A 288358-nucleotide genomic window follows, 5' to 3' on the forward strand; every position below is an offset into this window, starting at 1 on the left:
CGGCAGAGTATCCAGCAGGGAATAGAGAGCCCAGCCCCCTTTCCCCCACAGCAGGACTCTGTGCTGGGAGGAGAGACAGTCGGTCTCCCTCCGCAGAGACGGGAAGTATGCATGGGAGAGGAGATTGTTACCACCTCTCCCCAGCGGCGGATCATTAATGTACAGGGAATAGAGAGCCCAGTCTCCATTCCCCAGCGGCAGAGTGTTCTAATGGGAGAGGAGCTGGTTACCACCTCTCCCCAGCGGCAGCTTAATGTACCAGGTGGAGACTGTAAGCCCCACACCTGTGCAGATGGGACCGTGGTCTCTGCACTTCCAGCACAGGGGGTAGGGACGGTCGGTCCTGCCCCCCCACAACAGGGCTGTTTAGCCAAAGGGGAGACAATCTGTCTCCAGCAGCAGAGCTGTGTAACTAAAGGGGAGACAGTCGGTCTCCAGCAGCAGAGTTGTGTAACTCAAGGGGAGACAGTCGGTCTCCAGCAGCAGAGCGGTGTAACTCAAGGGGAGACAGTCGGTCTCCAGCAGCAGAGCGGTGTATTTAAAGGGGAGACAGTCTGTCTCCAGCAGCAGAGCGGTGTAACTAAAGGGGAGACAGTCGGTCTCCAGCAGCAGAGCTGTGTAACTCAAGGGGAGACAGTCGGTCTCCAGCAGCAGAGCGGTGTATTTAAAGGGGAGACAGTCGGTCTCCAGCAACCAGGCTCCAACCAGACTACTCCCGTGGTAGTGCTGGCAACAGGACAGAGTACCGCTGGTCTCTGCCCCCTCAGCAACCTACCAAGGCAGCCTACCAGTCCCCCACACAGCCGTGGTGAGGCACCTGAACCTGGACAAGATTCTCCCTCACCCAGGTGTAGTAACTGTTTATTGTGGGTGGGCTGCTCTGCTGTTTCTGTCTTGTGGGTGGGCTGCTGGACTAACAAGGGCACTGACCGGCAGGAGGTCAAGTACCCTGTTAGTCTGGGGGGTAAAGGGGAGAAGTGTGGCGAAACCGACCTCGCCACGTGTCCTTGGAGGGGGCTGATTGCCCGCCTCTTGCCTTTGGACTATGGACCAGACTTTATGGGAATGTGATACCCCAGATAGCCATACCATGGAGCCTATTCATATAATGAAAGACTATGGGAAAGACTTTAGCTCCATGGCAATTGTACTGTGGGAGTAGGATCTGCGCGCTATTCGGTGGTTTTGTGCGTGCAGATCCCAGCTATCTGGGGATAGGTGAAATGTCTGTGTGTTATGTGTAAATGTGACTTTATGTATTTTAAAGTGTTTTATGTCGTTTTGCAACCATGTGGTTAATGGAGTCTGCCTTTAGTCCTGGGTAATTGGATTACTTCTCCAATTAACTCCAGGGCAGAAGGGAGGAAACCAGGGTGCATTGTGGGGATGTTTTTCTGCCAGCCAGAAAGGAACAAAAGATACTTTTAGTAACTTTTGAACCCCTGGTCGGATTCATGCCATTTTTTAATATGTTGTTCCCCTGAATGGATTGATTGTGGATATGTATTTTTATGTGAATGTGATGTATGGTTTTAAAGTTATGAAAGTTGTGTAAAAGTATATTTTACTCTGTATGCATAATGGGATTATGTGTCACACTAAGGGGAGGGGATGTGTGGGAGGTAACATCTATGTCATTGGTTCTTTTATGCCTCCCCCTGGGTGTGGCCTGTATGTGTGAGTTGGAAATAAAAGCCAGGCTGGATGAGCCAGTCCAGAGTTCCTGTTTTACCCTCAAAGTGATGTGTCGTCTCATTATTGGGGGAAGGATTTATTGTATGCTGTTCCAGTTGACTGCTAGGAGTACAAGCCTATTCGTATGGTTCCTATTCAATGGTCTACAGCATTCATACTGTGGTGGAATCTCGGTAAAAATAAATTTAGTAGGCCGAGATTACCACGTGGCATGTGTACGTGCATATGCTGACGTATCGATCAGTTGGTTGCACGAGGCAAGATACGATCAGTAGTGTACGGAGCATGTGCAAGAATACAGGATATAGTATTCCCCCTCCTCCATTGTGCTGGACAAGCCATGCGGTCAAACAGGAAGTTAATTCTTATTTGGGTTGATTGGTTAAGAGAATGTGCGGGTGGAGCTTAATATGGGAGGAGTTATATGCCTATATAAGGAGCCTGCACTATTGTCCGGGGCTCAGAACTTGCTGTATTTTGGTGACGTTAGTCCCTCTGAGTCCCGATCGGTGATCCAATAAAGAATCTCTTCCTTCCTGAAGAAACCTGTGTCCATCTCTCTGTGCTTGGCTTCCGTCAGTTTCTCCGGTATCATTTGGTGCATTGGCCGGGAAGCTCATCGTTCAACGGTAGCTGAGAGGCAGAGGCGTGAGACGGTCTATCTTTGCCCACGTTCTCTACGGCTGCACCCCTGAACTTCTGCGTGGACCTCCCTTCGTCTCGGCGCCACTGGTCTGTTGTCCAGGAGATCATCGGCCTCTACGTGAGAAGTGCTGGGGTGTCCCCGTCGATGAGTGTGAACTCAGGTTCAGGAACGAGGAGGTAAGACAACTGCTGTTTTAGACGGCAGGACCCACTAGGGGTATACCGATTGTGCGGTAGGCCCAAAGGGGTTTTGAATCTGTGTATCTGCCCCCTCTGTCGGAGGGAAGGAGCGAAGGCGCACCGCTCGATCGAACGCTCTTTAGTCAGACCGTTTGATTTGGTTAGTCAGGCGGGGTCCTGGTGTAAATAGCCCTAGCCGGACACCGGTGTCTTGTCTAGACTAGCGTTCTAGGGTGTATATTACGTTCGCTAGGTCGGAGGGACCGGGAGACTAAGCGGCGCCTGTGTAAATTCGGTTCGCTAGTTCTCATCCTATCTGGGCTAAGTGGGAAGGCGTGTAAATTTGGAACCCACTAGACTTTTGATAGTGCGACTAAGAGGCGCCTGTGTAAATTCGGTTCTCTAGCTCGCTATATATGTGGTGATTGGGCAGTGTGGCTAACCAAAACGGGTGTATATAGTTTTAGGTAGTCCATCAAGGTACTGGCCAATAGTTTAGTTGGGAATTGTAAATGTGTTAACGATTGTTTAGTAAAGTGTATATCTTGTTAGATAGCGCGAGCTCAGCCGTCTAGCGAGAGTGTTAATAGTGTGTTGCTGTATTATAGTGCACGGTACCATAACCCTGTATATTTACTGACATTGTATATAAGTACTAATCATTGTCGTCTAATGCATGTTTAACACCATAACCACTAATAATTGTATTGTGACCTTAACTTGTGCTTTGACCTATGCTAACCGTACTGTAACCGCTATTTGTAAAAGACGATGTTACTGGGGTGTGTTATAGACGGGTAATTCGTATATAGAGAATTATAGCGTAGGTGACTGTATAGTTACGCCAAAGGGCATAATATTGATTATATAGTGACTGGTGTAGCAGCTGTGTGTGTACGGGAATTCCCTGAGTGTTTATTGTTATTGTGTACGTTTCACTTGGTAACCGTACCACGTGGTGCTGTTGCCAGAGGAAACGGGTGTGACTGTTGAATAAGTACGCGTGTATAGTATTCGTTGTCGACGACGTTCCATTGTTAAGTATGGGTGCGTCGCAGTCAACGATCCCGGATCCCTTAGGTTGTATGGTGAAGAATTTTAAAAAGGGATTTAAAACTTGTGATTTTGGGGTTAAGATGTCTCCTGTACGTTTGGTCACTTTGTGTACTAGGGAGTGGCCTACTTTGGTTGCGGCATGGCCGCCACGTGGCAGTTTGGATCCAACTCTGGTACAGCGCTTACACGTGGCTGTATCAGGTAGGCCTGAACTTTACGGCCAGTTTCCTTATATTGATTGTTGGAGACAGGCCGTAAATGACTCGCCAAAATGGCTCCGGACATGCCACGAGGAGCAATGTCGCCTCATGGTAGCTAGGACTTGTTCGTCCACTAGGACTGGTGTTAGGCCCATTTTGGACACGCCCCCTGAGTCCGAGATCCCTTTGCCGCCCCCTTACTTTCCGTTAAGAAGAAGTGACGCAAACGCAGGAAGTCCTGCAGCCCTCCCCTCATTACCCCCATCCACTTCCGCTTCCTCCTCCAGTACAGGATCCACCCCCCCTCGTACTAAATCTCCCCTTCCGGAATCAGAACCAACCCCCATTAAAAACGAATATCCTGATTTGGCGCCACTTCAGGCTTCCGGTCAAGCTTCATCTAGCTCGGCTCGAAGTGTTTTATTTACCACCTTTTCCCAAAACCAGGCTCCCACATCCCCATACCCTATTTCTCCCCGACTGGAACCTATGACTGACGCCCCTCCACGTAGCCCCATACAGACCCGACAGTTGACCGGTGCCCAACAATTAAGACACTATCAGATGCCTCTTCGTCTGAATCCCGGGTCAGCCTATATCGATGCCGCAGGTCAAATGGCACACGCTGACCCTGTCTTCGTATATGTCCCATTTACTACAACCGATCTTTTAAATTGGAAGACCCACAATTCCTCGTATACCGAGAAACCACAAGCTATGACTGATCTGTTCACCTCAATAGTACAGACACATAACCCGACATGGGCTGATTGCCAGCAGTTATTAATGACTTTATTCAATAATGAGGAAAGGACAAGAATAAATCAAGCAGCCATTAAAGCATTAGAAGATAAAGCCCGTACTTTAAACCAAGCCAATCCATCAGCATGGGCCGCAACACATTATCCCAACACCGATCCCGATTGGAACGTAAATGGTGCTGATATGGTTCAACTCAGAGCCTATAGAGACGCTATAATTGCTGGCATGAAAGCCGGAGGAAAGAAAGCTATTAACATGTCGAAGACAGTTGAGGTGATTCAGAAAAGCGATGAAGCGCCCAGTGTCTTTTATGACCGATTATTGGAGGCATACCGCTTGTATACCCCCTTTAATCCGGAAGACGCAGATAATTCCCGAATGGTGAACTCCGCCTTTGTCAGCCAAGCTTACGGAGATATTAAGCGCAAGCTACAAAAATTAGAAGGGTTTGCAGGTATGTCAATCACCCAACTAATGGAGGTAGCGAATAAGGTTTATATGAACAGGGATACAGAAAGTAAGAAAGAGGAAGAGCGCAAGATGCGTAAAAAGGCTGATATGCTAGCGGTAGCGATCGCAGGCATAGATAGACGGGGCCCAGATAGAGGCGATAGTAGATGGAGTAGGGAGCCTTTGAGTAGGAATCAGTGCGCGTATTGCAAGGAAGAAGGGCATTGGAGGAACGAATGTCCGCAAAGAGAGCAGTACGAGAGAGACCTACCCAGGGCAGGCTACGGAAACTTTAGAGGCAGAGCGAGAGGTAGAGGAGGCCCCGGAGGGAGTAATAGTAATAGAGGGAGTAATGGGAACAGAGGAAGTGTTAGGGAAGACAGGTATATTCCAGCAGCGCAAAGGTCCCGCGATAGAGAAGGTAGGGACTTCGTAGGATTGGCTGACACGGTCATGGAGGACTATTGATACCGACCGGGCTCCATCCCCCTTGGTCGAGCGGAGCCTATGGTCGATGTATCAATAGGGGGAAAAAGGAGTGCGTTCATGATCGACACTGGTGCTGAACATTCAGTGGTGACTAATCTAGTTGCTCCTCCATCTGGAAGGACTATTACTGTGATAGGAGCAACTGGAAGAAGTGCTGAAAGACCGGTTCTTAAAAGTCGACTCTGTACATTGGGAGGCCACGTAATAAAACATCAATTCCTTTATATGCCTGAATGTCCAGTCCAATTGCTGGGACGTGATATGCTGTCAAAATTACAAGCGCAGATTACGTTCCTACCAAATGGAACAACATCTTTAAAGTTTAATGGACCTTCAGGTATTATGACTTTATCCGTACCAAAGGAAGAAGAGTGGCGACTTTATACAGCGTTGACTAGCCAAAACCCTAGGAGTGATGAGACATTGTTTAACATACCAGGAGTTTGGGCAGAGAACAACCCACCAGGACTGGCCCGCAATATTCCACCTATAAAAATTGAACTGAAACTTGGGGTTTATCCAGTGAGCCTAAGACAATACCACATCCCACAGAAGGCTAAGAAGAATATCCAATCCTATCTGGATAAGTTCATACGGTATGGTATCCTAAAATTCTGTACTTCCCCCTGGAACACCCCATTGCTGCCTGTTCAAAAGCCCGGTACAGATGAGTATCGACCTGTGCAGGACTTGAGAGCAGTCAATGATGCGGTTGTTAGTATACATCCAGTTGTACCCAATCCATATAACCTGCTTGCTTTAATTCCGGGCGGGGCTACTTACTTCACAGTCTTAGATCTCAAAGATGCCTTCTTTTGCCTCCGAATTGCCGCAGAAAGTCAATGTATTTTCGCTTTCCAATGGGAGAACGCTGTAACGGGCTCAAAACGCCAAATGACTTGGACAAGACTACCCCAAGAGTTTAAAAATTCACCTACCCTATTTGGTTCAGCCCTAAGTCAAGATCTACTGGATTTCGAGTCCATCCCAGGAGAGTGTGTCTTGTTACAATATGTAGATGACTTGTTGATAGCAGCAGTTACAAAAGAAATCTGTCAGCAAGCAACGCACGATCTACTGCACATTCTTTTTGCGAGAATTCTTGGGGGCAGCAGGCTTCTGTAGGATATGGATTCCCAGCTATGCGATACTAGCAAAACCTCTGTACGCAGCTATCAAAGGTACAGAGCACGACCCCTTCTTATGGACCCAAGAACAGCAAACGGCATTTGAAGATGTGAAGAAGGCTTTGATGAGTGCCCCAGCATTAGGTCTACCTGATCACACACGACCATTCTACTTATATGTACACGAGCAAAGAAGAATGGCTGTGGGAGTATTGACACAGTACTTGGGATCATGGCAAAGACCTGTTGCCTACATGTCTAAGCAATTGGATGCAGTGGCCAGCGGACTTCCACCTTGTCTAAGAGCCGTAGCTGCAGCCGCCCTGCTAGTAGCTGAAGCCGATAAACTCACTCTGGGTCAAGAACTTTATGTACGAGTCCCACATGCAGTACAGACGTTGTTGGATTACAAAGGAAATCATTGGTTTAGTAACAGCCGTATGACCAAGTATCAAGCAATGTTGTGTGAAAACCCAAGAGTGCATTTAGAGACTGTAAACACCTTAAATCCAGCTACCCTTTTGCCACAACCTACTGAAAGTCAACATGATTGTTTGGAAGTAATGGATGAAGTATTCTCAAGTAGACCAGATCTTCGTGATTTTCCCATCCAGAACCCCGATGTTCAATATTATACCGACGGCAGTAGTTATGTGAAAGAAGGGATCCGCTATGCAGGATATGCAGTAACAACAATAGACAAGGTGATAGAAGCTCGGCCACTGGCGAAAGGAACATCAGCACAAAAGGCAGAATTAATAGCACTAACACGAGCGTTACAATTGGCTGAAGGTTTAAGAGTGAATATCTATACGGACTCTAAGTATGCGTTTTTAACCACTCATGCCCACGGAGCTTTGTATAAAGAAAGAGGACTACTGAATTCAGAAGGCAAAGAAATCAAATACGCAGCTGAAATCCTACAACTATTGGAAGCAGTGTGGGAGCCGAAAGAAGTCGGTATCATACATTGTCGAGCGCATCTGAGAGGAGATGGTGATGTAACCAAGGGAAATCGGATGGCAGATAGTGCAGCTAAGCGTGCTGCTGAATCAGGAAGACAGGAGTATGTGGGGCATATAGCTGCTCTTATACCAACTCCACTGTCCCAATGGACTCCAGTTTATACAGCTCAAGAAGAGGAGTGGTTAAAGACTGAACCGGGAAAGTATTTGGAGAACAAGTGGTATCAGCTAGAAGATGGAAGAATAGTCATACCAGCATCACTAGCGGTAGAAATTGTCCAAAATTATCACAACGGGACACATTCTGGGAGAGACAGTACTGAAGAATCTCTCAGAAAACATTTCTACATACCAAGATTGTCCAACTTGACTCAGGCCATTGTACGTAGATGTGTAACGTGTGCTAAAAATAATGCAAGACAAGGACCAGTAAAGCCACCAGGAGTCCAGTTTATGGGGGGACTCCCCATGTCCAATCTACAAATAGACTTTACAGTGATGCCTAAATCGGGTGGACATCGTTACCTGCTGGTAATTGTGTGCACCTATTCAGGCTGGGTAGAAGCATGTCCTACTCGTACAGAGAAAGCAGGAGAAGTTGTAAGATTCCTGCTACGAGAAATAATACCCCGATATGGACTACCCTGTTCTATAGGATCGGACAATGGTCCAGCTTTTGTTCATCAGTGCCTACAACAACTGACTCATATGCTTGGTATAAAGTGGAGGCTTCATACTGCATATAGACCCCAGAGTTCTGGTAAGGTAGAGAGAATGAATAGAACTATAAAGAACCAGTTGGCTAAAATGTGTCAGGAAACCCAACTTAAGTGGAACGTTCTCTTACCTATAGCCCTATTGCGAATCCGCAGTACCCCTACCAGAAGGATGGGCCTCTCTTCTTTTGAAATTATGTATGGGCGACCACCTCCCGTGCTTGGTAACTTAAGGGGGGATTTGAGTCAGTTGGGAGAAGGAATTACCCGGCAGCAGGTTGTAGAGTTGGGTAAGACTATGGAGGAGGTACAGAAATGGGTACAAGATAGATTACCTGTGAATATTTATCCCCCTGTTCATAGTTATCATCCAGGAGATCAAGTGTGGATTAAAGAGTGGAATAATGTACCGTTAGGGCCCAAGTGGAGAGGTCCTTATGTTGTTCTTTTGTCTACCCCTACAGCGATAAAAGTAGCCGAAGTGACTCCGTGGATACATCACTCCAGGGTTAAACCAGCAGCAGTCGATTCTTGGCAAGTTACAGCAGATCCAGAGAATCCCTGCAAGATCCGGTTAAAACGCACTACTCAGTCGGAGTAACGAGGAATCGTGTGGATTACAAATTTTATTGTTACAGGTGTGAGTGAGAAGGCCATAATAAAGCCTGTCCGCTTACCAACACATAGTGTATAAGCCAGGAAAGTCTCGAAGGGACACCTGTGAAGACGAGCAGAACTCCATTCCCTGCAGCCCTCACATCCTGGAAGCTGAGGTTCCATCGCACGGACGAAGACTGAGGATGACGGCGAAAGATGTGCTTTTGATTGTGTTTATTTATATGTGTTTTTATATTCAGGAAGGTAGAGGTACCGACACTCCTAGCTGTGAGGTATGCATTAAGACTACGAGAACAGGTAACCATATTTCCCAAACCCTAATTTGGCATTCACAATACGAGTGTAAAGGAGATGTATCGAGATGTAGATACTTAAATATAGACTATAGTGTGTGCCATTTAGGAGTAGGAGAACCTAAGTGCTTCAGTCCGGAGTATCAACCTCGTACAATTTGGTTGACTCTCAGGAATGGAGATCCTCAGGGGACCCTAATTAATAAGACGGTGTTAGAATCCATACATTCTTCGGGTGTTCTGCTATTTGATGCGTGTAAAGCGATATCGAGTGGTAGAAAGCCGTGGAATGTATGTGGGGATCTTAGATGGGAGAGGACGTATGGATCTAACGATAAATATATTTGTCCCAGTAGTAAAAATAAATATGTGAGTCCTAGATGCCCAAATAAAGATTATAACTTTTGTCCATATTGGTCTTGTGTGGGGTGGGCGACTTGGGGACAGACAGTAGACAAAGACATGATAGTGACTAAGTTGCCGACTAGCCCATATTGTAAGTCTATGGAATGTAATCCCATCCATATACTTATAAATAACCCCGACAAGTTCTTAGACAAATATGGCAATTTATTTGGGTTTCAGATATACGGGACGGGTTTAGATCCTGGGACATTATTGTTTATAGGGATAGAGACTGATACGGTATCCTCCCAAGCTCATCAAGTATACCATTCCTTTTATGAAGAGATGAGTATAGATAATAAGATCCCCCATAATTCTAAAAACCTGTTCATCGATTTAGCCGAAAGTATTGCCGGTAGTCTTAATGTTACCAACTGCTATGTGTGTGGAGGTACTAACATGGGAGACCAATGGCCTTGGGAAGCAAAGGAGGTAATGTCCGGTTCTGAGGCAGTTGACCAACTAATATCTACACAAGCCGATTATCATATGAGTGTTAGAGGTAAATCTGAGTGGAGATTAAAGACCTCCATCATAGGTTATGTTTGCATAGCAAGGAAAGGAATAATGTATAATACTTCTGTAGGAGAATTAACTTGTCTAGGGCAAAAAGCTTATGATGATGATACAAAGAATACAACTTGGTGGTCGGCTTCAAATGTCTCAGAACCATCAAACCCGTTTGCTAGATACGCCAATTTAAAGGACGTGTGGTTTGATCTATCCATCACATCTACCTGGAGAGCCCCAGCAAATTTGTACTGGATCTGTGGTAAGAAAGCCTATTCGGAGCTGCCACAGGACTGGGAAGGGGCATGTGTGTTGGGTATGCTCAAACCATCCTTCTTCTTGTTACCGATTGAAACAGGTGAGACTTTAGGTGTTAAAGTGTATGATGTGAATCATAGGAAGAAAAGGGGACCCATAGAGATAGGCACCTGGGAAGATAATGAATGGCCTCCCCAGCGTATCATAGATTATTATGGGCCAGCCACGTGGGCTGAGGATGGTACCTTTGGTTATAGAACCTCTATTTATATGCTCAACCGTATTATAAGATTACAGGCGGTGGTTGAGATTATCACTAATGAGACATCACAAGCGCTCAATCTCCTAGCGAAGCATAACACCAGGATGAGGACAGCAGTCTACCAAAATAGATTAGCCTTGGATTACCTTTTGGCAGTAGAGGGAGGTGTATGTGGGAAGTTTAACCTGAGCAATTGCTGTCTTCAAATAGACGACGAAGGGCAAGCAATAGCTGAGCTTACTAGCCATATGGTTAAACTAGCGCATGTGCCTACTCAGGTATGGAAAGGGTATAATCCAAGTAGTTGGTTTGGTAGCTGGTATGAGTGGTTTGGAGGGCTTAAGGCAGTGGTAGGTGGAGTCCTACTGATTTTAATGTTGTGTCTACTCCTGCCGTGTCTTATACCCTTAGTAGTCAGGTCTGTGCAAAGCCTGATAGGAAGTATAGCAGAGAGGAAGGCTGCTGCACAGATAATGGCGATTTATAAGTATAAGGCTTTAGATCAGGGAGAACCAATGCAGGAAGATGAGTGTTAAAAGATTCACATCATAAGATAAGTCTGGTCTGGTTCAAGGTAACTTGCGGTGTATGCAAACCAAGGTTAAGTGATGCCTCAAGTAATTGTAAAATATCAAGAGGCATCAAAGGGGGGAATGTGGTGGAATCTCGGTAAAAATAAATTTAGTAGGCCGAGATTACCACGTGGCATGTGTACGTGCATATGCTGACGTATCGATCAGTTGGTTGCACGAGGCAAGATACGATCAGTAGTGTACGGAGCATGTGCAAGAATACAGGATATAGTATTCCCCCTCCTCCATTGTGCTGGACAAGCCATGCGGTCAAACAGGAAGTTAATTCTTATTTGGGTTGATTGGTTAAGAGAATGTGCGGGTGGAGCTTAATATGGGAGGAGTTATATGCCTATATAAGGAGCCTGCACTATTGTCCGGGGCTCAGAACTTGCTGTATTTTGGTGACGTTAGTCCCTCTGAGTCCCGATCGGTGATCCAATAAAGAATCTCTTCCTTCCTGAAGAAACCTGTGTCCATCTCTCTGTGCTTGGCTTCCGTCAGTTTCTCCGGTATCAATACGCTTGGGAGGATTTAAAGGTTTCTCGGATTCGGTGATTGTGGTGTCTGCCAGAGTGCTTGGAGTCCTCAGGAAGCACTAGGAGCATCCATTAACGGAGGTACAAAGTCGGGGTGCCAGGTGGTCCGTTACAATAAGCACTGTCTCTATTCCTCTCACACAGTATAAGCACTGTCTCTATTCCTCTCACACAGTATAAGCACTGTCTCTATTCCTCTCACACAGTATAAGCACTGTCTCTATTCCTCTCACACAGTATAAGCACTGTCTCTATTCCTCTCACACAGTATAAGCACTGTCTCTATTCCTCTCACACAGTATAAGCACTGTCTCTATTCCTCTCACACAGTATAAGCACTGTCTCTATTCCTCTCACACAGTATAAGCACTGTCTCTATTCCTCTCACACAGTATAAGCACTGTCTCTATTCCTCTCACACAGTATAAGCACTGTCTCTATTCCTCTCACACAGTATAAGCACTGTCTCTATTCCTCTCACACAGTATAAGCACTGTCTCTATTCCTCTCACACAGTATAAGCACTGTCTCTGATCCTCTCACACAGTATAAGCACTGTCTCTGATCCTCTCACACAGTATAAGCACTGTCTCTATTCCTCTCACACAGTATAAGCACTGTCTCTATTCCTCTCACACAGTATAAGCACTGTCTCTGATCCTCTCACACAGTATAAGCACTGTCTCTATTCCTCTCACACAGTATAAGCACTGTCTCTATTCCTCTCACACAGTATAAGCACTGTCTCTATTCCTCTCACACAGTATAAGCACTGTCTCTGATCCTCTCACACAGTATAAGCACTGTCTCTATTCCTCTCACACAGTATAAGCACTGTCTCTATTCCTCTCACACAGTATAAGCACTGTCTCTATTCCTCTCACACAGTATAAGCACTGTCTCTATTCCTCTCACACAGTATAAGCACTGTCTCTGATCCTCTCACACAGTATAAGCACTGTCTCTGATCCTCTCACACAGTATAAGCACTGTCTCTATTCCTCTCACACAGTATAAGCACTGTCTCTGATCCTCTCACACAGTATAAGCACTGTCTCTGATCCTCTCACACAGTATAAGCACTGTCTCTGATCCTCTCACACAGTATAAGCACTGTCTCTGATCCTCTCACACAGTATAAGCACTGTCTCTATTCCTCTCACACAGTATAAGCACTGTCTCTGATCCTCTCACACAGTATAAGCACTGTCTCTGATCCTCTCACACAGTATAAGCACTGTCTCTATTCCTCTCACACAGTATAAGCACTGTCTTTATTCCTCTCACACAGTATAAGCCTGTCTCTGATCCTCTCACACAGTATAAGCACTGTCTCTATTCCTCTCACACAGTATAAGCACTGTCTCTATTCCTCTCACACAGTATAAGCACTGTCTCTATTCCTCTCACACAGTATAAGCACTGTCTCTGATCCTCTCACACAGTATAAGCACTGTCTCTATTCCTCTCACACAGTATAAGCACTGTCTCTGACCCTCTCACACAGTATAAGCACTGTCTCTATTCCTCTCACACAGTATAAGCACTGTCTCTATTCCTCTCACACAGTATAAGCACTGTCTCTATTCCTCTCACACAGTATAAGCACTGTCTCTATTCCTCTCACACAGTATAAGCACTGTCGCTATTCCTCTCACACAGTATAAGCACTGTCTCTATTCCTCTCACACAGTATAAGCACTGTCTCTATTCCTCTCACACAGTATAAGCACTGTCTCTGATCCTCTCACACAGTATAAGCACTGTCTCTATTCCTCTCACACAGTATAAGCACTGTCTCTATTCCTCTCACACAGTATAAGCACTGTCTCTGATCCTCTCACACAGTATAAGCACTGTCTCTATTCCTCTCACACAGTATAAGCACTGTCTCTATTCCTCTCACACAGTATAAGCACTGTCTCTATTCCTCTCACACAGTATAAGCACTGTCTCTGATCCTCTCACACAGTATAAGCACTGTCTCTATTCCTCTCACACAGTATAAGCACTGTCTCTGATCCTCTCACACAGTATAAGCACTGTCTCTATTCCTCTCACACAGTATAAGCACTGTCTCTATTCCTCTCACACAGTATAAGCACTGTCTCTATTCCTCTCACACAGTATAAGCACTGTCTCTGATCCTCTCACACAGTATAAGCACTGTCTCTATTCCTCTCACACAGTATAAGCACTGTCTCTGATCCTCTCACACAGTATAAGCACTGTCTCTATTCCTCTCACACAGTATAAGCACTGTCTCTATTCCTCTCACACAGTATAAGCACTGTCTCTATTCCTCTCACACAGTATAAGCACTGTCTCTATTCCTCTCACACAGTATAAGCACTGTCTCTATTCCTCTCACACAGTATAAGCACTGTCTCTGATCCTCTCACACAGTATAAGCACTGTCTCTGATCCTCTCACACAGTATAAGCACTGTCTCTGATCCTCTCACACAGTATAAGCACTGTCTCTGATCCTCTCACACAGTATAAGCACTGTCTCTATTCCTCTCACACAGTATAAGCACTGTCTCTATTCCTCTCACACAGTATAAGCACTGTCTCTGATCCTCTCACACAGTATAAGCACTGTCTCTATTCCTCTCACACAGTATAAGCACTGTCTCTATTCCTCTCACACAGTATAAGCACTGTCTCTATTCCTCTCACACAGTATAAGCACTGTCTCTGATCCTCTCACACAGTATAAGCACTGTCTCTATTCCTCTCACACAGTATAAGCACTGTCTCTGATCCTCTCACACAGTATAAGCACTGTCTCTATTCCTCTCACACAGTATAAGCACTGTCTCTATTCCTCTCACACAGTATAAGCACTGTCTCTATTCCTCTCACACAGTATAAGCCAGGCCCGGACTGGCCATCGGGCACACCGGGCAAATGCCCGGTGGGCCGCGGTGGCCATGGGCCGAGGCCGGCAGGGGAAGGTCCCAGGATCTCCCCTGCCGGTCTATGCAGGGCCGGCACTATCCGAGCGCCGGCCCCGCTGTTTTCAATGAAGGGCCGGTGAGGAGATCAGAGATCTCCCTCACCGGCCCCCTTGGAGAGACATGCGGCTGGGGAGGGAGGGAGAGGACCCGGCGGAGCTCTATCTTGCAGCTCCGCCGGGTTCCTCTCGCGAGATCCGGCGCGTTGCCATGGCAACGACCGGATCTCGCGAGAGTTCACTCACCACTGGACCACCAGGGATGGTGTCGGAGTGCCGGTCCCCCCTCCCACTCAACAGCATGCCGGTCTCCCCCTCCCAGGCTAAAGGTAAGAAGGGAGGGGGGGACATAATGCCTGCTCTTTTATTTTATTTTACCCCCCCCCCCAACACTCAATCCCTTCTAACATTCACACACAGCACACACATCACTATCACACACAGCACTCTCACTCCCATCACACACAGCACTCTCACTCTCATCACACACAGCACACACATCACTATCACACACAGCACACACACATCACTATCACACTCAGCACTCTCACTCCCATCACACACAGCACTCTCACTCTCATCACACACAGCACACACATCACTATCACACACAGCACACACACATCACTATCACACTCAGCACTCCCACTCCCATCACACTCAGCACTCTCACTCCCATCACACTCAGCACTCTCACTCCCATCACACTCAGCACTCTCACTCCCATCACACTCAGCACTCTCACTCCCATCGCACTCAGCACTCTCACTCCCATCGCACTCAGCACTCTCACTCCCATCACACTCAGCACTCTCACTCCCATCACACTCAGCACTCTCACTCCCATCACACTCAGCACTCTCACTCCCATCACACACAGCACTCTCACTCCCATCACACTCAGCACTCTCACTCCCATCACACTCAGCACTCTCACTCCCATCACACACAGCACTCTCACTCCCATCACACACAGAACTCTCACACACATCACACTCAGCACTCACACACATCATCCACAGCACTATCACACTCGGCACTCTCACACACACATCACATTTAGGACTCACACACACATCACACTCAGCACTATCACAAAACACATCATACACAGCACTCTCACACACAGCACTCACGCACATCATCCACAGCACTATCACACTCGGCACTCTCACACACATCACATTTAGGACTCACACACATCACACTCAGCACTATCACAAAACACATCATACACAGCACTCTCACACACATCACACACAGCACTCTCACACATCATCCACAGCACTATCACACTCGGCACTCACACACAGCACCCTTACACACATCACCCTCAGCACTCACACACATCATCCACAGCACTATCACACTCAGCACTCTCACACACATCACACTCAGGACTCACACACATCACACTCAGCACTATCACAAAACACATCATACACAGCACTCTCACAAAACACATCATACACAGCACTCTCACACACATCATACACAGCACCCTCACACACATCACACACAGCATCCATCATACACACATACTGCACCCCTCACATACACACCGAACCTCCCCAATACACTGCACCACACACATACACAATACTTCCAAATATATATATATATATATATATATATATATATATATATATATATATATATATATATATACACACACACGCACACACACACTACATTCCTGACATACACACTCTGGATACCCTATACACACACTAGATTCCTTGTAAGCAAACACATACTACACCCCTAAACACACACTCTCTACAAACACTACATCACATATACACACACACACACACACTATAGCCTGTATGCACACACTTGCTACATCCCCTATACACACATTCTTTACAGACCCTAGCCACATATGCACTACATTACACCACAAACACAACACGACTAAAACCGACCTTATTACACAATACCACACCACAATCAGCTCACTCTATACAAACACACACAATCCCACAAGCAGGCTCCAAACACAGCACGATACTCTTTCCTGGCATTTTTGTCTCCTGGTATCCATTTATAGAGACACCAGAGACAAGTTGCAAGGAAACACAGTGCAAGCATGTTATTAAATTTGCTTGCACTGTGAAGAACAAATACAGGGCTTTTTTCTCATGCTAGAGCTCTTTAGCAGAGCTCTGCGCATGGTCTGCCCTGGCCTGCACTTTGAGAAGGGGGCGTGTTTGTCGTTAGTGACGACAAAACACACCCTCTCTGCACCGCCCCTTCTTAGTGGGCCGCTGTGATAAAAAAATGCCCGGGCCGAATTTTTATCCCAGTCCGGCCCTGGTATAAGCACTGTCTCTGATCCTCTCACACAGTATAAGCACTGTCTCTATTCCTCTCACACAGTATAAGCACTGTCTCTGATCCTCTCACACAGTATAAGCACTGTCTCTATTCCTCTCACACAGTATAAGCACTGTCTCTATTCCTCTCACACAGTATAAGCACTGTCTCTATTCCTCTCACACAGTATAAGCACTGTCTCTATTCCTCTCACACAGTATAAGCACTGTCTCTGATCCTCTCACACAGTATAAGCACTGTCTCTGATCCTCTCACACAGTATAAGCACTGTCTCTATTCCTCTCACACAGTATAAGCACTGTCTCTGATCCTCTCACACAGTATAAGCACTGTCTCTGATCCTCTCACACAGTATAAGCACTGTCTCTGATCCTCTCACACAGTATAAGCACTGTCTCTATTCCTCTCACACAGTATAAGCACTGTCTCTGATCCTCTCACACAGTATAAGCACTGTCTCTATTCCTCTCACACAGTATAAGCACTGTCTCTATTCCTCTCACACAGTATAAGCACTGTCTCTATTCCTCTCACACAGTATAAGCACTGTCTCTGATCCTCTCACACAGTATAAGCACTGTCTCTGATCCTCTCACACAGTATAAGCACTGTCTCTATTCCTCTCACACAGTATAAGCACTGTCTCTGATCCTCTCACACAGTATAAGCACTGTCTCTATTCCTCTCACACAGTATAAGCACTGTCTCTATTCCTCTCACACAGTATAAGCACTGTCTCTATTCCTCTCACACAGTATAAGCACTGTCTCTATTCCTCTCACACAGTATAAGCACTGTCTCTGATCCTCTCACACAGTATAAGCACTGTCTCTGATCCTCTCACACAGTATAAGCACTGTCTCTATTCCTCTCACACAGTATAAGCACTGTCTCTGATCCTCTCACACAGTATAAGCACTGTCTCTGATCCTCTCACACAGTATAAGCACTGTCTCTATTCCTCTCACACAGTATAAGCACTGTCTTTATTCCTCTCACACAGTATAAGCCTGTCTCTGATCCTCTCACATAGTATAAGCACTGTCTCTATTCCTCTCACACAGTATAAGCACTGTCTCTATTCCTCTCACACAGTATAAGCACTGTCTCTATTCCTCTCACACAGTATAAGCACTGTCTCTATTCCTCTCACACAGTATAAGCACTGTCTCTGATCCTCTCACACAGTATAAGCACTGTCTCTGATCCTCTCACACAGTATAAGCACTGTCTCTATTCCTCTCACACAGTATAAGCACTGTCTCTATTCCTCTCACACAGTATAAGCACTGTCTCTGATCCTCTCACACAGTATAAGCACTGTCTCTATTCCTCTCACACAGTATAAGCACTGTCTCTATTCCTCTCACACAGTATAAGCACTGTCTCTATTCCTCTCACACAGTATAAGCACTGTCTCTGATCCTCTCACACAGTATAAGCACTGTCTCTATTCCTCTCACACAGTATAAGCACTGTCTCTGATCCTCTCACACAGTATAAGCACTGTCTCTATTCCTCTCACACAGTATAAGCACTGTCTCTATTCCTCTCACACAGTATAAGCACTGTCTCTATTCCTCTCACACAGTATAAGCACTGTCTCTATTCCTCTCACACAGTATAAGCACTGTCTCTGATCCTCTCACACAGTATAAGCACTGTCTCTATTCCTCTCACACAGTATAAGCACTGTCTCTATTCCTCTCACACAGTATAAGCACTGTCTCTGATCCTCTCACACAGTATAAGCACTGTCTCTATTCCTCTCACACAGTATAAGCACTGTCTCTGATCCTCTCACACAGTATAAGCACTGTCTCTATTCCTCTCACACAGTATAAGCACTGTCTCTATTCCTCTCACACAGTATAAGCCTGTCTCTATTCCTCTCACACAGTATAAGCACTGTCTCTGATCCTCTCACACAGTATAAGCCTGTCTCTATTCCTCTCACACAGTATAAGCACTGTCTCTGATCCTCTCACACAGTATAAGCACTGTCCCTATTCCTCTCACACAGTATAAGCACTGTCTCTGATCCTCTCACACAGTATAAGCACTGTCTCTATTCCTCTCACACAGTATAAGCACTGTCTCTATTCCTCTCACACAGTATAAGCACTGTCTCTATTCCTCTCACACAGTATAAGCACTGTCTCTATTCCTCTCACACAGTATAAGCACTGTCTCTGATCCTCTCACACAGTATAAGCACTGTCTCTATTCCTCTCACACAGTATAAGCACTGTCTCTGATCCTCTCACACAGTATAAGCACTGTCTCTATTCCTCTCACACAGTATAAGCACTGTCTCTATTCCTCTCACACAGTATAAGCACTGTCTCTGATCCTCTCACACAGTATAAGCACTGTCTCTGATCCTCTCATACAGTATAAGCACTGTCTCTATTCCTCTCACACAGTATAAGCACTGTCTCTATTCCTCTCACACAGTATAAGCACTGTCTCTATTCCTCTCACACAGTATAAGCACTGTCTCTGATCCTCTCACACAGTATAAGCACTGTCTCTATTCCTCTCACACAGTATAAGCACTGTCTCTATTCCTCTCACACAGTATAAGCACTGTCTCTATTCCTCTCACACAGTATAAGCACTGTCTCTATTCCTCTCACACAGTATAAGCACTGTCTCTATTCCTCTCACACAGTATAAGCACTGTCTCTATTCCTCTCACACAGTATAAGCACTGTCTCTATTCCTCTCACACAGTATAAGCACTGTCTCTATTCCTCTCACACAGTATAAGCACTGTCTCTGATCCTCTCACACAGTATAAGCACTGTCTCTATTCCTCTCACACAGTATAAGCACTGTCTCTGATCCTCTCACACAGTATAAGCACTGTCTCTATTCCTCTCACACAGTATAAGCACTGTCTCTATTCCTCTCACACAGTATAAGCACTGTCTCTATTCCTCTCACACAGTATAAGCACTGTCTCTGATCCTCTCACACAGTATAAGCACTGTCTCTATTCCTCTCACACAGTATAAGCACTGTCTCTATTCCTCTCACACAGTATAAGCACTGTCTCTATTCCTCTCACACAGTATAAGCACTGTCTCTATTCCTCTCACACAGTATAAGCACTGTCTCTATTCCTCTCACACAGTATAAGCACTGTCTCTGATCCTCTCACACAGTATAAGCCTGTCTCTATTCCTCTCACACAGTATAAGCACTGTCTCTATTCCTCTCAAACAGTATAAGCACTGTCTCTATTCCTCTCACACAGTATAAGCACTGTCTCTATTCCTCTCACACAGTATAAGCACTGTCTTTATTCCTCTCACACAGTATAAGCACTGTCTCTATTCCTCTCACACAGTATAAGCACTGTCTCTGATCCTCTCACACAGTATAAGCACTGTCTCTATTCCTCTCACACAGTATAAGCACTGTCTCTGATCCTCTCACACAGTATCAGCACTGTCTCTGATCCTCTCACACAGTATAAGCACTGTCTCTATTCCTCTCACACAGTATAAGCACTGTCTCTGATCCTCTCACACAGTATAAGCACTGTCTCTGATCCTCTCACACAGTATAAGCACTGTCTCTATTCCTCTCACACAGTATAAGCACTGTCTCTATTCCTCTCACACAGTATAAGCACTGTCTCTATTCCTCTCACACAGTATAAGCACTGTCTCTATTCCTCTCACACAGTATATGCACTGTCTCTATTCCTCTCACACAGTATATGCACTGTCTCTATTCCTCTCACACAGTATAAGCACTGTCTCTATTCCTCTCACACAGTATAAGCACTGTCTCTATTCCTCTCACACAGTATAAGCACTGTCTCTATTCCTCTCACACAGTATAAGCACTGTCTCTATTCCTCTCACACAGTATAAGCACTGTCTCTATTCCTCTCACACAGTATAAGCACTGTCTCTGATCCTCTCACACAGTATAAGCACTGTCTCTATTCCTCTCACACAGTATAAGCACTGTCTCTGATCCTCTCACACAGTATAAGCACTGTCTCTATTCCTCTCACACAGTATAAGCACTGTCTCTATTCCTCTCACACAGTATAAGCACTGTCTCTATTCCTCTCACACAGTATAAGCACTGTCTCTATTCCTCTCACACAGTATAAGCACTGTCTCTGATCCTCTCACACAGTATAAGCACTGTCTCTATTCCTCTCACACAGTATAAGCACTGTCTCTGATCCTCTCACACAGTATAAGCACTGTCTCTATTCCTCTCACACAGTATAAGCACTGTCTCTGATCCTCTCACACAGTATAAGCACTGTCTCTATTCCTCTCACACAGTATAAGCACTGTCTCTATTCCTCTCACACAGTATAAGCACTGTCTCTATTCCTCTCACACAGTATAAGCACTGTCTCTATTCCTCTCACACAGTATAAGCACTGTCTCTATTCCTCTCACACAGTATAAGCACTGTCTCTATTCCTCTCACACAGTATAAGCACTGTCTCTATTCCTCTCACACAGTATAAGCACTGTCTCTATTCCTCTCACACAGTATAAGCACTGTCTCTATTCCTCTCACACAGTATAAGCACTGTCTCTATTCCTCTCACACAGTATAAGCACTGTCTCTATTCCTCTCACACAGTATAAGCACTGTATCTATTCCTCTCACACAGTATAAGCACTGTCTCTATTCCTCTCACACAGTATAAGCACTGTCTCTATTCCTCTCACACAGTATAAGCACTGTCTCTATTCCTCTCACACAGTATAAGCACTGTCTCTATTCCTCTCACACAGTATAAGCACTGTCTCTATTCCTCTCACACAGTATAAGCACTGTCTCTATTCCTCTCACACAGTATAAGCACTGTCTCTATTCCTCTCACACAGTATAAGCACTGTCTCTATTCCTCTCACACAGTATAAGCACTGTCTCTATTCCTCTCACACAGTATAAGCACTGTCTCTGATCCTCTCACACAGTATAAGCACTGTCTCTGATTCCTCTCACACAGTATAAGCACTGTCTCTATTCCTCTCACACAGTATAAGCACTGTCTCTGATCCTCTCACACAGTATAAGCACTGTCTCTGATCCTCTCACACAGTATAAGCACTGTCTCTATTCCTCTCACACAGTATAAGCACTGTCTCTGATCCTCTCACACAGTATAAGCACTGTCTCTATTCCTCTCACACAGTATAAGCACTGTCTCTATTCCTCTCACACAGTATAAGCACTGTCTCTATTCCTCTCACACAGTATAGCACTGTCTCTGATCCTCTCACACAGTATAAGCACTGTCTCTATTCCTCTCACACAGTATAAGCACTGTCTCTATTCCTCTCACACAGTATAAGCACTGTCTCTGATCCTCTCACACAGTATAAGCACTGTCTCTATTCCTCTCACACAGTATAAGCACTGTCTCTATTCCTCTCACACAGTATAAGCACTGTCTCTATTCCTCTCACACAGTATAAGCACTGTCTCTGATCCTCTCACACAGTATAAGCACTGTCTCTATTCCTCTCACACAGTATAAGCACTGTCTCTGATCCTCTCACACAGTATAAGCACTGTCTCTATTCCTCTCACACAGTATAAGCACTGTCTCTTTTCCTCTCACACAGTATAAGCACTGTCTCTGATCCTCTCACACAGTATAAGCACTGTCTCTATTCCTCTCACACAGTATAAGCACTGTCTCTGATCCTCTCACACAGTATAAGCACTGTCTCTATTCCTCTCACACAGTATAAGCACTGTCTCTATTCCTCTCACACAGTATAAGCACTGTCTCTATTCCTCTCACACAGTATAAGCACTGTCTCTGATTCCTCTCACACAGTATAAGCACTGTCTCTGATCCTCTCACACAGTATAAGCACTGTCTCTATTCCTCTCACACAGTATAAGCACTGTCTCTGATCCTCTCACACAGTATAAGCACTGTCTCTGATCCTCTCACACAGTATAAGCACTGTCTCTGATCCTCTCACACAGTATAAGCACTGTCTCTATTCCTCTCACACAGTATAAGCACTGTCTCTGATCCTCTCACACAGTATAAGCACTGTCTCTATTCCTCTCACACAGTATAAGCACTGTCTCTGATCCTCTCACACAGTATAAGCACTGTCTCTATTCCTCTCACACAGTATAAGCACTGTCTCTGATCCTCTCACACAGTATAAGCACTGTCTCTGATCCTCTCACACAGTATAAGCACTGTCTCTATTCCTCTCACACAGTATAAGCACTGTCTCTGATCCTCTCACACAGTATAAGCACTGTCTCTGATCCTCTCACACAGTATAAGCACTGTCTCTGATCCTCTCACACAGTATAAGCACTGTCTCTATTCCTCTCACACAGTATAAGCACTGTCTCTATTCCTCTCACACAGTATAAGCACTGTCTCTATTCCTCTCACACAGTATAAGCACTGTCTCTATTCCTCTCACACAGTATAAGCACTGTCTCTATTCCTCTCACACAGTATAAGCACTGTCTCTATTCCTCTCACACAGTATAAGCACTGTCTCTATTCCTCTCACACAGTATAAGCACTGTCTCTATTCCTCTCACACAGTATAAGCACTGTCTCTGATCCTCTCACACAGTATAAGCACTGTCTCTATTCCTCTCACACAGTATAAGCACTGTCTCTATTCCTCTCACACAGTATAAGCACTGTCTCTGATCCTCTCACACAGTATAAGCACTGTCTCTATTCCTCTCACACAGTATAAGCACTGTCTCTATTCCTCTCACACAGTATAAGCACTGTCTCTATTCCTCTCACACAGTATAAGCACTGTCTCTATTCCTCTCACACAGTATAAGCACTGTCTCTGATCCTCTCACACAGTATAAGCACTGTCTCTATTCCTCTCACACAGTATAAGCACTGTCTCTATTCCTCTCACACAGTATAAGCACTGTCTCTATTCCTCTCACACAGTATAAGCACTGTCTATATTCCTCTCACACAGTATAAGCACTGTCTCTGATCCTCTCACAAAGTATAAGCACTGTCTCTATTCCTCTCACACAGTATAAGCACTGTCTCTATTCCTCTCACACAGTATAAGCACTGTCTCTATTCCTCTCACACAGTATAAGCACTGTCTCTATTCCTCTCACACAGTATAAGCACTGTCTCTATTCCTCTCACACAGTATAAGCACTGTCTCTGATCCTCTCACACAGTATAAGCACTGTCTCTATTCCTCTCACACAGTATAAGCACTGTCTCTGATCCTCTCACACAGTATAAGCACTGTCTCTATTCCTCTCACACAGTATAAGCACTGTCTCTATTCCTCTCACACAGTATAAGCACTGTCTCTGATCCTCTCACACAGTATAAGCACTGTCTCTATTCCTCTCACACAGTATAAGCACTGTCTCTGATCCTCTCACACAGTATAAGCACTGTCTCTATTCCTCTCACACAGTATAAGCACTGTCTCTTGTCCTCTCACACAGTATAAGCACTGTCTCTATTCCTCTCACACAGTATAAGCACTGTCTCTATTCCTCTCACACAGTATAAGCACTGTCTCTATTCCTCTCACACAGTATAAGCACTGTCTCTATTCCTCTCACACAGTATAAGCACTGTCTCTATTCCTCTCACACAGTATAAGCACTGTCTCTATTCCTCTCACACAGTATAAGCACTGTCTCTATTCCTCTCACACAGTATAAGCACTGTCTCTATTCCTCTCACACAGTATAAGCACTGTCTCTATTCCTCTCACACAGTATAAGCACTGTCTCTATTCCTCTCACACAGTATAAGCACTGTCTCTATTCCTCTCACACAGTATAAGCACTGTCTCTGATTCCTCTCACACAGTATAAGCACTGTCTCTATTCCTCTCACACAGTATAAGCACTGTCTCTATTCCTCTCACACAGTATAAGCACTGTCTCTATTCCTCTCACACAGTATAAGCACTGTCTCTATTCCTCTCACACAGTATAAGCACTGTCTCTATTCCTCTCACACAGTATAAGCACTGTCTCTATTCCTCTCACACAGTATAAGCACTGTCTCTATTCCTCTCACACAGTATAAGCACTGTCTCTATTCCTCTCACACAGTATAAGCACTGTCTCTGATCCTCTCACACAGTATAAGCACTGTCTCTGATCCTCTCACACAGTATAAGCACTGTCTCTATTCCTCTCACACAGTATAAGCACTGTCTCTATTCCTCTCACACAGTATAAGCACTGTCTCTGATCCTCTCACACAGTATAAGCACTGTCTCTATTCCTCTCACACAGTATAAGCACTGTCTCTGATCCTCTCACACAGTATAAGCACTGTCTCTATTCCTCTCACACAGTATAAGCACTGTCTCTATTCCTCTCACACAGTATAAGCACTGTCTCTATTCCTCTCACACAGTATAAGCACTGTCTCTGATCCTCTCACACAGTATAAGCACTGTCTCTATTCCTCTCACACAGTATAAGCACTGTCTCTATTCCTCTCACACAGTATAAGCACTGTCTCTGATCCTCTCACACAGTATAAGCACTGTCTCTATTCCTCTCACACAGTATAAGCACTGTCTCTATTCCTCTCACACAGTATAAGCACTGTCTCTATTCCTCTCACACAGTATAAGCACTGTCTCTGATCCTCTCACACAGTATAAGCACTGTCTCTATTCCTCTCACACAGTATAAGCACTGTCTCTGATCCTCTCACACAGTATAAGCACTGTCTCTATTCCTCTCACACAGTATAAGCACTGTCTCTATTCCTCTCACACAGTATAAGCACTGTCTCTGATCCTCTCACACAGTATAAGCACTGTCTCTATTCCTCTCACACAGTATAAGCACTGTCTCTGATCCTCTCACACAGTATAAGCACTGTCTCTATTCCTCTCACACAGTATAAGCACTGTCTCTGATCCTCTCACACAGTATAAGCACTGTCTCTATTCCTCTCACACAGTATAAGCACTGTCTCTGATCCTCTCACACAGTATAAGCACTGTCTCTATTCCTCTCACACAGTATAAGCACTGTCTCTATTCCTCTCACACAGTATAAGCACTGTCTCTGATCCTCTCACACAGTATAAGCACTGTCTCTATTCCTCTCACACAGTATAAGCACTGTCTCTGATTCCTCTCACACAGTATAAGCACTGTCTCTATTCCTCTCACACAGTATAAGCACTGTCTCTGATCCTCTCACACAGTATAAGCACTGTCTCTATTCCTCTCACACAGTATAAGCACTGTCTCTATTCCTCTCACACAGTATAAGCACTGTCTCTATTCCTCTCACACAGTATAAGCACTGTCTCTATTCCTCTCACACAGTATAAGCACTGTCTCTATTCCTCTCACACAGTATAAGCACTGTCTCTATTCCTCTCACACAGTATAAGCACTGTCTCTATTCCTCTCACACAGTATAAGCACTGTCTCTATTCCTCTCACACAGTATAAGCACTGTCTCTATTCCTCTCACACAGTATAAGCACTGTCTCTATTCCTCTCACACAGTATAAGCACTGTCTCTATTCCTCTCACACAGTATAAGCACTGTCTCTATTCCTCTCACACAGTATAAGCACTGTCTCTATTCCTCTCACACAGTATAAGCACTGTCTCTATTCCTCTCACACAGTATAAGCACTGTCTCTATTCCTCTCACACAGTATAAGCACTGTCTCTATTCCTCTCACACAGTATAAGCACTGTCTCTATTCCTCTCACACAGTATAAGCACTGTCTCTATTCCTCTCACACAGTATAAGCACTGTCTCTATTCCTCTCACACAGTATAAGCACTGTCTCTATTCCTCTCACACAGTATAAGCTCTGTCTCTGATCCTCTCACACAGTATAAGCACTGTCTCTGATCCTCTCACACAGTATAAGCACTGTCTCTATTCCTCTCACACAGTATAAGCACTGTCTCTGATCCTCTCACACAGTATAAGCACTGTCTCTGATCCTCTCACACAGTATAAGCACTGTCTCTATTCCTCTCACACAGTATAAGCACTGTCTCTGATCCTCTCACACAGTATAAGCACTGTCTCTATTCCTCTCACACAGTATAAGCACTGTCTCTATTCCTCTCACACAGTATAAGCACTGTCTCTATTCCTCTCACACAGTATAGCACTGTCTCTGATCCTCTCACACAGTATAAGCACTGTCTCTATTCCTCTCACACAGTATAAGCACTGTCTCTATTCCTCTCACACAGTATAAGCACTGTCTCTGATCCTCTCACACAGTATAAGCACTGTCTCTATTCCTCTCACACAGTATAAGCACTGTCTTTATTCCTCTCACACAGTATAAGCACTGTCTCTATTCCTCTCACACAGTATAAGCACTGTCTCTGATCCTCTCACACAGTATAAGCACTGTCTCTATTCCTCTCACACAGTATAAGCACTGTCTCTGATCCTCTCACACAGTATAAGCACTGTCTCTATTCCTCTCACACAGTATAAGCACTGTCTCTATTCCTCTCACACAGTATAAGCACTGTCTCTGATCCTCTCACACAGTATAAGCACTGTCTCTATTCCTCTCACACAGTATAAGCACTGTCTCTGATCCTCTCACACAGTATAAGCACTGTCTCTATTCCTCTCACACAGTATAAGCACTGTCTCTATTCCTCTCACACAGTATAAGCACTGTCTCTATTCCTCTCACACAGTATAAGCACTGTCTCTGATCCTCTCACACAGTATAAGCACTGTCTCTGATCCTCTCACACAGTATAAGCACTGTCTCTATTCCTCTCACACAGTATAAGCACTGTCTCTGATCCTCTCACACAGTATAAGCACTGTCTCTGATCCTCTCACACAGTATAAGCACTGTCTCTGATCCTCTCACACAGTATAAGCACTGTCTCTATTCCTCTCACACAGTATAAGCACTGTCTCTGATCCTCTCACACAGTATAAGCACTGTCTCTATTCCTCTCACACAGTATAAGCACTGTCTCTGATCCTCTCACACAGTATAAGCACTGTCTCTATTCCTCTCACACAGTATAAGCACTGTCTCTGATCCTCTCACACAGTATAAGCACTGTCTCTGATCCTCTCACACAGTATAAGCACTGTCTCTATTCCTCTCACACAGTATAAGCACTGTCTCTGATCCTCTCACACAGTATAAGCACTGTCTCTATTCCTCTCACACAGTATAAGCACTGTCTCTATTCCTCTCACACAGTATAAGCACTGTCTCTATTCCTCTCACACAGTATAAGCACTGTCTCTATTCCTCTCACACAGTATAAGCACTGTCTCTATTCCTCTCACACAGTATAAGCACTGTCTCTATTCCTCTCACACAGTATAAGCACTGTCTCTATTCCTCTCACACAGTATAAGCACTGTCTCTATTCCTCTCACACAGTATAAGCACTGTCTCTATTCCTCTCACACAGTATAAGCACTGTCTCTATTCCTCTCACACAGTATAAGCACTGTCTCTATTCCTCTCACACAGTATAAGCACTGTCTCTATTCCTCTCACACAGTATAAGCACTGTCTCTATTCCTCTCACACAGTATAAGCACTGTCTCTATTCCTCTCACACAGTATAAGCACTGTCTCTATTCCTCTCACACAGTATAAGCACTGTCTCTATTCCTCTCACACAGTATAAGCACTGTCTCTATTCCTCTCACACAGTATAAGCACTGTCTCTATTCCTCTCACACAGTATAAGCACTGTCTCTATTCCTCTCACACAGTATAAGCACTGTCTCTATTCCTCTCACACAGTATAAGCACTGTCTCTATTCCTCTCACACAGTATAAGCACTGTCTCTATTCCTCTCACACAGTATAAGCACTGTCTCTATTCCTCTCACACAGTATAAGCACTGTCTCTATTCCTCTCACACAGTATAAGCACTGTCTCTATTCCTCTCACACAGTATAAGCACTGTCTCTATTCCTCTCACACAGTATAAGCACTGTCTCTATTCCTCTCACACAGTATAAGCACTGTCTCTATTCCTCTCACACAGTATAAGCACTGTCTCTATTCCTCTCACACAGTATAAGCACTGTCTCTATTCCTCTCACACAGTATAAGCACTGTCTCTATTCCTCTCACACAGTATAAGCACTGTCTCTATTCCTCTCACACAGTATAAGCACTGTCTCTATTCCTCTCACACAGTATAAGCACTGTCTCTATTCCTCTCACACAGTATAAGCACTGTCTCTATTCCTCTCACACAGTATAAGCACTGTCTCTATTCCTCTCACACAGTATAAGCACTGTCTCTATTCCTCTCACACAGTATAAGCACTGTCTCTATTCCTCTCACACAGTATAAGCACTGTCTCTATTCCTCTCACACAGTATAAGCACTGTCTCTATTCCTCTCACACAGTATAAGCACTGTCTCTATTCCTCTCACACAGTATAAGCACTGTCTCTATTCCTCTCACACAGTATAAGCACTGTCTCTATTCCTCTCACACAGTATAAGCACTGTCTCTATTCCTCTCACACAGTATAAGCACTGTCTCTATTCCTCTCACACAGTATAAGCACTGTCTCTATTCCTCTCACACAGTATAAGCACTGTCTCTATTCCTCTCACACAGTATAAGCACTGTCTCTATTCCTCTCACACAGTATAAGCACTGTCTCTATTCCTCTCACACAGTATAAGCACTGTCTCTATTCCTCTCACACAGTATAAGCACTGTCTCTATTCCTCTCACACAGTATAAGCACTGTCTCTATTCCTCTCACACAGTATAAGCACTGTCTCTATTCCTCTCACACAGTATAAGCACTGTCTCTATTCCTCTCACACAGTATAAGCACTGTCTCTATTCCTCTCACACAGTATAAGCACTGTCTCTATTCCTCTCACACAGTATAAGCACTGTCTCTATTCCTCTCACACAGTATAAGCACTGTCTCTATTCCTCTCACACAGTATAAGCACTGTCTCTATTCCTCTCACACAGTATAAGCACTGTCTCTATTCCTCTCACACAGTATAAGCACTGTCTCTATTCCTCTCACACAGTATAAGCACTGTCTCTATTCCTCTCACACAGTATAAGCACTGTCTCTATTCCTCTCACACAGTATAAGCACTGTCTCTATTCCTCTCACACAGTATAAGCACTGTCTCTATTCCTCTCACACAGTATAAGCACTGTCTCTATTCCTCTCACACAGTATAAGCACTGTCTCTATTCCTCTCACACAGTATAAGCACTGTCTCTATTCCTCTCACACAGTATAAGCACTGTCTCTATTCCTCTCACACAGTATAAGCACTGTCTCTATTCCTCTCACACAGTATAAGCACTGTCTCTATTCCTCTCACACAGTATAAGCACTGTCTCTATTCCTCTCACACAGTATAAGCACTGTCTCTATTCCTCTCACACAGTATAAGCACTGTCTCTATTCCTCTCACACAGTATAAGCACTGTCTCTATTCCTCTCACACAGTATAAGCACTGTCTCTATTCCTCTCACACAGTATAAGCACTGTCTCTATTCCTCTCACACAGTATAAGCACTGTCTCTATTCCTCTCACACAGTATAAGCACTGTCTCTATTCCTCTCACACAGTATAAGCACTGTCTCTATTCCTCTCACACAGTATAAGCACTGTCTCTATTCCTCTCACACAGTATAAGCACTGTCTCTATTCCTCTCACACAGTATAAGCACTGTCTCTATTCCTCTCACACAGTATAAGCACTGTCTCTATTCCTCTCACACAGTATAAGCACTGTCTCTATTCCTCTCACACAGTATAAGCACTGTCTCTATTCCTCTCACACAGTATAAGCACTGTCTCTATTCCTCTCACACAGTATAAGCACTGTCTCTATTCCTCTCACACAGTATAAGCACTGTCTCTATTCCTCTCACACAGTATAAGCACTGTCTCTATTCCTCTCACACAGTATAAGCACTGTCTCTATTCCTCTCACACAGTATAAGCACTGTCTCTATTCCTCTCACACAGTATAAGCACTGTCTCTATTCCTCTCACACAGTATAAGCACTGTCTCTATTCCTCTCACACAGTATAAGCACTGTCTCTATTCCTCTCACACAGTATAAGCACTGTCTCTATTCCTCTCACACAGTATAAGCACTGTCTCTATTCCTCTCACACAGTATAAGCACTGTCTCTATTCCTCTCACACAGTATAAGCACTGTCTCTATTCCTCTCACACAGTATAAGCACTGTCTCTATTCCTCTCACACAGTATAAGCACTGTCTCTATTCCTCTCACACAGTATAAGCACTGTCTCTATTCCTCTCACACAGTATAAGCACTGTCTCTATTCCTCTCACACAGTATAAGCACTGTCTCTATTCCTCTCACACAGTATAAGCACTGTCTCTATTCCTCTCACACAGTATAAGCACTGTCTCTATTCCTCTCACACAGTATAAGCACTGTCTCTATTCCTCTCACACAGTATAAGCACTGTCTCTATTCCTCTCACACAGTATAAGCACTGTCTCTATTCCTCTCACACAGTATAAGCACTGTCTCTATTCCTCTCACACAGTATAAGCACTGTCTCTATTCCTCTCACACAGTATAAGCACTGTCTCTATTCCTCTCACACAGTATAAGCACTGTCTCTATTCCTCTCACACAGTATAAGCACTGTCTCTATTCCTCTCACACAGTATAAGCACTGTCTCTATTCCTCTCACACAGTATAAGCACTGTCTCTATTCCTCTCACACAGTATAAGCACTGTCTCTATTCCTCTCACACAGTATAAGCACTGTCTCTATTCCTCTCACACAGTATAAGCACTGTCTCTATTCCTCTCACACAGTATAAGCACTGTCTCTATTCCTCTCACACAGTATAAGCACTGTCTCTATTCCTCTCACACAGTATAAGCACTGTCTCTATTCCTCTCACACAGTATAAGCACTGTCTCTATTCCTCTCACACAGTATAAGCACTGTCTCTATTCCTCTCACACAGTATAAGCACTGTCTCTATTCCTCTCACACAGTATAAGCACTGTCTCTATTCCTCTCACACAGTATAAGCACTGTCTCTATTCCTCTCACACAGTATAAGCACTGTCTCTATTCCTCTCACACAGTATAAGCACTGTCTCTATTCCTCTCACACAGTATAAGCACTGTCTCTATTCCTCTCACACAGTATAAGCACTGTCTCTATTCCTCTCACACAGTATAAGCACTGTCTCTATTCCTCTCACACAGTATAAGCACTGTCTCTATTCCTCTCACACAGTATAAGCACTGTCTCTATTCCTCTCACACAGTATAAGCACTGTCTCTATTCCTCTCACACAGTATAAGCACTGTCTCTATTCCTCTCACACAGTATAAGCACTGTCTCTATTCCTCTCACACAGTATATCTATTCCTCTCACACAGTATAAGCACTGTCTCTATTCCTCTCACACAGTATAAGCACTGTCTCTATTCCTCTCACACAGTATAAGCACTGTCTCTATTCCTCTCACACAGTATAAGCACTGTCTCTATTCCTCTCACACAGTATAAGCACTGTCTCTGATCCTCTCACACAGTATAAGCACTGTCTCTATTCCTCTCACACAGTATAAGCACTGTCTCTATTCCTCTCACACAGTATAAGCACTGTCTCTGATCCTCTCACACAGTATAAGCACTGTCTCTATTCCTCTCACACAGTATAAGCACTGTCTCTATTCCTCTCACACAGTATAAGCAGGGCCGTCTTTAACGCGGGGCAAAAGGGGCAGCTGCCCCGGGCCCATTTATTCCTGGGGGGCCCAAAGCATCTGCCCCTTGAGCCCCGCGGGCCCTTTAATTTTTCACCGGACCCCTTCCCAGACAAACCGCGGCCAGACTCCTATCATTATATTTCCCGCGGCCCCTTTAATCATGAGGGCCGCGGCCGGGCCCCTAACAATGTGTTTCCCCACGGCCGGGCCCCTCTCCCTTGCGGATCATTGCTGGGATCGCATTGCCTGCTGGGAGGAGTGAGTACAGGTCACTTCCTTCCGGCCAGCTAATAGAGAGCCCGGTGTGAAGGAGGAGGAAGAGGAGGAGGTGGCAGACATGAGGTATTCTAAAGGAGGCTGACACCCATCACATTAGGTCAGCCAGCTCCCCCTGGACCCCAGTGCACTGCAGCAAAAGTAAGAAAACATAAATTACTATTTATATATGTACATGTGTATGTGAGATTGTGCATATATGTGTGTGTATGTGTACCTGTGTGTTTGTGTACCCATGTGCCAGAGTGTATGTGTATCTGTCTGTTATAGTGTATGTGTGTTTGTGTGTCACAGTGTATGTGTACCTATGTGTCTGTATTTGTATGTAATTGTGTGTCAGAGTACATGTGTACCTCTGTGTCTGTGTTTGTGTACTCGTGTGTCTGTATCTGTGTATCTGTGTGTCTGTATCTGTGTGTCTGTGTTTGTGTATCTGTGTGTCTGTGTTTGTGTATCTGTGTGTTTGTGTACCCGTGTGTCTGTTTGTGTACCCGTGTGTCTGTTTGTGTACCCGTGTGTCTGTGTATCTGTGTATTTGTGTGTCTGTGTTTGTGTGTCTGTGTATCTGTGTGTCTGTGTATGTGTATCTATGTCTGTGTATGTGTATCTGTATGTCAGTGTATGTGTATCTGTGTGTCAGTGTACGTGTATCTCTATGTCGGTGTATGTGTATCTGTGTGTCAGAGTGTCTGTGTACGTGTGTCATAGTGTATGTTTACCTGTGTGTCAGAGTATATGTGTACCTGTGTTTGTATGTACCTATGTGTCCATGTTTGTATGTACTTGTGGGTCAGTGTGTATATGTATGTCTTTGTATCTGTGTATGTATTTATACATGTGTGTTTATATACCTGTATGTATGTGTACCTGTGCGTCAGTATATTTTCTTTTGAATGTGTATTTATGTGTCAGTGTTTTTTTGCTCCTGTGTATCTGTGTGTTTCTGAGTGTGTGTGCATACCTGTGCATGTGGCAGTGCATACATCCCAGTATTTTAATGCCAACACTGCACACAAATACACCCCTGCATGTTCAACACTGCACACATACACTCATGTCACCCTCCACACAATGCCACCCCTTTCACTCAACAAAACTCACATTAAAGGGACACTATAGTCACCCAGACCACTTCAGCTCAATGTCCACTTCAGCTCAGGTTTTAACCCTTCTGATGCAAACATAGCAGTTTCAGAGAAACTGCTATGTTTACATTTGGGGTTAATCCAGCCTCTAGTGGTGTCTTCCGGACAGCCACTAGCGGCGCATCTGCAACACTGGAGGCATATTATGCCTCCATTACGCAGAGCGTCCATAAGAAAGCATTGAGAAATGCTTTCCTATGGACACTTTGAATGCGCGCGCGGCACTTGCTGCGCATGCGCATTTGGCTCCGCTGATGTCGGACATGGGAGCTGACGTCGGCGGGGGAGGAGAGGTTACCAGCGCAGAGGGAGCCGGCGCTGGATTAAGGTAAGTAACTGAAGGGGTTTTAACCCCTTCAGCGCCACGGGAAGGGGACCCTGAGTGTGGGGGCACACTCAGGGCACTATAGTGTCAGGAAAACCGCTTTGTTTTCCTGACACTATAGTGATCCTTTAACTCCCCCAATGCTGTCACACTCACCTTCTCTCGCACTGTCACAAATACCCTTCCATGCTTTCACACTCATCCTCCATCACTCTGTCACACTCACCCCCTTTCACCGTGCCACACTCACCCAATCACATTAACCCCTCCAACTCTGTCACACTCATCCCCCCAATCATGCTGTACACACCCTGTCACATGAATCAATCCCTAATCGTGTCACACTTCCTCCTCTAACCATGCCACATTCACCCCAGCCCTGTAACACTCACCCATCAACCATACCATACCACCGTGTCAATTTAATGCCCCCAAGTCTGTCACACTCACTGCCCAACTTTGTCTCATTCACACCACCCTAGCACAGTAACCCCTTTAAGATGGCGGGGTCCAGGGGGCCCAAGCAAATGCTTGCCCCGGGTCCAATCAATATTAAAGACAGCCCTGAGTATAAGCACTGTCTCTATTCCTCTCACACAGTATAAGCACTGTCTCTATTCCTCTCACACAGTATAAGCACTGTCTCTGATCCTCTCACACAGTATAAGCACTGTCTCTATTCCTCTCACACAGTATAAGCACTGTCTCTATTCCTCTCACACAGTATAAGCACTGTCTCTATTCCTCTCACACAGTATAAGCACTGTCTCTATTCCTCTCACACAGTATAAGCACTGTCTCTGATCCTCTCACACAGTATAAGCACTGTCTCTATTCCTCTCACACAGTATAAGCACTGTCTCTATTCCTCTCACACAGTATAAGCACTGTCTCTATTCCTCTCACACAGTATAAGCACTGTCTCTGATCATCTCACACAGTATAAGCACTGTCTCTATTCCTCTCACACAGTATAAGCACTGTCTCTGATCCTCTCACACAGTATAAGCACTGTCTCTATTCCTCTCACACAGTATAAGCACTGTCTCTATTCCTCTCACACAGTATAAGCACTGTCTCTATTCCTCTCACACAGTATAAGCACTGTCTCTGATCCTCTCACACAGTATAAGCCTGTCTCTATTCCTCTCACACAGTATAAGCACTGTCTCTATTCCTCTCACACAGTATAAGCACTGTCTCTATTCCTCTCACACAGTATAAGCACTGTCTCTATTCCTCTCACACAGTATAAGCCTGTCTCTATTCCTCTAACACAGTATAAGCACTGTCTCTGATCCTCTCACACAGTATAAGCACTGTCTCTATTCCTCTCACACAGTATAAGCACTGTCTCTATTCCTCTCACACAGTATAAGCACTGTCTCTGATCCTCTCACACAGTATAAGCACTGTCTCTATTCCTCTCACACAGTATAAGCACTGTCTCTATTCCTCTCACACAGTATAAGCACTGTCTCTATTCCTCTCACACAGTATAAGCACTGTCTCTATTCCTCTCACACAGTATAAGCACTGTCTCTATTCCTCTCACACAGTATAAGCACTGTCTCTGATCCTCTCACACAGTATAAGCACTGTCTCTGATCCTCTCACACAGTATAAGCACTGTCTCTATTCCTCTCACACAGTATAAGCACTGTCTCTGATCCTCTCACACAGTATAAGCACTGTCTCTGATCCTCTCACACAGTATAAGCACTGTCTCTGATCCTCTCACACAGTATAAGCACTGTCTCTATTCCTCTCACACAGTATAAGCACTGTCTCTGATCCTCTCACACAGTATAAGCACTGTCTCTATTCCTCTCACACAGTATAAGCACTGTCTCTATTCCTCTCACACAGTATAAGCACTGTCTCTATTCCTCTCACACAGTATAAGCACTGTCTCTATTCCTCTCACACAGTATAAGCACTGTCTCTATTCCTCTCACACAGTATAAGCACTGTCTCTGATCCTCTCACACAGTATAAGCCTGTCTCTATTCCTCTCACACAGTATAAGCACTGTCTCTATTCCTCTCACACAGTATAAGCACTGTCTCTATTCCTCTCACACAGTATAAGCACTGTCTCTATTCCTCTCACACAGTATAAGCCTGTCTCTATTCCTCTAACACAGTATAAGCACTGTCTCTGATCCTCTCACACAGTATAAGCACTGTCTCTATTCCTCTCACACAGTATAAGCACTGTCTCTATTCCTCTCACACAGTATAAGCACTGTCTCTGATCCTCTCACACAGTATAAGCACTGTCTCTATTCCTCTCACACAGTATAAGCACTGTCTCTATTCCTCTCACACAGTATAAGCACTGTCTCTATTCCTCTCACACAGTATAAGCACTGTCTCTATTCCTCTCACACAGTATAAGCACTGTCTCTATTCCTCTCACACAGTATAAGCACTGTCTCTATTCCTCTCACACAGTATAAGCACTGTCTCTATTCCTCTCACACAGTATAAGCACTGTCTCTGATCCTCTCACACAGTATAAGCACTGTCTCTGATCCTCTCACACAGTATAAGCACCGTCTCTATTCCTCTCACACAGTATAAGCACTGTCTCTATTCCTCTCACACAGTATAAGCACTGTCTCTGATCCTCTCACACAGTATAAGCACTGTCTCTGATCCTCTCACACAGTATAAGCACTGTCTCTATTCCTCTCACACAGTATAAGCACTGTCTCTATTCCTCTCACACAGTATAAGCACTGTCTCTGATCCTCTCACACAGTATAAGCACTGTCTCTGATCCTCTCACACAGTATAAGCACTGTCTCTATTCCTCTCACACAGTATAAGCACTGTCTCTATTCCTCTCACACAGTATAAGCACTGTCTCTATTCCTCTCACACAGTATAAGCACTGTCTCTATTCCTCTCACAGAGTATAAGCACTGTCTCTATTCCTCTCACACAGTATAAGCACTGTCTCTGATCCTCTCACACAGTATAAGCACTGTCTCTGATCCTCTCACACAGTATAAGCACTGTCTCTATTCCTCTCACACAGTATAAGCACTGTCTCTATTCCTCTCACACAGTATAAGCACTGTCTCTATTCCTCTCACACAGTATAAGCACTGTCTCTATTCCTCTCACAGAGTATAAGCACTGTCTCTATTCCTCTCACACAGTATAAGCACTGTCTCTGATCCTCTCACACAGTATAAGCACTGTCTCTGATCCTCTCACACAGTATAAGCACTGTCTCTGATCCTCTCACACAGTATAAGCACTGTCTCTATTCCTCTCACACAGTATAAGCACTGTCTCTATTCCTCTCACACAGTATAAGCACTGTCTCTATTCCTCTCACACAGTATAAGCACTGTCTCTATTCCTCTCACACAGTATAAGCACTGTCTCTATTCCTCTCACACAGTATAAGCACTGTCTCTATTCCTCTCACACAGTATAAGCACTGTCTCTGATCCTCTCACACAGTATAAGCACTGTCTCTATTCCTCTCACACAGTATAAGCACTGTCTCTATTCCTCTCACACAGTATAAGCACTGTCTCTGATCCTCTCACACAGTATAAGCACTGTCTCTATTCCTCTCACACAGTATAAGCACTGTCTCTATTCCTCTCACACAGTATAAGCACTGTCTCTATTCCTCTCACACAGTATAAGCACTGTCTCTGATCCTCTCACACAGTATAAGCACTGTCTCTATTCCTCTCACACAGTATAAGCACTCTCTATGTCTCTGTCTTTGTCTGTGTTAATAAAGTTGATTGAAATCTCCGGATGGTAAACAAACATGGCGGATTAGGAGGTTTCTAGGAGCTATGGACGGACTGTCTGACTCGGGAGAGAATGAGAGACCCCGGGGGGTCCGAGTGCTGGGATCCGAGCCGGTGGAGAATTACACTGTGAGATAACAGGGGGGAGGGGGAGCAGATAACAGGAGGGAGGGGGGTTAAGGAAAGATGCAGGAGGCCCCCAGGGTAGAAATGAGGTCAGATTGACTGTCCCTTTACTGACTGTCCCTTTACTGACTGTCCCTTTACTGACTGTCCCTTTAGTGACTGTCCCTTTAGTGACTGCCTCTTTAGTGACTGTCCTTTTTAATGACTGCCCCTTTAATGACTGTCCCTTTTAATGACTGTCCCTTTTAATGACTGTCCCTTTTAATGACTGTCCCTTTTAATGACTGTCCCTGTGGTGTCTATAAAATGTATTAGTCCTTTCTCCAATGTCCAACGTTCAGCAACAAGATTCTAAGATTCTAATTTAGAACAATCAGTTATTGCAGGCAGTAACAGCTAACATTCGCAAGTCACATAATGGATCCAAGAATGACATTTCCCTCTATAGGATTTTTCATAGATCTTTATGCCGCCTTTACTGTAACTTGCTTTTAAAGTGGATCTGTCACTTTCAAGAATCTTTGTTTATTTTGCAGAGAACTCCGAAAGTGACCTCTCCGGTTAGGGTCCATTGGCCGCAGGGTGCTGTGGAAGGAAAGTTTAGTTACAAATTGACTGCGGACCTTTTGTCAACCTCTGGCTTTACCATAAGAGAAAGTCATCCCTACTTTGTATCTGGATTGAGTTGATTTCACTGAAATTCCATCACAGTCCGCATGCGTATTAGTAAAGATTATATCTATATGAAATACTCAGAGGTGCTAGAGCCAATTTAAGTTCTTGATTCTGTATTTTCAGGTTTACATCATTGAAGTTTATGTTGGGATTTACCATTGGAGGATAAAGCATCGCTACAGTGACTTCTATGATCTTCATGAAAAGGTGAATAGTCAGGAACGTAATTATTTTGTGATGACTCCCCTATAACCTCAGGTTCCCTGCATCCTTTAGCTATCTTATCAGCATGTATGCATCGCGTACATTACACTGGCAGAGTGCCCTAATTTTTCTTTCAATAAAGAATACTTGTTGTTCCATATCTTGCTGTTTGATCCTTGGCCTGGGAATAGATTGGATTGAGATAGTCACCCTACTCTCATTAGGGACCTCACGACACACTTTACCTTCATATCTCAACCAACCTATTCCTTGCTGCTCTTCGTTCTCATCTTAAATTTGCCATAACAATGTATTTACCAGTTTTACTTGTGACTGTTATCCAATCTTCTGATATGTCAAACATCATTTTGGAAAACCTATATTATTTCTAAAGTTTTCTTTGTTCCTTTCAATTCCGGCCCGGCTTCTCGTTTTTTTTTTTTTATATATTTTAGCTATTAGGTGGATACACCCCAAATAAAACATGCATTTTCTGCTTGTTTTTCTTCTTGTGTTCAATTGGGTTATATAGAAACCAGTTTGCAAAAGCTGCTGACTTCCTGTCTGGAGCCTTTGCAGGCCATCACCTCTTTTGCCAACCAAGAATTTAAAGGGACACTATAGTCATCTGAACAACTTTAGCTTAATGAAGCAGTTTTGGTGTATAGAACATGCCCCTGCAGCCTCACTGCTCAAACCTCTGCCATTTAGGAGTTAAATCCCTTTGTTTATGAACCCTAGTCACGCCTCCCTGCATGTCACTTGCACAGCCTTCCATAAACACTTCCTGTAAAGAGAGCCCTATTTAAGCTTTCTTTATTGCAAGTTCTGTTTAATTAAGATTTTCTTATCCCCTGCTATGTTAATAGCTTGCTAGACCCTGCAAGAGCCTCTTGTATTTGATTAAAGTTCAATTTAGAGATTGAGATACAATTATTAAGGTAAATTACATCTGTTTGAAAGTGAAACCAGTTTTTTTTTCATGCAGGCTCTGTCAATCACAGCCAGGGGAGGTGTGGCTAGGGCTGCATAAACAGAAACAAAGTGATTTAACTCCTAAATGACAGTTGAGCAGTGAAATTGCAGGGGAATGATCTATACACGAAAACTGCTTTATTTAGCTAAAGTGATTTAGGTGACTATAGTGTTCCTTTAATATACACCCCCCCCCCACACACTGACCCCATTCATTAATATACACCCCACCACACACACTGACCCCATTCACACTGACCCCCCCCCACACTGACCCCATTCATTAAAGGGACACTATAGTCACTTGAACAACTTTAGCTTAATGAAGCAGTTTTGGTGTATAGAACATGCCCCTGCAGCCTCACTGCTCAATCCTCTGCCATTTAGGAGTTAAATCCCTTTGTTTATGAACCCTTTTCACACCTCCCTGCATGTGACTTGCACAGCCTTCCATAAACACTTCCTGTAAAGAGAGCCCTATTTAGGCTTTCTTTATTGCAAGTTCTGTTTAATTAATCCGAGGCTTTTCATCGAGGTCCTCAGTGCTTGAACCACGGACTTTCTGTTTTCCTGTACTTCTCCATGAGCTTTAACACATTGAGGAAGGGACAGCCAGGCACACTCCAAGGAGGTTTTTATGTCCCCAATTATAAAAGTGACTATTTCTATTAATATCTGCAATTTTCATAAACTATACATTTAAAAAATACAGCAATCGGAAGGCTTTAAGTGTCCGGAATGTTCACTTGAAAGAAACATTGCTTTAAAATGTAAACTAAAAAAAGGGACACAGTCTATGCAGAGTCATTAAGGTTAAATGGACACTATAGGCACCCAGACCACTTCAGCTCATTAAAGTGGTCTGGGTGCAGTGTCCCAGGTTCCTTAAACCTGCAATGGTAATTATTGCAGTTTTTGATACACTGCAAATATTTGCTTTGTGGGGTAAATCCACCACTAGAGGCTGTCTAGTAGACGGGGACTTCACAGTTGGTCGCTTAACTGATGCTGGACGTTGTAGCGGACTGGGTCCTATAACAAAGTACGCTCCAGTTTCCTGGAGGGGCCTGATGGCTCACTTCCTGCCCAGTGATTATGGTCCCAGAAAGATGGGACCCTTTAAGTACAATGGCTGGGATTAATGGGATTTTCTATGGCACTTCTGGCCCTTTAAGACCCAACCAAGGACTTAATATACTATTACAGAGACTTTGGACCATATATCTTATGCAGCAAAGGACATTGAGCTATCTACCAGAAATGCGTGTTGTTGCGGAACCCCTTTTTGGCTGCCCCATCTGTAACAGATCCCTCTGTTTTTGCATTTGATCTGCAATCTATGTTGCATCAGCCACCTACCATGTTAACTGGGAACCTCCACCCTTTGTTTTATTGTCGTCATCATCCACCTTGCCTTGCACTTAAAGACAAAAACTGTTTCTGGCCCTTTAAATATGTTGTGCAAAGAATGGGTACGTTTGATATGGCACTTCGGATACAGCCGAAGTAGTCGAAGCGGCCGCCATTAGACAATAGAACACGTGGCGGCGGCCATTTTAATACAGTCGAACGTGGTCAGCCGTGTGTGCTGTCAAATCCCTGGAACGGAAATCGGCCACACATCTGAACGAACACCGCTGATCTGTAACTTCCCATACCCTTCGACATCGCGGCTGGAGACTAAGTCCCGTTCGAAGATTCGAACACCCGATAAGGCCGGGGACTAATGAAAGTATTTCGAAATATTGGGCAGACTAGATGGGACGAATGGTTCTTATCTGCCGTCACATTCTATGTTTCTATGTAATTTATTAAAGATAGTTGTAGGAACTGCACTCATTCCCTTTAGCAGCCACCGGTGCTCTGCAGCCGGACCAGCAATCCTAACACTTCAAGTCAAAAAAGGAATATCGAGGCACTCAAGTGGGAAAGCCGCAGGCAGATTTTAATGGAGAAAAAGAGCAGCAACGTTTCGACCTTCACAGAGGTCTTTGTCAAGCTAACACCACAAACCCTTTTGTTTGGTTTGTGGTGTTAGCTTGACAAAGACCTCTGTGAAGGTCGAAACGTTGCTGCTCTTTTTCTCCATTAAAATCTGCCTGCGGCTTTCACACTTGAGTGCCTCGATATTCCATTAATGACCCATGATGCTTTGTTTATTCAATGAGCCAGAAAATTGTATTGTGTGAAATAACCAAATTATAAAGTCTAGCAAAAATAACCAAACTGTGACTCTATACTTGACTCTGAGAATTGGTTTAAAATCAGTACTTTTTCACACTGAGAGGGGAGGGTCAGGTCAGCCTCCACTTAATCGATTTTTCAGTAAAACATACACTCTAAGCATCATAACAACTGTAGCTTTTTGGGTGCAGTTTATAGCTGCCAATCCCTGTTCTTTTCTCCAACAGGTTTTGAGCGGTGCAATAGAACCCCAGTCCCCATTTACAACATACTTTTATATTTCTTTTCCAGCTTACGTTGGAGAATAAAATTGACAAGAACCTGCTGCCCCCCAAAAAAATCATTGGGAAGAACTCAAAAAGTTTTGTGGAAAGGAGACAGAAAGACTTGGAAGTTTACTTGCAAACCCTCCTGGCACAGTTCCCAACAGCTGTGCCGAGACCACTGGCACATTTCCTGAACTTTCACTCCTATGTAAGTAAATGGTTTGACTAATCTGTGCTGTTTGTGGGCTCAAGCTGCAAATACGGTATGTGAATGGAATCGGGAGATTTGTCCGTTTAGAGTACAGTGTCGAGTTTACCATTCAATTCCAAGTTATTCAGAATATTGTATTAGCAAAGGCTAATTTCTGAACTATTACTATACATTGAACATCTATCATTACGCATTTTAATGTTGTGGAATTCTGTGATACACTAATCGGCATAATGTGGAGCTCTGTGATAGGTATAGTGAAACCTATTGGAACACGTGTCTGTGAAGTAGGGTTCGTCTTGACTAGTGCAGTGAATGGGAGCTCTGGTAACACTAAGCATTGTATCCCAATAACCTGTGACACATATTGACCTCGCTCAACTCAAACCAATCCTGCCTGCAAGAAAGAGCCCAGGTACTTGCAGACACACAAAATGAAGCCATGCTCTCAAACTCCCACTACTCTCGGGCTACATCAATGGCTATAGCAGTGGTAGTCAACCTTTTTTTACCTACCGCCCACTAATGCATCTTTTTGGTTGAAAAAATGTCCTTACCGCCCACCAGTTTTCGCGCAAATGCGGAATATTTTTTAGAAAGGAGGGTGTTTTACAAAAAATAAATGTACGTACATTTATCTTTTTTTATTTCTACTTAATGCAGGTTTATAAGGTTTTTAACTTTATAAAGTTTAATGAGAAAACAATAAAGTAAATTGAAATTACCTTTACTAGTGATTAATAAGATCCTTGAGGTTGATGCTGCGAGACTAAATATTTGATATCTGGTTCGATTTTCGTAAGGAACAAACGAAGGTCTCTTTCAGTGATATTCAGACGACTTCTCTGTTTGCGCATAATATGATTTCTCATTTGTGCGTCAGCTCATCTCCTCTCCCTCCTCAATTCCCCTCCCCACCTTTTTATTTTCCCCTTTTTTCAATTTTTTAACCTTCCTTGTAGCAATGCCCAGTAGGAAGGCTGAGCTAGGTAGCCCACTTACTATATAGTCCACTATAACAGACAGACACACGTACAAGACACACGTACACAAATACAGACACATACATACACACACACGACACATACATACATACACACACACACACACACACGACACATACATACACACACGACACATACATACACACACGACACATACATACACACACGACACACATACAGACACACATACACGACATACATACACACATACACACGACATACATACACACACGACATACATACACATACATACACACACGACACATACACGACACATACAGACACACATACATACAGACACACATACACATACATACAGACACACACAAGACACACATACCAACAGACAGTCACACATACACACAAGACACATACATACAGACACACAAGACACACATACCAACAGACAGTCACACATACATACACACACACACGACACACACATATATACAGACACACACACAGAAGACATACATACAAAGACACACACACACACACACACATTATATTTAAGTCACCCTCCTGTTTCCTACCTTTTAGATTCAGGAGGGTGACTTTCCCTGGGGTCCAGTGGTGGCTCAGGTGGATGGGAGTCAGAGTTCCCACTCTGACTCCCTGGTCTTCCTCCCGCGCGGCTCTCAGGGTTAGCTGGGAGGAGTGACGTGCAGTCACTTCTTCCCAGCTCTGCGATGTCATCACAGGGGGCCCGGTCGCGCTGTTAAAGCGCCCAGCGCTGACCGGGCCCCCTCACAATCCACATCCATCGGGTGGCCCTGACAGCATGGGCCACCCGATGGACCCCTCCATATGCGGTGCGGGCCGGGGCCGCAAATTGTCACGGCGGTACCCAGTCGCAGGGGTACCGCCGGCTCGCACCCGCCTGCCCGTCCACCCGGTCGTCAGGTCGTCAAAACCTGGTAGGGACCAGGTTGACGACCCATGGGCTATAGTATTCATCGGCCCAAATACATAATACAAAAGCAAAACATGTTACCTGCACATAGCAAGGGCAATTTTTCGTATAGCACTCACCTCGGAGGTTGATATGAATATGTCATTAGTAAAAATTATTGGATATTCCAGGAGCTAGTTCAATTGTAGCAGTAGGGATATAAATAAATTATAACTAGTAGTTCAAAATAGATACATATATATAATAAACCTTAGAAAGTGGCAAATAGTTCATATAGAGAGTCTTGCAATAGGAATAAATAAGTAAGTCACTTATAAACTGGAAGGAATAAAATAAGTTCTCATCATAGTCCAATAGTCCGCAGATTGTAGCAAATGGAAATTACACACATTACTGCCACTTTTTAAGGTTTTTTTTTATATATATATATATGTATCTATTTTGCACTACTGTATTTTCCGGCGTATACGACAACTGGGCGTATAAGACGACCCCCAATGTTTCCAGTTAAAATGTAGAGTTTTGGCCCTACAATTCCCAATTTAGCTATTTTGATATAAAATTTGGAATCATTATAGTTCAGATATTTAACTGGAGCACTAACCACTGAGCTATCTCACTGCAATGTTTTTTCTAATTTTAACATCTGGCAAAGTACATTTATATTTCAGAAGTCATTGAGCTGGGTAATCCAGACCCGGAAACATCCTAGTGAATTATAAGACGCTTGTTCCTAGTTATGCATTTCACAATTTATAATAAATTCTGTTACGATCTGTCCACAGTTATTCAGAGAATAAACTCATATTTCCTTTTGTAAACCGAAAGCAATATATAAATTGTTGGTTCAGTTTATTATTTATTATTAAAATAGCATCGAAAATTCCCTTCTTCTGAAAGCTCAGCTCCTAGATAATTTCCATCTAATAAAGCCGCGATATCTTGCTGTGTAAGAAGATATTTAGCAATGGTCTTTTAATTAGTGTCTGCTCGTACCATGTACATTGCATGCGATCTAGGCTGACAGACAGGGTCTCAGATTATTGTTATTCCACTCACACTGTTGGATGCCCAGAGATGTCACCAGTAAGCTTCTTTCGGCGAATCCTGGTGAGTGGATTTTCTAGCGCCGCCTTTGCTGCTTTCATACGGTCGCCACATGCGGCGGGGAAGCGGCTGCAGCCGTTTTTGAGCTCCCCCCACCATATGCGGCGACTGCAGATTCTCCAGTCCGGCTCGGAAGTTTCAGCACCCGCCTAAGAAGACGACACCCGACTTTTGAGAAGATTTTCCTGGGTTAAAAAGTCGTCTTATACGCCGGAATATACGGTACTAGTTCTAGTTTATTTATATATAGCTCCTGGAATATCCTATCATTTTTACTAATGACATATTCATATCTATTTCTTTAGAGAGCATTGGTGACCTCTTTTATGTCCAGTCTCGTACTCTTACCTATTCCATTTATGTACTTTTACTCCCTCTATCCCTGGTACTAGACTATTTAAGTTTTAGTACACTGTGCTTTTAATACTATTGATACGTCGTGTTCCTAATATTTTCACCTCAGAGATTGTTCCTTGACGTGGCAGGTGAGCTTACACTTAAATGACCATTGGAGTGATACTAAAAACATCCTTTATTTAAATATGTATAGAGATTTGGGATAGTGCGCAAGTAACTTTTCTTTGTGCTCTCGGGTGGAGCTTTCACATGTAATATAGGAGGAGCTTTAATCAAGTTTTAAAGATGACTAGGTTTATATTTACAGGAAGATCCATATCTTCCCACAAAGACCCGTCCTTCTCACTTTTTTACATAGTTACATAGCTGAAAAGTGACTTGCGTCCATCAAGTTTAGCCTTCCTCACATCTGTTTTTTGCTGTTGATCCAAAAGAAGGTAAAAACCCAGTTTGAAGTGCTTTCAATTTTGCAATAAATTAGGAAGAAGTTCCTTCTTGACCCCAGAATGGCAGTCTGATATCTCATTGTATCAAGCAGCTATTACCCCACTTATCAAACATTCTCTGTATACTGTATTTATCCAATTGCTGTTTAAACATCTGTATGGACTCTGATAAAACCACCCCTTCAGGCAAAGAATTCCATATCCTTATTGCTCTTACTGTAAAAAAACAACCTTTCCTTTACATTAGAATAAATTTCCTTTCTTCCAGTCTAAATGCGTGACGTTGTGTCCTATGTATAGTCCTGTTTGTAAATAGATTTCCCGACACTGGTTTGTATTGACCCCGGATATATTTGTATAATGTCACCATCTCCTCTCTGAGCCAACGTTTTTCTAAACTAAAGAGGTTTAAATTTGTTTTCTTTTCTTTATAACTAAAATGCTCCATTCCTTTTATCCATTTTGTAGCTCGTCTCTGCACTTTTTTTAAGTGCCATAATATCCTTTAGAACAGATGTCCACAATTTCACAGCATATTCAAGATGTGGTCTTACCAGCGATTTATGAAGATGCAAAATGATATTCTCATCCCTGGAATTAAAGGGAAACTATAGTGCCAGGAAAACAAACTTGTTTTCCTGGCACTGTAGCTTCCCCTTCTGTCAAGGCCCCCTCCCATGGCACTTACCTGGGTCAGCGCCAATGTCCCTCGGCACTGGCTCAGCTCTGTCCACGCTCCTCCCCCGCCACTGGCTGCTGGTGGGGGAGACCTAATGCGCATGCACGGCAATTGCCACATGCGCATCAGACCTCCCCAATATTCAATGCTTTCCTATGGGGATTCTGGCAACGCTCGACGTCGAACGTCATTTATAACACTTTTGGTGCTGTAAGAATCCGGAAACACCACCTAGCGGCTGTCTGAGAGACAGCAACTAGAGGTGGGATTAGCCCTGTTATCAAAACACTGCAATTCCTCCCAAACCGCAGTGTTTTTACTAACAGGGTTAAGGGGAGAGGGGCAAGGCACCCAGACCGCTCCAATGGGCAGAAGTGGTCTGGGTGCCTACAGTGTCCCTTTAAATGCCCCTTTTCATGCATGATAATACCTTACTTGTCTTAGCCACTGCTGATTAACATTTCACATTGTTGCCTAGTATGTTATCTATAACAATTCCCAAATCCTTCTTGTGTGTTGCTATTCCTAATTCACTGCTATTTAGGGTATCAATAAGAACAATTTTTAAGCCAATGTTCTACCCAAGAACAGGAATTTTCATCTAGACCAATTTCTTTGAGTTTGAACACTAACCCATAGTGCGGGTCCAAGCGCTGCTGTGTTTATATTGCTGTGTAACTGTGCCAGTCTCTGCCATGTGTGAGATTGGTACGGAACTACTCTGGCAGAGTTACATAGTTACACAGCTAAAAAGAGACGTGCATCCATCAAGTTCAGCCTTTCTCAAATTACATTTTTGCTGTTGTCTCAATAGAAGGCAAAGCCCAGTCTGAAGCGCTTTCAATTTTGCAACAAACTAGGAGTAAATCTCCCTGGGTCAAGAAGCTATTAACCCACTAATTATTCACTTAGTCACAAAGTTAATTTAAAATTTTTTTTTTTTTTTTAAATTCTTTATTTTTGTAGTGCATACGTAAATTACAAGCTGCTCAGGTATGCCACAACAGCCTAAACAGGCAATATTCGTTACAGGGTGATACAGTGAAGTAGCATTGTTAAATCTGCACTTTTTTTTTTTTTTTTTTCGTGAGTAGATGATTTGTCAAACGCTTAAAGATAGGTTTAGTAAAGTTACTACAAGCTAGGTACAATTTTCTAGTTGCTATGGTATTTGTCATAGGTTGTTACAAGATGAAGTCCATAAGAAGTGACACATATTGGATTATGGGTTGGGTGCGTCTTTTAAGTAGTGCTTATTTTTGGATATATAGATGCATGATGGAATCAGAAACGTCTAGTGTTAACATATCACATATCAATTAGCAAAAACAAACTATTTACAGATTAGATAGGGTACTCCCATAGCTATTGGTATAATATTGTGCATGAAAGAACATTTGGCATACAGGGCCACGACAGCAGCTGCATGCTTATTTCACAACATTTTAACATTGTATGACCTGGCAGATTATACAGCACTTTTTGTATTTTAAAGAGAACACACGCAAAAATTACTTTCTTAATAACATTGGAAGAGTAGTTGAAACATGTGTAGGTTATCAAGCTTATAGTTAGTGTGATCTCGTTGAGAGTCAGTGTAGGTGCATGATATCGCTCTTCTGCGAGTGTTTAGCGTTTAGATGCTTAGATTCTCGCTACAGTAAAAAGTTATGGACAAGCTACGCGTTATAAGAGATTCTTACGCGTTAGTCATTAGCATAAGAATTTGTGCGGTTCATGAGAACGAACCAGCCTATTCACCGCCAGGGTAAGCATTTTTTAAACCTAGGAGAACAATGAATGTGTACCTGATATAGATTATCTACCGTGGTGTCGGGAGCAAATGGTAGCATTTGTTATAAGTGGCTAGGTCTACGGCCTCGTCAGTGTCGCTGTAAAATAATAATTATAATAATAAAAATAAAAAAAAGTACATACATTGGATGCCCATTACGTCTCATCTCACTAAGCTATATTGAATAATGTGTGCTGTGTCAGTCAGAGCAGGTTTGGTGCCCCCTCGAGATGCACCCCGGTAGCACATGTGTACTAGGTCAGAGAATTAGAGAGGAAAGCACGGTGTCTTGTTACACATGCAATAAATACCTGGGGCACAAGGTTATTGATTAGGCAAATGAGAATCTGCAAGTTATGACAGCCGCTCAAGTCCCAATCTATCAAATGAGTGATGTATGAGACCGGCTGACAGTTTTGGCTTCAAACTAATTTGTGGTTACTCAATGAGACCAAGTTAGTAACCAATTAGAAATAGGTTGTGCTACAAAAAACAATTTGTTTGATGTACGCAGACTGAGTTAAAAATAAAAATGAAAAATAAAAATAAGAAGAAAAATAAAAAACAAGAAAAAACTTGTTGTGGTAGTAAGCGGTCGTGAAGTTATATTTTGCATGTAAAAATACTGTGAACATACATTCAGTCCTGCTTTATGGTCAGGGGGGTGGCTGGGTTAGAAAGCAAACAAATCCCTACATGTCCCTTCCTCCGGGTCTCCCTTCACTTCTGACAGTAAGACATGATAGGGGGTCCCCTGAGGGTGTGGGAGTAATGGTACCAGCTTAAGAAATGCAAGTTAAAATAAAAACAATAACGAAGGTGAGTGCAATCAAATAGGTAAAAGAACTGGTAACTAGAATTAAAAGCAATGTGAGTCCCGTGGCCCCAGCGTGGTAGTCTAGGAGGGCCTTCTCATTAGATGCCATCAACATTTATATTAACTGTGGGTCACTTACGTTTACACTACCAACTATTGGTAACTACACTGGGGAGTCCATTTTTAAGTCCAGTGAACTTGCAGCCGTGCACCGCTAGGTCGGCAATCTGGCCCCCGGTACAGTTCAAGTTGTAACAGCGACGTATGGGTCGGGTGTGCGTCCTTGTGGTACGAATGGGACAGTTCTAGTCGGGTCCCAACTGTGCTGTGGGGATGTCGGACTTTTCTGGTCTGTTTGCTTGAGGGAGTCCATAGGTAGGCCCAGTGAGTGTAGAAGCGGTGTTGCATCGCATATGTCCCGGATCTGATGTGAGACTGATCCCTGTTGGATGGTGAGGGTGTGAGACGGTCTCCAGCGGTATCTAAGGCCTTGTTGGCGGAGGAGTGAGGTCAGTGGTTGAAGGGAACGTCTCCAGGCCAGGGTGCTGCTAGAGAGGTCGGCATAAAAGCTCAGCGCCCCGTTTTCGAATTGCAGGGGTGTCCTACCTTGCAGGGCATCTAGTACTGCGGTTTTGTCCATTCTGTTTCGGAATGCAATTATGGTATCCCGGGTGGCCCCAGTAGGTGCTTTTGGTGATTTGGGGACCCTAAAAAGGTAGTCGGGGTGTATCCGGTGTGCTTGTGCTGGCGGTAGGATCAGTGCGAGTAGGCGTTGAACGACCTTCGGTAGTCAGCTTCGGGGATCACCTCCGGGAGTCCCCTGACTTTCAGGTTGTCCCGCCGTCTGGCGTCTTCGTGCTCGGCCATGCGGTGTTCGTGCGAGCGTTGCTGGAGCTGCAGCTCTTGCACGGTGCGTTTGAGTTCCCCTATATCCCGGGTGTTGGATTCCATACTGCCCTCCATTATGTTTAAACGGGTTGTCACCCCTTTGAGATCACCTCTCAGTGCAGTGATATCCTTATGTATATCGTTGTGGTGGTCCGCAAGTATTTGTTTGAGGACCGTCACTGTCACTGGTGCGGAGTCTGTGTTGACGGTGGTCGGTTGGGGCTGTCCTGCCCTGGGAGCTGGTAAGTAATCTTCTCCTGAGAGGTCGTCGGAGAAGTCAGAGCAGCCTCCGTGGAGCGCCGCCATGTTGTGCTCACTTGCTCCTCGGGCCTGTCTCCACATGTCTCCTATAGTGAGTCCCGGGTTGTTTTTTTCCAGGTTTGGCTTTTTCGTTTTGCGTCCCATAGTATTAAGGGGGTGCTGGGTGGTCTCTGTCGCGGTTTAGGGGTAGTTTGTGAAGGTATTTTTCCAGTTTTCGTCGCTTGTGCCTCGGAGCTCCAGAGTTTTGCGACCGCTTGGTTTGGCTGTCAAGCTCCGCCTCCAAGTTAATTTCAAATTTAAGGCAGAAATAGCCAAGATGGAAGCAGAATTAAGTAGGAGAATCTTTCGAGTTTGGTTATTTCAGCCTATATTTTGAAATTTGCTTTGAATTCCCAGCAATTCTTAGTCAATTACCCGGTGGGTGCGTAATGTCTGTCCTGGAAGGAACAACTACTGGGTTTATTTTAAACCACACTCTTGCTTTTTCCTGTTGTTGTTCGTTCTATATATTTATGTATTGTACTTTATAACTTTTTTAACATGAATTTTCCACTCAACCAGATTTCAAACACGGTATTTTTTCCTTTTTCCAGGAAATGAATGGCATTGCGGCAGTTCTTGCAGAGGAGCTGTTTAACCAAGGTAATGTGAGTCAGATTCTTGATGAGATTGGCATTTGCTGATGACTAATGTAGAACGTACAAATGTATGTTTGTAAATGGTGGTTTGTCACACTGCACTCGTTAATGAGGATCATGTGGTTTTTTTTTTTAAATTAATTTTTTTAAATGACATGTAGTGGGACTCCGAATACCTGACCAAAGTATATATTCCACAAAGTGTCTCTACTTTTCCTGTGGAGTATATATGATATTGCAGCCCAGCCAAACATTATTTGAAACGTGATGAAGGGTAAAAAAACGGGAATGTTTTATTTGGTCATTATTTATTTACAGATCCCTGGAAGGGAGTCGTTAACTAAAATCATACAAATCCCACCCAGGCGCCTCTCTGTCTGGGAGATAACTAGATCAATAACCTCTAATTTAATTAAACTCCAGACACCTGGGCTCCTTAACGAAATACGTCCAAAACCTATACTTCTCTACCAGTGAGCCCCACTTATAAGGAATTCCAGGATAGCTCAAACCGCTAGCTGTATACAGTTCAAATATTGTCCTGATCCTCAACACAGTGTAGGATAGTCACCTGGTTAGAGGTTTGACTGGCCACAGCTGAGTTCCGATCCGATGACGAGTACCACCAGGCCGGCCTGAGTTTAGGGTTCCTCCTATTGTACACCATGATGAACTGTGGATTACATCCAAGTCATTACTTGGAATAATTTCATGAGCAACATTACATGCAGGTACGGGATACTATTATATTGCAACATGTACATTAATTACATGTTCTCATGGACCTCTCTCACCTGGGTTCTATGATTAAAATTGAAGATTATGCTAGCTTTTGTGTACTAATAATCTTAATTTTAATAATGACAGGAGGCGAGTATTTTGCATCAACTCTCTTTACTAACTCCACAGCAGCAAAGAAAAAAACATCAAGAATAAAGAACTAATCAATCAACAGCAGAGTATATAAGGGTCATATTATTGAATTAAGCTCTTCCTCTTTCTTGAAGCGACATCCAAGTAAAAAAAAAAACGAAAACCATAAGGAACATCCAGAATCACAGATCTATAAAACGAGGAACGTGATAAATTCGAGACAATGGCCAACGAGGACCCTGAAGTGAATTACACTGAAAAAAGAAATAGGTTAGGCACTGATCCGAAGACTGTAAAAGCAAACAAGACATTACTGGATCTATCACTAATTATTTTCTGTTAAAGAATATATAATCTTAAAAACAGTAACAAAACTAGTAATAGACTAAAAAAAAACTAAAAACTAGTCGTAATATAATGCCATTCTCTAACCATAATAACCGAACATGATACAACATAGGAATTAAAAGAACTAACATGATATACTAAGAAAAAACAGACAATAGCAGCAAACCGTGTACAGAAACATTTACCATCTAGCCCGGAACCCCTTCCCCCGACTCACTCAGAGAAATATAAGGGAGGGAACGTACTCGCCTCCTGTCATTATTAAAATTAAGATTATTAGTACACTAAAGCTAGCATAATCTTCAATTTTACAACATGACAGGAGGCTTCCTCTTTCGCATTTTTAACGCTGAAGTAGAGAAAAAAACAGCAGTAGGAGGTGGACAATAGAATGTACGGAACATAGATTCCTGTGACCAGTCCGCCGCATGCAAGATATCCACCAGCGACGCGCCCGCCAAAAATAGAGAGGAAGCCGTCGCACCGCGTACGGAATGTGCACCGAATGAGTAATCTACCCCTGCAAGGGATAAAATCCAATGGACCCATCTAGCAAGATATTAGTAACCGACACAGGACCATGAAGTCTAATGTACGACACAAGGAGCTGACCGGTAGCAGAGCCCTGTAAATGAGCAGTAACCTCAACGTATCTGCGCAAGGCCGACACCAAACCTAATTGTGGATCGTCAGTAAAAAAGGGGTAAAAAAACCTACGTAGAATACGATTTAGTGCAACGAGAAATCCAAAAGGTTATGCCTTTTAGGAGCGATAGAAAAAGAATCCACGTCAAACGCACGAACATCCGATACCCTCCGGAAAGAAACCAGACAAAGCAGAAAAGTGAATTTGGCCGAAAGTAACAATCAATCTTTAGGAGGCCAATACTGAAAAAAACGAAGGGCAATACTGGCGTCCCAAAGGTGGCAACACTGACGTCCAAAAGGTGTGAATAATTGGGGCCTGGAGGGCGGTGTAGACGTATACCTCTAATCAAACGACAAACCAGGGGATCCTTGCCCACTGACTCGCACCCACCGGTAAGACCGACCTGAAGAGAACAGCAAGCATAGAAAGTTCAGAATTGCGGGTGCGAGTGCTTTAAATGGTTCGGTGTCCTGTTCCACGCACCCAGCGGACCAGGAGTCCCAAGCGGAAAGATAGCAGCGTCTCGTCCCTGGGGCCCAGGAATCCCATAGGAGTTCCCTAGAAGCCTGCGATAGTCCGCCAATCTGCCAGGAACCCCGTAAAGAGTCCAAGCCACCAGGGATAGACGATTCTCCCGCAATAAGGGGTGAGAGTTCCCTTTGGGATCCGTGAGGAGAGTCAGGTAGGATGTCAGTAGTAGTGGGCCCCCCAAGAGGAAGTCAACAGATCCGGGAACCAAGGCTGGCTCTGCCATAAAGGTGTTATGAGTGTGACCGTCACTTGTTGAGTCAGGAGATGATGGAGGGGAAAGGCATAGGCCCCGTTGGCCAGCCAGTTCTGTTAGAAGGCGTCCGTCACTTTGCTCTCCTGGTCCGGAAGCAAGCAAAAGAATTCTGGGGTTTAATGGCTGTTGCGGGAAGCAAATAGGTCTAGCCAAAAGGGACCCCTCAGGGACACGATGTCCGCGAACACCCGAGGGTCCAACTTCCAGTCGCTGCCAGTGAGAGCGGGCGATTTTATATAGCGGACTGCTGACACGTTGTCCAAGGATGTCTCCGAAGGAGAATGTAGCGATTGGATCTCTCCCGAGCCAGGCTGCGTATTGTGAAGGAGCCCAGCAGTTTCAGGCAGTTTATGTGCATCGAGAGTTCCTCTACACACCCACTGTAGACTCTCCTTTGCTGGTCGTAACCGAGCCCCATAATCTGGCGTCCGACTCCAGTATGAAATCCGGCGTGTCCCCGAATATAGCCCTTCCGTTCCAGGCCTGCATGCTGTCCAACCACCATAGCAGTTCCTCCCACACATCCTCCGTCACCGGCACGGGTTTATCGTATATGGGGTTTTGTCGAAGGAACCTTGCCTTGAGGCGTTGCATAGCCCTGTAATGCAATGGAGGCGGAGAGGAGTCCCACGACTCGGGCCAGACTGCATAGTGGGATGGAGTCGAAACGGAGGACCATGCGAATCTCAAGTCTCTAAGTAGGTAGTACAGATAGAGTGGCACCCAAGTCTTGTGGCAAATCAGGCAAGGGATATGGGAGCAACCCAACCGTGCCAGAGAAAGACCGTGCAAAACCTAGTGGACCCAGAGGAGTCCAGCTAGTCGCGCCAACGGAGATGAAAGCCTCCAGACAGAGAAATCAGGTACACAAGATAAACATATTCAGATCCAGAGCGGGGCAATACTAAAAAAAGAAGGAAATGGATAGAATAGAAACATAGAAACAGCAGGGCAACACTAAAGAAGGAAATGGATAGAATCAAAAGAAAACCATATAATAGGAACTTATACTGAACAAAAGGTAAAAGTACATAATAGAAACAGATACTATAAACCAGGGGATGAGCCAAAACTGTGACTTGTGTGCAGATGGAGCAGCAAAGAAAGAGGAAGAGCTTAGTTCAATATGACCCTTATATACTCTGCTTTTGATTGATTGGTTCTTTATTCTAGATGTTTTTTCTTTGCTGCTGTGGAGTTAGTAAAGAGAGTTGATGCAAAATAGGAAGCCTCTTGTCCAAATAAGATATTCCTGGTCTACGTGTGAATGGGTTGTACTGTTTGTGCTTTCTGTATGTTCTTAGGTCACTTGTAGGTGTTCTTATCCATTATTTAATTTTGATTTATTTATTTTTTATTTATGATTTTTTTTTTTCAGGTGAACAGCTGCTGTCCACTGGAGAAGTTTTTATTCTTAGGCCTCTGCAGCTCTATGCTGTGACGCAGCTCTTACGAAATGCGAAACCTGCATGGGCTAACGGAGATGCCAAAACCGATTTGGGGCATATTCTGGATTTTACTTGTAGACTGAAATATTTAAAGGTAAAATATAAAGTTGCAAACGAACATGCCATGATTACTGAAATGATTGTGCACTGAGGGGATGACGACCACTCGGGACAGTCACAAACTGCTTTACGCTCACTTGTACTGTTACACTGGGTACTTTTCTCGGAGCATTTCAGACCCGTCGCAGCCATGAGGGCAATCCTAAATTCTGTTAAAGGACCACTATCGGCACCCAGACCACTTCAGCTCAATGAAGTGGCCTGGGTGCCAGGTCCATCTAGTGTTAACCCTGCAGCTGTAAACATAGCAGTTTCGGAGGGTTAATCTAGCCTCTAGTGGCTGTCTCATTGACAGCCGCTAGAGGTGCTTCCGCGCTTCTCACTGTGAAAATCAGTGAGAAGACGCAACGTACATAGGAAAGCATTGAGAAATGCTTTCCTATGGACTGTTTGAATGCACGCAGGTCTTTTCGCGCATGCGCATTCAAAGCTGACGTCGGTTGGGGGAGGAGAGTTCCTCACTGCCGAGGGAGCCCAGCGCTGGAGAAAGCTAAGTGTTTAACTCCTTCAGCCCGGTGGGAGGGGGGCAATGAGGGTGGGGGGGACCTAAAGACCCTAGAGTGGCAGGAAAATTAGTTTGTTTTCCTGGCGCTATAGTGGTCCTTTAAAGACACACAACAGCCACATTACATCTTTATGGCATCCTCCAACTATAATCATTGATGTATAATGGTATCCGTACAGACCCGTGACCTCCCCACACTGTAGTTAATAGTAAAAGGCTGGAGTTAATTTAGCAACACCATGAGACCCAAACCAATAGTGGACAAGGTGGTGAAGAATTTCTTAAAAGTGGTTGTTTGCCATGGACTTCTATTAATTTATCAATCTCTGGTTTTGTCTGTACCTCTTCAGTACTTGGAAGTCCAATTGAACACGTGCACACGTTGCTGATTTAAAAGGACTACAAATTTAATTGCAACACATCAGTCTATGAAATGAGCATTATACATGCCCCTTTTGGATCATCCAATAGGGTACTAACACACAGTTAGATAGAATCACACATTCTTGCAGCCTACAGGATATAAAGGGGGGGGCGGGGGGGGAAATGAATTAATGAACTCAAATTAATTTAACAGTTTCCTTCTCATGAGCAGGTCTAGGAACTGCATGACTTGTATATATTTTGTTGGTTTATATATGAGTGACAGAATAAGATGATTAAGTGTAGGGAAGTCAAGCCAATAACAGTTTTTTTTTCTTCTTTCTTCTTATATTGCACCCATATTTCACAGGTAGTGGGCACACAAGGTCCCGTTGGAACAAGTAATATACAGGAGCATTTACTGGCATATGATTTGTCTATATTTAAATCTCTTTGTCAAATAGAGGTAAGAAACGTATGTTAATATTTGTTCGTGGCATTGGGGGGAGAGCTGACTACTTTTTTTCCATTGTGAACAAGCCTAGCTAACATGTAAAACTGGGAATTTTCATTATTAAAGGGACACTCTTAGTACCAAAACAACTTTACTGTAATGGAGTGATTCTGGTGAATTGATCATGCCCTGCAGTCTAACTGCTCAGTTCTGTCATTTAGTTAAATTACTTTGTTTCTACATCCCTAGCTACAGCTCCCCTGGCTGTCAATCACACAGCCTTCCTTTTCTTGCACAGAATGTTTTATTTAGAATTTCTTATTTTCTGCTTTGTTACTGCCTGACGCAGCCTCCTGTGTGTAATTAACCCCTTAAGGATGGCGGGCATACTATGCCTTCCTTGGGGAGCCAGCGCTAAATGCTGACGGGCGGCATAGTACTTGCCCGCCGTCCTATTCACTTACCTGCTCGCCGGCGATCGCGATGGGGGGGACTTGACTGGCATCCCAGGGAGTCCCCCTGAGTCTGATCCGGACCGTCTGGGCCATGTGATCGCGAGGTCGTTGCGAGGACCTCGATCACATGGACGGAATAGCCGTCCATAGCAGTGCCAGCAGGGGGAGTGCCTGGAATGACAGGTAGCCCCCCTGCTGCATGAAATAAAGTTAAATAAAGTTTAACCTCCCTGGCGGTATTCCCGAGCGTGACTCAGGGTTAATTTTCGCTGCCAGAAGCGGTAACCCCGAGTCACGCTCAGGGTAGATAACAGAGCTGGCAGCTTCCAGCCCCCGGAGGGAAGATGTACTCACCTCCGCCGCGATCCGCTTCGGGAGGACTGCCTCACAGCCCAGGCAGCCCTCCCACGGCAAATCAGGCCCCCGGGGGCCATGTGATCGCTCTCAAAGAGCGATCACATGGCCCTCTATAGCTGGCTGTGGATCTGCCAGCAGGGGGACTGTTTGAAATATCAGACAGTCCCCCTGCTGGTGGGAAGTATAAAAAAAAAAAAAAAAAAGACAAGTGTAAAAATAAATTAAATATATTTTTATATATATATATAATATGTATATATATTATATATATAATATATATACATATTATATATATGTAACGTCATACAAAGTGTATTTTAATATTAATATAAGTATATATATTAATATTAAAATACACTTAGAATGACGTTACATATATATAATATGTATATATAATATATATATAATAGATCTACATATATATATTATATATAAATACGTATAATTAAAATAATAAATAAATAAAATAATAAAATAAATAAAATATTGAAACAAAATTTAATATAAATTATATATGCATATGTAATTTCATTCTAACTGTAATTTGTTATTAATATATATATATATATATATCGGTAACAAAATACACTTAGAATGACATTCTATATATATCTATATATATCTATATATATATATATATATATATATATATATATATATATATATATATATATATAATACAAATAACCGCAAATATATATATATATATATATATATATATAGATAAATACATATAATTACATAAAAGATTACATTAGTATACACGTAGAATTTAAATACCTATAAATGCATATATATTAAAATTCGACATGTATATTTAAATAATCTTTTAACGTAATTATGTGATTTGATTAATTAAAATTTGATTGACATGCCTGACAACACAGGGAGAAAGTGCAGAGAATTTAATTCGCAAGCACTATATCTGACCCTGTAACTCTCCAAGACACCATAAAACCTGTACATAGGGGGTACTGTTTTACTCGGGAGACTTCGCTGAACTCAAATATTCGTGTTTCAAACTGGTAAATTGTATTACAACGATGATATTTTAAGTAAAAGTGACGTTTTTTGCATTTTTTACAAGCGAACTGCACTTTTATGGTCTATATTATTGTTGTAATATGTTTTACTGTTTTAAAACACTAATATTTGTGTTTAGTGAAGTCTCCCGAGAATAACAGTACCCCCCATGTACAGGTTTTATGGTGTTTTGGAAAGTTAGAGAGTCACATATAAGGCTTGCATTTCATTTTTTTCACATTGAAATTTGCCAGATTGGTTATGTTGCCTTTGAGAGCGTATGGTAGCCCAGGAATGAGAATTACCCCCATGATGGCATACCATTTGCAAAAGTAGACAACCCGAGGTATTGCAAGTGGGGTATGTCCAGTCTTTCTTAGTAGCCACTTAGTCACAAACACTGGCCAAATATTCATTTTTTGCTTTTTTTCACACAAAAACAAATATGAACGCTAACTTTGGCCAGTGTTTGTGACTAAGTGGCTACTAAAAATGACTAAACATACCCCACTTTCAATACCTTGGCTTGTCTACTTTTTCAAATGGTATGCCATTATGGGGGTAATTCTCATTCCTGGGCTACCACACCGTCTCAAAGGTAACATTACCAATCTGGCAAATTTCAATTTGAAAATGGAATGTTCTATATTTGACCCTGTAACTTTCAAAAACAACATAAAACCTGTTAATGGGGGGTACTGTTGTACTCGTGAGACATCGCTGATTACAAATATGTGCATTTTTTTGCAGTAAAACCGTATTAACCGTAAAACAGTATTATGACATTCACAGTTAAAATGTCAGACGGAAATGCAAATTTAAAAAAAAATCTTATTTTCTCACATTTTTTTTACTTTTATTCATAATAAATGATGTTCCATATATGAATAGTTAATGATAGATTAAAGCTCTGTTTCTCCTGAACAAAATGATATATAATAAGTGTGGGTGCATATAATTTGAAAGAGGGGAACTACGGGTGAACAGACATATAGCGCAAATTCCAGTTTTTGTTTACGTTTTGTTTTGATCAGAACGTGCACAATTGACTCCGTCCTGAAGGGGTTAACTTCTCCTTTCGATCCAGCGATGTCCCCGCGCTGTGATTGCCGGTGAGAGCCCCGGCGGATGCCTCCATCTGACTTCCTGGTTCCGTCTCTGTGAGCCGCAGAGGCTCATGGGGGCGGAACTGGGCGGGTAATTCAAATGCAAAAAAATGGTACCGCTTTTGGTACAAAATTCCTGACATAATCATACCGCCAGGGAGGTTAAACACCGTTTAAAATTACCGTATATACTCGAGTATAAGCCGACCCGAATATAAGACGAGGCCCCTAATTTTACCCCAAAAAACTGGGAAAACGTATTGACTCGAGTATAAGACTAGGGTGGTAAATGCAGCAGCTACTGGTAAATTTCTAAATAAAATTAGATCCTAAAAAAATTATATTAATTGAATATTTATTTACAGTGTGTGTATATAATGAATGCAGTGTGTGTGTATGAGTGGAGCGTGTGTGCATGAGTGGAGCGTGTGTGCATGAGTGGAGCGTGTGTGTATACGAGTGGAGCGTGTGTGTGTATGAGTGCAGCGTGTGTGTGTATGAGTGCAGCGTGTGTGTGTATGAGTGCAGTGTGTGTGTGATCAGTGTGTGTGTATGTGTGCAGTGTGTGTGTGTGTGTGTTGCAGAGCCTTTGTGGGGGGTGGGCAATTTTATTATTTTATTTTAATATTTTATTTTATTATTTTTTATTATTTTAATATTTTGTTATTGTTATTTTTTATTATTTTATTTTATTTGTAATATTATTATTTTTTTACTTATTAATATTTTATTTTGATATTTTTTTTTTCGTCCCCCCTCCCTGCTTGATACATGGCAGGGAGGGGGGCTCTCCTTCCCTGGTGGTCTAGTGGCATTGGCAGTTCAGTGGGGGCTGCAGAGAGTTTACTTACCTCTCCTGCAGCTCCTGTCAGCTCTCTCCTCCTCCGCGCCGTCCTTTCAGCACCTCGGTCAGCTCCCAGTGTAAGTCTCGCGAGAGCCACGGCTCTCGCGAGACTTACAGTGTGAGCTGACAGAAGAGCTGACCGGACGGCGCGGAGGAGGAGAGAGCTGACAGGAGCTGCAGGAGAGGTAAGTAAACTCTCTGCAGCCCCCACAGCCCCCCTGTCTGTATTATGGCAATGTAAATTGCCATAATACAGACACTGACTCGAGTATAAGCCGAGTTGGGGTTTTTCAGCACAAAAAATGTGCTGAAAAACTCTGCTTATACTCAAGTATATACGGTAAATAATATATACTTAGATTATATATCTTACACATACACACACCGTCTAAGTGTATTTTAATATATATATGTAATATAAAATAAATATATATAGTTTAAAAATTTACAATTAAAAAATATATATGTGTCATTTCGTTCTAACTGTATTTTGATTATTTATATATATATATATATATATATATTGATATCAAAATAAACTTAGAACATAATATATATTTTTAAAAAGTGTGTGTGTGTGTGTGTGTGTGTGTATATATACTTGTGTGTGTGTATATATATTTTTTATTATATATATATATATATATATATATAAAAAAAAAAAAAATACAAAATACCCCTGCACTCCAACTAAAAAAAGAAAAATAGTACCTGGTGCTCTGGTGGCTTAATCATAAACAAAGTGAAAATACCGACACTCAAGGTTTTCCAGAAGATAACTTCTCCGTTTATTCGGAAGAAAAATTTGACGTTTCAGCTCCACTGGGGAGCTTTGTGTCCTGATGAAAGCTCCCCAGTGGAGCTGAAACGTCAAATTTTTCTTCCGCAATAAACGGAGAAGTTATCTTCTGGAAAACCTTGAGTGTCGGTATTTTCACTTTGTATATATGTATTAATAAAATGACCTAATTATGTAAAACTATTATTTTTATATATATATATATATATATATATATATATATATAAACAAAATGTTCAGAGTCTGGCACTCTACCTTTAAATAGAACAGCAGAAAAAAGCCTCGGTGCTGCACAGCGTATATATATATTCAAAAAGAGAAGAGAGCACTCCAGAGGGCTTGTTTGAAGCAATTTATTCCGTGAAGAAAATCGTGAAAAAAATCGACGTTTCGACCCGCAGGTCTTTATCAAGATACAAAATAAAGTACAACCATATCTTTATATACCCTAAAAGATTAAGAAGTGATTACTTACCCTGAATAAGGTGTGCACCCGAAAGCCATGTGTGCTCGATGAGCTGTGATTGTCAAACCCGCACTGGCCATTCCGTCGATGTGTAGTGACGTCACCAATAGTGCGACGGGACGGAGAAAGGACGTGAACGTGCGTCTAAGTAACCCAGGGAACCAAGTGTGGGCAAAGACTTCCGTGATGTGTGTGCAGTGTGGAAGTTGAGCCAGTTAAAGATATATAGGAAGAAGATATTAATTAATAAAAACACATATTGGGTTGGGCGTATACCGTTATGGAGAGACATACTAATCCTGCAAATAAGTTCATCCAATGATGGACAGCAAAATGCGTGTGTGTGTTAAGTACAGGACGAGAAGCATGGAGAATAATAACCAAAAGGGACAAGAGCAAAAGGACAGAGGACCTAGGTAGCGGAGCGTGTCAAAAGATGGGAAGGGCAGGGGATATGTGACAAAGAGTGGAAGACCATAAAGACATACAAACAAAACGTGACCAAAACAATATACACATGAACGGATCTATAGAGAAAGGTCCTGAAATGCTGAGCGGTGTATGTGAGAGTGAGTAAAGAACTGGAAAGGTAGTAAAGTGACGTGTGAAAAGATGTTATGCAGCTGGTGGTAGTAGGTTGGAAGCCAAGTGCTAGGTGTAGAGTTAAGGGAAAAGTAGTGAAGTAGGAGAAGAAGTGACAAGACAGGAACTCACATATAGCGTCTAGTAGGCTGGATTGTATGCAATATCCAAATGGATACATAAGATTGTATATACATGGACCGAACAGGGTCCTGCGCTCCAAAACGAGCGTGTGGCACTGCCCAATTTACCAATAGACAATATTATGTAGAATAAAGGCAAATGAATGAACAGGACGTGGAGAGTAAACAATAAACAATAAGCATAAAAATAAAGAAAGTAAAAAGATAAAAAATCTATACAAAAAATGAGCAATATATAGCATCTAGTTATAAAGAGATGCTAGGATTACGAGAACTCAATAACACAACGAAGAAAATGAAAAGTATACAGACAATATATAAGAGAAAATGAACAAATAAAAATAAAATAGAAAAATACGATAGGATGAAAATAGAAATGAATGTACAAACATGTACAAAAATACCATGGACGGCCATAATAGAGACCTATCAGTACCAAGCAGACATGATGGTGTCCAAGTTTTTGGACATATAGCAAGAGATGCAAAAAAAATGCATAAGAAATTCAAAAAATTCAAAAAGTTGAAAAAGTTCAAAGACATAAAGGGGCTCAGCGAGTGTCCAAGAAAGCATGGAGGGAGATGTATTCGTTAAGTCCCCTTGGATGTACGGTGTCAAGCGTCTTGGTCCAGTATGCCTCCCGTTGGAGCAGGATCCTGGATCGGTCACCCCCCCTGGACAGAGGGGGGATGTGATCAATGGCTATAAATTTGAGAGTGGGTAGACGGTGGTTCATCTCTAGGAAGTGTTTGGCCACCGGTTTTTCTGTTTTATTTTCCCTGAATGCAGTCATAATGCCTGACCGGTGTCCCCGCATTCTGTCTCTAAGCGTAAGATCGGTTTTTCCCACGTAGTATAGTCCACAGGGGCAGGAAATGAGATAGACTACGTGGGTGGTGAGACAGGTAATGTGGTGTTTAATGGGGTAACGCCCCATCCACACTCAGGGAAGCGTTACCCCATTAAACACCACAATTCACTAGATTGCTTACATTGCCTTTGAGACCGTATGGTAGTCCAGGATTGAGAATTACCCCCATGATGGTATACCATTTCCAAAAGTAGACAACCCAAGGTATTGCAAATGGGGTATGTCCAGTCTTTTTTTAGTAGCCACTTAGTCACAAACTCTGGCCAAAATTGACGTTCAAATAAGTTTTGGGGAATTTTTCACACACAAACTAATATTAACGCTAACTTTGGCCAGTGTTTGTGACCAAGTGGCTACTAAAAAAGACTGAACATTTACCCCATTTGCAATACCTCGGGTAGTCTACTATTGCAAATGGTATGCCGTCACGGGGGTAATTCTCATTCCTGGGCTACCATACGGTCTCAAAGGCAACGTAACCAATCTGGCGAATTTCAATGTGAAAACAAAAGAAAAGTGTAAATGCTATATTGGACCCTATAACTTTCCAAAACACCATAAAACCTGTACATATAGTAAAATTCCAAGTTTTGTTTACATTTTATTTTGATCAAAAGGTGTACATTTGGCTCAGTCTTTAACCCTCTTAAGGACTGATCCAAATGTACACGTTGTGATCAAAACAAAACAGACGAGGACCTGTTGAAAGAGTAAGGCGGCACCACCCGCGAGGGACAAGTTCAGGTAACTAGAACTGGGTTTTTATTTTAACTTATTTGTGATTATCTTTGTGTATAGCTCTCAAAATGACAAAACGAGATAAACCGCTGAGCATGGTACGCTGTACTTGTCTTGTCAAAAATACAAATGTAATATGGAACAGTCGACATTTATTATGTACCCTGACTCCTGGCCCAGCCTTACCTGCCGGGCAATACTTAGGAACATGGAGGTGCAATGGAGGGAGTCTTACTCCAAAGTGTGCAGCAGAAACATCACCTGTAGGGGTCTTAGCAAAAACAAAACATCCAGAGACCATGTAACCCAATATTACTACATGTAACTTAAAAAGCTATATTTAAAATTAGAGTAAAATCATTTTTTTGTCTGTTTATCTTTTGCTAGATTAGTCACTGTGATGCGAGAAATCTCTCCGGTTTGAACTCTTGCAAGAATACTTTAGCCACAATGACCGTTCAGTTTTCGACATCATCAATGAAGGTAACGACATGTGAAGGAGCTGGAATCTGGCCAGACTTTGTTTTTACAGGACTAGTTATGGATAGGAAAGGGGCGTGAGCTTGGCAGAGAGACCTTAGATAGTTAGTGGAATCTCCAGAGGGGAGTGACATCCATCAGCCAAGGTCCAAGCAGCTGTTTACAAAAGAGAAATGGGATTCTTTTAAACCTATCTGCACTTCCATTTGGTTAGCCATTAAACGCTCCTACTCTGTATAGGTTTCCTAACTCGGCTATTTGCAAACAGCCAAATGAGAACCAAACCCCCTTAATTAATTGAATCTGATTCTTTTTTTTTTTTTTTCTTTCTTTTAAATTCTTTATTTTTTCAGTGCAGATCAAGAATAACATACAAGCGTGAGGTGCCCCAACGGCAATCCTCAAGCAAATGAGTAACATTTAGAACAATGGGGTGAACCTTAACGCATGCACAATTTTATATTTTTAGTCATTACTGTGAAAGCTAGAAGTGGAAACCAAGTAATGATGTTTCAGTAGATAAGCATAAATATGTCACTTTTTCTGTAGTTTACGAGATGGATAAATAGGTAGGTTAGTGTCCTGAGTTTTATAAAAACATAAGGGAATCTTTGTTTTGTTCATAGGTAGAATGTCATCTAGTGGGCGTTGAAAGGTAACAAACTGGGCAGGTTATACTAGCCGAGATTGAACTTAGAGAAAGGAATGAGCGCAATGTAAGTTTGAGGTGCCATATGCATAAACTGCCCGCTTGATAGTGTTAGGCTACCCTCTTGAGTGTAATATGCCGTGGGGCTTTAGTTTGCCACTGTAAGGCATTGCAGCCCCGTCAGATAGTACGGAGGGCTGTCTGGGTCCTGGCAGGATTGCAATTAAGAGACATAGGGGACATGGACTGTGTGTGAGAGCCCGGCCCTACTGGCAGCATTTATATGTCTGGCAGGCCGATGAGAGATGAATGGGTAGTAAGAGGTGGAATCAACCCTATTTTAATGGGGAGCATATTGAAGCGTGTCCCTTCGGCGCTGTTGTGCCTTGTCGCTACTCTATGCTTTTGCTGATATGTATGTTACCAGACGTTCCCTTTACCAGACGGTCCTGCTCGTGAAATATTTGATATGCGATTATGGGGTGCTGAGCACTGGCTGACCATGCTAAGGGAGGTGGAGTAGGCACTGCCGGAATCATATTGGGGTATTTGCACGCCCTTAAGAATAAACATACAGCTAAAATTATAAGTTTGGTCCAACATGGCTGTAACGGACCGTTTCACTTACAAGAGGATAAAACCCAGTTTAGGCGATATCCCCCTTTTCCATAGACCAGCAGCTACTGCAAGCACCAATCTCCCCGACTGCAAACTGTATAAATCTTCCAACTCCCGAACTGGAAACACACGAACCCTGGAATAGCTGAACAGGAAAAGCATATAATCCGCTTACACTCCTGGCAGTCAGCATACAATCCAATTCCCCCAAAAACGAGACGACACATCGGTTTGAGGGTCAAGCAGGCTCTGAGGTCTGGAACACCCAGCCTGGCTTTTATTACAGTTGTGCACATACAGGACACACCCAGGGGGAGGCATAAAACAACCAATCAAGCAACAGTACAACCCACACATCCCCTCCCCTCAGATAAGCAATTAACATAATTACTACATACAGTAAAAATACAGTTTTCACACATACTCTGTAACTTTAAAACCATACATCATATCCACAATCAATCCATTCAGGGGAACAACATATTAAAAAATGGCATGAATCAGACCAGGGGTTCAAAAGTTAGTAAAAGTATCTTTTGTTCCCCCTGGCTGGTAGTATTTTAATCTGACTCAAACAGTAAAAGTAAAAACATCCCCACAATGCATCCTGGTTTCCTCCCTACTGCCCTGGAGATAATTGGAGAAGTAATCCAATTATCTCCCAGGTCAAAGACAAAACTCCATTACACGTGGGGACCTAAATTCAGGATTATGTTTTAAAATATATAAAGTTTATTTTTATACATTAAACATAGACATGTAACATATCCCCAGATAGCTCAGGTCTGCGTGCACATTATTAGGTGAATGGCACGCAGACCACACAAATACAGTTTAATTGCCATGGAGCCAAAGTCTTTCCCATAGTCTTTCATTATATGAATAGGCTCCATGGCATAGCTATCTGGGGGTATCACTGCTCACACAGGGTAAGTACCGAATGGCCCCACTGTGTTTAAAGGGCCAGAATGAGGACCGAATACGTTTTGTAAAAGGGCCCAATCTCCCAGGGCCATAGTCCAAAGGCAAGAGGCGGGCAAGCAGCCCCCTCCAAGGACACGTGGCGAGGTCGGTTTCGCCACAATGGCTAACTGTGGAAGTACAGGACAGAGCTGGGAGGGCCGACTGTACTTGAGAAATAGAGGAAAACATGAGAGTACTAAAATGCAAGCTACATGCCAGTTAAAATATAATACCACATCTGTAATAGTGCTCCTGTGAGGAGACCACTGGTAATAACGCTGGGCAGGGTGATCTCACCTCTCGGGGTGTGATTAAAATAAGGTACCAAAATAGTAATAATAATAATATTAAACATAACAAACGAGTTTTGCCATAATGTAGGAGAAGGAAGTAGTACGATTTCTGCCTATGCTGGTGGCTACTCTGCGTAAGCGTTAGGCCTAACGCCAGGCTCAGCCTATTCCAATGGTAGTCAAGAGCAGGGTGTCGCTGCATATACAGGCCAAGCTGGCATATGGCCAAGCGAAACGTGTAGGCCTGGGCTACTATCCTAATGTCAGGTAAGGGTACCGGCTTGGCAATAATAACACAGCTGTCCTATTAAACATATATACTAACAGCAATAAAATGCAAATTATTGGTAGTGATACAGGGAACAATGCATTAAACACGTGGCAGAGGAATCTGTAACGTTCATTAACAATGGTGTTCTTGTGCAGGGTAGCAAAGCTGGGAGACCCCCAACAGTCCATTATTGTGCTGACACATTTGGGATATAGTATAGCATACCGCTACAGACGGTGTATTCTCCAGGGTCCGGTGAACCCGGTGTAGCGTTCACGAGGTGAGTGCGGCTGGGTTGATACCCTGAGTGTCCCGTAGTCTCTACGTTGTGACAATTGCATAGGCCTCTGGAGTGGAGCTCTGGGGTATGAACGGAGCACTCCGATCTGGATCCCAAGTATGGGTGTGGTCGGGGGAGCCTGTAGTGCCCGTGTTGGTTGGCCCCGCCGGGGTGAACAAATCTTGGGGTAGATTCAGAAGCTTGAGGAAGGCCGGGGCGTCACGCATATCTTGGATGCTGTGTGTGGTCGTTCCTCTTGTGACCGTTAGGGTCCTGGGGGGTCGCCACCTGTAATCTATTTTGTGGGCACGGAGGAGTAAGGTGAGAGGTCTGAGCGAGCGGCGCCACGCTAAGGTGCTGCTAGACAGATCTGGGTACAGTGAGAGATCCATGTTCTCAAATCTGAGGGGAGTCTTGCCTCTGAAGGCTGAGAGAATCTTTGCTTTGTGTCCGCTGCTGTGGAGGCTCATAATGACATCCCTTGTAGCAGTGTTTGGAGCGTTTGGGGGCTTGGGTATTCTGAAGACCCCCACTGGGGTGATCGAGTCCTGCCGTCCCTGTGGTAGGTTTGTTAGTAGCATGCGCTCTATCAGTTTTGGCAGGTCGGCTTCGGCAATGTCGTCAGGAACTCCCCTGATTTTTATGTTAGAGGCGCGCCTGGCGTCCTCCAACGTTGCCAGGCGTTGTTCGTATTGCCGGTTCTGCTGTTCCAGTCCCTGCATCGTATGTTGTAGCTCGGAGATTTCCTGGGCTTGGGTTAGTGAGGAGCCTTCTAGCACGGAGATGCGGCCTGTCAAGCCGTGTAGGTCTGCGCGAAGCGCTGAGACTTCCTTGTGGAAGCTATTTTTCAGGTCCGCCATCATCTCCTTCATTATCGCCACAGTGAGCGGTTCCGATTCTATCCTTTTACCCCGGTGTTGTGTCTGCCGTGGTGGATCAGGGGGTTGCAGGTATCCCCCTTCCTCCGCATCGGTTAGGTCTTCGGAGAAGTCAGTGCACCCTCCGTGTTGGGCCGCCATGTTGGCCTCAGTGGCTCCACGTGCGTGCATCCACATTTCCCCAATCGTCAGCCCCGAGGTGGGCTTGTGTGGTAGCGTTTTTTTCCCCTTTTTCCCCATAAGGTCTTGAGGTATGTGTCTGTCGATTAGAGGGGTAAGGGGGCGGTTTTCAGGTGTTTTTCGCTGTTTGGGGCTCGGTGCTCCGTTTGGGTTCGTCTGGTTGCTTCAGCGTTCAAGCCCCGCCTCTGAATCTGATTCTTTTGATTCCGACTTGCAGAATTGAATCTTCTGCAAACTTTGGTAACTGCCAACAATTCATGAATATATTGTAATTAACCAGTTCACATACATGCATTGTATTTGCATTGTAATATGCAGTGACATTTTTACAATTATAACTGTATCCTGTTTATTTGAATGGTGAAACTACTGGTTTTATTTGTTGTGGCGGGACACATGCCCACTTTGTTGTGCCATGCCCACTGAGTATTCAGATGGTTGGTTTTATTTTTTGTGCCCCCAATGTATATTGTGATGATTTTCCCTTGTTAAATATGTGTTTCCCCTTGTATTTTACTTTTCAGCCATGCTTCTCCATTTAGAATGTGTGGTTAGAATGTTCACACCTCGCTAACAAGGTGTGTAAACCGCAGACCGCAAGGAAACAAGCGGCGCGTGCTTCCCCTGGGGGGCCGGCGGTTCGTATAGCTGAAATCCACTAGGGGGCACCATTTGTATCCCGAACCAGCCTGCGCACCCTGTCTTCGGTCCCCATGTTGGGCACCATCTGTAACGAATCGCCGGGCACCCCGACTGGGTACCTCGTTGAAGGATGCTCCTAGCGCTTCCTGAGGACTCCAAGCACTGCAGCAGACACCACAACCACCAAACCGGAGAAGCATACAAATGCTCTCAAGCATATGAATGCTGTAAACAGCTGAACAGGAAAACCATACAATCAGCTTACACTCCTGGCAATCAGCATACAATCAAATTCCCCCAATAACGAGACGACACTTTGTTTTGAGGTCAAGCAGAACTGACTGTACTGGCACATACAGCCTCTTTTATTCCCAATGCACAAACATCCCCTCTGCCTGTGATATGATTACTGAACACAATGGTTAATATAATTATCACAGGCAAAGAAATACAGTATTATAAAACATATCACAGGGACCCCAAAACATGCAATAACCCCATATCCTCGGAACCGGGGGATCTGGGTGAACCACATATCTAACATTCACCCAGATCCGTTCAGTAGTTTGGAAGATACAGTTTAATGCAGATTCTGCAGAACATATACAGGCTATATGAAAAATAATTACTGTATATCGGTCCCCTGTTGTATAGTTTAAAACTACTGCACGATGTATTTGTGCACCAAATACCGGCGAGATGGCACCGTGTAGAAAAGTCCAAACAGTGTCTGTGAGTTAAAATGGCCGCCATCCATTGTTATCACCATGTGCTTCATCCATTGTTCTCACCATGTGCCTCTGATACATGAAATGGTGGCCACCCAGTAATTCCACAGTATGTCCCCAGATGGTTCTTAAAGGGCCAGCAGCAGCATAATACAATACGATATGCCCAAATACTGTATTTAAAGGGCCAAATCTCCCAGGGGCTATAGTCTGCAGGCAGGAGGCGGGCAAACAGGCTTCTCCAATGCCCAGTGGCAAGGTTGGTTTCGCCACATTTCTCCCCTTTCCCAAAAAGACTAACAAGGTATCTGGCCTCCTGTCGGTCAGTGCCTTGGTTAGTCCAGCAACCCACCCACAAAACATAGTCAGTAGTGCAGCCCACCCGCAATGAAAAGTTACTGCACCTGGGGTAGTGGGTAGCTTGTCCATGTCCAGGGGCTCCACCTCGGGTCTGGGGAGTACTAGCCCTCCGGATCGGTGGGTTGCTGAGTGGGCAGAGACCAGCGGTACTCTGCCCTGGTGCCAGCGCTACCACAGGAGTAGCCTGGTTGGAGCCAGCTGAGGAGAAGGGTTAGTAGGCTCCTCCCTCTGGACCTGGTGTTGCTGCTGGAGGGGAAGACAGGCTGTCTCCCCTTTGGATATACAGCCCTGCTGCTGGGGGACAGGATCGACCGTCCCTACCCCCTGTGGTTTGGGCACAGAGACTACGGTCCCATCTGCACTGGTGTGGGGCTCATCTCCCCTTGGTGGGCTAGGCTGCCTCTGGGGAGGGGGGACGAGGTTCTCCCCTCCCAGTAGAAGACTCTGCCGCTGGGGAGCAGGACCGACTGTCTGTACTCCCTGTAGCTTGGGCGCAGAGACCATGGTCCCATCTGCGCCGGTGGGGAACTTAATGTCTCCCCTTGGTGGGCTAAGCTGCCGCTGGGGAGAGGGGGTAACAAGCTCCTCTCCCTTACACACTTTCAGCCGCTGGGGAGGGGAGACACTGCTCTCCACTCCCTGCATTTCACACTGCCGCTGGGGATCTGAGCTGACCGCCCAGCATCCCTGTAGCTCACCCTGCCGCTGGGGAGGGAGGACACTGCTCTCCTCTCCCTGCAAGGTACACTGCCGCTGGGGAGGGGAGATGATGCTCTCCACTCCCTGCACTTCACACTGCCGCTGGGGATCTGGGAAGAGGTTTACCGCCTGGAGCCTTGTCGGAGGTCCAGGGTGGCTAGGAGATGGCGAGACACCAAGCTGCGGCGGTTCGTGGGGCCTGCGGTGCTTATGGTGTCTGGTGCGGTGCTGATGGTCCTTGGTAAGCGCTAGGAGCATCCGTCGGCCGTTACGGTCCAACCCTCAGCTAGCCTGGGGCAACCGTTGCAATCTGTAACCCAGCCCCCTCCCGCCTGGGACTAAGGGAAGTGTTCTATGTGGGGGACTGTGCATAAAAGAAGTCTGTGTTCAATAAAGATTGTGAGAGTACAGTGCTTAAACCTTCTTGTATGTATAATATCACTTTGTACTTTCAGGATATCATAGTGCCAGAAGCTTTGGAGTTTGCGGACTGGGAACCAGAGGGCACATCGTCACAATGTCCTATAACAGCGGTTGTACCAAAATGGAAAGCACTGACCACACTTGATATGAGCCACAATAATATCTGCGTTATCGACGACTCTGTGGTAAGACCTTTTTAAAGAATTAGTTTTCTATTGTTTAATGGGGAACCGTTTACTTCTTCTCACTATTTAACCAATCCGTTTGAGAAGTCTGAAAATTAAAATAAATTTATTTATCTCCTGGAATGAGGTACCTCCACTTTCTCTGTGCCGCTGATAAGCAGTGCTTATTCATGGTTTGTAATTAAGTGCATGTTTTGTTTTCTTTCCAGAAACTAATTCCACAGATTGAATATCTTGCTTTGAGTCACAATGCCATAACATCAGTTGAGAATCTACAGGTAAGGCTTCCATGTGTATGTGGTGGCTGAGAATTATTAGCAATAGACACATCCTATTTTGAAATTTTTGTAACATACTCCAGTTTTAGACATTTAGGCTGATAAATTCCTGGTAATCATCGAACAAATCGTTTCCCAATCGTTTTACCTGTAGTTTTATCAGTCTACAGGCGAGATTAATTTGTCCCAGTATTGATTAAAAGTAATTTTATGACACTTCACACAAATTTTTGCACAAGCCTAGTTTTGATACAATATAAAGAATTTAAACGCAGTGTTATTTCTTCTTTTGGTGCTCCGAAGCTTCTGTTCCATAGATTTGGGCCCCTGTGGGTGAGAGTGTCCTGACTGTAAGCAAGACCTAATCAGATTAATTAATACAAATAACTACCCTTTACTCCCTCTGTTTATTAATGTTCCTGTCTGTCAGACCCACTGACGAATGATCCACCTGGCTGTAAGGGAGCGAATGCACCCCCTGTTCAGTAGTTTGTGCTTCCTGAGTGCAGTTCTCATAACTGTTCGGGAAGTTGCATAGGCAGCGGTACTAGTTTCGCGGGTTCGCGTATCTGAAAATTGTTTCAGGCCATCGACTACAAAGTACTGCTGCCTGGGTTCGGGAGACAAAATGGCCGCCTCCAGTTCTCCGAGCATGTGTGTTCGGTTATATGAACGGCGGCCACACAGGGAAAACACTTGTGTGACGGACCCTCCATCAATCGATGCTCCTAGTGCTTACCAAGGACCATCAGCACCGCACCAGACACCATAAGCACTGCAGACCCCACAAACCGCTGCAGCTTGGTTGGTGTCTCGCCATCTCCTAACCACCATGGACCTACGATAAGTGCCGCTGGAGGACCGACCGGGAACCGCAAGGTTTTAATGCCGAAAATAGTTCCAGGGCATATGCGGCTAAGTCCCCCTGAAGTCTATTCACGGTTTTAGTTCATGCGAACAAGATGGCCTCCACCACATGTTTGAATGTCGAATGGCGGCCACTTCAACTGTTCGGGAGTTCGAAGAACCAATGTTCAAAGTGCCAATAGGCACTATTAGGGTCTCTCAGCCAAAACAAATTTAAAGGGGCCATAGTCACAGGGTAAAAGGCGGGCAAGTAGTCCCCTCCGAAACCCAGTGGTGAAATGGCTTTCGTCACATACCTTCTCTTCCCGGGGGAGACTAACCAGGTACCTGACCTTCTCTCGGTCGGTGCCTGAGTTAGTCGAGTAACCCACCACGACAAACAATTGCTGGACCTGATGGCCTCTGTAGCCCATCTCTGTCCTGTATGTCCCCAGCGATCAAGTGGGTATCTGGTACACCTGGTCTCTCTTGCACTCCCAGGCATAGTGTTGTAGGTACTTGGTGGGCAGAGGCCAACTGCGCTCTGCCCTGGTGCCAGCGCTTCTGCTGGGGTGGACTGCAGGTATTCAAGCCATTGACAAAAAAGCTGTTGTGAAGAGGAGGGATTACATGCCTCCTCCTCCTGGCATTCCGGCGGTGTGGGTTGTGGATCTGGACTGGCCGTCCCGCATCCCTGTAGGTCGGGTGCAGATACCACTGCACCATCGGGGACAGGAGTGCCTCCCTTCAGTAGCTGGGGAGACCTGTTGCTGCTGGTGAGAGAGGGCGATATGCTCTCTGTAACCCATTCTGCCGCTGAAGAGTGAGACCGACCGTCTCCACTCCCAATAACTTGTCCTGCCGCTGGGGAGAGAGACCGGTTGTCTTCTCCTCCCTGGAAGGTGAGCTGCAGCTGGGGAGTCGGACCGACTGTCTCAACTCCCGGTAATGCTGCCTGGTGTTGAACTGCTTGCTGCTGCTGGGATGAGGGGCCGACACTCTTCTCTCCTTGTAACTCACCCTGCCGCTGGGGAGAGAGACCGACTGTCTCCTCTCCCTGTAGGATGCACTGCCATTGGGGAGAGGGACGGGTTGTCTCCTCTCCCTGTAACTCCAGCTGTAGCCTGTCTCCTCTCCCGGTAAGATAGGCTGCCGCTGGGGAGTAGGGCTGACTGTCTCTTCTCCCTGTAAGGTAAACTGCCGCTGGAGGAGGGAAGGATGACACTGCTGCTGTGGAGGGAGACTGCTTGTCTCTATTCCCTGTAGGATACAGGATAGCTGCTGCTGGGGAGAGAGGCCGGTTGCCTCCTCTCCCTGCAATTTACTCTGCCGCTGGGAAGAGAGACCGGTTGTCTCCTCTCCCTGTAGAATGCACTGCCGCTGGGAAGAGAGATGGTTGTCTCCTCTCCCTGTGAGATGCACGGCCTCTGGGGAGAGGGACCTGTTGTCTCCACTCCCTGTAACTCCAGCTGTAGCTGGGGATCTGGGTCGGCTGCCCAGCATCCCTGTAGGGCCGGTAGAGACCTGCCATTTGGGGGTCCTCCCAGGACCAATCCATGAGGTCCCCTACCTTGGGTACCTTCGGTTGCGGTTGGGGAGGGAGACCAGTTGTCTCTTCTCCCAATAACAAATTCGGCCGCTGGGGAGGGAGACCGCCTGTCTCCTCTCCCAGTAAGATAGGCTGCCGCTGGGGAATAGGACTGACTGTCCCTGCTCCCAGTAACTCTGGCTGTGGTTGGGGATCTGGGCCAGCATCCCTGCGGCATCCATCTGGGGGTCTTCCCAGCACCAGTCTATGATGTCCTCCCAGCTGAAGGGCTCTAGGCCTGAATCTGCCACCTTGCTCTCCTGCGGTCCCTTCAGGGTATGGAGCTGAGCAGGTATTTTTAATCTTGCTCCAGATACCATCCCTGGTTGACCAGATGGAACAGGTCTGGTTGTAGGCCGACTGCGTTAGGGAGATCCAGCATGGCTTCACGGTAGTCATGAACATCCCAGAAGCGGCACTCTGTAGTACTCCTGAAGTCTGGGTCATTAAATATTTCCCAGAACAAGCCAGGTCCATCGTAATCCTTGCCCTCAGGTTTTTCGTAATTGCCCATCTCGGGAACACGCTGGACCGCGTACCACCGCAGCGCCTGATATGTGTCATTGAGGTACAGTTCCCTCCACACTAGTATCTCTAGTGTCTTCACCCACTCCCCCGGGGGCTGGTCACCAAGAAGAGGCATCCTCATTGCCAGTCGGGCCTGTAGTCGCTGCTGCCTGCTGGGAAGAAGTTAATCTCGCCAACGCTGTACACTCTCCAGGGTTTCGTTCCACAGCTCTGTACTGTGCTCCATTCCCGATTCCATTCGTATAACCGAACCCTGCTTGACTATGAACTGCTGCTTTCACGAACCACTGCTTCCTTTCGCTGTGGGGTTTGTATCCCGCCCACAGGGGATTTTCCTCCCAAGAGTCTCTGTTTCTTTGATATAATTGAGTAAGAAAACTATATAACTCAATTATCTCTTAGATACAGAAAACACAATTTTTAAATTTTCCATAAAAGTACATTTTAATAACATAGGAACCCCACGAAAGTCATCTCACTGAATAGCTGGAGTCTGAGCACCCACTTTGTCGAAATAGTGCTCAGTTCCTTCGGTGGTTAAAGAACACCTTTAACCAGGGCTTTTTTTTAAGGGGCACTATAGTCACCAGAACCACTACAGCTTAATATAGCAGTTCTGGTGCCTATAGCCTATAGCCTGTCCCTGTTGCTTATTCAATTTAAACTCTGTATTTTCAGAGAAAAGGCTGTGCTTACATTGCTGCCTACTAAGACCTCTAGTGACAGTCACTGAGACGGCCACTAGAGAGTCCTGTGTCAATGCTCTGCATGGAGGCGCTGAATGCTACCCATACAGAACATGCGCAATATCCTAAGCATTGGCTTAGCTGAGATCAAAAAGATTGATGAACTCAGCAGTGGAGGCGGGACAAGCCACGGCAAAACTTGCACAGCGTGGGAAAAAAGGGTGAGTTAAAACATCAATCGTGATCTCAGGTACCTAAACAGACAGACAGACAGACACACAGAGGCATACACACAGAGGCATACACACACTGACAGGGGCATACACACATACTGACGGGCATACACACACACACACACTGACTGGCATACACACACACACACTGACTGGCATACACACACACACACTGACAGGGGCATACACACACACACTGACAGGCATACACACACACTGACAGAGGCATAGGCACACACACACACTGACAGAGGTATAGGCACACACACTGACGGGCATACACACACACTGACAGAGGCATAGGCATACACACACACACACACACACTGACAGAGGCATAGGCATACACACACACACACACACTCTGACAGAGACAAATACACACACACTGACAGGGGCATACACACACACACACACACTGACATACCCACTGACAGAGGCATACACACACACACTGACATACACTTTCTCAAACACAAATTTACATTTATTTTTATTTTTTTATCCACCCAGCCTCCCTACCTTTTGGGAGTGCTGAGTGGACGTTCCCTGGGGTCCAGTGGGGCTGCTCTCTCTCCCTGTGTGAGAGAGAGCAGTAATCTACCATGCTGCTCCTCTCTGCTCCCTGTGATGCCGGGGCCGGAATGACGTCATATTCCGGCACCCAGCATCCTTAAACAGCACGAGGGAGCAGAGAGGAGCCGCTGGAAGATCACTTCTCCCTCGCACGCTGCCCCAGCCGACCGCCTTGATGCTCCACTCAGCCGGCCGCCTCCATAAAGCCCATAAAGCCCACAGAGGCCAGCTACAATGCTCACTCAGCCGGCCGCCTCCATAAAGCCCAGGGCGGCTGGCTACAACGCTCACTCAGCCAGCCGCCTACATGCTCCCGCGGGTCGACAGCCAGCTCCGTTATTTGCCTAGCCAGGCATTTAGATAAAAGGTTGACAAATCCCTGGGATTTGTAGAGCCCTGCCTTTAACAGTTCCATGGAAACAAGGCAACGACTGCTCATCTTACGAGGGTTCTCACACAAACACCAATGAATGCTTGCCCTTGCTGTTAGGGAGCGAACATGCCTCCCGAACGCCGTTCTCATAACTGTTCGGGAAGTTGGATGGACAGATCCTTAATGCTTCCATATAAGACACATTGGATTCCACCGAGCGCATCAATATCACAGAAGGCGCAGCGGCTGCAAACAAATTGTCAACTCTGTAATAAAGGCAAGTTTTTTATTTAGTTAATATGGGCATCCCTGAATCTAAAAATTGTATTCATTATACTGTAGGCACCATGACCATGTTAATGTAATGATGTGATTATGGAGCCTGGGCATCAGATCCCGCTTCACTACTAAACCGTTTAATTACCTTTTTGTATAAGAGATTCTTCTTCTCGGGCTGCCTTCATCTCTGCGTTCAATGATGAGGTGGATAACCCCACCTTGCGCTATACCAGTTCATACCAGCATGAGCTAACACTCTCAGCCAGTCACTGCTCACTACCCCTAGTATAGTGTGAAGCACAGCTTAGTCCCACTTTGTGCCATGTGAGCATTCAAGGCCAGGCTGCCAAGGATTGAGCAATTCTCTATTTAATGCTGGGGAAGTTGTTTAGGAGATATGTGTGACCCTGTGCCGACGGTTTCCAGGCACCATAACCATGTCATCGAAATGGTTATGGTGCCCATATTGTCCATTTAACAACTATTCAGTTGTCGAAATTCAGAACTAAAACAAGATCAGCAATTTCTGTTGTATGTTAGTTGAACTGTAATTTTCTTCTTTCTCTTTAATTACACCCACTCTTAATATATTATATTTATGAAAGCACCCCTGATTGGCCTTTCTATTGATCTCAAATATTTGTTTGTAAGTTATGATTTACTAAGAATAACATGTAAGGCAGTGGAGAAAATGGGATAATTGTCCCCCCAATCACACATTCAACATTACATTCTGACTGTATCACAATCCTTGTAAGTCTTACTGCACTTATCCATGCACATCTCATGAGTAGAACAACGCCTCCTATGAAGAGATTTTCTTAGGGAAACCTGTCTTTCCTTAAAGAAACTCTAGAAAGATAGGAATACCAACTTCTATTCCCAGTGCTCTGGTGACTTAGTCCCTATTTAGGTTAGAGGACCCCCAAACTGCAATAAATAAATAAATAAAATTAACTTTTTTCCAGTGCCAAAAGTCTCTTGGTGCTGCTGTCCTTTTCGCCTCCCACAATGCCACCTGACAGACGTCACACTCTTTGCGATAATCTAATTCAATGTGCCTCACAGTTATTTTTTTTATTTTTTTTTTGTCTGGTAAATCCAAATAATACTAATTTTAAGTGTTCATGTTAAAGTCTGTTGTATCTTTTACCACATCTAGTACTTGTACAACCTGGTGCACTTGGACCTTTCCTATAACAAGCTCTCGACTCTGGACAAGATCCATACGAAACTCGGAAACATCAAAACGCTGAACTTAGCTGGGAATCTGTTGGAGAGTCTCAGCGGCCTTCACAAGTTATATTCCCTCGTTAATCTGGACATCAGTAACAACAAAATCAAAGAGGTACTGTACGATTCCCTACTGTCACGTATTCAGCAGCTTATAAAAATGTGATTAATGGAATTTACTGTTCAGACAGGAAAAGTTGTGCCGAGCAGCAATCAAATCCACAGGAGGATTTGTGCTGAGCAGCAATTATGCTAATGGGAACTTGGTAACTGCCTTTGGGGTCAAAGGCCAATTTGCAGCCTATCACATCTAGACGAGGGGTATTTAGGCCCAGTTCTCATCCTGCTCAGTGCCCTGTCGTGGTTTCCCTTGTGGTGGTCCGAGAGCGCGTTATTGATTCTGGTTATTCTGGTAATTTGACTTTGGCATTGATTTTGACTTCCCTGTTTTCTGGCATCCCTGACCCCTGGCTTTTCCTTATCGTTGTGTCTCTTTCTGTGTCCCTTGACCTCGGATATTTCTGACTATTCTTTGGTACGTTAGTCCGGCCATTCTAAGGTCCGGTATACGTTACCTATCAGTCCTCTGTGTTACACAATTCTACATGCTGGATCATACTGTAATCCTGAAACCTACACACTGAGCAGAGAAACATTCTGATAGTGTAAAATTAATTTGGCCAAATCTTACACTAAAAAGGTCTTCTTTAAAACTGGGCATGTCTAAACTATGTCATACTGTGCTCTCTGGTGATGACTCTACTTCTTTGTTGTATCACTGGGAAATAGAACTTTTCCAGACTGCTTGAGCTCTTTCTTTGGCATTCTATTCAGGGTCTGATGATTCTTGATGTTTTTAGAATGAAAGGGTTGCTCCACCCTTTATGATCACTTCTGCTTTTAGAATTGGTAAAAGAAAAAGCAGTCTGTATGTGCAATGTTTCAACTTGAAATTCTGTACATACATAGATATTGGCACTTTTGTGCTCGGGCTGGTTGCTTGAAATCCGTTCAAGGCTGCCTAATGTTAGTTCTGTGCTAACATTACGTCTATTGTCCCCTTGTGCTTTGCCTGATCAACAGATGTACCTTCCACAAGAAAGGTAGTAGGGAGGAGCCGGGCAACTATAGGCCAGTAAGCCTTACTTCAGTAGTGGGGAAAGTAATGGAAACCATGTTAAAGGATAGGATTGTTGAACATCTAAAAACACATGGATTTCAAGATCAGAGACAACATGTGTTTACTTCAGGGAGATCATGCCAAACTAATCTTATTGATTTTTTCCTTTCAGATTAGAGGCAGTGCTTACACCATAGGGATATCCAATCTGGAGGGAAAAACAGGCAGGCAAATCTCCAAACATTTTAACCCCTCCCCTAATTACCTCCTTTCCAATAAGTAGCAGCTCCTCCTGATCATCCCCAGTTCTTTGCCTGCCTTCGGCAGGGGAGGTTATGCAGGAAGGTTCTCCAGGAAGCAGGTGAGAAGGGCTGAGGCTCGGGAGGCTCTGCTTCCTTGATGTTCGGGTAAGTAGAGTTTAACACGCCGGACGGCGTGGTCCCTCAGAATTTATTCCGTCTTTTGCCGTGCCAGGTGCCGGTCTGACGAAGGACGCAGGCGTGCGTCGGCTGGGAGGTCCTGTCGGTGGAACGCACACACAGGTTGCGTTGCGTTCCACCAGGGAGTCGCAGAGCGCTATGCACATGCGCAATGCGAACCTGGATTCAGGCGCCAAATTTGAACTGGGCGTTTTTGTTTGGTTACAGGACTTAAAAGGAGCGTCCCCAGCAGCAACCTCTGTTTGCCAGGTGCTCTCAGAACGGTTTGCAATGTGTGTTTCTTTTTTTTTTTTTTAAATTCTTTATTTTTGCACTCGACAGGAAAGGCAAAAGCAATACGACATGTAGGCTTGCGCAGAAGCCAAATTATACAGGAACATATAATCAAAGACAAATACATAACACCTTTGGCACTCACAACAATTCACTGTATGCAGTCTGTAATACCTGCCCCCTATCGAGGGATTTTTTTTTTTTTTTTGTGTGTAACATCAATTAAGTTCCTTACTGTTACACAGGAGAGGCATGGCGAGAAATAGCGGTAAGACAAATCCTGTGCAATAGTTTACAATGTTAGATAACCCCTACCAGAGCTCTTATCGTACCAAATGCCAGTTCTACAGATAATCCACCTCCGGCATTCCAGGCTATCCGCCTCTCTGCAAGTATATTGTACTACCAGACAGGTCTTGTACCTTAATCAATAGCCCAGAGGCCACCCAAAGTAGGATGAGCCCCAGGGATCCCCGTCTCTCCAACCTGTCCCATGTCTGTGTTAGGAAGGAACCACTTCCAATTGAACTGAGACAACACAAATGAAAGAATAATAGAGGAGAAAACCCCTATCATATCAAGGGTTTTATGGAAGTATAAAAAGAAGAGATGAAGAGAGAAGAAAGAAATAGTAACAAGGATTAAGGAATAAAGAGAGGGGGGGGGGGGGGGGGGAGGGGGGGGCTGACGAGCTAGGGACCCCCCGAAGTAGTGTGCGTGGTCCCATCCCATTAAGTATCCCCAGTGCCCGGGGCGCTAGTGTCCCACGGTTCCCAAACTTTTTGGAAGGCCGCCACAGTCCCTCGCATCCTGGCAGTAAGATCCTCCATGATCCTGCTGTCCCTTATTCTAGAGATCACCCCCCCGAACTCCGGTCCTCCAGGTGTTAACCAAGCCGCTGCTATAGTTCTACGCGCACTTAAGGTGATTGTTCTCACCAATCTCTGTTCTTTCCTGGACCATCCCTCTATAGTTCTATTTAAAAGATAGATCCACGGGTCTAGGGGGAGGGGTCTGCCAAATGTCTGTCTTAATAGGTTTTCAACAGCCTTCCAGAAACCCTGGAGCGCCGGGCATTCCCACCACATATGGAGATACGTACCCTGGAAACCGCAGCTCCTCCAACAGTCGTCGGAGTCTAGTTTGTGCATTTTGTGTAAAATGACCGGGGTAGTATACCATCTGAGCATGGTTTTCCATGCCTGTTCTTGTTGTGTGACGCATATGGAGGCGCTCTTGGTGGCTTCCCAGATTTCCTGCCATTCGATACCTTCGAGTACTTCCCCTAAGTCCTGTTCCCATTTGTCAATGTACGCCAGTCTACCCCATTCTCTAGTTTCTGTACTAAGGTGAGCGTATATGAGGGTGATCATCCCCTTGGGGGTGCAATGTGTGTTTCTCACCTGCCCTCCAACACACTCTCGGGCCATTTAAGGTAAGACTGATTAAGTTTTTATTTAAATGGTTCTAGCCTGAATCTTTAGGGAAAAATTTTGTTATTTTCCCTTGTTTGTTTTCTGTTCCCAGTATATAATCCTGAAAAATTGGATAAAGTTGCTGAGAAGGGGAAATGTACATCTAGCCAAGCATTTAATGTGCTCTGTGTGTGGCCATCTTATGCCAGATGGTTGTAAAAAGAAAACTTTGCTCTGTGTGTTCAAAGAAGCTTCAGAGGAAGCACAAAGAACAGTAATGTCCACTTTATCAGCTGGTTGCAACAAAGTATGCAGCGAACAGTTGTGGATATGTGGTCAGCAGCATTACAGACAATCCAGGCTTCGGTTGCCCAGGATTCTCAGCTTGTAATACATGCTAACAAAAAGCCTAAGATCTTGGGAAGTTCCGATTCTAGTTTGGAACTAGTGGTTCTGAGTATGGCGATAATTCAGCAGTGCCTCATCAAATGAGGAATCTGCATTCCCAGTAGAATCCATTTGGGGAATTGATTAAAGATGTGCAGTTGCATTTGAACTTGAAGAAACAGGGTAAAAGTCCTATAGGTTTCTTTTTCACCCACAGATTGGGGTATTGATTTAAAAGAATGGAAAATTCCCAGGTCACATGCTGTTTATTGGCTAGACAGTTTTTATTTCTCTCTTTCCATAGAAGCGGTACAAGACTGGATACTGTCCCTGTAGTGGGCGTTCCTATTGCTCAAATAGGTAAGAAAACTACATTACCAATTGGAGTTTCAAGCGGCCTCAAGGAGGTCATGGTTGAACGCAGGGACTCCTCCTTAAAGATGTTGTTCATCTCTTCGGCAGCTCAAGCTAAAGCTTTGATTACGGGGTCATCCGTTGCCGAGGCCCATATTTCTTTGGTTGGAAGAACTAGAAAAGGAAGACCCGTTAAAGCTATTATAAAATATCAGTATGGCATCTGATTTTTAGTGGATGCCTCTGCAGAAAGCCTGAAATTATCGGCCAAGAATATAGGTATTTCAACAGTCGCCAGAAGAGCACTTTGGCTTAGAAGTTGGTCAGCAGATGCGACACCTGATAATTCACTGTGTGAACTATCTTTTGAACCTGGAAGACTTTTCGGTTCAAAGCTGGATGAGTTGTTGAAACAGGTGAAGGAAGGAAGGAATGCTTTACCAGTATCGTATGGGAAGCAGTTAGAAGCCGTAACGCAGAGACACTTCCCTCATTTAGAAGTTCCTCTCTTAGAAACTATTTCAAAGGTCAACAGAAAGAGCCTTTGATTATAGGAAGAAGTATCGACTCTGTTACTAAAAGAGTGGTGGAAGAAGTTCCTCTAAAGGAAGACATCAAGGCACCTATTCAAGACTTTTCTTGGTGCCAAAACCAGATGGTTCGTTCGGACCTATCCTAGACCTAAAGGCCGTAAAAAGCGGATTATCATAAAGAAATTCCTCATGGAAACAGTAAAGTCGGCTGCTCTGCTTATGCACCCATAAATTGGTTTGCTTCCCTGGATTTGAAAGATGCCTATCTTCATGTACCCATAGCAGCATCCAGCAAAAGTTTTCTACGGATGCGGTGTGCTGCCAATTGGTAACCATTCATTACCAATTCAGAGCACTGCCTTTCGGCCTGGCATCAGCGCCCAGAGTATTCACATAGCTTCGAGTAGTAGTTCAAGCTTTCTAAGAAGTATGGGCATCGCTGTCATTCCATATTTGGACGTCTGGCTGTTTTTTGCAGAGTCCCAAGTTCAACTACAGTTAGACCTGGGGACAGCCATCAATTCGCTGGAAAAGCATGGCTGGCTAATAGATTTCAACATATCGGAACTAGTGCCAGTTCAAAGGATCCAGTTCTTGGGTCTATTTTTGGATTCTATCGCGATGAAGTTATTCCTGCCAGAGGGGAAGATACTAAAAGATCAAGCGGTTAATCCGGAATCTCTGAGAAAAAAGTATGTTTTCAATCAGAGATGCCAGGTGCTTGCTGGGTCTGTTTACAGCCTCAATCCCGGCAGTCGCTTGGGCAATAGCCAGAATGAGACCTCTACAAAGTTACATTCTGCAGGTCTGGTATCAACAGGAACTCGGCCTAGATAGGCTGATGAGGTTTAACGATCTAATTTTGAAAAGTCTGCAGTGGTGGACATTTTCTCGATTCCTCCACTGGGGTCTGTCTTTCCGGATGAAGTCCTTTACTATCATATCAACAGACGCCTCTGCGCTGGGCTGGGGGGCCCATCTGGAAGACGTATAGAAGCAGGGGTCCTGGCAAGAGAAGGATATGAGAAGTTCCTCGAACTTCAGGGAATTAAAGGCCGTATGGATGGCACTCTTGGCGTTTCAGTTTCTCATCAAAGTTCAACATATTCGAATTCGTTCAGACAATCGAACGACAGTGGCGTATTTGAACATACAGGGAGGTACGAGATCAACAAGATTAGAAAGCCTTTGTTCAATAATCATGCTGTGGGCAGAAGTGCACCTGATGTCAATCTCTGCAGTTCACATTTTAGGAAAGTTCAATGTGGTGGCAGATGCCCTGAGCAGGCATCATTTGAAACAAGCAGTTTTGGTCCCTGTCATGCAGAACTTCAGCACAGTCCGCTTCGGTGTTCCGGAGATAGACCTGATGGCACCCAGAGTGAACAGGAAGACAAGACGTTTTGCATCCCTAACTCCAGCAGACAGGCCGGATTTCATAGATGCCCTGTCATTACCATGGAAGTTCAACCTGGCATATAGCTTCCCGCCAGTAGTGATTATTCCCAGAATACTTCAAAAAAGTAAGGCTGGGAAATGTAAGTATTATCCTACTCCGTCCAGGGTGGCCAAGAAGTAGTTGGTTCTCGGTTCTCCTGAACTTTCCGGGGGCCACCTTTTGGAAGCTTCCTCTTTTCAGGAGTAATTCTAGAGGACGCCATGGTGCCTCTTCCGGCCCTTCGGAGATTCCGATTGACGGCCTGGTTTCTGGACTCCAGATTTAGAGTGTAAAGGTCTGGATCCTGAAGTTATAAAAAAATTTTTTTGTTGGCATCTACTTCAAGGTTCTACGTTAGGATTTGGAAGTTTCAGCGATGTTGTAGGTTTGAAGTCAAACCTGTTTCCGCGTCCATCCAGAGGATTCTATGCTTCCTTCAGATGAGATTGGCAAAGGTTCTTCAGAGCTCTGACACGTTTGGTGCCCTTTGTTGGGGAAACCTGTCCTCCCTAGGATCTGAATTTGGTCCTTTCCGCGCTTTGAGTACCGCCTGTTGAACCATTGGAAGCAGTTCCCTGAAGATGTTTTCTTTGGATACTGTTTTCCTTTGATGGCTATTCGTCAGCTAAAAGAGTATGTGAGCTCCGAGCGCTTCGGGAGTATTTTCCCTTTTTGGTTTTCATCAGGACAAGGAGGTTCTGAAGCTCGATCCTTCAGGTATCACTAAAGTTTTTTCTGTTGCCAATGTCAACCGAGAAGTGGTTTTGCCGACCTTGTGTCGGAATCCGTCTAATGCCTTGGTATGTAATTTTCTCTGCTTAGACGTAACGATAGGTCTTTGGCAATATCTAAAGCTACGGAATCCTTCCGTTAGGATATCGGTATGTTTGTCTTGTTCATAGGCACACAGAAAGGTATGTTGGTTTCGCAGAGTTCTCTGGCTAGATGACTGAAGGATTGTATTCTGTTATCTTATTCTAAGAGTGACTCGGAATTTGCAGGCCCTATAAAGGAACATTCTACTAGAGCTGTTTCGCCGTCAGGGGCTCTGCGTGCAGCTACGTCTCTGTCTCGAATTTGTTCAGCTGCTAATCGGTCCTCTCTCCATACGTTCTCAGGACACTACAAGTGGGACATACTGGCCTCGGAGTATGCAGCTTTTGGGCGCAGGGTGCTTCAAGCAGTAGTGAACTGAAACCCGCCCTCAGGATCTGCTTTATTATATCCCTATGGTGTAAGCACTGCCTCTAATCTGAAAGGAAAAACATAAATTTTACTTACCGAAAATTTCTTTTTCCTGAAGATTAGAGGCAGTGCTACAATTCCCGCCCCTTTTTCTAATAAACTAAGTAATTTTGCAGCTATTTGGCTTATGTATTGTCTGGGGATGATCAGGAGGAGCTGCTACTTATTGGAAAGGAGGTAATTAGGGGAGGGGTTAAAATGTTTGGAGATTTGCCTGCCTGTTTTTCCCTCCAGATTGGATATCCCTATGGTGTAAGCACTGCCTCTAATCTTCAGGAAAAATAAATTTTCGGTAAGTAAAATTTATGTTTTTTGATTGGGTAACTAAAATAATAGATCAGGGTGGTGCAGTAGACATTGCTTACCTAGATTTCAGTAAGGCTTTTGACACTGTTGCACATAGAAGGCTTATCAATAAACTACAATCTTTGAGTTTGGATTCCAATATTGTTGTATGGGTAAGGCAGTGGCTGAGTGACAGGCAACAGAGGGTTGTAGTCAATGGAGTATATTCGAAGCTTGGGCTTGTCACCAGTGGGGTACCTCAGGGATCTGTACTTGGACCCATTCTCTTTAATATTTTTATCAGTGATATTGCAGAAGGTCTTGATGGTAAGGTGTGTCTTTTTGCGGATGATACTAAGATATGTAACAGGGTTGATGTTCCAGGAGGGATAAGCCAAATGGCTAATGATTTAGGTAAACTAGAAAAATGGTCAGAGTTGTGGCAACTGACATTTAATGTGGATAAGTGCAAGATAATGCATCTTGGACGTAAAAACCCAAGGGCAGAGTACAGAATATTTGATAGAGTCCTAACCGCAACATCTGAGGAAAGGGATTTATGGGTGATTATTTCTGATGACTTAAAGGTAGGCAGACAATATCCTTCCAGCTGAAATGGTAGAGGTTAACACAGTAAAGGAGTTTAAGCATGCGTAGGATATGCATAAGGCTATCCTAACTATAAGATAAGCCCTCCCCCTCTAACCCCACCCAGACTTTCTGTGTCTGTCCAATCACAGACTTCCCAATGCAGCTCAATGAGAAGTCTTTGAAAGGCTGATTCTCTGGGCAATTGATGTCTCTTGAATTTAGCTTCGCTGAGCTAACGGTAACAGGACTGAGTGTCTGAGCCTCAGGCGTGTAACAAGGTTCATTTATAAAAGTGTCAATTTGTTTGGTAATATTCACTTTTTGTAAAATCAAAATAAGAGGACACATTAGGTGTTTAGCATCTCCGTTTAATGCATAAACAGATAAACTTTACAAGTTTATGGAACATTTCACATTCTCTGTTTATCTAGAAGGCTCTAAATCCCAAAAATGTATGCTTTTGTATCTCTCAAACTACTTTTAAAATTAAAACCACGTCCATGCGGCAAGAACTGTGCTCCTCTTTTGTGATCTATAAATTAACAAAGCAAATATCTGCAGCGGATTGTCCGCAGTATGTCTGTTTTCTATTATTTTTATTACTGGACAGTGATGACTATAAATGTTAGCACTCTGCCTTAGCTGGACGGCACCTCCCACGAAGTTCTGGCAGTGATTTGAACATGTGACGTGCTAGAGGTCCGGTCACCATGTGCCCTGTTATGTAAAGGGTGACTGCAGAATTAGCCTTTTCTGTTTCTTTTTACAGCTTGACGATATAAAGCACATAGGACAACTGCCCTGTATTGAAAACGTCAACCTGACCCACAATCCCCTGACGATCATTCCGGACTATAGGACTAAAGTTCTCGCACAGTTTGGGGAGAGAGCATCTGAGGTGAGACTTTATATTTCTTAACATTCCTTAGGTTATTAGTCTTTGTATCTCCCAGTGCAATGGCTGTAGGAGGCGTATGCTAAAGGACTGGATCATACGATTTCAGAGTCACCTGGTTATTTGGCTTGCTATGCTGTTACGGACAGTTATCAGATTTGTTCTACCACACAAACAGATAATGTAACCTCTCATCTTCTACACACTGCAATAACTGGAAGTACATAGCATTTTGCCTCCTTATAAATCACTGGTAAGACTACATCTTGAATATGCTGTGCAATTTTGGGCACCTGTTCTGAAGAAGGATATTATGGTACAGAAGCGAGCTACAAAATTAATAAAAGGAATGGAGCATTTTAGTTATGATGAAATGTTACCAAATTTAAATCTCTTTAGTTTGGGAAAGCGTTGCCTCAGAGGGGATATTATAACATTATACAAAAGTATTTGGGGGCCCGATACAAACCATTATCTGGAAATCTAATAAAAAATAGGACTATACATAGAACAAGAGGCCACACATTCAGACTGGAAGAAATGAGATTTAGTATAAGGCAAAAGAAAGTTGTTGTTTTTTTACAGTAAGAGCAATAAGGATATGGAATTCTCTGCCTGAAGGGGTGGTTTTATCAGAGTCTATACAGATGTTTAAACTGCAATTGGATAAATACTGGCAAAACATAACACACAGGGATATCATTTTTAATTAGTGGGGTAATAGCTGCTTGATCCAAGGAGATATCGGACTGCCAATTTGAAGTCCGGAGGGATTTTTTTTCTTAACTTGTTGCACAATACGAAGCACTTCAGACTTGTTTTTTTGGCCTTCTTTTGGATCAACAGAAAAAAATGTAATGTGAGGAAGGCTGAACTTGATGGACACAAGTCTCTTTTCAGCTATGTAACTATGTAAATAGCATGCCTAAAAAAAAAAAAAAACACGTAAATTTCAGATTCACAGTGTTGGTTAATGTTGGCATATAACATGATGGCATGCATTTTTTGAAGTTTTACAATTTAGTATTAACTTATAATCTTAATAAATTATTCCTTTTTTCCCCCGCTCAGCAGAGTGGCATGCTGTGTGTCCACACTCTGCAACTTGTCTCTTGTGTTGGAGAGAAAGTCTCTCTATTTTAGATACGAAGCACCCCATATACTATGTAAGGACAAAGCTGACACAGACACCCCAGGACAAACTGTTCTATTATGCCTGATTGACAGCATTGGTGGGCTGTCCTATAGAGTCTGTTTTTACAAATTGCTGTCTTTATTGCCCTGAGTGGGGCTTATGGTCCTGTTAATCATCATGCAATGTGCTTATGTTTCTTAGAGTGACCTTTTTATTTTACAACAAATGGCTTCCTGCTGTTTTAAATGATAAGGTGGAGGCAAATGATTAGATCTTGTGAATGGTAACAAAAATTGTAATTTTCACTGTGTAGATATCACCCTCACATAGACCTCGATTTATTGTTTGTCAAATTAGTTATTTACTCAAGTCACTGTTAATGTCTTTAGGAATTTTTGTAGATAAATAATTTTAAAAGTGTTTTAAACCGATTCTGATCTTTTTTTAAAGCTAATCCAAAAATATTAGATTGAGGCCGTAGTAGGACAATAGCAGACATAAAGGTGAAATTTTTGGGTGTGGGTGCAATTTCACACAGAGTGATCACAGTAGCAGTAAGTTTGGTCATGTAGCAGTTGGACATAGACCACTAGAGTCTGACCCAACAAGGCTGCTCAGCCAGTTAAAATCGTGACATTTACAATACATTATTAAAAATAAAAATAATTTGAGAAATGAACATTTGTCATTTTGACAGTTTCCCTTTAAATCCGAGGTTCTGTTTTCTTCATCAGTTTACAGGATTGTTTTGTGTGATGCTGCCCTCCTGGGCTCTGCATTTCCTGCAACTAGGAGTAATGTTTGACGCCTGTCTATGCTGGGTGTTCTTTTGGTTCACCCAATGTAATGCTTTCTACAGTGATGGAATACACAAAGTCCTTTTGTTCAGTAAATGTGCTGTTTAGCATGTACCCTAACTTGATTAAAATTTGGTACATATCTGGTTCGGTCATGCTCCCCATAAAACTGGTGATGTCCCAGTATTTGGGTCTAACTGGTCCTAATTCCTCTTACCTTTATATGGCCCGGTCAGGCTCCCCATATGACTAGTGATGCCCCAGTATTTGGGTCTGACTGGTCCTAATTCCTCATACCTTTATATGACCAGGTCAGGCTCCCTGTATGGTGATGTCCCAGTAGTTGGGTATGACTTGTCCTAATTCCTCTTACATTTATATGGCCCGGTCAGGCTCCCTGTATGACTGGCAGTGAAGTCCCAGGGTCAGACTGGGCCTCCTGCAATCATGTTCTGCAGGTGCCCCTGACAATTGAGAAATCCAGTGACATGTAGTGTTTTTCTTTATCTTTTCCTACAGGTCTGCCTGGATAATACATGTACCACAGAGAAGGAGTTGGACACTGTAGAAGTTCTGAAAGCCATCCAGAAAGCCAAGGAAACCAAATCGAAATTAATGAATTCTGATAAAAAGGTAAACTTATTGAGGAGTTACCCTTTCATCATTGATTTTATATGGCATTAGTTCTATTTAACATTACTGTAAGTACAGTAAGAAAATGCAGATTAAATGTCCAGTCATTCGTTAATATCTGCTACAGTGCTGGCAGTCAGTAATTTTATGACCCATATGTGACAAACTGCCATTTGCCACTGGGCATTGGAGAGGACTGATTGCTAGCCTCCTGCCTTGCGACTATGGCCCTGGGATGTATTGCCCTTTAAGGAACTGAGTTGGGGCTTATGGACTTATATTATGCTGTTTCTGGCCCTTTAACTGTGTTGTACAAAGAATGGGTAAGTTTGAACTGGCACTTCGGACGCAGTCGAAGTGCCGAAGTCGTTGAAGTGGCGGCGGGCATTTTAACTTATTCGAACGCGGTCAGCGGTGTGTGCAGCCAAATCTATGGAACTGTTTTCGGCTACCCAATACACGAACACTGCTGACCCGTACCTTCTACTCTACTTCGACACTGTAGCTGGAGACTAAGTCCCGTTCGAAGATTCGAACGCTCGTTCGAATGGGACTTAGTCATTTTCTCGGTGTAAAATAGACCGACCGCACAGCCCAAATCCATAGAACTGTTTTGGGCATGAAAATGTGCTTGCGGTCGGTCAAAAGTGACTTATATATATCTCCCGATTGGCTGAACGGATTCAAATGATTTTTGGGTATGTTTGTAATTGGAATGTGCTGATTAATAATACGTGACTTATTATTATTGGTATTGGATGTATAGTTTTAGAGTTATGAAAGTTAGGTAAAAAGTATGGATAATTGGATTACCTCTCAGGCTAAGGGGAGGAGATGTGTGGAATGTAACCATTGTTTGATTGGCTAATGTATAATTGTCTGTGGGTGTCTCCCTTGCATGGGAGAATTGCATAAAAGTAGAGTGTGTGTCATTAAACCTCAGTTCTTCTTGACCCTCAATACGTAGCTTTGTCTCGTGATTGGAGGGGACAGATATATTCACACTGGGGATTGCTATGCTCTGCATACTCCCTGGAGCCTTAATCACTTAGCTCTTTTAAGAGCTGTTCCTGTTACGCTCTCCTTGGAGGAGAGGTCTTCCCCACACGGTCCTGGAGGACAGAAGCTGATCCAGGGTGGAAGGAAGACGGCAAGACTCCAGTTAAGCTATGGCGGTTGTGGAGTCTGCGGTGGTTGTGGTGTCTGCCGCAGTGCTTGGAGTCCTCAGGAAGCGCTAGGAGCATCCTTCAACGGAGGTACCCAGTCGGGGTGCCAGGTGATCCGTTACACCATAATATACAGCTTTAAAACCATGCTGTCAGCCAATGTAAAACTGATTCTTCTTTAAAGCCATCCAAATGGAAACCTGTGCCTTTCAATCAGCAATGACCCTCATTCGGACCATTACATTTCTACTTTTCTGGGTTTTCTTTGGTAGATGCATTTGAATGGCCTTTGTCCAAACCCAGCTGTTAGAGCTGAAAGATTGATATGCAAGTCTTGTTCGGTTATTTCAGCCATATTTGTATTTTCTTTTGGCAGCTATTCAGTTCTCATTTAAAAATCAGCCGAGTCTGGATATACATTTTATAATTAGCTATACACAAATAGCTTGATTGCTACCAAAGTCTCTTCATTCATTTAAAGGCACACTAGCTAATGCATTCAGTGAACCTCAAATGAATCAACTAAGCCAGGTGTACGGGAATTGTCCCCAATAGAGATCATTGCTGATATATTTGACTTCTTGACTATTCCAGGGTTGCCAGGTTTTGCGGTGTAACGGATCCCCTATACTCTGACTGAGTATATCCGTTGTAATTCTCCCAAGTCCCAAGTGAAGCGGTGATTATAGCTCAGGTATAACCAAACATTAGCCAAGACTTGATGAAGGGTACACGAAGACCGATTTATTATAGCCCAGTGGCTAGCTTATATACACAGACCCCCAGCATGGGGTCTCCAGCAGTAACATGGTAAACCACTCCCACAACACACACAGAAGTCTCTGTGTCTGTTAGATAATTTAGTGTACTTTGCTTAAGCTAATTATCTTCCAGGCACTAGAGTTATAAAATATAAAATATTAAATACATATAACACATATAGGAACCCCCACAAATATTATATCCCCTGATAGCATGGATCTGAGCGCCCAAGTTGTCCAAATAGCGCTCAGATCCCACGAACACAGCCGAAACAAGTGGCGTCTTCCCAAATTAGTTCCAGAGAAATAGTGGTAGCGGTCGATCACTTTCGGAAGTTCCCTATGAACAAACTGTCAAACGGTTCCCCTGGCTCATAGGTAGCGATTGTTCGCCTAGTTCGTGCGAACAGTCCTACCGAACAGTGATCTCCTGGCTTGTCGAAAAAAAAGAAGCAGGCGTTCGTATGAAATCACTGGTGATCGCGTGGTCGAGTGTCGGACTTATTGTTCCACACACTCGACGACCAAGTCCCGCTGCCTGCATTCGTGCGATAAGATGGCCGCCAATTAGCACGTGTTGCTTGGTTATAAAAACAGTGGCCACACAGAGAGAGCACTTAAGTCTCTGGTTTCTTTGTAGTTAATGAGCCAGGGGGTGGTCGGTGTTTGGTAGATTGTAACTACCGAGCTGGGGAAATGTATTTGTATTCAGGAAACTGTATACCACGAACTAAGAGGGAAATGTCAGAAATGAAAAAATAGTTGGTCACAATGTATGTGGCCCAAAGTCGATGGGCGGGAGGCCAGCTTCCACACTCCAGGAGTTCATGGCAAACGTCCAGGGTAAGGAACATTGGTCACATGCGGGTGTTAGACATGGAGTGTCCAATTTTGGGAGTTAATTAGTCAATGAGACTGTAAGGAAACCTAGTATATTTAATCCTCATTCGGTAGTTTCCTCCCGAACCGCCAGAGCATCAGTGAATATAGCTCTCCGTTCGGTAGATGAAATAGACAAAATCCATACGAATACCAATATCTTTATAAGATAATTCACTTAATAAAGCATACTGGGGGGGGGCTGACAGCCAAGATGGCCGGTCGTGCTTTCTGAGAGCTCCTGCAATAAAAGGCACAAAAACACCAATCTTGCACAAACTACTGGTGCCAACACCAAACGGAGCCCAGAGAACGACTGTGGCGGAACCCGCCTCGCCACTAGGCATTGGAGGGGCCTGGCTGCCTGCCTCCTACCTGCTGACTATGGCCCCTGGAAAATTGGCACCTTTGGACTATTTTTGGGCATGTTGTATTCTGTATTGCTGCTGCTGGCCCTTTTAGAATCATCCGTGGACGTATTGGGACTTTTGGGAATACTGTCCCTTTAAGACTGTGGAGCATATTACAGTAATACTGCCTTTAATATTATGTATGTATTTATGTGTTCAGTTAACCTGGGATATGTATGCAGCATTCGTCTGATTGTTTGGTAGAATCACTCCATTCATTATATTGAGTGAAACTACCGAACAACCAGACCACCCAGGAATAAGTGTGCCTCCAATTACCGTTTGCAACAATGTTGCAAACGGGTAATTGGCAATCAGTGTAATGTATTCTTTGTCCTCTGGGTGGCCGCCATTCGGGAAACGAACAAGTGGCGGCGGCCATCTTAAACTTCCGAACAGCGGTGTTTTGCCGCCGAGTGTCTGGAACTAAAATCGGACACTCGACTAGGCAAACACCGCTGAGACCTCCAGACTTCCAGTATTTTGTGTGGAAACTACCGAACGGCCCGCCGTTCGGTAGAAAGAACCCCACGAACTAGGGGATTCATTCGAATCCTCCTTAGGCTCCATAACCCAGGCAACTCGTTTGTTTTTATTCCCTTGTCTGTGACCGACCGCAGGGCCAAAATGCATGGAACTGTTTTTGGATACTTTACCCATGCGGTCGGTCAAATCTTTGCCTGCTCATAACTCCCGAACCCCTGGTCCGATCTGGGTGATTTTTGAGTATGTTGCTCACCCAGATCAGGGCTATCAGAGGATACCATTTTTAAAGAGGCATTCCTATGTTTAGGGGTACATCCAGAAACTCAGGGAATTTGTGTCTGGAATAATGGGATTATGTGTCACACTAAGGGGAGGGAATGTGTGGGTTGCAACTGTGATGCCATTGGATATTTTACACCTCCCCTGTGGGCAGTCTTATATGTGTAAAATGGAAATAAGCCAGGCTGGATGTGCCAGTCCAGAGTTCCTGTTTTTACCCTCAAAGTGAAGTGTCGTCTCATTATTGGGGGAGGATTTATTGCATGCTGTTCCAGGTTGACTGCTAGGAGTGCAAGCCTATTCGTATGGTTCCTATTCAACGGTCTACAGCATTCCAATGCTTGAGAAGATTCATATGCTGCTTCGATTCGGTGATTGTGGTGTCTGCCAGAGTGCTTGGAGTCCTCAGGAAACGTTAGGAGCATCCTTTAACGTAGGTACCCAGTCGGGGTGCCAGGCGATCCGTTACAATGACACAGGACCACAAGGGGCACACAATGATCCCTGACCCGCGTCGAAATCGCCTGAACCGGCCACGAGGCCTACTTCGGAGCGGAGCCTGCAACTTGGGGGGAGACGGACGATCACACAGGCCACGCTCGCAAGCAAACACTCAGCACGGCCCTGCAACCCCCCCCCCCCCGCTCTGGACCGGTGGGGGTCATCCCGGTCCTCGCTGGGGGCGACTACCCCCGCACTACAGCCTGACACACAACGGCTTTGGAAAGCACCTGGGATTGAGGCGAGGATGACGCCCAAGCAACCCGGAGAGAGCACAAGAGAGCCAAACACTATCCTCACTGATCAAGCTGACTACACAGCAAGGCTTAATAAAATCTTTGCGGCATTCTGGCGCAGGCTGGCACGGCACCTACACATCCCAGCCGAAATCAAGTGTGACAATCACTCCTCACCGCAACCACTTGGTGGGCACAAAATGGCCGGCGCAAAGCGAGCACAACAGAGCATATTTTCCTGTCCACCCCTACAAGCCCAACCGCAATCTCGCTTAACCACTGGGAGTAGCAAGTCTCCTTCTGGGCACGGGAGCATACCGGAACAAATCCGACCCACCGTCCACATACCCACAGGAGCATTGGGAGAACGAGGCTCCGGAGGGCCCACGGTCCCCCCACATATGGGACAGGGACCCGAGGGCACAGGGAAATGCTCTCCGCTACAACCCGGGCAGGAGGATCCGAGCAGGTACAGCCCCTTCATGACAGCCGGTCGGGACGGAACCGACCGAGGAGTCCCCGCAATACACCCACAGCACCCTGGAGAACACTCACCCAAGAGACTGTACTACTCTGCAAGCAGTCGACCATAACCGCTTCCAGCCAGACACCTGCATCGGCTGAACGGGCCACACTGGTGAGGCTCCAACGCGAGGAGAGGGCAGGTCGGAGGACTGACGCGCGAGCCATGCATACTCGCAAGCCGGGACTTTCTCCTGCAGACACCGCTGACCAGGTCTTGCCTAGTATGCACCCCTCAGAAGCACCTGAACTAATGCTACCTTACGTTAGTTTATATTTTAGGTTTGCATACATTACATGTTTAGTTGATGACAATATGTCGCTGATTTAATGCCATGCCTACAAGGAACAGTGTTCACACTTTCAGCCAGCTAGGCAGGGTAATGACCGACCTAATTGCACATTAGAATTAAAGCTTGTTGAAAGACCGAAGCAGGGTGACTATACCGTAACCCGACTCAGTGGATGGGCGGTGCTAGCCTGCACTCGGAATGTTTATGTACCTATAGTATGTTGTTAGCCTATGTTTTCCATGCCTAATAGCCTAAACACCTACAGTAAAAAGCGTCTAGACATAGCTATGTAATCTTAAGGATATAACTGTTCAAACCTGTTTATAGCTTAAATACACTACTGATAATAATGCTTAAAGAACATATCTCCTAATGCTGATACTTGTATGTCGAATCACTAGACTGACTTACCACGTTTTAAAAATGCTAAAAAATGTGCTTACACTCCATTGCCACATATGTAGAAACCTGTGATATTGCTGTGATTATGCTTGCTGTTGTGGCAACGTATATCATCTTGTCAAACCATGCACAACAAAAAATAAAAAATTCAAAAAAAATAAATAAAGCATACGAATCCCCAAACATCAGCCGAAGTCAAGAAGAATGGTACAACAGAACTGGCTTTAATGACCACACATAGGCTTTTATGCAAGTCCCCATGCAAGGGGACATCCCACAGGGAGGGACACCGTATAACCAATCCGTTACAGTAAAATCGTAAAACACACCCAGCACAAACATGGACTGTGAGTCGCTGCACGGGGGCTGTGCAGGATAATTCCGAGTCGCGGTACAGGAACGGATAAACCAGGAGAATAGTCGTGGGAATCCAAGGGTCAGAGGAAGCCAGAAGTCAGAATAAACGAAAACACAAGCCGGAGTCAAGAGCAAACTGGAGAACAGGAAACAGCAAACCGATCACCAAAGTCAAGGAACTGACACTGCCATCTGGGAGGGGCAGTGTTTTATACCTGGCTAATGAGGCCATCAGCTACAGGTGTGCTGAGAATGTTGGAACAGCCACAGAATAACGTCCAGCCCCCAGTGCTTGATACAAGATACAAGATACAAATGTCAGGCTGTATGGTGGCTCAGAGGAGAAACAGCAGGCCCAGGACTAAAAAGTACCCAGGTTCAAATCCCTTATTGGGCACTTCTGGGGCATCCTCGTCTGGCAGTCTGGATGTCGCGGTGAGAACCGTGACACTAAGGGACTCCACATTATTGAGAGATACTTGCAGGGACATTTAATCTAATCGGCATCCATGAAGGTGCTATAGGGAGAGTGTACTAGTTTGCTAGCAGATTGTAGCTATACTTTGAGTGTACAGTTATATGGATAGAACTAAAGTTATACGGCTGTTTAAATCTTTAAATTGATAATCTTTACTGTGACTGACTATCCACAAGTGTCTATATAGACCTTATCAATTACTACCGAACGCCACATGGCTGAGAAAACAGCGGCCATCTTTTTTCAGGCGAACAAAGGCAGCGGGACTTGGTTGTCGAGTGCCTGGAACTAAAATCAGACACTCGACTTCCTGAACACCGGTCTCAAACAAGCAAACGCTGGATCTCTATTTCCCGAATAGCTAGAAGAGCGCTATTCGGTACTTTTGTGAATTCGAATGAGGGGAACAATCGCTGCTAAGAGCCAGGGAGAATCCATTCGTGTAATTATTCATTTTTGTACCCATTTACTGAATAGACTGGCAAAACCACCCAAACTTCTGGAACTATTTTGGGCAGCCAGCTCGTGGTTAGCTGGTCATAAAGAACTTCCACACTTTTTGAGAACCCCTGAACCGATCTGGGTGAAATGTGAATATGTTGGTCACCCAGATTGGGGCTATCAGGGGACATATTATTTGTGGGGATACCCCATGTATAAAGGGGTGTTCTGAATATTGGGGAAAATTTTGATTTTTCTGCCTGGAGATAATCAAGTTATTACTTTATCAGACTTGATTATCTCCAGGACTAGGGGAGGGAATTGTATGTTTGTGCTGGAAGTGTTTTACGTTTTTTCCTGTAAATGATTGGATGTACCTTGTCCCTCCCTTTGGGATGTCCCCTTGCATGGGGACTTGCATAAAAGCCAGTGTGTGATCATTAAAAGCCAGTTCTGTTGCACCCTTCTTCAAGACTTCGGCTGATGTTTGGGGATTCGAATGCTTTATTAAGGGAATCATCTTGTAAAGCTATTGTAGTCGTATGGATTTTGTTTATTTCATCTACCGAACGGAGAGCTCTAATCACTGATGCTCTGGTGGTTCGGTAGGAAACTACCGAATGAGGATTGGATATCCTAGGTTTCTTTACAGTGTTATCTTACCCTCGAGTGTCCAGGCTCACCGGTTCTCTTACCTTCGAGAGCCCACCTGGATCACTTACAACGAATTACCTCGATCTCTTAGTGTCTCTTGTCTTCCCAATATGCTCTCTTTCTTCCTTTTGCTTTTTTTCCCACTTTGTAACCTGTTTGTGTTTTGACCCTCCATTATTTGTCCATTACTGCTCTTTCAAACTCTCCATACTGATTTTTTTCTAACAGAGCTTTCATTCTGCCAACTGCCTACCCTTCTAACAAGGAAGAAATTATACAGAAAGCAGTCTCTGACATTCGTAACAGAGACTACTTTATTCCAGACCTGGGCTATGAGATACAATGTTTGTTGTACACATCAGTCTGTCTCATTACACTGTGTGGAGCTTTGGAAATCTGTATCTGCTTCCCACGCAGTGGTAACTGTCACATTATCAAGATATTTAGCTGTGCTCAGCTGACCCTCTGAGTGTTGTACCACAAAAGTGTGGGCACTTAGGGGCTGTAAAGATACAAATTAACATAGTAACACACACCGCCCTACAGCAAACTCCATCCTAATGCTTTGCTTGCTAATACAAGCACTTCATCATAGGTATGACACATTAAATAGACTGACCATTTTATATGGAGGGTCAGCAGTTAATCGAAGAATGAGTAACAAGAATACATGCAAGCTTAAGGCCAAAAGGAATGGAAGAAAAAATAATTGAAATTAATAATATAAATAAATAACCCGCGGAGTGACAAACTGCACCTCTGAACTGATGTCAGCTGGAAAGAAATGTAAAATTACAATTAAAATTGCAGTTATTTATATAGCGCCAACACATTGAATATGGTGTGGGAAGGAATTCCATAAAAAAGGGAGAACTCTGGAGAAGTCCTGCAAGTTAAAATCTGTGGGGCAGCTACAAGATCAGAATAGTAACAGGTCATCGCCAGAGCTAAAAATATTAGGCTGGAACATATTGGCTAACGAGGGATGACATATAAGCAGGGGCAAGAGAGCTTTGTAGGTAAGCTTGTGAACTTTTAGCTGAATCCTAAATGTAACCGGACGCCAGTGCAGAGACTGACAGAGGACTGAGAATTGAGAGTTGCAGGACGTTGGGTAGATGAATCATCCTGGACTGCAGCGGGACAATCTGGGCACATTTCAGGCCGATAAGTAGAGGCTTATGTTAATCAAGGCTGGAAACAGCAAGATCATGGATAAGCATCTTATTTTCAATATGAGTGAAAAAGGGGGGTGAATCTGAAAAATGTTTTTAAGGTGAAAGCGACAGGATTTGGTGATAGATTTTATGTAAAGGTTGAAGGAATGTCTGCATCAGATTAGCCAAGGCAACACACCTACTTGTTAAGATTGCTTTATTGTCCTGAAGGGAAACAAGGACAGATGCAGCATTAGAGAGAGTAAAGACAAGGAGTTTGGTCTTGAAAAGGTTGAGTTTTATGAATCATGAAGCTATCCAATCTGAAATGAGGATAGAGAATGTGACACATGATCCAGCAGACAGAGATAATGATTAATTGTGGAGAGGTAGATCTGGATACCATAAGGTGATATACAAAGCCATAGGATATCAGGTCACTAAGAGAATCAGTGTAAATTGAGAAGAGATCCTTGAAGAACCCCAACTGAGAGGTATAGGGGATGAGGAACCATAGAAGGAGACACTAAAGGAGCCATTTGACAATCAGAAAGAGCAGTGTCGCTGAGGCAAAGGTCGCAAAGGGTGAGCAGGAGAAGTAAGTGGTTAACAGTGTTGAAAGTGGCAGATCAAGAAGGTCTTTGAAAATTGCGGTCACTAAGTCATTAGTTTGGTAAGGGTGGTCTCTGTGGAATATTGGGACTGGAACCTAGACAGTAGCAGATCAAGAAAGGAATTGGAGTTGAGATTGTCCGTAAGTAGACTATAAAATAGTTGCTACAAACACAATAGCAACTATTTCTGTCCTCGGCATATGCTTCCAACAGAAACCGGTGTTGGACTGGTACTCTTGAGCCTGCGTGCCTTTATTTTAAGGGTACGTGAAGACCTCTGAGCAGATTGTCTTTGTTAGAATTTGTATATATTTTTTTTGTTTGTTTTGTGTTTTCTGTATATTAGAGTAAAATTTGGGAATCACGTCAAGTAGCAAATAACTCTTTTTGCAATAAAAAAAAAATCAATGTATACACGTATACTATGCATTGTACCTTTTAATCATTAAAAACATTAAAATAAGAGATGATTCACTTTGGAAAGAGTTTTTGCTTTTGTTTAAATATATAATGGAGATTTTTAGTGCAGGAGATAAGATATCCAGAAATGGGCCAAAAAAATTGATCGTCTGGTGTTATTAAATTCCATGATTGTTTTAATAGGGTCCATCATTAGTATAGTATGAAGATCTGTGGATCGCCCCTTGGACAGAATCGAACTAGCAGAAGAAAATCCACGCTCCGTTTCCTTTGATGTCCATATCTGCGTATTTACAGGAGCACAAAGCCTGTTACATTTCCTGACGCTGCTCTTGGAAGACCATTGACGCACTTTATTCAATTTGAAACTCTTTTTTTGTGGGTTGCCACCACTCTGTTGTTTTTTTTGTCTTCTTCATCGTTTGTGCTTATGAAATATTCAAACAAATCAAGGTTAAGAAAGGAGTATAAATATAATACAAATGAAACGGATTTAAATCCCAGTGAACACTGCCAAAGCCCCGAAAACGTAACTTGCATCCACATCTTGATGTCCCTGTAGCTCGTTTAAGGCAGGAAGATTTTGTTACGTTAAATTATATATTTGTTTTAAAATGTGTACACTTCCACGAGAATTACCCTTTTTTACAGATGTTTTTAAACCTCCATTTTAAGATATACTAAAGGGTTTGCTATAAATATTTAAGGTTTGAGGGGACCTTGAAAGTAATCGTGATGATGAATGTTTAAATGCTATGGTTATCCATTGAGTAATCATTTTATTGCATTATGAATTATGTGGTCAATTGTTTTACATTTCTATTTTTCTTGCTTTTAACTGTGCTTTTTAAAAATGTTTTATGTTATAATGTTCCTTCCTATTGTATTAATGCACTTGCAATCAATTCAGTACTATTGATCCATTTCTGTATGTCTTTTTTGTGTTAAATTACAACTGATATTAAAAACATTATAAATATAAACCCGGTGGCTGCTACTTTCTTATATAAATATATTTGGGAGCCCAGGCTTTGTTTTGGACCCCTCCCTGTCACAGATGCCTCATTCCAGGGCCCTATTAAACCTTGTACTGCAGACAGGCCCAGATGGAATTTCCCCCCCAAGTAAGTGGGTTAATCTCATAAGAGCAGACATTAGGCTGTGAGAGTAGGACCTGCCAAAGATGGGGTACATTGACGGTGTGGCAGGCTTATGCAATATATGATCATATAATGTAACTAAACCCCCATTATTTTTACCTAGAGTAGGTGTTTTTAAAAAACTAATGCAATCTGTAAGGTTTGAAGTTGTGGTTTAGTGGATGAGTGAGTGCGTTGGATCTTGTGTGTTAGATATAATATATAATTGATTGTCTTGTCTGTGGTTATAGTGGTAGATGGATATGTGACTTCTCATTGGTTGTTACTTTGTTTATCAGATGAGTGGTGATTCGCGGCTAACTGCGGCCAGATCCACAGCGTCCTCTTCCTTTCCTGCAAACGCTTCCTCTCCTCTGTCTCCATCTGTTAGCCGCAGCCAAGGTAATCCTATATCTATATCTTGTAGAACCTCTAGATATTATATTCCCACTGTCTGCAGCTTCCGTCACTGGTACGATTGAGAAAATCCATCTTTAAATGTCATGACTCATCCTTTATATGTGTGCTTTCATTTTCTTTTACTGTGCTTTGTTATGTGTGCGCTTAAAGGGACACTATAGTGTTAGGAGTGCAAACGTGTATTCCGGACACGATAGTTTTAAAAACACAGTTTAAGTGTCCAGCTCCCCTTGCCTGCATTTAAATACGGGATTTTACTCGCCCTTCTTCCGGCGATTAACCAGTCTCGTCACAGCTGGCCCCGCTTTGCCTCCTTGTCATAGATCATCAGATCAGCCAGTCCAATGCTTTTCCGTAGTAAAGCATTGGGAGGCTATTGCGCAAGTGCAGCAAAACGCCACGCTTCGCCAATTAGCATCTCCTCAGTTGGCAGGAACCACTTCCTTTTACTCTGAAAATGCAGTGTTTACATTTAAAAGCTTGAAGGGACAGACTGCAGACTATACCACCACTATACGTTAAGCCACTATACATAAAGCTGTAGTTGTTCTGGTGACTATAGTGTCCTTTTAAGTCTGTACTGCGATAAGAGTTGTTAAAGTGGAGCTATCCGTTTTAATTATGGTTTCTCACACACTTTTCCCTGTAAACCCTATTGAAACATTTACTGGGGTAAAGCAGTGAAGTAAGAAAGAAAAAGCAAAAAAATAAAAACGCCTTTCTTCAAAGCCATTCTGTGTTTACCTGTCATTTGTGAACTCCGTTTGCTACACTCTCTTTACTTTAACCCCTTAAGGACACATGACGTGTGTGACACGTCATGATTCCCTTTTATTCCAGAAGTTTGGTCCTTAAGGGGTTAAACATGGAGTCTGTGAATATTTCTGGGGCCAAGGTGTCTGTAATGCCGACACCATCACATTAGGCACCAAGAAACACCTCTGTCAGTCACATTGACCATGTGTGACAAACCACTCCACCTCTAGACCATGTCTACATGCGTTCTATATTCCGCTCCAACTGCATGGTTGTTCTTGTGCACACTAGAGTTGTAATAAAGGGACCATATGAGCAGGTCAGATACCTCAAAAAATTACTTTTTTCAAAAATCTCGCTGGCCGGTAAACCGTTTATTAAAGCCTTTGAATCCAGCTCCCGTTAGCTCTTCCCACAAACGTCCCTTGCAGTCCGAGGTTTGGATCAGGAAGTCTCGGAATAAGAGCCACTGGTGGGCTGAGAGCAGGTCATGGACAGTCACCATCTCTGCCAGTAGGTGCTTGTGTAAATGTATTTTGAGCATGCGTGAGTAGATCCCTCTGACGTCAGACACGTCAGGTCAATGTCCATAGGGGTCCATAGGGGTCTGGCTTTTAAACCTGTGCATGAAGATATAAAGTGACTGAGTTTCAAGTAAGAAAAGCTCCTACAGTTGTAGAGAAGGTATGGCATTGCCAAATGTAAGTATAGTTATGTTGTCAATTTCTTCATGTTCTTAGTTTGTGAAAGAGTGGTGGCTGCTATTTTGTTTTACATGACTTCTTCTTTACAATGAAAAACTGAAATGGATGTTAAGAAACTAAGTATCACTTAAATTAATCCCTAGAGGCATAGTGAACGATCGACAAATCTGGCCACATATGATCAGTAGTAGTTATGGGTCACTATTTGGAGGGACAAAAATCCATTCAATGGACAACTGTAACCTCAAAACTATATATTTAAAAAAAAAAAAAAAATATTATTATTATTATCCTTTCATTGCCAACTGTTAGTCTCTCTCTAGAGACGGTCTGTTTTTAAACACTGTCTGACTCAAGTCCATGTACTGTATATACTCGAGTATAAGTCGAGTTTTTCAGCACATTTTTTGTGCTGAAAAAACCCAATTCGACTTATACTAGAGTTAATGTCTGTATTATGGCAACTTACATTGCCATAATACAGACCAGGACCGCCAGGCTCATTACAAGCCCAGCGGTCCTGTTGGGGGCTGCAGAGAGCTCTCGCGGGCTGTCTACTGATGCCGCGGGAGCCGGCCTGTCACTAGTCACCCCCTCCCTTACTCTGTCACTAGTCGCCCCCTCCCTTACTCTGTCACTAGTCGCCTCCATCCCTCTGTCACTAGTCGCCCCCTCCATCCCTCTGTCACTAGTCGCCCCCTCCATCCCTCTGTCACTAGTCGCCCCCTCCATCCCTCTGTCACTAGTCACCCCCTCCATCCCTCTGTCACTAGTCACCCCCTCCATCCCTCTGTCACTAGTCGCCCCCTCCATCCCTCTGTCACTAGTCGCCCCCTCTGTCACTAGTCGCCCCCTCCATCCCTCTGTCACTAGTCGCCCCCTCCATCCCTCTGTCACTAGTCGCCCCCTCCAATCCCTCTGTCACTAGTCGCCCCCTCCATCCCTCTGTCACTAGTCACCCCCTCCCTCCCTCTGTCACTAGAGTGAGGGAGGGAGGGGGTGACTAGTGACAGAGTGAGGGAGGGGGTGACTAGTGACAGAGTGAGGGAGGGGGTGACTAGTGACAGAGTGAGGGAGGGGGTGACTAGTGACAGAGAGAGGGAGGGGGTGACTAGTGACAGAGAGAGGGAGGGGGTGACTAGTGACAGAGAGAGAGGGAGGGGGTGACTAGTGACAGAGAGAGGGAGGGGGTGACTAGTGACAGAGGGAGGGATGATTTTAAGCACCGCTGCCTATGGAAACTTAAAGACTCCCTGCTATACAATGAGGGTGTTTTCTAAAATAACTTACAAGGAAATTAAGCTCCTATTTCACACACAACGACACAGGGGAGGTATCAGCAACTACGGTATGGCAAGCCCATAAGCCAGTGATGCAGGGTTTATTGATGAGGAGAGCAGCATCCTAAAAGGATCACACAAACGAGACTCAAGGAGTGTCAAAAAGAGTTATATGACTTAACTACACAGAACCAACTCACGCTGACCACCACGGCGAAACACCGCATACTCTATATAACAAGACTCATACATCAGCAAGCCATAGACCAGGTCAATAGGCACATGACGAAACTATAACTGTCCCATTATCTACAAGGCAATGAAGCAAGCAAACTCCTAGCGCGCTGCCTCAAAACTAAACAAGCAACCCAAAAAATATCCCACATAATAGACAGCCGGGGAATAAAGGCCTCTACCCCAAAAATCATAAGTGACGTCTTTGCTAGGTATTACTCGGGCCTCTACAACTTAGGAGGAGACAACACCACTAAGCAGCCCACAGACAGGGGCATATAGAGTTCTACCCAAACTAACACAAATACAGCGGGACACACTGATCAAACCAATAGAGGTCAGAGAACTGGGGAAAATCTGCCGATGGGGAAATCCCCGGGCCCGGACAACCTAAGCAACACGTTTTATAAAAAATTCAAGGAGACCCTTGCACCCAACCTGGCTAAAACTTTCAATGATACGATCACCACCAAACCCTGCCCAAAGAGATACTACTAGCCCACATTCTCAAAACCAAACAACCCGCAACGTGCCCACAAAATTTCCATCCTATATCGCTCTTCAACACAGATGCGAAACTGCTTGCCAAGCTCTATGCGTGCACGAACAAGTAGGACTTGTCTGAGGGAGGCAGGGATCAGATAATACCAGGAAGGTCATAAATCTCATACACAAGCTTCACACACGGGCAGAGGGGGGAATTTTAGTCTCCCTCGATGTGGAAAAAGCCTTTGACCGTTTACACTGGAGGTTCCTCAAATCGGTACTGTCGAGGTTTGGGATCCCAGACGAGGTGGTGGCAGTAATAGAGGCTCTGTATAGCTCACCGTCGGCACAGGTGCTAAACTCTGGGTTCCTGTCGGACCCCTTCCGGCTTACAAATGGCACAAGACAGGGGTGCCCCATCTCCCCCCTCCTGTATGTGCTGGCGTTAGAACCCCTGGTGATCAAAATCAGAGAAAACACATCCATTCATGGAATACAGGTGGAACGATGTATCACATCTGGTGGACATGCCCACTCATTGCAATGTACTGGGAGGAGGTAGAAACGACAATCTCAAAGGCCTTACGCCTCACACTAAATCTCCAGCGCGAGTGCGGTCTCCTATTCATGTCACTCAAGCAATTTACAAACCACAGGCATTCTTATTATTCCACATTTTGATTGCAGCTAACCTGCTAATAGCGAGGGCCTAGAAACAGGAGACAGCCACTGCGAGGGGGACATTAGTTGAACAAGTCACCATGAACCTTGACTATAAGACGAGTTTACACACAGAACTCAAAACAACGCAATTTAGAACTACATCCAAAGAATGGTGGGAATCATTCATTATTGGGGAGATGAGGGTAGAGCAGGAGGAAGATGAGATCTCACAAAATACGTGCAGAACCCAGTAGGGGAGGAGGCACTCACAAGCCTTCAAAAACACATAAACTAACGTCCCCTGGAGAGGGAAGGGAAGAGAGAACACCCACGTTGTATATAGTTGTGTCACTAGGGCACTAAATGCAGTCGCCAAACTCCACACAAACCAGTCTACATGCCATGCATATATGGCTCAGGAGCCAGAGACACAATCTACTACTAATTAAGGCATTAGATGACAAGGGCGACATAGTTAATGGTTACACCAAGGTTACCCCCTTACCCTTTTTCCTTCTGTAACCTACACCCTACAACCCAAAAGCAGACTGACAGGAAAAGTACAAGTGGAAGTATACCATCCAAAGATATCAAACTGATGCCCATAAGGCCAATGCTCATCTCAAAATATGTTAAGGCAATCAAGGTAAAAACAGCTTTACATAATGTAACTACGAGGTATGGTACCTAATCTGATGCAAACGCCATATGTGCTATTGGCTGTAAGACTGCACAACACTTAACCCCTTAAGGACACATGACGTGTGACATGTCATGATTCCCTTTTATTCCAGAAGTTTGGTCCTTAAGGGGTTAATGAGAAATGCTATAGTGATTGCATAGAATTACTTGTTTGAAAAGTATGGCAATGTTTAAATGTTACTGTGCCATTATGTCAAAAGCATACAAAGACAACTATTGTTTTCCTTTGTGTGTCTTGTTCTCCCCCAGTCCCTTTGTGTGTCTTATTCTCCCCCAGCCCCTGTGTGTGTCTTGTTCTCCTTCAGCCCCTTTGTGTGTCTTGTTCTCCCCCAGCCCCTCTGTGTGTCTTGTTCTCCCCCAGCCCCTTTGTGTGTCTTGGTCTCCCCCAGCCCCTTTGTGTGTCTTGTTCTCCCCCAGCCCCTTTGTGTGTCTTGTTCTCCCCCCGCCCCTTTGTGTGTCTTTTTCTCCCCCAGCCCCTTTGTGTGTCTTTTTCTCCCCCAGCCCCTTTGTGTGTCTTTTTCTCCCCCAGCCCCTATGTGTGTCTTTTTCTCCCCCAGCCACTTTGTGTGTCTTGTTCTCCCCCAGCCCCTTTGTGTGTAGTGTTCTCCCCCAGCCCCTCTGTGTGTCTCGTTCTTTCCCCAGCCCTTATGTGTTTCTTGTTCTCTCCCAGCCCTTTTGTGTGCCTTGTTTTCCCCCAGCCGTTTTGTTCTCCCAAGCCTTTTTGCGTGTCTCGATCTCCCCCAGCCCATTTGTGTTTCGTTTTCCCGCCTGCCCCTTTGTGTGTCTCGTTCTCCCCCAAGCCCCTTTGTTTGTCTCTTTCTTTCTCAGCCCCTCTGGTGTCTCTTTCTTCACCCAGTCCCTTTGCATGTTTTTTTTTCTCCCCCACAGTTCTTTTACGGGTCTTTTTCCCTCCCTTCCAGTACCATTGCGCGTCTTTTTCTCTCCCTTCCAGTACCTTTGTGGGTCTTTTTCTCCCTCTCCAGGCCCTTTGTGGGTATCTTTCTCCTTCCAGTCCATTTGTGCATCTCTATCCCCCCTCAGTTCTTGTTGTTGGTATCTTTCCCCCTTCATCCTTTTGTGTCTCTCCCCCTCCACCCCCCCACCAGTCCCTTTGTGCCTTTATCCTTCCCAAACCCTGTGAGACTTCTTACATTATTTTTTTGTACTAAATTATCTGTTTTGACATTTTTATCTGAAACTGAAAATTTAGAATTATTCTTTTTTCTGTTAACTGCTATCAAGATCGAGGACATTTTTGCTGATAAAACTGTGTACATATCTCCCTTTTACCTCCTGTTTTCCTGTTGTACCAACTCTTATATCATGGGTACTTTTAAAAGAAAAAAAATATATATTTGTACAAAGGCTTAGTGGAGGCACTGTAGTGCATTATGCCAAGCAATTTTACAAGAAAAATATAGTCATTGTAAGTGTAAAATGTTTAATGCATGGCTCTGAAATGTCTCTCCCCCCGCACTCACATCCCTTTGTGGGTCTCTTTCTCCCCCGACGTCCCTTTGTGGGTCTCTTTCTTCTCCACCGTCCCTTTGTGGGTCTCTTTCTTCTCCACCGTCCCTTTGTGAGTCTCTTTCTCCCCACTGACCTATTCTCTTTGTGGGTAACTCCCCCCCTTCCCTCCAGTCTTTGTGTGTCTCCCTCTTCACTCCTTCTTAGTGTTTCTTGAAAAAAAACGAGATTCTCCAAAACTGTTTCTTTAGATAGTTTGAAATTACATACACTTTCTTTTCTTTGTTCTTAATGATATATCTCAGGAAATCCAGACTTCCCCTTGCCCCCCAAATATCAGCTGTTATGGCTGGTGTAAAAAAAGCAGTTCTATTGATCAAATTTTTTTCTCTCTTACAGATCAAAACACAGCAGTAGGCAACAGAATATCTGTACCCAGCATTTGTAATCCTGCTGATTATACTGGTTCACAAGTAAAACCTGATGGTCAGGAAGAGAGAGAACCCATTGAGGTAACTATCCGCCAAGTTTAGTTTTTTCTACCTCACCTCCCAAAAAGCATACTCTGCTCATCATTTGGCATGGAATAGTTCAACTCAGTAGTGATTACTATAAACAAATATTATTCTCTTTTGAATTAATAAATACATAAACAAATCTTGTTCCTTGCATTAGTTAGTTGTTTTAAGTATAATGTTCTTTTAGTCTTCCTCCAATAAACTTTTAGTTAGCACTGTACATTCAGGTAGATCTTACCTGTGTTTCTGCCCCACTTGGGCCCTTCCGCTACATATAATAAATTATTTATTAGTGTTTTGAAAAATATCCCCTTTTTAATCTGTTTGTATTTATTAAATTGTTTTTAAAATGGTCTGAAAAGCATTAACTTTTCTCTTTTAAAATTCCACAATTTTTCTCACAGGGGGGGGAAGTGATAAAATGATTGAAAAATCCATTATATCTTAAATAAAATGGCGCACATTCAAAAAAAGCATGTTATGGTGCAAAAGAAACAACAGATTTAATCAATTGCGCCAGAAAGATAGGTGCAAACTGGTCTTCGACACCTTGCTAAATCTTTCCACTGCTCCTAAATTAATGGAACACTTTAGGGTCAGGAACACAAACATGTATCCCTGACCCTATATTGTTAAACCTACCATTTAAGTGACTTGCCCCTCTTCATGTTAAACCAGCCAATCATTGTGCTCGGAGTCAAATTGCAGGGCGTAGGAAGGCTTTATAAGACTTTCCCCGCCCTGCGTAGCTCAGTCTGCGCGGTGCCCTCGATGGGTGTAGATTAATTCTTTTTGTTAGCGTCTGGATTTTTTTTTCCTTGCATATTTATTTATTGAATTTTTTTTCTGTGCTCTGTTTTTTTATTTTATACGTTCAACGGGAATTATGGATTTTAATTTGGCCTTTTTTGGGGGCTGAAAAAAAGGTTTTATAAGAAAGAAGACTTCTAATGGTAAGTATGATTTTTTTATTTTTATTTTTCGAAATACAGGTATTTAGGTTTATTGGTTCCCCCTCACTATTTGTAGGGTATGGGGGGGTAGGTAGGCTTTTATTTTATTTGAAGGGGTGACTAAGGGCTTGGGGACCTAGGGGGGGGGGACTAGGGGCCTGGTTATTTTTACATTTATCCCCTACCCGTTGCCCAAGGGGCTGGGGAAGAATAGATACCCCCTATTGTAACTGAAGGGTCCCCACACGCTGCTCATGAGTGGGGGCTGACAATAGGTTCCCCCCCCCCATTGTAACTTAAGTGCCACCACCTGCCGCTCATGGGTGGCGGCAAGGAAGGGAGGTAGTAGGTCCCCCCCCATTGTGTCTTAGGGCTGCCACCTGCTGCTTATGGGTGGGGGCAAGAGGAGGGGGAGGGAGTAGATTCCCCTCCATTGTCATTTAGGGCCCCCACCCGGCACTCATGGGTGGAGCCGGGGAAGGGGGGGCGGCAGTAGGTGTCTACCCCCGATTGTATCTTTGGTCCCCCAACTGCTGCTCACTGGTGGGAGGCCGTTCAGGAAGCAGTAGTAACTCATGGGTAGGGGCCGAGGGAGGACACTAGGTTTAGTTTAGTGACCCCCACTCTTGGTGCACGTGTTGGGGCTTGTGGGGGACACTGTCCCCCAAGTTAATTATTTTCCTAGGTTCCACACTAAAGGTCCCTTTATTAGAGTGGGGGTCTTCCTTACAAAAGTGAGCAGCCAGTGGTTTAGTAGATACGTCCCTACTCGTGGTATGCCGAGTAGGGGCAGATTAATTACTTATAATAAGTAATCTTTACTTAGTTAAAAAGACAGATAGTGGAGCGCCGATTGCTAAAGTGGATATAGATGAGAATAGGGTATAGAAAATAGGAGACCTAACAACCTATACAGTACAGTACATAATAACACTTAAATCCTTCTCTTCTAAACAGTTATATGTAGCTATAACTGGATAACTATAGCATATATACAAATAAAATACACAGAAATTAATAAAAGTCCAGTTTTGGTTTCCCACCTAGATCTCCTAAGTTGTTCACTCCAAAATAATAATAATAATAATAATAATCATGCAGATCCACACATATGTAAGAAACAGATAAAAACATGTCTTAGCACATGTTCTCCTTATTCAAAACATTCAATTTGCTGGTTTAAAACATTTTCATTTTATTTAGATATTCTTTATCAACATAAAAAAAATATAGTAAAAACAGTTAATCATATATAATATAAATTACTAATCCAATTAACCCCTTAAGGACACATGACATGTGTGACATGTCATGATTCCCTTTTATTCCAGAAGTTTGGTCCTTAAGGGGTTAAAGGACCACTATAGTGCCAGGAAAACATACTCGTTTCCCTGGCACTATAGTGCCCTGAGGGTGCCCCCACCCTCAGGGTCCCCCTCCTGCCGGGCTCTGGGGAGAGGAAGGGGTTAAACACTTACCTTTCTCCAGCGCCGGGTGGGGAGCTCTTCTCCTCCGATCCTCCTCCTTTCCTCCCATTCGGCTGAATGCGCACGCGCGGCAAGAGCTGCGCGCGCATTCAGCCTGTCTCATAGGAAAGCATTATCAATGCTTTCCTATGGACGCTTGCGTGCTCTCACTGTGATTTTCACAGTGAGAATCATGCAAGCGCCTCTAGCGGCTGTCAATGAGACAGCCACTAGAGGCTTTGAGGGCTGGATTAACCCATTTATAAACATAGCAGTTTCTCTGAAACTGCTATGTTTATAAAACAATGGGTTAACCCTAGCTGGACCTGGCACCCAGACCACTTCATTAAGCTGAAGTGGTCTGGGTGCCTAGAGTGGTCCTTTAAGCCATATGTAGTCCAGACCTTATGTTAATCTCTCGGCGTCCCGAGACAGCTAAGTGGTGTTGCTGTTAAGGATTAAAAGGTGGTCTTCTGAACAGTACAGGTGATGGCTGGTAGTCATGGGAGTCAGGACCTCTCCAATTAATCTTTACTTAGTATTAGTAATTAGAATTAGGGAGCTATTTACTAAGCGGCTGCAAGATGCAGCCGCGGCATGAATAGGATCGGAATTTCATTCATGCGAATGAAATTCTGATCCGAACAAAAAGTTCCGAATTGTGTCCTAACACAAATGGACAAACTTTCTCATTCTGTTAGGACGAAACTCGGTAGGCTCGCTGGCGTTTGAATGCCGAATGAAGCAGCTGGAGGAGAGGTGAGTATTGTGGAAAATTGACCACGGGAAACGGAGCGGACTTAGCTCCTCTCCTGGGTCAAAGCTGGGTAAGCGTAGGATAAACACATAACACAAAATAGTCCCTACTTTGTCTTATGTTTTAAAGAAAACTAGATCAAACAGGAAGAAAAGAAGAACAGATCCTGAGAGAGTAAGAGTAGAGGAAGTGATTGGGGAAAAGATTAGTTCGATATGACAGTGCCACTTTAAGCTGTAGTTGTACTGGTGACTATAGTGTCCCTTTAAAATGTTCACCCCTCTTGAAACTGATTTAACCCCTTAAGGACACATGACATGTGTGACATGTCATGATTCCCTTTTATTCCAGAAGTTTGGTCCTTAGGGGGTTAATCAGCTCTTGAGGTTGAGCATTCAACCTAATTTTTTACAGCCATTGAAAGCTCTTGATCGTGATGAACTGTTGTTTGCAGATGATGGTGAGTTTGCAGAGGCAGCTAAGTGCTAGACTGGCGATGAAGTTCTTTTAGCTTGATCGGCCTTCTTTACTCAACGTATCCGAGTTTAAAGTTGACTGGCAGATAGAACAAGGTAGAGCTTATACAAACAAGCTTGTTGGGTAGGCAGCGTTCAGTGTGTTTATAGTCTTTGAGCTCTATGCTACAAGCTGTCTAGCTATTTACATTCGTCTACCGAGGTGGCATGGCCAAGTGTTGGATCTTATTCACCTGTCCCCAGTTCCTGCGGCTGCAAAAAGACTAAATCCGTAATGGGAAGGTTTCGAACAACCAATCAACTGATTATAGCTATTCCGACATCTTGTTGGACGCAGGGAAAGGCTGGCATGGAGGTTTTATCTGATGCAGGAAGATGCGATTAATACAGCATGAAACATTGACCCTGATATTGGTTTAAGAGCTTGGCTATACTTTCTCTGCAGTCATGGGAATGTCACACAATGGCAAAGCACAATGGGAGGTTCCATCAGTAGTGTCTGTGAAATAAGTTCCAAATGGTTCATCTTGTTTGAAATAGCTTTTCGTTGTCATTCTTTGTGGATTATAGCTAGCAGTTATCCATCCCATTATGTCAGAAAGCAAGCTTGTCAGGGTTCATGACGAGGTCCTTAACTGATGCTTTTCTGATATTCCTAAAGAAATAATAACGTTGCACCAGATTGGTGGAAGATGTCTTATTGCAGTAGTGACCAGCAATCATCGACATTCCCGATGTTTTTTTAACTACATCTCTGCGAATGCTCTTACAGCTAGAATACTGGCAAAGCATCAAGGCAGGTGTAATCCCTGACATCTGAGGTCTAAGTTGCCTACAAAGTTGTCTTAGAGGTTATGCAAATAGTGGTTTCTTGTGTCATATGAAACTGTTTGTTTTTTATACATTGATTTTTATTTTGTTTATTTTTTTCTTCTCTTAGCCAAATATATCTGGCTTGGTTTTGCAAGATGGCAACACAAACATTCGTGTAGTCAGGTAAGTGCTTCTGTAAACCCAAAAGCCACATCTTAAGCAATCTAATTACCTGTGCTTGTCTTCTGCTGTGATCATTTCATATATCATGTCTCATCAATACAGATGTAGCTTCACATCGTTCGTAATTAAAAAAGATATATATATATATATTTATATATTTTTTATATTATATTTACTTATCCCCTGCATTTAAAATATGTATGTAAGGTCTGAAAAACAAAACTAAATGTAGAAATTCACACTGCGGTACTGCCGCATGTACCGTTTCCTGGAACTGAGCGCCTCCGTCTTAGCTCCGTGTCAATCACCATTATTAGCTCCTCCCTTTGCACCTGACAGTCAGCGTAGAGAGAGGAGAAGAAACGGAAAATGTATTTTCTTTTTTTTTTATCTCTTCCCCAATGCAATGTGTGCCCTGGCTTTGCCAGGACTGGACTGGATTGAAATGTCATATGACACGTCTTTAATATACATCTAACAGAAAACATATTGTTGGATGTATTTGTATTTTGATTTAGCCTTACTTTTGAGTTAAAGGAACACTATAGTATTGTGCATACAAACTCCTACCTATGTAGCCCCCCACCACCATTCAGTGAGGGTTCAAAAAGTTAGTATTGCTTACCTGTCTTCCCTTGCCCCGCTGGTCTCGCCCTGGCCGTTCCGCCTTCCTAGCTGAGATCATCAAGATTGATGACCTCAGTCAGTCCGCTGCGTCCCCATAGGGAAACATTGGGGTGCTAGGGCACTTGTGTTGCAAATCACCGCGCTGTGCCAATCAAATCCTCTCTAGGAGAAGTATTTGTTTAAAAACCGAGCTGACTTTCTTCTCAAAGTGTAAGCACCGCTAGTGGCTGTCTCCAAAACAGCAGCGTTTACCATTGCGTTTTACATTGCAGAGTAACAGCAGCGTTTTACATTGCAGAGTAACAGCAGCGTTTTACATTGCAGAGTTCAAACTAAAGGGGCCACTGTACCCAGATCACTTCACTGAGATGCCTTTTGTGGTCCGTTAATTATTGGAAGTTTGATATACGGGGTTATAGTGTTTGTAGTAAGAAAATAAAAATCTATTATTGTTGTTATTGGTAGTTATATAGCTTCCACTTATTCCACAGCACTTTACAATATTATAAAGGGGACATTTAACGATAAATGAAATAATTACAAAATGGTACAGAAACAATTGGTTGATGTGGACCCTGCTCAAATGAGCTGCCATTCTATTTCCTTTATATTCTGTGTACCTATGCATGCTCTAATTGCCCTTTGTATGTTTTATGCTTTTTCTCCTGATGTGCTTGTGTAATCACTGTATGATCGTCGTTGCTTAAACATTATATTAAAGGACCACTGTAAGGCCACGTCTGCTCAATGAAATGCTGTGAGTGCCAGGTCCCCTAGTTTTAACCCTGCAGCTAAAACACAGCAGTTTCAGAGAAAGTATGTTTACTGTAGCGGGACACTCGGTGACCAGACTGGTTACCTCCACTTGCTCCCTTCCTTCAGCCGTTCAGGAACCATATAGCAAGCACAGCTACCCAGTTCTCCCCCAGTAAAAAATATGTATAAAGGATCAGCGCTAATATACTAGATCTTACAGAGATAAAGATAAGGCAGCACACCTGAAAAATAGGCCTCCCTCACAGGCCCTATAGAGTAGACAAAACTAAGAAAGGTGAAGGGGGAGGAGGCGCCACAGGTGAAAAAAAATCAACAACAAAAAACCTGAATATAAACTATACAAGCACATATACAAGACACTACAGTATATAAGAGAAAATACATACAAGAGAAAAAAACAAAAAGAGTTTGAAATATAGAAAATGGATAATAATCAAGAGTCCGAAAAGTAAGTCCAAAAGAGTCTAAGCCTGAAAATACAGCAAAAAAGTCCAAATAAACCTTGTCTAAGAAGCCAATCCCAATCTTGTCAGGGGAAGTATTCCGCAGTAAGGTATGGGCATGGGATATTCATGAGATCCGTATGAAAAAATAAAAAGACAGCAAATAATGGTGCAGTATATCCCAACAGGTACAAAGTACTATATTGTAAGAGGTCTATATGGTCCTACTCACGTTTTCCAGAGCTATAAGACTAGCTCTAGTGTGGATGGCATACAGTGGTACAATCCCCACTTATGGGATACGTGAAGTTTGTAGTAGATTAATATCTTGTTGGTATAAGGACCATATGAAATATAAACCATAATAGTGCTTATTGTATAAAAGCCAGAGGTGAAGTCATAAAATACCAAGTGGTTACTCACATTTTATTGAGCAGGCAGACTGCTCAATGGATAAAGCTCGAGTGGTATAATCCCCACCAAGGATTATTTGGAGTAAAATTCTCACTGGAACAATAAAAACCCTGGTGCCAGGTAAAAATAAATAAAAGAGTAAAATGGCTGACTCACAAGTTGAAAGTGGCCAATATACCTTTATAAAAAATACAGCAATTAAAATTTCTCCCCTTAGGGCTTTCTCAAGTGGATAAAAACATGTACCTGACAACACTGGCTTTATATAGGCCTCAGATTACTTGATTGTGGCGCCAAAATGAGGTCATGGTCATGTGACCTATTTTTTTTTTTTTTTTTGTGCGTGTGTTGACTTTATTGTAGAACTTGTTTCAGCCATATTAGGGAGGGCAATGAAACATATATCAGCCATATTAGGGAGGGCAATGAAACATATATCAGCCATATTAGGGAGGGCAATGAAACATATATCAGCCATATTAGGGAGGGCAATGAAACATATATCAGCCATATTAGGGAGGGCAATGAAACATATATCAGCCATATTAGGGAGGGCAATGACACATATATCAGCCATATTAGGGAGGGCAATGAAACATATATCAGCCATATTAGGGAGGGCAATGAAACATAAAAAAAAACAAAAAGGAGGATGTAAAGAGAGATGAGGAGACTCCTCATCCCTACACTAGATAAACCAAGGGAGGAAACCCCATCCTAAATGTAATGCTAAAACTTAACCTTTATTATTAATAAAATAAAACAATGTAAACACAGTTGAAAAATAAAATGTAAATGAAAAATTGAAATAAGGAGTGCCACCACAATGACTGTGGATGTGGACAGTAAAAATAATAAATAATATTGTCCTTCAAAACCACCTATAAACAGAGATCAAACGTCAAAGCTAGTAACTAGATGGGGAAGGTGGTATGGAGGAGAAGAAAGGGAAAGAAGAGAAAAGAAAGGGTTATCCTCTAAGTCACTGAAAACACTCCTATAAAAGAAGGTGGAATCCTGGTATGCATAAAGGCAAGAGGTAACAAAATATCTATTGCAAACAGGCAACTAAGTTGCACTTGTAACAAAGTACACTATAATATGGGATAATAAAACTGGATACTATAACCAAAAAGACCCCATAATAGCATAACTAGAGGAGACCACCCACATGGAGAAAGATTTGTATGTCTAATCAGTATGTAAGGGTTACCCCCTTTTAGGATTCCCCAGACACACTTACAGGCTTTTGCAAAGAAATTCCTGATTAGACATACAAATCTTTCTCCATGTGGGTGGAGTGCCTTATTTCCATTTTTCATTTACATTTTATTTTTCAACTGTGTTTACATTGTTTTATTTTATTATTAATAAAGGTTAAGTTTTAGCATTACATTTAGGATGGGGTTTCCTCCCTTGGTTTATCTAGTGTAGGGATGATGAGTCTCCTCATCTCTCTTTACATCCTCCTTTTTGTTTTTTTTCCTCTTCAAACATATGTAAGGGTTACCCCCTTTTAGAATTCCCCGGACACACTTACAGGCTGGTTGTCTTTGGCCACTGGCTCTTTTCTTTTTTCATCAATGAAACATATATCAGCCATATTAGGGAGGGCAATGAAACATATATCAGCCATATTAGGGAGGGCAATGAAACATATATCAGCCATATTAGGGAGGGCAATGAAACATATATCAGCCATATTAGGGAGGGCAATGAAACATATATCAGCCATATTAGGGAGGGCAATGAAACATATATCAGCCATATTAGGGAGGGCAATGAAACATATATCAGCCATATTAGGGAGGGCAATGAAACATATATCAGCCATATTAGGGAGGGCAATGAAACATATATCAGCCATATTAGGGAGGGCAATGAAACATATATCAGCCATATTAGGGAGGGCAATGAAACATATATCAGCCATATTAGGGAGGGCAATGAAACATATATCAGCCATATTAGGGAGGGCAATGAAACATATATCAGCCATATTAGGGAGGGCAATGAAACATATATCAGCCATATTAGGGAGGGCAATGAAACATATATCAGCCATATTAGGGAGGGCAATGAAACATATATCAGCCATATTAGGGAGGGCAATGAAACATATATCAGCCATATTAGGGAGGGCAATGAAACATATATCAGCCATATTAGGGAGGGCAATGAAACATATATCAGCCATATTAGGGAGGGCAATGAAACATATATCAGCCATATTAGGGAGGGCAATGAAACATATATCAGCCATATTAGGGAGGGCAATGAAACATATATCAGCCATATTAGGGAGGGCAATGAAACATATATCAGCCATATTAGGGAGGGCAATGAAACATATATCAGCCATATTAGGGAGGGCAATGAAACATATATCAGCCATATTAGGGAGGGCAATGAAACATATATCAGCCATATTAGGGAGGGCAATGAAACATATATCAGCCATATTAGGGAGGGCAATGAAACATATATCAGCCATATTAGGGAGGGCAATGAAACATATATCAGCCATATTAGGGAGGGCAATGAAACATATATCAGCCATATTAGGGAGGGCAATGAAACATATATCAGCCATATTAGGGAGGGCAATGAAACATATATCAGCCATATTAGGGAGGGCAATGAAACATATATCAGCCATATTAGGGAGGGCAATGAAACATATATCAGCCATATTAGGGAGGGCAATGAAACATATATCAGCCATATTAGGGAGGGCAATGAAACATATATCAGCCATATTAGGGAGGGCAATGAAAGAAAGTGGAAGGAGGGAATGAATGAATAAAACATATATGTGACAAGTAGCAAGTGCAAATATGGTTAGACCAGGAGTTTTTTAGCATAAATAAAATATGATAATAGAATATGATAATAGAAAATTATAATAAATATAGCTATAAAAAGGTCACAGTAAATTGTGAATGTCACAGAAAAATATATATGAAGATTTAAAAGAACACATGTAAATATAGGGTAAGAATAAAATAAAATACCAATATTATACTTGTATCACATTATAAACAAAACAGAATATGCAAATTTATAAAACGTTAAAAAGATCAAAATCAACGTTTAAACCTTCAGGGGCAAGCGTTTTTAACTGGAACACCCAATACATTTCTTTCTGACCCAAAAGTTTTTTTAAATCACCTCCCCTCCACGGTATTTTACATGTTTGAATTCCAATACATTTTAGATGTTTGGGGTTTTTATCATGTTTATTAAAGTGCTTTGAGACTGAGTGGTTTGGGTAAACTTTGACGATGTTCCGACTGTGCTCCGCCAGTCTAATTTTTGGGCATCTAGTGGTCATTCCTACATACTGGAGGCCACAAGGGCACTCCAGTAAGTATATGACATTTCTTGTGTTGCAACATATTAGGTCTTTTATGGGACATGTGTTCTCCCCCAGTGACTAGCTCTCATAGTCCTTACAAGGACTTTCCGTTGCTGAATCCCCTGTAAGCTGGAACAGCAGACACAGGGGTTAAATCTTTCCTCCCTCCAGTAAACGGACGACACACCGATCCGGAGGTTTAAGCACTGACAACATTTTTATTGCAAACAAGCTTCTTTTATGCACAGACCCATGTAGGGGGTCTCCATTCAACACAACACAATGCCAGGCAGGAGGGGGCTGGGTTACAGATAGCAATCTCCCACTCTGGGAGATACCAACAGTACACGGCGATATACTTTCACGCACATTACATACAGGAGGGTTGCGGGGGGGGTAAACTTGAGGGCTCGGCGCCACGGGAAGGGGTCACATGGATAAAACCTGTATCACTAGATAGCCCCGGATCCCTTCTGAGATCCATGCAAATAGCAAAACTATCGGATGCACAGGGCAAAACACGGTTTGAATGGGCGCTCCTTCTCTGATTGGTCGCCTGTGCCCCGCAGCGACCAATCAGGGTTTACTCGTGCCGACCAACCAGGAGAATGGGCGCTCCTTCTCCCATTGGTCGGCATGAACTTCCATGCTGCCAGCGGGGCTCTGCGGCCTTGATACCAACTCACAGCTCCAGAGATTCCCTGCTGGCGCGCAACCCTCTCTATCAACCTCATAGCTCCCAGGTAGGAGGGGGGGGGGAGAGGAAATAGTGACTATAGCTCCATTGGGAGCAGGTAGGACGATTCCCGACACGGGGATCTGCGACAGTGTGCGCTCACCAGTTCGAAATACGAATGCTGCCCCTGGGTGGTGTTCGGTTATACAAACCGTTGGCCACCCAGGGGAAGCACACGCCGCTTGTTTCCTTTGGGGTCTGCGGTTTTCACACCTCATTACGAGGTGTGAACGTTCTAACTATACATTCCAAATGAGATGTCGGGGTGGTCCCCATTCGGGAGCTGAACAGAACCCGTTCGTATTAGCTCTCCCGAACGGGGAGCAGGTAAAATACACAAACATGTCACAGTTTACATGGGGAAACACAGAAAATGGGGGAAATCGTGGGAATAAACATTGGGAACACAAAATACAAGGCAAAAATATACAAACACTTGGTGTGGCAGGGTCCGCCACATTTACATCCCAGGATTAATCCAGCTTCTAGTGGCTGTCTCCCTTACAGCCACTAGAGGCCGCTTCCGCGATTTTCATTGAGAAAATCACAGTGAAATGACGCTGGACGTCCTCATGGAGTCCAGCGTCATTTCAGATCCCCATGGGAAACCACTGAGTAATGCTTTTCTATGGGCGGGTTTGAATGCACGCGCAGCTCTGGCCGCGCATGCGCATTCGGCTCCACTCGGGAGCTGACGTCGGCAGGGGAGGAGAGGTCACCAGTGCCGAGGGAGCCCGGCGCTGGATTTAGGTAAGTGGCTTAGTGCCTTCAGCCCAGCGGGAGGGGGGACCTATTAACCCTATAGTGCCAGAAAAACAGGTTTTTTTCCTGGCACTATAGTGTTCCTTTAACCCCTTAAGGACACATGACGTGTCTGACACGTCATGATTCCCTTTTATTCCAGAAGTTTGGTCCTTAAGGGGTTAAAGAAGTAAAGTTGAACAAAAAATAGATTAAACAAATATATATATATATATATATATATATATATATATATACACACAAAAAGATAAGTCCTGCCTGCTCTCTCTCCTGAATCCCTATGCATATTTAAACAAATGGAGGTTATTTAGTTACTCCAATGGCCATTGGAAGGAATGCCCGCCTGCCAACGTCAAGGCAGACCCCCCTACACTGACCCTCCAGCCTGCTTCCTTGAGCTTATGGCAAAGGTATCTCTAATGAGACAGAGAGGGGTATTTTCTATATACACCCCTATACTTATTAACCCTTAATAGGGAACACATGGGATGGGCAGCAGCATTGTAACCAGGCTGTGTGATACAAAGTAAATACAAATACAAAAAGAGAAGTCCTGCGCTTAGTCCCATTACTACTGGGCCAGCAGCAACGACTACAATACACATCAGCCCCAATATATAGCTAAAAACCAAAGGAAAAAAAAGTTACCTGCGCTCTCTCCTTAATCCCTATGTATATTTAAACAAATAGAGGTCATTTAGTTACTCCAATGGCCACTGGAGGGAATGCCTGCCTGCCACGTCAAGGCATAACCTCGCAGGTGGGTCCTACACTGACCTTTCACCTTGCTTCCTTAAGCTTCTGGCAAAGATAGCTCTATTGAGAGAGAGAGAGGACAGAGACAAATATATAATTTAGAGTATTTCACATTTGTGAGTTTTTCCCTCGCTTCAAAAAAATTTAATTGGGGTGTATGCTCACTCAATTACAGTAAATATTTTATTAATATTTAGAAATATCTCATTTTTTTTTCTCTTCCCATATAAAATAATATTTTGAGTTGGAATACTTTGTTTTACCTGTCCAGAACCCTTTCCCAGATGGTTTACTGCTTCTCATTTTTAGTTCCTACCCAGAGGCGGCTCTCTAATTAGGCGATTTAGGCGGCCGCCTAAGGCCTCGCCTCAGGGCAGACTGAACTGTCGTGTCCTCGGTCAATGACCAAGGATCCGACAGTAAGAGGGGGCCCGGCGGCTTGCCCAGTATGCCGCCAGGTGGCCCCTCCACATGGCCTGCCCACAGGGAGAGCCAGCCTCTGATCTGCAGCTCCGCCGAGTGCAGAGCTGCAGATCACATAATGTGGTTCTCGTGGGCTTACAGAGCGTTGCCGCGGGTTACCATGGCAACGCTCTGACAGGCTCTCGCGAGAACAAGGTCTGCAGCTCTCGCGGAGCTGCATGAGCTGCAGACAGATCAGTCATCCCACCGGACCACCAGGGACTGCTGCCACTGGACCACCAGGGAATTTCAACCACTGGACCACCAGGGACTGCTGCCACTGGACCACCAGGGAATTTCAACCACTGGACCACCAGGTAATTATATAATAAAAAAATGTATTTTAGTGTGTGGAGGCTTGTCACAGCCTCCACTCACACTGTGCCTAAAAATGCCCACCCACCCTCACTGCCCCAAAACTACCCACCCTCACTGCCCCAAAACTACCCACCCTCACTGCCCCAAAACTGCCCACCCTCACTGCCCCAAAACTACCCACCCTCACTGCCCCAAAACTGCCCACCCACCCTCACTGCCCCAACAATGCCCACCCACACTGACCCAAAACTGCCCACCCTCCCTCACTGCCCCAAAACTGCCCACCCTCCCTCACTGCCCCAAAACTGCCCACCCTCCCTCACTGCCCCAAAACTGCCCACCCACCCTCACTGCCCACCCACCCTCACTGCCCCAAAAATGCCCACCCACCCTCACTGCCCCAAAACTGCCCACCCACCCTCACTGCCCCAACATTGCCCTCCCACCCTCACTGCCCCAACACTGCCCTCCCACCCTCACTGCCCTCCCACCCTCACTGCCCACCCACCCTCACTGCCCCAATACTGCCCTCCCACCCTCTCCGCCCCAACACTGCCCACCTTCACTGCCGCAAAACCGCCCTCCCACCCTCACTGTCCACCTACATACACTGCCCTCCCATCCTCACTGCCGCAAAACTGCCCTCCCACCCTCACTGTCCACCTACATACACTGCCCAAACACTGACCTCCCACCCACACTGCCCAAACACTGCCCTCCCACCCCCACTGCCCACCCACATACACTGCCCTGCCCCCCACATAACCTGCCTCAAACATGCCCTGCCCCAACATACACTGCCCCGCCATCCACATAAACTGCCCACCAAATACACTGCCCCCACACTAACCATCACATTGACCACCACAGACACTGTCCCCCACATTGACCACCACAGACACTGTCCCCCACATTGACCGCCACATACCCTGACCCCCACAATGACCACCACATACCCTGACCCCAACATAACCTGCCCCCACACTGACCACCACATAACCTTCCCACACATACCCTGCCACCCACAGTGACCACCACATACCCTGCCCCCCACGCTGTCCGCCCTACACTCTGCTCCCACACAATTTCTCACACAAAATGCCCCCCACTGTCACACACCCTGCTCTCCCACACACTCTGCCACCTACATGGCCACACACACTGCCCCCTCATGCTGTCACACACCCTGCCCTCACTACACTGTGTCCCATACACCTTGCCCTTCCAATCTGTAACACACCCTGTCCCCCCACACTGTCACACACTGCCCCCACACTGTCATCTTCCACCTCACTGCCACCCACTCACACCCTGACCCCAAAAGTGTCACATTCCTCCACACTGCTCTCTCAGCCTGTTACGCTTTCACACACTTGCAACCCATATTGTCAGCCCCCAACACTGTCACCAATACATACAGTCCCCCCTCCCACACACTGCCCCTGCACACACTGTCACCCTTTCCAACACTGCCTCCCACACTCTCACCTACCCACCGTCACAATTACACACACACATACAGCCACCCCACACACTGTCACCCCCCACATGCTGTCATGCCCCCTTCACCTCGCTCACATTAACCTCTCCTAATCTTGTTGTTCTCACCCCCTCCATCCATACCACAATTACTGGCCCTCGCTTTTCTACACTCACCCTATCACATTAATCCCCCTAATCCTATCACACTCATCTTCTCTCATACTGTCACACTCACCCCCAACCCTGTCACACTCATCCTTTTTCACATTAACCCTTTCACGTGGACCCAACCATGCCACACTCACCCTGTCACGTAATCATGCCCGGCTCACTTTCCCTTTGCCTTGTCACACTCCCTACTCCAGCCGTTCAACACATAACCCAAAACCCTGTCAAACCCCCCCCCTCTTTACCCTATCACATTAACTTCTCCTATCCTGTCACTCATCCTGCCTAGACATGCCACACTCACCCTGTCACATAACCCTCCCTCATCCTGTCACTCTCACCTCCCCTCGCCCTGTCACACTTTCTCCTTTAACCGTGCCACACTCACCCCAACAGTGAATACAGAGACTAGCACTCTGTATCCAGCACTGCAAACCTGTCATACATTATAACTACAGCTCATTATACACAAGATGCAACCCCTATATGTTTTTTTATTATGAGTGTTAGTTGGGGGCCTCTTGTTTGAGTTTCGCCTAAGGCCTCATAAAGTCTAGAGCCGCCACTGTTCCTACCCCACCTATAAATTATTCCTCCGTATTAGTTCAGTATGCCGGTGGCACAGAGATCTAATGCCATAGGTTGAGTGACAGTAAGAGAGCAAGAGAACCCTTCCCCAGTTGTTTCACTGCTTCCTGTCACTGTGCATCTCATTTTTAGTCCCTACCCCACCTATCAATTATTCCTCAGCATTAGAACAGTATGCCAGTGGCATAGAGGTCGAACGCCATAGTATGAGTGATAGAGAGAGCAAGAAAACCCTTCCCCAGACAGTTCGCTTCCTGTCACTGTGACACCTCCGCAGTATCCTCTCCTATAAATACTTGACTCGGAACACGGAAGTAAGCCCTAATTTTCTTTAACCCCTTCAGGACGCAGTCAATAGTACACGTTCTGATCAAAACAAAATGTAAATAAAAACTGGAATTTGCGCTATATGTCTGTTCAACCGTAATTCACCTCTTTCATATTATATGCACCCACACTTATTATATATATCATTTTGTTCAGGAGAAACAGGGCTTTCATTTTATATCAAATATTTATATATAAAACATAATTTATTCTGAATAAAAAAAAAAAAAATGTGAGATATTTTAAATAAAAAAAAAAATTGTAGTTCCGCCTCACATTTTAGCTATAAATGTCATAATACTGTTAGCATTTACTGCAAAAAAAGCACATATTTGGATTCAGCAAAGTCTCACGAGTACAACAGTAGCCCCCATTAACAGTTTTTACAGTGTTTTGGAAAGTTAAAGGGTCAAATATAGCACATTCCATTTTTCATTTTTTTCACATTGAAATTTGCCAGATTAGTAATGTTACCTTTGAGATCGTGTGATAGCCTAGTAGACTACCCAAGGTATTGCAAGTGGGGTATGTCCAGTCTTTTGTAGTAGCCAGTCACAAACACTGGCCAAAGTTAGCGTTCATATTTGTTTTTGTGTGAAAAAAGCAAACAACTAATATTTGGCCAGTGTTTGTAACTAAGTGGCTACTAAAAATGACTGGACATACCCCGTTTGCAATACCTTGGGTTGTCTACTTTTGCAAATGGTATGCCATCATGGAGGTAATTCTCATTCCTGTGCTACCATACGGTCTCAAAAGGCAACATAACCAATCTGGCAAATTTCAATGTCAAAAAAATGAAACTCAAGCCTTATATGTGACTCTCTAACTTTCCAAAACACCATAAAACCTGTACATGGGGGTACTGTTTTACTCAGGAGACTTCGCTGAACACAATCATTAGTGTTTCATAATGGTAACTTGTATTACAACAATAATATCGTCAGTAAAAGTGCCATTCATGTGTGAAAAATGCAAAAACTTAACTTTTACTAAAAATATCATTGTTGTAATACAAGTTACCATTTTGAAACACTAATATTTGTGTTCAGCGAAGTCTTCCGAGTAAAACAGTACCCCCCATGTACAGGTTTTATGGTGTCTTGGAAAGTTACAGGGTTAAATATAAGGCTTGCAATTCAATTTCTCTGCACTTTTTGCCTGGGTTGTCCGGCATATCAATCAAATGTTAACTAATTAAATCACATAATTATGTTAAAATATTACTTAGATATACACGTAGAATTTTAATATATATACATATATATGTATTTAAAGTCTACGTGTACACTTATGTAGTTATTTATGTAATTATATATATTTATCTGTGTATATATATATATATATATATATATATATATGCGGTTATTTGTATTTTATATATAGATAGATATAGAATGTCATTCTAAGTGTATTTTGTTACCAATATATATATATTAATAACAAAATACAGTTAGAATGAAATTACATATGTATATATAATTTATTTATTTATTTATTTTATTTATTTATTATTGTAATTATACATGTATATATATGTGTGTGTGTGTGTGTGTGTATATATATATATATATATATAAAATATATGTAGATGTGTGTATATATATATATATATATCTTATATATATGTAACGTCATTCTAAGTGTATTTTAATACTAATATATATATATATATATATATATATATACTTATATTAACATTAAAATACACTACGTATGACGTTACATATATATGATGTATTTATAATATATATATTTTTATATACATATATACACATTTAATTTATTTTAAAACTTGTTTAATCTTTTTTTTTTATACTTCCCACCAGCACGGGGACTGTCTGACACTCCAGACAGATCCTCAGCCAGCTATAGGGGGCCATGTGATTGCTCTCTGAGAGCGATTACATGGCCCCCGGGGGACTCATTTGCTGTGGGAGTGCTGCCTGGGCTTTCAGGCAGCCCTCCAGAAGAGGATCGTGGCGAAGGTAAGTTAATCGGAGCTGCTGGGGGTGAAAACCATTACAGCGTTCTATGCCGCCGCAAAGGCTTTAAAGCTCATTATAATGGGGACAGCATAGAACGCCATAACGGCGTTAAGGGGTTAATGGGACACTATTGTCATCAGAACAAATACAACTTATTGTACGGTATACAGCTTAATGTATTTGTTCTGGTGAGCATAATCATTCCAGCAGCCTAATAAAAACTCCACTGGCCACTCCTCAGATGGCTACTACCATCGTTCCCCGAAAATGAGACAGAGTCTTATATAAATTTTTCCCCCAAAAAATGTACTAAGGCTTATTTTCAGGGGGATGTCTTATTTCAGGGGAAAACTGTAGCAAGCATGTGCTAGAAAGCAGGTGTACGTTCAGGGAAACTTTCCCGAACATAGATTAGCTTACACGCGTATGGAATTCGGCAAATCTATGTTCAGGGAAAATTCCTCAATTATAGATTAGCGGACTATCGACTAGGGCTTATTTTCGAGGTAAGGTTTATATTGCAAGCATACTCCGAAAATAAGCTAGGGCTTGTTTACGCTAGGGCTTATTTTCTGAGAAACAGTGTAGAGGTGCTTCCTGGGGCAGTGCTGCACAGTGTGACTGACATTAAGTGTCTCCAACCTCTGCATGGAGACACTGAACTTTCCTCATAGAGATGCATTGATGCAATGTGTATCTATGAGGAGATGCTGATTGGCCAGGACTGTGTTTGACTTCTGCTGGCTCTGCCCCTGATCTACTTCCTTGACTGGAAAATAATTGTAATTGGTTCTGATCAACACTTCTTATGATGTCAGCCAAGCAGGAAGATACATGTTTATGTTCCTGACCCTACAATGTCCCTTCTACTTATTTGGGCTTACTTAGACTGTACACTTACATAGGGTTCTCCAGCAAAACAGAGCTGTCTCTCTTCTCATTCTGTGTCTCTCAGTCCTGTCCAACTTTTTTATGTTTTGTTATCTCTTGCTGTCTTTCCACATCTCTTTGCTCTTTGTTTTCGCTTCCTTTCTCTGTGCGTCTATCCCTCTCAGGAAGATCTCAATTACTCTGCTCTATTTGTATAATATTTCTGTTTTTTGTTCTCCTTTTTAACATAAAGCGTGGATGATATGGAAGAAAAAGCATCATTAGCTGATTCTCACTACTCGTACATCCCTTCTTCCCCATATTGTAACAAAGAACAGGATTTAATTCCATATCTTTCTGCGTCGATAGCCCTTGCATTAAAGCAGGCATCACATGTAGCTGGAGAGAAGGAAAGTAAATTGAATCCGAAAAGTGATTCAAGTGTGTCTGAACCAGAAGATGGGTATTTCGAAATGGGACTTCATCAGGGTTCTCAGACACTCAATGAAAGTTACACTGATTTACCTTCAGGGAATCCAGAAGATATAAGAGTCCAAATTTTGCAGTTTCTCTGGACTTTTTCAATTCAGTTACAAATGGGAATTCCTATAAAGCAGTTTGCTTCATGCCTTGTTTTAACAGATGAAGTAATTGCCATTTTCGAGGTTCCAGGGCAAAGGACACGGGTGGATCATCCGACTCAGTCACCCTCACTGAAATTAGCCTACTATTATTCCTATGGAGATTTATTGGACTTTAGGTTTATCGTACCAGAAACATGCTTAATGTTGAAGATGCCAAATGAAAGAGAGTTTTTCATTATGTCGACCACTAAACACTTGCAAGACTTGTATAGGGTTTTGAACACTCAACGCCAAGAAAGCTGTTTGCCTGCCCAAAGTGATTCCGTTTTTCACTATGGTATTCTTAGTTTGCAAGAATTTATTCAGCAACTCGCCAACGATCATCAGTTAACTTTGGAAGACACTGAAGTTAAAGGATGTTTTTCCGTTTGTCTCTTTGACAAAGATCAGCACGAGAAGGTGGTTTCAAATTCACTGAGCTCAGATCTTTATTCTGTGATATACGGAGTTAATGGGCAAAGCGTTAAAGAGTTTCTGCCGGGATGGTTATTCCTTACGCAACAACACCTGATATCACTGAAATTAGACTTCGATTTGGTGCCCACAAAATGTAATTTACTCGAGAATGCAAGAAAACATTTCCAGCTAAAAAAGATTCCTCTTTCCTGTGTTGTATTACATCCCAGATACAAGTCACTTCTGGAAAAGGATGGACACATACTTCAGTTTATTATGGAATATTGTTTCTCCACTGCTTTTTTTATTTTACCAGGTGACAAATTCCATTTTTTAGACCTCTACAAAGTTTTGAGGACATCTCTTCAGTGTGTAAAGGACATCATTCTGTTCAAATCCATACAAAGTTTAAGCATTAATCACAGTCCTCTTCCGATTAAAAGCAAAATGCCACTGCAGAACATTTGGTAAGACATTTTCTGTAGTGAGTTCTTCAGTTATAGTCTGTGTTTTTGAAGAGATGTGGGTTGATAATAAAACTGTTTGTCCACAAAAAGACAGAAATCTAATTTTTAATATACAAACACTTCAGAACAAACGACTTAAGCCTAGTAATTGTGCGATCTGTACACTCCGATTGTATAGCGAGAGACTGAGCAGTCATGTTGCCTTGGGAAAACCGTTACAAATATTAAGATATATAATCTATTTACAATGAATTTAGTATGCCGTTAGACATGGTTGGTCGTAGGGGAAAATCAAATTTAGGAAATACTTTTGAAGGACCATTAGCAAATGGTTATATTTTAATACATTGCACTTACAGATCATTTTCTGAAGTATTTAAAGTATTTAGAGGAAACAGACCTGTACCGTCTGCATTGTGCCGTAAAGGAACACTGCTGAAGTTCTGTGTGTGTGAAGTGTCTTTTTTTGTTATCGTTTTACAAAAAGTGCAAAATCACTGAGTGATTTTAAATTGATAAGTAGTTTGTGAAATACGCAAGGATCAATTTTGAGGATTTAGAGTCTTCTCGATCAGTGTTTCCCAACCCAGTCCTCAAGGCACACCTACCAGTCCAGGATTTAAGGATTACCCAGTTTTGTCTAAGGTGTTTTTTCTTTTTTTTTTCTTCTAAAAACACCTTAGACAAAACTGGGTAATCCTTAAATCCTGGACTGGCAGGTGTGCCTTGAGGACTGGGTTGGGAAACACTGTTCTAGATAAACACAAAGAATGTGAAATGTTCCATAAACTCGTAAGGTTTATCCATTTATGCGTTAAAGAAACACTTCAAACACCTAAAGCACTTTATAAATTAACCATGTCCTGATTTTAGATATAACCCCATAACTCTCCCCTTGACTGTTTATAGGACACGTTTTCATCTTGTCAAAAGTGTAGTCACAAATCATTAGATCGGTGTGACGGTGTCAGCAGCATTAACAGATCTTTGACAACTACTAGCATTGAGTTAATTATCAAACTGTAGATTGTGATTAAGGCCTTTGTCTTTATTACATTTCTTTTCTAAAACGAGTTACAATCCAGAATAAAAGTCACACAAAACCAGAACAAAATAACAAAACCCACTCTTACACAATGTTGTGTATTAACCAGATATTTGTGTATGTTGTGTATTAACTTTTTTTTTTTTTTTTTTATCTTGCTAGCAGTCAGAATACCCCAGTGGAATCCCAGGCCTCGTATCCTTCTGAAAATTTAGTTCAGAAGTTGTCAGAAGAAAATCAGATTCCCTTTTACATGTCCATATCCTCGACGTTCCGATTTCTTTCCGAAATAAACGCCAGCCACCTCCTTCAAGTTTTTCACAACAGCATTTCTGAGGTACTCGCATAGCTTAGAAGCGTTATCATTTCTACAGCGTTGGAATTAGATTTAAAATGGACGTAGTATAAATCTGAAAGTTTTTGAGCGTTGTATATAAAGTTTCTCTATGAGGAAAATGGTGCAGTTACGACACAAATAGTGTCTGCGTTAATGTCCTGCTGGAAGTACATCCTTGTGTATCATCTTTGTTAAAATAATAAAAACAATCTAATTTTTAGGAATTCATTTTGAGATCACCTTATTGACCTACAGTCCACCATCCTGAATCTGGCATTACTAGTACTGCAAGAAATGTTGCAAATGTGCCCCATTTTGTTTCCATTTTTTAAAAAAATTGTCCAGGAGTAGGCAGCCTAAAGGTGGACCACATCTCCCATAATGTCTTACAGCCATTATACTGGCAAAGCATCAGGGCAGATTTAGTCCACATCTGGAGTACCGAAGGTTGTCTACGTCGGTAAAAAAGACCGTCTTTAGTGGCTGAAATTGCATTGTTTACCATGAAGAGTTAAATGCACCTCAAGTGGCTGTTACACTGATAGCAACTGAAGGCGTTTCCACTACACTAACAATAGGGCTCTGTCACATGATGTGGAAGGAGAACATTGATTCCTCCGGGGAAGTTCAGATGCACACTTTGCTCGCCACACATGTGCATCAGATCCCCAATGCTACTCTATGAGAACTTTTGTCTGCTGCCTTTGCAAGCCCTCCCCTTCTAACCACACCCAGACTTTCTGTGGCTGTCCAATCACAGACTTCCCAATGCAGCTCAATGAGAAGTCTTAGCAATGCAGGTGCTCTTGGCAATGGCTGCCTCTTGAGTTTATCTCCACAAAGCTAAACAAACCAGGAAGTAACAGGACTCAGTGTCTGACACTCAGGGAGTGTTTCCCGGTTCTTTTATCTTTTATAAGTGACAATTTGTATGGAAATGTAAACTTTTTGTAAAATGAAAAAAGGGCACATTCTTGGCACATAAAGCAAGTTTAAACTGCTTTAGGGATCTGGAGGAAATTCTCTCATAGTATCTGATTTTTCTTTCCTCAGTGGGATTTATGATGCTGTTTTATAATATTAAACCCCCAAATACAGTAATCTCCCTTATATTATCCACTGTAACATAAAGCTTGACGCTTTATTTTCTCTTTCTCTGATATGGCCTGTTTGCCTGTAATACCGTTCTGCTCTTGTGTGTGTCTGTGTATATATATATATCAAAACAAGACAAAGAGTAAAACAATCTGTATTTACATAAAATAGTAAAAAATACAAAACTTAGCTCAATGACAGCTTCCCTCGGCAGCCTTCCCACATGGATGCCCAATCAAACCAGAAATATACAAAAAATAGGGGAATATCGCTGTCAGAACCTGCAAAGCAATAGACAATATATAGTGTAATAAAGTTATTGAGCATGTATAAAGACACGCTAAAGACACCTGTAGACAAGGTGGAATAAATCAATGAGCCTTCAGGGTGCCACCCCTCGTCCTTAGGGGGGTTCAATGTAGATCCACTTCACTCAGCATGGAACAAAAAGGAAGCAGGAATCCAAATAAAAAAGTAGAAATTTATTTATAAAACGCCAGAACGTCCTCAGGAACCTCTCAAGTTAAAAAACAATGACAAGCACAAATATGCAGTACTAACAAAAAAAGCCCGCTTAAATCCCACAGTCCCAATAAATAGGTGTCTTCTTATCCGTGATTGGTCGTGTGGTGGGTGTGTTCCTGCTTCGTTCCGTCGATATAATTACCGCTACAATCGTCAGCTGTTCAGATGTCGCTTCTCTCCGTTCAGCTTTCAATTTCTTTTGATTCCGGATATGACGTCTGCGTTTCACCAGGCACTTCTGTGCGTTTCACTGACGTCACTTCCCCGTGTTCATTATCCAACATAACGCTTGCGTTGTGTGAAAGTTTCTTCATGTGTTTGTTTCAAAGTCCTCGTTAATAAGGGAATCCGTGATTATCGTTAAGAAAAAGAACACTGAAAGGAGAGAGTGATTAAAACCTCATTTAAATCACTCTCATATAAGAAATTATACAAGATAGGAAGTGATAGATATTGATCCAAACTGAACAGCAGTTATAATTTGTATAATAGACAAGAATCCAGAAAAAATCAATATATTTGAACAGATTGTCATATCATGTATTTAACAACACTATACATTGTCATGCATTAAGTATATTATAATAATCCCACATTTTAAAAAAATAAATAAATTCAAATAAAACAAACCAAATCAATATCAACATTTAACCCCTTCGGTTCCAGTGTCTGTAGCTTGTGAATCCAAAAAGTTTCCCTTTGGGATAATTTCCTCACTCTATCCCCTCCTCTCCAATGGGGAAGAACATGTTCAATACCTCTACAAATAATTTTTTTAGACTGGCAGTGCACCGGAACCGAATGGGTAGCCAAACCCTTTTTGATATTGTTAATATGTTCCATAATTCTGACTTTAAGTGGTCTTTTTGTACGTCCCATATATTGCTTACCGCACGGACAAAAAAAACAAATACAGTAATCTTCCTTACATTATCCACTGTAACATAAAGCTTGACACTTTATTTTCTCTTTCTCTGATATGGCCTGTTTGCCTGTAATACCGTTCTGCTCGTGTGTGTGTGTGTGTGTGTATTCCTCCAATTTTCAAAGATCATTCTATTATCAGCTATAAAAGAAGCATGAACCTATGGGACAAGCTGGTTCACAGTGACCCAATCCAGTGTTATCAGAAACCTACAGGATTTTTAAAAAGGGCTGCTTTAAATGCCGTGGATGCGTGACGTGTAGCCAAATGATCAGTGGTACCACTTTCGCTCACCCACACAGTGGAAAAAGGATACCGATCACACATTATATCACATGTACCACTGTACATGTGGTGTACATGATCAACTGCCACTGTGGACTAGCATATGTGGGCAAGTCCCGATCTAACACTACGGGATAGAATCAGGACACAGATCAGGCATCACCACCGCTTTCAGGGATCAGAAAACAGAAAAACCTGTAGCTAAACATTTTTTATCTGCCTCACATAGACTCCCTAGTTTACGCTTCATGACTATTGATCATGTTCCTCCACCCTCACGGGAAGGTGATAGATTCAGTTCTCCTACAAAGGGAAGCCTACTGGATACACAGTCTTGACACACTGGCACCCAAAGGACTTAATGAGTGTGTCACATATTCCATGTTTCTTTAAAATATTATATATAATATATATTTTTTTTTCAATCTGCCCATATGGATGTGGTATATTCCTTTTGTTATGTAGATTTTCTCATTTTCCATTTTTGTATTTTTTAGTATTCTTTATCTGTTATAATTATATAATGTTTTTTTTCAATTTTCCATTTTTTTATTTTTTTCTGGAGAACCTGAATAGGTGATTCATCTCTATGTGTTTATACGCAAGTCGCTTACAGAAATACATTTTTTCATCTTCTCATTTTTTTCTCTTTCTCACATAGTATAATATTTTTTTTATAATTTTTATTTTTCATTATATATATATATATATATATATATAATTTTTTTTTTTTTTTTTTTTTTCACCATGTATTTTTCATGGTAGCCTTGTATCTATAGGTATGTGGTACAGACTGGTCCATAGTTCCAGATATTCATCTGTTTGAGCTTGTGCCGATCTCAAATTTAGTGTCTTTGACTTAATTGAATCATACTGTATTTATTTTGAATATATTGATAAGAATTATTTTGATAATGACAATATAAGCTATGTATCAGTCATTTCCTGATCTGTGAATAATGTTTTATGTTTTATATTATTTTTACATTTTTGCTCATTATGCATGGTTTACATAATGTGTTTAGACACATGATATCTTTCACTGTCACTTATTTTTTCACTCATTTTATACACATCACTGATGCTCTGTTCACTTATGCACATCACTTAGTTTTATAACCCAGTGGTTCTCTTTTGGATTATTATGACTCTTTGCACCTGATATACTCTATCTTCACTTGGCACATTACAGCCGTCGGACGGCTTGATTGTTTATATGGTTTCTCACGTAACGTAGTGTGCCGCGGACTTCCGGGTTCGAAGGGGTTTGGGCGTCACAATCTCACTGCTTATTGGTAAGTGTACTTTACCTCTTCCTATATATTTATTATGTTACACTTGTTTGGTGATCTTGAAACAGACCCACCAGCGTCGAAACGTCGATCAGAACACAAAGTTGATTTGAATAAAGCACATTGAAAGAGACCGCTGAGTGCACCTCCTTGTTTTAAGTTTATTTACATATGTATATTTTTCAAAATGTTATTTATTTTTTTTGTATCTGTATGAGAAGCATTGGACACCTTTGGTGTCATCATTCTATGCGAGATTCCATTTTGGAAGAAGGAAGCGCCTCTAGCGGTTGTCAGTATAACAGCCACTGGTGTCGGGTTTCAGAGAAATGTAAACATTGCATGGAAAAAGGGACCGTGTCTGTGCACCAAACTCACGTCTTTGAAAATAAGTGGTTGTGCTGCTTACAGTGTAATTTTAAACCTAAATCGAATGGCTTTTTACTTCTCTACTTCGTGGTACTTCGTGGTGTCTTAAACTTACATTTATTTTCTGTTTTGCCCATCAGGTAGAAAATGAGGAACTGAGACATCTCATGTGGTCATCAGTCATATTTTATAAAAGACCCGACCTGGAAGTTACATCTTGCGTTTTACTGTCGACAAAGGCGATCTATTTTTTGCTAGATGACTCTTATCAACCGCAGAATTCAAAGCTACTGGGTAAATGTCACCACACGCTTAAACATGTGTAACTCTGTGTTTGATGATAGACGCCAACTTGTATTGTTCAATATTTCTCTTGATTTTACTGATGAAGGAAGGCTATGTAGGAATGGATCATTTTTTAAGAACTGCTGTTTTGGTAAATATAAACACATTGCTTTATGGTTATACTTTTTTTTTTATGTTATTCTTTATTTTATTTTTTGTTCTGCATATGTCGACAAAATCAGCACTTTTTTTAAATGAGAACAAAAACACAATAGCTGTAATACCTTTGAGGGAAAATCCCTGATAATTGACTCATGTTCCACGTTTGTAATATCATAAGCAAGTATTGAAAGCTTATAGCAGGCATAATATACTAAGTAAATCCGTATGAAGATATATGCAAAGACAATATAGCTGCTGTGAAAGAGCACATTTATGAAACAAAAAGGAGAATAAAGTAATAACATAGCGCAGACAATAAATGTACATGGAAAATTTTGAAAATTGGGCTGAATGGTTCTTATCTGCCAACCTATTCTATGTTTCTATGAAAAAAATAAGTTTGACATTAGATCCTCTCTATACTGAATGAACATCATGAAATGTATAATAAAATTATGATAACCCAAGGTGACAACCTATCTACGTGTTAGGAATCGACCGATATTAATTTTTTTTTACAGCCGATACCGATAATCTGTGAACTTTCAGGCCGATAGCTTACCGATATTCTGTACATTTGCCTTTTTTTTTTTTTTTTTGCAAATCTTTTTTTTTATTAAGTCGATAACACAGAATATACATGCAAGTCAGATTTTTTTTTTATGTTTTCAATAATATTTATATGTGTAGTGGATGCAGAGAGAGTATTTGATTAGTAAATGCAGTGTTTGTGTAGTGGATGCAGTGTGGGTAGTGGATGCAGTGTGCTTGTTTGTGTAGTGGATGCAGTGTGCTTGTTTGTGTAGTGGATGCAGTGTGGGTAGTGGATGCAGTGTGTGCGTTTGTGGGTGTGTGTGTGTAAAAATGTGTGGTAGGAACTCCCTTCCTCCCCCACCCTTACCTGTCTCTTAGTGCCCCACCTTACCTGTCTCTTAGTGCCCCCCCCCCCCCATTCCCCTGTTCCTCTCCCTTCTATTTTAGTGGTCACCTCCTACCCCAGTGTTCCTTTTCCCTTCCCTCCCCTGTACCTTAGTATCCTCCCTTAATTTTCCTCTCTCCCCCTAGTGTTTTTCACCCCCCTCCCATGTCCCATAATGTTCTTTACCCCCCTTCCCTGTCCCATAGTGTTCTTCACCGCCCTCCCCTGTCCCATAGTGTTCTTCAACCCCCTACCCTGTCCCATAGTATTCTTCAACCCCGTTCACTGTCCCATAGTGTTCTTCAACCCCCTCCCCTGTCCCATAGTGTTCTTCAACACCCTCCCCTGTCCCGTAGTGTTCTTCAACACCCTCCCCTGTCCCGTAGTGTTCTTCAGCACCCTCCACTGCCCCATAGTGTTCCTGTCCATCCCCCCTCCTCCATAGTGTTCCTTTCCACCCTCACCCCCGGTCCCATAGTGTTCCTTAACATACCCCCCACCCCCCGTCCAATAGTGTGTGTGTTCCGGCCCCTTAGTGTCCCTCTCTCTCCTCGGTCCTCGCTCCTCAGTGTGTCTCCTGGTAGCGAGGCCGAGGGTAGCAGTGCGCTCCGCGGTACCGGAGATTGTCTCCTGTACCCAGCCGGACTGACAGGAAGTGCTCTCTGTGAGCACTCGCTTTCAGTCCGGCCGGGTACAGGGAACATAAGTTCCACAGCTCGGCCACGCTACACCGAGTGCCTGGTAGGAGGGAGTGCTGTGTGCCCACCTCCTGCTGGTCACTCCGATCTAGCGCCCCCCGGGCCGGTGCACCCTAAGGCGGCTGCTTGTGTTGCCTTATGGATGCGCCCACCCACTCATTCATTATCGGTATTGCCAATAATTATCGTCAATTCGACCGATACTACGACCGACCCCTACTACCTGTGACAGCAATAAGCTTTTGAGGTAGAGGTAGAGGCAGGTTTTGAGGTAGAACAGTCTTGGGTAGCTATAGCAGCAGTTGCCATCTACGACTCAAGTCATGCTGCCTGATGCTCCCAAGGAAGTGGTAGGTGGCAGCGACAGTCCAAGTTCCTTAAAGGGAACCTATAGTCTCGAAAGTAACAGTTTGTTGCTGTGATCTCCATCCATCCCTTTTAGTAATTAAAAAGTTGAGTTTAATGAAGATTACCTATCTCGTTTCCATCTCCAAGACTACTCCGCTGCAGTCACCATCTCTGCCTCCATCGTCATGCTTGCTGACTCTTCGCAAACTTGTCCATTCCACTTCTTCTGGATAAACATGTTGTGGCGGAACCAACCTCGCCGCTGGGCACTGGAGAAGCCTGGTTGCTTGCCTGCTCCCTCTGCACTATGGCCCCATGTTAAACGCTGTTTTTTCCCCTTTAGAAAGGCTTGTTCGTGCCTTTCTTCCTGGGCGTTCGGTAGATTGAATCTACTGAACCAACGTACGAATGGTGGGGACCACATGGGCAAGGAGTGTGCCAGTGATTTACCTCCCAGAAGCTGTGGTTAACCGCAGCTTAGTTGGTGAACGCTGGGTGGCCGCTGTTCGTATAACCGAACACGTGGCAGCGGCCATCTTAAACCTCCCTTCTCCTGCAATTCATACGAACGCCGTCCGTTCGGTACTTTCCCTATGTGCTGCACATGTGCTGCAAAATGCCGTGCTCCTTCAGTCAAATGCTGCTATGACCAGCATTGATTGAAGAGCCAACACTGACTTGGTTCTGGAGGAGGAAGCACCTCTAGTGACTGTCAAGATGACACACTAGAGGTGTATTTAGATCTGCAATGTAAACATTGCTGTTTCTGCAATACGATAGACTTTAAATCTGAAGGGTTAAAATTACAGGACCACTGCATTCAGACTGTTTTACTGAGAGGAAGTGGTCTGCGTGCCTTTAGTGGTCCTTCAAGGAAAAAAGGTTCCCATGTGGCATGGGCCATTTTAATCGCCACATCATTCCATTCCACTGTCGAGGACTGAAATTTTGTCCTGAAAGGAGTGTGAGCTTCTAGTTACTTTCGTTTTTGCAGATTTATCTCCCATGTGGGGCAATCACAGGAGACTGTAATTGGGGAGCCAGGTTGGGGAAACACTCGAAAAAGACCATCAACTGACACAGTAGCTGCTAGTTTTGTCACTTTGATCATGTTAGGTATGTCTGTCATCCTTGTGACGGTAGTGATTTGTATTACCGTCCAGTATTCCCTTTTTCCCAATAGCAGAATAACAATAATCCACAGGAATAAATATCTTTGGTATCGCCAAATAATCCACACATGAGCCAAAGCTTAATGCGGGAACAAGACTGATTTACTGTAAGCAACAGGCATTCAATTTATACAGTAACAGACTCCTCCTCTGGGCCAGGCTAGATAATTGAGTTTCAGCAACATACTAAACTCAATTATCTGCTGGCCAGAAACATTAACAATTTTCACCATTTTTAGAAATATACTTTATACATGACATAGGAATATAAAAACCACATCCCTGGGTCGCTGAGGATACTGGGAGTAACATACCAAATTGCACGAAAATCTGTTCGGTAGTTTCCGTGTCGCATCGTGTGGAAGTTTGACCGGCTCGCCATGTGGTTGTATCCGAGTTAGTTCTATGAAATTGCTAGCAAGAGCCGGTCTCCTTTCGTGCAGAATTACACAAATACCACCACAGTTATACGGTATCTGGTTACATGTGAATGCTCCCCTCATTCGGTTGATTGAAACTCCCGAACACCAGTCTGATACTGTGAGTGGAAATAGGTCAGACGGGACTTCCAAGGTGACCGGGTGTTCGTGTGATTGCCATGCCGAAAATGGTTTCAGGCAATCCACAAATACGTCCCACTGGCCGCGTTCGGGAGATTTAAGATGGCCGCCATCCTTTGTTCTCGCCACGTGTTCGTATGCCGAATGGCGGCCACCTAGAAGCACTCAATTACTTTGCGGTTTTCGTGGTTAATTGGTGTTCTAAGTTCTGATTTCTACCCAGGGTGGTCTCCGTTCGGTAGAACGAATAAATGTCCCGAATACATGAAATAAAATAAAGTCACTTAACTAGCAGGGAGAGGAAATAACCGAATGCATGGAGGGTGATTCTTCACAATCCTAATGTGCCTTTTACGGACATTCTCGCTTGCATAGCAAGCTGATAAACAGTAGTTGATGTGTAAACATTATGTTGCCGAATCTCACTCACAAAATATTTCAATGGAGGTGATGCAGTCACCAAATGTGAGTCCCTCCTGGACTATTCCCACGTCTCTTGCCAGAAGCTGCTTAACCTGGCATAGGGAGAGCTCCTAGAAGAACTCCTTTTGTCGAGGGAATTGTGTCTACGTTATCTGAAGATTAATTATAAAGTCCAGAGGCAGTAAAGTTGTCTGGCTCATCTTGCACAAGTTCAGCAGAGGAAGACAATTCTTCTGAGGACACAGCCACCGTCAAAGTTCTTTGATATCTCAGGATCTCAAAACCAACAAAGCCTGTAGCTTCTTGGGGGAATGTCGCCCCATATTGTCCGGGAGAGAGAAGAAATATCAAAGAAAATCCGTAATGTCTGAAATGTTTTATAGCTGGAAACACTTCCTGATCGCTTTGGTGCTAGCTTTGTGTCCTCGTGTGCCATTTTTAAATATTTTTTGGTGGTGTATGTTTTATGTACACACATGTGCAGCTGATACATTTCTTATGTTATATTGGCAGGTCATTGTTACAACAAATCTCCAAAAAGCATGACAAGGGGTGGGGTGCTCCAAGTCCACAAAGTTGCAGAGAGGGCGAACCTGCCGATTGCAGAAAGCATTTGTACAGCGCTTGATGATCTAATTATGCACTGTCTCTGCACTTATCGGGGACCTTTCTTTTAATTTGGTGTAATATGTACTAGATTTTTATTGTTCCAACATGGTTTTGAGGTAAAGGCTTAATATGAATAATTTTTGCATTATTGTTCTCGCATGTTTTAGTTACTTGACAACAATTTTTTTATTTTATTTTTTTTTAATTTAATTTGCAGATTCTTGGAATCAAAGTAAGGCAAATACTGAAAGTAGCTCCTATCACCTCTCCTACTGTTTTGCGATAAAATTCAGCGATTTGCAGTCTGTTAACATTGGACTTTTCGATCAATATTTCCGTATAACAGGTAACATTTAAATCAATAAAATCACTTTAACAGATCTTTTATCTCAAGCAAACCCATCTTATTTGATTCCCACTGTACGTCTTGAAGTATAATCTGGGGGGTATTGGTGTGTTTTAGAAAACAAATCAGCGATCCAAACAATATCAGGCTTCGTAAATTCACAGCAATAATGCAAATAATCTATCCAAGGCAGACCAAAAAAAGCGACATTCCTTTAATTTCTCCTTAAAAAACCCTGGCAGTAGTATACATATTAATTTATTTTGGGATGTAGCTTAAAGGGCTATTCCCACCCAGGAAGGGCAGTGTTATACTGGAGGACCAGCTTCAGCCCTTGAAAGGTATCCGCTCAGAGTAGAAGAGCTGCTATGGAGAGTACTGAATACAGAGAGTTAGTCACTCTATTCAGCTCTCTGAAGCTCATAGTGTGGAGATTCCTGGTGCAGCAGTGCTGTGAGTTTCTGGAGTTAGAAAACGCATAATTTGCAAACAAAATTGAATTTGCAATAAACAAATGTCACTTGCAAGTGGTGTACACGATTGAGGAGTATGGATGCCTACCTTGGCAATTATATATAAACGATTGTCGGTGTGAAGAGGTTAAAGGCAGGCCACAACTTATTATAATTCTCTCCCTGCTCTCTTAGTGGCTGTAGTGATTATGATGCCAGGGGTAGCCTGGCATGGTTTCCCAGTATTGGGGCACACTATTTAGATGCCAGGGGTAGCCTGGCATGGCTTCCCAGTAATGGGGCACACCGTTTAGATGCCAGGGGTAGCATGGCGCAGATTCCCAGTAATGGGGCACACTGTTCAGATGCCAGGGGTAGTCTGGTCCGGATTCCCTGTAATGGGGCACAGTGTTTAGATGCCAGGGGTAGCCTGGTATGGTTTCCCAGTAATGGGGCACACTGTTTAGATGCCAGGTGTAACCTGGCGTGGATTCCCAGTAATGGGGCACACTTTTAAGATGCGAGGGGTAGCCTGGAATGGTTTCCCAGTAATGGGGCACACTGTTTAGATGCCAAGGGTAGCCTGGCGCGGATTCCCAGTAATGGGGCACACTGTTTAGATGCCAGGGGTAGCCTGGCACGGATTCCCAGTAATGGGGCACACTGTTTAGATGCCAGGGGTAGCCTGGCACGGATTCCCAGTGATGGGGCACACTGTTTAGATGCCAGGGGTAGCCTGGCACGGATTCCCAGTGATGGGGCACACTGTTTAGATGCCAGGGGTAGCCTGGCGTGGATTCCCTGTAATGGGGCACACTGTTCAGATGCCAGGGGTAGCCTGGCGTGGATTCCCTGTAATGGGGCACACTGTTCAGATGCCAGGGGTAGCCTGGCGTGGATTCCCAGTAATGGGGCACACTGTTTAGATGCCAGGGGTAGCCTGGCGCGGATTCCCAGTAATGGGGCACACTGTTTAGATGCCAGGGGTAGCCTGGAATGGTTTCCCAGTAATGGGGCACACTGTTTAGATGCCAGGGGTAGCCTGGCACGGATTCCCAGTGATGGGGCACACTGTTTAGATGCCAGGGGTAGCCTGGCGCGAATTCCCAGTAATGGGGCACACTGTTTAGATGCCGGGGGTAGCCTGGCATGGATTCCCAGTAATGGGGCACACTGTTTAGATGCCGGGGGTAGCCTGGCGTGGATTCCCAGTAATGCAGCACACTGTTCAGATGCCAGGGGTAGCCTGGCGTGGATTCCCAGTAATGGGGCACACTGTTTAGATGCCAGGGGTAGCCTGGCGCGGATTCCCAGTAATGGGGCACACTGTTTAGATGCCAGGGGTAGCCTGGCGCGGATTCCCAGTAATGGGGCACACTGTTTAGATGCCAGGGGTAGCCTGGAATGGTTTCCCAATAATGGGGCACACTGTTAAGATGCGAGGGGTAGCCTGGAATGGTTTCCCAGTAATGGGGCACACTGTTTAGATGCCAGGGGTAGCCTGGCGCGGATTCCCAGTAATGGGGCACACTGTTTAGATGCCGGGGGTAGCCTGGCGTGGATTCCCAGTAATGGGGCACACTGTTTAGATGCCAGGGGTAGCCTGGAATGGTTTCCCACTAATGGGGCACACTGTTTAGATGCCAGGGGTAGCCTGGCGCGGATTCCCAGTAATGGGGCACACTGTTTAGATGCCGGGGGTAGCCTGGCGTGGATTCCCAGTAATGGGGCACACTGTTTAGATGCCGGGGGTAGACTGGCGTGGATTCCCAGTAATGGGGCAAACTGTTAAGATGCGAGGGGTAGCCTGGAATGGTTTCCCAGTAATGGGGCACACTGTTTAGATGCCAGGGGTAGCCTGGCGCGGATTCCCAGTAATGGGGCACACTGTTTAGATGCCGGGGGTAGCCTGGCGCGGATTCCCAGTAACACACTGTTCAGATGCGAGGGGTAGCCTGGCGCGGATTCCCAGTAATGGGGCACACTGTTTAGATGCCGGGGGTAGACTGGCGTGGATTCCCAGTAATGGGGCACACTGTTTAGATGCCAGGGGTAGCCTGGAATGGTTTCCCAGTAATGGGGCACACTGTTTAGATGCCAGGGGTAGCCTGGCGCAGATTCCCAGTAATGGGGCACACTGTTTAGATGCCGGGGGTAGCCTGGCGCGGATTCCCAGTAATGGGGCACACTGTTTAGATGCCGGGGGTAGCCTGGCGTGGATTCCCAGTAATGGGGCACACTGTTTAGATGCCGGGGGTAGACTGGCGTGGATTCCCAGTAATGGGGCACACTGTTAAGATGCGAGGGGTAGCCTGGAATGGTTTCCCAGTAATGGGGCACACTGTTTAGATGCCAGGGGTAGCCTGGCGCGGATTCCCAGTAATGGGGCACACTGTTTAGATGCCAGGGGTAGCCTGGAATGGTTTCCCAGTAATGGGGCACACTGTTTAGATGCCAGGGGTAGCCTGGCGCGGATTCCCAGTAATGGGGCACACTGTTTAGATGCCGGGGGTAGCCTGGCGTGGATTCCCAGTAATGGGGCACACTGTTTAGATGCCGGGGGTAGACTGGCGTGGATTCCCAGTAATGGGGCACACTGTTAAGATGCGAGGGGTAGCCTGGAATGGTTTCCCAGTAATGGGGCACACTGTTTAGATGCCAGGTGTAACCTGGCGTGGATTCCCAGTATTGGGGCAAACTGTTCAGATGCGAGGGGTAGCCTGGAATGGTTTCCCAGTAATGGGGCACACTGTTTAGATGCCAGGGGTAGCCTGGCGCGGATTCCCAGTAATGGGGCACACTGTTTAGATGCCGGGGGTAGCCTGGCGCGGATTCCCAGTAATGGGGCACACTGTTCAGATGCGAGGGGTAGCCTGGCGCGGATTCCCAGTAATGGGGCACACTGTTTAGATGCCGGGGGTAGACTGGCGTGGATTCCCAGTAATGGGGCACACTGTTTAGATGCCAGGGGTAGCCTGGAATGGTTTCCCAGTAATGGAGCACACTGTTTAGATGCCAGGGGTAGCCTGGCGCAGATTCCCAGTAATGGGGCACACTGTTTAGATGCCAGGGGTAGCCTGGCACGGATTCCCAGTGATGGGGCACACTGTTTAGATGCCAGGGGTAGCCTGGCACGGATTCCCAGTGTTGGGGCACACTGTTTAGATGCCAGGGGTAGCCTGGCGCGGATTCCCAGTAATGGGGCACACTGTTTAGATGCCAGGGGTAGCCTGGCGTGGATTCCCTGTAATGGGGCACACTGTTGAGATGCGAGGGGTAGCCTGGAATGGTTTCCCAGTAATGGGGCACACTGTTTAGATGCCAGGGGTAGCCTGGCGCGGATTCCCTGTAATGGGGCACACTGTTCAGATGCCAGGGGTAGCCTGGCGTGGATTCCCTGTAATGGGGCACACTGTTCAGATGCCAGGGGTAGCCTGGCACGGATTCCCAGTGATGGGGCACACTGTTTAGATGCCAGGGGTAGCCTGGCGTGGATTCCCAGTAATGGGGCACACTGTTTAGATGCCAGGGGTAGCCTGGCACGGATTCCCAGTGATGGGGCACACTGTTTAGATGCCAGGGGTAGCCTGGCACGGATTCCCAGTGATGGGGCACACTGTTTAGATGCCAGGGGTAGCCTGGCGCGGATTCCCAGTAATGGGGCACACTGTTTAGATGCCAGGGGTAGCCTGGCGTGGATTCCCTGTAATGGGGCACACTGTTAAGATGCGAGGGGTAGCCTGGAATGGTTTCCCAGTAATGGGGCACACTGTTTAGATGCCAGGGGTAGCCTGGCGCGGATTCCCTGTAATGGGGCACACTGTTTAGATGCCGGGGGTAGCCTGGCGTGGATTCCCAGTAATGGGGCACACTGTTTAGATGCCAGGGGTAGCCTGGCGCGGATTCCCAGTAATGGGGCACACTGTTTAGATGCCAGGGGTAGCCTGGCACGGATTCCCAGTAATGGGGCACACTGTTTAGATGCCAGGGGTAGCCTGGCGCGGATTCCCAGTAATGGGGCACACTGTTTAGATGCCGGGGGTAGCCTGGCGTGGATTCCCAGTAATGGGGCACACTGTTTAGATGCCGGGGGTAGCCTGGCGCGGATTCCCAGTAATGGGGCACACTGTTTAGATGCCAGGGGTAGCCTGGCGCGGATTCCCAGTAATGGGGCACACTGTTTAGATGCCAGGGGTAGCCTGGCGTGGATTCCCTGTAATGGGGCACACTGTTTAGATGCCAGGGGTAGCCTGGCGCGGATTCCCAGTAATGGGGCACACTGTTTAGATGCCAGGGGTAGCCTGGCGTGGATTCCCTGTAATGGGGCACACTGTTTAGATGCCAGGGGTAGCCTGGCACGGATTCCCAGTAATGGGGCACACTGTTTAGATGCCAGGGGTAGCCTGGCGTGGATTCCCAGTAATGGGGCACACTGTTTAGATGCCGGGGGTAGCCTGGCGTGGATTCCCAGTAATGGGGCACACTGTTTAGATGCCGGGGGTAGACTGGCGTGAATTCCCAGTAATGGGGCACACTGTTTAGATGCCAGGGGTAGCCTGGAATGGTTTCCCAATAATGGGGCACACTGTTTAGATGCCAGGGGTAGCCTGGCGCGGATTCCCAGTAATGGGGCACACTGTTTAGATGCCAGGGGTAGCCTGGCACGGATTCCCAGTAATGGGGCACACTGTTTAGATGCCAGGGGTAGCCTGGAATGGTTTCCCAGTAATGGGGCACACTGTTCGGATGCCAGGGGTAGCCTGGCGTGGATTCCCAGTTATGGGGCACACTGTTTGGATGCCAGGGGTAGCCTGGCGTGGATTCCCAGTAATGGGGCACACTGTTTAGATGCCAGGGGTAGCCTGGAGTGGATTCCCAGTAATGGGGCACACTGTTTGGATGCCAGGGGTAGCCTGGCGCGGATTCCCAGTAATGGGGCACACTGTTTAGCAACGTTTTGTCCCTCTTACCTTTGTCCCTGCTGGGCTCAAAAACTCTTTTCAGCACTGGTGACGCACTCCACATCATCTGACCTATCTCAGCCAATGAATGGTACATGATGCATGATAATTTGAACAGAGTTGACATTAGCCAGCCAGGAATAACGTCGGCAGTAAAAGGTTAAACTCCTTACGTGCAGTGTTTCATAATGAATCATTCAGACTCCAGGCACCATGACCACTTCAAATCCCCGAAATAGTCTTGGTGCTTGGAGTAAACCTTTAACCCTTGTTACATCAGAGAAGAGAGTAAATCCTGTCAGTCATCCAGGCATGTGATCCATACACCAAGATGGATAGTTGCCAAATCTTATCCCTGGGTGTACTAATTCTGATAATATCTCCTTAATCTAGTGTTCTTGGCACCTGAGTTGGGTCGTTATATTAGGGTCTTATTGGTTAGTCGAATTATCTGGCACCAAGAAACTACCAACAATAGATTGGTTTCTGTAGCAGCACTGCCTGCTTAACATGAAGAGTCCTTTGAAGGTGTTTTGTTTATATAGTATTAGAGTTAAGGAATGAGTCTCTCAACTAAATTTACAATTGAGGTACGGGTCTCCAAGCTAATACCGTGCACATCATTTGGGAACCTTTCGAAGGAAAAAGTGAAGAACCCCAGTCTCATTAGTTTTAAGACCTACTTAAAACTTCTCTAGCAGTAAAAGTACCTCGTACCCTCATCATATAGTGTTTGTGTGGGGGGTACTAGAATATCTGGCACACGGTGCTTTTCTTTTCTTTGCAGCACCAAGTGGACTTTATTTTATTATGATTCCAACTGTACTTAGTTTGACACCTGCATAATTGTTTTTTAACTGTACCTGTCTTATTATTTGCTTTCATTGACCATTATCAGCTCCTGGTCTCGGATCAGTTTTTCCCTTTGAGGTTTTGTTTGATATCCTTGGGACCAGTTTTCAGAGCGATATTTTGTTGACTCCCTCCCCCCATCTCCTCTTGTTAGCTGGACTTTCCTTACCTTCCATTTTTTTTCCTTTCTCCCCCTAGTACATTTTTTTTGCTTTTCTTCATGTTTTTGGTTGCCATCCTGACGTGCTATTTTGTCATTCTCAGGACCATCTCCATGCCATGTTGTAACGTGTGTTACAAGAGATGGATATAATACCCACACCTTTATACAGCATTTAATGTCTGCATTGTCACTTTTGGCCCGGGCACCCTCTCCAGAACCAGCGGAGAAAGACTTCTACTCTGAATTCGGCAATAAGAACATAGGTAAATCTGGAAAGGTCGTAATTATACATAGAAAAGAAAATAACCCTTTAAAAAAAAAAACACTTTTAATCAAATTACTGTATTAAAAAAAATATGCTTTGTTATTGCCTTATGTCATGAACTTTTTCGATGTTGACCCCTCACATAACTTGTATTTTACTTGCTGTCATTTTTAATTTTTTTTGTTTGGCGATGCACAAAAGACTTATAGTCACCAGAAGAAATACAGTTTAATGTAGTGGTTTTGGGGTCTAAAGCCTGTCCCTGCATGCTTTTTTTTTTTTTTTTTTAATTCTTTATTTTTTCGTGCAAGAGTTAATATTACAAGATTTCATGCTTTGCTACAACAGCAGTAGCATGTACCGAATTACAACAGGATTTTACAATTGTGGCACAGGATATAGTAGCACATTTTTTGTTTATGATAGTCAAGAAAAAGTAAACGTTAGGGAAAGGTAGGCGTAGAAAAGCATGCTAAGACATCGCTTTACAGAATTGAGTCGAGGACAGATGGTTCAGTGCTTAGTGTGTTAAGACGAAGTAAAAGGAAACAGAACGAGTCTGATATGCTACCAATAGGCGATACTCAAGATAGGAGCAGTAATTAAACTAATGGCATGCTTAATAACATAGATTGGTAAATTGCAGGTTATATCAAACAGCGTTAGGTGTAGATAGCTCCGCACTTTTTAGATTGACCACCAGGGGGCAGCGAGCCACTAAGCTTGCCGGGTAATGCATTTTATCAGGCATAGACAGGTGTAAATGTTTGCCCTGTTGTGATAAAATCGTCTGTGTTACAATCATAAATGATATTAAAGGGACACTGTAGGCACCCAGACCACTTCTGCTCATTGAAGTGGTCTGGGTGCCAACTCCCACTACCCTTAACCCTGCAAGTGTAATTATTGCAGTTTTTCATAAACTGCAATATTTACATTGCAGGGTTAACTCCACCTCTAGTGGCTGTCTATTAGACAGCCACTAGAGGTCACTTCCTGGGTTCTAGCACAGGTTTCCTGTGCTAGAGCGTCGCTGGACGTCCTCACGCTGTGTGAGGACCTCCAGCGTCGCTCAAAACCCCATAGGAAAGCATTGAAATGATTTTTCAATGCTTTTCTATGGGGAGACGTAATGCGCATGCGCGGAATTTCCACGCATGCGCATTAGGTCTCCTCGGCCGGTGAGCGAGATCAGTCTCGCCCACCGGCCGACGTAATCACTAGGAGGAGCGTCGCGGAGGCGGAGACAGCGGCGAGGGACATCGCCACTGTCCCAGGTAAGTCACTGAAGGGGTTTTCACCCCTTCAGTAACCGGGGATTGGTGGGTGGGAGGGAGTGGGACCCTCCAGTGCCAGAAAAACGGATCGTTTTTCTGGCACTGGAGTTTCCCTTTAAAGAGTCAGTGTAAAACACAAGTATATACAGTACTCTGCAGGATTTTCATTCTGTATGGTAAGCATCCGCTTGATTGCTGCTGCAGCTGTGCTGGGTCGGCTGGCTTCTCAGCCCTCTCTAGGTCGCTTGTGAGGCTTTGCTTGCTTCAGCCTTGGGTACCTGAGGGAGCCTGCGTGCTGTGCCCGCTCTGTGTGAGCAAAGTGAGAGTCCAGGTAAGAACCCCTTGATCCGATTGCACAGGGAGTTGTAGCTTCAGCTGGATGTGAGTACTTTCTCCGGTTTGGAATAGGCGCGGCGGCCATTTTAGAATATGCCGTGCGGTCATGCTTTGAGCTCTTTGCCGCTTGGATAGTGAGTGCCGTCACTGCCTCTCTCCGGTGGGGTCCGGGATAACCCCCCCGGCCCACAGGGGGGGGGGGAGGAACGGAGCCCTTAGTGGGCGCGTGAGACGACCCGCCGGACCAAGCGCCGGAGATCATCCGTTTCTCCAGCCAGGGCCTCGCGGCAGGCCTCAATCCCGCCCGCCCAGTGGTCCGCTCTGCTGTCAGGACGGGGGCTGACATGGACACCGCGAGTGGCTCTTTGCGTCCTCCTTGCCTTCCTGTGGCCATTACTCGCCAAACAGAGGCATAAAAGGTGATTTCTGCCTGATTGTGGCCATTTCCCTGGGGAGCCGAGGTGCCCCACGTCCTTCCCGCTCGGCGGTCAGGCCCCGCCCCCGTCCCTGCATGCTTTTAAATCTAAACACTGCCTGTAGCGGGACCTGCGTAACCTGACTGGTTATCCCCTTTGGTTAGAGTAGGTCAGACCCATTTCCCCCAGTAACATGACAGTACACAGTTCCAGGATACAACGTTTGACAATGTTTATTGGGCACACAGCTTTTTATGCACATCTCCATCCAGCACAACCCAAAACACATACAGGAGAAGGCTGGGAACAGATAACCATCTCCCGCTCTGGGACATACTAACAGGACACAGGGACACGCATGAGTACACTTCACATACAGGGGGGTGAATTATGGGGCTCAGTGCCCCGGGACGGGAAGGGGGTGTGGCGGAACCAGCCTCGCCACTGGGCATTGGAGAAGACTGATTGCCAGCCTCCTGCCCTGTGACTATGGCCCCATGTTGAAATGCTTGATTTTCCCCTGCAAAGACCCGAAAGCCGGGTCATTCGGTACTTGCCCTATTTGAACAGTGATAACCCAGATAGCTATGCCATGGAGCCCATTCGTATAACGAAAGACTATGTGAAAGACTTTGGCTCCATGGCAATTGAACTGTATGTATGTGATCTGAGTGCCATTCAGTAATAATGTGCGCTCAGATCTAAGCTATCTGGGGATATGTTGTACCTGTTTTATGCAATAGCTAAACAGTTTTATATTTTTATGTATTTTATTGTCTTTTGCTACCATGTGTTCAATGGAGTTTTGCCTCTGTCCTTGGAGATAATTGGATTACTTCCCAATTATCTCCAGGATAGAAGACTCTGTGGAACTGGTTTTGGGCAGAAAAGCCATGCTTCATTTGGTCACAAAGGATGTCGATCTAACTTTTGACCCACTAGACCAATTTGTATGATTTTGACATATGTTGGTATTTGGAGTATGCTGATTCTGAAAATGTGAATGTGATGCATACTTTTAAAGTTATGAATATTGTGTAAAACTGTATTTTCCTGCCTGTGATAATTATATTAACCATTGTGTAAGGTAATTGTATCACAGGCAGAGGGGAGGATTTTGTGTGGGAGTGTCTGAGTGTATTGTACGTGTTTATTGGTTGTTTTACAAAACCCTATGGGTGGTACTAATGTGTAAGAATGAGTATATAAGAACAATAAACCCACAGCTCAGTTCTACTTCACCCTCAATTTGGAGTGCCGTCTCTTATTGGGGGAATCTGCTACAAGGGATTGCTATGCTTGTCATACTCCCTTGCTAAATCACTACTAAGCTCTTGTAAGAGCTTGTTCCTTCCTTGCTCTCTGGAGGAGTCTACGGTGGTTATGGTGTCTGCTGGAGTGCTTAGAGCCCTCAGGAAGCGCTAGGAGCATCTTTCAACGGAGGTACCCAGTCGGGGTGCCAGGTGATCCGTTACAGGGGGTACAAGGTTACATTTTATATGGATGCATAGCCCGGGTCCCATCTGGGATCCCTGCAAAAAGTGGGGTGATCGGATGTACACAGCCGGAGATATGAGTGTCAAAATTCTGGGGCTCGAAGCTCTGTACATCCCCGGAATCAGTTGCTTGGTTTAGTCCGGTTAATTAAAACTTTGCGCCTAAAGCAAGCAACGACCAATCAGCCGAAATGGTGCAAACCAAATTGCGCCAATCAGCGTTAGGGGTAGGAAGGAGTTTCGCCGCTCAATCCGAAGAAAGGGCGCGAAACTCTGTTGCACCAATTCATGCTTGATGAGGGTAGGGGTTTCACGGCCCAATTAGAAGATATAGCATGAATCCCGATGTCACCAATCCGCTGAAAGCCAATCAGCGCCCAGGGTAGGGAGGGGTCTCGCTGCCCAATCAGATGGAAGGGGGTGAAACCCCGTCTGAACAAGTGCTCCTTCTCGGATTGGTCGCTCGTTCCCTGCGGCGACCAATCAGTGCTTTATTCGTGCCGGCCAACCGGAAGAGTGGCGCAAACCCAGTATGAATGGGCGCTCCCTCTCCCATTGGTCGGCACGAATAAATACAGATACTTACAATTAAAAGCAGCTTTCCCTCTTCTGAAAATACCCACAGATATTCTATATATATATCAGACTTTCTTGTAATACCCCATGTATACATAAAACTTTATTTAGTATAAAAACAAATAAGGAAACAATGGAAGACGTTGGGGAATAAAGGCAATTTTTGCTAAACGTTGCTGGTGATTATTGGCACACAAGTACAGCTTAAGAACTGCAGAAATTTATAAGATATAAAAAAAATATATATGTGGGAGAGAGAGGAGGTCACATGACCAATGACAGCCAAACAGCGCGAGCGTATCCCAGAAAGCACTGCAATCTGCCTGCAGTGATTTAAAACCAATCCCTTACTTCAGCTTTAACGCATAAAACTTTTTAATCCTCCCGGCTCCACACTCCACACACCTAAAGCAGGTTATCTTGCTGAAATGCTTTGTGTATGAAGGGTGTGTCATCTTTTTCAATTTCACAAAAAGTGAAGATTTCAAAAGAAATTGGCCCTTTTATAAAAGAACCTTGTTACACCGCCTTGGCTGTCAATCAGACTACCGGTCCCGTTACTTCCTGGTATGTTTAGCTGAGTGGAATTGCCCAGAGCACCTGCCTTGTATAGACTTCTCATTGAGCTGCATTGGGAGTCTGGGATTGGACAGCCACAAAGTGTGGGCTGGGTTAGAAGGGGAGGGCTTGTAAAGGCTGCAGACAAAAGATCTACAGCTTTTACAAGTGTTTTTTTAGAGAGACCACCAATAAAAAAAATTGCACAATTAAATGCATGCATGTTTTCTTTGGGGTGTCTACTAAACAGTGGTGTTTTTTTTGTTCATTTTGTTTATATTTGGACAGTGGAGTGTCCCATTAACAAAATTGAAAACTACGCGTTTGATCTTCAATGTCCCTCTGCATGGCGTATATCCACTGTGATGAGTTAATTCCTGCCAAGCACTTAACCCCATTTAATGTTAAGCCATTTAGGACTGATTTGACATTATTATTATTTATAAAGTGCCAACAAGTTCCATAGCGCTGTACAATGGGTGGACTAACAGACACGTATTTGTAACCAGATGAGTTTGGCGCACAAGAACAGAGATATTGATGGCCCTGCTAGAGGGAATGGGGTATATTGACACAAAAGGTAAGGGTAGGGTAGAAAAGTAGGTTGCTAGGATAGTATGAAAGTGGATAGACATTAAAGCGGCTCTGTCACTTTCTGGTGTCTTTTGCATATTTTGATTATATCACTACTTGGGGTGCGGTGGCCTGTGGGTGCAGCAGTGGTAAATTATTCTGATCTGATGCTCTCCATTGCGGGTGCCGCTATGTTTGATCTTCATCAGCCAGAAGCACACGTCTGTGCTGTACCATGTGGGAGACTGCCGGAGCCTCCATAGATATTGTCTGGCGTTGATCGATACAATGCGTTATTCTCACAGCTGTCCCTAGAGCAAATGGAGAAATTGACAAAATTTGACAGCGGTAACTCCCCCTTGTGGCGAGTTTTGTCTTCGTAGACATTTGCCATTAGACCAACTAGCCTCTACTTTGTTTTATGATATCTTTTGACTGTTGAAATTTCGATTAAACTCCATCACAGTATTTATGAACCCTTTATCAGGATTTTATCTTTCTGAAATGCTTAAAAACATTTGGAGAATACTAGGGTAAAAGTCAATTTAACAGAGCCTCGTGATAAGTAATAGAAATAATAAATTGCTGCCCAACTGCAGTACATGGGATAAATTGGAATATAAGAGAATAGCTAGACTATCCCCCTTCTATAGTACCTACATCCTGGCTGCAGATTGTACAGTGTATTAATTGTGATGTGCTATACAAATGAAAAACAAAGCTAGATGCATATAGACACGGGTGCAGTATATGCATTGAAACGTGTGTCGGACCATGTAATACCTGCCTATATGCATCATTTTTTTTTTTTCGCACATCACAATTATTACATATTACTATCAGTGATCCGTAAATATAGAGTGACTATTGAAGGGATATTCCAGATATTAGCTCCAGTGATGGAAGTAATGCAAAGAGGGCCCTGGTGCAAGAAAGTGTTTTCGGGCCCCCTCTAAAGCAAGAGTGGCCAAAGGTAGATCTCCATCTTTTGTACAATTCGAATGATGCTGTACCAGCTGGGGATTTACCATTTGCCCATCCTTGCAGGGTTGTTGTTTGTGCGTTTGAATGTAATCATGTTTTTGTATAGAGTATGTATGTGCATGTAGGGCTGTATTTGTATGTACTGCTGCCATTTTGATGCAGGGGTGTACCTGTGCGTAGTGTTTGTGTATGTATGCAGTGTTGGCTTTTAAATGCATATGTTATTTTGTGTGTAGTGTTGGTGTTTGTGCTATGTACTAACCCGATGGCCATTGTACACAATAGCAGAGTTTTGCAGCTGAGTTGGAGACTGCAATTCCTTTGTCAGTGTTCTATTGCTCACGTTTTAGTGAATAAACAGACTGGCGTTGTGATTCATCTTCTATTTTTAAATAAAAAATATTACATAATTTCACAATTTAAAAAATAAAATAAAACGTTAAATGAATTAGATTGAGGGTCCATAATCTCACTTGATTTTCTTATTTTTTTCTGTTCTAGGGAAAATGGAAAATTATGAACTTATTCATTCCAGCCGTGTAAAATTCATTTATCCAAATGAAGAAGAAATTGGAGACCTAACTTTTATAGTCAAGGAAAAAACTGAAATTTCTCCTGATCACCAATCATTGAATATCTTATTGTATGTTCTTGTGTTCCAAGTGAATTCAGCCAATGGGGATGTCCAGAATCCATTCCTTCGACCAAAGACACTTATTCTGACCAATTCTGACCTGTTCTTATTAAATGAAGACTATATTTGTTACCCTCTACCTGATTTTGCCAAAGAACCTCCCAAGACAGATAAGTACCAGTTAGTTGATGGGAGGCGAATACGAGATTTGGACAGGGTGTTGCTGGGCTACCAGACGTACCCACAGACCCTGACCTTTGTGTTTGATGACATTCCCAGCAAAGACCTAATGTACACTTTATCAATAGACCACTTTGGTGAAACCTGCATGTCCCCAAAATCCCAGAAAGCGTGCGTCAGAAGCCGTGAGGTCCATTGGTATATATTTATTCCAAGTGCAGACTGCCGTGAGAAATTGATTTCTCTTCTTGCAAGACAGTGGGAGATTTTGTGTGGCCGAGAGCTTCCTTTGGAACTAACTGGATGAAGGAATAGTAATGTTGCATTGCAAAATGAAACGAATGATGACAGCCATGTTCGAAGAGGCCATTCAATAATCTGTCAGAACTGCAATCTAGTGATATGATGGACAGTATTATCTGTTGGTTCTATGTAAACTTATGTTCAATTAAATGGTGCTGCTTTTTTTTTTTTTTTTTTACATATATAGTTTTTGATTTGTTTCACAGGTGAACAACATGTGCACAAAAATGAACGTATAGGGATACTCCAACCAAACAAGTGTTCTCATAAAACACTGGTTTTGGTTAGAGTGACCCTTTTTGAGGTGGTAGACCTGGTAAAAATAAATGCTAAAACCCACGTTCGTTCAATTGCCAAGTCCAATTCTCCCTGGAGCCCGATCTTCCTCTGCTGACAACATGGGGTGGTTAGACATGGGGAGGTTAGACAGGAAAGTAGCAGGAGGGAAGGGCCACAGTGCCGCTATTTGCCATCTATTACCAGCATGCTAAGGATGATTGAGTCAGATGCCAACTTTACACAGAGTTGACATTAGCCAACCCGGAACTTTGTTCTTGGCTAATTAGTGATGCTGCCAGAAGTGGAGTTGCCTGTGCAGTTGCTAAGGGGTTAATCTCTGTATGTACAGTGCTGAAGATACAGGTACCACAACCACTTCAAATCACTGAAATGGTTATGGTGTTTGGAGTAACCCTTTAATCATGTTCACGTTTTTCATCACTGTGCAAAGTGTTGTTAATTTTACCGAAATGATCAAGATCGCTGTCAAATATCTCATCAATCAATCATTGTGCTTGGGTATTGCGCTGTTACAAGCACTGTCTTCATTTAACTACACATTCGTCATTGGAAACCATTCTGGCTTCTCCTTGTGAGTGATATTTAAAGCACCGTAACCACTATAGCTTATTGACATGGTTATGGTGCTGTGAGTGCTTGGGTGCCATTCTCTGTCCAACATTTTGAAGAAAACCAGTCTTGGCCCTCTACAGCTGCCAGTATGATGCTATGGTTTTCACCTCTCCTCTGTGTCCGTTTGGACAGCTTTGGAAGGGTAAAACAGAACAGTATTATCCAAGTGGCTGCATAGGAGCCGGGCCAATTTTCTTTTTTTTACGGAAATCCAGGAGGCAGCACACAAAGGCTCCTTGCTCTATTATAATAACCGGTAGTATTTATAGTGCGTAGTCTGTCATATTTACAAAGTAATCTATTGCAGTAAGCGCCATCTACAGGATGCACTCATTGTTACTTGCCCAACCACTCACATATTGCTCTAAGTGTGGAAATGTGATAACCTGATGCTCAGTGATTTTCAATGTGTCTTGTGTCCGTTTATAGACTATAGAAATCATTGTCCTGCTAGTGGTTTCATCTTTCTCACGTTGTGGTGGAGCACAAGCTTATATTTTTCTGTATCTATTTTGATGTAAGATGGACTTTATTATCCAAACCTGCGTCACAGTTCGTTCACCAGTGATCAGTGCCTTTCAGTCTGTTAATAACCACCGTTAAAGAGATAACAAACTGCTTACTTTATGGCGCCGTTCCCCAAACTGTGAATGGTCGGGAATTCACAGCTCGATTCACAGTTAAGGCCAAAGTAGCCAAACTTAAACATTAGCTGAGTTGGATAATTTATCCCATTTGACTGTTTAGCCTTAAATTTGCAACTCACTTAGAATTCCTCCCAAATCACACTTTAGTGAATAATCTCTGTTAGCACTGCTTGCTTTGTATTCAGATTTATTCTGCATCTCTGTTACAAATTCCTTCATTGTTGTCAAAAGTTTACCTTTAAGCATGTGTTTGCAGAATAATATGTTATATCAGAACTTTATTTCTCAGTTTGAATTCTTTTGACTCCTTACATATACAAAGAAGAATAATCTATCTGAATGACAATGTAAACATATTAAACCGCTCAATGTGACTACTTACCTCTGTTAGGTGAAGGGTTACTCCAAGCACCATCAACGCTTGTGATTTGCAGTGGTTATGGTGACTGGAATCTGAATGTGCAGTAATGAAATGTTGTACATACAGAGTTAAGCACATCAGCTGCTGGAGGGTGTAACTCCACCTCTAGTGGCGTCATTAAGACATCATCAGCCAGCCCAGAACAAGAGTGGCCTTGCCACCAATGTTTCATGTAAATATCAATTCATATTTTCAACTATTTTTTTTTAGGCCCTTTGTATATTCTATGTGAAGAGTTTTACGAGTGTTTGATGTCACCACAGTCTTTCTGCCCCCTAACCATACCAAATAAATAATAGTGTGGGAATGGTGAACATAAAAAAAACAATGAATAAATATACAACTATACAATGAATAAACACCAATAAATGGTAGCCTTCTGAAGTTAAATTTTGAGATTGGATGTGAAAACCATAACCACTGTGTCACTTGTAAAATATAACCACCACCAGGGGTTAAAAATATATTTTAAAAAGTGATAAATGCTTATTTAAATAAATCAATAATAGATACAGGAAATGGAAATACAAATTCCAGATTAATAAATAAAAGGCAGATGCAAAATGCACTCCGTTCCTCTTTAAATGTGAATGTATCAGCTAGTCAGATCATTACCTCCTATAGTATAAGGTAGGTAAAATCCAAAGGCTGCTGAAATGTTAATCTAGTATAGGTTCTGTAACAAATAAAGTGCAGAACCAATACACAGTATATTGTTAAGATGAAACTCCTCGAAGGAGTCCTGTATCTATTATTGATTCATTTCAATAAGCATTTATCACTTTTTTTTTATAAAAAAAAAAAACAATGGGCCCGGCAAGCGATCATCAGAGACGTTTGATGCCACAGTTTAGACATGTTCCTTTTTGGGGCAAGAAGGTCTTGCTGGTACTTGAGAACTATGCCAACATTGCAAAGTGGTCCAAGTTGCAACCTTGGAGAGCTGCTGCATAGACGCCCAATGCCAAAACACCAACAGGCTTCCACTGACCTAGAACAGAAGTTCCCAACCCAGTCCACCACAGGCACACCTACAGTGTAAAGATTTTGGCTTCTCCAAATTCTGTTGCAAACCCTGGAGCGTTGGCGTACCTTGAATTCAAGATCAGTGTCCGGGAACAATGGTCCACAATTAAGTTTTGTTTATTTTTTTTTCTTTTCTTCATCCTTTTGGCTAAACCAACTGTGAAGGCTCTAAAACCCTTTCTACACACTTGAAAATGTTTAAAGGAACAAAACAAGCACCATATTTGCCAGGTGTGCCCTGGCACCACCCCTCCATTGTAATTTACTTTTTACCTGGGGTATGATGGGCGCTGCTCCCCACCTCCACTACTTTGGACAAAGAGCCGGAAGCAACCTGTCTGAGCATAAGCCTGGCAGTGCAGGGATTAGCGTTACCCAGTGGACCCCAGGTAAGAAGTCAAACCAAACTAAAACAGTTTGACTACATACAATGGGTTGTTCATGGCATCCTGGAAGCAAAAGCACTAGAACACTGTGCTTGTAGCATTCCTTTAAAATAAAGCATCTATTGCACCAATCTGTATGGTGGCTTAAAGGGAAAATGTCAATGTTGTGTTAAAATGTCTTGCACTTTGTAGGCTAAGAACAGAAGGTATCACCAGTGGTGGAACTACCGGTAGTGCAGCTGCACCAGGGCCTACCCACTAAGGGGACCCAACAGGTGGCTCATGCACTTAAGGCAGGGGGCATGTGTCAGCAGGGGCCTGGTTGCTTGATGTGGCCCTTTAATAGCATGACTGGGCCCCTTTCCTATCGGCAGCGCTGGGAGGAAGTGACAGCTGGTCACTGTAGCGGAGAGCTGGTATTTCACAGGTTATCTCCACTAAAGATCCAAGTGAGGCTCAGGAACAAGTAATAAAATCCCATATAACAATAGTCACAGCAAGCGCAAGGTAATCCACGAATATCCAAATACAGATCCCAATGACTGGACGACATACAGCATCAGGAGCAGAACTGAACTTTTAAGCCACACAACCTCCTTATAAAGCATTCTCCCATGCAAGGGAGGGATTCACATTAATAAGTACAGTATCCAATAGTGTAACTGTTACCTCCCACACATCTCCTCCCCTTATTGTGACACATAATCCACTTATACTGTAGTTTTACCCAATTTCTGGATGTACCCCAAAACAGTCAGCTAGAATTATATACTGGGTGCCCCTGATCTGGGTGACTAACATTCAAAATTCACCCTGATCGGACCAGGGGTTCGGGAGTTAGATTGAAGTTTGAAATTTGACCGACCGCACACGAGGTAGTATCCGAAAAAGGCTCCATGTGTTTTGGCCTTGTGGTCGGTCTCCATTCGGGATTTAAAATACATAGAAATACTTGCCATCCACAGCTAATCTTACATTTCTATTAATTCCCTTGTTCGGGACATTTATTTTACCGAACGAGGGGATGGTTGGCCCCTCCGTTCGCGAGTTACGGAGCTCTGGAGTTCTCAGCGGTGTTCGGGTGTTTGAGTGTCCGATTTGAGTTCCAGACACTCGACGACCAAACACCGCTGAGATTTTCTTGCGTAAGATGGCCGCCGCCACGCGGTTCGTATGTCAAACGGCGACCACACAGATACATACAAAGTAACGATTTCACAGTCAATTAGTTTGCGGTTACAGAGTGTGAAAGTTTAATGAGGTGCACACTTCTCGCTGGGGTGGTCTGATGGTTTGGTATTTTCAATCGTATGAAAAACGGAATGAAAACTACCGAACAATTAGACGAAAGCTACATACAATACTGCTATACATGGCCATAATTACACAAAATACATTTTTAACACAAATTCTTGAGGACAGCCCAATGCCATCCGCTACAGTCACTTCCTCCCACAGAGACTGGAGCCATGCGAGATAAAGGAGGAGAAGGCAGAGATGAGTGGAGCTGGGTTGGGTGAGCAAACCCTTAACTCCCAACTATCCCAGCTAATGCACTGCACCCCAGGGAAGCCACCTTTCTGTATCCAAGAGTTAACCGCAGAGTGGCTATAAAAGTACATTTTGACCAGCGTATGTGCATATGTCTTTACATCTGCATAAGTGTCACTGTGTGTTTCCGTGCATCTGCATGTGTATCTGTTTGTGTGGCAGTGTATGAATGCTGATCTGTATGCACATATAAACAAATGCCAACACTACACACAAATATACCTCTGCATTCAAATGTCAACACTATTACAAAAACACCCCTACATTAACACAAACACTGCTCGGTGCTAAATACAATTCAGCAAGGATGGTAACCTGGTAGATAGAGCCCCGGTTGGCAAAACATTGTGGGAGTTGTACAACAGATGGAAATCTATGTTTTGGCCACACTTGAGATAGGAGGGGTCCAAAAGAATTCCTGCACCAGGGCACTCTCTGTGATAACCAGTGATAGAACTAATATAATCTGCTGGTTTAAGATTTTAGGATGGAGGTAGTACGGTATTTGAAGAATGAGCACATCACGAAAAAGCAGCAGAATAGGTGGTGTATAAGACCGTATGGCATGTTAACATACTGGGCCATAGAAAGGGAAAGGGAGATTAAAAATCAAAATATTCCAGAGGTGTGCTCTGTAACAGATCGACGGGCACCCCAACTGGGTACCTCCGTTGAAGGATGCTCCTAGCGCTTCCTGAGGGCTCCAAGCACTCCAGCAGACACCATAACCACCGTAGACTCCTCCAGAGAGCAAGGCAGGAACAAGCTCTTACAAGAGCTTAGTAGTGATTTAGCAAGGGAGTATGACAAGCATAGCAATCCCTTGTAGCAGATTCCCCCAATAAGAGATGGCACTCAAAATTGAGGGTGAAGTAGAACTGAACTTTTATTCAAACACTGCTTTTATGCCCATTCTACAAACATAGTACCACCCACAGGGTTTTGAAGTACAACCAATCAATACATACAATATACTCAGACACTCCCACACAAAATCCTCCCCTCACAGTTTTGCACAATATTCATAACTCCAAAAGTATACATCACATTCACATAAAACTTACATTTTCAGCATACTCCAAATACAAACATACGTAAAAATCATACAAATTGGTCCAGTGGGTCAAAAGTTAGTTGGAAGTCCCTTTGTGACCGACTGCAAGCATGGCTTGGGTGTGGTAAGCCAATTATCTCCAGCATAGAGAAAATAGCTCTATTCACAACAGTATAAACACATAAAAATACATAATTCCTATCATACTGTACAGAACCCCCACATTCAACCTATCCCCAGATAGCTTGGATCTGAGCGCTCACTATATCCGAACAGCGCTCAGATCCCACGAACACAGTCAAATCGCCATGAGGTTAAAGGGCTGATGAGAGACAGAGGAGGGGCAAAACAGCAAGTTCCAACTGGTCTGGCAGTGTCCCTGGGACAACGCCCTGCTGGAGAACAATAGACAGGAAACAGGGGAGGGGCACACCTTCCCATGTATTCAAAGGGGCAGAAAAGGTGTTTCAAAATGTAATAAGCCCAAATAAGTTTCTTAAAGGGCAATACATCCCAGAGCCATAGTCACATGGCAGGAGGCTGGCAATCAGTCTTCTCCAATGCCCAGTGGCGAGGCTGGTTTTGCCACATGCTCCATATGTATACAGTCCTCTAATAGATGACATCAGCTAGTATTATTATTATTGGTATTTATATAGCGCCTGCCAGGGCCGGCGCATCCATAAGGTGGCACAGGTGGCCGCCTTAGGGCGCATTGGCCCGGGGGCGCAAATGGTCGCACAGCACTCCTCTCCTGACGGCCAATTTTGGTATTGTGGCCGAGCGCCAGCAACTCAACCCACCCTGCCTTCCATTCTCTGCCTTGTTGCAGACTGTGTGAAGGGGGCGGGTATATTAACACGTCATATCTATGCTCCCCCTGTAGCACACAGCGCGACTGGCGCCGAGCAGGGGCGGAGCTACCGCCGTCCCCCTTATTTACCACTATAAGGTCTTAAAGCATAGAACTTAGTAGGGCTAACCATACAGATATCTTAGCCATAATTTTATGTAGTTAGTAAGAGATCCTCTATTTAACATATATAAATAATTGAGAATACAATATAAAATAAGGATTGTCTTGGAAGCAATAGTTTTGTCTTTTAGATATTTTTTTTTTTTTGTCAATCTGTATTTTATTGAGGCATAATAGATGGGGTACAGAATAAAGAGTGAGGGAAGGTTGCAGTTCAAATACAGTGCAGGGATCAATAACAATGGCATCTAACATTCCCATAGCATCAATACCTCTTTTTTTATTTTTGATATAATGATTTAGGGTCGCATTTGTAAACAGGTTTAGGCTATATGCAATTGGAGTCGCTTAACGTTAACTAGTTGGATGAGAAGCATGTCACGTATGTCATAATACGCCAGAATTTTAGCATACTTACAACAAGATTAACTGAACAGTTTTTAAAGTAGATAAGTTCCAAGCTAGAGTTAGATTGTTCCATGTTCGTGTTCGTGGTGCAGGTAAGTTGTGTCGGTAGTGCAGGCTATGTGCATGGTAAGGGTAAGTGTCCTGATTAGCCATCTGCTTGGCTTAGGTAAGTGTAGGTTATGTGGACCCCCTGTGGGATGCACACATTATCAGGCTGAGCTAGGTATCAAATCAGACTAAGGCAGGGTTAGTGCAAAGTAGGGTGCCGCAGTAAGCTTTTACAGCAGTCGTAGAGCACGTAGTGAGTTTGCCTAGGAGGCTCAGTAATCTGGACTGGGTATCAGAATCGGCTGCTTGATCAGTAGGTTATCACAGCGTTTACCAAGGTTTTTTAGCGTTTGAAGGGGGAGCGAACATATGTCTAAAATGCACTCACCATAACATTAAACCGTGTAACCGTGAGCGTTTCTCGCGCATTATACATATACTCCTAAGGGGGGGGGGGGGTTACATGTTCGTGTGCGTGGTGTAAATCGATTGGGCACTACCACCATATAGTATTTCCCCCAACCGTTGCACCCCATTATAACATGCTTGACATTGCCCAAACAAGCCCAAAAAACATTCGCTTAAAAACACATTTTGAAGTAAAACAGAATAAAGAAAAAATAGTGATAAACAGTGACTCTTCGAAAGAAGCCTGGCGTCTAGTGATGCTTTCCCATAACAGGATACCTAATGGTGCTAAGGCTAATATACTATGTGGTGAGCAGTCTAGCGCTTAGGCTTGCTTAGCCGATGCCTAATGGTGGCGGGCTGCCAGACCCAGGCATCGTAAGTCCACCTGTCAAAGTACGGTGTCGCCGCCATTTTTGCTTGACTGCATGCTCCTACGGGAGGGGTCAGTTGGACTTGTGAAGTGTGAGTAAACATGAGATTACAAAAATGCAGGTTACAAGCCATTTAAAAGATAACTTCACATCTGTAACAGTGCTCGTGAGAGGAGACCACAGAATGTGCCGCCGGACAGCATGGTCTCGCCTCCCCGGGTATGGTTAAAACATAAGGGAACAAACTAGTATTATTAAACAAAAAGATAAAGTCATGCAATAGTGTAGGAGAAGGAGGTAATGTGGCTTCTGCCTGAGTAGGTGACTTCACTGTGTGAGCTTTGGGCTCGATGCCAGGCTCGACCTATACTAGTAGTTGTCATGAGCAAGGTGTCGCCACGTAAACAGGCAGAGCTGGCGCGTGGCCAGGCTAAACATGTATGTCTAGGTTACCGTGCGAATGGCACGTAGGGGTATCGGCTTGGGAACAATAATAAAGCTATAGCAGTAAACACCGCCACCAACAGTTAACAGAATGCTAGTCTTAGGAAGTGGCCTAGTAGACCATGCATTAAACATATATTGGAGGTATCAGCAACTTTCATTGCCAATGGCGTTCTCGTTTGGGATAGCAAAGCTGAGTAACCCTTAACAGTCCATCAGTGTACTGTCCCAATTGGGGGCATATTGTTTCATACCACTCCTGATGGCGTAGTCCCTATGGCCCAGTGGCCCCGGAGCAGCGTTCACGAGGTGAGTGCGGCTGGGTCTAGTCTCTAAGTGTCCCAAAGTCTCTATGTTGTAACAGTTGCATAGGCCTCTGGAGTGGAGCTCTGGGGTATAAACGGGGCGCTCCGGTCTGGATCCCAGGTATGGGTGCGGTCGGGAGAGCTGGCGTCGCCCTTGTTGGCCGGGTCCACCGGCATTAGCAGATCTTGGGATAGGTTCAGGAGCCGGAGGAAGGCCGGGGCGTCCCGCATATCCTGGATGTTGTGTGTGGTCGTCCCTCTTGTGACCGAAAGAGTCCTGGGAGGTCGCCACCTGTAGTCTATTTTGTGGGTTCGGAGGAGTAAGGTGAGAGGTCTGAGCGATCTGCGCCACGCCAAGGTGCTGCTGGATAGATCCGGGAACAGTGAGAGTTCCATGTTTTCAAATTTGAGGGGAGTCTTGCCTCGGAAGGCTGCGAGAACCGCTGCTCTGTGTCCGCTGGTACGGAGGCTCAAAATGACATCCCTTGTAGCAGTGTTTGGAGCGTTTGGAGGTTTGGGGATTCTGAAGACCCCAACTGGGGTGATCGTGGCCTGCCGTCCCTGTGGCAGGGTTGTGAGTAGCATGCGGTCAATTTGTTTTGGTAGTTCAGCTTCGGCGATTTCGTCAGGAACTCCCCTGATTTTTATGTTTGATGCGCGCTTGGCGTCCTCCAAAGTTGCGAGTCGTTGTTCGTATTGCCGGTTCTGGTGTTCCAGACTTTGCACCGTGTGGTGTAGCCCAGCGATTTCCTGGGCTTGGGATAGCAACGAGCTTTCTAGCGCGGTGATGCGGCCTGTCAGGCCTTGCAGGTCTGCGCGAAGCGCTGAGACCTCCTCACGAAACCTGTTTTTCGGTCCGCCATCATCTCTCTCATGACCGCCACGGTGAGCGGTTCTGATTCTGCTCTGTTACCACGGTGTTTTGTCTGCCGCGGTGGGTCCGGGGGTTGCAGATATCCCTCTTCCTCCTCCTCGGATAAGTACTCAGAGAAGTCCGAGCACCCTCCGTGTTGGGCCGCCATGTTGGCCTCAGTGGCTCCGCGTGCGTGCATCCACATTTCCCCGATCGTCAGCCCCGGGGTGGGCTTGTGTGGTACCGTTTTTTCCCCCTTTTTCCCCATCAGGGTTCGTGGTGTGTGCCTGTGAGTTGGGGGTAAAAGGAGGGGGTATTTCAGGCGTTTTTCGCTATTTGGGGCTTGGAGCTCCGTTTACATGCGTCTGTTTGCTTCAGCGTTCAAGCCCCGCCCCCTTTTAGATATTTATTATATAAAAATATAAACATGTAAAATCCATTACAGCAGAGTTTATAAGATGAAATTAAATGCTTGCAAATATCATTAAGAGGTTAACATACCCTTCTGAACATGTCATCATGTCGGCCTCTCTGTCATTTTAAGATGGAGCAGCGTCTGTCTCCAAGTCTCTCCTCCAGGCCCGGACTGGCCATCGGGCATACCGGGCAAATGCCCGGTGGGCCGCGATGGCCGTGGGGCCGAGGCCGGCAGGGAGATCACAGGATCTCCCCTGCCAGCCCCTGCAGGGCCAGCGCTATCCGAGCGCCGGCCCCGCTGTGTGTCTCCATGGGCCGGTGGGGAGATCAAAGATCTCCCTCACCGGCCCAGAGGCAGTTACAGGCGGCCGCCGGCTGTGGGGTGTGAGGGAAGCAGGAGAGAGGACCGGCGGAGCTCTATCCAGCAGCTCCGCCGGGTCCTCTCGCGAGGTCTGAGTGTTGCCGCGGTTACCGCGGCAACGCTCAGATCTCGCGAGAGTGAACTCTAGCCTGCAGGTTAGAGTTCACTCTCACCACTGGACCACCAGGGAAAGAAGCATGGTCCCCCCCCCCCCTCATGGCAGAACGGCTCCCCCCCATCCCCCCTCCCAGGCAGAACGGCTCCCATGCTAAAGGTAAGAAGGGAGGGGAGGGGGAATAAAACTTTTTTTTTTTAAATTAATAAAAAAAATATTTAAATTAAAAAAAAAATCACACTAACAGCACCCTCACACACACACACATCACCCCCAGACACACACAGCACCCAGACACACACATCACCCAGACACACACAGCACCCCCAGACACACACAGCACCCAGACACACACAGCACCCCCAGACACACACAGCACCCCAGACACACACATCACCCAGACACACACAGCACCCAGACACACACATCACCCAGACACACACATCACCCAGACACACACATCACCCAGACACACACATCACCCAGACACACACACAGCACCCCCAGACACACACAGCACCCCCAGACACACACAGCACCCAGACACACACAGCACCCCCAGACACACACAGCACCCCAGACACACACATCACCCAGACACACACAGCACCCAGACACACACATCACCCAGACACACACATCACCCAGACACACACATCACCCAGACACACACATCACCCAGACACACACACAGCACCCCCAGACACACACAGCACCCCCAGACACACACAGCACCCCCAGACACACACAGCACCCCCAGACACACACATCACCCAGACACACACATCACCCAGACACACACATCACCCAGACACACACAGCACCCTGACACACACAGCACCCCCAAACACACACAGCACCCCCAAACACACACAGCACCCCCAAACACACACAGCACCCCCAGACACACACAGCACTCCCAGACACACACAGCACCCCCAGACACACACAGCACCCCCAGAAACACACAGCACCCCCAGAAACACACAGCACCCCAGACACACACATCACTCAGACACACACAGCACCCTCAGACACACAGCACACATCACCTTCAGACACACACCACCTTCAGACACACACAGCACCCTCAGACAGACCGCACCCACACATATTATATATATATATATATATACACATATATATAATATATATATAAAATAACCCTCAGTGAGTTAACAGACAAAGAACATTAGAAACCTAGACTGTGACGGCAGATAAAAACACCCTCACACACAGCACCCCTCTTAAATACACACACACTGCGCCCCTCACAAATACAATACGTCCAAATATATATATACACACACACACTACAGCACCCCTCACACTGCACCACTACGCTCCAGATACACGCTAGATCCCTTACCCTATATGCACTCTTAATCCTCTATACACACACACACACAATCTCCTATACACACTCTGGGTCCTTTACACACTAGATCTCCTACACACCCTCTCTACAACCCCTACACACACTACGTCACCTATACACACACACTACAGCCTGTATACACACACTATCTACAGCCCCTAGCCACACATATTACACCACAAACACAAATGAAATTGACCTATTTACACAATACCACACCACACTCTACACACACGCAATCCCACATGCACCATACACTTTCCTGGCCATTTTCTCTGGTATCCCACTTGTGGAGACACCAAAGACAATTTAAAAGCAAACACAGCGCAAGCATGTTATTAAATTTGCTTGCGCTGCGCAGAACAAATTCAGGGCCTTTTTCTAATGCCAGAGCTCTTCAGCGGGGCTCTGCGCATTGAACCAACTTGCTCACTTTGAGAGGGGGCGTGCTTGTCATTAGTGATGACAAAACACACCCTCTCTGGCCCCGCCCCCTTCTTAGGGGGCCGCTCTGATTGAAAAATGCCCGGGCCTCATTTTTTTCCCAGTCCGGCCCTGCTCTCCTCTGTTCCTTAACATTTAAAAGTACACCTATTTATACCTTAAGTGTCTCCATTTTAGGGTTACCGTAGTTCATATATTTGAAAAAGTAACACTTCTTTTACTTTATTCATTTTAGGACCTCCCTTAATTTGGCAAACATACAAGGCCATAACTAAAGGGTGCATACGTCATGGACATTTTCCTGACTTAGTTCAAGATGACATTGAATAGCTTATCTGTTGTTTATACTAAGACGTAAGTGCACAGTCATGGGAGATTCACGGATTTGGGGAAGTTCCATTAACTTGGGGTTACCACAGTATATTGTGTACTGAAAGAGTCGTAGTATAGCCTTGAAGCTTGTTTATGCATTATTGTTATTGTAATTTGTCTGGGACAAAATGGCGCAAACATATTATGCACTGAGGTTATTGCTTAAAGAAACATCTATGAAGAACAATATGTTCCATTTCTAACACCTTGTCAATTTGCAATATCTCTTAAAGACAAAGTACACAGTTTAAGAAATACAACATTTCATTCTAAAACTTGTAATATTTGCATTTGCCCATAACACCTTCTCATCGGCATGGGAGGACATCCGCCCAAGAAGACTGGAGCCATGAGAGCAGGAGAAGGCAGATTGGAAGGGGGCTGGGCAGGGCTTATTGTGGGACGCCTTGGAGGAGTGGACTGATTGTGGGAGCTCAGCAGTGTTCCGATTCTGGGACATCTGGGAACTTAAGGGAGACCTGCTAGATCTTGCAGCAGCAACAGATCTGGTATCAGATCTGAAAAACATAGACAACCAGGGATGGGAGCTCGAGCAGGAGTACCAGCGACTAATCGACTCTGTACAGCAGCGGCAGAGTGAGTTCCAGAGATAGAAGGACAGTATGTGTTGCAGGGAGTGGAGACAACCGGTCTCACTCCCCAGCGGCAGTGTGGGGTACAGGGAGGAGAGACAGTCGGTCTCTTACCCCAGCAGCAGAGTATGTTACAGGGAGTGGAGACTGTAGCGGAGCTGCAATATGAAATCTGTAGCGGAGAGCTGATATCCCACAGCTATTCTCCACTTAAGATCCCAGTGAGGCTCAGGAACAAGTAGTATAGATCCATAGAGTAGTAATTCCAGCAGGTAAAACAATACAGCAATATCCCAACAGCACTCCCAATAACTGGACGACACACAGTATCAGGAGCAGAACTGACAATTTATTCCCACAACCTCCTTTTAAGACATTCTCCCATGCAAGGGAGGGATTTGCAATAATTAAGACCGTAGCCAATACAGTAATAGTTAACTCCCACACAATACAGATAATCAAACAGTATTACGCGCTATTGGGCGATCAAAGACCACAACAGGGCAAAAAGGAAAGGGAAAGGTAAGTTTATATAAGTTTAGGACAACTATGATTGGCTAACTTCCAATCAGAGTTAATTATTACATGTGGGAGGTACTTGTACCTCCCATTTTGACTAATTACATCATCACTGGTGACTGACTCGGGCGCCCATAAAAGCATAGTGCACGAAGGCCAGCGGGGAGAGCAGAGACAACCACAGTCATCAGGAGCCCCCGCTCGCGGCAATCAGAAATGAGGGGACGGCGCGTGCATTAGAAGCCAACTGTAACGAACACCTTCTGTTAATGGACGCTTCCTAGCTTGCGCCGAGGACCACAAGCACCGGACACCACAACCACCGCAGACTCCGCAACCGCCGTAGCTTGACTGGAGTCTCGCCATCTTCCTTCCACCCTGGATCAGCTTCTGTCCTCCAGGACCGTGTGGGAAAGACCTCTTCCTTCCACCCTGTATGAACCTCCAGCATCCAGGACTGTGTGGGGAAGACCTCTCCTCCAAGGAGAGCGTCACAGGAACAGCTCTTAAAAGAGCTAAGTGATTCAAGCTCAGGGGAGTACGCAGAGCATAGCAATCCCCAGTTTGATTATAACAGCTCCCTCCAATAACGAGACAAGGCTACGTTTTGAGGGATCAAGAATAACTCTAGTTTAATTACACACACTCTGCTTTTATACAATTCTCCCCTGCAAGGGAGACGCCCACATCCAATTAAGCATTACCCAATCACACAATGGTTACCTCCAACAGATTCCCTCCCCTTAGCCTGAGAGGTAACCCAATTATAACATACAATTTAAACATACATTTTTTATGCATTTCTATAACTCCAAAACTATGCATTCAATCTTGATAAAAAACCACATATTAATAATCAGCATACTTTACTTACAAACATATCCAACATTTCCATCCAGGGGTTAAAGAGTTAGCTTTAACCACAAGCACATTTCCCTGACCAAAACAGTTCCACAGATTCAGGCTGTGCGGTCGGTCTATTTCTGCCCTGAAAAGTTACAAAGTCCCATCCGAAGGCGGCGTTCGAACCGTCGAACTCACTTCGACTTTTGTCGAAGTGTCGAAGTGAAACCGGGGTTGTTTCCATGGTGTTATATTGTCTGTTTTACACCCAGAAATGACAAAGTCCTGTTCGAACGTGTGTTCGAATCTTCGAACGGGACTTAGTGTCCAGCCGCAGTGTCGAAGGGTAGGGTACAGCTCACCGCGTTCTACTGGATTAAAATGGCCGCCGCCACGTGTTTGACTGTAATGGCGGCCACTTCGACGGCTTCGGCACTTCGACTGCATTCAAAGTGCCAGTTTAAAAGTTGGAACACTGCTCCCAAGTATTTAAAGGTCCAGGAACAGCATACAAACATCCATTGTGCCCAAATACAAGTCTCAAAGGGCCATACCTTCCAGGGCCATAGTCGCAGGGCAGGAGGCTAGCAATAAGTCCTCTCCAATGCCCAGTGGCAAATGGCAGTTTGTCACACCAACGCTAGAGACGAGGTAAGAACTGAAACTGCCGTGAGCGGTGAAGTAGGAGGCGAGGTCTTCATGAGTGATGTGCGGCCAACACGGATCGCACCCTGCGGATAGCTGTCAATTGGGAGTGGAGACAGCCGGTCTCACTCCCCAGCAGGAGTACCAGGGAGAGGATGTGAGTGACAGATTACTGACCGGGTTCCAGGTGTAGTGTATGGGACTGCGGTCTCCACTGACACACTCCCAGCAGAAGAGCTGGCATCAGGGCAAAGAGCAGCTGGCCTCTACCCTCCCCTTTCCCTTCTTCCTGAGCTTGACAGTGAACAAGCCAACCCAGCTGAAGCACTGACTACGAGGCAGAGCGCCGCTGGCCTCTGCCCACCAAGCACAGATAGTCCTACAACTGGGAGTAAGGGAGACCCGGATAAAGTGGTAGCAGCGGGGCAGAGTATTGCTAATCTCTGCCCTCAGGTCGTGGTGATTATGGGCAGTCGAGTGTGTTGTGAGAGGGTATATAATAATGAATGGGGTCAGTGTGTGTGGTGAGGGAGTGTATATTAATGAATGGGGTGAGAGTGTGTGGGGGTGTATATTAATGAATGGGGTCAGAGTGTGTGGGGGGTATATATTAATGAATGGGGACAGAGTGTGTGGGGGGTATATATTAATGAATGGGGACAGAGTGTGTGGGGGGTGTGTGGCGAAATTAACCTCGCCACTTGTGCCTGGAGAGGACTACTTCCAGCCTCTTGCCATGTGATTATAGTCCCTGGGAGGTTTGGCCCTTTAAATACAAGATTTGGGCACAATGGATTTTTGTTGTGCTGCTGCTGGCCCTTTAACTCCCAGAGAAAGTATTTGTACTTTTAAATTGGCACTTCGGATGCAGTCGAAGTGGCCGCCATTCGAAAACCGAACACGTGGCGGCGGCCATTTTAATTTAGTCGAACGCGGTCAGCGGTGCGTGCTAGTAAATCCATGGAACTGAAATCGGCTACACAGTTCCGCGAACACCGTTGAGCCTTACCTTCTCCCACAGTGATATTGCAGCTGCAGAGACTAAGTCCTGTTCGAAGATTCGAACGCCCGTTCGAATGGAACTTAGTAATTTTTTCAGCCTGAAATAGACCGACCGCACAGCCCAAATCTATGGAACTGTTTTGGGCATGAAAATGTGCTTGCGGTCGGTCATAAAGGGACCTCCAGCTAACCTTTTAACCCCTGGAGGGAATTGGCAGAATTTTCACTATGTTTATAATTAAAGTGTGCTGAGTTCGAATATGTGATTTTTATGTTTGTGGCATGTATGTTTTGGAAGTTATTAATATGTTGCACGAAGTGTATTTTTCCTGCCTGTGATAAATTACATTAACCCATTGTGTTCAGTAATTATATCACAGGCAGAGGGGAGGGATTGTATGTTGGTGCTGGGTGTGTTTTACGGTTTGCCTGTAAAGGATTGGTTGTACTGTGTCCCACCCTGTGGGATGTCCCCTTGCATGGGGACTTGCATAAAAGCCAATGTGTGGTCATTAAATCATCTTGTACCTTTCTTGAAGCCTTGGCTCATGTTTGGGGGATTGGAGAACTACACTCTGGGGATTGCTATAATCACTATAGTCCCCAGGGTATGATCACTAAGCTCTGCTAAGAGCTTGTTCCTGTTCCTGCTCTCTGGGGAAAGAGAGGTTCACCCACTGGAAGATGGGTCCTGGCCTTGGGTCCAGGGTGGATGGAGACGGCGAGACCCCGGCGCAGCTGCATCGCTGAAAGTGGGGTCTGCAGTGCTGATGGTGTCGGTTGGAGTGCTTGGAGTCCTCAGCGAGCACTAGGCGCATCGATTGGCGGAGGTACTCAGTCGGAGTGCAAGCGGTCCGTCACAGTGTATATTAATTAATGGGGTAAGAGTGTGTGTGGGGGGGTGTATATTAAGAAATGGGGCCAGAGTGTGTGTGCGGGGTGTATATTAATGAATGGGGTCAGTGTGTGTGTGTGTGTGTGTGTGGGGTGTATATATTACTGAATGGGGTCAGTGTGGGGGGGTGTATATTAATGAATGGGGTCAGTGTGGGGGGGTGTATATTAATGAATGGGTCAGTGTGGGGGGGTGTATATTAATGAATGGGGTCAGTGTGGGGGGGTGTATATTAATGAATGGGGTCAGTGTGGGGGGGGTGTATATTAATGAATGGGGTCAGTGTGTGGGGGGTGTATATTAATGAATGGGGTAAGTGTGTGGGGGGGTATATTAATGAATGGGGTCAGTGTGTGGGGGTGTATATTAATGAATGGGGTCAGTGTGGGGGGGTATATTAATGAATGGGGTCAGTGTGTGGGGGGTATATTAATGAATGGGGTCAGTGTGTGGGGGGTGTATATTAATGAATGGGGTCAGTGTGTGGGGGTATATATTAATGAATGGGGACAGTGTGGGGGGGGGTGTATATTAATGAATGAGGTCAGTGTGGGGGGGGTGTATATTAATGAATGGGGTCAGTGTGGGGGGGTGTATATTAATGAATGAGGTCAGTGTGTGAGGGGTGTATATTAATGAATGGGGTCAGTGTGGGGGGGTGTTTATTAATGAATGTGGTCAGTGTGTGGGGGGTGTATATTAATGAGTTTGGGGGGGGTGTATACTAATGAATGGGGTCAGTGTGGGGGGGTGTATATTAATGAATGGGGTCAGTGGGGGGGTGTATATTAATGAATGGAGTCAGTGGGGGGGTGTATATTAATGAACGGGGTCAGTTTGTGGGGGGGTGTATATTAATGAATGGGGTCAGTGTGGGGGGTGTATATTAATGAATGGGGTCAGTGTGGGGGGGTGTATATTAATGAATGGGGTCAGTGTGGGGGGGTGTATATTAATGAATGGGGTCAGTGGTGGGGTGTATATTAATGAATGGCGTCAGTGTGGGGGGGTGTATATTAATGAATGCGGTCAGTGTGTGGGGGGGTGTATATTAATGAATGCGGTCAGTGTGTGGGGGGGGTGTATATTAATGAATGGGGTCAGTGTGGGGGTGTATATTAATGAATGGGGTCAGTGTGGGGGGGTGTATATTAATGAATGGGGTCAGTGTGGGGGGGGTGTATATTAATGAATGGGGTCAGTGTGTGTGGGGGTGTATATCAATGAATGGGGTCAGCGTGTGGGGTGTATATTAATGAATGGGGTCAGTGTGGGGGGGTGTATATTAATGAATGGGGTCAGTGTGTGGGGGGGTGTATATTAATGAATGGGGTCAGTGTGGGGGGGTGTATATTAATGAATGGGGTCAGTGTGGGGGGGTGTATATTAATGAATGGGGTCAGTGTGGGGGGGTGTATATTAATGAATGGGGTCAGTGTGTGGGGGGGTGTATATTAATGAATGGGGTCAGTGTGGGGGGGTGTATATTAATGAATGGGGTCAGTGTGGGGGGGTGTATATTAATGAATGGGGTCAGTGTGGGGGGGGGTGTATATTAATGAATGGGGTCAGTGTGTGGGGGGGTGTATATTAATGAATGGGGTCAGTGTGTGGGGGGGTGTATATTAATGAATGGGGTCAGTGTGGGGGGTTTATATTAATGAATGGGGTCAGTGTGGGGGGGTGTATATTAATGAATGGGGTCAGTGTGGGGGGGTGTATATTAATGAATGGGGTCAGTGTGGGGGGGTGTATATTAATGAATGGGGTCAGTGTGTGGGGGGGTGTATATTAATGAATGGGGTCAGTGTGGGGGGGTGTATATTAATGAATGGGGTCAGTGTGGGGGGTGTATATTAATGAATGGGGTCAGTGTGTGGGGGGGTGTATATTAATGAATGGGGTCAGTGTGGGGGGGTGTATATTAATGAATGGGGTCAGTGGTGGGGTGTATATTAATGAATGGCGTCAGTGTGGGGGGGTGTATATTAATGAATGCGGTCAGTGTGTGGGGGGGTGTATATTAATGAATGCGGTCAGTGTGTGGGGGGGGGTGTATATTAATGAATGGGGTCAGTGTGGGGGTGTATATTAATGAATGGGGTCAGTGTGGGGGGGTGTATATTAATGAATGGGGTCAGTGTGGGGGGGGTGTATATTAATGAATGGGGTCAGTGTGTGTGGGGGTGTATATCAATGAATGGGGTCAGCGTGTGGGGTGTATATTAATGAATGGGGTCAGTGTGGGGGGGTGTATATTAATGAATGGGGTCAGTGTGTGGGGGGGTGTATATTAATGAATGGGGTCAGTGTGGGGGGTGTATATTAATGAATGGGGTCAGTGTGGGGGGGTGTATATTAATGAATGGGGTCAGTGTGGGGGGGTGTATATTAATGAATGGGGTCAGTGTGTGGGGGGTGTATATTAATGAATGGGGTCAGTGTGGGGGGGTGTATATCAATGAATGGGGTCAGTGTGTGTGGGGGTGTATATTAATGAATGGGGTCAGTGTGGGGGGGTGTATATTAATGAATGGGGTCAGTGTGGGGGGGGTGTAAATTAATGAATGGGGTCAGTGTGTGGGGGGTGTATATTAATGAATGGGGTCAGTGTGGGGGGGTGTATATCAATGAATGGGGTCAGTGTGTGTGGGGGTGTATATTAATGAATGGGGTCAGTGTGGGGGGGTGTATATTAATGAATGGGGTCAGTGTGGGGGGGGGTGTATATTAATGAATGGGGTCAGTGTGTGGGGGGTGTATATTAATGAATGGGGTCAGTGTGTGGGGGGTGTATATTAATGAATGGGGTAAGTGTGTGGGGGGGTATATTAATGAATGGGGTCAGTGTGTGGGGGTGTATATTAATGAATGGGGTCAGTGTGGGGGGGTATATTAATGAATGGGGTCAGTGTGTGGGGGGTATATTAATGAATGGGGTCAGTGTGTGGGGGGTGTATATTAATGAATGGGGTCAGTGTGTGGGGGTATATATTAATGAATGGGGACAGTGTGGGGGGGGGTGTATATTAATGAATGAGGTCAGTGTGGGGGGGGTGTATATTAATGAATGGGGTCAGTGTGGGGGGGTGTATATTAATGAATGAGGTCAGTGTGTGAGGGGTGTATATTAATGAATGGGGTCAGTGTGGGGGGGTGTTTATTAATGAATGTGGTCAGTGTGTGGGGGGTGTATATTAATGAGTGTGGGGGGGTGTATACTAATGAATGGGGTCAGTGTGGGGGGGTGTATATTAATGAATGGGGTCAGTGGGGGGGTGTATATTAATGAATGGAGTCAGTGGGGGGGTGTATATTAATGAACGGGGTCAGTTTGTGGGGGGGTGTATATTAATGAATGGGGTCAGTGTGGGGGGTGTATATTAATGAATGGGGTCAGTGTGGGGGGGTGTATATTAATGAATGGGGTCAGTGTGGGGGGGTGTATATTAATGAATGGGGTCAGTGGGGGGGGTGTATATTAATGAATGGCGTCAGTGTGGGGGGGTGTATATTAATGAATGCGGTCAGTGTGTGGGGGGGTGTATATTAATGAATGCGGTCAGTGTGTGGGGGGGGTGTATATTAATGAATGGGGTCAGTGTGGGGGGGTGTATATTAATGAATGGGGTCAGTGTGAGGGGGGTGTATATTAATGAATGGGGTCAGTGTGGGGGTGTATATTAATGAATGGGGTCAGTGTGGGGGGGTGTATATTAATGAATGGGGTCAGTGTGGGGGGGGTGTATATTAATGAATGGGGTCAGTGTGTGTGGGGGTGTATATCAATGAATGGGGTCAGCGTGTGGGGTGTATATTAATGAATGGGGTCAGTGTGGGGGGGTGTATATTAATGAATGGGGTCAGTGTGTGGGGGGGTGTATATTAATGAATGGGGTCAGTGTGGGGGGTTTATATTAATGAATGGGGTCAGTGTGGGGGGGTGTATATTAATGAATGGGGTCAGTGTGGGGGGGTGTATATTAATGAATGGGGTCAGTGTGGGGGGTGTATATTAATGAATGGGGTCAGTGTGTGGGGGGGTGTATATTAATGAATGGGGTCAGTGTGGGGGGGTGTATATTAATGAATGTGGTCAGTGTGGGGGGGTGTATATTAATGAATGGGGTCAGTGTGGGGGGGTGTATATTAATGAATGGGGTCAGTGTGTGGGGGGGTGTATATTAATGAATGGGGTCAGTGTGTGGGGGGGTGTATATTAATGAATGGGGTCAGTGTGGGGGGTTTATATTAATGAATGGGGTCAGTGTGGGGGGTGTATATTAATGAATGGGGTCAGTGTGGGGGGGTGTATATTCATGAATGGGGTCAGTGTGGGGGGGTGTATATTAATGAATGGGGTCAGTGTGTGGGGGGGTGTATATTAATGAATGGGGTCAGTGTGGGGGGGTGTATATTAATGAATGGGGTCAGTGTGGGGGGGTGTATATTAATGAATGGGGTCAGTGTGGGGGGGTGTATATTAATGAATGGGGTCAGTGTGTGGGGGGTGTATATTAATGAATGGGGTCAGTGTGGGGGGGTGTATATTAATGAATGGGGTCAGTGTGGGGGGGTGTATATTAATGAATGCGGTCAGTGTGTGGGGGGGGTGTATATTAATGAATGGCGTCAGTGTGGGGGGGTGTATATTAATGAATGGGGTCAGTGTGGGGGGGGTGTATATTAATGAATGGGGTCAGTGTGTGGGGGGTGTATATTAATGAATGGGGTCAGTGTGGGGGGGTGTATATCAATGAATGGGGTCAGTGTGTGTGGGGGTGTATATTAATGAATGGGGTCAGTGTGGGGGGGTGTATATTAATGAATGGGGTCAGCGTGTGGGGTGTATATTAATGAATGGGGTCAGTGTGTGGGGGGGTGTATATTAATGAATGGGGTCAGTGTGTGGGGGGTGTATATTAATGAATGGGGTCAGTGTGGGGGGGGTGTATATTAATGAATGGGGTCAGTGTGGGGGGTGTATATTAATGAATGGGGTCAGTGTGGGGGGGTGTATATTAATGAATGGGGTCAGTGTGGTGGGGGGGTGTATATTAATGAATGGGGTCAGTGTGGTGGGGGGGTGTATATTAATGAATAGGGTCAGTGTGTGGGGGGGTGTATATTAATGAATGGGGTCAGTGTGGGGGGGTGTATATTAATGAATGGGGTCAGTGTGGGGGGGTGTATATTAATGAATGGGGTCAGTGTGGGGGGGTGTATATTAATGAATGGGGTCAGTGTGGGGGGGTGTATATTAATGAATGGGGTCAGTGTGGGGGGGTGTATATTAATGAATGGGGTCAGTGTGGGGGGGTGTATATTAATGAATGGGGTCAGTGTGGGGGGGGTGTATATTAATGAATGGGGTCAGTGTGGGGGGGTGTATATTAATGAATGGGGTCAGTGTGGGGGGGTGTATATTAATGAATGGGGTCAGTGTGGGGGGGTGTATATTAATGAATGGGGTCAGTGTGGGGGGGTGTATATTAATGAATGGGGTCAGTGTGGGGGGTTTATATTAATGAATGGGGTCAGTGTGGGGGGGTGTATATTAATGAATGGCGTCAGTGTGGGGGGGGGGTGTATATTAATGAATGGGGTCAGTGTGGGGGGGTGTATATTAATGAATGGGGTCAGTGTGTGGGGGGGTGTATATTAATGAATGGGGTCAGTGTGGGGGGTGTATATTAATGAATGGGGTCAGTGTGGGGGGGTGTATATTAATGAATGGGGTCAGTGTGGGGGGGTGTATATTAATGAATGGGGTCAGTGTGGGGGGGTGTATATTAATGAATGGGGTCAGTGTGGGGGGGGTGTATATTAATGAATGGGGTCAGTGTGGGGGGTTTATATTAATGAATGGGGTCAGTGTGGGGGGGTGTATATTAATGAATGGCGTCAGTGTGTGGGGGGGTGTATATTAATGAATGGGGTCAGTGTGGGGGGGTGTATATTAATGAATGGGGTCAGTGTGTGGGGGGGTGTATATTAATGAATGGGGTCAGTGTGGGGGGTGTATATTAATGAATGGGGTCAGTGTGGGGGGGTGTATATTAATGAATGGGGTCAGTGTGTGGGGGGGTGTATATTAATGAATGGGGTCAGTGTGGGGGGTGTATATTAATGAATGGGGTCAGTGTGGGGGGGTGTATATTAATGAATGGGGTCAGTGTGGGGGGGTGTATATTAATGAATGGGGTCAGTGTGGGGGGGTGTATATTAATGAATGGGGTCAGTGTGGGGGGGGTGTATATTAATGAATGGGGTCAGTGTGGGGGGGTGTATATTAATGAATGGGGTCAGTGTGGGGGGGGTGTATATTAATGAATGGGGTCAGTGTGGGGGGGTGTATATTAATGAATGGGGTCAGTGTGGGGGGGTGTATATTAATGAATGGGGTCAGTGTGTGGGGGGGTGTATATTAATGAATGGGGTCAGTGTGGGGGGTGTATATTAATGAATGGGGTCAGTGTGGGGGGGGTGTATATTAATGAATGGGGTCAGTGTGTGGGGGGGTGTATATTAATGAATGGGGTCAGTGTGGGGGGGTGTATATTAATGAATGGGGTCAGTGTGGGGGGGTGTATATTAATGAATGGGGTCAGTGTGGGGGGGTGTATATTAATGAATGGGGTCAGTGTGGGGGGGTGTATATTAATGAATGGGGTCAGTGTGGGGGGGTGTATATTAATGAATGGGGTCAGTGTGGGGGGGTGTATATTAATGAATGGGGTCAGTGTGGGGGGGTGTATATTAATGAATGGGGTCAGTGTGGGGGGTGTATATTAATGAATGGGGTCAGTGTGGGGGGGTGTATATTAATGAATGGGGTCAGTGTGGGGGGGTGTATATTAATGAATGGGGTCAGTGTGGGGGGGTGTATATTAATGAATGGGGTCAGTGTGGGGGGGTGTATATTAATGAATGGGGTCAGTGTGTGGGGGGGTGTATATTAATGAATGGGGTCAGTGTGGGGGGTGTATATTAATGAATGGGGTCAGTGTGTGGGGGGGTGTATATTAATGAATGGGGTCAGTGTGGGGGGGTGTATATTAATGAATGGGGTCAGTGTGTGGGGGGGTGTATATTAATGAATGGGGTCAGTGTGGGGGGTGTATATTAATGAATGGGGTCAGTGTGGGGGGTGTATATTAATGAATGGGGTCAGTGTGGGGGGGGTGTATATTAATGAATGGGGTCAGTGTGGGGGGTGTATATTAATGAATGGGGTCAGTGTGTGGGGGTGTATATTAATGAATGGGGTCAGTGTGGGGGGGTGTATATTAATGAATGGGGTCAGTGTGTGGGGGTGTATATTAATGAATGGGGTCAGTGTGGGGGGGGTGTATATTAATGAATGGGGTCAGTGTGGGGGGGTGTATATTAATGAATGGGGTCAGTGTGGGGGGGTGTATATTAATGAATGGGGTCAGTGTGGGGGGGTGTATATTAATGAATGGGGTCAGTGTGGGGGGGTGTATATTAATGAATGGGGTCAGTGTGGGGGGGTGTATATTAATGAATGGGGTCAGTGTGGGGGGGTGTATATTAATGAATGGGGTCAGTGTGGGGGGGTGTATATTAATGAATGGGGTCAGTGTGGGGGGGTGTATATTAATGAATGGGGTCAGTGTGGGGGGGGTGTATATTAATGAATGGGGTCAGTGTGGGGGGGTGTATATTAATGAATGGGGTCAGTGTGTGGGGGGGTGTATATTAATGAATGGGGTCAGTGTGGGGGGGTGTATATTAATGAATGGGGTCAGTGTGGGGGGGTGTATATTAATGAATGGGGTCAGTGTGTGGGGGTGTATATTAATGAATGGGGTCAGTGTGTGGGGGTGTATATTAATGAATGGGGTCAGTGTGGGGGGGTGTATATTAATGAATGGGGTCAGTGTGTGGGGGTGTATATTAATGAATGGGGTCAGTGTGTGGGGGGTGTATATTAATGAATGGGGTCAGTGTGTGGGGGTGTATATTAATGAATGGGGTCAGTGTGTGGGGGTGTATATTAATGAATGGGGTCAGTGTGTGGGGGGGTGTATATTAATGAATGGGGTCAGTGTGTGGGGGGGTGTATATTAATGAATGGGGTCAGTGTGGGGGGGGTGTATATTAATGAATGGGGTCAGTGTGTGGGGGGGTGTATATTAATGAATGGGGTCAGTGTGTGGGGGGGTGTATATTAATGAATGGGGTCAGTGTGTGGGGGGGTGTATATTAATGAATGGGGTCAGTGTGGGGGGGTGTATATTAATGAATGGGGTCAGTGTGTGGGGGGTGTATATTAATGAATGGGGTCAGTGTGTGGGGGGGTGTATATTAATGAATGGGGTCAGTGTGGGGGGGTGTATATTAATAAATGGGGTCAGTGTGTGGGGGTGTATATTAATGAATGGGGTCAGTGTGGGGGGGGTGTATATTAATGAATGGGGTCAGTGTGTGTTGGGGGTGTATATTAATGAATGGGGTCAGTGTGGGGGGTGTATATTAATGAATGGGGTCAGTGTGGGGGAGTGTATATTAATGAATGGGGTCAGTGTGGGGGGTGTATATTAATGAATGGGGTCAGTGTGGGGGGTGTATATTAATGAATGGGGTCAGTGTGGGGGGGGTGTACATTAATGAATGGGGTCAGTGTGGGGGGGTGTATATTAATGAATGGGGTCAGTGTGGGGGGGTGTATATTAATGAATGGGGTCAGTGTGGGGGGGGTGTATATTAATGAATGGGGTCAGTGTGGGGGGGGTGTATATTAATGAATGGGGTCAGTGTGGGGGGGGTGTATATTAATGAATGGGGTCAGTGTGGGGGGGTGTATATTAATGAATGGGGTCAGTGTGGGGGGGTATATATTAATGAATGGGGTCAGTGTGGGGGGGGTGTATATTAATGAATGGGGTCAGTGTGGGGGGGTGTATATTAATGAATGGGGTCAGTGTGTGGGGGTGTATATTAATGAATGGGGTCAGTGTGGGGGGGGTATATTAATGAATGGGGTCAGTGTGGGGGGGTGTATATTAATGAATGGCGTCAGTGTGTGGGGGGGTGTATATTAATGAATGGGGTCAGTGTGTGGGGGGTGTATATTAATGAATGGGGTCAGTGTGGGGGGGGTGTATATTAATGAATGGGGTCAGTGTGGGGGGGGGTGTATATTAATGAATGGGGTCAGTGTGGGGGGGTGTATATTAATGAATGGGGTCAGTGTGTGGGGGGGTGTATATTAATGAATGGGGTCAGTGTGGGGGGGTGTATATTAATGAATGGGGTCAGTGTGGGGGGGGTGTATATTAATGAATGGGGTCAGTGTGGGGGGGTGTATATTAATGAATGGGGTCAGTGTGGGGGGGTGTATATTAATGAATGGGGTCAGTGTGGGGGGGTGTATATTAATGAATGGGGTCAGTGTGTGGGGGGGTGTATATTAATGAATGGGGTCAGTGTGGGGGGGTGTATATTAATGAATGGGGTCAGTGTGGGGGGGGTGTATATTAATGAATGGCGTCAGTGTGGGGGGGTGTATATTAATGAATGGGGTCAGTGTGGGGGGTGTATATTAATGAATGGGGTCAGTGTGTGGGGGGGTGTATATTAATGAATGGGGTCAGTGTGGGGGGGTGTATATTAATGAATGGGGTCAGTGTGTGTGGGGGGGTGTATATTAATGAATGGGGTCAGTGTGTGGGGGGGGGTGTATATTAATGAATGGGGTCAGTGTGGGGGGGTGTATATTAATGAATGGGGTCAGTGTGTGGGGGGGGGTGTATATTAATGAATGGGGTCAGTGTGGGGGGGTGTATATTAATGAATGGGGTCAGTGTGTGGGGGTGTATATTAATGAATGCGGTCAGTGTGTGGGGGGGTGTATATTAAATGAATGGGCTCAGAGTGTGTGGGGGGGTGTATATTAATGAATGGGGTCAGTGTGTGGGGGTGTATATTAATGAATGGGGTCAGTGTGGGGGGTGTATATTAATGAATGGGGTCAGTGTGGGGTGGGTGTATATTAATGAATGGGGTCAGTGTGGGGGGGTGTATATTAATGAATGGGGTCAGTGTGTGGGGGGGTGTATATTAATGAATGGGGTCAGTGTGGGGGTGTATATTAATGAATGGGGTCAGTGTGTGGGGGGGTGTATATTAATGAATGGGGTCAGTGTGGGGGGTGTATATTAATGAATGGGGTCAGTGTGGGGGGGTGTATATTCATGAATGGTGTCAGTGTGGGGGGGGGTGTATATTAATGAATGGGGTCAGTGTGGGGGGGGTGTATATTAATGAATGGGGTCAGTGTGGGGGGGTGTATATTAATGAATGGGGTCAGTGGGGGGGTGTATATTAATGAATGGGGTCAGTGTGGGGGGGGTGTATATTAATGAATGGGGTCAGTGTGTGGGGGGTGTATATTAATGAATGGGGTCAGTGTGGGGGGGTGTATATTAATGAATGGGGTCAGTGTGTGGGGGGGGTGTATATTAATGAATGGGGTCAGTGTGGGGGGGTGTATATTAATGAATGCGGTCAGTGTGGGGGGGTGTATATTAATGAATGGGGTCAGTGTGGGGGGGTGTATATTAATGAATGGGGTCAGTTTGTGGGGGGGGTATATTAATGAATGGGGTCAGTGTGGGGGGGTGTATATTAATGAATGGGGTCAGTGTGGGGGGGTGTATATTGATGAATGGGGTCAGTGTGGGGGGGGTGTATATTAATGAATGGGGTCAGTGTGGGGGGGTGTATATTAATGAATGGGGTCAGTGTGTGGGGGGGGTGTATATTAATGAATGGGGTCAGTGTGGGGGGGTGTATATTAATGAATGCGGTCAGTGTGGGGGGGTGTATATTAATGAATGGGGTCAGTGTTGGGGGGTGTATATTAATGAATGGGGTCAGTGTGTGGGGGGGTATATTAATGAATGGGGTCAGTGTGGGGGGGTGTATATTGATGAATGGGGTCAGTGTGGGGGGGGTGTATATTAATGAATGGGGTCAGTGTGGGGGGGTGTATATTAATGAATGGGGTCAGTGTGTGGGGGGGTGTATATTAATGAATGGGGTCAGTGTGGGGGGGGTGTATATTAATGAATGGGGTCAGTGTGGGGGGGGGTGTATATTAATGAATGGGGTCAGTGTGGGGGGGGGTGTATATTAATGAATGGGGTCAGTGTGGGGGGGTGTATATTAATGAATGGGGTCAGTGTGGGGGTGTATATTAATGAATGGGGTCAGTGTGGGGGGGTGTATATTGATGAATGGGGTCAGTGTGGGGGGGTGTATATTAATGAATGGGGTCAGTGTGGGGGGGTGTATATTGATGAATGGGGTCAGTGTGGGGGGGTGTATATTAATGAATGGGGTCAGTGTGGGGGGGTGTATATTAATGAATGGGGTCAGTGTGGGGGGGGTGTATATTAATGAATGGGGTCAGTGTGGGGGGTGTATATTAATGAATGGGGTCAGTGTGTGGGGGGGGGTGTATATTAATGAATGGGGTCAGTGTGGGGGGGTGTATATTAATGAATGGGGTCAGTGTGTGGGGGGGGGTGTATATTAATGAATGGGGTCAGTGTGGGGGGGTGTATATTAATGAATGGGGTCAGTGTGTGGGGGTGTATATTAATGAATGCGGTCAGTGTGTGGGGGGGTGTATATTAAATGAATGGGCTCAGAGTGTGTGGGGGGGTGTATATTAATGAATGGGGTCAGTGTGTGGGGGTGTATATTAATGAATGGGGTCAGTGTGGGGGGTGTATATTAATGAATGGGGTCAGTGTGGGGGGGGGTGTATATTAATGAATGGGGTCAGTGTGGGGGGGTGTATATTAATGAATGGGGTCAGTGTGTGGGGGGGTGTATATTAATGAATGGGGTCAGTGTGGGGGTGTATATTAATGAATGGGGTCAGTGTGTGGGGGGGTGTATATTAATGAATGGGGTCAGTGTGGGGGGTGTATATTAATGAATGGGGTCAGTGTGGGGGGGTGTATATTCATGAATGGTGTCAGTGTGGGGGGGGGGGTGTATATTAATGAATGGGGTCAGTGTGGGGGGGGTGTATATTAATGAATGGGGTCAGTGTGGGGGGGTGTATATTAATGAATGGGGTCAGTGGGGGGGTGTATATTAATGAATGGGGTCAGTGTGGGGGGGGTGTATATTAATGAATGGGGTCAGTGTGTGGGGGGTGTATATTAATGAATGGGGTCAGTGTGGGGGGGTGTATATTAATGAATGGGGTCAGTGTGTGGGGGGGGTGTATATTAATGAATGGGGTCAGTGTGGGGGGGTGTATATTAATGAATGCGGTCAGTGTGGGGGGGTGTATATTAATGAATGGGGTCAGTGTGGGGGGGTGTATATTAATGAATGGGGTCAGTTTGTGGGGGGGTATATTAATGAATGGGGTCAGTGTGGGGGGGTGTATATTAATGAATGGGGTCAGTGTGGGGGGGTGTATATTGATGAATGGGGTCAGTGTGGGGGGGGTGTATATTAATGAATGGGGTCAGTGTGGGGGGGTGTATATTAATGAATGGGGTCAGTGTGTGGGGGGGGTGTATATTAATGAATGGGGTCAGTGTGGGGGGGTGTATATTAATGAATGCGGTCAGTGTGGGGGGGTGTATATTAATGAATGGGGTCAGTGTTGGGGGGTGTATATTAATGAATGGGGTCAGTGTGTGGGGGGGTATATTAATGAATGGGGTCAGTGTGGGGGGGTGTATATTGATGAATGGGGTCAGTGTGGGGGGGGTGTATATTAATGAATGGGGTCAGTGTGGGGGGGTGTATATTAATGAATGGGGTCAGTGTGTGGGGGGGTGTATATTAATGAATGGGGTCAGTGTGGGGGGGGTGTATATTAATGAATGGGGTCAGTGTGGGGGGGGGTGTATATTAATGAATGGGGTCAGTGTGGGGGGGGTGTATATTAATGAATGGGGTCAGTGTGGGGGGGTGTATATTAATGAATGGGGTCAGTGTGGGGGTGTATATTAATGAATGGGGTCAGTGTGGGGGGGTGTATATTGATGAATGGGGTCAGTGTGGGGGGGTGTATATTAATGAATGGGGTCAGTGTGGGGGGGTGTATATTGATGAATGGGGTCAGTGTGGGGGGGTGTATATTAATGAATGGGGTCAGTGTGGGGGGGTGTATATTAATGAATGGGGTCAGTGTGGGGGGGGGTGTATATTAATGAATGGGGTCAGTGTGGGGGGGGTGTATATTAATGAATGGGGTCAGTGTGGGGGGTGTATATTAATGAATGGGGTCAGTGTGGGGGTGTATAGATGTGATGATGGCATTGGTTACCATAGTAACAGTCCTCCATTAGTAGAGATGCATTGTGGGTAACGATCAGGTTGATGACGTCACACAGAATGTTCAGGTATTCCGTTAAAATCTCCCATCCTGCGAAAAATCGTCACTTCCGGTCTCGCTGTTGGGAATAATATTTACTGAATCCGAGCTCCACCCAACATCAACAACCTGCAGGATGTGAGTACATAGGGGGGATGGGATAGTATGCTGAGTGTGAGTACATAGGGGGGATGGGATAGTATGCTGAGTGTGGGTACATAGGGGGGATGGGATAGTATGCTGAGTGTGAGTACATAGGGGGGATGGGATAGTATGCTGAGTGTGGGTACATAGGGGGGATGGGATAGTATGCTGAGTGTGGGTACATAGGGGGATGGGATAGTATGCTGAGTGTGAGTACATAGGGGGGATGGGATAGTATGCTGAGTGTGGGTACATAGGGGGGATGGGATAGTATGCTGAGTGTGGGTACATAGGGGGGATGGGATAGTATGCTGAGTGTGAGTACATAGGGGGATGGGATAGTATGCTGAGTGTGAGTACATAGGGGGATGGGATAGTATGCTGAGTGTGAGTACATAGGGGGGATGGGATAGTATGCTGAGTGTGGGTACATAGGGGGGATGGGATAGTATGCTGAGTGTGAGTACATAGGGGGGATGGGATAGTATGCTGAGTGTGAGTACATAGGGGGGATGGGATAGTATGCTGAGTGTGGGTACATAGGGGGGATGGGATAGTATGCTGAGTGAGTACATAGGGGGGGATGGGATAGTATGCTGAGTGTGAGTACATAGGGGGGGATGGGATAGTATGCTGAGTGTGGGTACATAGGGGGGATGGGATAGTATGCTGAGTGTGGGTACATAGGGGGGATGGGATAGTATGCTGAGTGTGGGTACATAGGGGGGATGGGATAGTATGCTGAGTGTGGGTACATAGGGGGGATGGGATAGTATGCTGAGTGTGGGTACATAGGGGGGATGGGATAGTATGCTGAGTGTGAGTACATAGGGGGGATGGGATAGTATGCTGAGTGTGAGTACATAGGGGGGATGGGATAGTATGCTGAGTGTGGGTACATAGGGGGGATGGGATAGTATGCTGAGTGTGAGTACATAGGGGGGGATGGGATAGTATGCTGAGTGTGGGTACATAGGGGGGATGGGATAGTATGCTGAGTGTGGGTACATAGGGGGGATGGGATAGTATGCTGAGTGTGGGTACATAGGGGGGATGGGATAGTATGCTGAGTGTGGGTACATAGGGGGGATGGGATAGTATGCTGAGTGTGGGTACATAGGGGGGATGGGATAGTATGCTGAGTGTGGGTACATAGGGGGGATGGGATAGTATGCTGAGTGTGAGTACATAGGGGGATGGGATAGTATGCTGAGTGTGGGTACATAGGGGGATGGGATAGTATGCTGAGTGTGGGTACATAGGGGGGATGGGATAGTATGCTGAGTGTGGGTACATAGGGGGGATGGGATAGTATGCTGAGTGTGGGTACATAGGGGGGATGGGATAGTATGCTGAGTGTGGGTACATAGGGGGGATGGGATAGTATGCTGAGTGTGGGTACATAGGGGGGATGGGATAGTATGCTGAGTGTGAGTACATAGGGGGATGGGATAGTATGCTGAGTGTGGGTACATAGGGGGATGGGATAGTATGCTGAGTGTGGGTACATAGGGGGGATGGGATAGTATGCTGAGTGTTAGTACATAGGGGGGATGGGATAGTATGCAGAGTGATTACACGGGGGTGTAGTATGCAGAGTGATTACACGGGGGTGTAGTATGCAGAGTGATTACACGGGGGTGTAGTATGCAGAGTGATTACACGGGGGGATGTAGTATGCTGAGTGAGTACGGGGGGGATGTAGTATGCTTAGTGTGAGTACGGGGGGGGATGCAGTATGCTTAGTGTGAGTACGGGGGGGATGTAGTATGCTTAGTGTGAGTACGGGGGGGATGTAGTATGCTTAGTGTGAGTACGGGGGGGATGTAGTATGCTTAGTGTGAGTACGGGGGGGATGTAGTATGCTTAGTGTGAGTACGGGGGGGATGTAGTATTCTTAGTGTGAGTACGGGGGGGATGTAGTATGCTGAGTGTGAGTACAGAGGGGGGGATGTATTGTGCTGAGTGTGAGTACAGAGGGGGGGATGTATTGTGCTGAGTGTGAGTACAGAGGGGGGGATGTATTGTGCTGAGTGTGAGTACAGAGGGGGGATGTATTGTACAGAGGGGTGTGTGTATTGTGCTGAGTGTGAGTACAGAGGGGGGGATGTATTGTGCTGAGTGTGAGTACAGAGGGGGGGATGTATTGTGCTGAGTGAGAGTACAAAGGGGGGGGGTGTATTGTGCTGAGTGTGAGTACAGAGGGGTGTGTGTATTGTGCTGAGTGTGAGTACAGAGGGGGGTGTGTGTATTGTGCTGAGTGTGAGTACAGAGGGGGGTGTGTGTATTGTGCTGAGTGTGAGTACAGAGGGGTGTGTATTGTTCTGAGTGTGAGTACGGAGGGGGGTGTAGTATGCTGAGTGTGAGTACAGAGGGACACCCTAAAGGTCTGAGGTTCTGTGTGTTGGAATTGGTTAAAAGGGAAAATCGACGTGGTGATTACGACAAAGTCTTGAGACAAAGATAATGTAGATGGATCCCAGCCGCAGGGTCTTAATCAAGGTTTTTTTTTTCTTCGCCTCATTTATCTAAAAGCCCCCGTTTGAGTCAATGCATCTGTGGCGAAACCAACCTCGCCACTGGGCCCTGGAGAAGCCTGTTTGCCCGCCTCCTACCTGCTGACTATGGCCCCTGGATTATTTGGTGCATATTGTATTTTATTGTGCGACTGCTGGCCCTTTAAGTATAGTGAATGGTATTTTATTGTACTGCTGCTGGCCCTTTAAGAACTGTCTGGGGACATATTGAGACTTTGGGTAACAATACCCTTTAAGACTATGGACTTTTATTGGGTGTGTATGGCCCTTTAAGAACCGTCTGGGGACATCTTGTAACTTTGGTGAACAATGTCCCTTTAAGACTATGTCCCCAGACCTGTAAAATAACTTGCCCCTGGCTTTCCCCCACTTGGTTCAGTATATAGGGCTTACTGAACCAAGTACCACACAGGCGGACCACCCAGAAGTTAAAGTGTGCAGGCAATTTACCTCCCAGGCTGTGAGGTTACTGCAGGTTAATTGCACGTGGCGGCGGCCATCTTTGTTCAGTCGAACGCGGTCAGCGGTGTATGCTAAAGATTCTGTGGAACTGAAATCGGCTACACATTTTGCCGAACACACGCTGACCCTTACCTTCTTCCATACTGAACTTGCAGCTACAGAGACTAAGTCCCGTTCGAAATTGGACTTAGTCGTTTTTCGGCATGAAATTGACCGGCCGCACAGCCCAAATCTATGGAACTGTTTTGGGCAGGAAAATGTGCTTGCGGTCGGTCATAAAGGGACCTCCAGCTAACTTTTGATCCACTGGAGGGATTTGGCTGATTTTTGGAAGGGTTTATGTTTAAAGTGTGCTGATTCTAAATATGTAGTTTGGATGTATGGATTTAAAGTTATAGCACATGTATAAAAACTGTAGTTTTCCTGGCTGTATAATTATGTTAACTGGTTATCTGAGGGGAGGGGATGTGTGGGTTGTACCATGTATGTCATTGGTTCTTTTATGCCTCCCCCTGTGTGTGGCCTGTATGTGTATTATTGTAATAAAAGCGAGGCTGGATGAGACAGTCCAGAGTTCCTGTTTTACCCTCAAAGTGATGTGTCGTCTCATTATTGGGGGAAGGATTTAATGTATGCTGTTCCAGTTGACTGCTAGGAGTACAAGCCTATTCGTATGGTTCCTATTCAATGGTCTACAGCATTCATACGCTTGGGAGAATTTAAAGGTTTCTCGGATTCGGTGATTATGGTGTCTGCCAGAGTGCTTGGAGTCCTCAGGAAGCACTAGGAGCATCCATTAACGGAGGTACCAAGTCGGGGTGCCAGGTGATCCGTTACAGCATCTCTATAGGGAACATTAACGTATGTGCTGCACATTGTGAAGCACTGACCCAGGGAGCACCTATAGAGACCATCTGAGTGACTGTCGCTAGAGGTGTTACCAGGCAACAATGTAAACACTGCCTTTTATCTGAAAAGTCAATGTTTACATTGAAAAGTGTTCAGGGACAGGATATAGACTTCAGAACAACTACATTAAGCGGTAGTGTTTCTGGTGACTACAGTGTCCCTTTAAGAATTGTATTTTTGGCGTTTAATTTCTCTGGCTCCTTACTTTTCTAGCTGGCTCCTAGATTCCAAGCAAATTTGTCAAGCCCTGCATTAACTTGTCACCATTTTTTCACCAATTTATGTCAATTTTTGCGGAGTATTTCTTACACTTACTATGTACCACTGTCATAAAAATCTCCAAATTATACTCCATTACACTTTCTGAGTAAAACAATATGCCCAATATATGACCTAGCCTAGACACTATTTTGTGAAGTTACAGTGCTGTAAAAGAGGCGTGACAAGTTCAGGTTTTTAAGTGTGAATTTTCATGGAGGGTTTTGATGCATCCATTTCCAACTTTGGAGCGCTTGAGCAGGCTACATATTATAACTACATAAAGGCATACTATTTCTTAAAGAACACATCCCAGGGTATTTTAAAAGGCAGCTTATTATTATTTTTTTTTTTTTTTTTTTATAAGAGTTTGATATGAGTATTTTCCTGACATATGGTGGCAGTACAATAGGGATGTACTCTTCCCTCGGGACAAGCATCTGAAATAAATAATTAACATAAAATGTACCTCCCATTACCAGGTATAAGAGTCCAAACCAGCCCAGGGTTCTCTTTCTTGTTCCAACAGGAACGGACGGCATTTGGAATGTGGATGGTGAGGCACGTGGGTTGCTGCCAGGGGGATCACACGCCTGGGTGGATTTGCGTTCCACCGGAGTTCTGACCACGCTATTGCGCATGCGCGGTCTGAACTCTCCGAAATGGTGCCAAATTTAAAGCGGATCTGCCTATTTATGCTGTGCAGATCTTCCTGTCAGCATGGATGCTCGGCAGTGAAGGTCTCCTGTGTCACCAGCCACCCCACACGGGTCAGAGGTTTTAGAGGTAGGATTCTTTAGACTCTCATCTTTAAAACTCTATTTTTTTATTTTTTTTTATTGTTTCTACAAAATGATTTATTTGATTATGTATTACAGATATGTCTAGTCCTGTCTCTACTGATAATATGGATAAAGATAAAGTGCCTACACCTGCTTCTAAAAAAGCCAGTTCCAAAGCTAAACATCTCTGTTGTAGTGAATGCTCTACTCCTTTACCAGATGGTTTTTAAAGGAAAGTCTGTAATGTTTGCTCTTCCTTGACGCTAGAAAAATCAAAGCAACAAGAGATGAAATCCTTTTGTCTTGGTTTCAGGATAATCTGGCCCAGACTTTTGAGTCTTTTAACCCCTTAATGACACATGACATGTGTGACATGTCATGATTCCCTTTTATTTCAGAAGTTTGGTCATTAAGGGGTTAAAGAGCCTGCTCACACTTCTCCTGTAAAAGCTACTATACAGAAGTCTAAAAGGAAGAGCACTCCGTCTAGTTTAGAACTATCCTCGGGTGAATGTTCTTTTTCTTATTCAGAATCCTCTAGCGACTCTTCTGTTACTGAGGTTGGTTTTCCAACACTTCCAGCCCAACAAAAAAATGCTGGATTTAATATTCAGAGAATGGAAGAACCCTGAAAAAAGAGCTTGTCTCCAGGCATTTTAAAAGATAAATGGGAAGAATTGTCGGTGGTTGATGTACAAGTGGCTCAATTGTCTAAAAAAACGACCATACCTATTGGTGAAGTTTCTGGTCTGAAAGACCTTGTGGATAAGAGAGCTGAAACTTCCAGCAGACGCCATCCGAGTGGGCGGAAGGTTTTGCAAGGTTTTGTTCACAGATGGAGGGAAAACACTACAAATCCATGGATTCTGAATCTGGTGCAAAATGGATACCGAATAAATTTCTTAGATGTTCCAAGACCAAGTTTTCTTGTCTCCTCCTACCGGTCGAAGTTAAAAAAACAAGCCCTTTTTTCTGCCACGGTCTCCCTATTAAGAAAAGGTGTGGTAGAAAGGATTCCAACTTCCCAAGTATATCAAGGGGTATACTAGGGATCGACCGATATTCTGTGAACTTTCAGGCCGATAGCCGATATAATTTGCCGATATTCTGTACATTACCATTTTGGAAAATAAAAACTATTTCTAAAGGTAAATGCACAAAATATGCATGCCACGTGTAGTGGATGCAGTGTGTTTATACAGGGGAGCTGTGTATGTTTGTGTAGTGTGTGTGTAGGGGATGCAGTGTGTGTTTGTGTTGTGGATGCAGTGTGTGTTTGTGTAGTGGATGCAGTGTGTATTTGTCTAGTGTGTTTGTGTAGTGTGTGGGTAGGGTGCGTAAAGTGAATGCAGTGTGTGTAAAGTGAATGCTGTATATACTAAATGCAAAGTGTGTGTGTGTTTGTGTAGTGTGTGTGTATAGTGTGTTTATATAATGCAGAGTGTGTGTGTGTTTGTATAGTGTGTGTGTGTGTGTGTGTGTGTATATATATATATATATATATATATATATATATATATATATATATATATAATGCAGTGTGTATTATATAAACACACTACACAAACACACACTGAATTATATAAACACACTACACAAACACACTGTATATAATGCAGTGTGTTTGTATAGTGTGTGTATATAATGCAGTGTGTTTGTATAGTGTGTGTGTATATAATGCAGTGTGTGTTTGTATAGTGTGTGTCTATACAAACACACTGCATTATATACACACTATACAAACACACACTGCATTATTATACACACACACACTGCATTATATACACACACACTATACAAACACACACTGCATTATTATACACACACACACACTATTCAAACACACTGAATTATATACACAGTGTGTTTGTGTAGTGTATGTGTATAATAATAGAGTGTATGTGTGTGAGGGGGCATTTTTTTTTTTTTTTTATATATTAAATTAATATTTTTTTTTATATGTTTAATTATTATAATTTTTTTGTTGTTGTCCCCCCTCCCTGTTTTTTGCCTTGCCAGGGAGGGGGGGGCAGTCAGTGGCATTGGCTTAGGCTGCTGGGGGGGGGGGGGGGGAAGGGAAGCGGGCAGCAAGCGTTTACTCACCTCCCAGCAGCTCCTCCAGCTCCCCAGTGTAAATCTCGCGAGACCCGCGGCCGTCAGAGCTGGCCGCGGGTCTCGCGAGATTTACACTGGGGAGCTGGAGGAGTTGCTGGGAGGTGAGTAAATGCTTGCTGCCCGCCCCCCCCCCCCCAGGACGGCCGGGCTTGTAATGAGCCTGGCGGTCCTGGGAGGTATTATCGGCAATATCGGTATCCCTATTGGCCGATACCGATATTGCCGAAAATACCGAATATCGGCCGATTATATCGGTAAAACCGATAATCGGTCGATCCCTAGGGTATACTCCCGGTTGTTCCTAGTCCCAAAACCGGACATGTCTTTTTGTCCAATCTTGGATCTAAAAAACCTGAACAAACTCATTCATAAACCAACATTTCAGAATGGAGACTATAGCGTCTGTCACCCATATCCTTCGAAAAGGAGATTTCATGGCAACTTTGGATCTAAAGGATGCCTACCTGCCTACCTGCATAATCCTATGGATGTGAAATCAAGAAAATACCTAAGGTTTGCAATAAGGAAAGGGAAAAAGGTCCATCATTTCCAATTCGGAGCCCTTCCATTCGGGCTAGCTTCAGCACCCAGGATTTTTACAAAGGTCCTCACACCTGTCACAGCTTTTTTTAAGGATGCAAGGAATCACAGTAGTACATTACTTGGACGACTGGTTAATAAAGGCAGATTCAAGAGGCGCTTTAGAGTCAGTTGTGGCCTATACGCTAGAAATCCTGGAAGAACATGGTTGGATTATCAACATAGAAAAATCACACCTTATCCCTAGGAGGTCTATCCTGTTTCTAGGGTTTTTGATCAAGTCAGAGACTGTCGGTTCATCTGACAAGAGAAAAGAGAAAAAAGATTTTAATAAACCTTCTTCGGATGTCAGAATGTTCGGTGAGGAAAGCCATGCAGGTTTTTGGTTATCTGACCTCTACAATCCCGGCAGTAAAATGGGCCAGAGCGGAATCAAGGCCCTTACAGTGGGAAATTCTTGTCCAATGGTCAAAGAACAAAGAAGACTTGGATGCATTAATGAGTATATCAGATCATACAAAAGAAAAGATCTCTTGGTGGCTAGAGGAAAAATTCATTACAGAAAGCCTGTCTTTTCGTCAAAAATCTTGGATCGTGATTTCTACAGACTCTTCAAATACAGGTTGGGGAGCTCACCTCCTGTATTACTTAAGACAAGGTGTTTGGTCGAAAAAGGCAAAAAAGGAATCTTCAAATGTCAAGGAGTTGTTGGCAGTTCTCTATGCTCTTCAGCAGTTCAAGGATTTCATTATAGGAAAAGCTGTAAAGATCCAGTCGGACAATCAGACTACAGTCTCCTACCTAAACAAACAAGGCGGTACAAGAATAAAAAATAAATTATTTCCTTTGCTCACGGATTATGTCCTGGGCTCAGTCATTTAGACGACATTTCCGCCATTCACATTCGAGGAGTAGACAACGTGGTAGCAGACGATTTAAGTAGATCAAAATGGTCCCAGAACGAGTGGTCTCTCAATCCAGACATTTTCGCTCATCTGGTGAAGAGATTCGGTCTGCCAGTCATAGACCTTATGGCAAGAAGATCAAATGCAAAAGTAAGATCGTTTGCCTCCCTCTTCAAGGGAGACAAGCCGCTGGTTATGGATGGTCTTTTGATCCGGTGGGAGTTTCCCCTTGCTTATATTTTTTTTCCCCCCAGTGAGCCTTGTTCCAAGGATTCTGCAAAAGGTAACACCAGATCAAGCTCGTATTCTGGCCATAATACTGTACTGGCCAAACTGCAGCTGGTTCTCGGTTTTAAAGGAGATGGCTTTAAAGTACTAGATTCTCCCGGTAACACCGGATCTTCTGGAAAACAAGGGAATTCCAGTAGAAGTATTTGACATGTTCAGGTTGACGGCTTGGCTGCTGCACGGCTAATTCTGCAGAATAGGGGCATTAAAGAAGAGAGGTTTCAGTTACTGTTAAATTCTACCAGAAGCTCTACCTCTCCTATCTACTTCAAAATTTGGATGAGATTTCTTCATCGTTGCATAGGATCCTCTCCTTCTACTGATACTATCCTTCATTTTTTGCAAGATGGTCTTGCTCAAGGTTTTAGTCTGTCTACCCTCAAAGTCCAAGTTTCCGCGCTCAGTCATTTTTTGGTAAAAAATTGGGCTTCTGATCTTCTCATTAGATTTTTTTTTTTTTAAAGCTGTTAGACTTATAAAGCCTCCTAAGAAAATCTGTTTTCCTTCTTGGGATTTGTCTTTAGTTTTGAAATCTCGGTGTACTGAGCCTTTCAAACCTTTTGGAAGAAGCTTCATTGAAGAATCTGTCCCCGAAAACCGTGGTTTTTTTTTTTTTTTTTTTTTTTTTTGGCCATTACTTCGGCTTAGAGGATATGGGAACTCCAGGCCCTTTCTTCCTCTCCTGACTTTACAACATTTCTTCCGGATAAAGTGGTTATGTACCCTAAGCCTTCCTTTCTTCCGAAGTTTATCAACCAGCCTTTTTTTTTTTTTTTTTTTTTTTTTCTTCCTTCCTTCCTTTAATGGTCCATTTATGCCAGATTGGAAATTTGATTGGAGCCAAATAGATGTGGGTAGGTCTCTGAAAATCTACTTGGACCGCTCCTCTACGTGTAGGTTGACTGATCATCTACTCGTGAATTTCTTTGGAACATTTAGAGGCCAAGTTGCCTCCAAGGCCACTTTAGCTAGATGGCTGGTGGATACTATTAAATTGGCTTATTCTTCCTCGAATCTGCCTGCCTCCTTGAAAGCACATTCTACTAGAGCCATGGCTGCCTCTTGGGCTGATAAAAATTTTGTTCCTCTCCGGAAGATATATGCAAGGCGGCTACCTGGTCTTCTTTCAACACTTTTACAGGCTAGACGTATTCTCTGATGCTGATATTGGGCACAAGGTGTTACCAGCTGTTATTGCCTAAATTCCTGCCCTTAGAATGGGATCTCGATATATCCCTGTAAGGAAACCAAGAGTTTAATGTAGAGAGACCTCCATTCGGTAGGTACATGGAACGAAATCCATACGAGATACAAATAGCTTCACAAGATAATTCCCTTGGTAAAGCATACGATTTCCAAATAACAGTCAGAGTCCAGGATCAGGATACAAGTAGCACTCGCTTTATTCATACGCACAGCCTTTTATGCAGGTCCCCATGCAAGGGGACATCCCACAGGGAGGAGTAACATTTATCCAATCATGTACAGTAAAAATATAAAACACACCCAACACAAACATGAAATCCCCTCCCCTAGCCCTGGAGATAATCAGGTCTGATACAGTGGCAACCTAATTATCTCCAGGCAGAAAAATCATTAGTTTCCCCAATTTCTGGAACACCCCTTTATACATGGGGTATCCCCACAAATCCTATGTCCCCTGATAGCCCTGATCTGGGTGACCAACATATTCAAATTTCACCCAGATCGGTTCAGGGGTTCTCAAAATCTCTGGAAGTCCATTGTGACCGGGTCACCGTGGGTGGGCTGCCCAAAATAGTTCCACAAGTTTGAGTGGTATTGCCGGTCACTTTAGAAAAAGGGGGAAAAACAAGTAAAAGTACCGAATGGATTCCCCTGGCTCCTAGCAGCGATTGTTCCCCTCATTCGTATGCACACTTGTACCGAATAGCGCTCTTCTAGCTAATCGGTATCTATAGTTCCAGCGTTCGTATGATTGAGACCGGTGTTCGGGAAGTCGAGTGTCCGATTTTAGTTCCAGACACTCGACGACCAAGTCCCGCTGTCTTTGTTTGACGAAAAAAGATGGCCGCGGTTTTCTCTGCCACGTGGCGTTCGGCAGTACGAACGCTGGCCGCACACGTAGAGGGTGAAAGTGATGCCGGCTTTGAAGTTAAGTGAGCCAGGGGGTGGTCTTTGTTTGGCAGTTCCATCTGCCGATTGAAAATAAACAGAAAAAGCAAGCAACATGCAGAAATACCGGATAATAGTCATTTCTTCACAATCCCTATTGTACTGCCACCATATGTCAGGAAAAACTGGATTTTACTCACCGTAAATTCCTTTTTCCTTAATATGGTGGCAGTACATCACTCCCTCCCTGTGTGTGTGTGTGTGTGTATGTATATATATAATTATTATTATTATTATTTTTTTTTTTTTATTAATTTTGGGTGTTCTATGGATTCTTGGTACGTACTGAGGTCCCTGGACTGGTTGGGTCTCTTATACCTGGTAAGGGGAGGTACATTTTATGTTAATTATTTATTTCAGATGCTTGTCCCGAGGGAAGAGTACATCCCTATTGTACTGCCACCATATTAAGGAAAAATGAATTTACGGTGAGTAAAATTACAGTTTTCTATTTTTCAATATTAGATTTTGCTTTCATACCATATTCCTCTTTTTTTTACTTTTACTTCAATTTATTATTTCATTGTTCTATTTCTGCCGCAAACACAAATTCTCACTCACTCACTCGTACACACCCAAACAAAAACAGAAACAAAAAATAAAGAGAAGTCTTTAACTATATTTCATTGCCTGTTCTATTTCCTATCTCTTGCTCCACACAGTGAGGAATAAAAGCTACATTTACTCTTTTTCTCTGTCATTTCCAGTTTCTATGCCATCTTACTTTCTCCTTTCTTTGTCCCCTTATCCCCCTTTCTCCCTCCTTCCCTGTTTTTCCTCTTGCTCTTCATTGCCCTCTTAATAGTGTTAATACTTATTTAGCCAAGGACTCCAAAGGATATTATATTTATCCAATGTATTATAATTCAGATAAAATCCCCTTTCCATATCTCCTTGAAGCTTTACCTGATTCCTAACCATATTCCAGCATATTTTTTTCTTTTGATTTCCAATTTCACGCAGAAATTTTCATAGCTAAAAAGGATTTGTATCATCATATATCTATCCTTAAATTCGAATTCTCCCAAATCCATATGTAGCAATGCCCTCTTTGGAGTTGGAGCTATCTTAATTTTCAATATCTCGGAGATAACAACAAAGATTGTTTTCCAGACATCAATTATCTTTTTACAATCCTACCATATATGCAAATAACTACCATTTTGATCCCCACATCTCCAGCATAATATATTCTCTGTGCTCTTGAATTTTGCTAATATGGTAGGTACTAAATACCATCTCTAATTCAGTTTTAGATTAGAGTTGAGCGGACACCTGGATGTTCGGGTTCGGCCGTACTTTGAAAAAAGGCCGGGTTTCGGGCTCGAACTTGACCCCGAACCCCATTGAAGTCAATGGGGACCTGAACTTTTGGGCACAAAAATGCCTCTAAAAACCTCCTGGAAAGGGATAGAGAGCTGCAAAGGGAATTAAAATGGGGGTAAGAGTAGGACAAGTGCCCTGCAAACAAATGTGGATAGGGAAATCACTTAAAATAACATAAAAATTAAAAATACAGCTGAGCCATAACATAGCACTAGATGGAATCTTTGATTTTAGCTTTGGAAGAACACAAATCTAAAGCAAGGCTGTCAGGAGGACCACCAGAATTATCCATTTGAGAGAGGGTTGGAGTGCAGGGTATTCTCTTTCGTTGTTCAAACTGAGATCAACTCCTGATACATGGAGAAAAGGCCTTCATAAGCCTCTGCTATTGTGTACATACTAGGCATGTGCATGGGAAAAAATTTCGTTTCGGTTCGGCATTCCGAAATTTGGGATTTCGGCAACTCGACACTTCGGAACGTCTCTTGCAGCCGCTTGGTAGATAACTCCCTAATTCCCACGGTATTAGGGAGTTAACTACCAAAAGGCTGAAAGACCTAAATTGCTCACTGTTTAAAAAAAAAAAAAAAAATAGGTTCCCCCCTCCTCTCCCGAGCCCCCATGCGTGAGTGGGGGCTTTTAAACTAAAGGGGGGGGGGGGCGGCTTATTTCCCCCCACCCCTGAGCGGCGGGTGGTGGCCCTAAATAAAAAAAATAACCCCCCCCTCCCCCCAAAAATTAACCCTACCTCCCTCACCCTAAAAATAACGAGGGGGGGACCGTTTAACTAAGTACCGGGGGAAAAAAAATAAAACTTAGCATTTGATGCTTTCTTTCTTCTAAAATCATTTTTTTTTCAGCCCCAAAAAAGGCCAAATAAAAAGCCATAATAATCTTTCTTCACCCGGCGAGGGCTCCACGCAGACTGAGCTTTGCAAGGTGGGGGAAGGCTTATAAAGCCTTGCCCCGCCCTGCAATTAGGCTCAGAGCATTCTGATTGGTGAGTTTAAGCCATCCAATCAGAGTGCTCTGACAGGTAAATAAAGAGACTGACAGGTAAGTCTCTACATTTACCTGTCACAGCACTCTGGTTGGTTTGAAATTCACCAATCAGTGCTCTGTCATTTTACACAGCGTAAAAAAGTTATTTGGAAAGTTACTTAATCCACCAATCAGAGAATTAAGAGTCAAATTACACAGCGTGTTATAGCGAGTAGGGGCATAATTTACTAATACTAAGTAATCTTTACTTGGTATTAGTAAATTTGGCTGAAAGACCACTTCAGGTCTTTCAGCCTTTTAGTAGATGGCTCCCTAATACCGTGGGAATTAGGGAGTTATCTACTTATTCATTCCTGTCATTACATTGACTGGCCAAGTAACTTACATTTTATATAAATATGTTACTTGATTGTTGTAAGTGTTGCAAATGCTTGAAAAATATTTTTTATGTACTTTAAATGTATTTAATGTGTTGATATAAATATTATAAGTTTTTTATTCAGATTGCTTCCACAACACTGAAATTGAGAAGCCATACCTTGGCCTATAGAGTATTACAGACTTTCATTGTATAGGAATGGAGACCACATCTGGTTCACTTTAAGAGTGATGTTGAAGGGCTTGTTTATAGTAACCTTTGACCTAGCCTTGAAAGCCTGAATTCCTTTGAAGACTCACATTTCTACTGGCAATTATTCATTACATCATGTATATAGAAGTTCTTTGTCTTACATATCTTGCCGCCAAATATAACGTATGACTTTAATCATAGATTTCAAATGATGCTAAGTCACACCCCTTTTTCTAAGATAGCCACTTATTTTAAAGTAAGTATGTATACTCCCCTCTGTAACTGAATTTTAAACCCATAAAACTAATTGTAGTTTAGAATTCGTGGCCAATACCTTTAACATCAAAAATGGATAACACCTGGAACACTATGTATTGGACAAAGACTGTTAATGACATGTTATTACCGGATGGATGATGTGTTATGTTTGAATAAACATACCATATATACTCGAGTATAAGCCGACCCGAATATAAGCCGAGGCCCCTAATTTTACCCCAAAAAACTGGGAAAACTTATTGACTCGAGTATAAGACTAGGGTGAGAAATGCAGCAGCTACTGGTAAATTTCTAAATAAAATTAGATCCTAAAAAAAATATATTAATTGAATATTTATTTGCAGTGTGTGTGTATGAGTGCAGTGTGTGTGTGTGTGCAGCGTGTGTGTGTGTTGCAGAGCCTTGGTGGGGATGGGCAATTTTGTTTTTTATTATTATTTTAATATTTTTATTATTTATTTGTATTTATTTAATTACATTTATTATTTTTGTATTTTTCTTTTTTTTATTACTAATTTTTTTTTCGTCCCCCCTCCCTGCTTGATACATGGCAGGGAGGGGGGCTCTCCTTCCCTGGTGGTCCAGCATTGGCAGTTCAGGGGGTCTGTGGGGGCTGTAAGAGAGTTTACTTACCTCTCCTGCAGCTCCTGTCAGCTCTCTCCTCCTCCGCGCCGTCCGTGCAGCTCCCTCTGTCAGCTCCCAGTGTAAGTCTCGCGAGCGCCGCGGCTCTCGCGAGACTTACACTGGGAGCTGACCGAGGTGCTGAACGGACGGCGCGGAGGAGGAGAGAGCTGACAGGAGCTGCAGGAGAGGTAAGTAAACTCTCTTACAGCCCCCACAGCCCCTGTCTGTATTATGGCAATGCAAATTGCCATAATACAGACTATTGACTCGAGTATAAGCCGAGTTGGGGGTTTTTAGCACAAAAAATTTGCTAAAAAACTCGGCTTATACTCGAGTATATACGGTAAGTTAAACTGCAAGATACTTGATTCGATTTGTTAAGAAAACTGGTATGTGACAAACAAAGATTTCACGGAATGCCAATTTCCTACAATGCTTACAGCTGAATCCTGGCTATGTTTTTGTATACTTTTTATTTAAAATTGTATACAGTGTAACCTTCTTCTTCTTCCACTGGGTAAGTATATTAGTACTTAGGCAATACTGTGCTTCAGCACTTCGGAAATTCGGTAATTTCGGAACTTTGGGACCTTGGTAATTCGGCACTTTGGCTATTCTGACATTCGAAAGCACCCGAATTGCCCGAAATGTCTAGCACATAGTTTATACTAAGTGACCCATAAGTTGAGGAGGCAGTGACCGTGGCAGTGGAAGTGGAAGCGGCGGTGGAGGAGGTAGCCAATACCCCAAAAAAGAAAACCAAGAATAAGTGCACTTGAGTATAACAATGGCTGGGTGAGGCCGTTATAAATGTCTATTCTGCGTAAGGTACAGACAAGTCTGGTGGGATCCATGCCTGGTTTCATTTTAATAAACGTGAGCTTGTCCACGTTGGCTGTGGACAGGCGTATGCGCTTGTCTGTGATAACGCCACCTGCCATGCTAAACACACGTTGAAACAATACACTGGCTGCAGGGCAGGCCAGCACCTCCAAGGCATAAAGGGCAATCTCGGGCGATGTGCCCAATTTAGAGACCCAGAAGTTGAATGGGGCAGACCCATCAGTCAGTACGTGTAGGCGTGTGCACACGTACTGTTCCACCATGTTGCTTAAATGCTGCCTCCTGCTAAGACGTTCCATATCAGATGGTGGTGCTGGTTGTTGTGACGTGCTGACAAAGCTTTTCCACATTTCGGCCATGCTAACCCTGCCTTTTGAGTTGCTGGCGGTGCCCCAGCTGCGTTGGCAACCTCTGCCTCCTCCTCTGCCTTCGCCTTGTGCTTTCACTGAGCCCCTGGTGTCAGATGGGAATGCCCAAAGCAGCGCGTCTACCAGCGTGCGCTTGTAGTCGTGCATCTTCCGATCACGCTCCAGTGAGGGAATAAGGACGGCACGTTGTCCTTGTAACTGGGATCTAGCAGGGTGGCCACCCAGTAATCAGCACAAGTTAGAATGTGGGCAACTCTGCAGGCACTGCAGCATGTAGTCGCTCATGTGTGCCAGGCTGCCCAGAGGCAAGGACAAGCTGTCCTCTGTGGAAGGTGTATCGTCTGTGACCTCTGTATCCCCCCAGCCACGCTCCAGTGATGCCCACGAGCTGCGTTGGGTGCCACCCTGCTGTGAACTCGGTTCCTCCTCATCTTCCAGAACTGTGCCCTAGCTGGACAATTGTGTACCTGGGCTATGCTGGTGCAGCAACCCACCTTCCAAGCCACTTGTGAATGACTGACCTGAAACCATGGAAATTACCCCTCTTCCTCCTCCACTTCCTCCTGTGCCGCTTCCTCTTCCATGATCGCCCAAAGCGTTTTTTCAAGGAGACATAGAAGCGGGATAGTGAGGCTGAGAACGGCGTCATCGGCATTGGCCATGTTGGTGGAGTACTCGAAACAGTGCAAAATGGCACACAGGTCTCGCATGGAGGCCCACTCATTGGTGGTGAAGTGGTGCTGTTCCGCAGAGCGACTGACCCGTGCGTGCTGCATCTGAAACTCCACTATCGCCGCCTGCTGCTCGCACAGTGTCTCCAGCATGTGCAAGGTGGAGTTCCACCTTGTGGGCACGTCGCAAATGAGGCGGTGAGCGTTAAGGTCGAAGTTACGCTGCAGCGCAGACAGGCGAGCAGCAGCAGGGTGAGAACGCCGAAAGAGCGCACAGACGGCCCGTACTTTCTGCAGCAGCTCTGATATATGTGGGTAGTTTTTCAGGACTTTCTGCACCACCAAATTCAGCACATGCGCCAGGCAAGGGATGTGTGTCAAACAGGCTATGCCCAGAGCTACTACGAGATTTCGCCCATTATCGCACACCACCAGGCCGGGCTTGAGGCTCTGTGGCAACAACCACTCGTCGGTCTGTTGTTCCATGCCTGTCCACAGCTCCTGCGCGGTGTGGGGTTTTCCCCCCCAAACATATGAGTTTTAAAACAGCCTGCTGTCGTTTCCCCTTGGCTGTGCTGAAGTTGGTGGTGAAGGTGTTACGCTGACCGGATGAGGTGATGGTGGAGGAGGAGGCGGCAACAGGAGGCAAAGAGAAATGTCCTGCAATCCTCGGTGGTGGAAGGACATGCGCCAAACTGCTATGCGCCTCAGGCCCAGCCGCCACTACATTTGCCCAGTGTGCAGTTAGGGAGTGTAACGGCACCCCCAGGCATAAAAGGGGTTAACAGCCGTTTAGTAGCTCTTCCCCCTTCCAGAGACACAGGCACAGCTACTGTAGACACCAATCCACCGAACCGGAGAAGCATTTGAATGCTTTCAAACATACGAATAGGAAAAACCATACAAATAGGTTTACACTCTTAGCAGTCAAACTGGAACAGCATACAATAAATCCCCCCCCCCCCCCCCCCCCCCGTTTTGAGGGTCAAGCAGGAACAGACAGAGCTGTGGGTTTATTGTTCTTATATACACATTAGTACCACCCACAGGGTTTTGGAAAACAACCAATAAACACGTACAATACACTCAGACACTCCCACACAAAATCCTCCCCTCTGCCTGTGATACAATTACCTTACACAATGGGTAATGTAATTATCACAGGCAGAGAAATATCTTTTCCACATTATTCATAACTTTAAAAGTATGCATCACATTCACATAAAACATTTTCAGAATCCGCATACTCCAAATACAAACATACATCAAAATCATACAAATTGGTCCAGTGGTTCAAAAGATAGATCGTAGTCCTTTGTGACCAAATGAAGCATGGCTTTTCTGCCTAAAACCAGCTTCTGGTTACGTGGACCTTGCCACAGATGGAGTTGCGCAGTGCACACCTGATTTTGTCCGCCAATTGGCTGTGCAGGGAAGGGATGGCTCGCCTGGAAAAGTAGTGGCGGCTGGTGTTTGGGAGATGGAGAGGTGAACGCTTCCATGGGACAGTGTGGATATGCTTGGGGATGGTGGCGGACATGATGGCGTTGCTGCCACATCCTGTTTGCGGGGTGGCAGGTGCCACTGTCACTCCAGAGGTGGAGGAAGAGGCCGAGACAGCAGCAGAAGAGGAAGCAGGAGGAGCCTGAGACCTTTCTTGGTTTTTGATGTGCTTACTTACGTTTATGCCTCGCTTCAGGCTCTGATTGTACAGCATGCAAACCACTCGTGTCTTGTCGTCGGTGTGACGAGACCAATCTCGCCACTGTGCATTGGAGTTGCCTGGTTGCCTGCCTGCTGCCTTTTGACTATGGACCGGCATTTAAATACTTTATTTTCCTATGCAGAAAGGTCTATGCATGTATTTCTGCCCTGGAGTTAGGTAGATTCTCGGATTTACTGAATGAACTCATTTAACCCAGATAGCTATGCCATGGAGTCTATTCGTGTAATGAAAGAATTTGGCTCCATGGCAATTGAACTGTGTGTGTGTGTGTGTGTGGTCTGAGCACCATTCAGTAATAATGTGCGCTCAGACCTAAGCTATCTGGGGATATGGTGCATGTCTGTATTTTATGTAATAAATGTAACCTTGGGTATTTTATTGTATTTTGCGACCATGTGGCTAATGGATTTTTGCCTCTGTCCTTGGAGATAAATGGATTACTTCTCAATTATCTCCAGGATAGAAGACTCTGTGGAACTGGTTTTGGGCAGAAAAGCCATGCTTCATTTGGTCACAAAGGACTACAATCTCTCTTTTGAACCACTGGACCAATTTGTATGATTTTGACGTTTGTTTGTATTTGGAGTATGCTGATTTTGAAAATGTATGTGAATGTGATGCATACTTTTACAGTTATGAATAATGTGGATAAACTGTATTTCTCTGACTGTGATAATTACATTAACCCATTGTGTAAGGTAATTGTATCACAGGCAGAGGGGAGGATTTTGTGTGGGAGTGTCTGAGTGTATTGTCTGTGTTTATTGGTTGTTTTACAAAAACCTGTGGGTGGTACTAATGTGTATATAATAACCATAAACCCACAGCTCTGACTGATCACTGCTTGACCCTCAACACGGAGCCTTGTATCGTCTTTGGGGGGATTTACTGTATGCTGTTCCAGTTCGACTGCTAGGAGTGTAAACCTTTTGTATGTTTTTTCCTATTCGGCTGTTTACAGCATTCATATGTTTGAGAGCATTCGTATGCTTCTCCGGTTCGGTGGATTGGTGTCTACAGTAGCTGTGCCTGTCTCTGGAAGGGAAGATCTACTAAACAGCGGTTTAACCCTTTTATGCCTGGGGGTGCCGTTACAGGAATATATTCAGGGGCTCACTTCCTTTTGCCACCTTAACTTAAAATTGTATTTTAACACAATCATTTTAACACAATATATATACACACACACACTTTGATCTGAAGTCCTATATTTTACTGGTCCCTACGATATAAACATAATTGTACAAACTATGACCGTTTTTATTTAATCTCTTTTTGTATATCACACGCACGCATCAAGGTTACTCCTTGAATTGGGCTGTGTTTGATGGGGATACATATCGAGACTGCACATGTGCATTGTAGTTTACCAGGTGTGATTAAACCTTATTCATGTCAGTATAGGGACCCGCGATGATTGGCTTTCTCTTGCAAGGGGCGGGACAAACTTACCTTGATAATACGACTCACTGTGGATGCCGGTTTTAGCTCTTGAGAAAGGCGGAGTTACCACCGAAACACGCGTCGGGCTACCGATGCCTACATGCTGATTTTACTTTAGGATTTATGTAGTTTAACAGCTAGTACAGTTTCCTGATTTTGTGTTGTTTTTGTTTTTTTTTTAGGGGGGGGGGGAAATCTTTCTTCTGTAGGGGGTTGTGACGGGTAGTACTGTAGACTAGATTCTGCTATCTACCTTCCCCTTAAGCTATCCATTTTAACTGTTATTTATCTGTCTGGTTGACTCCCTATTTAGGGCTACTCCATCCTAAGAGCAGTGAAGAGATATAGTACCTGTACGATTTATATTCTGCTTAGGATATACTTGCCCGTGCATACACTTACATTTGGGATGTCTCTAACTTGGCTACCTAACGTTTGGAAGCTGTAATACGTAGGGAATATTCCTTTAACAGGAGGGGGACACAGTCTCATTTGGGCATTTGTAGTAAGACTGACCGACTATAGTGAATCGTTTTCAACGTACTGATCTTAGTGCCTTATCCTCCTCCTCCTCCTCTTTCCCGTAATTTCTACACACTTGTCCGGAATAGTCTCTTTGTAGAGGTATCCCGGTCTAATAGCGGGGGTATTATTGGGTTTATGCAAGTTGTATATAACTGCCTCTACCTATTTGTATATCTCATCCTCCCCATTTATCTGTTTGTTTCATATCATCCTGGGAGACCCTTTACATAGGGATATACTTTCGAACTAAGATAGTGTTTGGCAGCGGTTACACGTAAGGAATATTTTTCTATTGACTAACAGTTCCACTCGGGCACCTATAGGGAGCCTGACCGGTTACCAGTGTATCACTGACAATGCGTCCGCTTTAGTGCCTTTCCTTTTTCCCTTCATTGCTACCTACTTGCACGGGACCTATTGGGTTTAAATAATACAGTGATAGCAGGAGGTATACGTTGCTCTCGACCATTTACCCATCAATAGAAAAACCTCCTTTCCATCTTTGATTTCCCCCCCCCCCCCTACATTAGACTTTCAGCTACATAGACTAATGTAAGCTACTATCACAGGTTATAATTACATTTGTATCTTGCTTAGTCCAATCGATGTAACTTTTTGCACACAACGATCTATGTGATTTATGTAGCACTACTGTATCTCGACTCTCCTTTCTATCTATCCCATACTAAACACACAGGTCACTGTGTAATACATATCCGGCATACTTACACTAGCCTGTTACTTTTGTAGCATATCTGTCTTAATTACTAGTACATTTGTTCCCTGTGGAGTCTACCTCTAGAATGTGTAAATTTATGGTGCTATTTTGGCAGTCTTTTTTATCTTTGATCACTGTTTTTGTCACACATTTACACTATTATAATTTTTTAGTATTTCTTTTGTGTGATAATGTTATTTATATATATTTTCTTTCTCTTAGTAAAGTTTATCACCTTATATTGATTCTTTACTTAGGAGGTAAATCCTATGAGGCTGGCTGACTCTTATTTAGAAGCCAACCATCCCCAATAGTGTGTTTCATATACTTGTGTACACCTTTTCCATTTTGGATTTTAACTCTGTTTTTCTTTCGGTTCTCAGGCATCACCCCACAGATCTGTATCAGGAGGTTCCCGCATCGTGCTGGCCCATTGTCTATTCCCCTGACTATAACATCACTTTCCTGGCTTTGGAGAAACTGCATCCATTCGACTCAGGAAAATGGGGGAAAGTTATCACTTTCCTCCGAGGTAACATATACTCTGATAATGAACGTGCACCTCACAGTATGTTGGCGGTGGAGGTAGGGCGGGGGGTAGTGGATGCATGGAATAGCCTTCCAGCTGAAGTGGTAGAGGTTAACACAGTAAAGGAGTTTAAGCATGCGTGGGATAGGCATAAGGCTATCCTAGCTATAAGATAAGGCCAGAGACTAATGAAAGTATTTAGAAAATTGGGCAGATTAGATGGGCCGAATGGTTCTTATCTACCGTCATATTCTGTGTTTCTATTATTTGTCTTCCCTGTTTAGTATATAACCCAGTTCGAGCTTCGCTCTACATTTGTCCTTTACACAGAAGGTTTTATTCACTAAACAGCGACATTTGCGAGTTCACCGATTGGCGCACTTCAGGTTGTTTTGTAACTGTTATTTTGGCTGAGGTTTGCCATGGTTTTTCAATCGAATTTCAACAGCACTGAGACCAAAATAAATTCTTCCAAATAGCATTAAATTGGCCCAAATAAATAATTCAAAAGGAAAATATACATGGAGGAAGGGTACCTGGGACACCCTAATAGCCTCTGCTTGGGAGATAACTGGATCAGATACTGTATTCACCGAATTATCTCCAGGCAGAAAAAATACACATTTCTAAAAAGTCCTAAAAGTACCCCAAAACACACAATATCCCCACAAATGCTACATAACCTGATATCCCTGATCAACATATCCAAAAATCACCCAACCCAGATCAGTTCAGGGCTTAAAAAAAAATTATATGGAAGTAATTTATATGACCGACCGCAGGCATGGTCCAATGCCCAAAACAGTTCCAGAGAATCAGGGCTTGCGTCAGGTCTAGTTTGGTAGACAAACTACCGAACAGAGTCAATAATCTTACCCTGGAGCTTGTTCCCTTCATCCTGACTAATGATCCCACCGAACAGTGCCATTCTAAGTTCGAATAGAATCGAATGCAGGCGATGATGCAAGTCCAGCGGTGTTCGGTAGTTTCTGCATCCAATTTCAGTTCCATGAGATTCATGCCCAAATACCGCTGACTGCTTTCATGCGAATGAGATGGCCTCCACCTCGTTGTTGTCCATAGGAATTGCGGCCACCCAGACGAACAATTAGAAAACTGCGGTGAGAAACGTTCAAGGGTGGTCTATGTTCGTGCGGTTGTTCGGTAAATAAACCCAATTGCATGAACAGAGTCGGTTTGAAGTATTTTAGCCAGGTATATTGCAGGGGTCATAGTCACAGGGTAGGATGCTGGTACACATATGATATATGTGATATCACTTTTATTGACCCAGTGTCCATTTTATTTCCAGAATTTTTTTTTTTTTATTCCATTAACCCCTTAAGGACGCATGACGGAAATTTTCCGTCATTGCAGCACTCCCCTTAAGGACGCATGACGGAAAATTTCCGTCAAATGAAAATTAACCCCTGATTGCCACAATCGCGGCAATCGTGAGGTTAATCTTCCTTTAGTGTGTCTCCCTATTGGAGGCACACTACCATGGGCAGTTTCACTTTCACAGCCCATGTGATCGCTCTGACCGGGAGTCAGAGTGATCACACATGCTGCAGTGAAACCTGATCTGTTTCCCTGCAGCTCCGTGTGAGCTGTGAACAGCAGAGAGACAGATGGTGCTGATCTTTCTCTCTGGCTGTAAAAAAAAAAAGTGTTAGTAACAATATCCCACCCCCCTCACCTCTTTCAAATAAAATTTAACCCCTTCCCTTTGATCACTGCCTGCAGTGATCAAAATACAGATCACAGTATTTCACTGTGATCTGATTTTTTTTTTTTCTTTTAACCCCTGAGGGTTAACTTTTATTTTTTTTTAATCCGCAGGGGTTAAATGTATTTAGTTCATTTAAATATTTTAAAATATTTATTTAGCTAAGGTGGGTAGAAGTTAGTGGGGAAATTGGGGGATTTACGGTTAGGCTAGTTAGGAGTTAAAAGTTAAAAACAAAAAAACAAAGTTAAAAAAAACTTTTGAAAAGTTTAAACAAAGTTTTCAAATAGTAAAATAAGTTGTTAAAAGCTAAATAAAACTTTTTAAAAATAAAAAACTTTTAAAAGTTTAAAAAACACTTGGTACAGGTTAGCGAAAAAATGATACCACGGTAAGGTTTCAAATATGCCTTTTGAAACACCCTGGGGTGTCTTCTTTAGGAAATGGTATACCTTTGTGAAGTAAATGGAAAACAACCTATTAAAAAAATTCCAAAGTGGGGCATGGACCCAGCGTAAAAATTCTACCTTGAATGGCGGTGTCTCAAATGTGCCCCTTCAACGTTGTCATATACCTGGTAAAGGTACATACGGGGGTATTGCTGTACTCAGATGACATAGTGGAGCAACATATGATGTATTATACTGCTGTAACACATCTAAGGTTTGCAAAATCTATTTTACAAACTCATTGAGTGTCAAAAAGGCATATAAAAAGCGTATTACCACTACACTTGGTATAAGCTAGCGGAAAAATTATTTCACGCTAAGGTTCAAAATATGCCTTTTGAAATACCCTGGGATGTCTTCTTTAAGAAATAGTATGCTTTTATGGGATAGTTGGAATATATAGCCTGCTAAAAAACTTCAAAGTGGGGTAACAACACAGCGTAAAAATTCAAAGTTTGACAAAACCTGCAATGGCTGTGTCTGAAATGTGCCCCTTCAACGTCCCCATATAACTGGCAAAGGTACATACGGGGATATTGCTGTACTCAGACAACATAGCTGAGCAACATATAAAGTATTATAAAGCCGTAGCACACATAAGGTTTGCAAAATATACAGTACAAACTCACTGTGTGTCAAAAAGGCAGAAAAAAATGCCTTTTACCACTGAACTTGATACAAGCTAACGGAAAAATTATCCCACGCTAAGGTTCAAAATTTGCTATTTGAAATACCCTGGGGTGTCTTCTTTAAGAAATAGTACGCCTTTTTGGGGTAATTGGAAAAAGCAGCCTGCTAACATATTTAAAAATAGAATACGGACCCATTAAAACTCCATGTAAATTCACACTTAAAAACCTGAACTTATCACATCTCTTTCACAGCACTGTAACTTCACAAAATAGTGTCTGGGTCATACATTGGGCATATTGTTTTACTCAGAAGAGGTAACTGAGCATACTTAGGGGGAATTTATGACAGTGGCACTTATCAAATGTAAGAAATACCCAGCGAAAATGCAACATGTATGTAAAAAAAATTAATTTTTTTTTCTCACCACAAAATTTGAAATAAATTGGTAAAAACATGGTGGCAAGTTAAGGTATAATATATGCCTAATAACATACCCTGGAGTGTCTGCTTTCTAAAATGGAAGGCCTTTATGGGGTTATTTGAACAGTCAAATGGCTATAATGCCACAAATTCAGACATATGACCATCTATGAAAACTCCAACTATAGAAACTGAAATAGCATGGTCTCCTATATGGCTCTGTAGCTTCACAGAATAGGGGCAAAGGTATACAATGGGGGTATCGTTGTACTCAGCAGATGTAGCTGAACACAATATGGGGTTCTGTACAGGGATAGCACACACTAGATTTACGAAATACACATTACAAAAACCTTGTTATATGTGAATATGCCAAAATAGAGAAAAAACACAATTTTACTCCAATATTTAGCAGAGATTGGCGGTGAAATGGTTACGCAAAAAGTGTCAAACTAACCTTAGGTAAATAGCCTGTGATGTCTACTTGATATAAATATATACTTTTCTGTGGCAATTTTGTTTCCTGTAATGGGTATTAAACTTCCAAGACAAACATACCAACTTCTAAAATTGTTTCACATTTAAATTTTATTTTAGACCTTGAAGTTTGTGACCTGTAACTTTCAAAATAAACTGAACTCCTACACATATTATGTACTTTGTAAATCAAGACACATAAATGAATTGATTTTGAATTACTTTTCCTAAGCTGTACATATTATGCACACACTATTGCCAAAATGTGGGGAAAAAAGCGTTTTTTGTTTGTTTTTTCCACATTATTTTGCATTTTTTTGTAATAAATGAGAATTTATACATGTATAGGTCACATCAAATTAAAGCCCTTTTTGTTGTCTAAAAAATTGTATATAATATGTGTTGGTACAATAAATGAGAGAGATGCAAATTGCAGTTGAACACAAACCGCAAAAAAAACAAAATTGCTTGTGTCCTTAAGGGTATGTCCAGCTTCTGAAGCTGCGTCCTTAAGGGGTTAAAGGAGAAACAGAATTTCTCTAGAAATTACACTATTGGCTAAGACCTTGAAAATCACCTATAAATCGTGTTAACCTTTCTTTCATGTGATGTTCAATCTTCTTTGGTGTACATTAAAGATTAAAGGGTAGACATGTGCATGGGGAAAATTCAGTTCGGGATTTCGCACTTCTGGGCTTCTCTTGCAGCTGCTTAGTAGATAACTCACTAATTCCCACAGTATTAGGGAGTTATCTACCAAAAGGCTGAAAGACCTAAATTGGTCTTTCAGCCAAATTTACTAATACCAAGTAAAAATTACGGCGGGTGGGGGCCCTAAATACCAATTGGGGGAGGGGGCACCTATTGTCCTCCTCCCCCCCCGGCCCCCAACACTGAGCGGCGGGTGGGGGCCCTAAATAAAAATGTTACCCTCCCCCCTGGTGACTAGGGATCCCCAATCCCCTAGTCACCCCCTCCCTCACCCTATAAATAATGAGGAGGGACCATTTAACTAAGTATCTGTAAAAAAAAAAAAACAAAAAAAAAAAACTTGCCATTCAATGTTTTCTTTTTTCTAAAATCTTCTTTTTTTTTTTTAGCCCCAAAAAAGGCCAAATAAAAAATCCATAATAACTGCCGTGCAAAAAAAAAACCGAGCGCAAAAAATAATAATCCATCTTCACCCATGGAGGGCTCCGTGCAGACTGTGCTCTGCAGCGTGGGGGAATGCTTATAAAGCCTTGCCCCGCCCTGCAATTAGGCTCAGAGCATTCTGATTGGTGGGTTTAAGCCATCCAATCAGAGTGCTCTGACAGGTAAATGAAGAGACTGACAGGTAAGTCTCTACATCTATACAATTCAAAGAACAAGTACCAGTGTATACACCTTCCCAATGTGGTCACAGCAAAAGGAATGAGTAATATTACCGATATACAACTTGACTGTAATACAGACAGCGGGTTGCGGAACATATGGGGAACATCCAGAGGGGGTATATGAAACATAGTGTATCTGCACATTTTACTGAAAAACATGGTAGTGATCCTTCATTGTTGTCATATACTGTTATTTTTAAGAAATTCAAAAATTGGAGGGGTGAGAATAACGTTAAGGAATTGGCTAAGATAGAGGGCAAGTGGATCTTCGATGTGAATACCCTGTCCCCGAGGGGACTGAATTTAGACTTTGAGTTTATTCACTTTTTATAGAAAAAAATTTTTATAAAACATTTTTTTTTTTTTTTTTTTTTTTTATTATTTTATTTTTTCCCTTTGGTATTTGCTTACATAGATATGGGAGGTTCCACCTGCGCTCTATCTAATTGCTTTCTATAGATGAGACCTTACAAGGTCATATATTGATCTGTTTAAATGAATGTGTTCTAATGGTTTTTTACAAAGGAATTGTTCTATATACCTTTAAATCTCTCTCTATATGTAGAGAGATCGAAAATGGTTAGAGTTTGTATTATATATATTTTATATTAACCACCTTTTTTAAATTTTCTTCATTCTGTTACTGTATTGTGCAAATATGGAACGCATGGTTGCTATGGGGACTTAAGTATTAAAGTTAAGAGCAACCTATATCCCCAACGCTGCGTTTCAGCGTGCGTTCCAGCCGGCCGAAAACCGGAAGTGACGTCACTCGCAAAACCGGAAGTGACGCGACGCCGGCACGAAATTGAATCCAGCTGAACGGCATAGATGGGACTTATAAAAGAAGACTGAATAGAACATGGAGACAAGCACTGGAGGAAGGCTGCTAGCCGAAACGCGTCTGCTTGCATCTATAACATTTGTTATTTTAAGTGTTTTTTTCACTCTGGGCTACTATAGTAATAGGGGTAAGTGGAACTCCAACTTTGTTACATATTACATTATTGATTGTTTTGGGTTCCCTCCCCATAGTGCCCAGTAGTGTATACACTTTTAATATAATTTTAATATATTTTTATACAATAAATATTTTGTACTCATTTTTGGAGTCCCATCTATTTGAATTATCTGGATCGCTAGCCAGTACTTGGCACCCCTGAGCCTGATCTACAGAGCCTGGTACGGCTCTGGAGCATGTGAGTGAGAGTCATATGTTCATTTATTTTCCATCAGTCATTATACAGTCTGCACTATGTTGTTTTTTATTTCTTTTTTGTCTTAGTCCATATCCCCATCAAGCTCTACGCTGTCTGTATTACAGTCAAGTTGTATATTGGTAATATTACTCATTCCTTTTGCTGTGACCACATTGGGGAGGTGTATACACTGGTACTTGTTCTTTGAATTGTATTACTGTTATTTGGTGCACTAGGGTACTGGTTACACCAATTATTGTATATACCTACTGTCATCAATTCAGTGAAGCGCCCACTCACTATTCTTTATCATTTTTTTAAGTCTCTACATTTACCAGTCACAGCACTCTGATTGGTTAGCTTGAAATCCACCAATCAGAGTGCTCGGTGTCATTTTCTTTCTTTGGAATTTTCCCACGCTGTGTAATTTGACTTATAACTCTCTGGTGGATTAAGTAACATTAGGTCCCCACCCCTTATTAGTATTTAGGGCCCCACCAGCCGCTCAGGGGTGGGGGCCAGGGGGGAGGGCATTAGGGGGCCCTTATTAGTACTTGGGGCCCACCCACCGCTCTTTATTCCACCTGCAGGAAAGGAATTTTTATAACCATTTATTCCTTAGCTAATTATGATTTCTAATAATTGAAATCTGACCAATATTTATCCAGATATATATTCCTGCTAATAGTAAAAAGTAATTAATTTAATTAAATAAAACCAGCATAATTACCAGTTAGGTTGTAGATTTTCTATCAGATGTGTAGATATGTCCCAGGAATTTTGAATGCAAGTATGATGAGAATTGTGGAAAATATACAAAAGTTTTCAGTTCTGAAGTAGTTAGTTGGACAAGGTAATAGTAAGAATTAGGTGTGTCCAAGAGAGTGTTGAGTTTCTTGAGTACAGTCCAAGAGTCAGAATATGTTTTCAAAAAGAGTTTGAATGTTTCCAAGAGCTGAATTTGTCCCTCTCTTGCCTTTGTTCTTACAAGGGGAAACTCTCTGCACGTCACTAGTTTATAGGACCAATAGGGTGTGTCTTCCCTACAGACTATCATCTAGATTTTGGTCAGTAGGTACCACCAAAAATTCTTGTCAGGGGTCCATTTGCATAATGGATTAACTGAAATGGATTCACTGGTTATCTTCATGTCTGCTATAAATAACAGAACATGTCAACGTCAAAGACTTTGGTTCACTCTTATACCAGACAGAGCGTCTGCAATTTGGTCGTAATTTTAGAAGTGATACCTCCTAACCTTAATTTTACCCTTTTCTTACAATGGAACTAGTGATTTTTTTTTTTTTGTTTTTTTTTTTAGAAAGTTAAATGAATTACTTAGTGTTATCTGTCATTGGTGTCTGGTTTTCCTGTGTGAAACTGTGTTCATGATTATTTACACTCCATTAACATTATTAAATAATGATACTTCTTCATTGATATTTATCCATGAATAGTCTATATTATTAACATAATACTAATTATATGATTAATATAATAATAGTAAATTATAAGTGGATAGTGTGTATATGTATGTTAATTAAGTATACATTTGTCTCTGGGTTAGTTACATTTCTTAGCTCAAACTTGCATGAATAGAGGGAGAGAGAGAAATCTTGTGTCTGTCTTAGCCTTGTAATATAAAATGGAGTCAGCTGTGTTCTGAGAGTGACTGGCAGTGTGACGGACCGCTGGCACTCCGACTGAGTACGTCTGCCAATCGATGCTCCTAGCGCTTGCTGAGGACTCCGAGCACTCCAACCGACACCATCAGTACTGCGGACCCCACTTCCAGCGATGCAGCTGCGCCGGGGTCTCGATGTCTCTCACCCACCCTGGATCCACGACCAGGATCCAGCTCCCAGTGAGAGAACCTCTCCTAAATCCAGGGAGTGTAGCAGGAACAAATCAAGCTCTTACAAGAGCTTACTCTGGGGAGTAAGTGATTATAGCAATCCCCAGAGTGTAGGTATCCCTTTCACCAAGCATGAGCCAAGGCTTCAAGAAAGGTGCAAGTAGGTCTGGTTTATTGAGGGCTACCTGCCGGGTATTTATGCAAGTGTCCACCAGGTGGACACTCCCCTAGGGGACCTGATGGAACAATGGGACACATATTGGATATTAGCCAATTACAGACATTACAAACAAACACTCCCACAGTGACCTCACAATCCCTCCTCTCTATCCTGGAGATAATTGGGAAGTAATCAAATTATCTCCCAGGACAGAGGCAAGACTCCATTAACCACATGGTTACAAAAAGACATAAAATTACACAATATTACAATTACTACATAAAACATATACATGCAACATATCCCCAGATAGCTTAGATCTGAGTGCACATTACCGAATGGCGCTCTGATCACGTACATACAGTTAAATCTCCATGGAGCCAAAGTCTTTTCCATAGTCTTTTGTTACATGAATAGGCTCCATGGCATAGCTATCTGGGGTAGCACTACTCACATACTGAAAGTCCCGAACGCACCAGCAGAAATACACAAATAAACCTTTCTGTAGGGTAAAACACAGCTATCCGCACAGGGGCAATAGTCGGAAGGCAGGAGGCTAGCCAGTAGTCCCCTCCAGGCACAAGTGGTGAAGGGCACTTCGTCACAGGCAGTATGTATACTCTTTTAATTTCTGTCTTAACACAAAATGTCTGCCAGTACTCCAGCATAATCAGACTAGCTTGTAAACCTCACTTAATTCACGAATACCTAACTTGATAACATAAGCCTGTATCATTAAAAAAAAAAAAAAAAAAAAAAAGTGGCTGCCTTGCTTAGGAGTACCAGTGTTGTTTTATGTTGCTGTGTAAGCTATTTAAATTCTTTATTTTGTTTTGTGCATAGATTGACAATATACGTGTAGCGCCACGACAGCATCCACACGCGTTTCCTTAACATTTCACATCGTGACGGTTTAGACAGCACATTTTTTATAATAAATGAGAGAATCAAACTATTAAACATCGTTTTCCTGTTTTAACAGGCTAAGCTAGACATGCATGGAACAATGCTGATTGCGCTTAAGATATGGAGCAGGCAGGTCGTTTAAATGTATGTCTTCGTAGCGCATGAAAAACAAAAAATAAGAGAAGTAAATGTAGTATTAAGTATTAAGTAAAATGAGGTGTCAGCATTTCTTGTTTTGTACAACATGTGTATAACAGGCTATGTAGGGTCAGCAGTTTGCGCCAGATTTACTAGGTCAAGTACGTGGCAGAGGCAGTTACGCTTAAGGGTCTGTTGCATGAGGCTCTCTTTGTACCCTCTAGCAAGGTGACATGCAAACAGATCAGCATTTACCTATTGATTATTAGTCAAAAACATAATAACACATTGCTCAAGATATGGTGCATGGCATTTAAAACTTGGATATTTACTGCTCTGGTTGTTGGGGAGAGAATGTGACCATGCGTTAGACCCATAGGCTAAGGTATGGTAGAGGCATGCAAGGGATAAAAGAGAAAATATAAACTTAAGTCTATGTAAGCTGGATCATATCAGGTGTCCACCAGGTTAAACAGGGTCTGCCAGCGCCATCACTGGAACGTGCCTGAAAGCCGTCCGGGTCTTCATGCCCCTTCATTCAATGCCCAGTCTATGGGGAGGTCGTTGGTCGCTCTACAGTGGGCATGTTTCATGCAGGTATGCACCTTTCATAAGATCATGAGGCTGTACTGTGTCTGGGTGTCTTGTGGTGCTCCTGCACGATGATCCGCCATCTTGTGAGGAGCACATGTGGAGGCCAGTAATGCCGAGTGGTTACAGGGAATCCAGTTTTGGTCAGTGTCAGCGAATGCCTTTGCGCCAGCTTTCCTGTCGCTGTACCGCACCGCCTGAGCAGTCTCCACAGTGGGGGCCCCCCCTCAGTCAGCTTTGATCGCTCTAGCTCGCACATGTTGCTGGTGTGCGGCGGCCATTTTGGGGAATACCGCCGGTGGGTTTTCTTCAGCAGGGCGGTAGTTTCGGCCCCGCGTGTCGTAACATGGCAGGGGTTGCTGCGGGTATATGCAGACCGGGATGACCCCCCCGCTCCAGAGGGGGGGGACGCCGACCACCGGCCGGAGACCCGGGAGAGCGGCCGTCTCGTCCCGGCTCAAGCTCCTCTCGCCTTGGGTCTTCGTCGGGCCACGGAGGGCATCTTGAAGTGTATCCCCTCGAACCCCAGGATCTGGGGATCAGGGTGATAGTTGTCGCGGGTGGCTAGGGAGATTTTGCCCCCGGTTTGCGCCGTTTTCGGGCCTCAAAGCGGGAGCTCAGACAAAGCGTGTCTGATCCCGTCGGCGGTCTGGCCCCGCCCCCGCTGTGTAAGCTATTTACTGCCTGACTTAACTACTTGCCTGATATTATGTACACTGTGAACTCTACTGTTACCACTACCTAAACCTACCTATACTATAAAATTGTGCATGTTACTCGTATGTCACTCATGTAAAGCGACGAAAACGTTTGAGGACTGCTTTTGGGGCACCTCAGGCCTGCCTGTACAACTTATATTCACTACAAAAATAAAGAACTAAAAAAAAAAAAAAAAAAGTCTGCCAGTATAAATATACTGACAACGTCAATCGCTGCTTCCTAGTACTTGCGAGTACCATAAGCACTGTACTGGAACACCATAAACCCCATGAACCGCCGCAGCTTGGTTGGGGTCTCACCATCCTCCAGCCACCCTGGACCCAAGACCAGGATGCAGCTTCCAGTGGGTAACCCTCTCCTAGTCCAGAGAGCGTAGCAGGAACAGCTCTTACAAGAGCTTAGTGATTATACCCTGGGGAGTATAGTGATTTATAGCAATCCCCAGAGTGTAGTTCTCCAATTCCCCAAACAAGAGCTGAAACTTAATGAAGGTGCAAGATGATCTGAGCTTTAATGGTTTACACTGGCTTTTATACACAATCTTCATACATAGGAACACCCCTGGACCTGATGGGGCACAGGATTACTGAATGCACAGACCAATAAAAACAATGTAACAATGCCTGACACTCCCGTACACAAGCAATATAATCCCTCTTCTGTGTTTGGGAGATATTTGAATCAGGAACTGTACTTACAAAATCGAATTATCTCCAAGCACAGAAAAAACATAAATTTTTATGAAACCCCAAAAAGTACCTTAAAAACACTTAAGAGTTACATCCCCTTGGGGTTAGGGTGAAATCTGTATTGTGCAGTGTAATATCAGATACCCAATTCTCCATCACACATCTCGTCTGACCTCCACCCTTGAGGGGCTTAAACACTTACTAAAAATAAAGCCCAAACTACTCGGTCAAATGCGTGGAGCACCACTTGGGGTTTTGCTTAATTTTTATTCCTTGCGATCTCTGTTTTTCTCTTTTGTTTTGGGTTATTTTATTTTGTACTGAATTAGCAATATTTTGAGATTTTATTTTTACCATTTTATATATGTTTAACCCCCTTAAGGACACATGACGTGTGACATGTCATGATTCCCTTTTATTCCAGAAGTTTGGTCCTTAAGGGGTTAAACTGGAAAACAAATCTACGGGTAACATTTTAGATCACACTGATAATGTAAACTCCGGGTCTAAATATTTAGCACCCCATACCCATACTTTACTTAAAACTCATTAGTTAGTGTAACATTTATGTTGTGATTTTTTTTTTTTTGTTTGTTATTTGCTGTTACATTTTTTTTTTATATCTTCATTTTTTAGATGAACAGTTGATTACAGATGATACTATAGTCACAGCTCGGGAAGCAACGGAGAGTGATTTGTTGGTGGTTCATACAAGACGGTACTTAAATAAATTAAAGGTATTCACATTTTATTTATAATACATCTGTGGGGCGTGCTTAATAGACGCAATGAACAAATTGGTCACAAAGTAATATGCTGTATTTTTTTACATTCTCAAATTTATTTATTTTTGTGCCAAAAAAAAAATGTTTTACATAATGCTTTACCATAATTCTGTTTTGTTAGCCACGCCCCCTTTATTTAATAGAAATACTTCCTTATTAGTGTACACAGATCAGACACGGACAGTACACTAAACATCATTTGGGTTCTTGCTAGTTTCTAGTTATAAAGTGGTGTTGGTCCCGTATCTGTCTGTGTTTGCTGCCATTAAAGGGACACTATAGTCACCTGAACAACTTTAGCTTAATGAAGCAGTTTTGGTGTATAGAACATGCCCCTGCAGCCTCACTGCTCAATCCTCTGCCATTTAGGAGTTAAATCCCTTTGTTTATGAACCCTAGTCACACCTCCCTGCATGTGACTTGCACAGCCTTCCATAAACACTTCCTGTAAAGAGAGCCCTATTTAGGCTTTCTTTATTGCAAGTTCTGTTTAATTAAGATTTTCTTATCCCCTGCTATGTTAATAGCTTGCTAGACCCTGCAAGAGCCTCCTGTATGTGATTACAGTTCAATTTAGAGATTGAGATACAATTATTTAAGGTAAATTACATCTGTTTGAAATTGAAACCAGTTTTTTTTTTTTCATGCAGGCTCTGTCAATCATAGCCAGGGGAGGTGTGGCTAGGGCTGCATAAACAGAAACAAAGTGATTTAACTCCTAAATGACAGTGAATTGAGCAGTGAAATTGCAGGGGAATGATCTATACACTAAAACTGCTTTATTTAGCTAAAGTAATTTAGGTGACTATAGTGTTCCAGATCGTGACCCGTCTTTAGTCCTGTAGGTTTTAACAGCCGTTAAATGGTCCTGCTAGCCCAAACATCCTGTGTAAAGGCTGTATATAAAATCAAATGTGTATGTTACTCTTTTGTAGTGGTCATTCGTGGTTGCCACCATCACAGAGATCCCCCCTCTTCTCTTTCTGCCTAATTTTCTGGTACAGAGGAAAGTACTGAGACCCCTAAGAACCCAAACAGGGGGCACGATAATGGTGAGTGCTATTAATACTGTTTGAAAATGAAATTTGTCCCTTTCATTGATCATTTTCTCTGTAGATTTTCAGATTACAAAGGAGCACAGACTGTGTCACTTATTGTGTTTCCCATTCAAACTGTTACCCTTGGCAGGCAGGTCTCCAAGAGATGCTGCACTTCGAATATTCAACAGTTCACTCTGTAGTGAAACACATCTAAAGAACTGAGACACAAACTAAACCCTGCTTATATATAAATATCCAGTAAGCTAAACCCTGCTTATATGTAAATATCCAGTAAGCTAAACCCTGCTTATATGTAAAATGTCCAGTAAACTTAACAGTTTTCTTGGACCCAGACGGCATCAATAGTGTGGAGGGGTAGAATCATGGCGCCCTCTGTAGGGTTAATTGCACACTTCAGACTACGCACACTACCATCCCCTTTGGGTAAGCTTTTTCACCACTCAATGTAATCTATTTGACGGGTTGTATTACGGACTGTCCACATTCTTCATATCATCCACCCATATAGAATGGCAGTGGAGTCTGTATTCCTGACCCTATAGTTAAAACCACAATTTAGGTCGACTGCCCCCCTTAGCTCCCTTAAAATGGGTAAAATATACCTTAATTCCAGCACTGTGGGTCTGCTGTCGCTGGACCCTCCCCCAATCAGGCTGCTTGGTGACCTAAACAGAATTTACGATTTTTAGCCAATCCAATGCTTTCCAATAGAGGTGGGAGGAGGGCAGGGCCAAATGCAGTTTTGGCCAATCAGCACCTCCTCATAGATATGCATTGAATCAATGCATCTCTATGAGGAATATTCAGTGTCTCCATGCAGAGCCTACTGTGCAGTACTGCCCCAGGAAGCACCTCCAGTGGTCCTTAGGGGGCAATGTAAACACTGCCGTTTCTCTGAAAAGGCAGTGTTTGCATGAAAATGCCTGAAGTTAATGATTAGACCCACCAGAAAAACTTCATTAAGCTGTGTAGAGGAATGAACCTTTGGAAGTTACTCTGTTCCTTCTATGGGCTTTCTGTATCTTCCCCATTGTTATTTCGTATGTTTTGCTTAATATTTTGTGTGTGGGACAGATAACCCTGTCCCTTGATTATCAAGCTATTTACCATATTCGCATGGTTGTTGGGTAAATTGCATCCACCTCCCAAGTAAATAGTATTCTATTCAGAAACCAAACAAATCCCCAAAAGCCAGACCACCCATATGTGGAGTGTGCTGCTTGTTGACATCAGTAACCTCTGTTAACACCACCATGAACCGCAATAACATGAACATTCTGAGCGGTCGGCTCGGTGGCTGCCGTTCGTATGTGCGAACACGTGGTGGCGGCCATCTTTAGTCAGGAACACAGACATCGGTATTTAGTCGTCGCGTGTATAGAACTAAAATCGGATACTCTGCGGCGCAAACACCCCTGGGACTTTCACTTCCGGTTATGTTTGGCGTAATTCCTACAAACTGAATGGCGTTTAAGGGGAGCATACTCCTGAACCTGATATATATGATGAGCGTACACACATTTTATTTGTTAGTTTTTGGCTTGTTTTGTACTCCCGAAAGAGACCGACCGCACAGCCTGATTTCATGGAACTATTTTGTGCAGGCGCCTGCAGTCCGTTCGGTCTAAACTATACCCCGGTGGCGTTTTGGCTGCCTTCGTGGGATCTGAGCGCTTTTTCGGATATGTTGGGAGCTCAGATTCGGGCTACCCGGGGATATCGGTAAAGTATACGAAAGGAGATCCAAGAGATGCTCCGTCTGAGGGTTATTGAGCCCTCTGACAGCCCCTGGGCCTCCCCAGTGGTCCTTGTACCGAAACGGGACATACGACCCGTTTCTGCGTGGATTACAGGAGGTTGAACAAGAAGACAGTGTCTGATGTCTGTCCGATGCCTAGGATAGATGAGCTATTCAACCGAATGGCTAGGGGCCAATACCTCTCTACAATTGATCTTTGTAAGGGGTATTGGCAGATCCCCCTAGCCACCGAAGCCATCCCTAAGTCGGCGTTTGTCACCCCATTTGGCTTATACCAATTTTAATGTCATGCCGTTTGGGATGAAGAAAGCTCCGGCTACCTTCCAGAGGATGGTGGACCGACTCCTGGATGGGTTCCAAGACTATGCCTACGCATATCTCGATGATATCGCCATTTTTAGCAATACCTGGCAGGAGCACTTGGCCCATATAGGAGAGGTCCTAGAGCCGATCAGGGAAGAGGGCTTATCCCTTAAGCCCAGTAAGGTACAGTACCTCAATCACAGAGTGGGATGCGGGAAACAGAAGCCTGAGCCCGCTAATATTGAGGCAGCGGCCCAGTGGCCGACTCCTAGAATGAAGACACAGGTGTTAGCTGTTCTAGGGACAGCAGGATACTATAGGAAGTTTGTGCCCAATTATAGTGCTCTGGCCAAACCCCTTAACGACCTTACCCGTAAAAGCCTCCCCGTCAAGTAGTCTTGGCCCCGGAGTGTGAGCAGGCATTCCAACAGTTGAAGCAAGCACTTGTAAATTCCCCTGTCTTGGATGGCCTCAATCCAACTAAACGCTTTCTCGTCCATACAGACGCTTCTGTTTGGATTGGGAGCAGTACTGAGCCAAATCGGCCAGATGGCGGAGAACATCCTTTGGCTTACATCAGTCGCAAGCTTTTGCCTCGAGAAGTAAGCTACGCCGCCATTGAGAGGAAATGCCTGGCCATGGTGTGGTCCTTGAAGTTGCAACCCTATTTATAAGGACAGCCCTTCTCTTCGCTCAAGAATCACAACCCTTTAGTCTGGATGAACCGAGTGGATGGGGACAACGCCAGGCTGCTGCACTGGAGTTTGGCACTGCAGCCTTTTGACTTCACTATACATTACCGCCCCGGGAAACATAATGGAAATCCGGACGGGTTGTCTATACAGACAGAACTGGAGAAATGATCCGTGAGCACCCCATGACATCCCCCAAGCCGATCCGTGGAGGATCAGACTGTGTATGACAGCTTGTGGTTACGGGGGAGCAGTGTAGCGGAATGAAACTTTGGAAGTAACACTCTGTTCATTCTCTGGGCTGTCTGTATCTTCCCCCCCCCTTGTTATTTTGTATGTTTTGCTTAACATTTTGTGTGTGGGACAGATGACCCTGTCCCTGGATTATCACGCTATTTAACCTCTTCGCATGGTTGTTCGGTAAATTGCATACACCTCCCAGGTTAACAGTATTCTGTTCGGAAACCGAACAAATCACCGAATGCCAGACCACCCATATGTGGAGTGTGCCGCTTGTTGAATCCAGTAACCTCTGTTAACACCTCCATGAACCGCAATAAGACCAACATTCTGAGCGGTCGGCTGGGTGGCCGCCGTTCGTATGTGCGAACACATGGCAGCGGCAATCTTTAGTTACGAACACAGAGAAGCGGTGTTTGGTCATCGAGTGTATGGAACTAAAATCTGACACTCGACGGCGTTGACACCGCTGCAACTTCCACTTTCAGTTATATTCGGCAGAATTCCTACGAACTGAATGGCGTTCGGAAGTAGCATACTCCCAAACCAGATATGTGATGAGCATACGCACGAACAGTTTATTTTTTAGTTTTAGCTTGTTTTGTACTCCTGAAAGAGACCGACCACACGCCTTGCGTGCGGTCAGTCTAAACTATACCCGGTGGTGTTTCGGCTGTGTTTGTGGGATCTGAGCGCTTTTCAGATATGTTTGGCGTGTTTAGATACAGGCTACCCGGGGATACAAGACTTGAGGGGGGTACCTTGTTAACTGTATGTTTTGGGTGTTATTACTGTATATGTTCTGGACCTGAGAGTTAATGACTATATTGTGTATTATTTTTTTTTATTTTTTTTATCAGTCAACTCTCTGGTCCAGTGGGGAATGTCCCTGGAATATGTATCCGGAAACGCCTTGCATGGGAATTCACATGAAAGACAGTGTGTGGTTCCATTAAAAGCAGTTATACCCCCAGAGCTCATTTTTGTCCAGTTGCTGGGGATGAGGTGGGAGATTCCTGGATTATTTTACTGTGTTTGGCTGTTCCATTGGATGGTGTTGCTTGTTCCTGAGTATATCTTGGAGTACCCAGCGGAGTCGAATCCCTGCTAGGACTAGGGCTCTGCTACAAGCTGTAGTTGTTCTGGTGACTATATTGTCCCTTTAAGCCCTGGCATCTTTGAAATGCTCTTGCCAATGGTTGATATGATGCCTGTTGGTTCTCTCACACCGATTCAAAAGAAAGACATATGGCTTATAGTATAAAACTAAACAAGGTGATAAGCGCACACATAAAAAGGATTAATTACCTCACATACAGTCTCTTCTTAACTTAGAATTACATATATTATTCCTATATATAAACCGAAATAGTACACAACATAGTGTAATCTGTCAAGATACGTTGTGAGTAAGAATTCAGAACACTCGATTTTCTGAGCCCATTAAAGTTGGCTCTGGACTTATGGAGCATATATGTTTCCTTGTAGACATAAAATGAATTCCTCTAACAGTTGGGGTCCCAACAGGTGCTGAATTGCTGGAAACAAGAACTCCAAAAAGAGGTAGATGTGTAAAAACGATTTATTACATGGATAAAAAGCATCAAATAATTTCACAACGCGTTTCAACCTCACAAATGGGTCTTCCTCGGGTGCTCATACAAGTTCTGTCAGTAAGTCATTCTTTATATACACACACATATTACAGTCAATCACACATGTTGTGAAAGACACGCCCATTTCCAAATATGGTCCAGACCGGATATGAACCATGCTACCCCTAAAATGGCGGTGTTTCCGGTTCGGACATATACTTCCGGTCTTTCAGCCATATTCGTAATATTTTTGGAAATTCGTAAATGGGATATACATTACACCATAATATACCTAACAAATAAAACAACCTCATTTTATTTCTTTCATAAAGCGTCATCTCTTGGCATCTCTTCCGTTTCGTCACTTCTGGGGACGTGTCAGGGTCCGTGACGTTTTCACACAGTCAAACTCCTTTGGCATATTTACATGTCTCCATACATGTCTCTCATGCCCGACCTGCGGGCCCCATTTTGCAAAAGGGGCATTAGTCCATGCATATCATATACATAAGGACAAGAAGAAAAACAGTTAAGATACTTTATTAAAAATGCTAAAAAGCAGAGAAAAAAAAAAAAGAATTAAAGGAGTAACAGGAAAAAGGTATGTTTTATAAAATGGAATTGATCTCAAAATCAATGTTGAGTCCCTTAGGGACCAAAGTACATAATTAAATCCATTTAGTCTCCTGTGTACTTAAATTTTTAGCAGCATCTCCTCCTCTCCCGTGAGAGTTAACTTTTTCTATTGCACAAAATTCTAGATGTCTTGGATCTGACCTGTGCTTTTTAAAAAGTGCCTTGATGCGCGATGATTTAAAAAAACCTTTTAATATTCCGAACATGTTCGCTGATTCTCACTTTGATTTGTCTAGATGTCTTGCCTATATATTGTAGCCTGCATGTACACCACAAAAGATAAATAACATTATTTTGTTAATTATTTTTTTAATCTTGCCCACATTGCTAGAAGAATTAAAAATACAGTGAACTTGATCATTATCTGTCTTCTTTATTTTTATATTCAAGTAAAGGAGATCTATTTGAATCGGCAACTTTATCTATATTGCTTTGTAACTCATCACTATTGTATCCTTTCTGTTCAAATTTATTTTTATTTATTTTTTTAAACCGCGGATTGTGCAATAAAATCTCCCTGGTTGGTGCAGTTCCTGCGAATTCTCAGGAACTGCCCTTTAGGTATATTTGACAACCAGGGACGATGATGACAACTATCTAATTCAATATAGCTGTTGATGTCAACTTGTTTAAAAAAAAGTGTGAGTCATAAGAACATTGTTAAAAATATAAATATTTAAATCTAAAAATCGATGCTCAGATCACTTACTCTTAGATGCTGTGGCAGCAGCAGCCACTTTAAAACTGTATTTTCTTGAATATGTATGTACCACTTTAAGAACCATTGGTATGCGTGTGTAATATGTGTTTCAGGTCTATGGCGTTCGTATGCTGGCGGTATAAAAACCCGTCGGCATTCATGTAATCGTTCCACGAACAGTGAATTCCATCTCTGTTCGTGAAACGAACAAACTGCCGAAGGGAGACCACCCTCAGGAGGTCGTGTGGCTCTCATTAAGGATTGCAACATTGTTGCAATCGGTAAATTAAGAGGATTCAGGGTGGCCGTTGTTCGGCTACCGACCACGCAGCGGTCGGCCATCTTGGATCCTTTGTTAGCCCAGTGGTATTTGGTCGTCGAGCGCCTGGAACTAAAATCGGCTACTCGGCGGCACGAATACCACTGGACTTCCAAGCCGTTCGGGAGCCCCGGTCCTTCGGTAAAGTGGTTCCCTACAGTTAATCGGTAGTTTGAATGTAACTTGAATGTAATGTTGATTTCATGCGGCGTTCGGTTATTTATGCAGGGATCTGAGCGGTACTTTCACGAAATGTGCGCTCAGACCCCAGCTATCTGCCGAATGCCCATTCGTTTGAATCAGACGAATATTATAAAAGTTATGCATTTTATAGTAAATTGTATGTTCTGCTGCACCAAGGGATAATCCACTTAACTGTATATTTTAGTGGGAGTATCCCTCGTGTGCAGCAGGGGCTGATGGGGGGGAAATATCCAGATTGTTCAGTTTCCCATGTAGTCCCCTACTGTATAACCCCTGAATTGTCTGTAGGGAGATCCCTTGCATGGGAAATCCCATAAATACTGGAAGTGTGTGATTAAAGCCTCAGTTGACCTCCAAGCTGTGTGTCGTCTAGTTCTTGGAGGGTAGGGATTGTAACTACGCTACCTGTATTGTACCTGTTTGGATTGCCTTTCCTGTCTACCGGCGGAGATACCTTGGATAATACCTCTACTCCGCTACAGATGCCCCAATCATTGTTGTTTAAATAATTTTTTTTAAAAAAGTCAAAAGAATCCCTAGATCCTTTTCAAATAATAAAGATGTCATCTATGTATCTTTTCTATAGGACCAAGTTTGCGCCAAAGCCATATTCTTGGTGAATAAAATGTTTTTCCCAATATGCCATAAAAATATTGGCATAACATGGCTTATATCTGCATTCCTTGCACATTATGTAAATCAAAATGGAGTAATGTGGAGCTCAGACCGGCTGTAAATCCGAGCTGGGGGATTGTGCGTTCTGCCTGAGACGTGCAGTAAATCCGGGCTGGGGGATTGTGCGTTCTGTCTGAGATGTGCAGTAAATCAGGGTCGTGGAGATTGTCAGGATTATATTGATCCAGCACGCAGAATAGTATCAAAACCTAGAACTAAGGTTAACATCTTACCGGATCTTAGAATGGCCGGTCTTAACTTACGCAAGACTAGTAAGAAAACTAGCTGAGGTCAGGGACACAGAACAAGACACAGTGATCAGGAAAAGCAAAAAAGTCAAGGGTACCAGAAATCAGGAAAGTCAAAAAACAGAAAAACACGATCAGGAACATACTCTCGGATAACCATGTAAGGGAAACCACGACATGGCAATGAGCTAAGGAATAAGTGAGTTTAAATAACTCTCTTGCAGATCCGTTTGGCTGTACCTAGCCCTAGTCTTTTGCGTGACGTCACTTGCACGTTGACGTTGTCTTTAACGTGGGGCTATATGATTGCGTGGGTTCACAGTGCCCGGCGTGCACCGACATGCCACACAAGCCAGGCATCATAGCAGAAGACCGCAGAGCGGCACTCCCCCCGATCTTCGGAAGGTAATTATTTAAGTTTTTGCCACATGGATAGTAAGGATACTTGACAGAGATGTGCAGTAAACCAGCTGGAGTTTCGGATAAGATCACCTGTAACTGCCAAGGTTCTGTCTGAGACGTGCAGTTAATCCGGGCCGGAGGATTGTACATTCTGTGTGAGACGTGCAGCAAATCAGGGCCAGGAGATTGTGCGTTCTGTCTGAGACGTAAATCATGGTCAGGGATGTTTTGAGTCCGGTTTACCACCATATGTGATGTACGCTATAGTTATGTCAATTGCTTAATCATCGCTCCTGTTATTGTTGTCTTGGCTATAATAAACACAGACCATTTCTTTTCAGGCTGGAAAACTTGCTATTGACAGAGGATGGGCCATTAATGTTGGTAGGTGCACACTTTAATGAATTACTCTGAAGATGTATACGGAAATCCGAGAATATTTTTCTTTCATGTGCTTTGAAAACCTTTAATTTAGGAGCATTATCCTTGAATTGCTGACATTTTATCTTAATGCCTTTTTTTGTTTAATATGTTTCAAGGGGGTGGATTTCATCACTGTTCCAGTGAAAAGGGCGGTGGGTTTTGTGCGTATGCAGATATAACGTTGGCTATCAAGGTAACTTAGTAAATACAAACCATCCACAAATTTCAAAATATGTCTTGGTGGTTTAGCAAGGTTTTTGGTTCTTTCTTTTCAAATTCTATAAAAAAAAATATATTGTGTATAAAAAAGAAAATATTAACTAATCAAAATATGAAATAATTGCGAAAGTTTTACCAAAAATATGAATTTAAAAAAAAAAAAAAAGTTTATCCAAAGATGATATTCTCTGCCAGACAGTTTCTTTCATTTGCCTTGTTTTGTGGGTATGTTGTGAGGGTGTAAAGAGACTCTGTCCATTTAATCAATGAATCAATTATGCCCAGCTATGAAGTGACCAGCTTGCTAGCTCTAGTTTGAGACTTGGACCCCTTCTGCTGCGTAACTGATGACCTCTGTCTTTGCCAGGGACTTCCACGGTGCCTCATTCCTCCCAATAGTGGAAAATTAGAGCTAGATCTCAAAAACATCAGTCAGACACTTGATGCAGAGCTACAATGACGAAAGTAATAGCTTATAAAGACACAAAGAGTGTTGTAGGGGATGAGATGGGAATGGGAGAGTAGCTGTTGTCACCTTTAGGTACCACTGAGTTTGAGTACTTTTTTCAGCCTATATTGTACCAAAGGGCAAGCTATCTAGTCTCTTTGTCCGTTCTGAGGTCTCATCCTTTCTGTTTCTGTTTTGATATTACTAGATATACAACATAAGACATGACATAACATTGTAAAGCTATACTCTAATAACATCCAACATGGTGTCACAAAGTGGTCTGGACACAGCAGCTAGATAAACACAGAATTTGGGACTGAACCATTTTTCAATGTTTTAATCATTAATGGTAGAGAAGATCAAGGGATCTCCTGCACCATAACAACTTAATTTCACTTAAGTAGTTATGGTTCCCGGAGTGTTCTTTTAAGACTGTTTTGTCTATGAAGTAGTGAAATTGCAGTCAAACACTAGATATATTCATCTTGAAGCAGATATGGAGAATCTTGTCTCAGTATACCGATACTATAATTTGCTGGGTATGCCTACTTATTAGTAATCTACAATCAGCAATCAATTGGGAAATCTAATGATTGTCTCACACTAGCTGCAGTATATCGGCCACAATGATAAGTGTAACATAATGACTAAGGATCCCTAAAGGTAAAACGTCAAAGGCTGACATCACCAATAAGGTAATCCATTCTTCTTATTAAACGGTGGTTATGATGACCACCCAAAAATGAAAGGGTGCAATGTGACCAGGAGTTACACTCAACAAAACAAACTTTAATATCTCGGTATAATGGTGCGTTTTTCAACGTTTTGGCAACAGCAACTAGGAGTTGGTGGGAGATTGCTAATTTACAGCATCACACAGACTGCCTTCTACGAGAAATTCTGAACCACAAATCTGTAAAGGGGGCTTTATCAGAATGCTCAATAGTTAGTGGGGGTTCATACTTCTACATGAAAAGGAACATTTGGATACAGTAAATGGTACAATTGAGGCAGATACAGATAACATAAAAGCATTAAAAAAAAAAAAAAAAAAAAAAAAATGAATGACTCCCTGGTGTCAACATTGTTAGCCTGAATAAAAAGTACTCAAAAACGATCATTATGTTGGACAATTACTGATTTTTTTTTTTTTTTTTTTTTGTTGATCACTGCTTTTTAGTTCTTATTTGACCACGTGCAAGGCGTATCCACGGCAACCATAATAGATCTGGATGCTCATCAGGTATGTTTCTGTTTTTGCCGTATGATGGCAATATGCCCGGCATAGAAGCTGTACAATACCTTGCACAATTATTCAAACCTGTGACCATTTGTCTCACATCACTACATTGTCAATAGTACGCTACTGTAAGATGTGCAAAGTTGAAATTCAAAATGGAACATTTATTCTAAGTTTAAAAAGCAAAAAATCCTGTAAATATTCAGTATACAATGTGTGCATTAAAGGGGAAATATCAAGTGCCAGGATTTTTCATATATTAGGCATTCTTATATTTAGTACATATGTATTTGTGAGATGTGAAAAATAAAATGAACTGTAGGAATAAACATCTCTTTATTCTGTAACTGGGCGCCTCCATCTTAGCTCCCTGTCAATCATTGTTATAAGCTCCGCCCTTTACATCTGGCAGTCAGTATAGAGAGCCGCCTCCATCTTAGCTCCCTGTCAATCATTGTTATAAGCTCCACCCTTTACACCTGGCAGTCAGCATAGAGAGAGCCACCTCCATCTTAGCTCCCTGTCAATCATTGTTATAAGCTCCACCCTTTACACCTGGCTGTCCGTATAGAGAGCCACCTCCATCTTAGCTCCCTGTCAATCATTGTTATAAGCTCCGCCCTTTACACCTGGCAGTCAGCATAGAGAGCCACCTCCATCTTAGCTCCCTGTCAGTCATTGTTATAAGCTCCACCCATTACATCTGGCAGTCAGCATAGAGAGCCACCTCCATCTTAGCTCCCTGTCAGTCATTGTTATAAGCTCCACCCATTACACCTGGCTTTCAGTATAGAGAGAGCAGACAGAGAGGAGTAGTGAAAATGTTCATATTTCACCACTTCATTTGCAAACTGAACTGGATTATGATGTCACTTGCTAGATATTTAATATGTAATTCTAATTGCTAAGAAAATGCAGCTTTGCATGAAATATTGGTAACGTTCTAGGTGATTCTCAGTGCTTATTCACTGGTGTAAAAGGAACCTATAGTACCAGGAAAACAAACCCATTCTCCTGGCACTATAGGCTCCTGGAGTGACCCACTCCCTCGGGGACCCCGGTTAAAACCCCTTCAGCTACTTACCTGAATCCAGCGCTGATACCCCTCGGTGCTGGGCAAGTTCCGCCCACGCTCCTACCCCGCTGTAAGACGGTGGGGGAGACCGCATGCGCGGCAATGGCCGCGTGCGCATTAGACCTCACCATAGGAAAGCATTATTCAATGCTTTCTTATGGGGAAAATCTGACATGTGAGGACGTCTAGCGTTAGAGAATTGACCAAAGGTTTGTTTGTATTCCGGAAGCCCTCTAGTGGCAGTCTTAGACAGCCACAGAGGGCAGACCTAGAGCTGCAATGTTTTGCATTGCAGCATTAAGTGCAAAAGGGTCACAGCACCCACACCACTTCAATTGGCTGAAGTGATCTGGGTGCCTACAGTGTCCCTTTAATACCGTAATGATGGATATAAAGCGTTCATGTTTCCGACCCACTAAGGGTAACCACGCGGCTATGGAATGCCACACATATTGCCATAATGGCAGGCTGTGGGTGACCTTAGCTTCATCTCTCTTTACTGCTTCTGCTGTTTTGGCGGTAGCAATTTTCCGTGCTGTACCTGTAGATGGCACGGTTGTTGTTGTTGTTGTTATGAACGTTTATATGAATGGATAATCATGAGATGTGTATAAAATGTGGGCGTGATGACGTAAGACGGCAGTGGAACGTCTGCGCGAACTGAAGTAAAAGGGGAGGAGTATGAGAGAGAGCGGATTGGAGCAGCTGGCTAACGGACAGTGAGAGATACCATTTGACCCCGTGGATCCCCTTGGCGTACCTGACTTACCGTATAAGCAGAGTGTTTTAGCAAATTTTTTGTGCTAAAAAAACCCAACTCTGCTTATACTCGAGTCAATAGTCTGTATTATGGCAATTTGCATTGCCATAATACAGACTGGGGGAGAGGGGGGCTGGCAGAGCTGTACTTACCTCTCCTGCAGCTCCTGTCAGCTCTCTCCTCCTCCGCGCCGTCCGTTCAGCACCTCGGTCAGCTCCCAGTGTAAGTCTTACACTGGTTGCTGACAGAGGGAGCTGCACGGACGGCGCGGAGGAGGAGAGAGCTGACAGGAGCTGCAGGAGAGGTAAGTACAGCTCTGCCAGCCCCCCTCTCCCCCCACTGAACTGCCAATGCTGGACCACCAGGGAAGGAGCCCCCCTCCCTGCTATGTATCAAGCAGGGAGGGGGGACGAAAAAAATAAAAAATAATAATAATTAAATAAATAATAATACTAAAATAATAATTAAATTAAATAAAAAATAATAAATACTAAAATAATAATAATTAAATTAAATAAAAAAATAATAAATAATAAAAAAAAATTAAAATAAAAAAAATTAAAAAAGCATTGCCCACCCCCCACCAAGGCTCTGCAACACACACACACACACACACACACACACACACACACTGCACTCATACTCATACACACACTGCACTCATACTCATACACACACACTGCACTCATACTCATACACACACACTGCACTCATACACACACACACACTGCACTCATACACACACACACACTGCACTCATACACACACACACACTGCACTCATACACACACACACACTGCACTCATACACACACACACACTGCACTCATACACACACACACACTGCACTCATACACACACACACACTGCACTCATACACACACACACACTGCACTCATACACACACACACACTGCACTCATACACACACAATGCACTCATACACACACACACAATGCACTCATACACACACACACACACTGCACTCATTATACACACACTGTAAATAAATATTCAATTAATATATTTTTTTTAGGATCTAATTTTATTTAGAAATTTACCAGTAGCTGCTGCATTTCTCACCCTAGTCTTATACTCGAGTCAATAAGTTTTCCCAGTTTTTTTGGGTAAAATTAGGGGCCTCGGCTTATATTCGGGTCGGCTTATACTCGAGTATATACGGTATAATAGAAGGTCGACGGCAATTGAAATCTAAAAAGCCGACTGCATTTGAAAGCTATTGCTGTGCAAAACAGCAGGAAGCCTAACAGCAGGAAGCTCAGAGCGTTGCTAGAATCTGCCCAATCGTGAGTTAATACTCAAACTTCTACGAGAGAGATTGGAGACTGGGGACACTGCACAGGAAGACTGTGGGGACACTGCACAGGAAGACTGTGGGGACACTGCACAGGGAGACTGTGGGGACACTGCACAGGGAGACTGTGGGGACACTGCACAGGGAGACTGTGGGGACACTGCACAGGGAGACTGTGGGGACACTGCACAGGGAGACTGTGGGGACACTGCACAGGGAGACTGTGGGGACACTGCACAGGGAGACTGTGGGGACACTGCACAGGGAGACTGTGGGGACACTGCACAGAAAGGTTGGAAGGTTGGTGAAACCAGCCGAAATTAGCACGAATAAACAAATAAGGGGATCTTAAGACTTTGCTACTATATTTAAAATCTTAAAAGAGGAGGGATTTTGAAATATAAAGGAAACCTATTGCTTAAAAGTGAGATTTAATATTCATATCATATTCATAGTAATATCCACTTGAGTATAGTGTTTTTTGTTTTTTTTTGTATTTTTTTCCTTTCCCTTCCTGCTCATCTGACTTGTTGTGCATGGTGGAAAGCAGAGCTTGGAGACCATTGAGAGAAGGGAGCAAGTAGAGAGTATAGTTTGGTAAATCCACCCCCTTCAAGAAAACTATACTTTCAAACAACTCCTTGCATTTATTATTTATATAGCGCCAACAGATTCTGTAGCGCTTTACAATATTATGAGAGGGGATTTAACTATAAATAGGACAATTACAGATAAACTTACAGGAACAATAGGTTGAAGAGGACCCTGCTCAATCGAACTTACATTCTACATTTTAAGAGCTCTCCAACTGGAACGTAGATACTTGGAGAAGATTGAGAAAAGAAGGAAAAAAAACTGGAGGAATATAACATTTTAAAGAAACTGAAAGTTGAAGAGAGGAAAGCAAGCAGTGAACGTATTTTAGCGAATCTTCCCTCTTTGAGCAAATTCTATAACGCAATCAATTTACTTCACTTTACTTCTATAGCAATCCAACTGACTATTGGAAATCCAAGCTCATAGGAAATCAATACTAAATAAATTTCTAGTAGCTGTTACTTATAGATTGATTTTTTTTTTTCCCTTTTCAATTTGAAATTCTGGTTAATAAGAGGAAAAAGAGGGGAAAAAAAATGATCGCATTAAGGAGAGAGAGGTGAGAGATGAATTGGAAATGAAAGAAGAGGAAAAAGTGTTATTTAGAGATAATACCCTCTTCCTGACCAGATCTAAAAGAGGGGAAGAAAGGAGTAGAAGAGGAGAGGAACTCGGGTGTTTTCCTCCTCCTAATAAGGAAGAATATCAGTAAAGTAAAAAATCCTAAGACAAGATCTGAAAAAAAAAAAGAAAGAAAAGGCAAGGAAATTCTGTTTAGCAAATCGACCCTCTTTTTCTAAGCTATATAATATCAATATCTTCCTATAACAATAGAGGATACAAACTGATTGTCAACCATTGATCATTCCGCAGTGAAACTAAAAGCAGAGTTCTACTTCACCCTCAATCTAGAGTCCTGTCTCTTATTGGGGGAATCTGCTACAAGGGATTGCTTTGCTCGTCATACTCTCTTGCTATTATCACTAAGCTCTTATAAGAGCTTGTTCCTGTTTTGCTCTCTGAAGGAGTCTATGGTGGTTATGGTGTCTGCTGCAGTGCTTGGAGCCCTCGGGAAGCGCTAGGAGCATCCTTCAACGGCGGCACCCAGTCGGGGTGCCATGTGATCCGTTACACATATATTTATTTATATTTCTTCTTAACCTCTTGAGAGTGAATCATATGCTCTGCCCCACATATATACTCAAACTCAAAAGAAGTGGAGTAGAGGGAAGAGGAGTGAGAGGAAGAGACTAAGGTGTTTGGCTTTTTTTTATTTAGTTATTTTTGCTGTACGACTACTAAAATGTCTCCCAAAAAGAGGAGACCACTAATTCTGAGAAAAAGGAAAAAAAAATCTATCAACACATTATTCTCCCAAGAATAAATGGAAACCAATTGAGCTTTGAAGTTCTCTGGGAAATATAGAAACAAATAAAATACAAACCATTATCATGGAACTGGACCAACTAGAGCCAAATCAACTTCTCACCAAGGAGTGTGTAATAGATTTAATAGATAATTTTCATATACTAATAAAACAAGACATGGCATACCTCATGGATACATCTAAAGATGAACTCCCTCATGTTCTCCAAAGCATATTTATACAGGCAGATTCTATTAACAATCTTCAAGAAATCTACGACCTCCTACAAACCAAGAACAAGATTCTAGAAAACAGAATTAAAACGTTCAAGCTAAAACAAAAACCGATATGGAAGACTGAGCACGAAGAAAAAAATATACGAATAAGAGGGATTTCTGAAGAAATCACCAATGACAAATTAGGTTTTTTTTGTTTTTTTTTTAATGGAATTCCTATCAACATTTGTCTCTCCACAAATTTCTAGATCAAACACCTTTTTCAGCGGTTTCATAGTCTTCCTAGACCTAAAGGCACAGTAGATTCAAGTCCCAGAGATGATGTAATTCGGTTTGCCTCTTACTACATCAAAAATCTTATCACTCAAGCAGAAAGAAAGATACTACAGAAAGGAGAACCATATAAAGCCATTTGCGGATATCTCCTTTGCAACAAGACAAGCTAGGAGAAATGATCAGGAATACACCAAAATACTCAAAGAAAACCATATAGATTGGGATTCCCAACCTCAATTATTCATCATGATAACTCTACAAATGTCTTCGAAGAACCATCACAAGTACAACAAAAACTAAAGAAAACGGGACTAATGTAAAGACCGTTATCTTCATTAAAAGAAATCTAACAATCAAGACCTGAGTAGCGGGAAGACAAGCAGGAGGAGGAAGAAGAGACTGATGGTCCTTTCCTAAATTTTTTTTTTTTTTTTCTCACTCCCTCTCCTTCCCTTTTTTACGAGGAGGAGGGTGAGGAAGAGTAGAAAGAAACATATATTATGGTATTTCATATGTATTTATAGGATTTAAGAATACACTGTTCAAGTTGGATCTTTACTAGTAAATTAGTAGGAAGAGTGAGAGGGAAGGAGCACATAGTAAAAATAATAATTACTTCTCTAATTTTTTTTTCTCTTCTCAATGCACAAAAATACACAAGGAAGATATATTAATGAGAAATTAATTTTTTTCTTGGGAGGTGAGTGGGGCCTGTCGACAGGGCCACAGTTAAATTTGTGATAACCGCGTAGGCTTCCTGGGGCCGAAACCGAAAATTCAGGATACCCTTGGCCAAAAATGACCCTGTAGCGGAGGGCAGTATTAGAGTCCACGATCTCCGCTGGTTTCACAGGTAAATCCACAGTCAGCGCTGAAAAGTAATGCAAGTCCCCAAATCCTCCCAATAACCGGACGAAACACAGTTTGGGAGTCAACTAACTGGCTTTATTCACAAGATGGCATATTTAAGCAGTTCCCCATGCAAGGGGTTTCCTTACAGACAATTCAGGGGATTTCCCCCATCAGACATTGCAATTCTCCCAACAGGCACTGCTGCACGAGAGGGATACTCCCACTAAAATGGACGCTTAAGTGGATTATCTCCTCGTGCAGCAGAACCGACAATTTACTTTAAAATACATATTTTGTATAATATTCGGTACATTGAGACAACCGAACGTTCGGTAGATAGCTGGGGTCTGAGCGCACCTTTTGTGAGAATACCGCTCAGATCCCAGCTGAAATGACCGAACGCCGCACAAATACTGTTCTGCATAGAAGTTCCCCTCAATCTGTCGATTGCATTTAGGGGAACGTTTCTACCGAAAACCGGGCTCCCGAACGGCCTGGAAGTGCAGCGGTGTTCGCATCATCGAGTAGCCGTTTTTAGTTCCAGGCGCTCGATGACCAAACACCGCTGCAAAATAGACGAACCAAGATGGCCGACCGCCGCATGGTCGGTAGCCGAACGACGGCCACCCAGGAGAGTCTATAATTACCGATTGCAACATTGTTGCAACCGGTTAACAAGCGCCACACGACCCTAAATGTGTGATCTATCAGGGGGGCCCGGATTCGTTTGGCGAACAGCCTAGATAGCCGCTGTTCGCCGAACGAAGTACTTGTATGCTGGTAGCTTACGGCTGCCAGCATGCGAATTACCATAGCACAATACACACACAGCAAGTTATACATAGCACACAGTACAGCCTACAGACAACCTTCTCCGATTATAGTCCAGAAGTGGCTAGGTTTGCCACAGACCCCGCCCCCCCCAAATTATTTTAAACGTTTTCCTATAATTTTATGATTAGACTTTTTAATGAATTTAATGAATCGAATATGAAAATCTTCTCTTCTTCCTTCTTTTAGTGGTCCCCTCTACCCCAGTGTTCCTTTTCCCTTCCCCGTACCTTAGTCCCCTTCTCCCCCTTAATGTTCCTCTTTCCCCCTCTAGTGTTCCTCTCCCCTCCCTCTTTTTAGTTTTATTTCCTCCCCAGTCCCATAGTGTTCTCCCCCCCCCTTCCCATATTGTTCTTTTCTCCACCCTCTCCCCTGTCCCATAGTGTTCTTGCCCCCCCCACCCCCTCCCTGTCCCATAGTGTTCTCCCCCAGCCCAAGTGCAGTATTCTTGACTTTTCATGTTATCATTACTATCTTTCATTGTGATATATAATCTGAATTGTCAATGCAAGCATGTCTGTTAAACTATACACTCCAAAAGTACAAAATATATTAAAAAAAAAAAAAAAAAATAGGCACATTTGATCCTTTTTCGGACGAAAAGGAATAGGCCCATTTTTGGTCAAAAATTTTGCCAGCCAAAATTTCGATGCATCCCTATCCAAAATGGCCATTGAACCTTGGATATCCTGGACTGGGTAGAAGGTGCTAAAATCAAAAATGTGTACTGGCACTCTTCCATCCAAATAGGTGCTGGATATCAAGGTAGGCCACTCCAACTACCTCAAAGCGTGTATACAAATAAACTTATGATAATGCACTCAAAACTGGCTTAAGGGAAATATATACAAGTATGTGTAATTACACGAATATTCGTTTAGAAAAATGCTTGTAATTTATTCTATTGCCATGTCTTAACAAATAATGACTTAAGCTACTATGATATATACAATTCGTAATATACACCTCATGCCACTATAACACCTGTGGTTATCCCAAAAAAACACCAAACATAAGTCAAAGCCCCAATAAAGTCCGACCGTATCAGTTCTAATATTGCTTAATTGCACTGTATAGCTGAGAATCCTCAATACAATTAGGACAAAATTTCTTCCTGGCAAGGAGACCTTATATTAATTGGTTGAACAAATGATAAAGGTAAAAAATAAAAATAAAAATGCAAAAGGAAAAATAAAAATAGAAAAAATAAAAAATATTTACAGTCCTAGTGTGTACACACCAAATATATGTCCTGTATTAGTAATATATGGGTAGATCTCACCAATGTTCTCTGCTGGTTTCAATCTTGCACAGGGTAAAGAGTTGTGGCCCTTTCAAGCCTCTGGGCACAAAAAGGTTCCTATTCAGAATGTTGGTTTTAGAGTGCTGGAGCTTCTTAGGTCCAAGATAGAGGGTCTCTGTTGACGTCGGTGGGGTGCTCGGGTTGCGTGCTCGGGATCCAATGCTCCCTTTGATGGCCCTGTTGGGATAAAGTGTGATTCGCTTGTATTTCCTGTTCGGCGCGCTCGCCTCCTCTCGCGGGTCGCGCCTATGTGATGTCATTCTATGTGCGGCACGTCTCCAATGCGAATGCGTGCCGTCCGAATTTGTATGTGGAAACTTTATTAACAATATTAACAAAGTCTGAGATCACACTTTTCACCGAACTATATGATTTACATACTGTAAGAATGTGTACATTATAGCAAAGCTTAGTGAAAAACAATAATAAAAACAATAATGTAGGTGTATTGTTCAATACTCTTATTCATAGATGATCATTGGGGGAAGTCTTGTTAATGTAATGTGACCATAGTGGTTAAACAAACGAATTTATTCAGCAAATAAATATGTCCTATGGTTTACCTTCTGTATATGTAACATAAAGGGATATGTTTCTCCTAAGCAGAATTTAAAGTGTATAACCAGGGGGGACATATTATATTCATTTTAGGTAGGCAACTTCTTGATAGATGTGTGTTATTTTTAGATGACACCAATGGTGGAAGCAAAAGTCCACAATATGAGCAGGAAAAAACTATCTGTAAGCTTATTACATACATTTTATTGGAAATTGTTAAAAAGCTTTTTAGAAGATGATTTCTTTGAAGAAAAAACATTTTTTTTTTTTTTTTTTTTTTTTAATTCTTTATTTTTGTTGTGCAGGTAAGTACATAACATTCACAAACGCCACAACAGCGTACTTATATAGGTATACAGGCTTAACAATGGCATGAGTATGTGCACTTTTTTTTTTTAGTATCAACAAGCTCACTGAATCGCTTAAACATTAGCAGAGAGTATCTGCACAGTAGTTTAGCATGTGTGTGGATTAGGTGTACTTTGCAGGGAACTATTGCAGTATTTTAAATGCTGGGATATACACATCTGCCTGAAAAATAAAGCTGACGGTGCAGATGTAAAAACGGTAGGCAAGAAAATTGTCAATAAATTAGAATAAGTAAGTAACATAATAAACAAGCAAGGTGAGGACTGATGCTTAGTTGCCGCTGGGTTCATAGATTTACGGTAACCGGGGACAGCCCTCATGGTGCTAGTGATAACTGATGCCAAATAACACATTAAACATTACATTTATGCAGGTCGACTGCCCTGGGGGGCTAATTGCCGGTTTCAATTGGTAAGAGTGGTTAAATAAATCGGCTCGCTAGTGCGTAGCTGTTAAGCAGCATTTTAACGAACCTGTACAGCATAGTCAATACAGAGATATAGGCGTAAAACAATACAACTTGTTGGACCCCCTTGTTGTGCTGCCGTTTGACTGCCTATAAAGTGGTTCTCCCCTTGCGTTACCTTGTGTTGACTTAAATGAGAAATATAAAATAAAAATGGTAAGTATTAAGAAAAAGTAATCGCTCGTGGCTGAGAAAGCCGTTAAGCCCGGCAGCACTGTCCATCTCCTGTTACAAGGTGCACGTGGCAAACGGAGAGAGATAGACAGGACAGTGCACTTCGAGCAATTCCCTTTGCGCGTATGCCCTCGCGCGGGGTGTTGAGCTAGGTCGATGTTGTCAGTAGTATGTGCAGTGTGTAGTCAGGTTGCGTGCCTTTCATGGTGTCAGCTATATAAGGCTGCTAGGTGAGTAGGCATATTAACGCTAATTGCCTCTCGTGTGAAGTCCTCTGGTTGATCTAGCGGGGTGTAATGTGTGGGAGCAATATTGCATATCTACGGTGGAAACACCATACCTAAGTAGGTAATAGACACCAGGTTAAATAAAACATGCAGCAGGAGAGATCGAAAACGAGAAGTAACACAAAATGAAACAATCCATTGAGTTATGGGTCCGGAGTCATCCTTGCTCCCAACGCCTAGCGGTGTCTCGGGGGGGGTGAAAGAGCGGTATATACTCGACGCGTGAATGGGTATGTGGGTCTATGGGCCGTGTTTGGTTGGGGCCTCCGGATTGAGTGAGTCCCGTACTGGGCCTGTGATAGGCCGGCATTCAGAGAGTCAGGTCTTGGCTCTGTCCTGCGAGCTCTGGGTGGCCCGTCTAGGGACAAATTCCGTTGCGGTTTCCGGGTTCCAGACGTGGGTTGGTCGCTGTGCTGTCTCCGAAAAAACATTTTTAATAAACCTTGTAACATGAGTTCCTGATAAACACTGTCTGAAGGAGTTTGGGTATTATTTACCTAGCGGACTTCATAGGAGTAGAAACTTATTCTGTAGACTTGTCCTAGACACTAACGGATGTAGTTCTCGCCCATTCTGAAAAATCGATTTCCATAGTGCATACTCAGCAGCGGTGTAGTGTGTGAAAGATGCCCATAGTCTCTCTTAGTATGGACCCCGTATCTGGTCGGGTTGTGGACCACAGTTGGCCAATGCGTTTGGAGGTATTGGAAGAGTTAGAGAGCCAGGAGGACCAAGGTTAGGTTCTAATCCTGAACTTTCATTATTCCAGATTGACTACACTATTTGAGCAACGCTACAGATGATCTAAGGACACTACAGGGAAATTACGCATGTCACTGGGTGAACGTCTTACAAGGAGTGATACAGGTCATAGTCTTCATTTAGACCTTGTGGGTATAGCGTTTCCAGAATGCTAATCCACTTTGTTTCTTTTCGTAATAGTGCCTTTTGTCTGTCCCCACCCCTGCGTAAGGGTTTGACACTATTACCTGAAAACGTAATTGGTTTACACTGTGACCATGTTGTACAAAATGTCTTGGTACTGGCTTATCATATGTCCCTTTCTGTATGGCCGCCCTTATATCTCTCTTGTGCTCTCCAATACGCTCCTTAACTGATACCAAAAAAGAAAGGTGAAGCGCTACATACAATACTCAATTTAGTCCACACTTTTAGGAGTATTCCCTTCCCAAAAGGTCGTAGGGTAGATGAAAATTGACACCCAAATGTTCTGAAAAACAAATTAAATCTTCATAGTGCAACTCTGTGATTCAGCATATAGATTGTAAACTTGTATATAGAACCACTCACATTTAGTTGAGCTTATAGCCAAGCTCAGGAGTACACGCTTTCAGGTCCGTAAAGGCGACCTTTACCCTTCTTCAGTCCTTTTTTTCGGATGTGGCTAGAGCTCAAGCGAGAAAATATATAGTACAATATCGTCTATAATCAGTATTCAGTATAAAATGAATATAGGGATTATACTCACAAGTCGAGAGCCAACTTTTAGGCTCAATTGCTGCACAATGTGTAGTTAAGGACTACACTCCTTTAAGAGCAGGAACCAGTAGCCCAGATGGTTTTAAAAAATATATTTATTATGTAGTATTAAGATTTAAAATTGTAATGGCCAATTACAATGTATAAGAACCAATATACTTAAACAGGTAAATAACATAAAATAACTGTGTATACAAATACACTGGGCATAAAGGTGATACTATTTTGCAATTTCCCAGCTGGAAATACTCCTAAAAGTGTGGACTAAATTGAGTATTGTATGTAGCGCTTCACCTTTCTTTTTTGGTATTTGTAATTTGTGTATATGGGAAGGTACATTTGGTGATACAGCGGCTACTAGATATATCAAGGTTCTGTCAAAAGCGCCAGTATATTTTTCTTTTCTATTTGTATACACGCTCCTTAACTGGCCTGGTAGTTTCTCCAACATAGAGAAGCCCACAAGGACACGTCAGAATATAAACCACATAGTCGGAGTTGCATGTGAAGTAATCAAGTATTTGAAATTCTTTACCCGATAGAGGGTGGACGAAGCATTCACCCCTGATTACAAATTCTGGGCCCTTCGATAGGAAAATAGGGGGGGATTTTAAATTCAGTTGGCAGATTAGGATCACCTTAAAAAATACCCCAATGCTTCATAATAATACGCTTGATATCCCTACTGTAAGGTGTATATGGGGTGTGACGGTACAATCCGTTACTCCGTCAAGCATTCCCTTCTTCCCATAAAGTAACATCAGCAAGTAATCCACAGAGTAATAAATTGCTGGTATCGCCGAATAATCCACACATGAGCCAAGGCTTAATGCTGGAACAGGACTGATTTACTGGCACACAGAACTCACAATTTATGCAACACAAAACTCCTCCTCTGGGCCAGGCTAGATAATTGAGTTTATGCAATATACATAGCTCAATTATCTGCTGGCCAGAACATTTACAGTTTAACATACTTTTTACCTAACATTCATAACTCTAAAACCATACATCACATTCACATAAAAATTACATATTCACAATCAATCCACTCAGGGGAACAACATATTAAAAAAATGGCATGAATCAGACCAGGGGTTCAAAAGTTAGTAAAAGTATATTTTGGTCCCTGGCTGGCAGCATGGCAAACTGGTTTAAGCAGGTTTTATAGAGGCCTCTATCTTGGAGACAAAGGGGGAAAGTAATCCAATTATCCAGGGCTAGAGGCAGACTCCATTAACCACATGGTTACAAAAAGACATAAAGCACTTTAAAATGCATAAAGTCCCCTTTTACACATAACACACAGACATTTCACATATCCCCAGATAGCTGGGATCTGAACGCACAAAACTACCGAATAGCGCTCAGATCCTATTCACACAGTTTAATTGCCATGGAGCCAAAGTCTTTCCCATAGTCTTTCATTATATGAATAGGCTCCATGGCATAGCTATCTGGTGGTATCACCACTCACACAGGGCAAGTACTGAATGGCCCCACTGTGTTTAAAGGGCCAGTGTAACGGCTACCCAGGTATTGTGAGGGTATCTGCCGCTGGAGACGTCCTTTTCCCTGCAAGCTGCTGTGGAGAAGTAAAGCTGGTATAATCCCATCCACGATATCCAGAGAGAGTCAGGTTCAGCTGTAAACAGGAGCAGAGTAATCTTCCCAAATAATCCCCTTCCAAGAACGAGACGAGGCTACGTTTTGAAGGGTCAAGATGAACTGAGGACTGGAACACCCAGCCTGCTTTTTATTAGGAACAGATACATACAGGACACTCCCAGGGGGAGGATGAAAACAACCAATCATACGTATGGTAACACCCCCACGTCTCCTCCCCTCAGATAACCACATAACATAATTAAAATGTCCACATTTTTACACAAGTTCTGGATGTACCCCAAAAACAGGGGGTACAGCTTTAAATCCGCTGGATAGCTCTCCTTCAGGGGAACAATATGTCCAAAAATCAGCCCATTCGGATGTATAGTTCGGGAGATACAGAATTCCAAAGTTTTGACCGACCGCACAGACCAACTAGCCGAAATTAGTTCCATGAGTTTTGGCCTTGCGGTCTGTCTCCGTTCGCACGGTAAAAAGACCCGAAAATCTGGTCATCCATGCGAATCTCGGCGGTCGCTGAAATCCCAATAGATGGTTAAGCATAACTACCGAATGGTGGGACGTTCGGTAGTTTCAGTACGAATTTACGGAGGTCTGGAGGACTCAGCGGTATTCGCCTGTTTGTGTATCCGTTTTCAGTTCCATGCGGTTACAGGCAAATACCGCTGTTCGTGCACAAGATGGCCGCGAACACGTGTAAGTCCCGAAATGGCGGCCACCTATACTTTACACACGGAATTCGTACTGAATCATGCGAACGGTTTATTCTTTCGAATCCTCTTATATTTTACACTGTGGATTCACTTAAATCATGCGTACAGGAGACAATGAAATGAATAGAGGTTTAACTGTAATTCCCTTGCTTGCTTCACAGTTACCAGGGACTTGTAAGGATCCGTTACAGCCAGAATGAGTGACATGCACTCTGTTAGGGCCGAATACTGTTTTTAAAGGGCCCAATCTCCCAGGGCCATAGTCCAAAGGCAGGAGACGGGCAGCCAGGCTTCTCCAATGCAATGTGGCGAGATTGCTCTCGTCACATGGGGATATGAAGGGGATTCTCTCAGTACTGATACTTGTCCTAATGGGGTTGAGTGCTTCATTCCTGTTCTTGTGTTGTACTTTAATTTTATGTTTGTTAACTAGCTCAGGTGGATAACCTCTATTTACAAATTTCTCACACGTGAAGTCTAATCCTGACTCCACTTGGTTCTCCTGTGAAATTATTCTCCTTACTCTCAGGAGTTGGCTGTATGGTAGACCGTCCTTCAGGTCCTTCAGATGTTGCGGATGATAACTAGAGTATTCCAAGAGATTATTCCTATCCGTAGGTTTAGTGTAAATATTAGTGTGTAACTGGTTTGCCACCATGTGTACCTGAGTGTCAAGGAATGGGACTGTCTCTCTGTCACATGTCATTATAAATTTAATGTTGGAATCTAATGAGTTCAATTGATTAGAAAAACATGTCCAGTTGGGTTCTCGTGCCACCCCAACAAACGAACACGTCATCAATGAAGCTTTTCCACGTGAGACATCTATCAAACAATGTGGTGGTATATACCGTATTTTTCGCTCCATAATGACGCACCTCACCATAAGACGCACCTAGTTTTTAGAGGAAGAAACCCAGAAAACAATATATTCTGAACAAACTGTCCCATAGTGTTTCTTACTATGGGACAGTTTGTTCAGAATATTTTTTTTCTCCCATGTCCCATAGTGTCCCCCCTCCCATAGTCTTCATCCCCCCTCCCCTACCCATAGTCTTCATCCCCATAGTCTTCATCCCCCCTCCCCTCCCCATAGTCTTCATCCCCCCTCCCCTCCCCATAGTCTTCATCCCTCCCTTCCCCTCCCCATAGTCTTCATCCCTCCCTTCCCCTCCCCATAGTCTTCATCCCTCCCTTCCCCTCCCCATAGTCTTCATCCCCCCTCCACTCCCCATAGTCTTCATCCCCCCTCCACTCCCCATAGTCTTCATCCCCCCTCCACTCCCCTTAGTCTTCATCCCCCCTCCACTCCCCTTAGTCTTCATCCCCCCTCCCCTCCCCATAGTCTTCATCCCCCCTCCCCTCCCCATAGTCTTCATCCCCCCTCCCCTCCCCATAGTCTTCATCCCCCCTCCCCTCCCCATAGTCTTCATCCCCCCTCCCCTCCCCATAGTCTTCATCCCCCCTCCCCTCCCCATAGTCTTCATCCCCCCTCCCCATAGTCTTCACCCCCCCTCCCCTCCCCATAGTCTTCATCCCCCCCTCCCCTCCCCATCCCATAGTCTCTCTTCTCTCCCATACTGTCCCCCTCCCCTTGTCCCATAATTACTTACCTGTCTTGTAGCGTTTCTCGGCAGCACAGGGCGCACCGCGGTCCTGGAACTTGAATTTCATGTTCCGGTTTCCGGCGGGACTGAAAGGAAGTGCGCACACTGAGCTGAGTGCGCACTTCCTTTCAGTCCCGCCGGAAACCGGAACATGAAATTCAAGTTCCAGGACCGCGGTGCGCCCTGTGCTGCCGAGAAACGCCACAAGACAGGTAAGTAAAACTTCATATTCGCTCCATAAGACGCACAGACATTTCCCCTCACTTTTGAGGGGAAAAAAAGTGCGTCTTATGGAGCGAAAAATACGGTATATGTAGTTCCTCTTGTTTGTTCATATATATGTTGGCATAGGTTGGGGCTGCATTTGAGCCCATAGCGGTCCCCTTCACTTGTCTATAATATTTATCCTCAAAGAGGAAATAGTTTCCAGTCAGGACAAATCGTAGTAGTTGTAAATATATTCCTTTGTGTCGGAGTATAGTGTCAATGTCTGGTCTTGGTCCAATGTCCACATTACCGTCCTAATGCCCCCTTCATGATCAATGGATGTGTATAGTGATTGAACATCTAGTGTTGCCAACCAGACCTCTGTATGTTCCTCAATAATGAGATTATCGATCAGTTTCAAGAATGAATTAGTGTCTTTAATATAAGATTTGTGTCTTGGTACATATTTAATCATAAACTTGTCAAGGATCACTGCAGGTGGTTGCAGAACTGAGTTTGTACCACTGACTATGGGGCCTCCGGGTTTTTGTTAATCTTGGGGAGAGTATAAAAAACAGGAGTGGTGGGGTATTTACCACTCATGTATCTATACTCCCCTTCAGAAATGATACCCTTTTCCTTGGCATCCTTGTTTAGCACCTGTAAAGTAGTCTGTAGTCGCTGAATTGGATTTCTGTCTATTTGTTGGAACTAGTGGTGTCATTTAGTTGTGACCTAACTTCTTTCACATAATAATCCCGATCCATAATCACCAGTATACCACCTTTATCGGCGGGCTTGATAATTATTGAGTTATCCTGTTTGAGTGTTTAATACTTGCCACTCTTGTCTAGTGAAGTTAGGCTTCTGTTGGAGAAATCTACCCTTCCTCTGTCTTTTCTTTCTCAGTTTTTTTTTATTGTCCCTCTTTACTAAATTTGAAAATATGTCAATAGACTGATTAGATATGTAAGGAGTGAAAGTGCTGTTTGGTTTCAAACCTGTGCCGAGTGGGAGAGAGAGATCAGTGGTCGTGTGTGCCGGTTGTGGTGTTGCCAATTGCATGTTTTCATTGTTCTGAGTCTGGCTCTGTTGTTGGATGTGGAACTTGAAAAATCTCTTCCTGCCAGCCAAAATTTCGGTGCATCCCTATCCAAAATGGTAATTGAACCTTGGAGATCCTGGACTGGGTAGAAGGTGCTGCCTTGTTGGACCACCAGGAGATGTCTCGTGGATGGAGGAGCTAGGTGAAGAGCTGTAGTGTTTTGCACCATGCTAGGGTGCTCCCTGACAATCCGCATAGAAGATGAGAGAGGAATTCTCAAAGTTGTAGGGGGACTTGCCCCTGTGAGCGTCCATAACTGCTGCCTTGTCTTGCCTATTTTGGAAGTATAAGATCAGGTCTCATGGAGCTGTGGCAGGTGCCTTTGTAGGTCTTGGGATCCGAAACATGCCCTCAATCATGGGCGATTTAGTCTGTCTGGGGGATAATATCGCACTCAGCAGACGCTTCAGGGACTGCTTCGGCTACCCCTCTGATTTTGAGGTTGTTGCTGCGCCTGGAATCCTCCATCATTGCGATTCTTTGCTCTATGGTGGTATGTTGCTTTTGGAGCGTGTGGTAGGGATCGACCGATTATCGGTTTTACCGATATAATCGTCCGATATTCGGTATTTTCGGCAATATCGGTATCGGCCAATAGAGATACCGATATTGCCGATAATACCTCCCAGGACCACCAGGCTCATTACAAGCCCAGCGGTCCTAGGGGGGAGGGGGCGGGCAGCAAGCGTTTACTCATCTCCCAGCAGCTCCTCCAGCTCCCCAGTGTAAACCTCGCGAGATCCGCGGCTGTCAGAGCGTTGCCATGGGTTACCATGGCAACACTCCGCGCGGCACGCTGGTCGCGAGAGTTACACTGGGGAGCTGGATGAGCTGCTGGGAGGTGAGTAAACGCTTGCTGCCCGCCCCCCCACAGCTCAGCCAATGCCACTGGACCACCAGGGACTGCTATATCCCTCCTCCCTGGCCAGGCAACAAGCAGGGAGGGGGGACAACAAAAAAAATTAATAATAATAATAATAATTAAATATATATATAAAAAAATATAATTTAATATAAAAATTTAAAAAACTGATTTAATAAAAAATGCCCCCTTACACACACTCCATTATTATAAACACACACTACACAAACACACTGTGTATATAATGCAGTGTTTATATAATGCAGTGTGTTTGTATAGTGTGTGTATAATAATGCAGTGTGTTTGTATAGTATGTGTGTGTATATAATGCAGTGTGTGTGTATAATAATGCACACTACACAAACACACTGCATTATATACACACACTATACAAACACACTGTGTATATAATGCAGTGTTTATATAATGCAGTGTGTTTGTATAGTGTGTGTGTGTCTGGATAATAATGCTGTGTGTGTGTGTATATAATGCTGTGTGTGTTTGTATAGCATGTGTGTATATAATGCAGTGTGTGTGTGTATATAATGCACACAACTCAAACACAGCATTATATACACACACTATACACGCACTGTATTATATACACACTATACAAACACACACACTCTGCATTATATAAACACACTACATTCACTATACACACGCTACACAAATACACACACTCTGCATTTCTTATATACACACACTACACAAACACACTGCATTTAATATATACAGCATTCACTTTAAACACACACACTACACAAACACTCTGCTTTCATTATATACACACTAGACAAATACACACTGCATCCACTACACAAACACACACTGCATCCACAACGTACACACTATACAAACACACACAGCTCCCCTGTCTAAACACACTGCATCCACTACACGTGGCATGTATATTTTGTGCATTTACCTTTAGAAATAGTTTTTATTTTCCAAAATGGTAAATGTACAGAATATCGGCAAATTATATCGGCTATCGGCCTGAAAGTTCACAGAATATCGGTATCGGCTCTAAAAAATCAATATCGGTCGATCCCTAGCGTGTGGATCTCTTGTTGTAGTTGAGTGATTTGTGCCTTTGCATTGTGTGAGTCGCTTTCCAGGGTGCCCACATGGCTTGTCAGGCCTTGTATGTCTCTGCGGAACGTGGCCATATCCGTTTAAATGTCTTTCCATAGGCATGCCAGCAACTCCTGCATGTCAGCCCTAGTTACCGGTGTTGAGTGTGGTTTGGAGGCAGTGGGTACCGGGGTTTGGTTTGGCACCCACAAAACAAGCAGTTAAGTGGAAGTTCCCAGGTTCTAAGGTTTGGTCGTCCGAGACATCGGAGCTCTCTTCCATGTAGGCCGCCATCTGGGCTGTGGGGCGCCATGTGCCTGCCGCCACAGATCACCTGTGCTCATGCCCATGTCGATGTGGGCTGCCTGGGGATCCAAGTGGGGTTGCTTGGTTTTGGAGTGGGAGTGGGATGAAACTGAGTATGACATGATATTGAGGGAAAGTAAATTAAATGGAAATTATGGAGATGAGTTTGTGGGGGGGGGGGAAGGGGGGTGATGGACTAGGAATAACTATACAGAGTAATAAAAAAAAATGTATTGTATTGTAATCGACCCTCTTATCCCTCTAATAGGGAAATGGACACGAACGGGATTTTCTCGATGATAAGAGAGTATACATCATGGATGTTTACAATCGCTACATTTACCCAGGAGATAACTTTGCCAAGCGTAAGTGAAGTCCTCGGGCGGTCACCATTTAGAGGAAGTAATTCCCTTGGTAAGAACAGCAATTGTAAAACCAGGAGTTGGAAGCACTGGCTCACAGAATATTGTCTGCTCTGCCAAAAATAAAATGGACTCACTTGTATTTATCCTTGGTGGCCCACCATCACCAAAAACAGTTCCTGTAACCTAACTTATTTATGGAGCGGTTTTATGCATCAATCCAGTGCTATGTGTCGGTTCTCAAATAAGCAGTGACCCAGCTCTTCACCTATGCTGATAATGTAGAAACTGCACTGTTGTAGACCCATCGAACCTTGGCTAGATAATTTGGCCCCAGCACTCTCCGCTCATGGTTGGACAGGTGTGGAAGCATAATATCCACGTTGTTAATGCAACCTGGGCCGAGGGTGTTATTCTCTGGGCTATATAATGGCTAGATTAAAAAAAAATCCCCAGAAATGGAGGACGGGCCCATTGACTCCTAGCACCATAACTACTACAGAGAGCTGTAATAATTGTTGCTTACATTTTACCCTATAATAATTTTGGTCATTGGTCAGTATTTCAGATTATAATATTAAAATGTTTAGTGACCCAATTAATAAAAATCCCTTTTATTAATTGTTAAGCATGTGCTGTATTTGTGTGCAGGGGCAATAAAACGGAAAGTGGAACTGGACTGGGGAACAGAAGACGAGGAATATCTGCAGAAGGTGGACACTCACGTGCAAGGGGCTCTTAATGAAATGAAGCCAGATATAATCATTTATAATGCAGGGACAGACATCCTGGATGGAGATCCACTAGGAGGCCTCTCTATCTCTCCTCAAGTAAGTGTGAGAAGGAGGGGTACAAATATTACAGCCATTCTCAGCCCTTGCTGGACCACTCCAATGTCCACAAGCCCTTACAGACACTTGGTGTGGCGAACCGCCTGGCCCCCTCGACTAGGTGCCTCCACCAATCGATGCTTCCTAGTGTTCAAGTACTTCCAAGCACTCCACCAGACAGCATAACAACCGTAGTCCACACAGCCAGCACTACAGCTTGGTTGAGGTGTCGCTGTCCTCCACCCACCCTGGACACAAGATCAGAATCCAGCTTCTAGTGAGTAGACCTCTCCTACTCCAGAGAGTATAGCAGGATAGCTCTTACAAGAGCTAGTGATATAGCTGTTAAAGCAGTTTCCTACATGCACAAGATGAGGCTCTGTGTTGAGGGTGAAGTAGAACTGTTTAATGACAGCCACAACTGGCCTTATATGCAAGTTTCCATGCAAGGGGTTTTCCATTACATATTCCAGGGGCATTCCCCACTGGACCTGAGAGGGGACTATGGCAAAGTACACACTTTAATTACATTGGCGCTCAGGTCCAGGACACTCCCACACAAAACAGGGTAATCCCTCCCCTGTGCCTGAGAGATAATTGAGTCAGGAACTATACTAAACGCAATTATCTCAAGGCACAGAAAACCTACATTTTAACAGCATCTCAAAAGTCCCCCACAAAAGTCACATACACTGATAGCCCCAAACTGGGGAACCAACATATGCAAAAATCACCCAGATCGGTTTGGGATTTCCATGGCAGTACTCATTTTGAACGACTGTGCACATGGTCCAATGCCCCAAACCATTCCAGAGAATCAGGGGTAACGGTCGGTTTCTCTTTCTGGAGTACAAAAAGTACATAAATCACTTGAACGGAGCCTTTCAAAGTGCATTGGGCAAAGTATATTGCAGTGCCCATAGTCCTGAGATAAGAGGCTGGCAAGCAGGCTCCTCCAGGAGCCCGTGGCGAGGTTCTGTTCGCTACACTTGGCGACTGATTTATTGTCTGGAGTCCGATAAACAGGGTAGGGCTGGGGAGAAAGATACTGATGGCTGTTTGATTACCTCTGTACACACTGTACATTACTGTGCTTTCTATTGCTGTGTTCCTCTGGGATAAATTCATACACATTGCACAAAAATATTTTTGTGGAGCTCTTTGATACACTCATACACAGTTCAACAAAACAGAAAACAGCACCCATAGATTGCACGGAGCTGTTGTGATTCTCCGATTAGTAATGTAACGGTGATAAAGCATGAAATTACAATGCCACGAATGTATAGCAAAATAGTTTCATTCACTAAAACACTAAAAACTACGAAAAAGAAGTGGAAAAGGGAAATAATTTCTTATGTTCTATTCTTTGTTTAGGGCATCATAAAGAGGGATGAGATTGTGTTCACAATCGCCAGGAGTCGAGGTATTCCCATTTTAATGGTAACATCTGGTGGTTATCAGAAGAGAACAGCAAAAATAATTGCAGATTCCATCCTGAACCTTCACAGCCGGGGACTCATCCACAAAGGTCCCCCCGAATATCCCGACACTGCCGCCATCAATAAACGCTGAACAGCACCTTAGACAGGAATTCTTAAAACATCTATTTTTGTTTTAAAAAATGTCATTCTGAATCTTTGAGAAAATACTATGTATTTATGAGTGGAGATGAGTTGTAAATTAATTGTGTGAATGAACGAATTGTCTTATTCTGTGATAAGTCTTTTTTAAAACGGGGTCCTTATTGGGTTATTTTAACACTAAATAATTAAATTTAGATTGGGTTAAGAATTTGCTCAATAGAATGGTATTTGGTCAAACTGATTAATTGCACATTGCACCTATTAAAGTTTGTGATTAAATTATGGTGTTTAGCTACACAACTCTCGTCCATTGTCTGGTCCTTCACACTGTGAGGAGGCAGGGAGAATCAAATTATGGCAAAAATAGGGACGGGTGTAAATAAGGGAACATATAAGGCAAAAAGCTTTAGAGTGCAGAGAGACACAGGGTTATTCACCAAAGTGAGAATTCAGGGGCGGAGCCAAGCAGCCCAGACGTGCTCAGCGCGAGCTCCCACGTTTGGAGATAATAAACGGGGTATTATACCCAGCCATAGCCGCTCACAAGCCGCAGACCGCAATACCTGTAACCGGGAGAGGCTGCTGCATTGAACGGTGCCTCTCTCGAGCCCCTGCACAACCGCCTGGACATACCGAGGCTTGCGGCCTACCAGAGTTTCAGCCACGGAGAGGCGGCTGCTCTCCAGGCACCGAAGCAGAGGCTGGGACCCCGGTAAAACACCTCCCCCCCCCCCCCCCCCAGGACCGGCGGGGGTCATCCCGGTCCACATTTAGAAGCCTCACTCACCCTGCTCACAACGGGCTGCTGATTCCGCATAGGCCAGGGAAGCAGCTCCATCACTCAAAATGGCGGACGCACGATACCCACGCGGTGACCAAGACGGATGTGCTGCAGTAGACCTCATGCTGCAGCACCTAAATGAGTTCTTTGCCAAGCTCTGGCAGAGGTTTGAGGTACGTGCAAATGCAGTGGAAGGGGGCCAGAGGGGCAATCGGAGACACACACAAGATGGGGCACAAGAGGCCCCGTCGGGCGCACACACCCAACCCACCCAGGCAGCGAGCCAGCGGGATCTGCCACTCAAAGCAGCCCCCACAGAGGCAGAAGCGCAGACTCCGAACACGAATCCGTGCTTCAGCACAACCCCTCGGGGGCAGTCGGGCCCGTGGACTCCTAAGGAGGACTCCCGCTCACCGAGACATGCTGCGTCCACCGAGACAAACCTGGGGCATGGCCTCACGGAGTCACCTGGGCGAAGGCCTCCGCTAGCCCGTACCACATCATCGCCTTGGGGGGTCAGACACTGCAAGAGACCCACACGACGGACCCACAGACCACAACGTTTTGCCCCACTGAGGAGGAATCTGGACCCTGCAAGACCTCAAACTCCCGAGGGGACGGTGCCTGCCAGCCGACAAAACCAGAGCGGGGACAGCTCCTCATCTAAGCCTCCCCCTACCGCTCAATATACCAGCTTGAGACTTAAGCCCCGCACGGATAAGGGGTGAGTGCAACTCTGTGACCCTGGAGGGTCTGACCCGTGACACACGGACTCTGACCCATTTGGTGGCTGCAGGACTCACCTCTCATACAAGCAATTCCTGGTGCCAGTATTGTTCAGCTAGTTTCTTTGCTAAGAGCCTAGCTCTTTGTTATCCATGTCTCAATCTTACTATGATTTTAACTTTAATTTGCATTTTATGTCCGTCCCCCCCCCCCCCCACTGGCAACCAACATAGAGGTTAGAGAGGCACACCCAATCTTTGCATAGCTTAATGCCCCTATTCTCTCAGCATACACTGGCATCGTTCACAAGCCTGAAAACATAGGCACAGGGCCCTTCCTCTACTCCATTTTATGCAAATCGTGCTTAATTTCCAATTTCACCCTGTTAATCTTTCACAAACTAGCAGTAGCACTTAGTACACAGTTAACATAGAATGTGGCATGTCCATATACCTGAGCCTACTGAATAGTCCAGCTAGACTGCACACTCATACTAAGTCTCTGCTCAACATGACCTAACTGTCTATTCCTGTATAGTTAAGCGAACCTGACCTCCTAAGCTAAGAGTACCCATGCATGTTTAAAAGCTGACTCTTCTGTATTCAAGAATCAATCTCTACTCTGGGAACTCACCTACTCTAAAAACTGTTCAGTTAATCTAGTTTTATGTATCCTAATATAAAAACGTGCATTTACCCTTACCACTGTTTGACTTGTATAAAACGTGTACGCTGTTGTGGCGTTTAATCTTGTAATGTACTCACCTGCACGACAAAAATAAAGAATTAAAAAAAAAAAAGAATTCAATGTGAATTTCAAATTTAAGGTCAAAATAGCCCAACTGGAACCATTCTCTAAGTAATCTACACTTTCAGGTCGGCTACTATGGCCTTAAATTTGAAATTCACCTTGAATTCTCTCTTTAGAGTGACGCAATTATTCAGACAGAAATTGTCATAATGTAGGGGATGAGAAAGATTAGAGTGGTCTCTTTATATCCACGGTTAAACCTACTAATGGGTCTGTCCCTTCTCCATGCCACCAGAGACATCCCCCTACAATATGTTTCTCCAGGAACTATCTCATCAATCTGGTATCTTATGGCTAGTTACCGAGTAGGTGATATTTAAGAAGTTCAGGCTAACCTTTATCCAGACTGGATAACAAGATGGAATAGCTCTTCCTCCGTGCACCCAATCATTAGACAAGACCATACTGAACAGCAGTTAGTATATATTGTACATTAGAAGGCGTTCGATGACAAACGTAAAGTAGTGGGTGGACCTGGGGGAGACTGCAGTGACACAGTGAGAACCAGAGTGCTGGGCATATACACACCCCTGGTGCCAGTATATCTAGGCTAAGGGTGAAGAGAGAAAGTCGTTATGTGTATACCAGGGGAGCCTCCAAAGAAAGGGAAACTCTCGTAATCTAAGGACACCACTAGAACAAGTATGCCCTCGGCTACCCATGGTGTAAAGGACACGAGTTCCGGTCACGGGGATAAGAGTGACTGCATATGATACAGGAATGCTTGTGCCAAAATGGATGCAAGTGTCGTTATTCAGTGCCATATTTGAGGATGTAGGAAAGATACCAAAGCAGCATGTAGCATAATACGAACAGCACAGGGAAATATTGATTTATTCTAAAAGCTTAATTTATTTTCCTGGCAATTGACCATGGCAGCGTATACAATTGTTTAGCTGTGCCAGCTTATAGCAGATCGGACAAGAAAAAGAACAAAACTCCGTACGTTTCTCGTATTGTTACCTTGGTAAATACAAACCTAATCAAGGGAGGGAACAAATTTGTGCAATGGAAAAAGCCCGGAAAAAAAGGGCCAACCACCCAGAATTGTCATGAAATACAGTCAGAACAATTTAGATGTTTATTCACTAGGCAAACAGAATTTGGTGAAAATCATTGGCTTAGAAACCTAAGAAAATCTGGGGGGGACAACCTTTCATAACAATCCCAACTGCCCTTAGGAAGCATACATCACACCATGCACCTTTTTCCAATAAAAAAATATCGTATTTCAACAGGATTTTCCATTTGTGTACCATGCCCACTGAGTTTGTATAGTTTTGCCTTGTATCTTGTGTTCCCAATGTTTATTCCCACGATTTTCCCTTGTATTCTGTTTCTCCCTATGTAAACTGTGATGTATTTGTGTATTTTACCTGCTCCCCGTTCGGGAGAGCTCATACGAACGGGTTCTGTTCGGCTCCCAAATGGGGACCACCCCGACCCCGTCATTTGGAATGTATAGTTAGAACGTTCACACCTTGTAACAAGGTGTCAATACCACACACCTCCAAGGGAAACGAGCTGTGTGCATCCCCTAGGTGGCCGCCAGTTCGTATTACCGAACGCCACCCAGGGGCAGCATTCGTATCCCAAAATGGCGTGCACACACTGTCACAGATATTTGTCGGGGATCGTCCTCCCAGTTCCGCACAGAGCTATAGTCACTATTTCCCCTCACCTGGGAGCTGCAAGGCTAGGAGCTTGTAGCTGCCCAGGGGAACGCTCTCTCCAGTGGATACCTGCGTGGGGATATCCACCAGAGAGAGGGGCGCGCACCAGCAGGGAATCTCTGGAGCTGTGAGTTGGTCTCACAGCCGCAGAGTCCCGCTGGCCGCATGTAAGTCCTAGCCGACCAATGGGAGAAGGAGCGCCCATTCAAACTGGTTGGTCAGAATGAGTAAGTGCTGATTGGTCGCTGCGGGGCACAGGCGACCAATCCGGGAAGGAGCGCCCATTTAAACAGGGATTTGCACCCCTTTCTCCTTCTTGGGTGGTGAAACTCCTTCCCTCTCGGCAAGATGATTGGTGCAATTTGGTTTCGCGCCTTTCTGCTGATTGATTGTTGCTTGGTTTAGGCGCAAAGTTTGAATTTGCCGAACTAAACCAAGCAACTTTATGGAACTCATTTCGGGGATGTACAGAGCCGCGAGTCCCAGACTTTATACGCCGATTACTCGTGCTCTATACATCCGATAGCCCCGCTATTTGCAGGGATCCCAGAGGGTTTAATCCGTGTGACCACTTCCCTTCCCGGGGGGCCAAGCCCCAAAGTTTACCCCCTGTATATAAGGTGCTTGAAAGTATATCCATGTGTACTGTTGGTATCTCCCAGAGCGGGAGTTGGCTATCTGTAACCCAGCCCCCTCCTGCCTGGGATTGAGTTGTGTTGAATGGAGACCCCCTATGGGGGTCTGTGCATAAAAGAAGCTTGATTGTCCCCAAGCTGGGAGAGCGGTAAAGAGTCCCACTTCAGCAACTACCGATAACCCTGGAAGTGTAGAAGGTTCTTGTAGCTCTGAGCAGAGCTGTTGATTAGCATTTCCTTACAACACGAGTCAAGGCTGCGAGTTGAGGGTAAGAAGACTGGTTTAACAACTTGCATTTCTTTTAAACACCTCAGCTTCTGGGCGGCTAATAAGTGGCACACTCCTCATGCAGGGTGGTCGTCGTTCGGCATTTTGTTTGGTGGTTTGGAGGTGAAAAAGATTAACAAGGCAAACTGCCGCTTCTGGGGGACTAATAGGCAACACACTCCATAGGCCGGGTGGTCAGTCATTCGTTCATACGAAAGACATGGTGAATTACTTTTGCGGTTTATTTAGAGGAAAGGAACAGACACATTGTAACAAAGCGGCAGACGGGGTATTTGTAACATGACTCCCTCCTTGTGGAACACTCTGGCAGGCACGGCTTTACCCTTTCTTGGGGCTGTCCAGAACAGGCCCTATTCTGAACTGATGTCGGTCTGCCGAGATAACCCATCGGCCAGTGGCGTACACACAACCCATGGGGCCCCGGTGCGAAAACTGATCTGTGCCCCCCCCCCCCCGCTTACTCTGCACAGGCTGGGGCCGCAACACATGGCGGTATGTACACCAGTGCATGCAGATACACATACACTTAAAGGACCACTACAGACCCCAGATCACATCAGCTCAATGAAGTGGTTTGGGTGCCAGGTCCCTCTAGTTTTAACCCTGCAGCTAAAAACATAGCAGTTTCAGAGAAACTGCCATGTTTCACTGAGGGTTAATCCAGCCTCTAGTGGCTGTCTCATTGACAGCCGCTAGAGGAGCTTCCGCGATTCTCACTGTGAAAATCACAGTGAGAAGACGCTGAACGTCCATAGGAAAGCTTTGAGTAATGCTTTCCTATGGTCCGTTTGAATGCGCGCGCGGCTCTTGCCACGCATGCGCATTCGGAGCTGAGAGGCGGATCGGGGCGGAGAGATCCCCAGTGCCAAGGGAGTCCAGCGGCTCTGGTATCAGTGCGGTGCGCGAGGGAGTAACTCAGGGGAGAGTGCGCGCCCGCCAGCCCGGTGACACCAGGGCCAGCCTCGGGGTGCCCTGAGGTGGCTGGCTCCTGGGGCCCCCAGAAGAAGAGGCTGGCCACACTGGCGTGCATAACGGGTTGCAAGGCGGCCGGGCACGGTCGCAGCCGCGACCCCGGTATGTACGCCACTGCCATCAGTGTTGCTATTCTGCTTCCCAAGTCGATATTGGATGGTGAAGTTAAATGGTTGTAATGACAGGCTAGAACGTAATTGTCTCCTGTGACCCGGTTCAGCCACACCAATGGATTATGATCGGTGATCAGAGTGAATTCTTGTCTGTAGAGGTAAGGAGTCAGTTTCTTTAATGCCCACACCAAAGCCACACACTCCTTTTCCACAGCTGCATAACTGACCTCTCGTGGTAGGAGCTTTCGGCTGATGTAGGCGACAGGATGTTCCCCTCGGTCTTCTCCCACTTAGCTTAAAACTGCCCCCAGTCCGAACATGGAAGAGTCTGTCTATATGGACGATAAAAAGTTTGTTAGGGGCTGGGGTAGCCAAGATAGGAGCATTTACAAGGGCTTTCTTAAAAGCCTGGAACGCTGTTTCACAGTGGGGAGACCACAGGACCTGTCTGGGTAAATTTTTCTTTGTCAGGTTAGTCAGGGGTTTGGCAAGAGTGCTATAGTCATGTACAAATCGCCTGTAATATCCGGTCGTGCCCAAAAAGGCTAGTACTTGTGTCTTGGTGTGGGGTGTGGGCCAGTTAGCCACGGCTTCTACTTTGGCTGGCTCCGGCCGTAGTTTTCCACAACCCACCTTGTGTCCCAGGTATTGGACCTCGGCCATTCCAAAATTACACTTCTCTGGTTTCAAAGTCAGGCTGGCGGCCCGAATCTGATTCAGTACTGTTCCCACTTGAGCTAATTGTCCTCCCAGGACTCACTATAGATCGCTATGTCATCCAGGTATGCACAGGCAAAATCCTGAAAGCCATCAAGGAGTCTATCTACCAAGCGCTGGAACGTCGCTGGGGCATTTTTCATCCCGAATGGCATGACCTTAAACTGGTACAAGCCAAACGGAGTGACAAAGGCCGACTTGGGGATAGCTTCCTTGGCCAAGGGAATCTGCCAGTAACCTTGACAGAGGTCAATGGTGGTTAAGTAGTGTCTCCAAGCTATGCGATCTAACAGCTTATCTACTCGGGGCATCGGGTAGGCGTCTGTCAGGGTCTTATCGTTTAGCTCACGATAATCTACACAAAATCTGGTGGTGCCATCCTTTTTGGGTACTAAAACAACTGGGGAAGCCCAAGGACTGTCGGAGGACTCTATGACCCCTAACTTCAACATTTTGGATAATTATTTCCGCATCCCCTCCTTAACTGCCTCAGGGATGCGGTAAGGGGGCTGACGTAGGTAGGGGGGTCTGTCCTGGGGTATCTACCTGGTGAGTGGTAAGGGGGGTGTAGTCGGGCTCCTGTGAGAACGTGAACCTCTTTTCGTGTAACAGGGTGTGCAACTGCTCCCTCTCAGTGGAGCTAAGTTTATCACCTATTTGTACCTGACTTAACAAGTCAGTGTGGGGACCCTTGTCTAGGAGGTCAAGTAGGGGAAGATTGTCAGGGTCCTCGTGTGCAGGACTACATATAGCGGCCACATCCTCGGGTCTTTCATGGTACTCCTTGAGCATGTTAATATGAAAGGCTTTCCGCAAGTAGTGTCGCACAGCTTTTCTATTATCTTGTACGGACCCTGACAAGACGCCTGCAATTTGTCCTGCCTGACCGGTTTAAGGACCATAACCTTCTGTCCATGAAACATTTGTCGCTGAGCTCCTTTATCATACCATACCTTTTGTCCTCTGGGCCGTCTGGAGGTTAGCTTGGACTGTCCTAGCTAATTGCTCCATACGGTCCCTAAGCTCCACCACATATGGTACGATGGGGATCCCATCGTTCTCGGTTGCTCCCTCCCAGTGTTCTCTATTAAGGTACAGGGGCCCTCACACCTTTCTCCCATAGAGTAACTCGAAGGGGGAGAAACCTATTGATTCCTGGGGCACCTCCCGATATGCGAACAGGAGATGCGGCAGGAATCGCTCCCAATCCCTATACTCACTAGTAAAGGTCTTGAGCATCTGTTTGAGTGTTCCATTGAAACGCTCACATAAGCCATTAGTTTGGGGGTGATTGGGAGAGCTGAGTAGGGACTTAATTTTACAAACATACCACAGTTGTTGGGTTAACTCGCCGTGAAGTGGGTACCCCTATCGGATAGGATTTCCTTTGGAAACCCTACTCGAGAGAATATCTGCACTAACGCATTGACAAATGTGTCTGCCTGTATGTTAGACAGAGCCACCGCTTCTGGGTAGCGAGTCGCATAGTCCACCACGGTTAAGATATATATTTTTCCTGATGGACAAGGGGTTCTATAAGATCGATGGCTATCCGACTGAATGGCTCCTCAATGATAGGCATATTCACTAGGTGAGTCTTGGGGTGATCTCCTCTCTTCCCTGCTCTCTGACATACATCGCAGGTTCGCCAGTATGTCCTTACATCAGCGTGTACTCTGGGCCAGAAGAACGTTTGGGTTATCCTATGCAATGTGCGGGTCACCCCTAGATGCCTGGCCAGGGGAATGTCGTGCCCTATCTTAAGGATCTCAGTACGGTACTTAGCGAGAATAACTAGCTGGTGCTTTTGGTCTCCCTTTTTCTCGGTTAGTCTATACAGTTTGTTCTGGCCCTTGAGCCGGTTGCCCTTCCAGTTGTACCTCCTGCCTGTGGTGTCGCCGATTAGCCTCCGAAGCCGTGTAGAGCAACCCTAAATATTCCTCTGGGGGTGACTCTCGGTCCACACAGAGTGCCGTGGTGTTTTGTGCAGGAATAGCTGCCATGGGAGGCTTGGAATTATTCACTGAGGTCGGTCAGAGTTGAGGGGGCAATACCGGGCTATGTGCCCGGGTTCGTGACACTTGTGACAGGTTCCCCTGTTTCTGTCATAGTTGTATCTGGGTGGTCCGGGAGGAACAGGAGCCCTGAAATCTTGTCGCATGGGTGCTCTGTAGCTTTCGCGGGATTCCATTCTGGCAGTGTTTTCCGTTGTTGGTAGGAACCGTTGTAATTACAGCTGGCTCTGAGGCGCGCTGAGCGGTTATCCTGCGGATCTCGTACTCCCTCATTGCCTGGACTTCTGCATTTATGTCGGCTATTATCTGGGTTATCCTCTCCTCGGATGGATTTGGCCCGAACAGTGCCAGTCTCTCTCTTATTATTCTGGTCTTTTCATCTCCTGAAGTAACTGTGGGTTCTGCCATGGTGAAGCTCTGATCCAGTGTGGTAAGTTCTGCGATCAGCTACCTCCTAGGTCTATTGCTGGCAGTCGCTCCACGGCTCTCCAACAAATCTTTCAAAGTTGTTCGCTTCAGTTGGTCGTAGTTGCTTTACATTCATTCGGCGTCTCTCCTGGGGATACAAGGACCATCCCACTGCTGCCACCAAATGTTACGGTTGCCTCAGGCTAGCTGAGGGTTGGACTGCCTGGACTTTTCCCCACGAGCTGGGAGAGCGGTAAAGAGTCCCACTTCAGCAACTACCGATATCCCTGGAAGTGTAGAAGGTTCTTGTAGTTCTGAGCAGAGCTGGTGATTAGCATTTGCCTACAGCACGAGCAGGGCCGGCGCCACCTGTAAGGCGACCTAGGCAGCCGCCTAGGGCGCAACTTACCAGGGGGCGCCGGATCCCTGTCCCCGCTGCGCCGCCTGAGCGCTTTAGCAAGCCCCAGGCGGCGCAGCACTGCTGCATGGATGGAGGGCGGCCGGGTTTATGACCGGCAGGAGGGAAGCGCAGAGCGCTCCCTCCTGCCGGTCTCTCCATGTAGCGTGGCCGGGCGGCGCGGAACGCGGGACAGGAACCTTTGTTTCCTGTACCCGGCCGCCGGCGGAATGACAGGAAGTGCTCACTCAGTGAGCATTTCCTGTCATTCCGCCGGCGGCCGGGTACAGGAAACAAAGGTTCCTGTCCCGCGTTCCGCGCCGCCCGGCCACGCTACATGGGCAGGAGGGGAGGGTAAGGACCACTAAGGGGGGGGAGGGGGGTTTAAGGACCACTAAGGGGGGGGAGGGGGGGTTTAAGGACCACTAAGGGGGGAGGGGGGGTTTAAGGACCACTAAGGGGGGGAGAGGGGGTTTAAGGACCACGGAGGGGGGGGGGTTTAAGGACCACTAAGGGGGGGAGGGGGGGTTTAAGGACCACTAAGGGGGGGGAGGGGGGTTTAAGGACCACTAAGGGGGGAGGGGGGGTTAAAGGACCACTAAGGGGGGGAGGGGGGGGTTAAAGGACCACTAAGGGGGGGAGGGGGGGTTAAAGGACCACTAAGGGGGGGAGGGGGGGTTAAAGGACCACTAAGGGGGGGAGGGGGGGTTAAAGGACCACTAAGGGGGGAGGGGGGAGTTAAAGGACCACTAAGGGGGGGGGGTTTAAAAGGACCACTAAGGGGGTTAAAAGGACCACTAAGGGGAGGGGGGTTTAAAAGGACCACTAAGGGGAGGGGGGTTTAAAAGGACCACTAAGGGGGGGGGGTTTAAGGACCACTAAGGGGGGGAGGGGGGGTTTAAGAACCACTAAGGGGGGAGGGGGGGTTTAAGGACCACTAAGGGGAGGGGGGTATAAGGACCACTAAGGGAGGGGGGGTATAAGGACCACTAAGGGAGAGGGGGGGTATAAGGACCACTAAGGGAGAGGGGGGGTATAAGGACCACTAAGGGAGAGGGGGGGTATAAGGACTACTAAGGGAGGGGGGTATAAGGACCACTAGGGGAGGGGGGGTATAAGGACCACTAGGGGAGGTATAAGGACCACTAGGGGAGGGGGAGTATAAGGACCACTAGGGGAGGGATGGGGGGGTATAAGGTCCACTAGGGGAGGGATGGGGGGGATAAGGAGCACTATGGGAGGGGGGATAAGGAGCACTATGGGAGGGGGGGATAAGGAGCACTATGGGAGGGAGGGGGATAAGTACCACTATGGGAGGGAGGGGGGGTAAGGACCACTATGGGAGGGAGGGGGGGGGGTAAGGACCACTATGGGAGGGAGGGGGGGGGTAAGGATCACTATGGGAGGGAGGAGGGGTAAGGACCACTATGGGAGGGATAAGGACCACTATGGGAGTTTGGGGGGGGATAAGGACCACTAGGGGAGGGGGGATAAGGACCACTAGGGGAGGGGGGATAAGGACCACTAGGGGAGGGGGGATAAGGACCACTAGGGGAGGGGGATAAGGACCACTAGGGGAGGGGGATAAGGACCACTAGGGGAGGGAGGGGGGATAAGGACCACTATGGGAGGTTGGGGGGATAAGGACCACTAGGGGAGGGGGGGATAAGGACCACTAGGGGAGGGGGGATAAGGACCACTAGGGGAGGGGGGATAAGGACCACTAGGGGAGGGGGGATAAGGACCACTAAGGGGGGGAAGGACCACCAAAGGGGGGTAAGGAGGGAGGACTACTAAGGAGAGGGGAGGAGGGTGATTACCACTAAGGGGGTGGGGGGAGTAGGGGACGGTCTACTAAGGGGTTTGGGAGAGGAAGGACCACTAAGGGGTTTGGGAGAGGGAGGACCACTAAGGGGGAGGGGGGAGTGAGAAGACCACCAAGGGGGACTGCAGAGGGACAGGGGGCCAAGGGAGAGCACTAAGTGACAGAAGGGGAGAACACGGAGGGACAGAAGGGAAGGGGAAATCAATAATTGAGGGGAGAGCACTATGAATTAAAAAAAAAAAAAAAAGAAAGCTGTTCCCATCTCAGTCCCTATCCTACCCCACAAACCCTCTCTTTTACACTACACACATACACAATGCATCCCCCCACACACACACACAGAAACATACAATGCATTCCTACTCACACACAGACACACCCGAAACACACAATTCATCCCTTACGTTCTCTTACATAATTAATGCACCAATTACAGACACACACTGCATTCAATTACATACACAGAAACAAACCTTGCACCCGTTACACACACACACACACACACACACACCCAGAAACATACAATGCATTCCTTACACGCAAACACACACTACATCCCCTATAAACACACTACATCCCTTACACAAATTGCACACATAAAACATCCCCAACTCATGGATGGGCCATGTAGGTGGATTTATGGGTGGGCATTGTAGGCGTATGTCCCTTGGGGGCCCAGACCTTGAGCTGTGTAAGGGGCCCTAAAAAATGGAGCTGCTTCCTCTTCGTTAATTGTTGTGAGCACTGTTAAAAACAGTCTCCAGAGAGCCTCTTCTACACCAGACCTGTGGAGCCAGACTGAGCCCATCATCAGCCTCTTGTCCTCATCTGGTGGTAAGTAGGCAATCCAATATATTATTAGTGGCACTAATCTCTAATTTACCTCACATTAAATGGATACTATAGTCACCAGAAGCACTACAGCATAATGTAGTGGTTCTGGTGTCTATAGCCTGTGCCTGTAGGCTTTTTAATGTAAACACACTGTCTTTTCAAATAAGACACTTTGTGAAGACTGGCGTTGGCCCATATGGCAGAGCATATGGGCGGGGCATTGTGATGTCACATGGTGGGCTGGACATATGGGGGGGGCGGCAAAAATGTTTTTGCCTAGGGCGGCAAAAATCCTTGCACCGGCCCTGAGCACGAGTCAAGGCTGCGAGTTGAGGGTAAGAATATTTGCATTTCTTTTATACACATTTTCAGGCCAGGGGCACACCCCTCTGGACCTGATGGAACACAGGGACATAAGGAACATAAACCAATTATAACAAAGGGCATCTTTCGTAACCCTCCCCTCTATCTTGGAGATAATTGGCTTAAGTGACCATAGTAACTTAATTATCTCACGGTACAGAAAATATCCTTAGGTTGAGACTGTAACTAAAACCACATAAAAATACATAACTCATATTATACATAATTCAACTCCTATGTTCAACATATCCCCGGATAGCTTGGATCTGAGTGCTCAATATGTCCTAAAAGCGCTCAGATGTCACGAATACAGTTGAATCGCCATGGGGTTTGTAACGGAGCTCCGTGTACTCCGACCGAGTACCCTCCGTTGATGGATGCTCCTAGCGCTCTCAGAGGACTCCAAGCACTGCAGACGACACCACAACCACCGCAGGCTCCACAACCGCCGTAGCTTAACTGGAGCTGCGCCGTCTTCCTTCCACCCTGGATTGGCTTCTGTCCTACAGGACCGTGTGGGGAAGATCTCTCCTCCTGGAGAGCGTATCCGGAACAAGCTCTTAAAAGAGCTAAGTGATTAAGAGCTCAGGGGAATATGCAGCGCATAGCAATCCCCAGTGTGATATAGCAGTTCCCTCCAATAACGAGACACGGCTACGTATTGAGGGTCAGAAGAGGTCTGAGGACTGGAACACCCAGCCTGCTTTTTATTAGGATAAGGTACACACAGGACACTCCCAGGGGGAGGATGAAATTAACCAATAACAGCATAGTACAGCCCACAGGTTCCCTCCCCTCAGATAAACAGTTAAACCAATTATTACATACAATAAAAATACAGTTTTCACATACACACTGTAACTTTAAAACCATACATTCAATTTCAATATTCAGACTCAGCATACATCAAACATAAATCCTTCCAAAAATCAGCCAAATCCCTCCAGTGGATCAAAAGTTAGCTGGAAGTCCTTTATGACCGACCGCAAGCACAATTTCCTGCCCAAAACAGTTCCATAGATTTGGGCTGTGCGGTCGGTCAATTTCATGCGAAAAAAACGACCGGGACCGGGACTTAGTCTCTGGAGCTGCAAGTTCCGTATGGGAGAAGGTAAGGGTCAGCGGTGTTCGGCAAAATGTGTAGCCGATTTCAGTTCCACAGAATCTTTAGCATACACCGCTGACCGCATTCGAGGAAACCAAGATGGCCGCCGCCACGTGCAATTGACCGGCAGTAACCTCACAGCCTGGGAGGTAAATTGCCTGCACACTTTAACTTCTGGGTGGTCTGCCTGTGTGGTACTTGGTTCAGTAAGCCCTATTTACTGAACCAAGTGGGGGAAAGCCAGGAACAAGTTATTTTACCGGTCTGGGGACATAGTCTTAAAGGGGCATTGTTCAGCAAAGTCACAATATGTCCCCAGACGGTTCTTAAAGGGCCATACACACCCAATAAATGTTAATAAGTTTTCAGGGGCACAATCTTCCAGGGGCCATAGTCATGAGGCAGGAGGCTGGCAAACATGCTTCTCCACAATCCAGGGAAGCAGGGCAATTTCTCATTTAAAGGGCCAGTTACAAATAGCGATTTGTAACACATCTCCCCTTTGGGGGGAAGACTAACCAGGCACCTGACCTTCTGTCGGTCAGTGCCTCCGTTAGTCGATCCACCAACCCACAATAAACAGATGTCCAAGTAGCCCCCCCACAACATCAAAGTACAGGAACAGCCCACCCACAACACACAGTCACTGCACCTGGGTATTTGGCTGTGGTAATGAGGCCACATGCCGAGGGTACTTGAAGGGCAGAGGCCAACTGCACTCTGCCCAGATGCCAGCTCTTCTGCTGGGGTAGCCTGCAGGACATCAGGCTCTGGACCAGGGACAAAGGTAGGGCAGAGGCTGACTGCACTCTGCCCAGCTGCCAGCTCTTCTGCTGGGGTAGCCTGCAGGACATCAGGCTCTGGACCAGGGAAAAAGGTAGGGCAGAGGCCGACTGCACTCTGCCCAGCTGCCAGCTCTTCTGCTGGGGTAGCCTGCAGGACATCAGGCTCTGGACCAGGGAAAAAGGTAGGGCAGAGGCCGACTGCACTCTGCCCAGCTGCCAGCTCTTCTGCTGGGGTAGCCTGCAGGACATCAGGCTCAGGACCAGGGACAAAGGTAGGGCAGAGGCCGACTGCACTCTGCCCAGCTGCCAGCTCTTCTGCTGGGGTAGCCTGCAGGACATCAGGCTCTGGACCAGGGAAAAATGTAGGGCAGAGGCCGACTGCACTCTGCCCAGCTGCCAGCTCTTCTGCTGGGGTAGCCTGCAGGACATCAGGCTCTGGACCAGGGAAAAAGGTAGGGCAGAGGCCGACTGCACTCTGCCCAGCTGCCAGCTCTTCGGCTGGGGTAGCCTGCGGGACATCCGGCTCTGGACCAGGGACAAAGGTAGGGCAGAGGCCGACTGCACTCTGCCCAGCTGCCAGCTCGTCTGCTGGGATGCTTGGGACATAGTCCGGCTCAGTAGCCAAGGGAACATGGACGTCAGTAGGGGTTAACATTGCCTCTGTTAACTCTGGTGCCACGCTAGGAGTTACCTGGGGAGGGGAATTTGTACTTACCCCCTCCTCTGGGTGTCCCGGTGAGGGTAGTTGGGGATCTGGAAAGGCTGTCCAGCATCCCTGTAGGTCAGGCACAGAGACCACGGTCCCATCTGCGCCATCTGGGAGATTGGTGTCTCCCCTTGTTAGGGTCAGCTGCCGCTGGGGAGAGGGGGTGCTGTGCTCCTTTCCCGGAAACACAGGCTGCCGCTGGGGAGGGAGACCGCCTGTCTCCACTCCCGTAACATTGTCCTGCTGCTGGAGAGAGGGACCAACTGTCTCCGCTCTCTGTAGGACATACTGCTGCTGGGGGAGAAGGATGACACCTTCGGCCCCCTGTAACTCACACTGCTGCTGGGGAGGAAGGACGACACCTTCAGCTCCCTGGGGTTCACACTGCCGCTGGGGGGTAAGGATGACACCTTCGGCCCCCTGGGGTTTATACTGCCGGAGCCTGGGTGTCCATACCCTCAACGCCCACAGTTGTCGCTCAAATGCCATTGCCGCACGGTTCTCAGCACTCAACTGGCGCATTACTTTGGAGACCTCCTCGTCTGTAATGTCTGGGCCATAGCAGACCAACCGCCTCTTTACCTCCTCAATGTAATCGTCGCCCTCGTAGCAACGTACCATTTGGAGGTGTTCTTCGCAGGGTTCTATCCATACCTGCTCCATGCCGCTGTAGGTAGGGACGCTGCCCAATGGCTAGCGTTGCCCTCAATTCGTAACTCCAAACGTTACCAGTGTCTCTGAGCTGCTTCTCCTCGCACTAGGACGCCATCCAACCGCTGCCACCAAATGTTACGGTTGCCTCCAGGCTGGCTTGAAGTTGGACCGTAGAAATGGATGCTCCTAGCGCTTACCAAAGGACCATCAGCACCGCAGCCACCATAAGCACTGCAGACTCCACGAACCACCGCTGCTGGGCTGGTATCTCGCCGTCTGCTCTGCGCCCTGGACCTACGACCAGGCTCCAGGTTCCAATAGGCGAACCTCTTCCTTCTGTCGAGCGAAGCAGGATCAGGAACAAGAGCTCTTACAAGAGCTCAACAGCTAAGGGAGTATGAAGAGCATAGCAATCCCTATAGTGATTATAGCTGTCCCCTACAAACATGAGTCGAGGCTGCAAGTTAGAGGGTCAGAAGAGGTCTGAGATGCTGGAACACCCAGCCTGGCTTTTATTGAGGTTACATGCAAATAGGACACTCCCAGGGGGAGGCATAAAATCACCAATCACACATCTGGTGCAGCCCACACATTCCCTCCCCTCAGATAAACAGTTAAACCAATTATTACATACAATAAAAATACAGTTTTCACATACACACTGTAACTTTAAAACCATACATTCAATTTCAATAAAAGTTACATATTCAGACTCAGCATACATCAAACATAAATCCTTCCAAAAATCAGCCAAATCCCTCCAGTGGATCAAAAGTTAGCTGGAAGTCCTTTATGACCGCCCGCAAGCACAATTTCCTGCCCAAAACAGTTCCATAGATTTGGGCTGTGCGGTCGGTCAATTTCATGCGAAAAAAACGACCGGGACCGGGACTTAGTCTCTGGAGCTGCAAGTTCCGTATGGGAGAAGGTAAGGGTCAGCGGTGTTCGGCAAAATGTGTAGCCGATTTCAGTTCCACAGAATCTTTAGCATACACCGCTGACCGCATTCGAGGAAACCAAGATGGCCGCCGCCACGTGCAATTGACCGGCAGTAACCTCACAGCCTGGGAGGTAAATTGCCTGCACACTTTAACTTCTGGGTGGTCTGCCTGTGTGGTACTTGGTTCAGTAAGCCCTATTTACTGAACCAAGTGGGGGAAAGCCAGGAACAAGTTATTTTACCGGTCTGGGGACATAGTCTTAAAGGGGCATTGTTCAGCAAAGTCACAATATGTCCCCAGACGGTTCTTAAAGGGCCACACACACCCAATAAATGTTAATAAGTTTTCAGGGGCACAATCTTCCAGGGGCCATAGTCATGAGGCAGGAGGCTGGCAAACATGCTTCTCCACAATCCAGGGAAGCAGGGCAATTTCTCATTTAAAGGGCCAGTTACAAATAGCGATTTGTAACAGGGTTAAAGTTTTCTCAACAGCCCAGGATTAGTTCCACAGTTTTTAGTCATAGGGTCGGTCTAGTTTCGGGAGTATGAAAGTGCCGAAAGGCGCTGCATTCGTATGTTTATAAATTAATGGATGAAAGTCTGGAGGTCCCAGCGGGGTTCTGGTAAAATAGTGACCGAAAACAGTACCATGCGGTCGACGACAAACCCCGTTGAGCGTGCGGCAGTTAAAGATGGCCGTCAGCACGTGTTCGTACATACGAACGACGACCACCCAGCCGTTCATCGATTAAGCTGTGGTTAACCGCAAACCGCAGCATCTGGGCGGCTAATAAGTGGCACACTCCTCATGCAGGGTGGTCGGTCATTCGGCATTTTGTTCGGTGGTTTGGAGGTGAAAAAGGTTAACAAGGCAAACCACAGCTTCTGGGAGACTAATAGGCGGGACTACAGTGATCAATTGGCAGGGTATACATTTTACTGTGATCTGATTATTTTTAACCCCTGAGGGTCAACTTTTTTTTTGTAACCCTCAGGGTTTGATGTTATTGTATTAATTAATCTAAAAATATTAAAATGGTATTAAGACACTCCCAGCTTAAATGAGTGAAACCGCCGTTTAGTTGATCTTCCCCCTTTAGAGACACAGGCGCTGTTGCAGTAGACCGCCAAACTCCCGAACGGAGTATAAGGGAATGCGTTAAACTCCCGAACAAAGAATCAGCCAAACTCCTTCCACAGCTAGAACAGGTGAAATAATACTTCAAAGTAGCAATCGCCCCAAACACGAGACCAAGCTCCGTCTTGAGGGTAAAACAGGAATCTGCTTTAATGAGGCCTACCTGCCCGGTATTTATGCAGGTCTCCCACCTGGTGGACACTCCCCTAGGGGACCAGATAGAAGACTGGGACACATAACGTACAGTAGTCAATCACAGTGGCTCGGGTTTACACTCCCCTTTGCACAAGTAAATCCCTCCTCTCTACCCTGGAGATAATTGGGAAGAAATCCAATTATCTCCAGGGATAGAGGCAACCCGCCATTTTACATGGTACATTAAAAATACATAAAAATCCATAACTGTAAAAATACCGAATACATTTGATTCGTGTAACATATCCCCAGATAGCCTGGATCTGAGCGCACATTACTACCGAATAGCGCTCAGACCCAATGCACACAGTTCAATCGCCATGGAGTCAAAGTCTTTCACACTGTTCTTTCGGTATACGATTGACTCCATGGGATGGCTATCTGGGTTAAGTCCATTCGTATAATCAAAAGTCCCGAATAGACCGGCGTTCGCATGCTCAATGATAAGAAGGGCGATCGGCAGTTTCAGCTGTGTTCGGTAGAAAAGGTGTCCGTTTAGAGTTCTATAAGTTCTTCGTCAAACACCGCTGTTCATTCGCGTGGTTAGAATGGCCGCCGCCTCGTGGTCGGCATACGAACGACGACCACCCTGCATACGGTTAGAATGAAGAGGTGTCTGCGGTTAACCACAACGTTCTAATTGGGGCCAAGAGGTTAACCAGCAGCACACTTCTCTTCTGGGTGGCCGTCCGTTCGGTAGTTTTGTTCGGTATAACTTGCAATAAATGAACAAGGACATACGGGCAGGTAATTCCACGAATGTAGATAAAACAGACGAACCAGCAATTAATATTTATACAGATGGATCTGTCACAGGTATATTTAGCTAGCTGGGATGGGTGGGAGTTATGGGAAATTGGGGAATTTACAGTTAGTGCGGCTTACTGCTAGTTAGGGGTTAACAGTAAAAAAAAAAAAAAAAAAAGCTTATTCAAATGTTAAATCTGTAAAGAAAAGTTTTAAGAAAGTTTAGGAAAGTTAAAAAAATTAATAAGCAAAAAAATAGTTTAAAAACTAGCTTTAAAAAGTAAAAAAAAGTTTTAAAAAGTAAAACAATACATTTAAAAGTGCTCATTACCACTACACCTGGAACAAACTAGAAAAAAAATTATCCCACGCTAAGGTTCAAAATACGCCTTTTGAATTGCCCAGGGTGTATTCTTTAATAAATAGTATGTGTTTGTGGGTAAGTTTGAATAACCAACCATCTAAACTACTCCAAAATAGAACATGGACACAGCGTAAAACTTCAAAGTTAGAAAAAAAAACTGAATGGCTGCATCTCAAATGTGCCCCTTCAACATTCACAGATACCTGGCAAAGGTACATACGAAGGTATTGCTGTACTCAGACGACATAGCTGAGCAACATTTGTAGTATTATACATTCGTAGCACACATAAGGTTTGCAAAATATACTGTGCAAACTCACTTTGTGTGTCAAAAAGGCAGCAAAAACTTGGTACAAGCTAGCGTAAAAATTATCCCACACTAAGGTTCAAAATATATTGTAACGGACCGTTTCGCTTACAAGAGGATAAAACCCAGGTTAGGCGATAATCCCCTTTTTGAGAGACAGGCACAGCTACTGCAGAACACCAAACTCCCGAACTGGATACAAGATAACACTCCGAACTGGAACAGCTGAACAAGAAAAGCATACAATCCGCTTACACTCCTGGCAGTCAGCTTACAATCCAATTCCCCCCAAGAACGAGACGACACTTCATTTTGAGGGTTAAACAGGAACTGAGGACTGGCTCATCCAGCCTGGCTTTTATTTCCAACTCACACATACAGGCCACACCCAGGGGGAGGCATAAAAGAACCAATGACATAGATGTTACCTCCCACACATCCCCTCCCCTTAGTGTGACACATAATCCCATTATGCATACAGTTAAAATATACTTTTACACAACTTTCCTAACTCTAAAACCATACATCACATTCACATAAAAATACATATCCACAATCAATCCATTCAGGGGAACAACATATTAAAAAATGGCATGGATCAGACCAGGGGTTCAAAAGTTAGTAAAGTATCTTTTAACCCCCCTAGCTTTCCAGCTCAGACTGTTTTTTACAGAGCCTTCTCTGTGCTGGAGAAGTAATCCAATTATCTCCAGCACAGAGACAGACTCCATTAACCACATGGTTACAGAAAGACATAAAACACTTTAAAATACAGAAAGTTACTTTTTAACCATAACACACAGACATTTCACATATCCCCAGATAGCTGGGATCTGAGCGCACAAAACTACCGAATAGCGCACAGATCCTATTCACACAGTACAATTTCCATGGAGCTAAAGTCTTTCCCATAGTCTTTCATTATATGAATAGGCTCCATGGTATAGCTATCTGGGGTATCACATTCCCATAAAGTCTGGTCCATAGTCCAAAGGCAGCAGGCGGGCAACCAGGCTTCTCCAGTTCACAGTGGCGAAGTTGGTTTCGCCACATATATCTTTTGAAATACCCTGGGATGTGTTCTAAAAGAAATGGTATGCCTTTATGGTGTAGTTGTAATATGTAGCCTGCTCAAGTGCACCAAAGTGGGACACGGACGCATCAAAACTGTTGCGGTCACCGGCCCGCCGAGCCTCACGGCCGTGCCCAACCGGCACGACCGTACCGACTACACGAGCTTACCTGCTCGTCGGCGAGCCGGGAACCGCGCACTCAGTTCTTCCGGGCATCACGCCCGAATCCAATATGGCGCCGACCACGTGGTCGCGTCTATGGATAGCCCCGCCCCCGAGAGTTATACCAACGTGTGCGTGACGTCACGACGTCAACGCACACGCACGTTTTGGGGTCAGAGGTCGCCCTCTGACCAATCATAGCCTAGAGAGGGGTATTTAAACCCCTAGCTTTTCCCAGAACTTTGCCCTGTCGTGGTTTCAGTTTCCTGGTTTCCCGAGAGTGCTATTTTCGTGTTGCTGATTTCCTGGTATCCTGATCCCTGGCATCTCCCTGGTTATTCTGATCTCTGGTTTCCCTGACTTGGCTTGTTTTATCGGTATTGAGTATTTTCTGGCTTCCTTGACCTCGGCTTTCCCTTGACCTCGGGTTTCTGCGTGCTGGACCACATTACTAGCCGTGAAAAAAACCCACCATGAAAATTCACACTTAAAAACCTGAACTTGTCACATCTCTTTTACAGCACAGTAACTTCACAAAATAGTGTCTAGGTCATACGGCATATTGTTTTACTCAGAAGACTTAGCTGAGCATAATTTAGGGGGTTTGAACTTAGTGGCACATATGAAATATACAAAATGCCCAGCAAAAATGTAATCCGTATGTAAAAAACTGCCCAAAATTACCACATACCTATTGGTGAAAAAATGGGGCCATGTTAAGGCACAATGTGCACCATATATGCACCATATATGATACCTTGGAATGTCTACTTTTACAAATGGTAGGCCTTTGTGTTTGTTTTTTAAACAGTCAAACTATAATACCCCAAATTGAAGCATAGGCCCATTAAATCCATCTCTAAAAATTATACTGAAAAGGACAGGTCTCCTATATAGCACTGTAGCTTCACGAAATAGTGCCAAAGACATACAATGTGGGTATCGTTGTACTCAGCAGATGTAGCTGAACACAAAATACAGTTTTGTACAGGAATAGCACACACCAACTTTACAAAATACACATGAGAAGTTCTTTGTTATAAGTTTGTGTGCGAAAAAACAAAAAAACCACAATTTTACTACAATATTTAGCAGAGATTGGCGGTGAAATGGCTACGTAGAAAGTGTCAAAACAACCTTAGGTAAATAGCCTGTGATGTCTACTTTATATAAATATATATATACCGTATATACTCAAGTATAAGTCGACCTAAATATAAGTCGAGACCCCTAATTTTACCCCCAAAAACTGTGAAAACTTATTGACTCGAGTATAAGACTAGGGTGGGAAATGCAGCAGCTACTGGTAAATTTCTAAATAAAATTATATCCCCCAAAAATTATATTAATTGAATATTTATTTACAGTGTGTGTATATAATGAATTCAGTGTGTGTGTGTGTGTGTGTGTGTGTGTAAGAATGCAGTGTGTGTATGAGTGCAGTGTGTGTGTGTATGAATGCAGTGTGTGTGTGTATGAGTGCAGTGTGTGTGTGTATGAATGCAGTGTGTGTATGAATGCAGTGTGTGTATGAGTGCAGTGTGTGTGTATGAGTGCAGTGTGTGTGCGATGCAGAGCCTTGGTGGGGGGTGGGCATTATTATTTTTTACATTATTATTTTAATATTATTTTTTTTTGTTATATTATTAATATATATTTTTTTTAATATTATTATTTTATTATTATGTATATTTATTTTCGTCCCCCCTCCCTGCTTGATACATGGCCAGGGGGGGGGGGGTTGCTCTCACTCCCTGGTGGTCCAGTGGTGTGTACTGTGTAGGAGGGGGCTGGCAGAGAGCTGTTACTTACCTTTCCTGCAGCTCCGGTCTGCTCCCTCCTCCTCCGCGCTGGTCCGGTCAGCTCCCCTGTTAAGTCCCACTGTAAGTCTTACACTGGAGGAGAAGGGAGCTGACCGGACCGGCGCGGAGGAGGAGGAAGCAGACAGGAGCTGCAGGAAAGGTAAGTAACAGCAGGGAAAAATCCACTCAGCTCTCCCAAAGGCTGGGTGGATTTAAATAAAAATAAAAATAGCAATTTGTGAATGTGTGAGAAAGTGTGTGTGTGTGTGTGTGTGTGCTGAAAGGGCATGTATTGTAAGTATATGTTCATTGGGGTTGCATTGTGTGCTTATCAATGAGCTGTAGTAATATATACAAATATTTATATATGAGATATGGTGTGTAATGGGGTGAAGCATGTATGTATGTGTGTATGTGTGTGGGTGGGGTAAAGGTATGTGGGGAAGAAGTGTGTATGTGGGTGAAGAGATGATGTGTGTGAGGGGTGCACTGTGTGTGTATGCAAAGGTGCACTCTGTGTTGGTGGGAGTGTACTGTATGTGGGGGATTCACTGTCTGTGAGGGTGTACTGTGTTCAGGAGGTGTAGAGAGTGGGACAGTGAAGAGCTTTACAATTTTTACTTTAATAATTGTTTTAAAAAAAAATAAAAATTATAATTTTCCCCTTTCCCTGATCTTACCTTACAGGAAGGGGTTGCACAATCAGATCCGTGATGGTTGAGAAGGCTGTCTATACATCGGGTACAGGGGAGGTCACGAGATGAGAGTTCTGTCTCTTGGAGCTCAAGACAGAGATGAGAGTTCTGTCTCTTGATGCATACACATACACACACACACACACTTTGCACCCACGCACAGACTGCTCCTATAGAATATTGCATATTCTATATGTTCCTATTGTTACGGTTACCCTTAGGCTAGCTGAGAGCTGGACCGTTTAGTCGCCTGGATTCCTAGTTGCTGAAGAGGGGAGAGCCGAGTTCCATAGTATTCCATACGAGTCCTGTAAGTGTGGAATCATCCCACTAGCTATAGCATAGCTAGGATACCTTTTCTACCCACAAAACGAGTCAAAGCAGCGATTTGAGGGTCAAGTAAGAACTGAGGACTGGGCTGACCAGCCTGCTTTTTATTGTGGTTACAGGTAAACAGGATACTCCCAGGGGGAGGCATAAAATCACCAATCACATATTGGGTACCTCCCACACATCTCCTCCCCTCAGATAAACAGTTAACCCAATTATACAGTACATATTTTCAACCAAGTTCTGGATGTACCCCGAAACCAGGGGGTACCCCTTTAAATCCTACACCGCTGTACAGGTCTTGTTCAGGGGAGCAACATATCCGAAAACCAACCCGTTCGGATGAACGGTTCAGGAGTTAGGGGTTTTCAAAGTTTTGACCGACCGCACAGACTTTCTGGCCGAAAATAGTTCCACACGTTTAGGCCTTGCGGTCGGTCTCCGTTCGTACGGGAAAACTCCACGAACCCATTGTCATCCATAGTTATCCTGGAGGTCGCTGTACTCCCCATGCGGAGAGTAATCGTCCTACCGAACGGGGGGCTGTTCGGTAGGTCCAGCACGAAGTTATGCTATCCTGGAGGTCTCAGCGGTGTTCGCCTGGGTGCGTCTCCGTTTTTAGTTCCAGACGATTGCTGGCAAACACCGCTGTTCGTACGTAAGATGGCCGCGAACACGTGCAAAGTCCCGAAATGGCGGCCACCTATACGCTTACACAAAGGATTCGTGCTGAACCATACCAACGACTGCACATAAGTCAGAAAGGCGAAAATAGTATTTAAAGGTACACAGTGCAATAAGGTTTTTGTAACAGTGCTCCCTTTTTGTGGAACACTCTGGCAGACACCGTCTGACCCCTTTTCGGGGCAGACTAAGGCTGTCCAGACCGCTGGTTATGCTGGGCTGAGGTCCGTTTGTCTGGACAACCCGTCCGCATTGCCATTCTGTTTCCCGGGTCGGTAGGAAATGGTGAAATTGAAGGGTTGTAATGATAAGCTCCAACGTAATAACCTGCCGTTATCTCCAGAGACCCGGTTTAACCACACCAACGGGTTATGGTCGGTGACCAGAGTGAACTCTTGTCCATATAAATAGGGAGTCAATTTCTTTAATGCCCACACCAAGGCCAAACACTCCTTTTCAATCGCTGCATAGCTGACTTCGCGGGGCAGGAGCTTCCGGCTGATGTAGGCCACTGGGTGCTCCCCTCCATCTTCACCTACTTGGCTAAGGACGGCTCCCAGCCCGAACATGGAAGCGTCTGTATGGACGATAAAACGTTTGTTAAGGGCTGGGGCCGCCAAGACAGGAGCATTAACCAGAGCATTTTTGAGGGCCTGAAAAGCCGTTTCACAGTGGGGAGACCACAGGACCTGTCGAGGTAAGTTTTTCTTGGTCAAGTCAGTCAAGGGTTTGGCAAGTGTGCTGTAGTCGGGTACAAATCGTCTATAGTATCCTGCTGTGCCCAGAAAGGCTAAAACCTGGGTTTTTGTGATGGGGGTGGGCCAGTTGGCAACAGCTTCTATCTTGGCCGGCTCTGGTCGCTGTTTTCCGCACCCCACCCGATGACCCAGGTACTGTACCTCGGCCATCCCAAAGTGACATTTTTCCGGTTTCAGAGTCAGGCCAGCCGCCCGGATCTGATCCAGAACCATTCCTACGTGAGCTAAGTGGTCCTCCCAGGACTCACTGTGAATCGCTATGTCGTCCAGGTATGCACAGGCAAAACCCTGGAAGCCATCCAGGAGTCTATCCACCAAGCGTTGGAATGTAGCGGGGGCGTTCTTCATCCCAAACGGCATTACCTTAAACTGGTATAGGCCGAAGGGGGTGACGAAGGCCGACTTGGGGATAGCCTCCGGGGCCAGGGGAATCTGCCAGTAACCCTTACAGAGGTCGATAGTGGTCAGGTAATTTCCCCTGGCTATGCGATCAAGTAGCTCGTCTACCCTGGGCATAGGGTAGGCGTCTGTTACTGTTTTTTCATTGAGTCTCCTATAGTCTACACAGAACCGGGTTGTCCCATCTTTCTTGGGTACCAGGACAACCGGGGAGGCCCAGGGACTATCGGAGGGCTCAATCACCCTGAGTTGGAGCATCTCATCTATCTCCTTCTTCATTCCGGCTCTAACTGCCTCGGGGATGCGATACGGGGGTTGGCGTAAGGGTGTTTGTCCGGGGGTATCGACCTGGTGGGTAGTTAAGGTGGTGTACCCTGGTTTCTGGGAGAACGTGAGGTGCTTGGACTGGAGGAGTGTATTGAGCTGCTCCCTTTCAGTGGGGCTAAGTCGGTCTCCTATCTGAACCTGGGTCACTACCCCTGTGGGTGGACTCTTTTCCAGTAAGTCGGGAATGGGTAGACTGTCGGGGTCTTCCTGGGGAGGACAACATACGGCGGTCACGTTCTCGGGTCGCTCCAAGTATTCCTTGAGCATGTTTACATGGAATGTCTTCCTGAGGTTGTTGTCGTGACAACTGGCTATAACATAAGTGGTGTCGCCCCTTTTTTCTACGATCTGGTATGGGCCCTGCCATGATGCTTGTAACTTGTCTGTCTTTACCGGCTTAAGTACTAACACCTTTTGTCCTACGGTAAAGATTCTCCTTCGGGCCCCCCTATCGTACCATACCTTCTGTCTTTTCTGGGCCGACTGGAGGTTAGCCTGCACTGATTTGGCTAGCTGCTCCATGCGGTCCCTGAGTTCCAATACGTATGGCACAATAGGGACACCGTCCGTTTCCGTCTCTCCTTCCCAGTGTTCTCGGATCAGGTTTAGGGGGCCCCGTACCTTTCGTCCGTAGAGCAACTCAAAGGGAGAGAACCCTGTCGTTTCCTGGGGCACCTCCCGATACGCAAATAGGAGATGCGGCAGAAAGCGTTCCCAATCTCGGTACTCCTGTGTGAACGTTTTGAGCATTTGCTTGAGGGTTCCGTTAAACCTCTCACAAAGTCCGTTCGTTTGGGGGTGATAGGGTGAACTCAGGAGTGATTTAATTTTGCACACCTGCCAGAGTTGTTGGGTCAATTCTGCTGTGAATTGGGTGCCCCGGTCGGATAGAATTTCTTTTGGAAATCCTACCCGGGAGAACACTTGTACCAGGGCATTCGCTACCGTATCCGCTTGGATGTTGGACAGGGCGACTGCCTCGGGGTACCGGGTAGCGTAGTCTACTACGGTAAGGATGTAGCGCTTACCGGAGGGACTAGGGGTGGCCAGTGGTCCTACTAGGTCAATAGCAACCCTGCTAAAGGGTTCCTCTACAATGGGCATATTGACTAGATGTGCTTTAGGGTGATCGCCTCGCCTTCCCACTCGTTGACATACATCGCAAGTATTACAGTAATTCTTAACGTCAGCGTGTACTCCTGGCCAAAAGAATGTGTGGGTAATGCGGTGTAGCGTACGTGTTATAGCTAAGTGACCTGCCAAGGGGATGTCGTGTCCTATTTTGAGGATTTCCCGACGGTATTTGTGGGGTACTACCAGCTGTCGCCTACGTTGTCCCTTTTTCTCTGTCAAGCGATATAGTTTCCCTTTTTCCCATAGAAAAGTTTCGCTATCTGCCCCGCTCCCCCCTGTCTCTGCTCGTTCCCGGTATTTTTGTAAGGTCGGGTCAGTCCTAGACTCGGTCTCAAAGGTAACTGGGGTGTCCCAGGGTATGGGGTCTAATAGGTCAAGAGAAGTCGGGGTGGGTCTTACCTGGGTCTCCCGCACTGGTGAGGGTTCTCGGTCCGTCCGGGCTTGTGCTCGTGTAGTCACTGGGTTCGCTTCGTTGTTATATACTGGTGCATAGGCAGAAGTCATGGGGCCCAAATCGTTGCCCAGTAGTACTTCCGCAGGTAAATGGTCCATTATACCCACGTTCACAGCTCCTTTCCCCGCTCCCCAATCAAGATGTACTTTAGCGGTCGGGACTTTGTACACATCCCCTCCCGCCACTCTAACGGCTACGGTCTGCCCTGACCTCTTGTGTTCTGGCACCAAATGACTTTGTACCAGTGTTATGGTAGCCCCTGTGTCTCTCAACCCCTCGGTAGATCGCCCTTCGAGCCATACCTTCTGCCGATGGTGCTGTCGGTTATCCGAAGCCGCGTATACCGGGTCTGCCTCGTGAAGCGGCCCCAAATATTCCTCCATAGGGGTCTCCTGGTTAACACAGAGGGCTCGGGCAGGACGGTAGGGCCCAGAGGGGTAATTGTAATTCCTGGGCGCCTGGTGTGTGCCAAGCGGGCAGTTGGCCATGAAATGTCCGGGTTGCTTGCATCGGTGGCAAGTGGGCCTAGGACGATCAAAATTGTTATTGGATGACCCTGAGTGTCTGGGGGGCCCGGCGGGTACTGGGGCTCGGAACTCCGTACGAGGAGGTGCACGGTAAACCTCTCTGGGCTCAACCCGTGCTGGAGCCCGGTAGTTTGTGGACTCGTGAAGACGTGAATCATAATGTTCATCAGCTAATTTGGCCGCTTCTTCTAGAGTGGAAGGTCGCCTGTCTCGCAGCCACTCCTTCCCTTTTTGTTCCATGCCATCGTAAAAATGTTCTAAGAGGAATAATTGTAAAATTTCCTCACCAGTCACAGCTTTACTTCCGCTCATCCAGTGATTTACCGCTCTCCGCATTCGGTGCGCCCATTCCATATGTGTATCGTTAGGCTTCTTTTTCGTGCCCCGAAACTGCCGGCGATACGTGTCGGGAGTCACCGCGTATCTTTTTAGCAGAGTCTCTTTAACTCGTTCATACTGTGTCACTTCCTCAGCACCCAAGGTACGAAAAGCTTCCAGGGCTCGCCCGGATAGCTTCCCAGACAAGATCGTGGGCCACTCTCTGGTGGGAATCTGGTGCAGGGCGCATTGCCTTTCGAAGTCTGCCAAGTACTCATCAATTCCTGTCTCGCTCTCCAGGAAGGATCGGAATGCCGCAAAGGGTATTTTAGGCTTCCCAGCAGTTTCAACAGGAACGATTACTTGTGGGGCTTCAGCAGTGCGTTGTGCGTTGGCCATTTCAACGTTGTAGGCTCGGGTCTTTTGTAAATCCGCGTCTGCCTCCACCATCAATTGCTGTATCAGTTCTATAGATGGGTTTGGCCCGTATAAGGGAAGCCTCCCCCGAACAATTCTTGCCTTTGCATCCTCATCCGTGATTGGTGTTTCCGCCATTGTGGAGCTTTGATCCAGTTCTGTCAATTCTGCGATCAGTTCCCTCTTTGGCCGGTTGCTGGCGTGCCTCCCTCTGCTTTCCAATAAATCTTTCAGGGTTGTACGTTTCAATTTTTCGTAGGTGCTCTCCATCCGTTCCGTGCCTCTCCTAGGATATCCAGAATCATCCCACCGCTGCCACCAAATGTTACGGTTACCCTTAGGCTAGCTGAGAGCTGGACCGTTTAGTCGCCTGGATTCCTAGTTGCTGAAGAGGGGAGAGCCGAGTTCCATAGTATTCCATACGAGTCCTGTAAGTGTGGAATCATCCCACTAGCTATAGCATAGCTAGGATACCTTTTCTACCCACAAAACGAGTCAAAGCAGCGATTTGAGGGTCAAGTAAGAACTGAGGACTGGGCTGACCAGCCTGCTTTTTATTGTGGTTACAGGTAAACAGGATACTCCCAGGGGGAGGCATAAAATCACCAATCACATATTGGGTACCTCCCACACATCTCCTCCCCTCAGATAAACAGTTAACCCAATTATACAGTACATATTTTCAACCAAGTTCTGGATGTACCCCGAAACCAGGGGGTACCCCTTTAAATCCTACACCGCTGTACAGGTCTTGTTCAGGGGAGCAACATATCCGAAAACCAACCCGTTCGGATGAACGGTTCAGGAGTTAGGGGTTTTCAAAGTTTTGACCGACCGCACAGACTTTCTGGCCGAAAATAGTTCCACACGTTTAGGCCTTGCGGTCGGTCTCCGTTCGTACGGGAAAACTCCACGAACCCATTGTCATCCATAGTTATCCTGGAGGTCGCTGTACTCCCCATGCGGAGAGTAATCGTCCTACCGAACGGGGGGCTGTTCGGTAGGTCCAGCACGAAGTTATGCTATCCTGGAGGTCTCAGCGGTGTTCGCCTGGGTGCGTCTCCGTTTTTAGTTCCAGACGATTGCTGGCAAACACCGCTGTTCGTACGTAAGATGGCCGCGAACACGTGCAAAGTCCCGAAATGGCGGCCACCTATACGCTTACACAAAGGATTCGTGCTGAACCATACCAACGACTGCACATAAGTCAGAAAGGCGAAAATAGTATTTAAAGGTACACAGTGCAATAAGGTTTTTGTAACACCTATTCAAATACATATTAAGGTGTGGCTGTCTAATGAGTTAAACAGAACAGATGGCGTTTCCTATTCTGTACCATGAGGTCTCTGGAATTTGCTGTATAAGAGATTTGAGGTGGTCTTTATATGGGGAATTTCCTTATGTGGCCAGAGTCTAAACTAAGCGTTATGACGTAATTTGGGCTATAAAGGTCAGAGGAAAAGGGTCCATGCGCTCTTCCTTCTACCATCCGTTTTGCTCTCCTCTCTGATGTCCTGAGTTGCTGATACAAAGAAGACTCTCTGTTATTACAGCTCCCATACACAGACTGACCCATACATACATACACAAACTCTCCCCCCCACACACACAGACTGACCCATACACATACACAGACTGATCCCCCCCACAGACTACCCCCCACACACAGACTGACCCATACACACACACACACACACAGACTGACCCATGCACACACAGACTGACCCCCCACACACAGACTAACCCCCCCCACCACACAGACTGACCCCCCCACACACACAGACCGACCCATACACAAACAGACTGACCCCATACAGAATGGCCCATATACACAAACTGACCCCCCCCCCACACACACACACAGACTGACCCACCCACCCCACACAGACTGACCCCACCCCCCACACAGACTGATCCCCACACACACAAACTGACCCCAGATTCAAATTCCTGGACAGGTGTCAATCCATATCTGCCAAGTGACCCTATGTAGGGGGAACAGTCCTTATTCTGCTCTGTGTCAGTGTGTATCAGAGATCCTTAGGATAGGTGTCAATCCATATCTGCCAAGTGACCCTATGTAGGGGGAACAGTCTCTATTCTGCTCTGTGTCAGTGTGTATCAGGGATCCTTAGGATAAGTGTCAATCCATATCTGCCAAGTGACCCTATGTAGGGGGAACAGTCCATATTCTGCTCTGTGTCAGTGTGTATCAGGGTCTCTGAGGACAGGTGTCAATCCATATGTCAAGGTGTCAATATGTCATATGTCAAGTGTCAATCCATATCCATTGTGATTTAGGAATGTTAGGTGATTTCTGCCCTTTATGGATTAAAACCAGACTATGCATCAACTGTGTAATTTTCCATGGGAGTTTTGCCATGGATCCCCCTCCGGCATGCCACAGTCCAGGTGTTAGTCCCCTTGAAATAACTTTTCCATCACGTTTGTGGCCAGAAAGAGTCCCTGTGGGTTTTAAAATTCGCCTGCCCATTGAAGTCAATGGCGGTTCGCCCGGTTCGCCGGTTCGTGAACGTTTGCGTAAGTTCCCGTTCGCGGACCGAAAATTTTGTGTTCGCGACATCACTAGTGTTAGCATACCGCTGTTTTTATCCAGGTGTATTGATTTGCTCTAAAATAAAATAAGATATCTTTTTAGGCAAATTAAAGGAACACTATAGTCACCTAAATTACTTTAGCTAAATAAAGCAGTTTTCGTGTATAGATCATTCCCCTGCAATTTCACTGCTCAATTCACTGTCATTTAGGAGTTAGATCACTTTGTTTCTGTTTATGCAGCCCTAGCCACATCTCCCCTTGCTATGATTGACAGAGCCTGCATGAAAAAAAAAACTGGTTTCACTTTCAAACAGATGTTATTTATCTTTAATAATTGTATCTCAATCTCTAAATTGAACTTTAATCACATACAGGAGGCTCTTGCAGGGTCTAGCAAGCTATTAACATAGCAGGGGATAAGAAAATCTTAATTAAACAGAACTTGCAATAAAGAAAGCCTAAATAGGGCTTTCTTTACAGGAAGTGTTTATGGAAGGCTGTGCAAGTCACATGCAAGGAGGTGTGACTAGGGTTCATAAACAAAGTGATTTAACTCCTAAATGGCAGAGGATTGAGCAGAGAGGCTGCAGGAGCATGTTCTATACACCAAAACTGCTTCATTAAGCTAAAGTTGTTCAGGTGACTATAGTGTCCCTTCAAAATTCGGCTTTTGTAAAAATCTGGTAGATTATTCTTATTGGATGGTTCCAGGAAATGATTAATGAGCCGGTTTGAATGTTATTTTAATTAAAAATTACACGAGAATAGTATATTATATGCCTAGGAGGATCTAGCCAGCATTGAAAGGGTTATTCAGTTAATCTAACGGTTAGCCAAGGTTTTACGACTTTTTGCTGTGCGAATTTTAGCTTTCTGTGAAGTACCCTCATAAATCAGTTGATGCTGTCAGCCATTGGATTGTTTTAACATTGCCATTGTATACGACGTTATACTAAATATTCACTGATTATTATCATGCATGCTGCCTAATATTATTATTATTATTTTATTTGTCACAATAAATTGTATCTATTTTTATAACAAATTGTAATTTTATTTGTATGGAAATACATTTCACTTACATGAGAACGATCTCTAAGATCTAAGAGAATTGAAAGAGTGGGCAATTCTCAACTGTATATTATCATCCCAGAAATATCCCCACAACATGACATGTGTGACATGTCATGATTCCCTTTTATTCCAGAAGTTTGGTCCTTAAGGGGTTAAAGTCCACCAATTTTAAAAGGGAAAGCTTACTTAAATCAGTGATACTATCCCACTGTACCTGTAGTGCTAGCAGTAAGGAAATTAGAGCAATGATATTGTACTACTGACTGTAATCAGATCAGACACACGTAATCTCAGTGAATTTCATAAACTAGGTTTTCATGAAATACCATAAAATAAGATTAAATATCGAACTTGTTTATATAGAAATATATCAATGTTGTTTATAAATAAATATATATCGACTAGGCAATAAGAGCATTTACATGCCGTCTCAGAGCCAGGAACGGATTTATAAAAAAAACAAAAATAAAGAATAGGTTTTAAAAAAAGTCCACAGTCAACCACACACGATGGATGAAATAATTGCTTCTTTAAAAGCTATATGCTGCCGCAGTTATGTATATAAATACTGATTAGGGCACAGAGTAGAAATAAGAATACAGTTTCAAATCTTATATATGGGGATTCAGTTCCATCACATATTCTACAATTCTGAAAGAGGCCAATTTTAATAATAATAATAATAATAATAATAATAATATGTTGTAAGAGCATTGTGAATATATATACTGCAAAGCTTGCAATATTCTAAACAGACATTAAAATGTAAGAAAAAAGAAAAATAATAATGCATAAAGAATAATGCATGAAAAAAATGCAGTGTCAATTAAAGTGATAATACTCTGATATAGTAAATCACATTACTGTCCAAAGCCCCCTCACATCTATTTTATAGAATCTATACTTTTCTGTGGTCACCTCCAAAGGGGCCTCTGAAACTGGGGAGCTGAGGGGGGTGCTGAAATATATTTTTATGAACTTTTAATGTACTCAATGTGTTGTAGGAATGTAGGAATATTATAAAGTTATTATTCTAAGCATATCCAGACATTAAGGGGCCATACACTGGCATATATATTACAAACATATTGTAATTTATACACATATGGCTCTAGTCAAGAATGATGGATGGAGACTTGTGGACCCTGTTGATAATAACCTTTGACCTAGCCTTGAACACTTGAATTCCTGTGAAGACTCACATTTCTACAGGCAATTATTCATTACATCATGTATATAGAAGTCTTTGTGTGTGTAATTTACCAAAATAATATAACGTATGGCTTTAATCAGAGATTTGGCTTACCACTTTTCTTTCTCAGATAACCAATTATTTTAAAGAAGGCAAACCTTATGTCCTTATGTATACGCCCTATGTAACTGAATTTAAACATATAAAAAACCTTTTGCAGATAGAATTTTTACCAATACTTTTTTTTTTTAATTCTTTATTTTTGTAGTGCAGAAAAAAAAGCACACATTTTTGTCATGCCACAACAGTAGATTCACAATACACAGCTTATACTTAGTGATGCAGTGAGAGAGTCATGCACATTTTTTTTCAACAGGTATAACAACAAGGATAGAGGCTTGCTTAGTATATTTTGTGGGATTTCAGGCGTTATAAAGACATTTCGTGTGTGATATAAAGGATACAGATTTGCTTAAAACGACACCTTCGTTACATTATCCTATACATTAATAAGTTGATGCTATTTATGCCAAACGATATACAAGAGTGATAAAGGAATGTCATTCTATTTTAAGATAGGTAAACTAGAGTAATTGTAACATGCTTTAACCTTTAGTTAGCTTAATTACACAGGTAAGTTAAACATTTGCCACCAGGCAGGTTATGGCATATTAAGTGATTAACTGCACTAATTATCGGCAGTAAATGTGTCCATTTGGAGGTGTTCACAGCCAGGGATTGTGGGGGTGAGTGGGGCTGTTAGCAGCAGGTCTAGCAGCGCTTGCCATAATTGCCGCCTGTCACATGGAGCTGGGGTACCTGTCGCTTCAGAGTTGAGGATGGTGTCCTTTTCTCTGGCCCCCAGATGTACCACATAGAGCATCTCTGCGTCCCTTGCAGCTGTGGGTCCCTCTGTGGGTTAATGTGTCTGCGGACCTCCTCAGCTGTGTACTCCGCTGGTGTGTGAATGTGGGTAAGTTGCCTTATGAGTCGCAGTACCCAGGTATAGCTGACGCTGCGATGAGCTGGTCGCTTGGGGTCTCCAGTGGTGCACTCTCAGTGCAGGTTAGCGCTGGATCCTCTGCTGGTGTGGAAGTCTGCTTGTGGGGTGACTGTTTAGTAGAATGGCAGGTCTCTGCTGTCGCCCCGTCATGACTGCTGGTAAATGCCATGGGTGATTATAGTCCTGGCTGAGTGGTGTGGGAGCTTCCTTCAGCGGTGTGCCGAATAGGTGCCTCGCTGTCGGCCATTTTGTGGGGGCCGCGTGGTGGCTGTCGGCGGCTAGTCGCCCAGAAGCACTGCCGAGGTGATGTCTGCCTGGTGGGGGCCAGGATAACCCCGCCGGCCCAAAGGGGGGGGTAAACGAGGCCGGGGGCCCCAGAGTTGTCCTGGGTCTCGGTATTTGCCGGGGATGGAAAGTGAGGTGGCGGCCGTCCACCCCGCCCTGTTCCCGGGTAGGCCTCAGCATCTCACCAGGACCCGGTCCACCCGATATCAGGTGCTCCAGCTGCACCAGGACACTCCAGGGTCAGGTATCACGTACATCCAGGGGGTTCCAGGCTGATTTTTGATGGGTTTTTACCCTTTGTTCGTCGAGTTTCCCCAGAGCCGTAGTGACTTGCAGCCTGCTGGCATGGCCGCCAGGCCCCGCCCCCCTTTTACCAATACTTTTAACATCAAGCTTGGATAAGATCTAGAAGTGAATATACATTGTCTATTGGTCCATATGATTTTGAAAACAGACTTTTGTTGTTACCGGATGATGTGTATATTGGAATAAATATACGGTTTTAACTGCAAGACACTCTGATTCGATTTCTTCAGAAACTGGTGTGAAAAACAAGCATCTCATGGAATGCCAATTTCCTACAGGTGCTCATCCTAAAAGGAATCAGATTTTACACTTAAAAAAAATTAAATATAATTATAATAATAGAAGAGGTATTGTGGGAACATCCAGAACATGCATTTTGTATATAATCTTAATTTGCCTTAAAGACATATAAAGGATATTTAATTAAATATGCAGGTATCTTTAAAAATTAAGCAATGTTAAAATAAATAAATAAATAATAATAATAAAAAAAAAATATATATATATATATAAATATATATTTTTTTTACCACAATATAATCAGTCATCAATATAAACAGCTTTGTTAAACAGATTTAAGTACAAGTACTTATGACAAAAAAATATACAGAATCCATTTACAAC

At 44.4% G+C, this 288358-nt stretch overlaps 2 protein-coding genes across 4 annotated transcripts; both read left to right on the top strand.

The window, feature by feature from the left end:
* Positions 1–38357: 38357 nt before the first annotated feature.
* Positions 38358–154850, top strand: NISCH (nischarin). Of its 2 annotated transcripts, XM_063427069.1 has the most exons (21): positions 38358–38469; positions 39265–39348; positions 42796–42978; positions 51842–51890; positions 55919–56082; positions 57347–57442; positions 65202–65297; positions 72311–72463; positions 72673–72741; positions 79013–79198; positions 87934–88062; positions 90511–90624; positions 102119–102221; positions 108931–109043; positions 113642–113697; positions 128027–129280; positions 130488–130662; positions 135294–135447; positions 140547–140675; positions 147205–147366; positions 154086–154850. In XM_063427069.1, exons 1-21 carry the CDS (start codon positions 38386–38388, stop codon positions 154703–154705), a joined length of 4173 nt encoding a protein of 1390 aa, XP_063283139.1. In that variant the 5' UTR covers positions 38358–38385; the 3' UTR covers positions 154706–154850. The 2 variants fall into 2 exon arrangements, with proteins under 2 accessions (XP_063283139.1, XP_063283140.1); XM_063427070.1 differs by lacking the exons at positions 102119–102221; positions 108931–109043; positions 113642–113697; ... (4 more) ...; positions 147205–147366; positions 154086–154850 and adding an exon at positions 100864–101563.
* A 30675-nt stretch (positions 154851–185525) lies between these two features.
* HDAC11 (histone deacetylase 11) lies at positions 185526–253012 on the top strand. Of its 2 annotated transcripts, XM_063427098.1 has the most exons (11): positions 185545–185611; positions 196928–196995; positions 207047–207195; positions 219171–219271; positions 220255–220371; positions 228495–228537; positions 228693–228769; positions 230427–230489; positions 250224–250320; positions 250969–251147; positions 252525–253012. In XM_063427098.1, the coding sequence occupies exons 2-11, from the start codon at positions 196985–196987 to the stop codon at positions 252720–252722; spliced, it is 1035 nt and encodes a 344-aa protein (XP_063283168.1). In that variant the 5' UTR covers positions 185545–185611; positions 196928–196984; the 3' UTR covers positions 252723–253012. The 2 variants fall into 2 exon arrangements, with proteins under 2 accessions (XP_063283169.1, XP_063283168.1); XM_063427099.1 differs by lacking the exon at positions 196928–196995 and having other exon boundaries at positions 185526–185611.
* Positions 253013–288358: the final 35346 nt, after the last annotated feature.

This window comes from Pelobates fuscus, chromosome 7 (genome assembly GCF_036172605.1).
Source record: "Pelobates fuscus isolate aPelFus1 chromosome 7, aPelFus1.pri, whole genome shotgun sequence".
Classification (NCBI taxonomy): domain Eukaryota; kingdom Metazoa; phylum Chordata; class Amphibia; order Anura; family Pelobatidae; genus Pelobates; species Pelobates fuscus.

Bases quoted from the DNA above. Each gene is read 5' to 3' on its own strand.
- NISCH (XM_063427069.1), top strand. From the start codon at position 38,386: ATGGACGGACTGTCTGACTCGGGAGAGAATGAGAGACCCCGGGGGGTC. The intron at 39,349-42,795 runs GTGAATAGTCAG...TTTCTTTTCCAG, and splicing joins TCTATGATCTTCATGAAAAG to CTTACGTTGGAGAATAAAAT. The intron at 72,464-72,672 runs GTAAGACCTTTT...TTTTCTTTCCAG, and splicing joins GCGTTATCGACGACTCTGTG to AAACTAATTCCACAGATTGA.
- HDAC11 (XM_063427098.1), top strand. The intron at 230,490-250,223 runs GTATGTTTCTGT...TCCCTCTAATAG, and splicing joins TAGATCTGGATGCTCATCAG to GGAAATGGACACGAACGGGA. The intron at 250,321-250,968 runs GTAAGTGAAGTC...ATTTGTGTGCAG, and splicing joins AGGAGATAACTTTGCCAAGC to GGGCAATAAAACGGAAAGTG.